The 288,358-nt window shown below is 45.7% G+C and overlaps 8 protein-coding genes across 18 annotated transcripts in view; 5 read left to right on the top strand and 3 right to left on the bottom strand.

The window, feature by feature from the left end:
- The window catches only part of LOC139059217 (venom serine carboxypeptidase-like), a 23,499-nt gene extending 3,313 nt beyond the window's left edge, over positions 1 to 20,186 (bottom strand). Inside the window, exons 1-6 of one of the 2 annotated variants that reach the window (XM_070537333.1) lie at positions 20,088 to 20,186; positions 19,118 to 19,222; positions 9,447 to 9,795; positions 7,112 to 7,191; positions 3,813 to 3,985; positions 646 to 982 (exon numbers count right to left, since the gene is read on the bottom strand). In XM_070537333.1, the coding sequence (XP_070393434.1) occupies positions 646 to 982; positions 3,813 to 3,985; positions 7,112 to 7,191; positions 9,447 to 9,520 (664 nt within the window). In that variant the 5' untranslated portion in view covers positions 9,521 to 9,795; positions 19,118 to 19,222; positions 20,088 to 20,186. Of the gene's footprint in view, positions 1 to 645; positions 983 to 3,812; positions 3,986 to 7,111; positions 7,192 to 7,491; positions 7,612 to 9,446; positions 9,796 to 19,117; positions 19,223 to 20,087 lie in introns of those variants that run through there. The other variant, XM_070537334.1, reaches the window with a different exon arrangement.
- An 8,411-nt stretch (positions 20,187 to 28,597) lies between these two features.
- Positions 28,598 to 51,330, bottom strand: LOC139059674 (venom serine carboxypeptidase-like). 3 transcript variants are annotated; one of them, XM_070538104.1, is made up of 6 exons: positions 51,184 to 51,330; positions 46,206 to 46,299; positions 39,304 to 39,359; positions 37,180 to 37,352; positions 36,124 to 36,457; positions 28,598 to 30,059 (listed from the first exon to the last, which is right to left on the bottom strand). In XM_070538104.1, the coding sequence occupies exons 2-6, from the start codon at positions 46,274 to 46,276 to the stop codon at positions 29,257 to 29,259; spliced, it is 1,437 nt and encodes a 478-aa protein (XP_070394205.1). In that variant the 5' UTR covers positions 46,277 to 46,299; positions 51,184 to 51,330; the 3' UTR covers positions 28,598 to 29,256. The 3 variants fall into 3 exon arrangements, with proteins under 3 accessions (XP_070394205.1, XP_070394206.1, XP_070394204.1); XM_070538105.1 differs by lacking the exon at positions 39,304 to 39,359 and having other exon boundaries at positions 37,180 to 37,363; XM_070538103.1 differs by lacking the exons at positions 46,206 to 46,299; positions 51,184 to 51,330 and adding an exon at positions 43,416 to 43,559.
- Positions 51,331 to 58,105: 6,775 nt separating this feature from the next.
- On the top strand, positions 58,106 to 182,181 carry LOC139059216 (uncharacterized). 2 transcript variants are annotated; one of them, XM_070537332.1, is made up of 23 exons: positions 58,106 to 58,357; positions 59,874 to 59,980; positions 63,274 to 63,332; positions 64,662 to 64,725; positions 65,468 to 65,512; positions 68,161 to 68,222; positions 69,117 to 69,266; positions 82,255 to 82,390; positions 87,532 to 88,374; positions 91,438 to 91,676; positions 104,970 to 105,245; positions 112,517 to 112,667; positions 113,819 to 113,952; positions 118,332 to 118,549; positions 123,641 to 123,847; positions 126,559 to 126,646; positions 142,838 to 143,023; positions 143,918 to 144,125; positions 150,998 to 151,074; positions 156,005 to 156,129; positions 163,364 to 163,455; positions 163,701 to 163,728; positions 170,786 to 170,915. In XM_070537332.1, the coding sequence occupies exons 1-22, from the start codon at positions 58,212 to 58,214 to the stop codon at positions 163,712 to 163,714; spliced, it is 3,627 nt and encodes a 1,208-aa protein (XP_070393433.1). In that variant the 5' UTR covers positions 58,106 to 58,211; the 3' UTR covers positions 163,715 to 163,728; positions 170,786 to 170,915. The 2 variants fall into 2 exon arrangements, with proteins under 2 accessions (XP_070393433.1, XP_070393432.1); XM_070537331.1 differs by lacking the exon at positions 163,701 to 163,728 and adding an exon at positions 179,426 to 182,181 and having other exon boundaries at positions 58,107 to 58,357; positions 170,786 to 170,930.
- Positions 182,182 to 183,620: 1,439 nt separating this feature from the next.
- On the bottom strand, positions 183,621 to 208,531 carry LOC139059215 (phospholipid-transporting ATPase ABCA3-like). Its single transcript, XM_070537330.1, has 13 exons — positions 208,401 to 208,531; positions 205,668 to 205,918; positions 203,456 to 204,443; positions 201,980 to 202,280; positions 201,075 to 201,512; positions 200,489 to 200,801; positions 198,980 to 199,645; positions 196,196 to 196,820; positions 194,634 to 194,762; positions 193,169 to 193,505; positions 190,127 to 190,309; positions 189,106 to 189,546; positions 183,621 to 185,003 (listed from the first exon to the last, which is right to left on the bottom strand). The coding sequence occupies exons 2-13, from the start codon at positions 205,908 to 205,910 to the stop codon at positions 184,406 to 184,408; spliced, it is 5,262 nt and encodes a 1,753-aa protein (XP_070393431.1). The 5' UTR covers positions 205,911 to 205,918; positions 208,401 to 208,531; the 3' UTR covers positions 183,621 to 184,405.
- Positions 208,532 to 217,253: 8,722 nt separating this feature from the next.
- On the top strand, positions 217,254 to 224,048 carry LOC139059547 (uncharacterized). Its single transcript, XM_070537973.1, has 3 exons — positions 217,254 to 217,360; positions 221,240 to 221,298; positions 222,318 to 224,048. Exons 1-3 carry the CDS (start codon positions 217,327 to 217,329, stop codon positions 224,046 to 224,048), a joined length of 1,824 nt encoding a protein of 607 aa, XP_070394074.1. The 5' UTR covers positions 217,254 to 217,326.
- Positions 224,049 to 226,549: 2,501 nt separating this feature from the next.
- On the top strand, positions 226,550 to 234,733 carry LOC139059214 (endothelin-converting enzyme 2-like). Its single transcript, XM_070537329.1, has 5 exons — positions 226,550 to 227,102; positions 228,560 to 228,756; positions 230,129 to 230,384; positions 231,099 to 231,242; positions 233,005 to 234,733. The coding sequence occupies exons 1-5, from the start codon at positions 226,716 to 226,718 to the stop codon at positions 234,298 to 234,300; spliced, it is 2,280 nt and encodes a 759-aa protein (XP_070393430.1). The 5' UTR covers positions 226,550 to 226,715; the 3' UTR covers positions 234,301 to 234,733.
- Positions 234,734 to 239,277: 4,544 nt separating this feature from the next.
- Positions 239,278 to 250,453, top strand: LOC139059213 (solute carrier family 2, facilitated glucose transporter member 8-like). Of its 4 annotated transcripts, XM_070537327.1 has the most exons (7): positions 239,278 to 239,386; positions 243,166 to 243,728; positions 244,861 to 245,084; positions 245,699 to 245,965; positions 246,875 to 246,968; positions 247,033 to 247,147; positions 249,366 to 250,453. In XM_070537327.1, the coding sequence occupies exons 1-7, from the start codon at positions 239,340 to 239,342 to the stop codon at positions 249,718 to 249,720; spliced, it is 1,665 nt and encodes a 554-aa protein (XP_070393428.1). In that variant the 5' UTR covers positions 239,278 to 239,339; the 3' UTR covers positions 249,721 to 250,453. The 4 variants fall into 4 exon arrangements, with proteins under 4 accessions (XP_070393428.1, XP_070393429.1, XP_070393427.1 ...); XM_070537328.1 differs by lacking the exon at positions 245,699 to 245,965; XM_070537326.1 differs by having other exon boundaries at positions 246,903 to 247,147.
- A 4,123-nt stretch (positions 250,454 to 254,576) lies between these two features.
- LOC139059673 (beta-mannosidase-like) lies at positions 254,577 to 287,409 on the top strand. 4 transcript variants are annotated; one of them, XM_070538102.1, is made up of 17 exons: positions 254,577 to 254,697; positions 255,405 to 255,551; positions 256,305 to 256,453; positions 257,198 to 257,403; positions 259,196 to 259,266; positions 260,357 to 260,565; positions 261,677 to 261,824; positions 262,365 to 262,507; positions 264,037 to 264,213; positions 265,394 to 265,476; positions 266,064 to 266,290; positions 271,035 to 271,100; positions 271,857 to 271,966; positions 272,877 to 273,024; positions 283,980 to 284,188; positions 286,457 to 286,648; positions 286,916 to 287,409. In XM_070538102.1, exons 1-17 carry the CDS (start codon positions 254,589 to 254,591, stop codon positions 287,201 to 287,203), a joined length of 2,682 nt encoding a protein of 893 aa, XP_070394203.1. In that variant the 5' UTR covers positions 254,577 to 254,588; the 3' UTR covers positions 287,204 to 287,409. The 4 variants fall into 4 exon arrangements, 3 of the variants coding, with proteins under 3 accessions (XP_070394203.1, XP_070394201.1, XP_070394202.1); XM_070538100.1 differs by having other exon boundaries at positions 271,035 to 271,217; XM_070538101.1 differs by having other exon boundaries at positions 254,596 to 254,701; positions 271,035 to 271,217.
- Positions 287,410 to 288,358: the final 949 nt, after the last annotated feature.

Genomic DNA, 288,358 nt, shown 5'->3' with positions numbered 1-288,358 from the left:
TAAAGATGAATTGATTTTATGGAATGCTGTAGGCTCAATGAACCAAAAACCTGTGATGGAGAGAACGAAAGAGATGAATGAAAACCTAACAGCTGTGCCATCTACTGCAACTATCGTGAAAACGCAGTGGTACTGTTATACATAATACCCATGAAGGCACCAAATTGGATACAATTGAAAAAAAAAAGAAATGAGCAATGTAGAAACATGCTCGCAACTTCCACTTGAAGGTTATCGAAGGTTCTACTCGTAGGCCTGCTCTTCAGAGACCTGGTAATAAAGAGGATGCGAGAAAAGAAGCAACGAAGGGAGAAAAGAACAGAGGATGAATCACGAAAATTGCAGCGAAAATGCGGCAAACACTAAATCTTGTAGACCAAGGCAAAAAATTTAGAAAGTTCAGTCTGTTACAATAAAGCAAATTGAAAAGCAAGGAGAGAGAGATGAAAGGAGAAATACAGGGAGGTTAACCAGAAGAGAAAATCTGGTTTGCTGCATTATGCTGGGGAGAGAGATGAGGAGGATATGCAGAGATAGGAAAATAGGGATACAGAAAGAAAGGGAGTATACGTACACAAGATCACATCGAAAATCAGTGACGCGAACAACGGAAGAGAATGTTACGCTATTAGAAACAGGGCTTACCGGCGTAGGATTCTCCCGCAATGTAGAATTCGTTTTTGGCCAGCTCGCCGAACAGCGTGAAGAACTGCTGCAAGAACTCTAACATGTCGCGGCCAACATCGGTCTGGTTACGGGCGTAGCCAGCGTCGTTCTCGGTGTAGCTGAAACCCGTTCCCACGGGTTGGTCCACGTAAAGCATCGAGTAGCGCTGCGCCCAGGTGAGCTCGCGAAACGCCGCCTCGCTGCCGTCCTCCTCCGACACGTAGTAAGGACCGTGCTCATTGAAGAAGCCCAGAAGCGAGGACGTACCGGGCCCTCCTTGCATCCACAGTATCACCGGGTCATTCTGCGGATCCCTCTGAGGACGGATATCAGAGCATATAACAACATATATAATAACATATAATAATATACAATTATATGTAATAACATATAAGAACATATATATAAGAACATGTGCTGATTACGAACGTCATTTTGACAGGGGTTGTTAAAGGGCGGAACACTTATCTCTTACGCGTCTGCTTTTCGCCTGCTCTCCATTTTCTTTCGTCGTTACGAAATTGAAGGCGAACGTATTAGGTTCGGGTCGTGCAGGGGTACTGACCAATCCGCTTTAAGTGCGGAGCACTCTAGGGACAGGTAATACGAGATATCTGGACTTCAGTTGTGGAAGAAGACGATTATTATTTTTTTTTTGCACGCAAATGTAGTCAATAGCAATACATTATTTCGCTCGTGCCATCCACGGTATAGAAGGTACGGCCTCCGAGGCGGATAATCCCCTACAAATCGAGCGCTCATATTACGACCCTGTTCTTAGTTTATCCTTCACAGTGAATTTGTGCCATTACACAAAGAACCATCATATTATATTCTATCTGCGCCTTGAAAATGACTAACAGAGGCGGAAACGCGAGCACTCTTGAACGCAGGAACTACTGACAGGATGCAGACGTACCGCAAATGCCATGCAGCGGACAACGATTTCATTGGAAAAGGAGTAAACCTTTGAGATAGTAATCCCCGACGGAGCCTCCAAAAAGACTCTCCAATGCTGTTTGGTGGTCGCAGGTCAGTGTGTGCATCACCAAAGACGCCCATAGACCACAGCACGCTATTCTAAATGCATTCGCACGTTAAGAAAACAGCCTCAACGCCGGCGATCTAAACACTGATTCAGAAGAGGGCACTCATTTACAAACATGGTGGGAGTAAACTTTGCATGTGAAGTTTATTTTGGAATACCGCGCTGCCGACACATTGGGCAAGTGGGTGTCTGTACGTTGTCCTTCTTACTAAAGACGGAATCGCAAAGCATGACTGTTTCACCGAACTTATAGCAACTTATTACACTGACCGCAGAGTTCACATCAGAATGTCGAAACACTTAGAAAGGGAAAAATAAATATGCTTTCATGACGTTGTGCGAATAATTTTTGTTGACAACTTGGACCACCATTGTGTATGAAAGTACCACAAGGCACCGACCATTTGTCATTTTATCTTCAGGGAAGAAGGATGACGCGGTTGCATTAAATTAGTTCATAGCCAAAAAAATCTCTGTAGTCTGCAGGTATATTTCTGTATACTAACAGTAGATGACATTGGTATGCTTCTTTAACACTGAGAGATCTGGGTCCTTCTGATAATTATACACACGATAAAAGAGGAAGGCTGAGTCATCGCGCATAACGTGGAGCAGGAGGAAGAGGAGTAGGGGGAATAGGAGGAGGAAAAGAAAGGAAGGAAAGGTAGGGAGGTGAACTTGGTCCGCGTCCTGCTTGCTACCCCTCAGCCGAGAAAGAATTTAAGGCATGAAAAGAAAAAAATGAGAGGGAAGGAAGAAGGTACTATCGATGTGAACATGTGCGGTTGTCTATCACTTCACGCCTACAGTCGGTCAGTGAGGCCAATCGATTTCATGAAGCGCAGCAATGCCCGTGTCACTTTGTAAGCCTGTGACGCCTGGGGCCATTGTTCAAGAATCTTTGTTTCTGAAAATAGCCTGCTGTCTAATCGGTTTAACACACTCCGATGAACGTCGCGTTCGATGTCTTAAACACAACAAAATACACAACGCGTGTAACACCTCTTCACAGTGGCACGACTCCAATGTACTAATTTCAATAAATGCGTAAGCTTTCGTAAAAGCCATCCCTAACAAGAGGCGGCACAGTAAAGTTCCATCATGGCGGGAGAAGTGCGAGAAATCTGCAGCTTCAATGCGAGATCAAGCCGGTGGACCCAACAGTTCGCGCCAGTCTCGGTGCTCCACGAAGTTTAAGCCTAGCGGGCATCCCAGTGTTCTTAGGGAGTAATGCACACTTCAGCAAAAATTAAATGCTCATTTTCTTTTTTCATTTCTTTTTTCTTTTTCTTTTTTTTCATCGCGTAGTGTACCCGCGGGGCCTCTCTCTCTCGAGTGGCGTAACTCGTTGTGAATACACTTTTGGGAAAGTATCTGCTTTGAGAGCTTTCACCAAGCTTCGTGCGGCCTCCGCTGTGCTACCATACGGTTAAGAATGTAATGCTGCTGTGTTCACTAACAACATCCTGGCATCCTAAACTCTCTCGTCATCCCCGTCTATCCCTCCTTCAAGGCCTTTTCCCCTTTCTTGAGTACAAACAGCAGATTAAATCATAAACGCTCGGGCCAATCTCCCTGCACTTATCTAAATAAATTATTCTTTTTTTCTGGCCATCTTATGTCCTGCTAGAGCTTAGTGTGAATACGAAGAAGTTTCCGAACGACACATTAAGAGGAGTATTTTTTCATCCGTGCTCACAACTAATGTACCTCGATGAATCAAGAGAGTGCTGGGCTCGGGGTGGGAATGTAATATTTGTAGAAACAGAGCAAAAGGGAAAGAACGTGGACAAAATAAAAACTAGAATACAAATGCAAGCGATGGCTTCGTCATCTCCTTCTCGTATTCTTTTTTCTTTTTCGTTTATATTTTCCGGAGGGGGGGGTGCCTTGATGGAGGGAGAGCGAATAGTGCTAAGAGCGTCTCGCGCCTCCTGCTCGAATCTCTGCATGAGAATGAATGGGCGAAAATGGCGTGACTGGTCTTCGTGTCCCGAAGGTAAATGCTCAGGTGGAGAAACTTATGGTACAAATTACTATTTTGTAGCCCCGCCTAAAAAAAAAACCTTATTGCCACAATAAATTTACTTCGACTCACCAGTGAAGGAACGAACCAGAAGAATAGATTGCTATTGTACTGTGGATTGACGGTGATGTAGCCCGCATAACTGGGCACCTCGTGATCAGCCCCGATGGGGCCGACCTTGCTTGATGACCTGGCCTGGTTCAGTTTACCAGCATCGATGAGAGGTGTCAAGTACAGGGGCTCTCCTGCAAATAAATGGACAAAGCACATTGGCCCTCCGAAAAACAGGACCACGACTTTTGTATTTCTCGTGTTTTCTTGAGTTGATAGCTCCGCTACCATACCTGTTTTTCAAGAAGTGCTCCTTCACACCATAGAGTTTTATATGCACGTCACCAAGGGAGAATCCCACGCTGCATCATTTAGCAATCATGAGTAATATGGTACATAGATTTCTGCGCAGTTTTGCGTGGTTCTGTGGAGAGAATTTTTTCCAGCTGCTCGTATTGTTCTTTGTGATGCAGTTGCATTGTGTGCTAACGTTGCAACGTTTCCTGAAAGCGCTGCAGTGTTTAACGTTTCCAGTTGTTTCATTGCGTAATTACGAGCACGTATGTACACTGCGACAGCTTCACCCTAGCGTGCCTAATTCTGGATAATGTTTAGTAAGCAATATTTATCGTGCGCGCTGATTATTCTTTTCTTATTCTGGACAAAGCCCTTGTTCGTGAAGTCCTGAAAACCATGGAAGTGTCTAAGTTAGAGGTTAAACGAGAATGTGTATAACGATACATCAACGTTTCGATTACAAATATGTTTTAGTGGTGTTAATGTGAGAATCCACAAAGTCATTTAAAAGCTGAAGGATAAAGTCTAGGCAAAATTAATGTATTTCATATCATTTCTAAGCTGACGTAACTGTTACAATGGTGGTGTATGCGGACAGTATTTAGTGTCATAATTCCCACTAGCTATGTTTGTATCGATCTTAATAACAAACAGTAACAAACTTACGTTGTACTCGGAGTCACCATGACCACAGTCACTAATAAACACCGCTGGCAATAACTTGTAAATCAAATACCTGGAAGCTATAGGACATTCACCAGCTTAAAGCCTCCACTCAGATCTTTGTTCTCTTACCTGTTTTCTAATATTTGTCCTCTAGAAGGGTCATTTACTGCGACGCGTTATCTTGTATTGTCTGAATAAGGTTCATTCTCATGCGGCTCGGCCTTCAGTGCGACCTGATATTCCACAGCAACCTGATGTCTGTGCTGCAAAATCTGACAAGGTGCGATACCTTGGTACGATACCAATGCTCCACTGGAAATCCGCGTAAGTGTAGGCTATCAATGAGCAGTAGTACCAACAAGACTTTTGTTCCGAGTCATGTGTGTCACATGACTCGGGACAGCTTACTCAGAAAGTAAACAAAATGTCATCTATCGCATTGTCTGTTTTTGTCCCACAAATACATTTGTCTAAGGAAAGCTCTTCCCTCTTCTCACCCACCCCTATATCCTTACAAAAATGCACCAAGGACAGACAAATTTGATGCATATACACATCGCACTGGCAATGATAATTACTTCTTGTCGTTTTGACATTGCGTTGAGCTTCGACAAAATTTGCTGGAGTCACTGACATTACTATTGCAAGGAGAAATGCGAACTCCTGGGTTCCAGCTTTCTTTTTTTTTTGCTTGTCGTCTTTACGCTCGATCACATTACTTCAGGTTTGTCGAAATTATAACTTTAATTAATATTGTCACAAACCAGAAGTGTTCATAGCTTGATCAAATTTAATGCTAGAAAAAGTTACATAGTACGATCAATAAACGCATAGTGTGGAAGCTTGGGCTTGTTGGTGTTTCATTGGAAAAAGGACACAGCGCAAAAAAGACGAGAACAGGAGAGAGCGACACGCACACAGCGCTGCGTGCATGTCACTCTCTCGTGTCGTTGTCTTTTTTGCGATGTGTCCTTTTTCTAATAAACGCAATAGATTGTTTTTAATGTTTGCTTCTATCGAACAGGAAACAAGGTTAGATGCTGAACGCTGCATACCGCTAGAAGCAGCATAAAACAGGTATTTAATTTCGTCGGCTTTATGCCATTTTAATGTAGCCCTCACCATCCAGTGGCTCTTGCCACATGCAAGCTTTCAAATTTTAAGGTTTAATTTTAGCGCTATAATATTTTCAGTTCCTCTACACTATGGAAATCATGTTAGTTTGCCATTGCTTTGTTCAGAGAATCTGAGTTCTTAATTGATGAAAATTCTCGCCTTAGACGATCTTGATTAAATGTAAATCGAGAGAATAAATGTAAAATTGACGTAAGTTAACCGTACATAGGCAGAAATACACAAGAAAGTGAACGGAGAACAGCCGTCACCATAGCTCAATTTGTGGAGCATCGCACACCTAATGCGGAAGGTGTGAGTCGGGTTCCGATCGGTGGCAAGTTATTTTTTTCGTTCAGTTTCACATCATTGTACTTCTACGTTTTAATAAAAAACCACAAGTTATTTACTCTATAATCGTCTGCTTTATGCGGTTGACCTGCCATGGTGTCCTGATTTGGCGTTGCGCTGCTGTGCACCAGATCAATTCCTAGTCGCGGCGGCCGCATTTCGATGGGGGCTAAATGAAAAAAAAAGGGGAAAAAAGAAAAAAAAGGAAAAGCACCCGTGTGCCGCACATTCGGTGCCCGTTAAAGAACCCCAGATGGCCCAAGTCAATCCGGAGTCTCTCACTGCGGCGTGCCTCATAATACGGTTGCGGCTCTGGCTCGTGAAAGTCCAGAATTTAATGGTTAATTTATGTTCTTACCAAAAATTTACTCCCTTGCCTCCCCTTCTGGTTCAAGGGCACTTAAGAATTTTCGATAAAGTTATCGGTGAAATGTCATATTGTGTAACAGCACATAGTTTTACATATCAACGTCAAGCAGCAACTGCTCGATTGCTTGAGTATGAGTGCACAAAGCGACGCTTTCCATCACGTAACTTCAATAAATGTCATTTCTTAAATCTGCCTTTTGACTTTATTGCTCTTTCACCTTTTCTTGTAAGCCGCGAACGTTTAGGAGCACCAGAAATAGTAGATCTGAAATATTGTGAGCCACTGCTCTTAAGACGAACTTCTCACAATGTAAAAAAAATATTGACAATCCGTTAATTCGTCTTAACGGGGTCTACCGTACGCATCAAAGTGAAGCCGTCAAATGTTTTCATAAATAAACAAAACTAGCTAAATTGCTAAACAGCGTGCTTTAATGAAAGGCGATGCAGCAGGCGTTAAATAAATGTAGCGTGTCTTTTCTGAGCAGACTTCTATTTGCAACAACCGTGACATCGGTGTCTACCAGTATTTGCTGTGCCATCCAGGTCATCATTGCTGCCACTGGCCTCATTGTCCGTCGTGACCTCCTCCACCATCTGGTCTCTGTAACATCACACACACACAAAAAAATTATTTTATCTACAAGTTCAGCGAATCTGAGCACGTCATATCATCTTCAAACATACTGCTCCCACGTGTTCATATGCACAACAGTGGCTCATCGTGTAATTTTTTTCAGTGCCATGAATGACGATGTTTGTGAGAAGAGCTTTTCTTCGCAAATAAATTTCTTAACTCTGGCGTTGGCCCTAAAAGCAAGAATAGAGTAAAGAAATAAATGAAAGGCGTAGATGCAGATAAACCGAGCCAGTTTTAATGTACGAAAAGAACACCTGCACAAACCATCAAAGATCATTTTGTATGTAAGCGACGCTTCGCTTCTCGTCTTTTTCCTAATGCAGCATCTCGTGCTGCGTTACTCTTCATGGGTCAACGGGCCATCGTTCCAACGTGTGCAGCCTTAAAGCGTTTGGGAGTCATCTTTGTCTCGTTCCTGTCGTTTACGGCAGTGCAGGACCATGCTGAAACGCGCGACCGACCATGAGTAAATGCCGTCGACCGAGTACAGGTGTCCACTATATACACAGCAGTGTGGTGGACACCTGTCTCCCCTCCACAACATCGCATCCTCAGTACCACGCCTCCTTTCCACCACTCACAGGCAAGCACAACTGCTCTCCACATTCCCCCATCTCCACATTTCTGAACTTCACAATACTTATATCCGCATTACCTTCGCTCCACATTTGCCACCTCCGCGTTCCTTCTCTCTGCATTCCCCTCTCCGAATTCCCCTCTCCGAATTCTACACGTCTGCACTTCTGTCCATATTCGCCATCTCCACATTCCCCATCTCCGCATTGCTCCTCAACACATTCCTCTTCTCCGCATTTGTCCTTTTCACATTCTACCTCTCTGCATTACTTTTTAAGCATAATCTGAGGTTAGGAAGCTCCACGTGTAGCATTTTGGCAAGGTGAAGATTGTAATAAGGGCAAACCAGAGTCTGTTCATTTTGATTTTCCCGGCATAATGTTTCACGCCTTTGACACTAGCTACAGTCGATAATAGAAATAGAAAGAAAACCTACATGACTTCATTTTGTTCGTCTCTGGCTTTCTAGTGACAAGACGACAGAGACGCTGCTTGCAACAGAGTTCCGCACGTGCGAAAATATACCGCATGTCCCAGCTAACGTTAGCGAAGCTGTTCAATGAAAGAAACGATAGAAAAACATGGTGCAATATGCAAATATAGAACTTACGGTGTCCGGTCGTCAGAACACCGCAGGCTTTAAAGTCGCATTTGGCGCCATGTTTTTTAATCGTTTTGTTATTGTTGTTGTCGTTGTCGTTGTTGTGGAACAGCTTGTCTAACGTTAGCTGGGACACCTTATACAGAGTAACATGAGTTCATAAGATGGTGCACAGGCAACAAGAAGTCATCATGGTCGCGACATTAACGAGGCGCCATGGCACAAAACCGGAAACTGCGTCCGAATAATTTAACGCGCGTTTACGACGTTGAACAGAGCTGAATAATTGCGTAATTACATAATAATTGTTTTGTAGACGAGTTTCCCGTTGGTGTAATGTAGCGAAATATTTTCGAAGCATTTAGAATGCACTTTTCTTTCTTTTTCGCTATTTGTCAAACGAGCAATTCATGCTTCTGGTAAGGTTTACATTGCCTGTGAGCTTCTCCAGCCTGTGTCTCACTTTATTAAATTATCATTTCATGGAGAAACGTGCAGTGTTGTCGTTCTGACACGCGCAACCACGGTGCAATGAAGCCGCGTCGTTAACCTATGCACTGCATATGTGGGATGCAAATAAAATGCAGTGTCGTGCTAAATCAGATCAGCCACGTGTACTTCTTTAAAATGCGTTTCTTTTTCTCGCTGTTTGCTTTGTCATGTGTTATTAAAGCAAAAGTTCCAATGACGAAAGGTTTCGAAGCAGCTTTCAGACAGATAAGGAGGAGATGGGAAAGGGAGAGAAGTTGCCCAGATAAAATTCCGGTTTTCTAAAAGGCGCGAAGGCAAGGTTTACAGAGATTGAGAGATGAATGAAAAACGAGAGATTGTGAGCATGCGCGCACGCTGGATGTAAGACTTCAAAAACCCAGCGTGTTTTTCTAATAAACGCAGTTGTAAGTTCATCGCCGTGTGTGTCCCATCCTCAATTATGATGTCTGGTGTACGTCTTTTGCGCTGTTTTGAAACATTATGGAACAACCGCTACTATTGGTACTGCATGACACTTCGAACGAACGCTCAATAAAAAAAAATTACTTACTCATCGTCGCTCCGCACTCCGACATTGAGCAGGGAACTTGAGCAAAGAAGCAGGAGCACGCTGGACAGTTGCATCTCGATGCAAACGTCAAGGCTTCCAGTCCCAATGTGTACACATGTGGGTCTGCGAGTTACTGCTTGGTACACTTGAATCCTTGATGTTTTGCGTGTGACAGCCGCAGAGGAAAACGAAAACAAAGAAGATAGGCTCAGCAGGGGTCGAAACTAATTACCTGCTGCGGCGATGCCCTGTAAAATGTAACTTAACTTTTGTCTTTTTTTATTTTTTTACTGTCGAGACGTTGACTGGCAGTACCCGTATGTGACTGCCGGTCCCTGCCGGCGTTGTCCTGCACGAGAGTGTAATGTCACCTAAGTAGAAATAAGGTTAAAATGGAGCGAGTGAGGTACGTACACATGTCCTGCTATCAGATGCTACGATAGACGGAGAAATTCACAAGCAGGAACGAGCGATCACCCCTGCACTCGCAGTTCTTTGATGGAAAGGGGCTTTATATTTGGAGAGAAGGAGGCAGAGAGAAAATAAAAATCTGGCGTGCGTTTACACTCGACTGGAAGCCTTATCATTGTACACCGGTCACTCTTCGATCAAGGCCCGATATGTTGATTGCGGTGTCAACGAGATACGGCATAATTTATGAATCTTTGTGATTCTTAGTTCAGTGTAATGATAAACTGTGGCGCAGACACAGACAGAAAAAGACTCTACCTGTAGTGTAGTGCAAGTGCGTCGTCTCTCTGTGTGTCTCACCATATTCAGCAGGTGGTTTTATATAGCCCTCCCGCACTCTAGTCAGGAGATTCCTATTGGACTTGTTTGTCATGTCCGAGTGCTCGCACTTGGTCCAAAACGTTCTGGCGCGCTCTGAGGTGCTCTGACGTATAACGTCCGACCGGTTATATTGGGAACCGTTTGGGTACAAGCTACCCAAACATGCGCCCCTGCACCGGCATGCGTGCATTTGGCAGCTATCTCGCTCCTTTCCCGAACTTTCTTCTTATACATGTGCCCCTTGTGCACAAACGTCCACACATGCCCCCAAAAATTCCCGTTTTGTGTACTCGTTTACGCTCCTCAACGTGATGTACCCCACCCTTTACCAACCTCTTTGTCATCTCTGTACAGAGCGAGCTTATACGATACCACCAGGGGCGTAGCCAGGGCGGGGGGGAGTGCTTATGGGGCTTCAGCCCTCCCCCCCCCCCCGAATTTCTTTCGTGCTGTCATGCACCGCCGACCAAAACAACCACCGGCGCCGGAAATCATTCTGGATTTTGTCTAGAATGTCCCTTTCACGCTTGGAAAGACATTTCAGCGTGAACATTGCGAACTCGGGATGGATTTCGCGGCAACGTCCATGCGCCTGGAGTCGCAAAACGCAAGGAGCCCCTTCCGAGCACAAAGTTTCAAGGCCGTTTTGATGGCGAGCGGGCTCATCGCGGCATCTCGCGGAGACCGCGGAATCTCCTGAGCGCATGATTTTAAATTCCGCAACTTTATTGGTATAAAGTTCTTATAAACTTTTGGTGCGAAAGGAGCACTGATATTACCAAGGTCGTGCTTTATATTTTCAATTTCGGAACTTTGTGGGTTTAATGTTCTTATAAACATTTGACGCCAAAGGTGCATTGCGTTTTCCGAAGTCGTACATCGCAGGACACTACGAGTCAAGCCAAATCAACACTCTATGAGACAAGTTGACAAAGCACGCAGGTAGGTCCGATGCTACGAAGTGTTTTGGTGGTTCATTTGTGCCGTCATGGCACAGAAAAGAATATCAACATTTTTGTCACCTGCGCCAAAGCATCATTGTCGACGCTAAGGCCAGCAAAGGTAACTACGTTTTTATTTATTTGAAAACGAAGCTTTCTCTGCCTCTTTCTCCGACTTTCCGCTGCTGCTGTGGTCTTGCACGCCGCTAACGCCGGCCTCATCGGGACGTGGTTGAGACGTGGCCATGTCACAAAAACATAAAAGACATGCGCTGACAGTGTTTTCTCTCATGACATTTATTGATGAGCTGTCATTCTCAAAATCCGAGGAATACCTTAATAAAGAATGTAGGTCAAGGTATATGTCACGTGGAGGGCCTGCGCGGTTGTGGTTTAGAATGATTATTCGCCAAACGACGCCCGCAGCGTAGACCCCGGATTTTCTGCGACGCGGCGCTCTTAACGCTATCGCGTTAGTACATGACAGGAGTGTGGCAAAAAGAAAACACGACCAGAGAAGCTCGTGTCAACATTTACGCCGAATCGCATGTGCACAATGCCCTCTGGTCGCTGTTACTAGGCTTGGCCCCCCACAAATGCAGTGCAGGAGCTGCCGCGCTTGTCTCCATGCTCACCCGCAACAGCAAGGACAGTAGAGAGTGGAAATAAGGAGTATGGAGATGAGGAGATGAGGAGTATGCAGGCCCAAAGAACCACTAATAACCGACTTTCCCCAGCGAAACGCAACGAACGAGCAGTAGGAGATGGTGCTGACCAGCTCGGCATTGGAGGATCAGCAAAAGCTAATCCAGTGGCAGTGGCGCCACAGCCGAAAGTGGCGCCACTGCTGCTGGCGCTCTGGACTGAAGTCAGCACCCACCACGGGGATCCAACCCTATCCGCGCGCCATCAAAATAACGTCTCTCTCTCTCTCTCTCTCGCTCGCTCGCTCGCTCGCTCTCTTTTTCGCTGCCGTAGCAATCAGCCCGCTTTTCCCGTGGGTCGGCCAGCTGCCCAGCCGACTTCTAATAAAAATTATTGTCTTCTAAGTGAATGTGCCGCCAAAAACGGTGATATCTCGCAACTCAGCTTTTCCACTTCCATCGTCAAGCACTTCTGAGACTGCGACATACTTTCGACTTGCGTGACCATCTTGCCCTCCCGTGCGTTCACTGCCGAGACCACAAAAACGCCCATCATATATATGTCTTAAGGATACATTTCACCTTCCACCTCCTCCACTCCCATATATCATCTCCTTGGGTGGCTGACTGCGGCCACCACACTCCAGGACCAAGAATATCTGCATGGTAGCGCATGTCATATCCGCCATATGCAGAAAGTGGAGTCCTGAACTGCGGCCACCAGCTCACGTTCCTCTAGACAACAATGGATGGTTATCCGTCTGCCCCGCCTCTCTAGCTCTGACTAAAGACAGCTGCAGACGTGCAGATTCCAATCAGGAGTTTGCATAACTGCAAGCAGTGTCCTTGCAAATCTTGTTTACACATTTACTCCCCCGTAGCACGATATACCTTGGGTTCGACTCCCTGCCGCGGAGACCGCATTTCTATGCGGAGGGGCGAAATAAATCAAAAAGAAAAAAAAAACCGCTCGTGCACATAAATTTAGGTGCGCGTCGAGGAAACTAAGGTACTCAAATACAATCTGGAAGCTTTCGCTACGGCGTCCCTCATACCCTTTTTGTTGTTCTGGGACGTTAAACCTCATAATTTGGCTTGACGTGATTCGATTTCACGTGTCTTTATTGGACCATATACTTATTAAGACCAAAGCCTTAAGTGGCTCGTTGCAATGGGTCAAACACGAAAAAAGCGGCGTCTGTTCCAGGGATACAAAAAAAGAAAGTACACGAGTGGTACAAAAAATATCATCATCAGCAATCGCTCCTATCTGGACAAAAATATAATCTGAAATGGCTCATACCCCCGTAAGCATGCAAAGATGCAACGGCTAAATATGAATGAAGACACTAAAGAAACAAATAAAGAAAGAACACAGAGAGAGAGAACAACGAAAGAAAGAAAAAATGAATGAATAAAAGAAAAAAGGCAGAAAGAAGGAACGAAAGATTCTTCAGATAGTGCATTAGGTGCTCACATGTGCCGTTGAGGAGATCGACATACAGCGCAATACGTTTACTTCACACTCCAGTTCGTTATGTCTTGCAAGAAATCTGACCCCTCCGATCGGATAACTTGATGCATTACCACGTGTGGAGCAGGCTTTCGCCTTCACGTGTTACAGGAATGTAACGTGCTGCCGATTTTTTGTTTCCGTTACCACTCGTGTGGTGAAATTGAGCTTCTCTCTTCATAAATCCCCAGGAATCAGCAATGCACGTTAAGTGCTGTCCACGTTTGCTTTCTTGCTTGCTCTGCTTTGCTTTGCCTTGTTTTGCCTTGCTTTGCCTTGCTTTGCCTTGCTTTGCCTTGCTTGCTTGCTTGCTTGCTTGCTTGCCTACCTGCCCATGAGTAGGCCCCACCTTTTGAGGATTCGCGACAGAGTATGGCGTGCTTAGTTCAACGACGAATGAACGCAGTAAAAGCAAGTGCACTACGTCTTTCACAACAACTTATGGTATATAGGTAAAGAAAGCAAACACGCATATCCAGATGGGAGCGTGACAATGGGGATTTAGTATCCATACACTGGCAAATAGGGTTGCAAGGCTGCCCGATAATAAAATTGAGTTCAATGATGATTACAGTCAGATTAAGATAATTAATGCAACAAAGTTTATCCTGTAGGAAGAGAGGAAACAAAAAAGGGGAGAAAGCAGGCATCTTAACCAGAAGAGGGTCTGGCTGGCTACTCTTGCTTCTGCAGGACGTTCACGTACAAACAGCTGCTACTACGTAATATTCAGCCTTTCTCGTTAATATATTTATGATGCGCCACGCAGTGATGTGCCTCGCACAGTAGAAAACATACGAGAGTAAGCTTTGAACGCTGTCGGTGTCGTGTAGTCGTGCTATCAGAGAACACTTACAGTGCGCGCAAATCTTTTGACGGTACCAAACAATTCAGTTACGATATACTCCGATTCCCAAGCAGCCATCGGCCTCATACAGAACCACACGTTACCCCATTCACTCCAACAGGAGTTCGAACGAGCGGTCTCTGCACTGCAACCTTCCACCGTTTTCCTCCGCTGGGTCCCTGAGCATTCGGGGATTGACGGCTATGAGCTGGCCCATCAACTCGCCCGTGACGCTTTTAACCGCACCCCATTGATCCCCTGGCCCAGGCCTTCGGAGGACTGTGGAAGGCTCTCCCTGCGCCGCACCATCGATGAAGCTTATCTCCAGCTCCGTCTCGACAAGCGCCTCTACCCTCCCCTTCATCCATCACTCACTGTGCCGGAAGCTCGCCTTCTGCGGCGCATTCAAATTAATGCACATATTACCCCTTTCCGCCTCTTTCTCTATCGCTATCGATCAGACCTTCCTAACGCATCCCATTGCCTCTTCTACTGTCCGGCTGCTCAGCAATCACATTTCTATCCTCCCCGTTCCCTTTTCATCCCCAACTGGCTCGACTGGCTTGTCGCTGAAGAGGAAGAAAAACAGTGTCGACTGGCAGCCCGGGTGGTCGATATGCTCGGCCTCTAATTTTGGGCTCAATAAAAGTCTTATACTACTACTACTATTACTACTCCTACTCCTACTACTACTACTACTACTACTACTACTGCTACTACTGCTACTACTGCTACTACTGCTACTACTGCTACTACTGAGGAGCCATTGGATTGGATTGGAGAAACTTTAATTATGCCTGCAGTTGGGCGCTCGCGCGCCCCGACGAGGGCCTACGTCATCCTCGAAGTTGCCGTTACTCGGCGCGGGTCTCCGCTCGCCGTTGCCGGCTCGCTGGGTCCGTGCCTTTCGAGCGCCTCGAGGACCTGCTGGACGGCCCAGAGCTGATCGTCTCGTTCGTAGCTCTTCGCGGCTGCCTCGAGCCGCGGTGGGAGTGTTCTTGATGTAGCGTCTTCTGGATATTTAATGCAGTCCCACAAGATGTGCGTGTAGTCTGCGGTCTCCCTCCGGCAGACTCTGCACATATCTGTCGGATATGTCTCGGGGTACATGCGATTCATCAGTTTCGGGCTCGGTAGCGATCCGGTCTGGAGCTGTCTCAGTACTACCGCCTCCGCTCGACTCAGTCTCGGGTGCGGGGGTGGAAGAGTCCTGCGAGCCAAGCGGTAGGCCTTCGCGATTTCATTCCACTCTGTGAAGTTGGGATGACCCAACGTATGCAAACTGCATGGTCATGAACTTCTCGATATCACACTTGGATGTGCCTGGAGATATATACGCAATGGATCTCACAATTCCGTCTTTCGTTTGCACGGCACAGACATCCCCGGAGTCGGTGGCATACATTTATACATACAGTTGTACATACATTTTGTCCTTTAAGTATACTGCAACGCCTCCTGCTCGTGAGTGCATGTGCTGCTCACAAACGATACCAATATAACCATCGACTTGAAACAATGCATCTTCATTTATTTATTTCATTTATTATTATTATTATTATCGTTATTATTGGGGGCGAAGTGCTTGGAGCCTGCTTGACCTCCTCCGCGGGTCAGCCCGGTCTTGCACTATCTCCGGAATCGGCCCACGCTCATATTATAATGTTGACGCACAAACACGAAAAATGCATGGAACCGTAGCCATATACAGCTTCGATGTCAAAAATGTGAACGTGTGAAGCGAAAGGAAGTGGTTCTACCATTGCCGACGCCCACCCCTCTTCGCCGATAATGTCTCCATTTCTGTTGAAGTTGCATATGCATATGCTCTTTTGCATATGCACTTGCTTGAGACCAAAGCGAAGTCGCCGTCGGTCTCGCTAAGCAGGGATAGGAATTCGACATCGCGCAGGCGTAACACAATAAAAGAGTAGTGGAAGGGTTAACTTGGCTTCAGGCAGGAATTGCGAGCTGCGACTGGGGAGTTTCATTTGAGAATGTTTATACTTCGCAAAAATTGTATGTGCAGCTCATTGCATGTGTCTCTTAGGGCTCACTGCGCATATGGACCTACATGCAACAGACAGCGCTTATACACGCTTGCGATAGGGGAGGTGTATGTTAATGTACGACAGCTACTGTGCCTATCGCGCAACTTCCAGTTATGTTCAAATTAGAAGAACACACGTTCTAAATGCACCGTCGTTTGAGAACGTCGGGTGATAGTCCAAATTACCGAATAATGTTTCACGCAAGGCAGAGGTGCTAATGTGGATACAGTCAAATTCCACCATACTACCGAACTCGCTATCTTGTCAGTGCTGATTGGCTCACAGGGCTGCTACGGCCTCTCTGATTGGCTCAAAACGCCGACATGGTGGCATTTAATTGTGTCCGGAATAGCACCCTGGTAGCGTGGTAAAACGGATCAGGATGTGTTTGTCTACACTTAATGCAGGCTAAACCAGTGTACAAGCGTAAAGAAGTAGTACTACTTCCTCTTTTGAAGCTTTTTATGCAACTTCAATATAAAAGAGTACAACCTACCCCAGAAAAAAGAAAAAAAAAACCTTCTCCCACCGGAAAATTGGGGTAAGCGAAGCTTGTTCTGCGTGAACCTGACCTGCGTCACAGTTAAGTAACCCACAGGTGCCGGATTGCTTCGGCTTCCCACTCCCTCAGTTCGGGATCTTCTTGTTGCTGTCGGATTGCCTGTGCTTGCGGGGCTCTAACAGCTGGATCGGCGCGCCGATAGCAAGCCCTTTCACGAGCGAATTGTCGCCGTCACCCGTCGAACGCTGCTCATTCCTCAGGGCAGCGCACAACCCGTGGCCGTCCCATCCGTTTTCCGAGACTGAACTAAACGGAGACAAAGCCGGCGCAGCGTGCGCGACACACTTTCCTGCCCTTTGCCTCCCCGGCTAAAGCGAAATGGCTCTTATTGGTTCCACGCGTTGCGTGAGCGCGCGCCTATGCAGCTTGAATCCTTGCCGATGATTCACGCTCCGGCGCCGGCGCAGCTGGCAACTGATCAAACCGCCCTTTCCCGCAGCTACTCGGCTCTGGGAGCAACTGAGTTTTTTTATGTGCTTGTGTGACCTCGACAACGCCACTTATGATCCAATGCAAGCTTCGCTTGAAAAGTAAAACCCATTCGACCGTACTGCTAATCACACTTTACATGTACAGTTTGTCACACAACAAAGGTTTACTGGGCATGGGTTCCATGACAAATTATAATTTATGCTTAGTTGAGGCATAGCGCTTCTAATATAATAGGCCACTGTGTAGGTCGCGCAAACTACTACAGATTGAGACTTAGACGTTGTGTGCCCAAGTTTTTCTGGAGTCCAGCTTTTTCACAAATCTAGTGTCCCGTAAACTATTGTGGCCGATCACACAACGTACGCACGCATTGTGAGCCACGTTTAAAGGGAACGTAGTGCAAATGCACTGTTGCGTGTAATTTGTGGCTAGATTGTGTATTATGAATAGATTATAATTGTTGTGCCTACTGCTTCAACCTTTCACTCTTTCGCACTTCGCAGAATTAACAATGAGCTTCTTGCGTTCTAGCTCCATGTTTGCGTGACGATCTAAAGTGCCGTTGTCTCTCGCTGCTTCGGGTAAATGAAACTGCAATTTTTCGTAACATCTGCGTCCCCAACTTTTGTTTTGTATGCTTGGCTGTTTTTAACCAACCTATTCTCTTTTAAACCAATAATTTCATGCATGCTCTCAAGCAATCCTGTTTCCATACACTGTAAAACAAGTATCTGGAATGAATTTGCATATCAATGGTCCTTAGAAAATATCCTTCCAGGCAAAAGTACCGGCAAGCAGCTAAAGTGACGAAATAGGCTGACTTTTTTCAGAGATGAGGAGTAAGATATACGCTTAGTTTCATTACAATATTAGAATATATCTTGCTGATGAATCAGATGTAAAGTTTGGAACCATGTGCTTCCCACCACTCTATTTGATGTCTATTCAACGCGATAGGTTAATGTCCCCGTCTCGCAGAAAGGCTGGTTTCGGTGTTGGCATCAGCACCGGTGTCGGTGGAGTTGTCCGTGAGTGAAAATTTCCGTATATATTTAGGTATATGTATATGCCACGCCTTGCTATATGGCATGTGGTATACGCGGGTTATATTTCCATACCATTCTATCACTCAAGTTGATCATATCTTGTCCTAGTTTCGTGACAAAGTTATTCCTCAGAATTTTGAAAACGGCAGCCCACAAACAAACGTCATGAAAGAAAGCGCCAACAGCGAAAGTCTTTTATGTTAAATCTTCTCATACTTAAATGCTAAAAGTGCGAAACAATAAGATAAATCTGAAAAAGATGTAATCTTTTTATTGGCGTGGCTGTGCACTACCTCCGTGATCGGCCCAGGCAAGTGGCCGCGTTTCTACCAGAAAGCTTGCCTTCGTGCACAGTGTTCGCCACCAGCATTTCCCAATTAACATTACGGTTGCATAAGCTGCAGTTGTAGGGAAGTGGAAGAAGCAGTCAGGGATCTGAATGCTATCGCGTTCCACTCTAAATGCGAAGTCTCTTTCCCTACTATGGAGAAAATTGGTGTTTTTTGCAGGTTACGCCAGATCTTTCTTTTTTTCTGAAGGAACTACTGCACTCGATATTTTATGTAGTACTTAAACAGAAGGCAGAATTAATGTATTTTCACGCATAAGATTTTTATTCACGAGATGTATGTCATAAAAAAGATATCAATTGCCAAAATTTAGATTGTGCGATAAAATTGAACAGAGCTTGTAAAGGCACGCTTGTATAGACTAAGAAAAATATGTAACAAAAATTACGAAATATACAAAATGTACTGCCGTCTAATTGGCACTATCTCCGAAAAAATCTAACTTTTTCATTTAGCAGGTATTCCACTACAAAAATTTAAGTGGAAGCATTACAGTTTGTTGTGCCAGGCTGCGACCGTCGATGTTCCGGGCTGGCTTGCGTCGCTGTGGGTCTCACAGTCGAAGTCCAACGAAAAGGTAGCATCCTCAGACTCGCTGCTGCTCGATCCATGGATACAGTAAGCCACAAACAAAGCGGAATTGCAAGATGATCTTTCGAAGCGCGCGCGCCGCTCCTGGAGGCGGCCATTTTTGCTTTCTGCTTTGACGATCGCCAAACTTCGGAGTGCGTTCAAAAATTAACGCAGGGTGGGAAAAAGGTGATCTGCTTAGAAAACAAAAATATTGTTCTCCTCCTTCACGTCAGACGGAGCAGAATGTCCGTGAACGGCGCATAAAGTCTCAAAAGTGGCGTTTCAAGTCATAGATAGCGGGCGGCCATTTTTGCTTTCTGCTTTGACAATCGTGAAAACTTCGGAGTGCGTTCAAAAATCCCCGCCTAAGGGAAGAAAGCGAACTGCTCAGGAAACAAAAGAATATCCCCCCGCCTTCAGGTCCGATAGCGCAGAGCGGCGCGGAACGTCTCTAAACCGGCGTTTCAAACCACAGTTATAACGATGCCCGATGGGCGCGGTACGGAAAGAGTTAGGCGTCCTCCAATATTTTGGTTAGGGCACTATCGGTGACAAAAACTGCTTGAAAATAAATGTGGGGAAGAAAATTGTGGAAAACTCAATGTCACGCTTGAGCGCGACGTTGAAACAAAAAAAAAAGTTCGAAAGCATGCACAATGACAGTACCTTCAGGCTAGATTTCACGAAACAAATAAATTCCGCACGGCACATCATGCTCTCGTTACAGTGTCTGAAGAGCACCATAACATGAGAATAGCCTCTAAATAAATAATGGAAACATCTCAATTCCCGTCTAACTGGCACGTCAGGTTCAGTCAGAAAGACAGATTTTCGAAAGTGCACCTAATGCACGTGAACGGTCGCGCTCAACCGAAAGTGTATCTGCTTACCTGATGGCACGAGGCTTGAGTGAACTTCAGAGGCAGCAGCTGTAGTGTGGCGGTCTCGCGTGCCACCGTTGCCTTTACACAACGAAAGTACTCCCCCCCCCCCCTTCCCCCCTCCCTGCCCTCCCTTTTATTGCACACGAATTGCTTCCACACGTGCGCGTATTTTTAGCTGGGAAGTGACTGTACAAACCGGAAATATGCGAAAACGCTGATAATTTCCGCTGGAGGCGGATAGCTCAACTCGGTTGTCTGCATTTACTGGTACTGTTAGCCCCTTATTTCATGAATTTTTGCATTTTGGTGAAAAGTTAGGCAAAGCTTTCTTTACCCGCCGTGGTTGCTCGGTGGCAATGGTATTTGGCTGCTGAGCACGAGGTCGCGGGATCGAATCCCGGGCACGGCGCCCGTATTTAGATTAGGGCGAAAGCACCCGTGCACTTAGATTTAGGTGCACGTTAAAGAACTCCAGGTGGTCGAAATTTCCATAGTCCTCCACTATGGCGCGCCTCGTAATCAGTAAGTGGTTTTGGCATGTAAAACCCCATAATTAAATTTTTAATTCTTTGTTTATGCCAGATATGCCCAAAGAACTTAAAGTTTTCTAGAGAAACTACTGGGCTGAGATACGACTGGATATTGCGACGTATCATGTATGATGCGCCATGCGCTTGGCGGGTATATCTTAAAACCATACGTAAAGCCGCTTGAATCGGCGAAAACCTGTAAGAAATATCAGTTACTAAAGAACTGGAAACTTTGGCGTAATAATTGTAGTGCATTTTTCGCTGCTCGATTTATTACAAGTTTCTTTAAGTTTAATGACTTCGTGTTTAATTGAATAAATTGCAGTTTTCATATCGTGGCCGGTTCCCTTAGTGCGCTTCTTTTTATGTGGATTTTTACTTCATGTAGGTTTTAGGAGCTTTACACAAACCGACAAAATGCCTTCTTCCTCTTCGCCTCGGAGTTGTTTGTAGCTATTCTTACCTTTAGCTTTTGTAATACGACTGGTGCCGCATTATATCTATCGTAAAAACAGCTGGAATTTTATGTTTTGACATATTTGTAATATATGTGCTAGTCAGCAGTAAAGCCCGTAAAAACGCTATATTTTCCCACTGAATCTGTTTTATCACCACAAAACAACTCGTAACTATACACACGCTGTATCATAAATCATGCAGAAATTAATTAGCGCCTCACGGAACCACCAGAACGTCTTTTTCATTCAAAACATCACGGTAGACGGAGAAAAAGCCATACAGAAAAAGAGAACATCCTGCTATTTATTCTGCGGGACTTTCAGGCGTGATATTTATTAAAATAATTTGTTAACTAACTTTTCGCACATTGTGCGATGAGCTGCCATCACCCATACATTTGTCATTAATAAACGGAAAATCAGACATCCACCCGTTCATAGCAAGTGCTACAAAGGAAACCCATGCGGGTTCCTCGAAGGAAAAGCATCACAGTTGAAGAAAAATTCGCCCGGGTCCGGGACTCGAACCCGAGACCACCGGCTTTCCGGGGCAGCCGTTCTACCATCTGAGCTAACCAGGAGGCTCCTACCTGGTTAGGAGGAGGAGGCCTAGGAGGAGGCCCCTACCCATATGATGCAAATAACCCATATTACGTCACATGGGCGAGCTATCTGATTGGCTGACCAGGGCGCATGGTCGATAATTTTTCCAACTTCATGGGGAACAAATGATGCTCGTAATATTTGGAATGTTAGTTACTTTGTTTTTGTAAAAAGAAAATAACTTAAAGAGAATACACAAGAATAGTTTTTTAGTACACTTCAGCACTTCCGGCACACAGCAAGTGTCGTCTGCTTTTGATACAACGTACTCCATTTTGACGAGAGCTCCGCGGTCAGAGTCGGTCTCAGTCTTTTCGCGAGCACTATGATTCGACTTTGTTGCCTTGTGGACTGCAAACCTAGCGACCTGCAAACCGCGAGTCCAGTATTAGGGCAAACGCAAGCGCAAGGGGACAGGGTCTGGTCGCTTGACTGTGCCGGGATGAGCCACGATATGAGCAGAAGGGCAAATGTGAACGGTCTGCACGGTGCAGCCACCTGGTGGCACAGAGCTCAACCATACACAGTAGCAGCAACGAATTGTATTCTTTGCTGCTGGTGTGTATTTTTCGCAGGAGTGTAATCATCAACACGTTGATTTATAAATGTTTAAAATGCTTTACACTTGGTTATAGCAATATTAGCGCTTTGTTTGACTGGTTAAGCGCTGCGCCAGCAAGTGTCTGGACCGTGCAGACCGATCAGGCTCCTCACGTACGTCTACGCTAAAGTTCCTTCATCAGCTTGAGTTTATGCCTCCAGTCATTTGCCGAAATGACCAGCTTGCCTGTTTTTAGCGGAGTACCGGACACGTTCGGCGCTTCGACAGAATGCTCGCAACGCACGCTGCTTCGATAGCTCTCGGTCGACGGCCAAGCGGCTAGCGGAGAGGACTCGCGCGGGAGGGGGCGTGCTCCTAAACAACCGGAAGTGAACGATCTGACGTTGCATCGTGACGCTGAACCAGTGAAGGCGGAGCTTAGCGCCGCTCGCTCGGCGAGCGAGTTGAGGAGGAAAAGCATAGCTAGGGAGGAGGGTAACTTCTAATCGCTTGCAGCTCCATTAATACGGAACGCTTCACTTAAATTGTGGTGCGAATGTTCTACTTAAGCTGTACCCTACGCGCCTACAAAATTTGTCTGAACCGTTTCAGGGGCCCTTTAAAGTGACAGCTTTCCTAAGCCCGGCCAGCCAGGCGAGGATGCGATCCACGGGCGCTCACGGTCAACAGCTGTCGGTAGGCGAGAGTCGTGTCAGAGTGGTCAGAGTCGAAAGTCAACGCTCGTTTGTATTGCCTTCTCGTCTGGCCCTTCGTGCGGTCGCGCTGCTAATTGCTCACCGTTATCCAGAACCAATTTACCCACCAGACAAGCTATAGCAAAATTGATTATCCATGCAATTTCATGCACCATCTGTAGAACTACCCTCAAATGAGCTTAAGTGAGCTGTTACGTCTTAATGGGGGTGCCCCTTCCTTTTTCTTACGATGTACAACGTCTAGTACGCTGTTGTCGCTTGTGCACACGATACTGTAGCTTAGTCCCTCGTCAGACCGAGAATGTCTTCGTATTGCTTTGATTACGTTGCCTTTCAAAAACAGGCGGGAAACGCTATACCTTTAATAATTCACTGATCACTGCGTTCGCGGCGAACCCGCCGCAGTAGCTTAGTGGCTAGGACGTTGCCATGCTGCTCCTCGAGTTCGCTGTTCCTACCCGGCCACGGTGGCCCCTCATTTCGATGGAGGAACGCTCACGCATATAGATTTAAGTGCACGTTAAATAACCACGCGTGGCCATAATTAGACAGTTTTAGTTACACGTACGTAGAGGCTTCACGTACGCAAACGTGAGAAGCCTACGTATATTACGTGCACGCCATCTGAAACACTTTTAGCTACACGTACGCGACGCACGCCAAGAGGGACCCCGTAGCTCCATCTGTCGGGAAATGTGAACACGGCGGTAGCCAATTCAATCCTGTCGCCGTGTTTCGATGCAAGCCGTCTGCGCGCGCGCGGCCCGCTATCGCTTGTTCGTGATCTCGCGGAACTCCCGCGCGAAGCTGTCTACGTGCGCAAGAAACGCACGCAAAGAATTGAATCTCACGTACGTCCGTGAGACGCGCGCGCGCCCGCTACGTTCTGCGCATGCGCACTGCTGACACGTAGAAGATCTACGTACGCAAAGCCTCTACGTACGTGTAACTAAAACTGTCTATTATTCCGCAGTCCCCCACTTCGGCGTGCCTCTTACTAAGGTAGTGGTTTTGGCACGTAAGAAGTCGAAATTTATTTAATTTTAATTTTCGCATTACCGTATGTCGATTGCTGTCTTTAAGACCTTTGCTGTTAAACAGTGTCGAAAACTGAACATGAACAGCGTGTGCGGTGCGACGCCACAGTCGCAGGCACCAAGACACGACTGTCGTTAAATCGCAAACGCTGCTGTGGTTGACGTAAACTTCAGTGCAGAAGAGTCAAACTGAGACAACCGCTAAGTACGCGCGATTCTTCAGCCAGCTCCCTCACAACAGACGTGGGAGGAGCTGCTCAGAACGCCGGATGAAAAACCACAAAAAGCCCTCATTGCCTGGGCCGAAAGGTTCGCTCCTCGTGAGGGGCCATCCTAGGACTCGGGCCTGCCAGATAACTGAGCAAAATCTCAATAAAGTTGTTACCACCACCTCAGCGTGACGTCTTGTTCTTTCTTCGCCGTTTGAGCCCAGGTCCCTTGATAAGCAATTTAGCATACTTTATTTAACCTTGGATGTGTTAACCCAAGCAGAAAGGATACAAGTCCTGTTAATGAAAGCGTCGCGGGAATCGGAGGTATGTTGCTACAGCATTGCTTACTTGATGTTCCGCGTAGACATTTTAGTGATACAATAAAGTTTTCATATCTTTATTCAGACGACCATAACATAGCTGCCTTGGGCACTTGTGTAAAGGTTCAGAAAGTCTTAATAAGCGCTCGTCCCCCACCCAACTTTCCCTGTTTTCACACAGCTCAACGATGAATGTGCATCATATAATGCTCCTACAGCAAGCATCAAAATTAATTTCATTACGCATTTTTAAAACACGCTTCTACTGGGTTTGGTGTGGAGGCGAAAAAAAAAGTATCCGAACAGAAATTGAGGAAAGTGTCAAGGAGTGCAGAGGCTATGAGAACATTTATTTCGCCTTCTATTGCAATTGTTTGTCTCAATGTGAACCCAATGTAACGGACGTGGTGGCCGATCACTCATTCATAATTGATCTTCGCTAACTGCGATAGCAAAATCCTTACACAATGTTTCAGGGGAAAAATTGCATTGAACGACATCGCTCATAACTAGTATGACTGAAGAAGCGCGATGGATAAATGCTCTAAAACGAACACGTCATTTGTGAGCTCTTTTGACCTTGCTCAACGAAAATACCCTGTTTTGGCCCGACTGTAATTCTTTGTGACATGGCAAATTGTGACTCTGTCACATCAGCGACGCCTTCGCTCTCACAAAAATTAGAAACATTGGGTCCGTCAATCGATGTGGATCTCTTCAAAAAAATAAAGAAGAAAAGATGAGAGGCACTGACATTTCGCTGCACACACAGCTGCTTACGTCCATGTGAGGTAGGCCCTCATATCTTTTCATCATTATTTTTCCATCACCATCTCCCGCGATTACGGTCAAATATAGCTTCACGATGTTTTTAAGTAGAAAAATCAAAGGTAGCAAAGCAGTTCAACAAGTTCGTCTATCCATATCGCCTGAACGCATTTTATGGCGATAAGCTCACTCTGGAAATGTGTAGTGCGATAAGTGGACTCTATTACTGCCAAATGTTCGGCTTGAGCATCTCAGTCTTTAGTCGTCTTTACGCGGGCTCACGGGTAAACCAGGCATGATAGTCAGCATAGAATACAATGTACAACTGGGTCCGCTTTCACGAAGGATCGCCTTCGTAGTCTAAAGTGATTCGTATGACAGGCGCCATTCAATCACGACAACGTTTATATCATTAACGATGGCGACCAGCCAATGACAAAATGTGTCTACGAAAGACCTTTGAAAATTTTTCCTCTAAGTCTGTCAATGCAAGGACCACAAAGAGCACAGCCTGCACTATAATGCACTATAATAGTTTGCACTATAATAGTTTATTCAGATTTCTTGATAATGCAGTCGGTAATGCTTCGTAATGACCCACGCTTTGGTAGCGTACACTCTAAAAATTTTTACACCTTTATGGGTGTATAAAGGGTGTTCGGTTGTCCCATGGCAAACACCCTCACGTTTAAGGGTTAAGATCAAATTGTTGGTGGGAACCAATGATGGTATCTTGTTTGCCGACTTTTCCTTGGAAGTAAAATGGATGACAGCTGTGACAGGCGACATAAAAGTGCATTAAACTAAGTTTCAACTATGCCGCTATCAAATTCTCCTGTCGCGTTTCTCGGTGCGCCCAAGGCTGTAAGAATGCTTACATAGTTTTCAATTGCGTCTTTTCTCGTCGCACGTCTAGCTAGAGTTTATTTGACGTCCTCTATAAATTTTAAACGCCATAGTGGTAGGGGTGTTACTCATGGGACAAGCAAACACCCTTAAGGGTGTAAAACCTTTTACTGTGTACATAGCGGTCGTTGTCAAATATCATTAGTGCTTGTAAGTAAAAAAAACTTTACTCGCCATCCCAGCCCTGCTCAAGCGGCTGTCCAGCGAAGCTGTTGCAAAAGCACCGCTGCAATTGTTGAGGGGGGTGTGCGATGCTTTATTGATGGTTCTGATGCTTGTTTTGAGCTTGTTCTTTTTTGAAGCGTATGCTGTTCTCTGTGCTGTATGAGCGATTTCAATGAATGTATGCACTGTTCGCTTCACAATGCTGATCGCATGGGGCCTCTACCTTACGACGGTATGAACCATTACATTTTTTTTACTTATTTACGGGGTATATGAGCCATTTCATTTTTGCTTGCTTACGGTGGTATGAGCCATTGTTGATGATGATAGATGCTTGTTTTGAGCTAGTTCTCTATTGAAACGTACGCTGTTCTGTACGTTGTATGCGTGATTCCAATGACTGCAGGCACTGTTCGCTTCCTTTTGCTAAGCGCTTGTAGCCTCTGCATTGCGAGGGCAATGAGCCATTGCATTTTTTGCTTGCTTGAGGTGGGGGGGGGGGCGGGAGTATTAACCATTGCTGACGATGATATCTTCTCGCGGGCAGACACGAAAATGCCGACCAGCGCGAGGATAACGGTTTTGCTGTAAAATACGCCCATTGTTCTATACTTTGTGTTACTTGGGTATGCGCTTTTTGCGCCGTACGTACTTGAGTTCCGGTGGTACACCAACTATAGCTTAGTTGCCGGCACATCTCTGCACTGCAGGCGAATGATCCATTTGCATATTATCTGCAATGACCTATGGTCATGTGGCCACTATCCGCATAATTGTAGATCAGTGCGCGGATCGTGTGGCGCACACGACCACACATACATGGCTCGCACTCATGCAAATTTCTAGTTCGATATGTAGCCTGTAGTCAGTGCTTTGCCTCTGCGATTCGTTGCCGTCAACGTGTGCTGGCTATATTTTTGATGGAACGCACCGGGTCGGACATACTGGGCAACGATGCTCAATTGCTTTCGTTGACAGGTGTGTTCCGGACGCAACCTGCGCCACAAACATACCTGAACGGACGAGACACTGATTGATCCGTTGTTCACGTAGCACAATTACCTGTCGTTTCATCTGGGAAGAGCGTCTAATTTGGCAACATCGCAATGAGTTATTTATTGTGAAATCATTTGACTCTGCCGCTAAATCGAGCTGATTTTCTGTTTTTTACAGCTTTTGATGATAAGGCCTCTCTCCCCTATCGATCTCTTACACAAAGCTTATAATCTATGCACAATCTAGGACATGGCCAGAACCCAATAATTTGCGCGCATGCTAATTATCGGGTTCAGGTTAGTATCATGTCTAGTGGAAGCTTTTTCCGAGGCTGGCATGCGTTCACATAGAGTACGTTCAACCGAACGCAAACAGCACACAATATTAAGACGTGAGAAAAGCGATACACAAGCTTGCTTCATTCAAGAGATGTGCCGGACTCACACGTGAACGCGTATACAAAAGGTGCTAGCGCATTCTGTGCCTCCTAACGTCAGATAGGCGTGTCAGTTGATTTATCTTGCGAAGATGCGCTAAATTGGCCGTTGTTCTATATGCTGTTAGACATATGCCATTGTAAATGTAAAATTCAATGTAGCGCGTTCGAGGAATATTCTCCTGTCCATCCACCTTGACAGCCGCAAGTACACATGTGGTGCATACTCCGCAGCGCAGTGCGCGTCAATCTTGAGCGGCAACTCTTCACAGCGCGAGATTAAGTTTCACAGCGGCCTCGACAACGACAGCCTGCATACAATATTGACTAGTGTTTAGAGTGGCGACTTGCAGCAGCAACAATGCACGTCATCTTGAGCAGGCGAAAACAGGTGTTGCGGGAACTTTGAAGAGGTCGTCTACTACAGAAGCCAGCGGCATACCCGCGGTAATTATAAAAGAGAAGAAAGGGGGTTCACCGAGGGGCCCGATTTTTATTAGTCATATCATAAGAAGCCAACAAACACTGACACGAAGGACAACATACGGGAAGTTACTTGTCCTTAATAAACGAAATAAAGAAACGATAAATGAATCGAAATGAAAGTGGATGAAAAAACAACTTGCCGCAGGAGGGGAACGATCTCACAACCTTCGCATTTCGCAAGCGATGCTCTACCAATTGAGCTACCGCGGTGCCGTTTCTCCATCCGCTTTCTTGGGTATTTATGTGTCCTAGCAGAACCCTGGGAGTGTTAGCCAGCGCCACCACTCACAGACCTTGCCGGCGAATGCGGAACATCCTTTCTATCGCAGGTATCACGAGAATGTGGTCTTCTTGGGTGAAGGCAATCGGTCAATAAACCCACACGTACCGTTGTTTTTTCATCCACTTTCATTTCCATTAGTTTATTGTTTCTTTATTTCATCTATTAAGCACAAGTAAGTTCCCCTATGTTGTCCTTGGTGTCAGTGTTTGTTGGCTTCTTATGATATGACTAATAAAAATTGGGCACCTCGGTTAACCTCCTTTCTTCTCGTTTATTACATGAAGAGGGTCTCGAATTCGGCAGCATTGATGCCTTCAGGTAGTATGTGTGGGTTAATTGACCCTTTGCCTTCACCCAAAAAGATCACGTTCTCGTGACGCCTGCGGCAGAAAGGATGTTCCACATCCACCACCAGGGTCTGTGAGTGGTGGCGCTGACTAACACTCCCAGGCTTCTACGAGGAAACGCAAATACCCAAGAAAGTGGATGGGGAAACGGCGCCATGGTAGCTCAATTGATAGAGCATCGCACGCGAAATGCGAAGGTTGTGGGATCGTTCCCCGCCTGCGGAAAGTTGTTTTTTTCATTCACTCTCATTTCCATCAATTTATCGTTTCTTTATTTCATTTATTAAGCCCACGTAATTTCTCCTATATTGCCCTTGGTGTCAGTGTTTGTTGGCTGCAGTAATTATGGAATTCGCGATGCATGAAGAAGCCTAGGCTGCAAAAGGACACTTGTTTTCTATAAACGCCGTTATCAGTTCGTACGAGACCCTCGGTTGGTCGAAAGGCACGAGGTGACCAGCGTTTCGCACCACCACGAAGCTGAGGTTCTCGACGGTCTTCTTGTAGCCGTACACGTGGCGGCCGTCGCCACTGCGCCACACCGTCCGGGGCTCGCGGTTCCAGCGGGCGGCGTGCGACCAGGCCACTTGAGAGAGGAAGTTCTCCGTCTGGGTGGGGGCCATGGCCATATCCAGTTGACCGTTGTACACGAGAACCTTGTAGCCGCCCTCCACAACCACGTTGAACTGCGGCCTGGCCGAACGCAGTAGGTCATCCACGAAGTTAGAAGCCACGACGTGGCGCGACGTGTGAAACGTTTGGTGTCCCACGTGTAGGGCGCGTCGGAGCTCCGGTCTCTGCACGAATTTCTTGTACACGAAGTTGTCGCTAGGTGCAGTGTCGTAGAGCAAGTTGTAATAGTAGTGCATGCCGGTGACGTTCTCGTAAAATGAGTGTTCGTGAGTCAGGCTGAAGAACAGTCTGTCCATCAGCACCACGGCGTCTCGCATGAGGCCGGCGCGGATGCAGTCGGCCGCCTGGTTGGCGACGCGCGTCATGTAGTCGGCGGAGATACGATCAATGAGTCCGAAGCCATAGAGAAGCTCACCGTAACCCAGCATGTTTATGGGGTCCGTGAAGCCGTTGCCGATGGCGATACCTCGAAAGTTTATCCTGGCCCGCATTGTGTCGGCGTTCTGGTGCAGCAGAGCGCCGATGGTCGGCACGTACTTGCCTGCACGTGACATGTAAGGCATGTAAGACGGGCTAGGCAAGATGCAATGTACTCCGCACACCACAACTTGTACAAACGCAGCCGTACCTATGGCAACCCGGGAAGTCGACATACTTAACCTACCTAAAATCAAATAGTTATGTCACCAAGAGGTCTCAGAGGCTGTAAACGTGTACTTAGCACGAACAATTACACGTTAAATCCTAAATACATTGATAGCCAACGATTATGTCCCTTCATTAGCGGGTTGCCCATGTGCTTTGTCTACAGTGCACACATTTTTTGTGTCTTGAGAGTGCACAACAAAGCAGCACGCAGCGTGCATGTGAGTAAAGGGAGGCGTTTTCGCTGCACACGAAAGCAGATGCGTAAGCAATTCACCTAGTTTTCTTCACACACACGCATACACGCACCAAAGAGAGAGAGAAGGGGAAGCAAGAGATGTGAAGGTTAAAGGTTATTCATAGGGTTGTTAACCATAAATCTTACGCTCTTATTTCCCTTGTCAGGGGGCGACAAAGGAAATAACCACGTTTTACGGCAGAGAGACGCCTCTCCCATTGCTACGGCGATAGAAGTGGAGTCGGCAGAAGGCCGACGCGGCGTGACTATATAGGCAGAAATCTGCCCGATGAAGAGAAACTGCCTTCCAAGTCATGTCGACAGCGAGAACACTGTGTTGTGCTCCTGCTCAAGTGATGGCGCCTCATATGAAGAAGGCTTCGGGAGAGTGGTACACCAAGAAGGCCAAGAGAAGAAACTTCATCGGACGGTCTTCGTCGAGTAAGTCAACTGTCAAGCCACAGCGGAGGCCATCGGCCTCTTTGTGCCTGACTGTGGACAATCTCAACCGCCTTAGTTAACAAGTTTCCATTTTTCTCGAGGTTCTTGTCCCAGCAGAGATTAAGTATGTCAGAATTAATAATCGAAAGAACATCCTGGCTATTCATGTACGCAAACGAAGCGCAATCGATGCTTTGATGGCAGTAAAGCTCCTATGGCAGCATTGTTGTCTACTACCACGTTCACTAGGACAACAAAACCACCACTGGTGTTGTTTATAATACTGACGCGTCAATTAGCGAAAGCGACCTGCAAATTGTAATCAAAACTGCAATAGATGGCGCTGCCTTACTGCAAGCTCGGCGCCTCGGCAACTAGAGCTGTGGAAGGCTCATCTTCAAAGGTGACTGTCTACCATAGCGCGTAAAGGTCGACCACTTTCTGCATGTGGTACGGCCTTTCGTACCCAAACCAGTTCAGTGCAGAAGATATAAAAGAATCGGACACGTAAGAGCTGTCTGCCTAAATTCAACGGTATGCCCACGATGTTCCAAACAACACGGCACTGACACTTCTCGTGCAACGGAGCTCAAGTGCCCAAACTGTGAATGTTCGCACACTGCATCCTCAAAATACTGTCCATGCCTAAAGAAAGAGCAGAAAATCTTGAGGAAGATGGCTAGAGACGGATCATCACGCAGAGGTGCTTCTTCTGCAATAAGGCGACATATCGTCCCCGGAAACGAAAATTTTCTGGTTCAAATGAGATGTCTCGTCAAGCAACGCCGCCTCCGCTTCTATCTATCTCTAATAAGACGACGAATGTCAGCTAAAAAAGCGGCCATGCTGTTGAGGCTTAATCAAGTGAGGTGCGGCCAGCGCTGCCGAAGGCATCAAATACACCTGATCAGCAGCACATGACTCGCCACTTAAAGTTCAACGTCGCTGCAGTTGACCACATACGAGTCTAAGATTTGCAAGTGATTGTGAAGCTAAAGTATCTCAGGAATGTCATGCGTCTACTATAAAATACATGGACACTCCCGCTGTTCGTAGCGCAATTGAAGTACTGAACATGTTGACTTCGGTGCTTGAAAGCTTCGCATGGCACCATGGCCTACTACGCGCTGCCTTTTCACAAAGTCAAGAAAGCGTCTCTATTCCAGCGGAATGCCCGGGGCCTCAAATCCATAATTTCAGCTTTTTGACACTTAGGCTTCGAAAAACGTGTAATCCTGGTAAGTTCCGCATTGCTGGCTATGAGGCATTCATGTCCTCAACTTGTGGTGATCTGAGCAAGGTTATTGCAAATATTAGATGTGAACTGACATACGTATTGCAACCAGCCCCACCTCACGACGACGACCAATACCAATATGTTTGTTTAATTGTAAGAACGAAGGAGCTTAAGTTCACCCTTGTAGCAGAATACATAGCTCCTTCAAGTCGCTTCGACTCGAAACGACTGCACGCCGTGTTATCAGCGACCATCTGGCCCTTCCATTTTTAGTGAAGATTTTAATGCTCACTTTCCTCTTTGGGGGAGTTTTAAGATGGACTCCAAAGAAAATAGACTAGCCTCCTTTGCTATTCAGCACAATCTTTATTGCCTCAACGATGGTAGTTCGATATATTCACGAGAACTTACATACAGCAGCTGTCTAGATTTTACCCTGGTCTCTCGGCGATTCGAAAGAAACGTGCAATGGTTCCCAGACATCGAATCATAGGGAAGTTACCATATTTCCACATATGTGAGGACCAAGGAAATATTTGAGTACTCCTCTACGACTCTACAACTATTTGACTGGTCGGCATTTCAGTCACAGATGGAGGAAGCATGTCAGCAAGGGAGTACCATTCTAGTCTGGAACACGAAATTCAAAAAGCCTTGCAAGGAGTTACGCGTAGTTTTAAGCCTTTTCTGAAATATTACGAATTTGAAGCTGAACTGCAGCGACTACGAGCGATTCGCCGGCGGGTTGAAAATAGAGGCCAACTTAATCCATCCACGATCTCAGAGAGGCAAGGCGTATGCAAAAGATGATTCAGCGCTGCTTTAATTCACTACAATCTCAAAGATGGAAACGATTCTGTGAGTCGTTGGATCCACGTCAGGGCTTAACTCAGATATGGAGAGTCGTGTGTGGGCTTCGCGCATCACCGCAACAGCGTGCTCCTTTCAAATATCTAGATTTGTACCAAAATCGATGAGAGCTTGAGAGTGCTGAGGAAATTTGCTCCAAGACTTGCCGGCTTGCAGCCCCAGCGCGCACTTACATGTGTCACTCCTGTGTCTCGGCACTCCCGTACGGATCTAATGTTTTCGGTGGAGGAGCTTGAAGCGGCACTGGTGACTTGCAGGCGTTCTTCGTCACATGGTCCAGGCGGCGTTACCTATGGTGCGGCGTAACCTTGAGCAGAAAGCACGACTCATGCTGCTTAACCATTACAGCAAGTTTTGGCGCAACGGTCTGGTTCCACATGAACGTAAATGCAGCCGCTTGGTTCCGCTTCTCAAACCTGGTAAATCACTGCTAAATTTGTCGTTGTACCGCCCCATCGCTCTGGCCAGTTGCGTAGAAAAAATAATGGAAAGAATGATTTTGGCGAGCCTAGAATGGTACCTGGAAGATTACAACGTGTACCCAGATGCTATGGCTGGCTTCCGGCGTGAGCATCAAGAACGTCTGAAACGACTCACTGCGGCATTATTCCTAGACATAAAAGGCGCCTATGATAATTTAGCACATTTTGCCATTATAGATGCTCTGATTGAAGCCGAAATCGTTTGGCCGCACTTTTCATGTGGCTGTGCAGTTATTTGACCGACAGGCATTTCTTCGTGATGACCGAGGATGGCGCCACGACTCAACACCAAACGTTCCGTGAAGTACCGCAAGGCGGGGTGTTGAGCACGGCACTATTCAACCTAATGCTCGTTGGCCTTGTTCGATGCTTGCCCAACGCAGTTCAAGTATCAACATATGCTGATGACATCTGTATCTGGGCGTCTGCTGTAACACAACTGCAGGTACTAGCAAGACTACGAAATTCATCTACGTTAACATCGTTGTACTTGCGAAAACAAAATTTAGAGCCGTCTTCGGAGATATGCTGCCTTGTTGCACTCACTCGGAAGGCAGTGAGGTCTTACTCTGCCAATGTCAATAGGCAAGCAATTACAAATGCACGGACGCATTGCGTTTTAGGGGTAATTAATGACCGAGACCTGTCATCGAGCCTGCACGTTTCATATCTAAAGAGGAGGTTAACAACAACACACTCCCTCAAGTTTCTCAGTGGAAAGGGGCACATTGGTGTGGTCAATGCTGCAGCTTTATAATGCCTTTTTCCTCGGTTTCGCAAGATACAGCCTCCTTGTACTAAGCAACACCTGCAAAACAAACCTGAATGTACTCCAGGGACTACAAGCTTGAGCCTTAAGGACGTGCGTCAGTCTTCCGAAGTGTGCGTCTGCAGCGGCAACGATTGTCCTAGCTCAAGATCACCCAATATCAGCGTACTTAGCCACCGACGCTCTCAGGGCGCATATTCGGCACGTTGCATATCTGTCTTCTCACCATGTTGCTTCTTTACCTGCAGAGAGGCCACACATCACTTTCAGTCGCGTAATTGCTGCCAATCGAGCGTACTTCGTTGCCATCGAACTACATCCCTGCAGCAAGACCATCCTCACCTTTATGGTGCCTGCCCAAACCAGAAATACACCTCCCCATCCCAAGAATCACGAAGAAAGCTAACATGCCTTCGTTTGCCCTGAAGTAGGCCACACTAGTACTTTTAAATGAGGTGCACAGTGGCCGCGTACATGTTTACATCAATGGCTCAGTCAGACCTACATGTTCAGCTGCCGCTGTGGTGATAACAGCAAGATTCGTCAAAATACAGCTAAAAACGTCACATGTATCATCAACTACAGCTGCTGAGCTGGTAGCCCTGCGTGCGGCTTTTCATCTCATTCAGGAGGAACCACCCATGCATGGTCAATATTCTGTGATTCCAAGGCAACTCTACAGAGTGTACTCTCAACACTGCACCATGGCTCACATGGGCAACACGTCGCAGAGATCAGAGAAGACCACCATCGCATAGGTGATGAAGGACACGATATAATATGTCAATGGTTACCTAGTCACTGTGGCGTACATGGCAGTGATCGAGCGGACGCAGCTGCCCGGTCTGCCCATGACGGAGTCAACTGCGTTGCCATGCCTCTTTCCAGAGCCGACGCAGTGAAGAAACTTTCCGCACTTGCGCGTGACCTAACATTAGCTCAATGGAATTCATCCGAATTCACAAGCACGCCTTCACACCCTAGACTCTACTTTACAGCCCCATATTCCGTCCGATCTTCCACGACGTGACTGCAGTCCGTCAATGGCTTGGAGCAGCATACTCAAATGCGTATTCCTTTCGATCTGAATGGCCAATAGCCCACTTTATGACTTTTGCGGGTGCAGCGAAATGATCGCACACCTTCTTTGGGAGTGCCCTCGTCTCAACTCGCAAAGAGTAGCCCTCTCAGCCACTCTAGACACAAACTGGACAAGCGCCGACTCACGGAAAACAACATTCTTTGAAACTAGCCTACACGAGCATCAGTACAAGCCGCTATGAAGGCATTGGTGCGCTATTTAAAAGAAATCGGACTCCGTGGCAAGTCGTGGCAAGTTTTTTTACAAGTTGTGACAAGTTCTGATTGTGCGCTGTGTGACGTAGAATGTAATAGTGGGACGTTGACACTGTGTAACACTACGTAACACCTTCGCAGACAGTGTGACCGCGCCCAAAGAAACAGTTTTGCATTGTGCGTGGTTTTTTTGTTCGTACTCTTTTTCTCTCATCTATCGCATCAATTTGTCTCTCCTACCATACAGGGTAGCCAACCGGAGATATTCCCTGGTTAACCTCCCTGTCTTTCCTTTGCCTTTCTCTCTCTATCCTTTGTCAGATGCTTTGCGAATACTACTCGGGCTTATATATCCGTTCATGCCCAATCGTGAGTGTTTTAAGTCTGTTAATCATTTTCTTCATTGTTTTACTGTTAAATTATGGAAAGACTGAGACAGTTTACAAAGACAAATATCATGTGATCAACTTGGGAGGAAATTGTAACCATTTTCCCTGTTAGTTTCCTTATCTTAATATTCATTGCTCATCTGCTCTTGCAGTATCCCATCATTATGGGATAGCAGCACATTGCACGTACAGAACTCTCAATGTCCAACATATCAAAGTCCAAGCTAGGTGCACTTGCCGGCGTATGACTCTCCGGTGATGTAGAACTCGTTCTGAGCAAGCTCTCCCAATAGCGTGAAGAACTGCTGGAGAAACTCGAGCATGTCACGGCCCACGTCGGTCATGTCGCGAGCGTAGCCGCTTTGGCAGTCGGTGAAGCTGTAACCCGTCCCGACTGGCTGGTCCACGTACAACATGGAGTAGCGACGGGCCCACGTCTGCTTGCGGAACTTGACCTCCTCGCCGTCTTTCGACAAGCGGTACGGCCCGTGCTCGACGAAGAGACCCATCATTGAAGACGATCCGGGTCCACCTTGTAGCCACAGCAGCACCGGAGCGTACTCAGGGTTAGTCTGCATAGGCGAAAGGCGTAGGCGCAAGTGCCGCAGATGCCGACATCACTTTGGTGCCACCTCTAGTTGAAAGTTTGCCAGAAATCGATCACCCAATCAGTCAAACAATTACTAAATGCCTTTACAAATGTCAGTACACCCCTGACCCCTGCGGGCCACTTTGACTAGGCTAGTTGGCGCAGAGCCGAGGCTGCACCATTGGTCGGCTCTAGTTCTCTCAGAACATTTGCCATCTGCCAGCATTGCCTTGTAACGACTAATAGCGTTGCTTTTATTTCTGACAATGTTACTATGATTCTTTAAAGCAATTCTCTTGTCAAAATACTTTGTAAATGCAGTTGTTTTTGCTCGTGTGGCGACGAGCAGGACCTTTTAAAGCAACATTTGTGCTTTGTATTACTGCGGTGCTTTTCAACATTCATAAAACATTCGTTTCAAAAAAGAAATGAGACAGAATTGACGCTGCTCCTGACGAACAGAGCTTTGAACTTCGTAAACGTGCGATATGAGGAAACTTGCGGTTGTAGTATATAAGTGGCTACTGTTTACGCATGACAAAGTGGTAGATATCTGCGATCGTATTATGTCTTGAAGCACACCTAATTAGTATGATAGTGAGTTGGAGAAAAGGTAGTGACCTAGCGTTGGTGTTCTTTAAACACGCCTTAAAACTTGTTCCAGAACCTGCACTGCGCAAGTGTGTCAGAGTACTACTTACTCACCATCGCGGGCACAAACCAGAAGAACAGGTTACTGTTGAACTGTGGATTGACAGTGATGTATCCGGCAAAGCTGGGCACTTCATGATCTGCTCCGATGCGACCAACCTTGCTAAGGAACTTGGCCTCATCCAGCCTCCCTGCCTCAATGAGCGGCGTCAGGTACAGCGTCTCACCTGCAGCAAAGCTGAGATGAAGATTCTCAAAGTGGTTGAGAAGCATTTCTGAGTTGTTTGATAAGAGCAGGGTGGCGAATTTTAGTTCTGCCGAGGAATAGGTTGGCTGAATTTTTTTTATACATGTTATTCGTGCATAAATATATTAAGCTAATAGGCATTTACATTGTGTGTCTTATATGCCCATAGACATTATTCGTAATACGACGTCATTTGCCTGGCATTAAATAAATTTTGTCTGGAAAACACATCTAAACTTGCGCCAGACAAGTACGGCGTGCAAAATATTTATCGCAAGGAACGTAAAGAAATGCGATACACTCATTCAACATTAGCTAATTGTATTTCACGCTTTTCAAGGTTGCCTCTTCAACTCAGTTTATTCATTCCTAATTTATTTAATCATCTAGCACTGATATAAAATATCCATGTCCTTGCAGAATGTCAATTCGGAGGTCCTAACGACGTTAAAAAGCAGAAACGTATGGATTATGTTTCGTAAGATCTATGCAACTGAGCTTCGTAACTTTTGGCATTTGCGTAACTTGATGCACTGTGCTGAAAACGTTATGGCTCTCCCAGCGCATGTTGCGGCATGTATGTAGTTGTGCACATAAAGTTTGCGAATTAAAATGCGCCTTATGAGTCGACCCAGGGACACCTTGGCTGTACCTGCATCGCAATTGCTGTTTATGACAACTATTAAAAAAAACGCGGCAAAAAAAATTGGGTCTCACACTGTCAATCTAGTCAAATGTGAACGACGCTAAAAAAGACAAGTAATATACAGATGTGCAATATATATTTATGGCAATGTCGACGAACATATCCAAATTTGTTCTCCAATGCGCGGTGCAGTTAATTTCATAAGGCCATTTCCATACACCTTTCTTCTTCACTTTAAAGGGCACGCTTGGCACTCGGTCGCTGAGCGTTCACAACGGTTTCGGAAACTTGATATTCAGTGCAACCATAATGCGTTTGCTGCATTTCTGTGAGCACCATACATGTGGATATCATGGTTAGGCTTTTAACGTAACAATTGACATACATAACTTGCTTAGAATACACTTCCCAGCTGTTGGTTGCAAAGATTGTTGCTGCTATCATTTAACGTACGTGTTGACGTTAGTCGCTGGGATGGTTACAAATAATATCACCCATTCTCAATATTACAAAGATGTCGTGCACCGATGACCAGTTTTCTAAATCGAGGTCGAACATTGAAAATATTCATTAAGTGTGAAACGGCTGTATGTACATTGCCTAAATCAACATGGCATGAAAGAGAGTACTGAGTAAGGGTATGAGGACTTCTAGACACCGCGTTACAGTTTATCCTGCAACGGACCTATGCATGTGGTATAGATAGCGTATTGTTAGAGACGGACTTTCTGTTGACGCAAACCCATTATAGCAGTTTAAGTTATTTGATTAACTTAAACCAGGGGAGTGTGCAAGAAAGCAAATGTTCCTTGCAGGGTTAGCCATTTTGTACAGAAATAAAAATGTGAGCGGTGAGGTTGAGTCTTCTGTGACCCCTTCTCTTCCCATGACACCGCAATGATACGACATAGCTAGGTTTGCTTAATTTCAAGTAGATGAAATAGCCTCCCGTTTCTTTCAGGAAAAGTACAACTGACAATTCTCATACCCGCGGTTAAACCAGACGAATCTCGATGTTATGCAAGTACTTATGTTCCCGCATTGCTGATGTTTGCATGTGCCTAGTTTTTTGCCATAACTCGAATGTTTTTTAGTTTGTTTTCGTGCATGACCACCGCGACCAACAACTCTACACGGGGAGCATCGTCCCGAAAACTGGCCCTTGCGACATTAACAAACACCCTTAAAAAGTGCACAGAGCAATATTTATAGCAGGCTCCAGATCGTCACTTAGAGTGACATTTGTTCATATTAGTTCCGCAGATGCTGGCTTCGCAGATCTCACCTACGCTGCAATCTTCAGCCGCAGCTAGTGTCGCAGCAACGTTTTCTTTCGGCGGCCTGCAAAGTGAACATCAAAACACTTTCTCTTGCGCGCATACGTTCTATATGCATAAATGCAAAGGTTAATGAAAACTACAGAGCTCATCCGCTACTACTCTAGCAGTACTATAAATGCGGCAGTATTGAAGGACCAGGTTGCAGGGAGAACAACTCGGCGAATCCTTGCGCCACTTGCAACGGTATACGCTCCCGTATCCTGCTCTACAGCAAGGAACCTTCACCCAATCTAGTTATGCTCGACCCTGAAAGGTTGTACGAGCTCCATATTTTCCTCAGCAGAGAAACCCGGCTCAGTTGTACTTCGAATGCGCTGACCTACGATCCCCAGCTGCATGATGGAAGGTCGCCTACGATGCCCTCAATAAAAGGCATTCCAAGGCTTAGCAGCGCAAAAAGAAAAAAAAATATATACACTTGTTTTATTGCAACATCAAGGCAAAGACAGTATTCCAAAAGCAATTATGCCAGCGTATTTCAGTCTTCAAGCCGAAATGGCAACTGTGACACGACCTTGGCATGCTACAGGAATGCCAAAAGGCGAGCTTGCGAGAAGTGCTTTCTGATTAGCGCAATTGTGTTTGCTCCCTTGCGCAGAGGCAAATGAAAGCGTAGTCTCAGAGCATTATATTATTTAACACATCGCAGTTCTTTAATCTACTGTATTTATGGTTGTTTTTTTTTCGCTTCTCAGTGCACTTAAACGAAGCTGAACAGACTTTACGAATATAGGTGAGCAAACAAAAGGGGTTACTGCTTCTTACGTGTGAAACCAAGTCATGATCGGTTATATCAGCGTTCTAACGTGCGCGCGCACTTTTAAGGTGTTAAAATTGGGTTCAATGGCCCCGGCATCGATTGAATTTATCGGTACTCTGTCTAGTTTTTGTCAGGTGTCGATGCATTTTGTCAGTTATTCTGTTTTCTTGTTGTTGTTTTTTTTTGCTTGCATTCGCAGTCTGCCATTAGTCGCCATTATGCAGTTCCTTCGGCTCTTCCGCGACAGCTGTTAAATAGAGGTGAACTGCATACTTTTTTAAGCTTCCAGACTGACTTGATTACTCTACGAACTTTATGCGTTTTTCTCTGACAATATTTTAGTTGCGCTTTCGACACTTGGTTTTTTCTCGTCCGTCCAATCGTCCTTTGCTGAAGATCCGTGTCATACCGCGACAGAGAAAGTGTTATTATACAAAACAGTTTTGATAACTGCAGCAGACACACAGAGAAAAGCAGGAGTGTGTGCAGCTTTCTGAATGAAAGGGTGTTTCAAAGTAGACAGGGGAGTGGCATTCAAAACGTCCCTTTTTCTTTAGCTAGAGCAGCTCGCCTGCACTACAGCCTTGAATATCACTTGGATTGAAAAAAAGCTTCAGTCCAGCACATGTGAATGGACAGCAAGGCTGGCAGGGTCCTTAATCACAAATGTACTTACGCTAGAACTGTACAAAATAGCAAATGCCAGCCAGTCGCAATGTTGGACATATATACGTATTATTAGCAGAGGCAGCGGGAAACCGCACTTACGAACGAAACGATTCGTGCATCTGACCCCAGATGATTTGCCTCCAGTAAACGAAGTAGAGTTCGAAAAGTCACTCAATAAGCGACGTACAATTTCCAAAATGTTCACATAACCAGCCGGAAACCTTCTTTTTAAACCGTTCGTGTCAGGTACTACGGGCATGCCTCAATATCAGATTGTGGTACTGGCTTGTAAAGCCCCAGAATTTAATTTTTAATCCGCCTAATATCAACAAGCGCTTTGAATATTTCGAAAATTTTGCGATCATTTCGTACTTCGTGACAAAGCAACGTGACTGAACAGGAAATTCTGATGGCTTAAACAGCCGGCCAGCATGTGTCCACAGTAGGTACCATGTGAACTTTTAAAAAATCGCCTGTCATAGATGCTAAATTTATAGTCATTGGGCTGGATTACTCAGGGGCGGACATCACTTGCACGCGAAATCAATATGCATATTTGAATAATCAACAAAATTAACTAAATGAATTTTTGATTACGTACTTTACGGCACATATTGCAAAATACGAATTGCAGCCAGTGAGTTCACCAGGCGTATCGGCTTGGAAATTATTTTAAAGATGACACCGATTTCGAGATATTCCTTCACAACGTGTGCGACGAAATACATAAGTGTGCCAGTTACTTTTGTATTTGGCTTTGATATGAGCAGGCTGTAATAAATGTAGCATACTAGTTGTATAAGTTATCCGCTGTCTCCGACAACGCTTCCAAGCCATCAGCTGCCACGTAATTCGAGAAAGTTCGTATCGTGTTTCTGCTCTGTTTCAGTTATTCGGTCATTATCGTATACGTCTCAAAGCGTTTATCATGTGTACTAAATATTCACACCATGACCAACTTACGCTCTAAAAACAATAACGATAGAAGTTTTTACCACAGGGATCAAACGTCAGCCCCTCGTTGACGCCCACCGTCAGCGAAGGGCCGCTGGTGATCGCGCCTAACAACCGCGAGAAAAAACGTAGAGGCCAAGGTATCTCAATGTCTATCCCTTAAGTTGTGTTTTTGACCAAACGCAAAGGGCAATTTTGTTTCCACCTATGTCGGTAACTCGCGCTCAGCTGAAGTAAAACTGCTCGCAAATGGAGGTGGACGACAAGATGAGGTTCAACTGCAGCGCATGTGTATCTCCTATAGAAGAGCGTCTTGTTGGCTAGTCAGTGTTAACGTTATGTATATGTATATTGTCGCGCGCCAATGTATATTGCCACGTGCATTCGCCGCACATTTCATTTCTTTTGTTTCAGTAGGAAGCGGTGGAGCGCCGAGCCGACGCTTGACGCTGGTGATGGTCCAGAACTAAAGTGAACTTATCACCGCAACGTCCTTGTCATGTTCTACACGAGTGGAAACAAGGGCAGCAACTATATTAGCCAAAACGCAAAGAAAATGAAAAGCAGCCAACTCACGTGTTAACTATCAGGCGTCCCAAAAAAAGAGGGCAATGTGGCTAAACAATGGGCAAGCACTTGCCCCAAGTTTACATCTCAAGTCAATTGTCTGTACCTGTGCCGCTTGAAACATGCTGGCTTCTCTCGTCTTAATGCCCACACACGGGATAGGGTACAACTAGGCATCGGGAGATATTTTTGGAAAATACTATAGGCACTGTTTTCTATAGCACACTCACCATCATTCATAGCAAGGGATGCACGATTGCAGCAGATAAGCTTAGAAAAACGAACGACCTCCTTGCTTTTTATTTATTTATTTATTTATTTAGTGAGTGAGTGAGTGAGTGAGTGAGTGAGTGAGTGAGTGAGTGAGTGAGTGAGTGAGTGAGTGAGTGAGTGAGTGAGTGAGTGAGTGAGTGAGTGAGTGAGTGAGTGAGTGAGTGAGTGAGTGAGTGAGTGAGTGAGTGAGTGAGTGAGTGAGTGAGTGAGTGAGTGAGTGAGTGAGTGAGTGAGTGAGTGAGTGAGTGAGTGAGTGAGTGAGTGAGTGAGTGAGTGAGTGAGTGAGTGAGTGAGTGAGTGAGTGAGTGAGTGAGTGAGTGAGTGAGTGAGTGAGTGAGTGAGTGAGTTCAGTTTACGATCAAAAGTTACCGGGAGTATTGAAGGATGCCGCAGTAAACTTTGACCACTTGGTGTGACCGAAACCTCCATAAAGTGGCATCCCTGAATTTCTCGCCCAGTGATGCGGGCACTGCGGCCAGGAGTCGAACGGGTGACTTCACGCTCAACAGCAGAGTGTCATGGCTGCTGAACCACCACAGGCATTACCAGTAGATTATATTTCTTTCAGTTTTAGCTTGCGTGTGACGCATCCGATGCCCACGCAAGTTTACGGGAGTTGGTTGTCCACAAATTCAAACAAATTCCACCAACGATGCACGCCTGCGAAAATTTCGGCAAACGCGTTTTGTCTCTATAGCATCCCTCGGTGCCTCTTGGTGCTCTGGTTTTTGTGCCTCCGGTACTAAATCTCAGATAACTATTATTGTCGATGAATGGCAAACGAAAATTGAGATCGACACGAGAAAAGGCATTAAGATGAAGCAATGTGCTTACCGAAAGGAGCCACGCACTTGAAGTCCGAACAAAGGGATCACGTGAACGAGAAAAAGAAGCTCCACGGCCAGCTGCATGTCGGCAGTCTTTCGGGGCACGCCGTCATGCCAAGCGTCGGTCTCGACGCATCCAGCCACGGGTGTGGTAAGAACTGTTGCGTTCAGTAAGGGTCCACCTCGTTCAAGCTTTAACGCCGACCGAGATGCAAGTTGGGTCGCAAAGGCCGGTGAAACAGCGCGGCTTAGCTCACACGCGCCGCCTTTCATTTTCTTTTCCTGGAGTCCGTGCGTTTCTGTGGATGTCGCTCACACGTCGTTGCTATAACTCTGCGCTTGTGAGTACTAGGGGACCACTGAAATAGGCCCAATTTACGAAAAAGGAATAGCGGTGTACTGCACGACAGCCCTCAACGTTAGGTGACATTCTAGCAAAAGCAGGTTAGCTGCGCGAGCAGTAATCTTCATGAAGTCGGCTTGCAGAGCACGGTGATAGACTGCGCCAGAAAAGTATCGTTGGACAAGAGCACACTCTGCCAACTACAAAGCCGGAAAAAACAGCACCTAGCGGAAGCCGTCACTGCCCATAAAGGAGTCGCCTCTCACAGGACTGTAGGCTGTTAGCATTAGGTTTCCGTCTAGTTGAGGCAAGTCGCTTTGAATGACAATCTGCAGTTCAGATACCGTTGTCGGCACGATTCTAACGCTTCCTTTTTCTTTCTGCTGCTGCTCTTGCGCGCAGTTCGGTCGGTTCTGACTTCGCCTCACTGCACTTTTGGCAGCGTACAAGGTGTTAGTCAATAACTTGTACAATTTCGAGGCCAAATTCAACCTTCCAGCACTTCGTGTTTCTTGTCGTAAGAGCAGCTTTTCCTTGCTCAAACTCGGAGATGAAAGTGTCGATCCTGTGGTATAGATTGGCACGTTGAAGATGCATTGTAGATTTTCTCGTGAACTCGCGTTACTCGAAAGGCACTTGCTTTTCGTTGTCTGTGACGACACAGCAGCAGAGATCAAATTAACATTGATGTTCAGGAAAGCCGATGGCCCGAATATGCGCAATTCTGCATATATCCGATTTTGCATCCGGGATAAATATTTTACGTAACAGCGTGAAAATTGATTTTGGAAATGGTTCAAGGAAATGTGCATAATAATGTTAAAGAAGTTGCACGGAGTCATGCTGCACCACGCTTGGGTTCAGATTTATTTCAGAAAGTGGCATGAAATATAACAACATATACTGTTCATTTATACGCTTCATTTTAGTTTCCACTGCAGAGGCTCGCAATAATGTGCGTCAACGCGACGCTTAGAGCTCTGCAGCTATAGCTGTACGACATTTTGTTCTTCCATACATGGTATTCAGTGCACAGAGTTACAGTTGTATGTAATCATCACACAGGCAAAAGGCAGCACATCACATTTCAATGGCTTTGGAATCACCGTAAAAGCGCGGAAAGCAACAAATAAAAAACAGGCTTTTTTTTCATAAAGGGAGACAACCACAACTAATCAGTAGAGGGTGCCAATTTTGTTTAAACTTTATTAGGTAATACACATTCTTTTTAAGTGAACCATCATTCCACTAAACTGTATTTCTGAGAAGAAAGAAATAAAGATATGGGCTCAGCATTGCGGTGCGATCCGCGTGTCTTCCGTGAAATTTGTAGACCAATCGGAAAAAAACATATTGAAGGGCAAGCCCTTCGTCGGGCACAATCAAATGTGAAAGAATATGTGGTTTCATGGAACGTTTCCGTGTGCGACTCCTAGAAAAAAACAGTTGCGTGCATGCGGCATCTTGCGAACCCGTTGAAATACTTCGTGGATGGGTAGACCAGAGAAAGCAGACTGGTAAAAGGGAGGTAGATAGAACATGTGTAATAAATCCCTGCACAGCCGTTTGCTCGATACCACCTAAAGATATTCAGTAGAAAAACAAACCAAAATAAAGTGCACAGTGAAACAAACTTCTTGTACAAGCCCCCACTGAGACGGACGTTCCTAAAAGCGTGATGAAACCACTAGGATGTACGGAGAATTTACTAAACTAACGGAATTTTATGAATGATCCGAATATTTGATGTGTACTGTCGCGGAGAAAGAAGGAACGACGAGCTGTCTGCAGCACAAAAATATGCAGTAAATAAAGTCAGCTGGTACGCACAGGCCTAAAAACGTTACCTAATTCCCTCATCGGTTGTAAGCTAGAGGACCACACGAAAGTAGCAAACATTCTGTCGAAATGCTGAATATAGCAATATAGTGTAAACGCTGAGTATAACATGAAGTCTTTATAGATAATGTTTATTATTATAATGATGTAGATTCTTGTTCGGCTGTGTCACATGCACACTCGGGGGATTTGTGAAGAACTTGGAAGCTCAATATGAAATAACAAATAACATATATATGAAAGAAAACGAAATTAGCATAAAGTTGAATTTTGGTGCGCGGCAAAGAACCCCAGGTAGTCAAGATTGATCGAGAATATTCCACTACGGTGTCCCTCGTAAGCCATCGTGCAGCATAGGGACGTTAATCCTCACAGTTAAATGTGAATTTAGCCTGGCCTACTGAAAGAATGTGCTCGATAATGATCGTTGTGCAAAGCGACGCTGCGACTGTCAACCGGCTGCTCTGGTTCAGCTTTTCAGCAAAGCGACCAAAGTTGCACACCGACCTTTTCTTCTCTATTGTGCCACAGAAACAAGAAGCTGCAATGTATAACACCAGAAAGGCTGCGACATCAATTATCTGAGTATGCCCTTCCTGGTTCACTATAACTTACCCGTCGTCCGCATGGATTCCAGGTACAAGCAGTAGGCCCACGCAGGAAATGAGCAAGTAAATGATCCTCATGGCCACCGCACCAAAGCGCTTGGCTGTGAGAGAAGTCGTGGAATGACGGGCTGTAAGGGTCGCATAACTAAGCCATGGGTGGGCAGTGCTAGGGGAACGGGAATGGCGACAGGTTGTTTTTGTCGGAAGGATGTCGTTGCCTGCGCACTGATAGCACCGCTAAGAGAAAGTCAACGCTGATATCTCTTCATAGTTATACACCCACGCAATCGCATTTCTGTCATATATTATACCGAAGTGTGGTCACGTCGGTAACTTTCGGACCTCTTAGCGGGCACCCTCACAGGTGACTTGAATAACACCCGTAACTGCCTGCCTCAGTGCACTGAAAATTGCGGGATCTTATACTCCTATCGAGCGCTCCCACAGAACAAGTATGCTCGCCATGAGATTGGGGAAATAGGCGTACGGGAATGTCAATGGTTTTTCGTGCAAGCCTTACGGGTATAGCGGTGACTGTACCGTGAAAGATAAGTCCGTGTAACTAGCAGTAGTTTCACTTGTCATCGCATGTGAGAAACAAACCCTCTCAAAGGCTGTCGACAAAAGTTATGAAAATAAATGCGTACGTAGCCCGTGGGTACGCCTGGAATAGGCGAAGCCCTTGGCATGGTTATAACTCTGGCACCTGAGACAAATATATATTTCAATGGTCGCAGAAGAAAGAGCGAAATGAAAGAAAGTCAGCGAGGTTAACCAAAAGAAAAGTCCGGTACTTAGAGGTGGGCGAGGGGGCCATAGAAAGACATGGGGGAAGTAGAGACAGAGAGAAACGCAGCACATGCAAACAATCACTGATTTTCAACAAAGGATAAGGGTTAACACTTGTCAGTGCTAGAGTTGCTCGTGCAGGTTCGTAAAAACTGGAACAATGCATTCGAATGGTCGCTAGAGAGGTACACATATATGCCTAACAACATTACAGCATGCAACTCCGGATTTCGCGGATGACGCGCGAAACGAAGCACGCGCGCATAGAATGTACGCTCACAACGTACAAAATCCTAAATGATTGTTAACCAAAGTGTCTAGACCATGCAGTGTAGCACGAGAAAGGCCAAAATCGTCTTCGCTGCGGGCGAAGCATGGTAAGAGCTTTTCACCAAGTTTCAACCACGGTAGTTTCATCGAGCTGCCGTAGTTCAAGTATAGGTATGTGCATTATGCCGCTAGACGGACTTGCAACTTTAGTCATTGTGGATATTTGAAATACACGAAGAAAACTGGCAGTCCCGATTTAATCTTCTTACTTTTATAGTGCAGGGTTGGGGGAGGAGGGGAGGGCGAACTCACGGGGCTTTACGTATGCAAGAGCTTTTCCCATTGGCTGGCCGCCTTTAGCTAATAGTGTGTCCAACATCACAATTGGCTTGCACTTGCTGTCATGAACAATCCTGGCGCAAGAGCTTTTCCTTTTTTTTTGCAAATACGGGCCCATATTTTCTTTTGGAAATAGCACGTGAAATATAGCGTAATTCCACCTTTTCAGGCGAGCTCAGTGGCTATGCTGGGCTGCTGAACACGAGGTCACGGGATCGAATCCCGGCCACGGCGGCCGCATTTCGATGGGGGCGAAATGCGAAAACACCCGTGTACATAGATTTAGGTGCACGTTAAAGAACCCCAGGTGATCGAAATTTTCGGAGTCCTCCACTACGGCGTGCCTCATAATCAGAAAGTGGTTTTGGCACGTAAAATCCCATAATTAAAAAAAAAACCTTTTCAGACGAATTGCTCGAAGTGGTAAGTCGGGATATGTTTAGGATCTTTTAAGTCCACATAAGCACTTAGAAATGAACGGCAGTCAATGTCATGTATCCCGTATGAATAAAAAGTAATTACTGGAGAGTTAAAACAAATATCGTAAATTCAGATTTAGGATAGTTCGCTTAGAGACACTTCATTCGCAGCACCACATAGTATTGTTGAAGTATAATTACTAAGTTTTGGTGTTAAAGAAGTAACCGGTGAGCATGTCGCTAATATATTGTCGCAGGGTATATTAAGGGTTATAAGGTAGAGATGCCGTATGTTACAGCGAACACTTTCAAATATTTTTAAAGAAATTGCCTGTGGCAGACAGCACAATTCTAGTCCGGGAGCTGGTCTACTCAAAGGGACGGCCATTACCGGCGGCAAAAAATGAAATTAATAATAGAATAATTAACAAAAATCACTAATTCTGTTTCTAACTAATTACTTTTTGGCACATATTTTAATTTACAAATTAACAGAGAAACAGAGGAATCGGTGTCGCCGTTTACTGGCGATGGCTAGCCCTCTTCGCTTGATTGATAATATAGGATAAAGAAATAAGTAAATATAAAATTATTGCATTAGGTAATGCTGCCAAAATAATAATTAAAGATAAGAGATATCTTACACACTAAGTCTGTTTCAAGAAGTTCTCATTTGCAGCGAAGTCCGTGTAAGTCCGTGTACATGTGTCTTAAATGCACGAATAATATAATTACTCACGACGCTGTACAGTCAACAATCGTCACAAATGCCGGCATGTTCAAAGACATGTTTAACTGGTTTCATAGCTTTGTGATGAATCGGATAGGAATATTCGACGTATCTGGTGTCGAATGTATCCCTGCTCAATTCTATTCGATAGTTTCGCTGTTCGAACACCCCTACATTTAATGCAGAAAATTGCGCTTTTATAAAAGTTAAAGTTATATCATGATAATGCATTTTTCAAACTCTGCGTAACCTAACGTGTTATTTTTTTCTTGCCTTTCCCGTTATTGTTGTGCTACTGTCCCTTAAATATTGTTGTGTTATAGCCAAATATGTCCCGCTCACTCTGCAATTCGATTGCTTATATTTTACTTTGTGAAAGTTCCTTGTTCACTGACATCTCGCGTTCAAAAGCATTCGGTTTGTGCATTGTACAATTTTAACACCACATTACTGTATTAGCTTAATTCTTACACTGTATTTTTGTATATGTATTCTAATTATTGTATAATTTATTCTTTGAGCGTACTCTTCCCCCCTTACACAATACCTCTAGGGGCCTGTAAGGTATCTTTAAATAAATAAATAAATAAGTAAGATGGATGTGCAATCATTAAAAGACAATGATTATAGACCTTAGTGGTCCTTAGCCCGAGAACTATGATGGATATAGTATCAAGAAACAACGTACACAGCTGCAACAATAGCAAGCACAGCGGTGAGCGCAGTGGTGAGCTGTCTCATAATAAATAGTTTTCTCTACGAGTCACAAAATGCAGAGAAGAGAAACCAAAGACATTTCCTTAAACGGATGTGGATCCTCGCTCTTCGATATGTCGCAATATCGCAAGCGAGCGGCGGACATGAAGAGGAAGCTCGATTGAGAACGTAAGAATAAACCGATCGAGTTACATTGTGCATGATAAAACTGTACTACATACATACATACATACATACATACATACATACATACATACATACATACATACATACATACATACATACATACATACATACATACATACATACATACATACATACATACATACATACATACATACATACATACATACATACATACATACATACATACATACATACATACATACATACATACATGTCAGATATAATCTGTATGATAAGTCATTGGCAATTTAGCAGTAAATGCGAGAGAAATACGTTAGCGTTACGTCACACATCTTTAATGCTCTCCGAATTGATTACTTAAGAGCAAGCTCTAGCTTGGGGCCAACTTCCACGTGGCCTATTCAAATACATGTAAAACGCAGACACCCTTTTCTGAGGTACCCCATGGACCGATTTTAATGAAATTTGTTACATTTGTAAAATTTGGTAGTTTGTAACTTACTTGCAGTTATATATATATATATATATATATATATATATATATATATATATATATATATATATATATATATATATATATATATATATATATATATATATAGCACGTGACCGGCTTCTCACACGTCATACCCTTTTTCACTTCGACATTCCTATGCTAACGCATTAAAAGGGTATAAAGTGCATCAGACATGTATGCTGACAATTCGACAAGTGGAGTTATCTTTGTCAAAGGCGACCTTATCATCATTTGCTTATTAGCTTAAACGGGTTAATAGAGGGATGTCACGTGATGTCGCTGTCGATGGCAGACAGCCACCACCAACAGCGACACCATGTGTCGTCACTTTACAAACCCGTTAAAGCTAACACGCCAAGGATGGCAAGGCCGCCTTTGACAAAGATAAATCCTCCTATCGAATCGTCGACCTACCTGTCTGATGCACTTCACTCCTATTTACATACAGCTTTTATTCCACAGTGTGTTTCCATCTGTCGGCCCCTATCTTGACTTTGGACGTACAATCACCCGCAAAAGTTTAGGAGATGCGGGATTTGCGAAAGAGCTAAATTTCCACGAAGCCTGTGCACGTAGCCTCTAATTAAAAGCTTTAATCCATAGCAGTTCTTGCGAACTACACTGTGATCCATTAAATTAGAAGCGCTACGCCTTAACGGAGCAGAAATCCACCTTTGTCGTGAAACCCATGCCCCGTAAACCTTTGCGGGTGACTGTACATACATGCGTGTGTTCACGGTTACTAGAATTCAGCGCAAACACAAGGGACAAAGAAAGAAATGCACTACGCAAGCGCTCTTTCACAAGTTGTGAGACAGAACTCGTCTAATGCGTTTCCTTGTCCCTTGCGTTTACCCTGAATTTTCGCAACCGTGAATCCAACATTCCAACTAGCCGAATTAGTAGTCTTGCTTCACCACATGTGTGCTTGTTGCCAAAAAAAAAGAAACTAAACACGCTGTGCCCGCCTATAATGAAAAGAACTTACATGGAAGAGACGATTCGTCGCGTGTTACGAGTGCATATGCTTGTGGAGCCAATGCAGGCTCGTACCTACCTTCTCAATACTGATAGGACAGGACCCCTGACATCCCATCAGGCATAGGTAACTGCATGCAGGATGATCAAGTACTTTAAATACGTTAGCATTTATCTGTGAAAATGCCTCCGCACCCTGTCACCGAACACAGCAGCGCCTCAGATGGCATTCGTTTAAAGGAGAGGTGGAAGCAACACACTCGAGCCACTGGGCTTCCAAACACCGGACTGCATGTTACCACGATGGTATAGTTGAAATGTCTTATATACGTATACTAGAGTTGACGAATGCGCTGTTAGTGGCTCGCGGTACCACTATTTCCTCCTAGGCGTAAGTCACGCGCGGAAACGGGAGCGGGCGTTTTACCCGCACCGTCATCCGTCAACCAAGCGAAGACTGATGGAACACAGCGAAATGCGTGGCGGGTTCTTTTAGCACAGGTTGGCGTGTACGTGCCCACCCTGTGTCCCGTGCTTTCGCGCCATTATATATGTTTCCAGTTAAAATAGCCAATGCGTTTGCGTGTCATACCACTTGTCAAAACGAGTAGTCGACGAAGTTCTGTTCAAAATCGAAACAGATTGCGTTGCTAGTGGACGCATCTTCGAGGCCCGGAAGAAGACTCTGGTTCGACCAATGTGATTCTCAGGACCAAGGGCCACTAATGTCGATAAACACGCCGTGTCTTGCGATGCGTGCGCCACCATCTTATCATCTTACAACCTTTATAAAAGCACATATTTTAACATTAAAATGCAACATACGTGATGCTACTTTGAGGGAGATATAGCAACAGCCCTGCTATGTGGTTCCGGCCGGTGGTTCTTTTACTTTTCTTCAGCTCTGAGCCCAGGGCCTCTATCGAAGTAAAATTTTCAGAAGCATCTCATAGGTAACAACCCAACGCTTACAGCCGCATATAAAATTGATGTCCTCTTTAGACCTTACAAAAGCATGGATAGGCGGACTTCAGTGCAGTGATTGGGGTGTGTGTGTAGGGGGGAGGAGGGCGCACCCACGCGAACTTCCCCATCTTGACTTGCCCGATGCTTCCACTTGCAGAAAAGCGGTCACTGTAATTGAGTTTAATTAAAATTAGGGAAGTGTTAAAACTACGATTTGATTACGAAGCACGCCGTACAGCGGGGCACTTCGGATTGAGTTTGACTACTCTTCTTTTTATTTTACTTACACCCAATGCGCGGTATACGAGAGTTTTTGCATTCCGCCCCCATGGGAGTGTGGCCGTTGTGGTCGGGGTCGAACCATCCACCTCGAGCTCAGAAGCAAGGCGCCATAGCCACTGAGCAGCCACTGTGGGTGACGAATTTATTAAGTTACCAGATTTGGTTTCTTGAGTCGATACTGAAATTGTTTGTCTCAAAGTAGTTTTCATGGACGGAGTGTAGGAAGCTAACCTCGACACTCGTTTTGTCGCTTCGAATTCGGTATTCCCGGACAAGGCTCCTGCGGCGCCCAATCAACTTCCGAGAAGCGAACTATGGCGCTTACCCGAGCTGTATACACAGTGCCTGGTTACGCAGTTTGCGATCATAGCTACATCGCATAAATGTTCTTACCGCATGGTGAGCTTCTCGGCTCAGCACCTTTCGCGTCAGAATAGTGTCGGCGTTCCACCGGAAGAACCAAGGCCAGGACGAGAGGCGCTCAGTCTGGGGTTGGTAATATCGATGAAGGATTAATCGATTAAACGTATCCCGCAGATCGGTTCATTGATGTCCACCTTTCATCTAATTGACTTTATTGATTAGGCATGTCGATTAATTGTTTTCTAGAGTTTCACAGGAGTCGCTCGAAAAAGTTTGAAATCGTTCTAGAATGGCGGATCACGAGCAGTGACTGGGCGCCTGTGGTATAGCGACTGCCGAATGTTTTTCCGAGTCCCGAGTCATGCTGAGCCGAGCGCTTCCCTTAATGCAGGGTCCTACAAAAGTAACTGTATTTAAAACTTTTGAAAGTGTCCGTCAAAATTTTCGATTAATCAAGTGACCGATTAAAAACTTTCCATCGAAAGCGATTAATTGATTAAAGGTTAAAATTTTGTATGATTAGTCGTTAATCGAGTGATAAACTTAATCGACCATTCTTAGCTCAATGTAATAGGCCCCTCCTCCTGCTATTAGAGGGCTGCCGGATGCCCACAGCATACACTGATGCAGTTCCACATGCTCTGAAGTTCTGCAATGTGACTCTGCCATGCAATTTGTGAAATGTATTGTACTGTGCGATATCGATTAGCGAGAATGAGTTGGTGAAGTTCAGTAAATGTCGCTTGACAAAACCTCGGAAGCCGGGCATTCTGCTGCGGTCATGAAGCGAAACCTCATCTCATTCACCTGGTAAGTAATCCAGGAATCTCCTATCTCTTTAGCACAATCGTTACGTGACGCCAATCTCTCACCAGAATGATACTCAGGTGGCTTCTCTCAACGGCTTCTCTCAATGAACGAGTGCCGTGACCTGCACTCAACTCGGGGTGTCGACGCTGATCTACAACACGTTCACAGCTGCCACAGTGGTGAGTTTTTTGGAGTGGAAAAAGTCAGATGAATGGGTTCTTCCTGCTGGCAGCAAAATTCGGATAAGAAAAGCCTAAGATCATTCCTCTGTCGACGTCCATGGCACTTATTTATCACCCGCGGTTCTTCTGTTCATCCCGTAAAGTTATTGAACGTAGTGTTGCCTTTATTAATCCGCACCAATAAGACTCGACTCTTCAAAAAGAGAAAAAAAAGGTCTAGTAGAATTCTCTAACATGGAATGTGCCTTGAGTGACCTGCGCACGAAAAACGACCGAGTACCAAGGGGTTTCTGGTATTCTGGACGCTGCATGCATGGGGATCATGGAAGCCGGTGCACAAACACTATAAGCTTGTAATTCATATTTTAACAACATATCTTAATAAAATGCGCTGCACGCCAGTAATTGAATATTCGCCAGTCTTCCTTTGGAAAATCGGCGCTGCAGCAGAGGGCACTTCGATTACTGTCAATATAAATTCTGCGCGCGTGTTTATTTGAATGATGAGAGGCGGAATTCTGCAAAACTGGTCGTAGTAACTTTTGTGAATCGGTTTTCATGAATGTGCCATGAGGAACTGTATGTTTCTCATTCCTCCTTTTAATCATAAAGCTTCCTTTTCAATCATTCATGTGATTTGGATTTGTACAGCCGAGTATCATTCGCCTGTGTTCACCTGTCCGTTGAAGTCGACAGACACTTCATATAGAAAGCCGCCAGTTTTCAAGCATTATGTCTCCACCATCTTTGATTAAATCGTCTGTTATTCCATCTTCTCCTGCCGCTTTTCCCCGTTTCATGTCTTGCAAGGCCCTTCTAACGTCATCGCTATAGTTATAGAAAACTCTGTAACCTGTTCACTGTTTCGAATGGAGGTATCGTGGCTCCTCTGGGTACTGTACAGGTCAGTATATAATTCCTCCGCTGCTTTTACTATACCTTCGAAACTGCTCATGGCAGTACCTTGACATAAAAATTGTAACAGCGAAAACACATGCAACCACAAAGTACCAAGGACGAGACACAAGCGCTGAGCACCTTATTTATCTTTATATATCTTGAATTGTCGAATGCCAAGTTTCCTTCTCACTGATTTCATGCTGCGTCCATTTTTTACGGTTTCCTCAGTCTCTTCCAGGTTATAATTTCGAATATCCCTTATTTTCTCCTAGTTGATCTCATCTCTTGAGTTGGACACTTTCATTCTTTGTCGTTTCTTTATTAGGTCCTTTATTACTTGGGAGAGCTTGCCTACTGGTTGCCTTCGGTGGGAGCACTACCTCTGGTGTTTAGGCGAAGTTAGTTGGGGCAAAGTTAATTAATATAGACTTAGTTAAGGTGCTCAAACCCACGGCCTTCGGTGAGAGTCACAGCCTCGACCTTTGGTGGGAGTCGAACCTATGACCGTTGGTGTTAATTAGAGCGAAGTTAACTCATCATCATCATCAGCCTATTTTATGTCCACTGCAGAACGAAGGCCTCTCCCTGCGATCTCCAATTAACACTGTCCTGCGTTAACCGATTCTAACTAGAGCACACGAATTCCCTAATTTCATCGCCCCACCTTGTCTTCTTCCGTCCTCGACTGCGCTTCCCTTCTCTTGGCACCCATGCTGTAACCCTAATGGTCCGCCAGTCATCTAACCTACTCATTACATGACCTGCCCAGCTCCATTTTTTTTCTCTTAATCTCAATTAGAATATCGGCTATACCTGTTTGCTCTCTGGTCCAAATCGCTCTCTTTCTGTATCTTAACGTTATGCCTAGCATTCTTCGTTCCATCGCTCTTTGTGCGGTCCTTAGCTTGTTCTCAAGCTTCTTTGTGAGTCTCCAAGTTTCTGCCCCATAAGTCAGCACCGGTAAAATGCACTGATTACACCACCCTTTTCAATGATAATAGTAAGCTTGCTGTCAGGAGCTGACCATGTTTGTCGTAGTGCGCTCCAACCCATTTTTATTTTTCTGTGAATGTCCTTCTCATGATAAGGGTTCCCTGTGAGTAATTGACCTAGGTAAACGTACCCTTTCACAGAATCTAGAGGCTGACTGGCGATCCCGAACTATTGTTCCCTTGCCCGGTTATTCGTCATTATCTTTGTCTTCTGCGTATTCATTTTCCACTCCACCCTTGCGCTCTCTTTGTTAAGGTCCTCAATCGTTTGTTGTAACTCGCCTCCAGTGTTGCTGAACAGGACAATGTCATCTGCAAACCGAACATATATTTGTTTGCAAGTTTACCTGAATTTTTACCTGCATATTTGTTTGCCTGAATTGGTCTGCTTTTATCCTTACTGCGTCTAGATTGGCCTGTTTCTTTCTGACCAATTTTACTCTTTTTCTCTTCAAATTGAGGTGAATCCGAGGCCTCACCAACCTATGATTACTGCACTTTACCTAACACTTCAACATCATTCACTATACTGGGATCAGCAGAAAGTATGAAATCTATTTCATGTCTTGTTTCACCATTAGAGCTTTTCCAGGTCCACTTTCTGTTGCTACGCTTCCTGAAGAAGGTGCTCATTATTCGCAGCTTATTCCCATCCGCGAATTGTACCAGACACAGTTAATTAAAGACGCATCAATTAAGGCACTTGAACCCATGACCTAAAACCGACTGGCAATTTTTTTTTGTTTGGGGGGGGGGGGAGGGGGGAGGGCTAAAGATAGGTAGGACATTAGGCAAAATAAGAACAGGAGCTTGGTGGCGCAACCCACCTTACCGTTTCAGAGGGGGCGCTCGTACCATTCATCCATTCTGTCGGGAGAGGAGGGCTGTTCTGGCTCCAATGCCCTAACCGCTCCACTGCAACACCTAAGCATCTCTGGCACTGAGTCGTGCTCCCTGAAGGGCTGCAGAAGATAGTGGCAACCTTTCCCTTCCTGATACAGAACCACTTCTCTGCTTGAACATCTAAACGTTCGGCGACGAATGCGCCGCGTAGATCGATCTCAATCCATGGCGGGCAGGATTTACAGCGGTGCTGCTGCTTGCCAAGCTAACGGCTCTATAGCCACTGCCGGAATAAAATCTTTCCACTAGCTGACCTCACACGTCGGTATGAGGAGGCGGATATCTACGCCAAAGCTGGCGTGATGATGTACCATGATGTAGTCCCGGTTACCAGAGTGGTAGCTGGTTCGTACTACACGAGACATTAGCTACGGTGCCTGCTCACCTCCACCCACCCGGACCCCCGAGTGGCTAGGCAAGGCCCCCAAGCCGTTTCCAGGGAACGACCTCTACAGAAGAGACCGTTCCACACTCTTGCGTTGTCGGACTGGCTGCACCTGGACTGCGACCCGGCTGTATGTGCCAAGGGCCGCGCCACGTCACCTGCCTGCAAGAGGTAAGGGACCCCGAGACTCTGGTGCATCTTCTCTGTGCCTGCCCAACCGTGGCGCAGGAACACTCCATAGTCATCACAGCTTACAGACGCCACGGCCTTGCAGCGGTCAGAGAGTGCTGTTCCCAGTGCGTCCGTGTCTCCTTGCGCTGCGAATTAAGCCTGCTGGAGTATAGATTTAACTGGAATCGTCCTCATCCTTTCTCTTTCCCTTCCCCTCCCTCTCCCCTGACAACGTGTTGCCGTGCTCCCTCGGGGGTTGCTGAATCAAGCGTCATTTCCTTGCTTTGATCATCAAATATCACCGGTTGCGCGAGCGCATGCGCCCTTTGCATTGACATCTTTGTACCGGTGGTCCACTCCGCACTGACTACCATCGTACGTACCACGGAAACGGCCAAAAGAGCCAAAGAAGGCTATTCTGCTTTAACAAAAAAAAAAAAGAAGAAGAAAAGACTGCGGCAGTAACCATTTGACTACAAATGTAACGGTCAAACGGTTGGTTTCGAACAGTGTTCCCTGCACCGTTTTGAGATCGAAGAACGTTGGTCACCTCAGCAGTCAGCTCAAGAGTCCGCACAACAGCCAAATTTCTACCCATTAGACATCCAGTGACCCAAGAATGCTGATCGCATTTAAAACTGCTAATTTGCCTGTCACATCCATCGTCTGCATTACGGCCTTGCATGACCTGCATGACCTTTGAGATAGCTTATATTAATCGCTTGCGGGTGCATTTCAGTGGTGAAGACAAAAGCAACTTGCATGGCAACTTGGAATTTCCTATCATTTTATTTTTTCTTAAACCTCGGCAATTAACAGTATCATGTGCTTCGTGAACGATCTGGGCCATAGAATAAAATATTGTTGCGTAATTTGAAGAAGGAAAGGACAGTGGTCAGCGCAACAACTGTTTCTTTTAATGCTTTTAAAAGAAAAGCGTACGTTCACAACTTACTGAACGGCATACTGAACTGTACATCACCTTTTCAACATTATTTAAACGACACAATCGCCATCGCTACTCTCTATCCAACGCGATCCAATCCCTTTCGTATCCGCTTGCTGCGAAACATGAAAGCGCGCGAGCCCATGACCCGATGACATGACCCATTCTGTGTGCGAGCTTGCAATGGCTTAGTGAACAAATGGTTTTATGAGCAGCGTCGTTCAGCCCTTACTGCGTCTGCTCAATTTTTCGCGAGTGCCGATGGATGAGTCCAATTTTCTAGACGATACAGACTTGGAATCGCTGCACACAAGTGAACCGCGAGCAACGTCAACAGTTTTACCTGATCAGCGGTAAGATCGAAACTATTTGAACTACACCTTGGTTTAAGCTGCGCTGGAAACTGCAATGTGCTTTAAAAAAGTGTCGGTGAAGAGGCTAGGGGGAGAAGACACCTTCGAAAATGTATTTGAGAGGGCGAATTGTTGTGTGGGGATCACACTTCTACAGTGTGCGTTGGAAAGCCCGCTAAAGAACGTAAATTTTTCTTAATGAATTGGATGTGACCACAGACACATCCAAGTACACATGTAGGTTTTATGAGGCCAGTCACGTAGCGTTCGACTGCTAAACGCAAATGCATGTTTGCGTATATATACTTTCGCTGGCGACGCCTCACTTGTTCACCGGGACGAGTTAAGAGGGCTCAAGTAATAGATGCGATGGCTAGGGGTAAATAAGATGGAGAAATTTTACGAATTTCACGACAGCAGGGGCAAAGTTTAGCAAATGGGCCTGTGGCTTGCTCACCACTAACTCGTTTGGTGTCAGTACCTTCCGTTTCCCTCGCGTACGTTCTAAAAATTCCTATGTTGAACTGCCGAAGAGGCGGTGCATATTTTCTTGTTTGAAAGACAGCAGGGCCAGTTTTATGGGCTACCTTCGAACATCTTGCGAGAAATAGGCCGTTAACAGTAGCGTCCCACAAATTTTATTGCAGAGGGCACAGTCCTGAGGGCCGACCCTCCTCATATATGGTAAATTAAACCTGCAGTTTAACAATAATAATAAACAAAATGTTTGCATTGGTGAAACAAGCACCGGGGGCCTGCCCTCACGCTCAAAATGCATTTCCGTAGCCTCTGCAGTTAGTTGTCTGTCAAGTTGTGTGTGTTTTCAGAAGACATGCAGAGAAATGAGAGAGAAGTTATTTATTACGCGAGGGAGGGCAGTGAAAGTAGGAAGAAAGGGGTTGAAGAGAGCACTGAAACGGTTTAACCTTATGTTTTGACGCCGTAACAGTGTTCATCAGAGAGGAAAAAGAATGGAACTAAGAAAGAAGGTGTAAGAATAGAGAAGTGTGTTTGTGTGTGTGTGTGTGTGTGTGTGTGTGTGTGTGTGTGGCTAATTGCATTTTGTTTGCATGTAATGGATTTTCGTGTTTGCAAAGCAGCCCGCATGCTATCATGACTTTTAGACAGCAACTGCGGTGGTAATCGCTGCTGCCTCAAATAGTTGCACGGTTTTGGTGAGCCTAATCCTGTAGATGTGCAGCATTGCCGATGCATTATTAGCAACACCCTAAGCGCTGCACTAAGTTTACTACACAAGCTGAAATGGAAAGTGCACACGTGCTAGTTCAACAGTTGCATCTTTTCTTTCGTGTAGGCAGTGAGTGAATCTTTGGCAGTTGCACTTGTATCATGCAATTTGTTAGCCTCCTTTTGTGGCATTCCATAGAAAGCTTCTAATGTTAGCTTGCCCTATGTGTCTTGCAAGTTGCAAGCTTGCTAACCTGCACAGATGACTTGTGCAGTTAACTTGTTTTCCGTAAGACTTCCCTCTTCTACTGTCTTTGCTGTATTGTAGGATTCGCCTGACTCGCCCAGCATGCGGCGACATTGCCACGAACCTCTTTCGTGATCCCAGTGACAGCGACTCATCTCTGGGCCTCTTAACCAGCAATGATTGCCTAGGTAAGAATTGGCATTCTGTTCTTGTGGCCTAGATTCTTCGATCTCCCTCTTCTTTTCAGATGTGCACCTTGGAATTTTTACAAGATCTCCAAGCATGCTTGGTTAATGTGCTTGCTGATGAGTACAGCAGGGTCATATCTTTGACATTATACCTATTGTTAGATTTCGTTTTAGGCAGCTGGAAAGAAATAATTTATTTATTGTGAAAAACTTATTGAAGTTGAAAAATGCTAGTAGAAACCTTGCTCATTCATTTGTACGTTCTCCAAGTTCAGTAGTGCCATTGCTGGAACAATGCAAAAAAAACTTGCGATTTAAAGTGTAGGATTATTACCTAGCCAACATTCCAGCACTTTCCCCCCCCCAAAAAAGGCTTTGGTAGTTAGGTGATACCTGGAAAAAAAGTAAGTTCAAAGGGAAAGTGTGGGGAAGACACAGAGATGAATATAAAGGGACCAGGAAATTCTGTTTGTCATGTCAGAAATTTGTCTGAACAGAAATGATCCACAGAAGAAAGATCTCACTCTGCTAAGTATAACCAAACACCAAACTCGGAAGGTATGTGTAAAAGTACATTCATTGTGCTTGCATGGCTCAAAGCATTGTTGACATCTAGCTGCGAGTGCTATTTCACTTCATTTTGTTACTTTAAAGACCCCCTTTCGAAGTATTATATAAGGAGTGGTTAACATTATACGGAAGAAAAGGCAGGTGTGACGGTGAAATACAAGTTTGAACAGTTTCTGGAAATTCTAAATTACATGTGATGGCAGCGACATTGAAGGGTAGGTTGTTACTGTCTTTGGCAGCCCGAAGAAAAAATGAAGCTTGAAAAGTGACAGTTCGTGTTCGAGGACGACAAAGTTGGAGTTGATGGCTGGTGCGCTGTGACATGCTGAAGATGATAGCGTGATGTAAAGTGGGCGGCTTAGCGAGCTGTAAAAAAATTTGATGAAGAGAGAGCATAGCGATACGACAACGTAAAGCAAGAGATGCCAAGCTAGATTCTGCCTTTAAGAGAGAAATGCTGATGTTATATGAATATGAAGAAAGAATGAATCTAGTCGCACGATTCTTAACTGATTCAAGTGCATTTATGATACATGTTTGGTGAGGGCTCCAGATGGCGGGGGCATATTCCAGTTGTGGTCTGACAAATGATTTGTATGTGAGTAGTTCAATGTGCTGTGGAGCATGGCGAAGGTGACATTTCATGAACCCAAGGGTCTTGTTCGCTGATGAAATTACGTTAGTCGCATACGCATTCCAGGAAAGGTCGTGGGTCTATGCCTAAGTACTTATAGGCTAGAACTGATTCCACTGGGACGTTTGCGATTGTGTAAGTAGAGAGATAAGGATTGCAATGGCGGGAAATTGAAATAAGTTTGCACTTGTTAGGGTTCAAGGCCATTTGCCAACGGTTGCACCAGTTTGCATGTTGTTAAGTAATTCTGGCGAGATGCTTGGTCAGAGATGTTAGTCACAGTATGATAAATCACACAGTCATCAGCAAACATGTAAATAGGACAAGGTGCATGCAGTGGAAGATCGTTAATGTATATTAGGAAAAGAAGCGGTCCCAAGACTGAGCCTTGAGAGATGCCTGAAGTGACAAGGAGGGGTTTAGAGGAGAAGTTATTGACAAGGATGAACTGGGAACGATTAGTAAGGAATTCCTTTATCCATTGTACTACGTGATGATGTAAGTTCAATTTGGATAATTTTATTAGTAAGCAGTTATGAGACACTGTGTAGAAAGCTTTAGAGTAGTCTAAAAAGATGGCATCGGTTTGAACATTGTTGTCAAGATTAACATGCAGATCATCAAGGAAGATAGCTAGTTGTGTTTCACATGAGAGCCCCTTAAGAAAACAGTGTTGGGAAGGATGAAACAAGTTTACAGAGTCTAAGAAGTTCATAATATGTGAGTGTATGACATGTTGCATGATTTCACAAGGGACCCTAGTTAATAAAATGGGGTGGTAGTTTAAGGGGGAGTCTTTGTTACCTGCTTTGAATACTGGAATGACCTTTCCCACTTTCCATTCATCTGGTAAGGCACCTGTAGATAATGATTGTGAGAACAACAGAGTCAAACGTGCCGTGGATATATGCTTGGCATTCATTAGGATCTTAGAGTTAATTTCGTCTACACCAGAAGTACATAATTTTTTTTTGTCAATGATTGACAGTATACCATCTACTGAATACACAATGGGTGGCATGTGCGATGTTATGTTAGTAGGTAGTGGAAAGTCTGGAGTTGTAGTTTCTTTTGTAAACACGGAAAAATATGCTGTATTGAAAATATCAGTGCACTCTGCGTTCGTGACGGTGTCACCTGCTGCATTCGTCATGCTGATAGTTCGTGCTTCTTGAGGATTTAAAATGCGCCAGAACTGCCGAGGATTTCGAGTAAGTAGCTGGGGTAGGTCGACGTTATAAAAATATGTTTTAGCAACGCGAACGGCACTCGGGTCGGCATTCTCTGCCATTTAGTAGTTTGAGCATGCCTCGGTGCTTCCGAGACGCGTGGCTAGTCAGAAGCAATGTTTCTTTTTGTTTTGACGCGTCTTTAGTGCTTTGGTTAACCATGGCTTATTTGGATTCGTGTGCATAAATATTCTTGGTATATGTTTGTTTACGAGTTCATTAATTTTGTTTCTTAATAGTGTCCAGTTTTCTGGACACCAAAAGCTGACATTTCACTTAACTTACTCAAAAATCTTTCAATGCCCTTTGTTTAAAAAACTATTACCAAGGTATTTGGGGCATTAACATTTATTTGGAGCATTATTTGGGGCATCTCATGTTATGACCACTGGTTCTTGTGGCTCTTTTTTTGCATTGTTTGTATGGGAAACCAACAAAGCATTTGTACATTGTTCTGCACATCCACAGGTTGTGCCAACACTTCTTGCCACTCAGCTGTTGGTCTTTGTCATATTCAATTATCTAATGTGAACAGTTCTTGAGACTGTTTTAATAGTGTCTGACTGGGCATAGGTCTAGACACATAAAAACACTGGCACTGCTACAAACATAGCGTTATGTATAAATTTTTTACATTGTGTGCAACACTAGCAGTGCTACAAACATAGCACTGTGTATAAAAGGTTTACATTGTGTGCTTCATGTGTGCTATGAGTGATTGAGTAGGGCTGCTCAATAAGACAGTGAGTTATATAATGGACCCAGAATGTCTCGGATGTTATATGCCTCAGGATGACATTGAGGCACCTTCTGATGACAAAAATGCCATTTAAATTTCTTGTGTGGTTGCGTGTTTCCAGATTTCAGCCTTCTGGATGCACCTACTGAATTGCCAGCTGCTGAGCAGGTCGTGATGGAGGTGACTTTTCCCCATTGTTAATCTTGTGAATTACAGCACGGTTTGATAAGAGGTGAAGGAGCAGATGGAGCGCATCTGTGAAATGCATCATTGCCTTGGGCATTTGAACATGCTCTTCTACAGGCAAATAGCACAGCTCTAAATTGTAGACTAATTCTGTGCTTTTTCTAGTGGAATTGTGTGTTTCATTGAGCACGACATTGTAACCTTCGTGCATGAAATTAAAGAGCATGTAGCATTGTTTGGGAAACGGCATGTGCTGGTAGTGGACAATAAGCATGCTGGTACTAGTTGATTAAACTGTTTGAACCCTCTGTCACTGCCATTAAACAGAATGAAAGAGACGGTGAGGGAAACTATTGAGTCAGGCTAGACATCTTATTGTGCTCATAAAATAGCAGACTGACACTTTCATGAAGAGTGAGGTTCTGTATGCCAAAAAACTGCAAGAAAATAAGGTGCTGGCAAAGCAACTTATTAGCTGTTTCACTCCTAGCATTTTTAAATTTCTGAATGTTAAACAGCAATCTGTGTGTCTTGTTGAAAAAGTAATTTTCTTTCCAGGTGCACACCAACTGCACTAAAGCAGTTCTTGCACTTTACGTTTTCCTTTACTTCAGTCAGGTTGAAACAAATTCAACCCTCACTTCCACAAAAGAAGTTCACTAATAATAATTATGAAGCATGCTTGAGAATTGTTAATGTCTGAATGATGGTACCTCATTCTTTTTTTATTGTTTATTTATTGGTGAGTTTGCTGTGTACTTGTATTCTTACCTTGATGTCTTTGTTTTTGAACAATTCTGTACATGGTTCACTGCGGCACATTCTAGATGGGTATCTTGAAATTTGTGGTAGTTTGGGATTCAGTCTATGTAGATGTGCCTTGAGCACTGATAGCTTCAGTTTCACAATAACAACATGTGCCCTAATGTAACAGTATTTAATTAATGAACTCTGGTTTCTTATTAAGTGATTATTGCGCAACTTCTGATGTCCAGCAGTGTGAATGATCTGCCAAAAATTTCTCTGCTGCTCTTTTTTAAAAACTTGCTTAGTCTTTGCTTAAACACCTGGTACATACCATGTGCCAAAACCTATATGCTTATTGCACTTGCTGCACAAGTACATCACGAGGCTGTAGTGTAGTTATTTTTTTTCTTCTTTGTCTCTTTTTTCTTTAATATCAATTCAGGCATTCAACATTAAAAAAGGAAGCTCATCTCCTCTGCATAGTGTTATTACCATGATTTGCAGATATGTTGATCAGACATCGTCAGCTTTGTGGCATTATTTTGCCATATTTACACCTTCATTTGCACTTTACAGGAGAAACCTTCAAGGAGCAGCTCCATTGCATACCTGAGGGAACGTTTTGATGTTTCAGAGGCTGGTGAGTGATAACACTGGAAATTTTACGTTATGGTAATTAAACAACACAACACTAATACATAAAACTTCATAGGCTATTCCTAGGAGGTCTCTTGCAGTTACAGAAGCGTTACATGCAGCCTTAATTCATTTGACATTGTTATGGAGTTGGCTTCATTTATTTCATATAAACTATGCCTTTACTAAGTACTGCCCTAGCTTTTTTGAACTTTGCACAATGACGCTTGCACGTGCATATGAGGTGGCTACCTTGTGCTGTGCCTTGAGTTGCAACATGGCTGCAAATCTCTTGACACCACCTCTTCCTACGCAATTGAGCCCGCTTATAACAAGATTGATAATTGCTTGCTGAAGACTTAAGGTGGGCTAATGGTTTATTATGATGGAATAGAGCTGTACTACAGCACTTATGTGCTGCTAAAGTGTGCTGCCATATTAATTAATTTATTTATTTATTTGCTTCGTCACAGTACGGTGTAACAGGAGGCGGAGGGAAAGGCCGTTCAAATGACCGCATGAGGTATACTGCGCCCCCTTCCTGGAAAAGCAATTGATATGTGCCAGTCATTGGTTACATGCAGGCTTATTGTGTAGCTCAAATCTGGTCCTTATAATGAATAGATTTATGGGATAGTGTGAGATCGATGTACTCATAATGGCCAGCGCAGATTTCTGCCATCTAAGGTGCTGGTAGTGTTTCTTCACCACCACTAGTGTTTTTTTCACTGGCTCTTTCATTTCAGATGCTGAGGCTCAGGCTGCACTGGGCTTTGAAGAAAGCTTCACGGGTGAGACATCCACTTATTGTGAAAATTGCAGTCTGTTTGCATAGACACATCATACAGTCTTCTTAAATATCAGAAAGCCTACCAGAGAACAGTCTTTGTAGTTTTCTATTGGTTATCTGCTCCCTGCTAGGTAGCATTTCATCGTACACACTTTATTTTCAATACCAGTAGTGCAAGCCACATATCAAGCAAACTGGACTCTGACACAGCTACAGGTTGTATGGATTGGTAATAAAGTCTATCTTGTATCTGAGCTCTTAATTCTTTCAAAGAATGACAGTTTATAAGGGGAATACCGAGGTGAAGTGTTGAAACGGTAAACACAGCAGCATGTGTGATGCCTGTGACTTTCAGTGCTCTCACAGGAATAGTAGATGTGTTTGTTTTTCGACTTCATTTTGTAGCCTGCAAAGATGTACAAGATGTATACTTTAATCTACACTTGATGTGCATTGATTAGAGGTGGGAAAATATTCATTTTTGCAAATACAAATAGAATACGAATAGTAAGTACAGTGGAACCCGACTGTATTGAACCTGTTTACATCGAATTATCCTGTATATCAAACAATTTCTGACCACAGTATATCTAGAATGAGTATTTACCTATATAGCAATAGTCATGCTTACATAGAACAAAACTAGCAGCGACTCCCAATATATCGAACGTCAAGTGGCGCGAAAGTGCCCCCAGTAGTTGGCTTTCCCTCGCAGCATTGTGGAAACCTGCCGACACATCTCAAAAGTGGTTTAGCACGGCGGCACGGCTCCATCCACCCGCTCTCCCTACCGTGAATGCGCCACGTCGGGCGAGTCGGCGACACCCGCCAACAAAAAATGGTCCTGGCTCACGTGCAGTGCTTGCTCAGACAACCGATCAGAGGCTCTTGTGCCTCGTCGTGCAAGATAGTGCAAGCATGATGCAAGGCTGAGTTGCCTCGCTGCTTATCTCGTTCGTTGTGTTTGCGCCTTGTGGGCCTTCTCCGGCAGTGTTGCCATGTGTTGCCGTGATGGCTAGCGCGAAGCGTCAAAATTTGTCTTTTGTTGTGAAGCTTGAAATCATAAATCAAGTCGAACACGGTAAGAAGTAGGATGTCGCTGCAGCGTACAAGATTCCGAGGTGCACTCTCACCACGATGTTGAAGAATAAGGGGGGCGGGGTTAGGGCTAAAGTTGGACAAACAACCTAGTGCCCGACGCGGACGCATAGCCGTGTATAAGATGTCGAGGCGGCCGTGTACAAGTGCTTCATCCAAAACTGCTTCAGATGCACCAGCTTCTGCGTGCCTAGTGATGACTTTGAAAGTTCTCATGAGTGTGATGAAGCCATTGGGGATGTCGCCGAAGTTTGAAGAGAGCTGTCAGAATTTCTGGAAGCCCTTGACAGATCAATGGTCGACGAGTTTGCGAGTGCGGATGATGGTGTTGTGACCGCGGGAGAGCCCGAAAACAAAGACTGCATTGCCTACATTGTACCAAGCACAAGTGAAAGCGGGCACAATGAGGAAAGCAGCAATGGTCTTTTGCCCATATCCTCCGAAGTGATTGGAGCACTCGCACTAGTCCAGCACTTCTGCGAGAATGTGGGAGGTTGCGGCCTCAGCAGCTCCCACTCTTTAGACAATGTGGAGAAGTGCTAGCTGTCGCAGGCAGTGAAGTTGCCGAAGTGAAAGAAGATACAGGACTATTTCATGCAAAACTAAGCTAGTTTCATATATAAAGTGCTTTTATAAATGGTATGTGCTTTTATGACATCCAATTGTTTAGTAGGCTTGTATTGAATTATGCCCTATTTCGAACTGGTAGGCGTTTTTTGAGAGTTTGATATAATAGGGTTTGACTATATTAAATATAGGCGCAGATGTTTACAGCAGAAATGTTCATTTCAGTATTAACTTATGTACCACTTTTTACTGACCGGTGCAAAAAGGAATGCTAACTATCGAGAACAAAGGATCAGTTTTAAACATTACATTATTAATTGCCATTAAAAAAATATTGCACAGATAGCCCCTGAACAACTTTAGAGCTTCGTCGTAAACAGGCTTTTCAAGAAAGCAAATGGCTGCTGTTTGACTTATCTTTCCAAATATGCTAAGTAAATGGTTGCTCAAACAAAATAAGTTGTGGGAAAAGAAAACATGCTGAAGGATGCATGTGCCATAGACACATGTAACGTGGCCTAAGGAAATCATAACAGGTTGTCACGTAAAAGATAAAACTGCTACATGACAGAACTGCCAAAACCACTTAATGACACACTACAAACAAGTTGCAGGTTGTCATGTAGGCTTCCGCCACGAAACCAAGAAAGCTTGCATTACTAATTTTGTTTCTGTATTGCTCTGAAAACCCGTGTAACTTTTGTCTTTGTTCATTCCTGATAACTTGCGATGCTTTGCTTAGCAGAGGGAAAACAGTAACCAGATGTAACAGTCGGTTGTTGCGAAATATTTTGTTAGTTTCAAGTATTCAAAAATACTCCATATAGTAATTAAATTGCAGATATGAATAAGATAGTTATTGTCTAGTATTCTATTCATTTTCATATGTTCACCCACCCCAGCATTAATGTACTCAACTTCGCTGAGATGACTCGCAACAAGCTTGTAACAGTGTAATTGTTCATCTGCAATTTGCTGTTTTAGATGATGCTGCTGAGAAAATTCAACAAGATGAACAACAGTTCAACAAAGAGCATCTATTGGATGTGAGTATTGTAATAATATGCTGAATATTCAAATGGTACCCTTGTACATGACAAAAAGAAAGCACTTGCAGTCTAGCCCACTTATAATGATCCCAGATATGATAAATTATCAGTTCTAACAACCACATTTCACTTCATTTACAAATTTCCAACATTGCCTATTGAAACTGTCCAGATACAGTGCACATTTTCAAAGGCACCATACTGTTACAAGGAACACTTCAAACCAGGCGAGAGTAAATGGGGGGCTCGTACAAAGTTTCGAAGCACAAAAGCACTATTGTACTGGGTGCACGGCAGCATGCCCCACCCCCTCACTTCAGTCCAACGGCAACAAAGATGGGACCACCGAAATGAGCGAGCACCACGCATTGATTTCAGTAACATTGATTTCAATGCCGGGAACAAAGCTGAAAATACTGAAAATCTGGTTTTCAGAACAAAGCAGTGTCGATCTGCAACTACTGACACCAGCTTTCAGTGTCATTAACTGTTGCATGTTTTGAAAGGCCAGTTCAAATATAATGAACTACTAATACAACTGCAACTTTTCGCAGAACTATCGAGTTCATTATTGTGATGTTGTGGACTTCACCGTGGAAGGAACACGAGGAGGCTGAAGTGGACTCAGATGAACAGCGAGAGCTTAATGACGTAGATGCTTTATGTACAGAGGAGCACTAGCACCATCAGTGTGTCCAATGTTGGTAGACAAAATGGCGAATAGAAAACGATACTGACTCGAAACCGAAACTGACAGCATAACAGTTGTATAAATGGGTTTGACTTTCTATCGAGTCTCTTAACAAATGCCCCCCATACGACAGTATTGTTACGGGGATGATAGGCACGTTAGCTTCTCACTGGTATCTTGACTATCTGATTGTTGTTCAGGCCTATGAAGAATCTCCATCGATGTTCTCCTGTGGAGGTTTACAGTATGCTGAAATCAGCCGCCCGTCATGGATGTCCAGCGGTGGGGACGACCGCGTAACCATCAGTGCATACCTGCGAAGTCGGTCAGCACCGATGGACCAAATGATGGTGAGTGCCATCATCATTTCTGTAGAAAAGAGAGCCAGTGCAAATGAGATGTTTTTTGGGTTACCCATTCATCTCCAAATGGGATGCGAAATAGTTTACCATACATTCAGTAACAGGTAGTGGACATCGAAAAGCCTTAATGGAGGAACAAGAAATGAAATATATTTCATACTCTGCCGATCCCAGCATAGTGCAGGATGTAGAAGGGTTGGCTAGGGTAAAGTGCAGGGACCATAGGTTAGTGACGTCTAGCATTTCTCTCAATTTGAAGACAAAGAGCAAAATTGGTCAAGAAGGAACAGGCCAGCCTATACTCTCAGTAGCTCCTTGCAGCACTGTGGAAGCTACACGAGTTCTTGACGAATAGGAAAGCCGAATGCCTCTTGAGATGTGCTAATCCGCGACACGTCTGCTCACCATCTGCTTGCCATCCTGTTGGTACGTGCTCCATAGTTGGTGGATCGAAGCAAAAAACTGTTTTGATGCCATAACCATAAGCTTCGTTTACGTGCATGTGACAGCAATGCTTCACTTCACCTGTTTGCTTTCCCTGCAGTTACCTTGCAGCCTTCTTAGCAAGTAGTAAGGGCAAACGACCTCATAAATGTTCACCTGTGGCACAGCGTCTGCTCGGTGTCTACTTGGCGTTTGCTCGCTACCATCATCACATACCTTGCTAGAGCGAGGCAGTCAATTAATGATGCGGTGAACAATTAAGCCTTTATAGCATTTTGAATCATCAACGCATCACCGATGTTACTGGTGTGGCGCCATCTGCTAATTAGAAATCAAACCACTTTTAAGGCTCTGCGCCATGTCTGTAGTCCTAGCAGTGTGAAAACAAAGCCGATCTCAAAAATTACATCAATACATACCTAATGCTTTGACCACAGCTTCAAACGAGACTCAGTGATGACGGATTTTGCCACTTGTATCTTGCTGACAGGATGGAGAGCCAGTAACAAGCGTAAATTTAGATCAAAGCGGGTGGTTGGCGCTGTGTGGGTGCTGCCGTATTGCTATACATGATCATGGTACGGGTGGCTATTACAGTTACCAACTGTAAATGCCACTGTAATTCTTGGTATACAACGTGCATGCGCAAAGGTCATAACATGTTGCGTATCGCTGTACTGTATCATATAGTGAGCAAAAATGAAACTCTTTAGTGCAGCCAATAATTAGCCATTCTTTACTGACCTGTACAGTATCCAGAGCAGCCACGCTACCTTCATTCGAAGTAGTGATGAACAGGAAGGGTACAGAGGCTCCTTCTATGACTAGAGATGAAGTTGGAAGGGCCTTACAAAGCATGAACTGGGGTAAAGCGGTAGGAGAAGACGGTATAACAGTCGACTAATCAGAGATGGAGGAGCTATCATGCGTGAAAAGCTTGGGGCTCTTTATATGAAATGTCTCACGACTTCAAGTGCACGAGAGAGCTGGAAGAATGCCAGCATTATACTAATTCACAAGAAGGGAGACATTAAAGAAGTGAAAAATATAGCCCCATTAGCTTGCTTTCAGTATTGCATAAAATATTCATCCAAGATAATTTTCAGTAGAATCAGGGCAACAGGTGATTTCAGTCAAACAAGAGAACAGGCTGGCTTCAGGAAGGGATATTCTACAATGAATCACATCCACGTCATCAACCAGGTAATTGATAAATCTGCAGAGTAATCAACCTCTCTGTGTAGGTTTCATAGATGATGGAAAGGCATTTGATTCAGTATAGATACCAGCAGTCATAGAGGCATTACGTAATCAAGTAGTACATGAGGAATACGTGAATATTTTGAAAAATATCTGTAAAGATTTCACAGCTACCTTGATTCTCCACAAGAAAAGTAAAGAACCTGTAAAGAAAGTAGTCAGGCAAGGAGACACAATCTCTCCAATGCTATTCACTGCACGCTTGGAAGAAGCATTCAAGCTATTAAACTGGGAAAGTGTAGAAGTGAGGATCAATGGAAAATATCTCGGCAACCTTCAGTCTGCAGATGGCATTGTCCTGTTCACCAACACTAGGGACAAATAGCAACAAATTGAGGCCCTTAACCGAGAAAGCATAAGAGTGTGGTTGAAAATTAACCCATTATGACCCATGATAAAACTGCCAGTGCGATTTTCATCAAGCTTTGTGAATCAAAAAAGAATAACACAAATGTCACATCTTAAAAAAAAGTATCAAAAAATATTTATTGGTTCTCAATTTATGTTGATGTGCTACATTTTGCGTGGGTGGGGCAGGACATGTAATGAGGAGGGAAGATAACCGATGGTCATTAAGGGTTATGGACTGGATTTTAAGGGAAGGGAAGCGTAGCAGGGGGCGGCAGAAAATAGGTGGGCGGATGAGATTAAGAAGTTTGCAGGGACGACATGGCCACAATTAGTACATGACCGAGGTTGTTGGAGAAGTATGGGAGAGGCCTTTGCCCTGCAGTGGGTGTAACCAGGCTGATGATGATGATGATAATGCTACATCTTGTCTAGGCACATGGGGTTGTAATGGGTAAGGCTTTTGTCATTGCACTCCTACCTCCTTGCATGAAATTTTTCGAACCACACTTTTTCGAGGCACAAAGTGTCCTTGCACTTCTCACATTTTCATGATGCTCGGGCGTGACAAAATTTAAATTGTAGCTGCTTTCCTCATTTTTGGGGGTAGTAACCGTGGCTTATGAGCAGTGGCGTAGCTAGGTCGTCTGGCACCCGGGGCCGGTAGCTCTTCTGTCACCCCCCCCCTCCCCTCCGGGTGTAGTAGAGGAAGGCGAGGATATCGACAATTTTCGGGTGTCTTCAGACGTATATGACACCCCCCCCCCCCCCCCCTACTGGCCCCGTGCACCCGGGGCCCACGGCCCCCCGGCCCCCCCTGTTGCTACGCCACTGCTTATGAGTGTCCAAACACACATACAAGCAGCCCACTTATAGCGAAATAGCAGTTATAACAAAGTGATCTTGATTTCCCTTTCTAATTTCCGCATTTTCGAAGCCTTTTTGGTCATTTTAACAAAGTACATAAACACAACTCAGTGTATATAGCGAAGCATTTTTTCTAGAAAAACAAAAGAACTTTTCATCACACATCCTTTTGAGCGTTTGCATGAATCAACAAGGCTGAAAACTGCCAGTTCTTGGCTTCTAGCAGCCTCCGCCAGCATCATTTGCCTCTTTTGCCCAGCTTGGCTATTTGCAAAAGCTTGCTTCAGTGCATCACATAGCCGGCGCTGCCTGGTCGCAGTCTAAAAACTAAGCAAGTGCTTCCTTTTCTTTTTTTTTTCAATGCCAGGTACATGAGCTGGTTTAACGCCCTCCAGAAAGGTTGCCGGTTTTGTCATCTTTCTCGTCGCACTGCGTTGTCCCCCAGTTTGTTTGACAAGAAAACTTGCTTCCAGTTGACAGCCGCCCCATGCTTTGAGCCAGCCTAGCTCTGTTCCGCTGGTGGTACCCCATCCTGCTAAAAAAGCATAGCCCGTAGGTGCACTCCTTAATTGCTTTTTCTCCTTGGTGTGGCGCCACCAGCTAAACCGAATGACCTGCCTGTCTGCGCTAACAAAGCTGAAGAGTGCCATCACTGCTCACAGGTAAAAAAACAGATCATTGTTACTACTAGTGGACTAGCGAGTTCTGGTTCTTCTCACAGCGTGCTTGGACTTTTCCACGGTAACAGCTTACCCTGGCCTGTGCTTCCTGCAACGACTGACTTTTCAACAATGTCGAGTCCCTTGAGACCAGGAAATTCCACGACAAAACGAAAGGTGCTCTCTGAAAGTGAAACACGCCATTTTGGATGAAGTTCGTTAGAAAAGCAAGAAGACCAACATTGTGCAGAAGTATGACATAGCACCGTCGACTTTGGCAACAATCATAAAAAATGCAAGCAAAATTGACGCTGTTTTGGACAATGACGTTGGTAGCGGTGAGCAGAAGCGGATCTGGGCTACCATTTACGGTGACGTAGAAGCAGCGCTCTACAAATGTTTGTAGACACTCGCGACGAAACAGCAGCAGTGGACATCGGTCCTACAGCAGTAATGAGCTTAGGGCAGCTTTGGGGGTCCACAGGAAATGCAAGCCTTGTCCCACGTGGCTTGCATTATATGGACTTTGTCCTAGCAGATGAAGACCTCGTCGTAACTGAGGAGCTGACAACTGACTAACTCGCCACAAGTGTTTCTGAAAAGGAAACACTTGTGGCGACATATTCACTGTCTGTCTGAGGCACTGTCTGATATATTCAGACAGTGCCTCATACCCTGAAGGGGATGACATTGGTGCACCTCAACCAGTAACCTCTGGAGCAACTGGCGTAGCTGTCGACCTGTTACATATGTACCCGAGTTCTGAACCAGGTGTCTGCACTCACTTGGACAGTGTTGAGGCCGCTGTTCTGAAATGCATGCTCATGAAACACATGCAGGGCACCCTCAACCACTTTTTTCAGAGGGCGTAAATAAAATTTTCTGCTTGGTCTACTTGATGCTTGCATTTTTTGTTAGTCCAGATATATAAAAAATGCGGTTATTACGAAGTAACTTCTGATTCCCACTGACTTCGCTATAACCAGGCTACAGTGTATACATAGTGACACCCAACAGGCATGGCACTGGCTATGTTAACAACGCAATGCAGCTAAGGCATCGTCAATAATGCTATTGCGATGAAGCCATTTTGGCAGAATATTGTTGCAGGCTTTGCTAACCTACACTAACCGCAGATGTTCACGGTGAAAATACCGATCGTCATCACCTTCCTCCTCATATGTCTCTTCAGCTGGTTTTGGCGGCACAATCACATCAATGTTGTCTGCTATGTTTTCTGCACCCTTAACTGCATTCAGAGAATTGCACGAGCGACAAAACAGCTTCCTTCCAAAGAAAAACTTTGTATCCATGTCAGAACACAACTGAAGAAAAAAAAAATCGCTAATTTGTAACTGCGAATGCACGTTGTACTGTATCAAGTACACCAAACTTTCAATGCATGTTCTGTTCTTTGAAATAAATCTGCATATTCGACAGTTTATTTCTAACACTCTCAGCATATGTACTAAACAACGTAAAAAGCGCAACGAAAATATATAAACAAGTGAGCAGAAATAAACGAAAAGCGAGTACTTACCCGCATTCATCGCAAGTCTGCAGTTTTACTGGAATTGGCACGAAATTTTTAGATATGGATTAAACATTGGATTCTACTCTTTGTTAGGGTGTGTGTGCATGCCACCTTGCTACAAGAAACAGAATATCCAAAAGGAAATATTCAGGTCTTCATGAGGTAGAGATGCGAAGCCGAATGTACTAGTTCTACTACATAGGGTGCTAATGGGTTAATATTAGGGGTGTGCGAAAATCAAAATTTTCGAATTTGAATCGAATATGAATACTTAGCATCGAATATCGAATTGAATGTCGAATAGTGGTATACACATGATTCTATTAATAAGTTGGTTTATTTTAACATGTTAAAACATTTCAATTATATTGCAATTGGTAAAAAAATTAAACTAGTGAGCCTTTATACTAAAAGATTTTGGTTGGCTCATGTCAGCTTTGGAGATTAATTTCTATGCCGATGACATCACCATCTGGGTTAACACAGGCTCGCTCAGACAGAAAGAAGAGAAGTTACAAGAGGCAGCCACCTGCGTAGAGGACTACGTCAGAGCAAGAGGGCTAGCCTGCTCCACTGAGAAGTCCGAGCTCCTGAGAGTTTGGAGAGGAAAGCAAAACCGCACAGTCCCCACCAGCGACGAGTTAAAGCTCAACGTCTACCTCGAGGGGAAGCCGATACCGGAAAAGGCGCTCATCAGAATCCTGGGGATGTGGATACAGTCAAACCAACGCTGCACCCACACCCTTGCCCTACTCAAGGCATCCACCCTACAAGTGGCCCGCATGATCACGCGCATCTCACTCAGACGCCATGGCATGCGAGAGGAGGACACACTCAAGCTGGTCACAAGCTTGGTCGTCAGCCGAGTGGCATACAGCCTTCCATATTACAATCCCATCAAGAGTGAGGTACAACAGGCGGACGCGATTCTACGCAAAGCCTACAAAACCGCACTCCGCCTTCCCCACAACACCTCAACCGAAAAGCTCCTAGCCTTAGGACTGCACAACACCTTCGACGAATTGAAAGAGGCGCAACTAGTCTCCCAGCAACGCAGACTACAGCAGACCCCATCTGGCAGAGAGCTGCTGAAGAAACTAGGCTGCGCCGATCAACTTCAAGAGATACAGAGGACCGAAACAATTCCGGATGAGTATCGCAACACACTAAAAGTAGCGCCCATACCCCGGAACATGGATCCCAACCTACACAAAGCACGCAGAGAAGCGAGGGCTGAATACCTACAAAAAACACTAGCACCCCAAGAAACGACGGTATACGTGGATGCAGCCACATACGCCAGAGCAGCGGGGCAGAGCAACAGCAACACGGTAGCAACGGTGATTGATTCGAACCTACGCGAGATCACCAGCGCATCACTACAAGGCTGTACGATAGTCGAGGCTGAAGAAGCGGCCGTCGCTCTAGCGGCAGCGGAGGGATATCGGTCTAAACGGTCTCTAACAATCCTTACAGACTCGCAAACAGTGTGCCGCAACTACCTACGCGGCAGAATAGGGCACAGAGCGCTCCGCATACTCCGCTCCGGAGACCACATAACACCACGACAAACAAAAGAAGAACCAATTAGGCATACGATAGTATGGACGCCGGGACACACGGGAGTGGCAGGAAACCAAGAGGCGGACAGGATAGCTCGAGGGTACACTTATTACCAAGCATTCAACGTAGGCGACCTCGAGGAGACCGAACCTGTACCCCAAGACTATTCGGCGATACTAAATTACTACAAGGGCTGCAGAAAGCGGTATCCACCACCGCACAACTCCCTTAGCAGAGAGGACTCTGTCGCATGGAGGCAGCCACAAACGGGCTCGTACCCGAACCTAAACGTACTAAGCAAAATTTATCCCACACAATACAATGACAAATGCCCCTGGTGCCACGAAACACCCACGCTGTATCACATAACGTGGGCATGCCAGAAGATAGACGTGGTACCCGTTATACCAAACCCGAGCGCAGAGCAATGGGAGGGAGTGCTCTCCAGCGATCGCCAGGTCGACCAAGAAGGTCTGATTTGGTGAGCACAACTGGCAGCAGCATCCAGCGGAGCCCTGGCCTAAGGGCAACCGACCGTTGTGTTAGAAGATGGACGATTCCATCTGAAGACCGCAGAAGACCAGCGAATCTAGAGCTGATAAAGTTTTTCACTCACACACTCTGCTAGTTGTCCGTTCTCGCCAACTTGTGTCTTATCGTACGGCATCAATTTACCGTAAACTCGGAGGCGTTTGACCCTGTATCAGTTGTCACTCATTGCATTTGCTGTCAAGCAATAAGCTCAGGATTGGGGGCGGTACCTGCAAAAGAGTGCACCCTTGCTGTTCGCAAATTCGTGCCCCCTTGCTACTGAGAGGCTGGCTTTTCTGCAAAGCTTAGGCATCCAGTGACTAACCATGTCTTTCAGGCGAAATTTCGCCAGCAGCATGAAATTATCGCAAAATTCAGTACAAACTCACTTTCTTAGATTAGATAGAAATAAATGCTAGGAACTGTGTTTGCTCCTGCACTGCCAGCAATATATTCAATTTGTTTTGAATATTCGTATCCAACCGAATATTCGAAAATTTTTGAATACCTAGTTTTCAAATCGAACAGAAATATTAAAAATATATTATTCGATAATATTTGAAATTTTCGAATATTTGCACACTCCTAGTTAATATTCAGAAGACAAATATAATATTTAACAGCCTGGCAAGAGAATGAGAATTCAGGATCGCCAGTCACCATCTAGAGTCTGTACAGGAGTATGCTTATCTAGGTCAATTACGCACAGATCATGAGAACGAAATTTACAGAAAAATAAAAGTGGGTTGGAGTGCATACGGCAGGCATTACCAAATTCTGACAGGGAGCTTACCACTGTCGTTGAAAAAGAAAGTGTACAATCATTGCATCCTGCCGGTGCTGGTATATGGGGCAGGCACTCTGAGGTTAACAAGGACGCTTGAGAACAAGTTAAGGACGGTGCAAAGAACAATGGAACGAAAGATTTTAGGCGTGACCATAAGAGACGGGAAGAGAGTAATGTGGATCAGAAAGCAAATGGGGATAGCCGATACTTTTGTTGAAATTAAGAGAAAAAAGTGGAGCTGGGCAGGCCATGTAATGCGTAGGGTAGATAACCGATGAACTATTAGAGTTACAGAATGGGTGCCAAGCAAGAGAAGTGCAGTTGAGGACGGCAGAAAACTAGGTGAAGTGATGAAATTAGAAAATTTGCAGGCACAAGCTGCAATCGGCTAGTGCAAGACGGGGGTAAATGGAGGTCACAGGGACCTTCGTCCTGAGCAGTGGACATAAAGATAGGCTGATGATGATTCCTGAGAAAAAAGTTGTATAAAAGTGACATATCCTTGCTGTATTCACCTGTGGGGGGAAAATTTGAAATCACTTCAGGAAATGTTTACATATAGATGGTCATTACAAAAGAGTGCAATGGGATGAGCTCCCACACAATTTTTACTGTTCTGCCTTGTTTGTGTCGCAACATTGTTTTTTCTCTTAAGTGAATCTGTGTCAACTTGGCCAGCTTCCTCTTTTGTTGAAGTGAAGCTTGCAGACTAATAGAGCAAGCTTGAAAAGAAACTGGGGGCAGCACAGTGAGCTCTGCTGCAGTTTACAACGTGTGCATCAATTTATGGGGAATCATTTTGTAGAAGTAAAATAGGGAATGTCTTATAAATGTTGAATAGTGTTTAATGGCAAAAATTGACATCTTAGCACCCTTAGTTACATCACATGCTAAGGCTAACTTTGCCATTTGACAAACTGGCCTGTACGTTTCATTATTTCTTTGCTGGTTGAATTGCTATGAGGAAATTTGCTTGAGCACCTCACAATGTTCAAAGCCATGTGCTCAAACACAGTAAATCAGCACCAATGTTGATCTTTTTTTTTTTAGGTACTACATATGAGTATACATATGTACTTATCAGCAATGTTTCATTAGTTCCGTATTGTGTTTAAAGTTTTTACATGCAAAAGCAGAAGCATTGTTAAAAATAATATTTAAAATGTACCGCATACATCTTATTACCACTTTTTATTGGGCCTGTGCTGCAAGTTTGAATAATATGTGTAAAGTATCTTAGTGAAACAAATTGCCAAATAGATGGCTGGATGTTTACTCACATTGTCGGTATCTTGTCATTTAGCGATTTCACTTTCATTGTTTTTCACTTTTTAAATAACTAATTTTTGCAAATGGTCGGATAAGTTCCTTCCAAGTGTGCTAGATGCGAGATAGTTTGGTGTTCTAATACCTGAGTTTCATGTATGGAGTTCTCACATGAAGTCCACATTCTGTAAACTTGATGAAGCTCACTGAAGAATAGTAAATTCTTAATCCATTCTGTAGGTGTAGGCTTTACATGATTCTGAAGATGCAATAAATGTGGTGAAACTAAATTTTCAATTGTCTGAAAAATATTATGCAGATCCCACGCACTGTTAGAATCGATCTAAGAGAAGCTTTTTATACTGTTTGCTTTGGTTGACGATAATTAGGGGTGATGTAGACGGCAAATGTTTCATTTCTTCAACGTTTAATCTAACACGAGAGTGGCGGGTTAATGTTAAACATTGCTTTGTGTGCTCCACTGCTGTTTGTTTGCATAGTACACAGAACACACAGAGGGGAGATGTTTGCTTGAGGTGTTGTTGTGCACTGTACTTCGTAACCTTAAAGAGAGTTGAGCATATTCATTTGCCTCACATGGCACATGGCATCGTGGCAGATGTATTAAAATTTACTTCAATTAGGCGGCTGTACTTGCCAAAACCACAACTGGATTTTGAGGCACACCATAGTGGCGGACTCCAGAATAATTTTGACACCGTGCTGTTCTTTAACATGTCCCTCAATATTAGTGCATGAGCGTTTTTTATTTCACCCCCGTTAGAATGCAGCTGCCATGGCTGGGATTGAGCCCGCGACCTCTAGCAATGTCATATCCCCAATTTGCGTCAGGCACACAAGTGTTGACTAGACGTTTGACTGCTTCTGTAGTGTCACCTAGACCCTACGGTGCACATTAATGCAGCTCTGCTTCTGCACACCTTGCGCAAATTGGGCACTTGACAAATTTGCATGGTGTTCATTGTTCATTTTTCAGAAATAGCAGACACATACCATACCATACCTTAAACTTAAATTTATCCCATTCGCCTGCAACCGCTGTCGTGTCTGCTATAGTAGCAGCATTTTCTTGCTTTCTCAGTTCACCTTTTCCTATCCCCCCTCCCCCCCTTCTATGGGAACTGTGAGCGAAGAGTGGCAAGGCTGTTATTGAGTGGGGAAAGGCTGTTATTCACTCATTTCACAACTGCATTGGTTCTACCTATTCTCTGCCTCCTCCTCTACCTCCTGTCTACCATTCCATCTACTTCGCTCTGGACTTGCAAGTTAGTAGAAAGGCAAGTGCTACAATTTCTGCAATGCTTCTGTAGGGGGGGGTCACAGATAATTAAAGCTGTCAGGAGGCTACTATGACTACGTACAGGGAACTCCAGAAGGCATTGTGCACATTTGACGCAGTGTAAAGGTCCAAACGAGTTTCTCGCATTGCCTTTCCTCTCTGTCGCATTCCACGCCTGTGGGTTGCTCTAAACCACCTCCAGACGTGGTGTGCCAGACGGCAGCAGCAGCAGCAGTGGGAAAGTCGAAGGAAGAGGCAAAGAAAGCTTTGCTTTCATAATTGGCTTCTGAAGGAATACACAGATGCTTGCATGCGCACGTACACACAGTCAAGTCCCATTAATTCTACCTCGGTTAATTCAACATTTCACTTCGTTCAAGTACACTGGAATGTCCCGGCAAGAAACCATGCATTGCTATGGAAGAAAAAGTCATTTAATTCGGACGTAAAAGCAGGCCGCAACTGATAATTCGACCTCCTCATACGCTGCAGCGGTTACGAAAGTGTGAACACACAAGGACTTCAGCAGACAGTGTTACTGCTTCCCTAGGCTTGAAGCTGTTTTATTTTTATATTTAAAGGTGTCCTGAAACACCTCTCTGGCTTCGTGAAAAGCGTAGTCTGCGGATAGCATACGCTGCTGTGAACATCTCAGCCAAGTTTTGCAGTCATGCACGGCATGTGAAGCTCGCAAGTGGAGCATGAAATCTCCTTTTTCTCAGATGCTCTCTTTTCAACAGAAGCCTGCTCCTCATTCTTTTCTTCAGCAGTGGGAAAGTTGAAGGAAGAGGCAAAGAAAGCTTTGCTTTCATAATTGGTTTCTGAAGGAATGCACAGATTTCCTAACATAGCAGATTCCTATCCGTGGCTGCTGTTGGCCAATAGCTGACATCAGTCAAGAAGTGTGTTTGGATCAGTGTGCTTCTTCGTACTGTTACTGTGCGTACTTATTGAGGAAATTTAGTAAACAAGCTGAAGTAAGCGAAAATATACTTTCGAACTTCGATAATAATGACATACTTCTGGAATAAGCCGACAAGTGTGTGCTCACGATCGGTAGAGGTCTCCCATGTAGGCATTAAGCTTTAGCCACCCGGCTTATGTGTAGCCGTCAAGTCTTGCTGGTTTCAACTAGTTTTGAACACTCAACTAGCCTCGAACCACACGTAACTTAAGGTCAGATCACTTGCTTGCTTACCAGCGCGTGCTCACTCCTGGCCACTCCTGGTTAGATGCCTTGGCAGACATCGCTTTGTATTGAGGTATTGATAGCACTTCATCTTGTGCTACTATCCGTCTGTCAAAGTGGTGCAGGACAAAGCCGGTCCGCACCACGTAGCACGACCAGACTGGAGCATATAAGCGTGAGCACGTACTCAAGCCCTGTCGTGCACAAAGAAAACGCTGCGCATGCACACGTAGCTACGGTCTGCTGTATATCGTAGATACAGCAGCCACCGTGGGGTGCCGCGACGAGTCTGCTGGCTGAGTGCGCAGCGGCTCGCCGAGGACAGCTGAGTTTGGCACATCATAGGCACCCAATATTGAAAGTAATGGTCTCCATGTGAACATCCAATATTAAATTTGAATGGCGCATTATGGTGACGCTAAATGCGAAAACACCCATCTACTTAGCTTTAGGCGCACATTAAAGAACCCCAGGTAGTCCTAAATTCTGGCGTGCTACAGCGTGCCTCATAATAAGATTGTGGTTTTGGCACATAAAACCCCATAATTTAATTTAACAATGACGTTCTAATTAGGCAGAGCGTTGTGTGCATGCCCTGCTCTGCTGTAGCCTTCACAGTGCAAGGCCTTGAGAAGGAGCGGAAGAACCGCGAACCGCGTTTGGTTGCCAATAACTGCTTCTTCTGAATGCATTGAAGTGCCTTTTGCAGCAATGTATTTCTTAAGTAGCCTAATTCAACTTCAAATTCATTTTTCCACTTCGATAAAAAGTGGTTCAGGGCCCCTTTAAGTGGCTGACACTCCTTCCGCCTGTGAAACCATTCATTCCAGCTTGTTTCTGTCATGTAATGCTGAGGCAGCGTTTAAACATGACGGCGCTTTTCACTTCATGCCGTGTTTCAAGTGTGAAAAGGAGACGTACAGCTTACTTGAAGCAATAAAAAAAATTTCATTCATTCATTTGTCTCCCTTTGTTAATTCAACCTTACTGGTTATTTGATCAAATCTTGCAGTCCCGTAAGGGGTTGAATAATGGAAGTGAGCTGCATATATAATATTGCACGACTGATTTTCGACCTCTAGATTACTTATTGTTGCATAGCCCTGCATTGGAGTTTAACTTGGACCATGCTGGAAATAAATAAAATGACATGAAACATTTTATGGGCAGGGGATTTTGTTGTGGGTTGGTTGTGATACCTAAGGCTTTTTCGGGTATTGTGATGTAGGGATTCTCACGAGCACCTCCTGCCTTCGAAGAGTGTGAAAGGGAGTCTGCATCAGCATCTGATCAGCTGTCCATCCAAGACCTCGTCGAGCAACAGCTTGGACTGAGGAAGTCCACCTACAGTGAACAGTACGAAGGTAAGTATCTAAAATTTTACTGTTCTCATTTTCTTAACCACTTTAGCAAGCTTTAAGTAGTTGATTTTGCCTTGCCGACTTCTGGCCTCCACATTAGCTCAGCTGGTTGAGCTCCTTGGCTTGGTTTCCTTGGCTTGATTTCCAGACTAAGGTTGTGATCATATAACAATTCTACTCCTGTTATTTTCCATTTCACACTTTGTCAGTGCTCTAAACCATAGGTCGCAAAACTTGCTCGCGAGTCTGAGTGAGTCTGGCTGAGTAAAATTATGGTGAGTGAGTCTGAGTGAGCCCCGCTGAGTAAAATTTTGGTGAGTCTGAGCCTGACTGGGCCTAGCTGAGTAGAATTTGGTAAGTCTGAGTCAGAGTGAAACCAGCTGTGTAGAACTTTGGCGAGTCCCACTCCGAGTGAGCCTTAAGGGAAAAATAATTTTTGTGAGTGAGTTCTGATTATTTTACCAACCTATGGTCGATTTCGAAAAAAGCTGTCACTGAAATTGTGGCCACCACAGCAACATTAAATGTCCATTCAAGTGGCGCACACCGATCTTCAGACAACTGTATCAAGAGAAAAAAAAGAAATACCTTGCACAGGACTGCACTGCACGGCAGCCGCATTATTGGCAGCACAATGCTCGCACGTACGCTGCACTCCCCCTCTCTCTCTCTCGCAGACGCACACTAATCTTTACGTATGTGCCTGCTGCGTCAGTCCCTGCCCAGTGCTTCTTGTTTTGCTCCTAGAATTGTTTCCGCTCTTTGCGCCTCCGCAGCACGATAGAAGGAGTTTTGAAGGAAAACGTGTGAAGCCTTGTAGGCAAGCGTGAAACATTGGGTGCTATGTAAATGTAGCTTTCGCTTTCTCCTTCAGCTTTCTGAGGAGAGTCAGGCATAACCAGACCCTACAGCGCTGGTGTTGTTGCATGAAGCGATCGACACTGTGTGCAGAGTTTGGTCGGTTCAGTTAGCGTTCATTTTCAGCGTGTGCTTGACCTCTCTAAAGTGTGCATGCTGCTTAAACTGAACATCTGCATTGCTGTCTTGTGCGCATGCGGCACTGGCATTCAGTCCAACTGAGCAAATGTGGATGTCTTCCCTCTACACTAGCCATGCTGCACGCACATCTGTGCTTGTGAGCAAATTGTATCATAATTGTGTCACTCCTGTTGCATCTGTGAAGCAACCGTAAACCTTCAAAATGTCATTGTCCAGTGCTGACTTTAAGAATGCTCAAGTCAGCTGGACTTTCAACAGTGCTCATGTATCGTAGTGAGGTTAGGAATTGTGTTGCTTCATGCTTTTTTATACTGAATTCATGGTGTGTACTATTTCTCATACGGTGCAATCCGTGCAAATATGCCTCACAGTGTTGGGATAAAAAACATCATAGCTATTATTCTAACGGTGTTGCTTTCATTACTTTTTGGATATTTTCAGTTAAATTTTACTCGTCCGCTACCTACTTTCAGCTGTGTGTTTGGTGATTGAGCATGTTCATTATATGCTGCTTTTTTGATAATTGATTTCTGGATATTGTAATGCACAGAAAATAAGGTGCTTCATTGTATGCTCAATACGACATCATTTTTCCTAAGGATTTGTCACTTGTCATCTCTGTGCATGTGCTCTCTATCAAACTGATAATGGTTCCTTTTTTTTTTTTTCAAGTGCTTGTATACATTCACAATCTTTTTTTTATGTTTTCAATGTTATGTCACTAAATTACAACATACCATTTGTGAAGAAACACTTTTATAGTTAGGTTGTGACCATCGATATCTTCCCTTTACAAATACCTAAATGAGCATGCTTATACATCAAAGAATGTTATTTTGTACAGTTTGCACATACTCAGTATGGATGATGATAAAAACAAACACTGGAAAGAGGGAGCGCAGAGATGGTGCATTCAGGTGCTGGCACCACATGCTACACACTCCCGATCTAGCGATGCTACTGCCTGCTAAGATGGCTGTCTATGTACAAGCCTGCTGCAGTTGTATTACATCAAACTTCATTGGCATTCATGTAAAAACATCTGTTGCCTTCTCCTGCATGCTAGGTTGTCTGTTTCTGGCTCTGCCCGACATAACTCGCGTGTGTGCCATGCAGACAAGTCGATAGCGCTAGTCAGCATGTCAGCATGAGGTTAGATAAAGTGTATTATGCTGAACCGGCTTGCAAACTGTTTTTGTAAGATTGGAACTGAACCAGAAAGAAAGAGTGTGTTGAACCCAAACCAAACCGGTACTTTTTTTTCTGTTTAACACCCTAGTGTGATTGTCAGTAAACTCCAATGAGTGTGAATGGCCATCATTATGAGCATGGACGAGTATCTGTGAGTGTGAACAGAAGAGTGTGCAAGTGAGTGCATGACAGTGAATGTTTGTAGATGTGTGTGTGTGTGAAAGGTAAACATTCGGCAGATATCTACCTGGTTGGGGACAACTGAATTAATGAGAATGAAAACTCAAACAAAAATTTATTTTGAGATGCAGTGTTTTGGAGTTCGACCAGCTTCTTCTTCACGAGCAAAATGGCATACAGACGCTTATCGTAGACCTTGTGGAGGGGCATGCTCTGCGTGAGGCTAGAACTTAAGGCAAGCTCCGAATCTAGCCACATACAGTCATTCCGTTGTACTCCCCAACCCGTAGTGCATATAATCGTAGCTACGTTGAGTTCAGGAGAATAAGGCAACCAGCGGTGTCAAGTCTAACAACGTTTATTGTTACAACCAACAAGTAGCACTTGCAGAGGGAAGTCTACTCTGTAATAAGTAATAAATAGGCTTGCCTCGTTGCACATGATAGTCGAGCAACAGCACTCACTCATGGGTTGCGGCAGGTAACCATATCCAGCAGGTTTGAGTTCAGTGCACCAGAGAGAAGGAGTCTCGCCCATTGATGCTGTTTTATACCTTTTTACCTTCGCGAGGGGAATGTCCTCTTTGCGCGTTGGATACCTTTCCTGCGAGTTGGGAGGGGAAGGGTGCATGTGTCACTAGGTTGAGGGAGAACCGGGAGAAGGCATAGTGCATCTCTCCCATGTCTACACTGACTTTCGATGTGTCTGCAATGGGCAAACGCAACGACCTGAGTATGCAGGAGGGAATGGATGCGTGTGCTTCTCGCAACCTTGAGAGTAAATGGCGGAAAGTGTTCCTAACGTGCGATTGATGTTACCCGGCACCTTCTGGATGTCCCGGGATTCCAAAAGGAGCCGCTGCCAGTGGTCGCTTTCTCTCCCCAAGACAACAGTGCTGTCCGGGGCTAATTTTGCGATCAAAAAGCTTGCAGTGTTGTGTCACAGCACTGCAAGCTTTTTGGTCACCAAAAATTCTGGGGACCTGTTTTGCGACTGTCCTCACTGAACATACCCAGCTGGCTTATTCACCGCAGTGGCGGCGTCGCGCTTTCCCACTAGGCTGGTACATCGCTCATGTACAGAGGGAGCATTTCAGATAGCAGATTTAATTGGAAATCAATGCCGGAAATAGGTTTCCCCGACTAGTCTTAAAAAACCTGCTGGTGCTTGCGTGCTTGCCACCTCAACATACCACAGTAGGAATATGGATGCAAAAGCCCTGAAAAGTCAAGCTCAACTGGTTTCATGGCTGAAAAGAGGAGAAAAAGACACAGTTGTATGTCACTTTTCATTACTAAAACAAAATAAATGAGTTCAGAATTCAGTATGAATGTGATTTTTATATTATTGTTAGAAGAGACACGTTGTTGAAATGTCTGTACATAGGTCTTAAAATAGGCTCAATTTACTCACTTAAAATAAAGTAATGCATTATGTTATTGCAGTTCTAGATTTACCAGTCCTGGGTGGGTATTCCATAAAGGTTTCACAAAAATCAGCAATTATTTTTTTCAGAAAGTCTTAAAATATACATTTCTTTTAAAATTTTACAACTTTGATATTTTTGGACTTTATAACTAAATAAATAATTGGTGTAGTTGTGTAATTCTTTTCTTAGTTTGCGGGAAGCCTTTTGAAGATTTGTCAGAAATATTTTTCAGCTTCATCACCTTAACTAAAATGGCCTCCAAAAAACCTTGATTTCAGGGTGTTTCAGAGGCAGTTGGTCAAAAACAAGTTTGAAAAATTTTCAATAACATACTGTGGGTGACATAAATTTAACGTCCTGTGATCCAATAGTACTAGTGGTGTGGATTTACCCTAAAAAAATTTGGCAGGGTTCTGTGCATTCATTTCAAAGTGATAGGGCTTTGAATTTGTAAAACCTGAAAATTGCTCTTTTCCACCTTTAGTGAAATAAGCATATTTTACAAGAAATCCATGCTAAGTTTTGCAAAATGAAGGTTGGTTCCTTTCTACAGTGACATTTTACCACCTCATATAAAAATTTTGCTGAAAAATAAAAATGGTCGGGACCCCCCTTAGTCTGTCCTTAACCCTACTATTGCAGATTATCAATTTGCGTGAAATTCTACCAGAATGTAGACTATTCTTTCTAAGTGACTAAAACTTCAACAGTCTCCTTCTACATAGGTGTACAATACCCTCAGGACCCCTGTGAGCATCTTGCAGAACTTCCTCAAAGTCTCTGTCACCCTCATCATACTACAGGATGGCTATAGAAGATGGCCACATATTTCCAGAACAGTGCATGAAGCAAATCTTTTTTCAGATGCAGCAAACAAATCTTTCTGTTGAGAAACTTTGACACATTTTGGGTTTTGTCTTTAACATAGCAACACAGCTTTTCATCTGTCAGCCTTTATTTATTATGTGAGAAGCATGACTTTTACCTGAGCACTTGCAAAATTTGGAGAATGAGCTAGTTCCAACTCAGCCAGGGCTAGTGCTTGCTTGTACTTGCAACAGGAAAGCTCGTCATCTAGGCAATACCTTTCGTCATGATCCTCATCAGTGGAGCATAAATTGAAAAATTAAGCCCCTAAGCTACCATGCCTCAATTAGAAACATTTCTTGCTGTTTCATGGCTGGGGAAATGCCTTGATTTTTGTTTTTGTTTTTGTAAATGAAAATAGCACGTTGGAGCCTAATACAGTATTGCAACCAAAATCTGAAAAGTCATTTTTAAAGAAATACAATGTTTCATCCCTCATCTCCCCTTAAGTGATTGTTGCTATGTCTTTGCCTTTCAGGCCAGTCACAAGACGGCAGTCTATTGTCACAGCAGTCAGTGTCAGGCATAGACCAGTCCCTGGAAGATGCATCCTCAAGCAGGTCGAAAGTGCTCGCCAACAAATGTGCTGGTGCCGCTCATCTGTACCCTGAAGCTTCCAGGCAGGACTCTCCGCTCTACAGGCAGGCTCAGGGGGACGGTTACTTCAAGCGCCCCCTAGGTGCAGCTCCTCGTGCAAGAGCATCTCGGACCTCCACAGCGTCAACCTCATCTTCTGCGTCACAGTTTCGTTCCTCTGGCCTGGTGTCCACGAGTACATTGACAGCGCCACGGACTGTTTCACGTGTTTCATCGTCTCAAAAGAAGGACAGGTCACAGCTTCCGAGCCGCTGCAAGGGGCCACCTCTTAGTGCTGGAAGTCAGAACGTTTTGCTGAAGTCCCCATCAAAGCTTCATAACAAGGTGTCTCCCATTCCCGCTAAGGTCAGTCGCGGCCCCCGCAGCACAAATGGCAGTGTCAAGCACTCTCAGCCTAACGAGGACTCACAAATTCAGTCGCGAAGTGTACCTCGCAGGCTGTCATCGCTCAGCAGTCCAGATCTGAGGACGCTTAGAAGTGGAGGCAGGGACCGACAACTCCCAGTGGCAATAAGCACATGCAAAAGTGATGAAAATTTTCCTATTCCCCAAAGAGACGAGCCCACTACGAACGACACTCAATTGCCATCCAGGGAGCAGTTTGGCCGTTCCAGAAGCACTCCCAAGAACCCGGCAAGCCAATTCTTCAGCGCAGCTGGCAGCACCCAAGCACCTTCATATAGCCCGGTGTTCTCCGACTCACAATCAGTGCCAGCACCATCAGGTATGGGAAGCCTTTGTACTTCTTCTAGCACTGCCAGAGTGGTTAGAGTTAATAATGTCTGTCTATGAGAATAACGTAACTGAAGAAATAGAATTGTGCTAGATGCCCCGGACAATTTTAAAGAATTTCGTGAACGATAACAAAAACCACCCCCTTGTATAACACCAAAAATGGAACATAGGTTTGCATTTTCTTTTTTCAAAAACCACGGCCAAAAGCTGACCCCAATACTGTAAGCCGGTCATTTTTTACCTGTTTATGCCATTTTTTTTTTCTTCTCCATTTTCTTAGAATTAATGTTTCGAGGGTTGACCTATATTCCTGTTTTTATGGTAATATGTTTTGTGGTGCTGAGGCAGGGGATGTTATGGGCATCAACAGTGGGCTGTGCTGGTGTTCACTGAAAACTAGTTCTACAACACTTCAGGAACATAATTGCTTTGTCAGTTCCCTCAAATATGGGAAAAGGTATCAAAAAATGATTACATTGTGATTAGGAATAGACAAACAGCAAATTTTACAAATACGAATATTAAGTACTGAATATAGAATAGTCAACTGCAGATTCTTATGTAGATATTTACAGCAGTAATATTTATTTCTGCAGAAATCAGTACCACACCTGTACTGACTAGGAGCAACTTACCATCAGGTCGAAATTCAGTTTTAAACACAAGATTACTAATTGCTATTAAAAACTGCACGAATAGCTGCTCAGCAACTTACAGCATGGTTGCATTGCTACTTATGGAAGGAAGCTTTACAATAAACTCCAAATAAATGGCTGGTCAAAAAAAGGTCGAAAATTGTTAAAAAAAGGTGGGGAATTATAGTAAAAAAAAAAAGTCGCAGTTTCACTCGCAAGGCAAAGCATCGATTGCGATAGCAAATTAGTAGACGCCTATATGAAGTAAGAATGTACAATTAAACCTCGATATAACGAAGTCAGCAAAAGTGGCAATTAGCTTCAGTATATAGAAATTTCATTTTATTGAAATTCTACCTTTTATCCAGATAAGTACTTCACCAATCGATTTTTTTTACAAGGAAAGAGGCCACAGACTTTCCCGAATTATCGGGCAATGGAAAAAAGCAAACTTGAATTACAAAAAAACCAACACCAACTTATCTTGATGAATTTGGGAGTCGGCGACGAATTATACGGTTTCATGCCACGTCGACGATATCTTCACATCGGCGGTACAAATTAAGCAAAGCCAGCCACGCTCTCATGTGCTCTCTGCCCCTATGGCTGATATAGCGTCACCTGCACTGGGACGACGCTGTCATGAATAGTGCCGGCAGCGGGGAGCGAATGCTTCATCTTCCTCTTGCTCCAACAGGTCACCAGAACTCAAGATTATGCAATCTCCAATACTAAATGTGCAGGAAGACAGCTTACATGATGCCACCCCGTCTCAGCACACCCACTCTTTGCATGTGCGGCAGATTACCTCTAAAGCAAGATGCACCGCTGCGTATACACTCAGCTGGCGCTCACAGACATGCGTAGCCACGGCCGAGATGCACGCCAGAAATCGAGATGTGCGCGAACTTACCCTCCAATTGCTCGCATGGGAAGGCGGCACTCGTAAGGCCACCATCTTCCCTCACCCTCGCACACTTTCACTTGCACCTAAAGCACACAGTATTATCTGTGGCATGATTGGATTTTATCGCACTTGGACTTCATATGGACCGCAATGTGGCTTCACTTAGGTGATCGTTCTTGTCGCGCGGTGCGCAATTTGAGAGCGTTTGTAAGCAGCCACTTACAATTAAACGATTTGACCATCTGCATCCGCGGAAATTTCAATGTATTGTCTTGGCATTCCTTTGTGGCGGCAGTAAAATTTCGTTATATTGAAATCGCATACAAACACACTTCATTATATTTAGGTTCTAAATACATGGTGTTCTATGGACAAGAGGTTGTGAAAACCTAAATACTTTGTTATATTAAGAATTTCATTATATTGAAGTTTGTTGTATCAAGGTTTAACTGTAGTAGTTTTATCGGCCATTTAAACTTGTAAACGTTTGCTTACTAAGTAGACTAACAAGTGGGATGTCATGTGTGCACAATCAAACATGAACGCATCTCCTCGATGACTGCGCAGACTCACTATCAAAATGCTGGAGTGAGAAAGCGCGCCAGGAGCAGCGAACAAATTGACCATTTACTGCCTCTCGCTTCAGTGCGATCTAAGCGGCAAGAACACAGCGCACACGAAGCTGTCAGCACTTTGTGCACTCTGTCCCCATCGCAAATCGGTTTCAAGATAGGGCCCGTGCATCCGCGCCTTACGCAGCAGCTGCTGAAGTAGAACCCCTTCTCCTTTCTCCCCTCCCTTGGTACCTTGCGCATGACGAAAGATGGCGAGCTTGCTCCCTGCTTTCCTCCTCTACGCGCGCTTGATTGAGCCATCATCATTGGCTCACTCTCTCATGCTTTCTCTCACACACACACAGCATACAGCGCACAGCAATTATTTTATTGCCTTTGGACTTTATACAGAACATCACAATGGTGACAACAGCAGAAATGCGCCTGGAGTATCCATATAATTGCTATCGCAATAAAAACATACTGCTGAAGTACTTGTGTGCCATAAATATGTAAAAGGGCCAGTTGCAAGAAAAACATCTCTTGTAGCGTAAATGATAAAATTTCTACATTTTTGGACTGCCAAAAACACTAAATGACAGTCTTCAAGAAAAACTAACAGGTTGTCATGTAGGCTGCCACCATGAAACTGAAAACAAAACTTGAATTATCTATTTTGTTTCTTTATTTCTTGGAAAACTTTTGTCATTGTTTCACTTCTGATAACTTCCAATAATTTGTTTAGCAGATGGAGAACAGTAACAATACTTTAACCTTTAGTTGTGAAATATTTGGTTAGTTTCAAGTATGTTAAAATACTAAATATAGTTCCTTTTGAAATATGAATACTTAGTGTCCAATACTATCTGATGCGCACTCGAAACTTTAGATATTCGCCCACCACTGATTGTAATACATTATTTTCTTTCTTTTTCTTCCTTTCATATCTGATGCAGGCCTGCTGCTTCCAGTGGACTTTGTCGAGCATTCAAGAATAGACCTTGGTACGATTTGTGCTGGAGCACCACGGGACGTTGCACTCGCGTTGGTAAATCCAACAGGAAAAAAACGGTGCTACCAAATCCAACAGCTTCGCTCAAGCATTGGTGGGCGCGAACCCAAGCACTTTGAGTCTGTCACCGCACAGTTTCCGGGCCAGCACACTGTGGCTGGTGGCTGTGTTGCTAAAATTCAGGTGAGTATTTATTGTTGGCATTGATGCAAGGTTTGAAGTGGACCTTGAAAATTGAAACGTCGTTTTAATGCCTTGAAAATCCTTAAATTAGGTGCTGAAATATCCGTGAATATTAATTTTCAACAAAGCTTAGCAGTCTTGGACGCCTTGCCACAACGTTAGCTTAATCCAAAAGTGATAATGATAGTCATAGTGATAGTCAGTGATAAGTGATAGTCAGACGGACAAATTTAGTGGCACTTTGGGTGAGTGAAGTTCGCTGTTTGTGCCATTCCCAGGCTGTCAGATGGGAAAGCTCAGTGACACTTGCTCAGGGTGTCTACCAACCAGGAGAACCGGGAATTCTCAGGGATTCTGAATAGTCTGGAAATACTCAGGAAAAACTCAGGGAATTTGTGCTTCTATCAGAGAAATTTAGCTGTAATTTTATTGAAAAGGAGCGCTAATGCTAGCTTAGTAACAGAGAGGAAATGAAATGAATCTTCTTTGATGCCGTGTCGTCGGCTGGAGGAGTTGTCAGTGTGCGATGAACGATAGACTTTCCGAATGCCTGATTTTTGGGACATGCCTGATAATTTGGACGGCTTTGCGACAACACCACGTACCCCGCAGAGTCAATGTATAGGAACGCCTGAAGTATTGGACACAATAACCCTTCGACGTCCGATTTTCCGGACTTCTTGCCGGGACCGCAGGTCCGAAACGGCGTTAATCAAAGCCACCACCGCCGCCATTTTGATTTTTCTCGAAATCTTGATTATATTTGGCTATATATATATATATCGATTATATTTGGTGCTCTCACACGCAGATCTGCTGGCAGCCGTAGCCACCATCACGGCAACGCTAGGCCTAGGTGCTTTGATGTTTGCTGTGCAGCTCCTTTCCATTGGGTGCCGTGTTTTGCATTGAAAGAATTCGCCACTGTCAGCAGCAACAGCGACTGGCAGGCCTTCAGAGCTTTTACAGACGTGCCTCTGGTGATTTGAGCCCTTAAGGGCAGTAAAAGACATGTATTCATTTTTTTAGGATGTTTCCGCTGCCCTTAGGGAGTCCGAAAAATCGGACGTTGGCTGTACAACTGCCTGAGGGTATGCTTAAAATTATCCGTGGACCAGAAAGGACCAACACATTGAGAAATTAATGGGAAAGGAAGTGTGCCACCGCTTCTTTGAAGAAGCTTGAGCTCAAAAGACAAAGTGTTGGCTGACGCCGAGATGTAGGTGTCCCTCATTCAAACCAAAATAAACTCTTTAAAGCAGTAAAACGCAACTCTGAGGCATTGTGCGTGGGCTGAGAGTATGTCAGGACATTTGAGGTTGGCTTTCCAGCTGCTGATAGAGAATCTGATTTGTGACAAAATTCGGGCCTTGTACCAATGAGCTTGCTTTCAGTTGATAGAAATAGCTCATATTCGTATGTGAAAATGTTTGACTTGATTTGCAGTGAGCTTTATCATTGTTCTTCTAAAATATTCTATTTGCTGTGCATTTTACTAACTACTCCCTTCTGTTTTCATTTTGAATAAAATAAACATTAGTCCTTACTATTCAAACTGGATTAAGTCGTTTCTTTTTTAAATTTTTTAACGTGCTTACTAGAGTGACAGCATCAGGTGACATAGGGGTCAGCCTGTCTTGCTGTGAAACAAAGTTCTGTGTAACTCACGGAATCTTGCAAAGGCACTCGGGGGAAACATGGAAAACTTGGGGAATTTGAATATGTCACCTTGGTAGACACCCTGTTCCTAGAAGCAGACTTGCCAGCAAGTTTGATGAACTTGCTTCATTATGCTGAAGTGTTTAGCCTTGATAGTGCTGCTTCAAGAATAAATAAAGGCTCACTGCAGAGTCGGCACCATTTTGCCAAGGCCAATTTTTTGTTAATTCGAATGTTTTGAGTGTGTTAATGAGATTATAATATATTTCAATTTTTTATTGTGAAGGCTCTTCTAAATACACATGTTTTTTTTTTCATAATAAAACATTAACCATTTCTAAAACTCAAAATGCTGAGAATAATGCGAATTCGTGTGGCTTCATAGATTGTCATTGTCATCAATTTTGAATGACACTTCATTTCATCGTCTTGCACCACACCGCCAAAGTGAGACTCACTGAGGCAAAGTGCTCTCGCTTGAAGTGTCACTAAATTAGCTCATCTGACTGGGGTATAAAACCAATCCAAACCTAATGCAGCAGCTTTGCGGTAGCTATTGGTGATGTGCTTGCTAAACGTTCTCCACGTAAACCTCATTTGTGTACAGTAAGAAGCTAAAACAAGTGCTTTGTTTTTAACAATGGATATTTTTGGATATTTTTTCAGAGGAACTGCTATGAGCCCTTTTGATGTCAGGCCTTGCTAATCACATGCGTATGTTGACGTATATCATAGATTGCCTAAATGTCTGCAGAGTTCATAGTGTAAAAAAACAACACACATTCGCCACCTTTCATTCGCAAATGTCTGGAAAAACTGATCAGTACTCTATTGACACCTGCCCTTGTGTACAACACGGTCACCCTTGTTTCAGCTGATGTCAGGATGAAAGTATTATCACTGCTTAAAGCAGATTTGCATTTAATGGCTGCGGTGCAGGGGGGTCATCAGAGCTAGGGCCTATGTGTGCCAGGTGTTTGGTGAATGGTCACATTATCATGTGAACAATATAAATTTCTATTGTATCAGCAGACAATGCTCAAAAGTGGCTCAAGACCACATTGATGTTTACCAATTAATCTCTTTCATGGGCTAATTTCTTGTATGTGGCCCTTGTACATTTCTTTTTTCGAAGACATGGTCGCCAAACTTCTCTGTTAATATTTCACATTTTTAAAAAGTAACTTTGCTGAAATACTGTAGCTTCCCACTGCCCATTAGCTGCACAGAAGAGAAACCTTATTTCTGTACTAATTAAAAAGAAAAGCTAAAGAACACTTGGAGTGCCTTTCTGTAATTTGGAAAGCAAGAGAAATATTCTTAACAAATAATGATTAATTTTCCGTGATATTGCCAAAAGCAGGAGCCTACACAAAAAGAAAAAATTCTGGCGGAAACCACTTCACGATAAATGTCAATGTTAATGCGCTTAGCATTGAAGCTATGTAGCGACACACCGTACTGTATTGCCAACATCAAAATGTGTATGCAGCCAGCTCTGCTGCATACGCTGCACTATCTGGCATCACCTCTGTATGGTGCAGATTTGATTCTTCTGAGCATCGGATAAATTTAAAGGATTATTGTTGTCATATTAGAGCACACATACTGTGGCACATACCTATTTACACAGGTTAACATCAAAGAGGTTAACTGAAGAGCGGCACACACCTACTGACACATATCCAGTGACCCAAGTTGGTATCCAAGAGGTTTATTGAAGAGCACCACAGACCACTCAGTGCTCTAAGTCAGCATGCAAGAGTTTCATTGAAGAATAATGCCTACCCATTTCCTCATGCCTAGTACTGCATCCCCAGTGGCCCATGTCGGCATCAAGATGGGTTCGTTGAACATTGCACGTTACACAGTTGGCACACATTACACAGTGCCATGGAGTCATGGAGGCATTGCGGAATCAGGGTGTAGACGAGCCGTATGTAAAAATACTGAAAGATATCTATAGCGGCTCCACAGCCACCGTAGTCCTCCATAAGGAAAGCAACAAAATCCCAATAAAGAAAGGCGTCAGGCAGGGAGATACGATCTCTCCAATGCTATTCACAGCCTGTTTACAGGAGGTATTCAGAGACCTGGATTGGGAAGAATTGGGGATAAAAGTTAATGGAGAATACCTTAGTAACTTGAGATTCGCTGATATTGCCTTGCTTAGTAACTCAGGGGACCAACTGCAATGCATGCTCACTGACCTGGAAAGGCAAAGCAGAAGAGTGGGTCTAAAAATTAATCTGCAGAAAACTAAAGTAATGCTTAACAGTCTCGGAAGAGAACAGCAATTTACAATAGGTAGCGAGGCACTTGAAGTCATAAGGGAATACATCTACTTAGGGCAGGTAGTGACTGCGGATCCGGATCATGAGACGGAAATAATCAGAAGAATAAGAATGGGCTGGGGTGCGTTTGGCAGGCATTCTCAGATCATGAACAGCAGGTTGCCATTATCCCTCAAGAGAAAAGTATATAATAGCTGTGTCTTACCAGTGCTCACCTACGGGGCAGAAACCTGGAGGCTTACAAAAAAGGTTCTACTGAAATTGAGGACGACGCAACGAGCTATGGAAAGAAGAATGATAGGTGTAACGTTAAGGGATAAGAAAAGAGCAGATTGGGTGAGGGAACAAACGCGAGTTAATGACATCTTAGTTGAAATCAAGAAGAAGAAATGGGCATCGGCAGGACATGTAATGAGGAGGGAAGATAACCGATGGTCATTAAGGGTTACGGACTGGATTCCAAGGGAAGGGAAGCGCAGCAGGGGGCGGCAGAGGGTTAGGTGGGCGGATGAGATTAAGAAGTTTGCAGGGACGGCGTGGCCATAATTAGTACATGACCGGGGTTGTTGGAGAAATATGGGAGAGGCCTTTGCCCTGCAGTGGGTGTAACCAGGCTGATGATGATGATGATGATGATGATGACACAGTGCCACACACCCGGTCACTCAAGTTGGCGTGGCGGTTGGTTTTGAACTCTGTTCCATCAGCACAGCAGCCCGATGTGTGCTACCCATTCGACCATGGACAACCCATTGACCCAAGTTGGAGGGAAAACAGAGACATAGATAAATAGATAGATAGACAGACTGGGAGCGCCCGGAAAGTGTATGAAGCACTCTAAGAATGCTAGCCGCATTAAAATGTGGCATAGCACAGCCCTGACATATGTACTACTTCTGTTTCTCTTCTGCCTTTGTGCTGCAGTGCCAACATATACAGCAGAACCTCATTAATACGTATTGAAAAAAAAAAGCATGAGAAAAATCACACTGCGAAAACGTATGGCCCAAAGTCACAAAAAGTCATAAAAATTTGACAGACTCAACTGTAGTTGACATCTAGTACATAACGTGAATCCAGTCAAAGCTGCAGCACATGATGCTGACGCGTGTTGAGCTGATGGGGCCCTAGTGACCCGAGTTGCCGATTGTCATTTTCCTAGTGGTAGTAAAGGGAAACCGAAATGAAATGAAGCTGGTAAGCGACGCCGGAATATGATGCCAACAATGCCACCAGAGTGAAGCATGATGATCACTTCACGCTTCCTGCAGCAGGGAAGGGTGGCACGTTTAAGTTATTGCTTATTAAAGGCATGCAGTTCGACTTCGCCCTGCCATCTGCTAGCCGCCTGGTTATAGCTTGGATGGTAGAGCGGCTGCCCCAGAAAGGCGGTGGTCCCGGATTCGAGTCCCGAGCCAGGACGAATTTTTCTTCAACTGCAAGGCTTCTCTTTCGAGGAACCCGTATGGGTTTCCTTTGTAGCACTTAGCTACGTTTGGGTGGATGTCTCATTTCCCGTTGTTATTAGCAGATTCATTATTCAAAAGTTTTGAATATACCCACACCCCTAGTTTTTAGGTCTGAGTTGTGTGAAAATTTAAATATGCCATGGCTTACTGTTTCAATTATGGAAAGGCCAACCTTACACCTGGATTTTTTTTCATCCTATTCACTTCATTATAAGGGTTTACTGTATTTGTTTGTGTGTGGCTGAAGATATCTGTTCTGGTAGCCAAATTGCCAAATTCTCGATAAAAGCAGCTATGAAGTGGCAAATTCTGGATGCACATATACTTAAGCTAGTCGCTTGGCCTGGCTGGACTGCAATAGAGAAGGCAAGAAGCCAATATCATGGAATTACACTGATTGCACAGTTGTTTATAGATGATGGTGCAAAGTTCAAGCTTGTAGTTTAGCATTGTACAATGTACATATCAATGTACCTAGCCATGTACCTATAGTCAACTTTTGTGATTCAACCAATTGCACACTCGTGTGTAAACGACTGCGAAGTCCGAGTTTTTATATCGTAATTGCTCACACGCTATCTATTGGCAGAGTGGTAGTTTGGGCGCATTGGCAGTGGCGTAGCCAGAAATTTTGTTCGGGGGGGGCTACGCCACTGGCCCCATATATATATATATATACCACCACCACGGAATTATACCACCACCACGGAATATATACCACCACCACGGTTCCGTGGTGGTATATACCACCACGGAACTTCGCAGCGGACGTCATCTACCTGCTGCCACAATGGCAAATCAACCGACACAAGCGACAACGCCTCGGCAGCCCGTGCCCACGGTCATCCTCACTCACCCACGGGACCCGGGAACATTTTGTGGCACGGACAACGTCGACGTCGAGGACTGGCTTACGATGTACGAGCGAGTGTGCGACAACAACAGGTGGGATCCTACAATGATGCTTGCAAACGTAATATTTTATCTGAAGGGAACTGCGAAGCAATGGTATGACACACATGAAGCTGACCTAACGAGCTGGGATGTTTGCAAAGACAAAATGCGAGACCTGTTCGGCAGACCTGTCGGTCGTCAGCTGGCAGCTAAAAAAGAACTTGCGTGCCGCGCTCAGACGTCCACAGAATCCTATGTCGTGTACATACAGGATGTGCTGGCCCTCTGTCGCAAGGCTGATGACAACATGACCGAGGCAGACAAGATTGGCCATATATTGAAAGGTATTGCAGACGATGCCTTCAATCTCTTGATGTGTAAGGATTGTGCCACTGTGGATGCAATTATTAAGGAGTGCCGGCGCTTCGAACAAGCGAAGGGCCGCCGCGTCACTCAAACTTTCGACCGGTTGCCCAATACCGCCGCGACATCTTCTTGCGAAGACCCGCCGCGGTTCGTTCAGCCCGCAGGACCGGAAGAAATAACGCGCATCGTTCGCCGTGAGCTTGAGGCCATGGCCCCGGCTCCCGTTCGTTCAGACTGTCGGGAAAGCGTACCCGCTATCTCCCTTATACAAGCGGTCGTTCGGGAAGAAATAGCAAGTTTGGGCATTCCATCTCTCTGCTCAGTCCGCCATACCAACACCTACCAAATTTCTCCGACCGCTCGCTCCCGGACGCAAAGCTTTCCACCACTCCGTCGCAACCCAGCTGAATGGCGCACAGCGGATGATAAACCCATCTGTTTTAATTGTTCCGGTATTGGACACATCGCCCGTCATTGCCGCAACCACTGGTCGTCGCCTCCTCGGTGGTCGTCTCCGAGTCACTACAGCCAAGTACCCGACAATCGCACTTTCTCGCCCTATACGCCGACTAGGAACATCAACGCCGACAGTGCTCCACCAAGATCCAGCCGATCCCCGTCTCCGCAAGGTCGTAGGTCCCGTTCGCCTCTCGTTCACCGCTCTTCGTCCCCTTCTGCAACCGGTCGCTTCGCTTCGGGAAACTAGGCGGTGCAGCTCCCGGAGGTGAAGGTGCAACTCCGACCCGGCCCACAAATCCTCTATTGACCCTGCCTACATGTGGAAACCTGCTGGACATTGAAGTCGATGGCGTTCCTGTTAGATCTCTCGTTGATACAGGAGCGCAGCTCTCAGTTATGAGCGCTGCTCTCCGCCGCCGGCTCAAAAAGGTTCTGACCCCCGCCGTACCGTGTACCGTGCGAGTCGCCGATGGGAGTACGTCACCTGTCCTTGGAATGTGCACAGCACGTGTGACCATTGGGGGCCATTATACCGTTGTTCTATTTATCGTCCTTGAACACTGCCCACACGACCTAATTCTCGGCCTCGACTTCCTTTCGAAACACTCTGCCCAAATTGACTGCTCCGCAGGTGTTGTACAGTTGGACCTGCCGCTTCCTGCCGACGCAACCACTTGTGCTCCACACCGCTTATGTGCTGCTGAATTTGCAAGGCTGTCTCCACAGGCTGCTACAAATGTCCTGCTGACGCCCTGTCCTCCCGTACCTGATGGCGAGTACGTCCTGTCGCCGCTTACTGACGTGGTTTTGTCGCGTAATATTGCCCTACCGTGCACCTTAATTCGGATCCACGAAAACTGCGCTCGCGTGCCCATCCTCAATTTTGGGTTCTCGTCACATGTTTTGCCACACGGTATCGCCATAGCGCATATCACTCCTTTGGAAGAATTTCAGATTTCTTTTTTGACCTCTGAATCCTTCCTCAGTACGAACGGACCTTTGTCATCCACTCCTTCGTACTCGACGCCTGCGGACGATGTTTCTAAGATGATCGCCCCCGACCTTCCTTCCGAGGAAACAGCAGCTCTTCGTCACCTCCTGTCATCTTATCGGGACATCTTTGATTTGGACGACCGTCCACTTGGCCAGACATCTGTTGTCACGCATCGCATCAACACCGGTGACGCCAGCCCCATTCATAGGCGGCCATATCGTGTCTCGGCAACAGAAAGGGCCATCATACAGAAAGAAGTAGACAGGATGATGGACAAGGACATCATTGAACCCTCCAGTAGCCCGTGGGCATCACCGGTTGTCTTAGTAAAGAAAAAAGATAACTCGTGGCGCTTCTGCGTTGACTACCGTCACCTCAACCGGATAACAAAGAAGGATGTTTATCCCTTACCCCGCACCTCCACCAAAATGTTGCGGGAAGAAAGCAGGCCCACGAGTGTAAAATAACTTATATTTACAAATGATGGATATGGCGTTCAGGCAACCGCCAGACTTCGTCTTTCTCTAGTCCAATTCAACGTCTTCCTTCACTTCACCGTAACAATATATATATATATATGGGGCCAGTGGCGTAGCCAGAAATTTTGTTCGAGGCAGCTTTAGCTTGGGTGCTCCTATTTAAATACATGTAGAAGGGGAATTCGTTTTTCCCTGCAACCACTTCACCAAATTTGAGGAGGTTTGTTGCATTTAAAAGAAAAAGTTTAATTCTAGTGACTACTGGTTTCGAATTTTTCATTTAGGTGGTCAATTGTTTATTAAAAATTGGCCAAATCGAAAATTTTCAGAAAACGAAACTATCAAGTTTAAAGCTCCGTGACTCAACAATGAAAATTGATATCACAATTCTGTGAATTGCATCTAATAGTACATCTACAGCGCACAAAATGGATATGTTACACATGAATCTCAAAAAAATTTAGTATTGTGGAAATACGGCTTGTGCAGAACCCTTGTACACAACGTAACCAATTCACGTAAGATACAAATTGACTTAGAAAACTTGTCCGCTTTGACTGTTATAATAGATGCCGTTTACAGAACCACAATGTCTGTTCTTCATGCATAGCTATAGAAATAGAAGCACGTCGTGCTTCTATTTTTTCAAACTTTCGAATTTTTCAAAATATTTTAAACATAATTCATGCCCTAAATCAAAGTTGTGTTTGCAACAGAACTAGGATTTAACATTCTCTCTCAAATGCAACGAATTTCAACAAAAGCGATTAGCAGGATCATATAAGAAATGCGTTTCTGCGTTTTACAAGTATATGAATAGGCCGCGTCGGATTGGGCCCGGGCTAAAGCTTCCTCTTAAACAATTTGTCAAGGGGTAAAATCCATGAATAATAACTGCATTGTCATTGCCAAAGTTGCTGCAAACGAATTCTTGAACGCTACGCACAGTCAAAACAATAAAATATGTATTTTTTCATAAAAGAATATACTCGTATGTGACAAAAATTTTGCCCATAATAACTGATATCAATGCTTCCATATTTTTGTCTATTTAAGTAAAGAAAATATCACACGAACTTTAGAACTATATCAGTTCGAAACCAGGAAAGCAGTGCATGCCACTGATATGAAAAATTAAAAGGCAACGAACTGAACAATTTGAGGACAAATATGTTAACGAAACTTTGTCATTTAAGAACCGTGCTTACATTCTTGTATATATGCAATGGCCAGTGAAAAATCTCAATGACGCTGTAATTTGTTTTAATGTATTACGCAGGAGAAGCTGTCACCGGTCGTGTATCGTGAGTAATTGCACCGAAATCATGGTCGCAACAGAGGGCACGTATAAAAAGCAGGAATTCTGCAAGATATACGAGGGCAAGTCAAATGAATTTGAGCCAACAACGGGGTACTTTATTTAAAAGTAGTCTTCATGAGAATTTAGACATTTGTCCCATTGAGTAACGAGTCGCGTGGTTCCCGTCTTATAAAACTCCTTGGGTTGCTGCTTCAAAAAGTCTGTATCTGGTTCCCTTGAGCTCTTTTTTCGGTTGCCCCAAAATGTAGAAGTCGCAAGGTGACAGGTCTGAGCTGTATGGCGGATGCTGCAGCGTTTCCCACTTGAACTTTGCCAGTTTCGTATTAACCACATAAGCGACGTGGGGACAGGCATTGTCGTGGAACAAGATGACCCCATTCGTCAACCAAGGTTCGTCCCCGATCACAAATGCAAAGAAGAAGTCGTCATCCTCATTGTGATACCCGATCAGATGAGTCAAGGCAGCGCGAAACTTCTCCGTCTTCTCGCGATGGATCAAAATCATGGGAATCCATTGCGCACCAAAGAGCCGATAACCGAGAAGCTCATGAATTATGGCGTGAATCGAACCGTGACTGATGTTCAGACGGTCTGCCAGTTCATCGATGCTTATTTTCCGTTTTTGTTTCAGCAGCTCATGAACCTTTGAAATTGTGTGGGGGGTGATTCCACGATGGTTTTCGCCCGGTCTTGGAATGTCTTTACAACGTCCTTTAAACCGTTTGCTCCAAGGCTTTACAGTGGTCAATGAAATGCCGTGTTCAACGTAAACGGCAGCCATACGGCGATTAATTTCTGTTTTGGAAACACCTTTAGCTGTCGAAAACTTCGCGACACCGAGCTGTTCAACTTTTGAAGTGTCCATTATGTGACGCAATCATATTCAACCCAGTGTATGAGAGCATTAAAGAACAGTTATCTTCACACCTGCGTGTCACTTTTGTAAATGAGACATGCCGTTCTCCTACGCGCATGCCTCGCAGATAACGAACCGAACCATTATTGCGCGGTTAGGGTAGGCGCACTTTCATTTGACTCGCCCTCGTACATTAGAAATGCAGATACAATGGGATATACAAATGCGAAAATACGGCTTGATAAAGGACAAAAAAGTGTCACTGGAAACAAAGTTCACTGCATGTATACACAAAACCTCGCAGAAAGATATTTAAGTATACGTATAAGTCTCCAATGAGTCTATGTATGTAAGAAAAAGTAACTATGTAATGCGTCAAACAAGGAAAATAAACATGTTGCACAATCATAGATTCACAGAATCCTAGATTCCGCCCCCATTCCATCCACTCCCCCCGATGTATTGCGCGCGACGGAAGGTGGCGCGCTTGCTCCCCGCTTTTCTCTTTGCGCACACAAGACTGAGCCACCATCGTCGGCTCACCCATTCCACCTCCCCTCCTACGCTTTCACTCGCACATACTGCATGCAGCGCGTGGTCACGATTTTATCACCCTTGGACTTTATACGAAACATGAGGGCGACGGAGACGGCAGGAATGCGCCTGGAGTCTCCATATAATTGCTTTCGCAATAATATAATAAACGTATCCGGCAACTGAAGCGTCCCGTCGCCCATTACTTTCCGCAAAAGAAGTATCAAAATCGAACTTTCACCATGCGACAATTCGCTGCGCCGCAACAATGTATTTTTTTTCTGTGGGGTGAAGGCACAGAAATTAAAAAAGGAACGCATAGGAAACCTTGTTGGCCAGAATCGAATGCCAACATCGGGCACCTAATGGGGCTACGGAATTAATACCGAAGAAAACATGAGACGATTGGCCCACTGAGAACCATACGCATACTGCTCAGTATCCTACACCGGCGAAACAAGACTTTCCGGAAAGGTTCCGCTCAAGGAACCCGGTGCAATCCTTCGAGTCCCCACAGTGATGGCGGCGAGCGACCATTGTTTTTTTTTTCTTGTCTACTAGCCAGAAAGCTTCCAAAACTCTGTCAGGTGAAAATCCACTCGGCCAGAGCAAACCGAACGCCCACCGAAGTGCACCGCGTGGTGGTCGGGGTCATACGAGAAAAACATATGCGCTCTGGCTCGCTCTGGCAGCCCGCGGGTAGGGTAGCGAGAACAAAAAAAAATTGAAGGGGCTCAATGTGTCCTCGGCGAATAAAAGTCAAAGTAGAAAAAATAAATAAGAACGTAGTTACTTTGGCTGGCTTTAGTGTTTTGACATGGATGTTCTGGCGTAGGTTAAAAAAAATGTTGATATTTTTTTATGTGACATGACGGCACAAATGAACCACCCCAACGCATCTTCTCATTGGACCTCGCTGCGTGCTTTGTCAACTCGTCTGCTATATAGTGTGTTGATTTGGCTTGTCTCGTTGTATGTTCCGATGTAAGACTTTAGAAAAGTCAATGGACCTTTGGCGTCAAATGTTTAAAACAACATTAAACCCACAAAGTTCCGCAATTGAAAATTTTAAGCACAACTTTGGAAATGTCAATACACGTTTCACATCAAGAGCTTATTAGATTTATACCCATAAAGTTTCGCAATTGATATCCATGCGCTCCATAGATTCCGTGGCCTCAGTGAGATGCCGCGGCGAGCCCGCTCACAGTTAAAGCGCCCTTGAAACTTTGTGCTCGGATGGGACTGCTTGGCGTTATGTGACTGCCGGTGTGTAGGCGTTGCCACGACATCCAGCCCGAGTTCGCAATCTTCGCGGTTAAATGTCTTTTCGAGCGTCAAAAAGACATTCTAGACAAAATCCAGAGTGATTTCCGGCGCCGGGGGTCGCTTTGGTCGGCGGTGCATGGACAGCACGAAAAAATTTCGGGGGGGGCTGAAGCCCCATAAGCCCCCCCCCTGGCTACGCCCCTGCGCATTGGTAATCCATAAGAACGTTAAAGGCACGAAGTGAACACAGACAAAAAAGGCTCGTGTTTGTGTGTGTATGTGCCTTCTTCATCTGTGTTCAGTTTGTGCTTTGCAACATTCTTATGTACTCGCATGGCAAGCCACCACTGTGCCATCAAATTGCCCGGTAACCCTTTGCTGACCTATAAGAGACATTACTGTTGTGTGATTATTTATTTATTTATTTATTTATTTATTTATTAGAGTTACCTACAGCAAAACAAGGCATTATTGCAGGCAGGTTACATTGCTATAATGTTGAGTAAAAATCTCTAAACATCATTTCTATGGTAATGTACTTACAACAAATATTGTATGCAACAGAGATATTTTTGTGTCAAATGCAGCATCTATAATGCTCATCTATAGATGCTCATCTATAATGAGATTTGATTGTATAACAGCAATTACTCCTAGTAAAAGTTAAATGAATGGTGCCTCTTGTGTCTTACTGCCCAGGGCTCTTTCCTCTCCTCAAGTCCTGGTGCTGTAGAAATCATGGTGGGCATTGTGGCCAAGGACAAGGCTGGTGGCGGTTATCAAAACCTGTACAGCATTACTCTGGTAGCTCAGGCAGAGCAACCATGCATCATCCTGGAGCCAAGCCAGACCATCAACTTCAAAGGTCTGCATTTCGACGCAGAACAAAGCAGTGCAGACAGCAGTGCTAGCCAGGAAGTGATCATCGTCAACAAGAATTCCTGCGCCGTGCCTGCCATAGTTCGGATACTCGGGGTGAGTTTTAAAGAGCACAGTGCAATGCTCATCTTGCTGGCTTTGTGCCATACCCTCATCAGTGGCCCTGTGGTCACATTCCAGTCACTGTTGCCATATTATAGTGTATATCTAGCTAGGTATAGCAGGTTTTTGGCTTGTGTAGTGGCAAACACTAAAGCATGTTGTTCATGATTCTTTCTCTTGTGCTTCATTGTTTGGGCTTTTGTACAGCATGACCCACTGTTAAAGGGAACACCTATCCAGTAATTATCCAGTATATAAGAAACATTTTTTCACCTTTATTGAAAAGAAGTGGCTGATATGATCCATCAGTTGTACAGTTATAGATGAAATTTCAAGTGAGGATCACTAAGTGCACAATTCTTGAAATCTAAAGCCACTGGAAGGGCACTAAATCTGGAGATTTGAGATAAATTACTTTTATATATGACTGACTATAACGTGCACACCATGTCCTTTTTTAACAGACACATTTACTAAGGCAGTGAGAAATTGTCACAACGCTGATGCCTTAAGATATCATTTCTAGTAACTTAATAAAACATCTGCACTTAGCATGTTTCTAGCAACGTTGATTTTGACCCTTTAAAAACCCCAATCAATATCGCCAATGACAAGTCACACTTGTTCAGCCTGATGTCATGCTGCTCCCACTGCCAAATACTAGCTGCGATCAGTAATTGGTTTTGGATTCAATTTTCAACACTGGAGGGTAGTAGAAGTCTGGAAAAAACATTTAATGAAGTAGCAAGAATCAAGTAACACATTTTCTTACCCAAAATGACATAGAAAAATTCATGGCTGTATAAACAAAAAAATTTGAGAAATTTGGTATGTTTCTTTTCAAATTATTTTGTGGGTTAAAGGTTAAAGAATGTTGTGCTTAATGCTCTTCACTTGAATGCACCGCTTATTTGCTGTCTCGTCTAACACTGCTGTAAGAAATGTCATACAGCTCACTCAGATATGCATACAAGTTAGCCTCCTCTTACCAATGGCAAGTGCCCTCTAAACAACACTGCGCCATGTCATGGCTACATTGGACAGCATAGCAAGCTTTTCCATAGAAGTTTTGTGACCAGAAAAAGTTACCAAAGTGCTCTCATGGTAGTTAGCTAAGATTGCCTGTTGACCCCACTGTCGCTACTGGTAGCCTGCAGGCTGTAGCAATTCATCTGGACACTACAAGAAGGCATTTTGCTTTTTTCTGCTGTAGCAGATGGAGTACCACCTTCCTTCACACAGATTGTTTTGCCTAGTATTTCTTTTTGTGTGTGCAGGTGTGTGTGCGTGCACACATTTGTGTGTGTGTGTACGTACGTGTGAGAGAGAGAGAGCTACCACATGTGTGTTTTAGTTTATTAGTCCTGCTTACTTGCGGAAGCAAAAGCTAAAGGCTCTACAGCCTGACCTCTGCTTCTAAAGCAGTTCGACATGCATGTCAACGAGCAGAAACATGCAATAACTGCATGGCAATCAAAATCGGCAAGTAAATACACTACCTTAAAAAAAATTACTTCACTATACAACACTACGGAAACTATATATATATATATACATACACACAAAGAAAAAGAAATGCAATATCATGTTCTGTCAAAGCAAGATTTGAAAACATCATTTGTACAACAACACTGGTATCACGGAGGTTGTTTAGGCGCCATAACATTGCAGGTATTTGATACTGTACACTCTCTTTGCTGAAGTTCTTATTTTTGCTTTTGTTTTTCTGTTTTTCTGACATGTTGAGTAATGTGTATGTTCTGGTGTTGTTTGGAGACACTTTGGCACATTTTGTCTAATCCATTGCATTAGTTTGATGTGGTTCACAGTTTTACTCAGTTCTGTTGCGAACTTCTCTGTGTGTTTATCCCACATTAAACCCTCCATGAACCACTCCCCTAAGAATTTTTGGCTCTCTGCCTGTTCCAGTTTTCTTGCCCTCAAACACAATAGTTGCAGTGAAATTGCATGGCTTATTTATAGAAGCAAAAATAATATATTTAGTTTTATTAACATTCATTTGTGACTTATACCTTAACAAATGTGACAGTTCAATTAAGTAATTACTTATGTGCTGTTAAAGATCTTGAAGATGAAAAGATGGACCACTGAAGAAAACATTAGTATTGTCGGCATACATTATCAGCTTAGGAGATGATCGAATATCACATAGGCCATTAATGTAAATTAAATATAACACTGGCCTGAGGATTGACCCCTGCAGAACACACTTCTTTATTTCAGCATGGTGGATTCGCTATACTTTATAGTAACCTATGATAGCGGCTCTTTAGATAGTCCTTGTTCATTAAGATGTCATGGCATACTGAATCAAGTGCCTTTCTAAAATCTGTGAGTAAACCCAATGTATAGAATGTATTTTCAGTGTTTCTAATTATTTCATGTTTAATATTAAGAAGTGCCATTTCAAACAAATTTTTTCGAAAGCCAAATTGCACATCATAGATTTTAACCCTTTAATTGTATTGCACTTTGAGAAGAATTGACGCAACCTGATATTTAATGTGCCCTCAAAAACTTTGGAAAGGACTGGAAGGACGGAGATTGGTGTGTAATTGGTTAGCTGTAGCTCATTACCTGTTTTAAGAACAAGGTATACTCTCACAATTTTTAGACAATCTGGAAAGATACCAGTTTCAAACACTCTGTTAATAAATACGCTAATATTGGAGCTATTATATCATCTATGTATTTTATTGGCATTTGTTTAATATTGTCAGAGTCAGCTGTTGTGTTATTCTTAATATTATTTATTATTTGTATGGTCACAAAATACTCATTCAGCATGGTTGCTGCTTTCCAACCTTTACATCACCTGCACTTGTTCCTACAGCTGTAGCTTGCTCTAGACGCATCATGAGACATTCAATACTGTCATTCATAATTGAGAGTTCTGTAAGAATTTGGTGCCTAATTAATTGCCTAAATCGGTGGTTCTCGGCGATGGAGGTGTCAGGGAACTCTTGTGTACCAGTGGAATTGATAGGGACTCCTTGCAGTAGGGGGGTGGGGTGCTTTAAATTAACAAAACGTGTGGTGTGAAGCAGGTTCCCTTTATTGCTACCTGCCTAAGAATGGTCAAACAAAAGTGCCGCATCAATTCAATCTGGACGGCTTGACAATACGTGTTGCGGTCACGCTTAAGCAGACTTGCATACCTGCAGCCACATTCAACCTGTTTCTGTATTTGCTTTTCAAGTATGCAAGCCTGGAAAAAGCACTCTCGCATGCATGTGTCGTATAAAACTGCAACAAAATCTTCACAGCCATCTCACAGAGAAAAAAAAAAACAACTTATTTCTTTTTCTTTTTTCTTCCTTTCTTTAATTGCAGGCGTAGGTTTTGTGAAAGCCCAAAGATGGCTTCACAGACCCCCATTTGAGAACCGCTTAAATAAACAGTGACGCCACCACCCCTACTCCTTGGTCGCACGATACCATAGTACAATTAGTTCTCTAACTATGGGTCATTATCGTTTGCTGTGAGCCAAGTTTTCAAGTACATTAAAACATCAAAACTAAAAAAACAGACACAAGCAAATCATTTAGCTTTTCTTCTTTATTTCTGATACTTCATGTATTCAAATGAAGGATCTCAAATTAGTTACGTGTACACTGAAATTATTCATTTAAAGATTGGACATCATGATAATTACATGTTATCCTAGTACTATCCCTATTAGAGTTCAATCAACGCAAATAAGGGGACAAAAATCAGAAAGGAACCACGTAGTGCCCTTGGTCACTCATCTTATCAATATCAGTCAAGCCGGAAATTCTGAGCATTGGCAAGTTGTGGTCCCTCCTGGTAAAAAGGTTGCCTCCTGAGGTCCACACAAATCTTCAGTGTAGTTCCTTCTTTTTATGTACTGTGGCTTAGCAGTTGCTTTCCATATCTTGTTATATCGTTGCTTACATAGACCCATGATGAAGACAAAACCCAGTGTTTTTGTCTCCATTTTCGCTTTCCTTGCCTTGCTAGTAAAGACATTCCTCTTTTTTACGTACAAGCTGAACATTTATATTGGATTCATCATACCGAGCAGTAGGCACACGGTATCAAATGTCGATATCTGCTTCATTTACTTCTTGAATGATTGCATCAATCTGTTTGGTTATGGCTTATGGTTCTTTATCAAGAGGAATGTCCTTAATCTTGACATTGTTCGCATGTTGGTATTCTTGCAATTCCTCTAACTTCTGAGTAAGCTTAACATTCAGCATACAAAGTTCTCAGTTTTCCTCCTGTTCTTCGTTCATCTGCTTTCTTAACTGTGTAATTTTATTGAATATCTTTTTCATGCCCCTCAGTTCCAACCTGAGCTCGCATTTAAAATCATCAAAGGCCTTGGATACATCACACAGATCTTAGACACAGAAACGAGGAAAAAGTCAAGAAAGTAGAACACTTGTAGCAGAGCAAGCATAAGATATGTTAAGGTGGCTCGGCAGCGGTGCAGAGGCTGCAGTAAGTAGTCCTATACCAAGGAAAGCCCACTTATCTGCAAAAGTAAGCGCAGAATGTTTAGCTGTTCCTCAGTTGTGCGCTGCCACCGAACTTTGTTTTGTCCGTCTAGTTTTGGTCCGTGATGTATTTCTTGCATAGTGGGTGTTGCTTCATTATTTCCCAGCAGAGAATACACTGCCACGTGTGATCACCAATGACATAGGAAAATTTGGCTTGCGTCACACTTCCCTAGACCACCAAGCGATGCTAGAGCGGTGCAAGGCCAGTTTCAGTCTGCAAAAATAAGTGCAGAATTTTCAGTTGTCGCTCATTTGTGCACTGCTGCTGAACTACCAGTTATCTGTATTATCTGATGTATTGTCTATATTCTTCTTTTAAGGCGACAGCCTTAAGTGGCTCATGGGTCAAAAAAATCCATTTTCTGGCGTTGTCAAAACATTGACCGTTTGGTGTTACAATGCCGAATTTCAGTGGCACCAAAATTGATGGTGCCACCCATGACCATTGGTGGGACTCGAACCCATGACCTTTGGTGGGTGTAGAGCCCACGAAGCTTGGTGTTAAGGCACTCGAACCCACGACCTGTGGTGGGACCAAAATTCAGTGGCACCAAAATTGATGGTGCTACAATTGATGGCCGAACCCACGACCTTTGGTGTTAAGGTAAAGTTAATTAAGATAGAGTTAAGGCACTTCAACCCACTACAATTGATGGCCGAACCCACTACCTTTTGTGTTAAAGTAAAGTTAATTAAGATAGTGCTAAGTAGGGCACTTGAACCCACTGCCTCCGGTGGGGGTTGAACCCACGACCCTTAGTGCTAATTAAGGCGAAGTTGATTAAAGTAAAGTTGAGGCACTCGAAACCATGACCTTTGGTGGGAGTCAAACCTTCTACCTTTGGTGGGACCGAAGTTCAGTGGCACCGAAATTGACGGTGCCACCATTGACGGTCGAACCCACAACCAGTGGTGGGAGTGAAACCCACGACCTTTGGTGTTAAGGCATTGGTAATTATGATAGAGTTAAGGCACTCGAACCCACAACCTTTGGTTGGAAAAAACACGTAATAGGAAGTAACAATGCATTTGAATGAGAATGCCAACTAATTTAATGAATGTCTCGTGAGCACAAAGACTTTCGCCTTCATCCTCTTTAGCGTAGACTAAAGTGACTGTCAGTTTTTCTGATCAGCAATTGCTCAACTTGTGTTAGACATTTACCTTTATGTAGGGGCTCCTTAGACAAAGTTTGCATGTCTTGACATGCAGGGCAGCCTAATTGATGGGTGAATGGCTACATTTTTTCGCTTTCATAAATACATATTTTCATTTTGGCTGATTATTTAAGGATCCTCATGTAGTGCCTATGCTTGGAAGAACATTTGAGCATACATGACACCTTATTTGCCTTGACACCTTAATTTTACAGTTTAAGTGCATGCATTATGTTGAAAGCTTGTATTAATACATATATAGATATCGCATCATTTGCTCAGTGGTAATAGGTTGCCTCTAACTGCATGACTGTTGCTGTGAACATTGGCAACAAAATTTTCTTTCCTGACCATTGATAGAGTAATTTGTTCGTGTTGATATCTGCAAAATTTTCGACTGCAGCTGAAGTGTGTGCCATTTCATAAACATTGAATTACGAAATATTTAGAAGCTGATAATAAGTGCACCATGCTGGTGGTAGCAGTTGAGAGGCCCTGTTTTATAGAGCAGAATTTTAGCACATGTTAAAGGGACACTAAAGGGAAACAATAAATCAGTTTAGACTAATGGAGCATTGTTTGAGAACCCTGCAGGCAGTCATTTCGAAAAAATAGTTTAATTATTAGATGAGAAAATGAAGGTCCAAGTATCAGTATTTGAATTTCGCGCCGAAATCTCAACGCCGGTACGTCAGCGTGACGTCAGGGATTCCAAAGTACGTTTTCGCATTTGGGCCGCGTTGGCTGAATAAAGGTTCCCGAAACTTGCCATGTTTAATATTTCATTCCTTTAGAACACAATGTAGTCAATCTGTACCGCTATATATAATTAGTAGGCCCTAGAAGATGCCATCAAAATCCATGACGTCACAGCCCCCAGGTGCAGGAACTCAAGTAGGCGTCGCCACCCGTATTTCGTTCTTGCGCTATTTATGGCTTACCAAACGTCTTATCGTTGTAAGAGCGGTGTTTTTGGTGTTGTAGAACGGTAATTTACTGATGCAGAAGAAATCATTTTTCACTTTAGTGTCCCTTTAAGAACTTGATGTGATAAAAAGTAGTCTCCCACCAAGGCATTCCACATCACCAAGTTTTAATGTTGGGGGCACAAAAACGTATCTGTAATGTGGTTAATTACATAGAACCTCCCAACTCACCAACAACAGAGTGTATAGTTTGCATTGTCGTTGGGCTCTACACACACTTGTGCTTAGGTTTATGTTTGCATAACCACAGAGGGGGCCAAATAATTCAGGACCCCCACTCCTACAATTTCATTCATAGCCTATTGCCTATCTGTGGAGCATATGAAACCTTATGAGTTGTTAAATTGAATTTGTGATGAACAATTACTTAATATGTTTCTTCAGTGACTGTGCTGCATTGGGACAGGTGAATTATGTAGGGATAAATCTACTTTGCTCAAGATGAATAATTTTATTTACAATGAGATATTGAACTTGTACTTTCTGCACAGTGTGGTTGAGTCCCTTATTCACAAATTCTTTTGGAGTTGTCAGTGTTTTGCTCTGGCTTTTACAATCATTTGCACTGCGTGCAGGGCAAAGGAGTGTTTTCTGTGAGGCTCAAGGAGTCTGAGGGCACGAAGAAGGACCAGGCTGCTGCTACAGCGCTGCCTGTCGTTTTTCCAAACAGAGAGGAGCAAGCTGCCACCTCCTTCATTGTGGAGTGCTCTACACATAGTGCGGATTGTGAGTGATAAATTTCTACAGAGCAGCTAACTTGTTAGTAAGAATTGAATTGAATGTTTCAATTGGCACTCTTTCACTTGCACCTAAAGCACAAAGTGAGCGGGGCGTGATAGTATTTTATTGCACTTGGACTTTATATGGAACATGATGCGGCTTCACTTCGGCGGTTGCCCTTGTGGTGCCGCGCATGATTTGAGAGGTGGGCTTGCAAGTAACCGCTTGTCATTCAATCATTTGACCATCTGCGTCTGCGGAAGTTTCCATTTTTGCCTTGGCGTTCCTTTGCTGCGGAAGCAAAATTTCATTATATTGAAATCGCATGCAAACACACTTCGGTATATTGAGGTTCTAATTACATGGTTTTCTATAGACAAGAGGTTGTGAAAAGTTAAATACTTCGTTATATCAAAAATTTCGTTATATTGAAGTTTGTTACATTGAGGTTTAACTGTATATAACTAGCAAAATTTGAAGTATAATGTATTTCTAGCACATTAAGTTTTGTACAGATATTCCACTTCTACATACCCACGTGAACATAGTTTGAGTATGTGTGCAGCAAAAAAATAGGCACATTTGAGAATAAATAAGCACCAGTGCATGCTTTACCCCCTCACAGAAATGATGGCTGGAGAGCCATCATTTCCAAATTAGTAAGGGATCATATTTAACAGCACAATATTTTTTTTCTGCCTCATCCAAGCCACCGCACCACCGCAACACTACGAGAGCACCCAAAAGCCTCCCGACACATGAAAATCCCTCGTTTGCAAGTACCATGGTGCGGAGAAACAGCTGGCTATGCCTATCATGAAACTTATGCTTTCTCTGTGCAAATAGGACAGCCGAAGCAAACCCTACCAGCAAGTGCAATTGCGGAGGCCATGATATGACTGGATAGTGAATACTATGTAGAACTTGCAGATTGATAAATCAATTTCTTGGGGCAGGTTCCACAGAATTGCTGCGCAAACAGATAGTTTTGGAGATAAGTTATGTATGGCTTTGTAATACAGTAAACTTCGACTAATTTGGCTCCAGTTAATTCAATCTTTAGTTCAGTAATGTAACGATGGGGTTCTACTGTAGTTGCCCAGTGACAGTTCATAACGCTTTTTGATTGTAAAATTGCATTCTTCCTTTCTCTGCAGGCCTCACTGTCCAAGCCAAAATGGAGGTGCAGTTGGATGGCTCTCTACTCTCTCGCAAGGTTCTGGCAGAAGTTGGCCTCTGTGCATCAGTTGAGCCACCATCATTAGCACTGGAACATGTTAGCGCTTACAAGGTATGGCTGGTTTATGTGTCTGCTTGTTTGTTTTAGGCATTTGTTTCGTTAGTCACCTAAGCTATGCTTGAAGGCCCTTCAAGTGACTGTAACCAAGAACATTTAGACCGTGTTATCGTAGGTAAGGGCCACACCCCCAACTTGGCAGCCTGAAATTTCTGGGAAAATTTTGCGTGCACATGCATCAGCGAATTTTTAAACACAGCATACTTTCGTGTGCCGCTACTAGATGGTGAGAGCTCTGCTTTTACCTCCAGCGTCCCAGGCGCCGCCAGCACCGGCTCCTCCGTGTTCCTCCGTGACAGCGCACAAGTCACTAGCATCATCTTTTCAGCTCATTGTCGCAGCCAGCTCAGCCAGCACCTTTGGTTTATCTGTGAGCTGCTGGGAGTCTGCAATAGAGAGGAAGCGTCCGGTGGTATACGTAGTATTTATGGTAAGAAAATGCTGCCAAACTGTAGCAGAGGCTGCTGTGGACGTGTGAGCCAAATATTACTGCACTGCATACACCACGGAATTTACAATCTACTGTGAAACACAGCAAAAAATCACTTGCTCTCGCTTCCACGACGTCATCATGCAGCGTTATCGAAAAGCAGCTGGTCCACAAGCACTATAGGCTGATTTCCTGATCCCAAGAGCATCTTCAATAGTACATAATCGCTAATATTGAGTTCAATAAATGAAAAATACATGCGGCTGCACTCTCAAAAACACAGGAAGTCATTCCAGCTTTGCACTGCGTGCAGCTGCGTCTGCTGCATGTGGCGCCTCCAAGATGGCGACAGCATGCTGAATAGCATAGTCTACTGTGTCTACCACGGGGTGCTGCGACAAGGTGTTTCACTGCTGTGACACTCAACTTTAAGCCGGTGCTTCGCCCTCTTGAGTTCTTCGCTGCTGTATAGCTTACACTGTGCTAGCAGAGACAAAAGGAGAGAGAAAGCCAGGCATCGGTGCGATAATTCTGTGCGGATCAGTCTGAGAAATTGAATGAGACACTGTACAGCATCCGAAATTTAAATCGCTGTTCTACATTGGTTCTGTGGAGTTGGTGGCCGTGCTGCATCTGTAACTTGCAATGGATGCAAAGATCCCAGCCCTGTGCTTCGATTCTCGGATAAGCGCGGCTGCTTTGTCTACGTGTTTAGCACATGTGCAGCCTTTGAAAAATGTTGTTTTGGTTTTAATGTCGTACCACTTCTAGTGTGGATATTCACGACTGGCAACTTATGTTGCCATAAACGTATCGTATGATACATTTCCCAGCCGCTAGATCCCATGTAAACAAGAAAATGCGCGATGGAAAACAGTATATAGCTGTCTGCTGTGGCAGCTGCACTGCAATACTTGCCTGCCCGTCTCATGTGAAAACGTTGGTGCGCAATTAGTTTCTCATTCACACTTTTCTCATTTCGGTACCCACAAATCTTCTCCGCGGCTGTGTCGCACGCGGTGTTCGCAGCTATCACTGCCAATCCTATTGCGATAAGCGTCTTCACCTATCTGTTTCACAGCGCGTGGTGCTGTTGGAAGCGCAGCGCACTCTTTTAATAGGTGATAACCGAAACGTGCCAGCATTCCCTGCTGCAGACTGAGTTCGTATACGTTTTCCAGCTGCTAGATCTCATTTGAACAAGAAAAGGTGCGAGGCGCGCACGATCAAGAACAGTACAACATAGCCACCTGTCTCAAGGGAAAACGACGGTGCGCACATTGTCTTAATCTGGTACAGTTAAACCTCGATATAATGAACGTTAGTATAATAAAATTCTTGATATAATGAAGTATTTAAGTTTTCTTCCGCCTTCTCGGGCGAGCAAAGGGAGAGAGGGGAAGGGAAGCTCACTCATGGTAACGTGATCACGCGAGGGAGGGAGGTGGTAAGTTGGCGCTTCGATTTCTGGTGCCCGTCTTGGCGGTAGCTACGTATGGCTGTAAACACAGCTGAGTGCACACGCAGCCAGGCACCCTGCTTTAGAAGTAATCTGCCGCGTGTGCATAGAGTGGGCATGCCGAGACGGTGTGGCATCATGTTAGCTGTCTTCCCGCACATTTAGTATTGGAGGTTATGTAATCTCGAGTTTCTCTGAATCGTTTAAGCTAGAGGCAGACAAAGCATTCGCTCCCCGCTGCCGGCACTTTTCATGATGGCGGCGTCCCAGTGCGGGCGACGCTGTCAGCTGTGGGGACGGAGTGCATGTAAAAGCGTGGCTGGCTTCACTTAATTTGTACCACTGATGTGAAAATATTGTTGGCGTGGCATAAAACTGTATCATTAAATCGCCGACTCCCAAATTCATCAAAATAAATTGTTTCCTCATTCAAATTAGCTTTTTTTCTTCCATTGCCTGATAATTTGGGAAGTTCTGTGGCCTCTTTTCTTATAAGAAATATATATCGGCGACTGTACTTATTTGTATAAAAGCTCAAATTTCAATACAATGACATTTCAATAAAACAAAGCAAATTGCTTATTTTACCTACTTCGTTATATCTAGGCTTAACTGTACCAGCAAATCTCTGCCTGGGTCATCGCACGCCGCATTCACAGCTATTGCCACCAAACTTATTCCAATTAATAAAGGGAAAATCAGACATCCACCCGTTCGTAGCAATTGCTACAAAGAAAACCCATACGGGTTCCTCGAAAGAAAAGCCTCGCAGTTGAAGAAAAATTTGTCCTGGCCTGGGACTTGAACCCGGGACGCCCGCCTTTCCGGGGCAGCCGCTCTACCATCTGAGCTAACCAGGCGGCTAGTAGATGGTAGGGCGAAGTCGAATTTGTCAACAGCTTGAAGTAAAGGCAAGAGTTTGACGTAATAGTTCTGCGGAAACCCGCAAGGTGGAGAGAAGTAATTAATAAAGGGCAAATCAGGCATCCACCCATTCGTAGCAATTGCTACAGAGGAAACCCATACGAGTTCCTCAAAAGAAAAGCCTTGCAGTTGAAGAAAAATTCGTCCTGGTCCGGGACTCAAACCCGGCATCTCGGAAAGGCAGTAGTGCCGGGTTCGAGTCCCGGACCAGGGCGAATTTTTCTGTGAAAAGTTTGTGTGCCGCAATTTCGCTGTCTATGGTCTGTGCACGTTTCCCCCGATTCCGAGCTTGTACAGATTTGTACACAGTATGCGGGGATTAGTCTCTGCTATATTTAAACTGGAATTACTTGTTAAGTGGGCACATATTAGTGAGATTTTACCGTACGTGCATAATGCTTTTAACAAAGAATTGCGATAAAAAGTACCGGTGATAGTGCAGCTGCCAAAAGCCGTTTTAGGTTGACTAGTCAGTGGTCACTTTATTACTGGGCAACTGTATAGTACTGACCACTGTTAATAAGCTGGGGCATTGCAGTCAGAAAGGAGTGTTCTAAGTGGCGGTCAGCCAGCCACTTCCGTGAGTAGCATGTAGCTCTCCTGCATCACCAGATCAGCCATTTTAGAATGTGAAAACACCATACTGCAAACATTCACAGTGTTTCCTTTGCAATGGCTGAATGATAGTTGGGCATTCCTTGGGCAATCCACGACTTCTTCCATTTTGTCCCTGAATCAAACATGCCATTTGAATGGGCAGCCATGGGGTAGGCATTGTGCCCTCTAACAGCGAATCGCCCAAGCTCTGCAAATCTTGCTCCACATTTTTTTATTAATGAAGGTGTCGAGAAGCATTAGTTTGGCAACATTTTTTTAGTGTAGGATGGGCCTGCACATTATAGGATCTCTATACATTGTACAAAAGAAGAGAGCTACAGCTACGATTTGACACGAAGAATAAATACTGCAACAGCAGTAGTCCAATAACTTTATTAAGAACGAATTAATTTTGGCAAGTTTCAATAAGATGGAATACTCAAAAGCATAAGAAGAGCGCTGACAATAAGGAATCATACAAAGCAGTAATCGGTTATGTATGTTCCTGTATTGATATGTGGCGGCCGAGTGCCATGTGTATTGTGGGAGCTGGCCTGGCCATGGATACAGACGTGATGTTTGATGACTGAGGAACAGTTAAGATGGTGATTGTCCAGTCAGCCGCCATGTGTCACTGCTCCAGCTTCGATAGAGAGAGGACAAATTATGCTGGTTGCACAGTAGAGAACACTTACAGCGCCTGACTTGATGGTGCCATCTTAGCTGTTCATCAGTCAATCATCACGCCTGCGTTCATTGGCCAAGTCGGCTCCCACAGTAAACATGGCAGCTCATCGACACTCAGTTGCTATAAAACTGGTGGCCCAGACATGATGACCAGCGGCTCAAGAACAGCTAAGATGGCAACTGTCCAGTCATACACCACGTGTGTTCTCTTCCTTTCATGCTTTCCTTGATTACTGGGCATGGGACATTCAAGCTCTGTTTACTCGTTTAATGCAGCCCTTGGAAGTATGCTGTGGCAGAGGACGTGCTACTAGTGTCTGGCTGCGAAATGGTGGCCCCTGTACTCTGGACTTGGAAATGTCCGCTGGACCACTCTTCCACGTGAGCCCCGAGAAGTTCAGGATTCAGGCTGCGGACCACATGGAGCTGCTTCTAAGTGCGGCAGCCTCTGCTGGAAGAATTGGGACACATGCCTCTGACACCACATGTGAAGGGTGAGTCAGAGTCAATCTAGATGACACACTTAAACTATATTCTTGTCTGGTGATGTTCAATCAGTGCACTAAAAGCAGTTCGCGACATGCCTGTGCAGCTACAGTTGCCAATCAATTTTTCAGATGCCCGATTTCTTGGACCTACTAAATTATTCTGACTTCGTCACGGCATTGCCACTTACTTAGTTGAAACGATGTACAACGGCAACCAAAATTTTGGACACCACATGGTGTGTTGCCTGATATTTTCAAACTGATTCACGTGCGCGATGTCACAAGCACAGCCATCGCGAACAATGTTGCTACTCATGCCCTCACATTTGTTGTAGAGGCAATATTTTAGGTTGTATGACTGCAGTGAAGACCGTTTCATTGACTTGGCACCAAACCACAAGTTTGGTTGCTAACTCGACGAAGGGATGTTGGTTATGCTTAGTTGACGGGCCTGATGAGAAGCAAGTTGTTGAAGTCATGGGAAGTTTGCCCTTGGTGCATTAGTACCTGTAGACATCACTGGAAGTCGGGTGCGAGATCATATGCACAGGCTGCATGCATGAAGCGACTTTGGGCCTGCAAGCACTCGGTTGGCAACTACTGTAAAAACCGGAATATGGGTCAAGCTTCTCTAAAAAATTTAGCTGAAAAATGTCCCCTCGCTTTCTGTAGTGATCTTTGGCACAATTTCAATTGTTGTCTCACCATTATGGGGCAAGAAAAAGATGGAGATAGCATCACCTTTTTTCTTGTTGCTGTTGCAAACCCTCTGCAAACACAGTTTTACTACTGCCTCAAGGTGCAAAATTAGCAGGTCTTGGCTTTAGTTTAGCGCTGCCTTTGAAAATAATGAGATAGAATATGCAGATGCAAGCAAATGGTAGCGTGGTGGCACTGCATTGTTTTAGTGTTTATGTGAACAGAAAGTGAACAGTGCAACTGTCTACTTGCACTAAGAACTTCATTCTGCAGCTGCCACTACACTGTTCTTGCTGAACTTTACACTGGATGGGATTTCTTCGCGAGCATTGTGCATAAGTTTACACAGTGGATGTTCTGTGATAAACCGACTTATCTGGTAAGTCTTCTGTTGAACCAATGCATAATGGCGACTGAAATTTCCAGCACCATTCCAAATCTTGCTTGATTGTTTGGACATTATGCACTCACAATGTCACAAAACACCAAATGTGTCAACCATAAAAAAAGTTGTCTTAATTCAGGTTGTTGCCTCGCTTACATGCAATTTTGAAGTGAAGCTTTCTTGTAATTTCTGTGGAGCTTTGTTGCTGAATTCATCGGATAGTGCGGAAAGCAGCAGTTCGGTTCGGTGAACAATCTAGCATTTAGTGTCTCACCACTCTGGGCAACAACGGAGGTTATTAAAGTGGAAAGTTGGGCTAGTTGGTGAGTGATCATCCTACCTTGCTGGTGAAGCAAGGTATGATAACGGAGGTTATGTTAACAATCCAAACACAAACAACAAATTGGGCACCGATGCAAGGCATGCATGGAATGTGGAAGTATGTTGCGTAAAGTGTGTGATACAATACGCTTATGCATGTGCCCCTAGCGCCTCTGATCAATGCCGCACTCATCAGTTTATGGCACCTAGATCTGGCGCTGCATCTCAGAGGCCATGACCAACTTAATTTGCCGCTGGCAGAGAAGACGCTGCTCTGCTTCTGTGGTCGCTCTGTTGTGCAATGCGCAGTTTGAAAGATGCATTTGCAAACAACCACACATAATGCAACTGTTTGGCTTCTGGTGCCTGCAGTATTTTCATTTATTACCTCTGTCTTCCTCGGTGACAGCAGTGAAATTTCATTATGTTGAAATCATGGATGAACATGCTTCATTAGATTGAGATTAAAAATGTGTTCTATGGACATAAAGTAATAAAAAGTTAAATGCATTGTTATGTCGAGGATTTCATTATATTGAGGTTTAACCCTTCGAGGGTCGATTTTTTTTATTGCAGATTCCAATTCTTCTTAGGGACTTACTTCGAAAAAAAAAAATGTACCACAATTTTTCTAGGGTGACCGTAAAGTGAGAAAAATATATTTTGCTCTGGTATATATGTATTCACTCTTCATTCATGAATAACAACAATAAAAAAGGAAATCAACTTATAAGAATTAAAAATTTGATGCATTTTTATACACATATTCAAGGCCTTGAAAATGCGCACACGAGAATATTTCGCAAGGCTCAAATGTTCCTGCTCTTACACTTATATGTACATCCATAGCATAATCGAACTACGTAGGTGCACACACTCAAAACAACTGTGTGGTTGTGTGCCCGTGAAAAAAGCACTATGTATGACAAACTTCCCCTAATCTTCATCTTATTGCCAACCACAAACAATTAGTTTTCGCGTGTGTCAAAAAAACAAGAAGCAACAGAAACGCATGCACGGCGGCATCCTTCCCATGTGCACCCCTGCGAGCACTAAAGGAGCGAGAAAGAGGTGGTCGCCCTTTGAGCTATTAGTAACAAGACAGCCATCAGTTTTGCAAGCGCAAGAAGCCGAAACCACCCACAGAACAAAACCCAAACAGCCACCCACCCGTGCGTGCGCCAATGCACGAGCGGTAGTATATAGACGCACAGGAGCAAACTAGTTTTAAAACAAACCACGCAACAAAAACCAAGAGAGGGAGACGCGTGAAAAAAATTCCATGTATTCCCACATAGTGGCAGCACATGACAGAAAAGAAAAAGTTAGGAAATTGGCGTGCTTTTTAATCGTACAGACTGTGCCGTAAATATACGGCATCGACCATTTTTGGACTTGTTCGCGTCGCAGTATATTTACGTCATTAACCCTCAAAGAGTTAACTGTAACAACTAGGAGGCCTGCAAGTCGCACGTAGTTGGCATAGGCTCACTTTTCTTCTTTGTTTTGATGGCCCTCAGCCTCCACTTCCTCTGGCAGTGCTACCTAACTTGATCTGTTGAATTCTTTGCCATTGGTGCAGCATTTCCTTAAAAAAAGATTATGCAGAACCCACACACTGTGGGAATTAATGCAAGTGAAGCTTTCTGTGCTAGTTGCTTTGATTTACGATAATTAGTGGTGATGTTGATGGCAAAAGCTTAATTTCTTTAACATTTAGTCTAACACGAGAGTGGGGAGTTGATGTTAAACATTACTTTGCATGCACCGCTGCTGTCTGTCTGCATAGTACACAGAATACGCAGGGAGAGGCATTTGCTTGAGGCGTTGCTGTGCGCCATATTTCATAACCTCTGAGAGGGTTGAGCATTGTCATTACCTCATATGGCACATCACATTGTGGCAGAAGTATTAAACTTGAATTGGATTATGGGGCTGTATATGCCAAAACCACAATCGGACGTGCTCCAGTGGCAGACTCTGGATTAATTTTGACACCTTGATGTTCTTTAACACGCCCCAAAGTATAAGCACACGTGCATTTTCTATTTTGTCCCCATCGAAATGTGGCTGCCGCTGTCGGGATCAAATCTGCGACCTGTAGCAATACCATAGCCACAAAGGTACTGCAGCAGGCGCAGAAGTGTTGATTTAACGATCGGCTGCTTCCGTAATGTCACCTGGACCCTGAGGTGCGCTTTAATTAATGCGGCTCTGCTTCTGCACACCCTGCGTAATGTGTCCACTTGAAATACTATTTGCATGGTGTTTATTTTTCAGAAATAGCAGTACCGTACTATACCATACGTTAAACTTAAGGTTATCCAGCCTTCCTGCAACTGCTGTCATATAGTAAGTAGGGTATCCTTGCCTTCTCACGTCACCTTACCCACCCCTCCCCCATCTCGTATGAGAACTGCCTCTTCTCCTCCCTCCTCTGTATAGTCTGGACTCGCACATTAGTAGAAAGGGAAGTGCTGTAGTTTCTGCAATGCTTTTGAGCGGGAGTCACGGATAATTACAACTGTCAAGCGGCTAATGTGGCCAGGCCTAGGGAGCTCCAGAGGACATTGTGCCCATTCAATGCGGTTGGTTCCAAACAAGTTTCTTGGGTCGCCTTTCCACTCTGACTTGCTCTTGTCACGTATACACGTGCTCTGAAACCACCCCGCAACACGGTGTGCCAGGCAGCAGCAGCAGCAGTGGGAAAGTCGAAGGAAGAGGCGAAGAAAGCTTTACTTTAAAACCATGACGTATTGTTATGAAGCGCCACTAAACTAGGTACCTTTACGTAGTGTCGAAATCAGAACTGAAACTGTAAGGTTTCCCTAGCTTCCACGTAGCCATGGCCAATCTCCGAGCAGGTGCTTAGGAGTCGGTTTAAGATGCATGCAAGCATTATAATGCATTCAATGCATTTGTGAACATGAATTAAAAAAAAAACTTCCTGTATTTGACCCTTGCCCATTTTTCTTCCTAAAAAATCGGATTCGCATTATATTTTTATTTTGTTTAGGAGCTTTCAGGTTATCTCTTTGTTAGTTTTCTACTTTGGACACATAGAAAGCATGAGTGCATTTCACTTGGGGCCTGTTAAAATCGCGCAAATACTGCTAAATGAATCAGTTCTTTTGATGTTTTTTCAGCAACTTGTTTAGTTCAAGCCACCGGATAATTTCATCATTTTCGTAGGCCCTGTCAGGGCCCTACGAGTTGACTGTATGTTAATTGATGCAGTGTTTGCCTTCTAAGTCCCTTAAACAGAACAGTATAGTGGCATTTTTCCAATTACTGTGGAATTATAACTTAAGGACACATCCAGTGGACTTCTGATAAGATAAACAGATTTTGATAGTCCCTTCATGTTTGCTTCAAATGGCATATAGCACTACGCCTTTCTGTCTGGCACCAGCATTTATTCTATTCCCAACGCCATGCAGCCATTTGTTTTAATATGTGTCTATATTCTATAATTTGCACGTTCCTGTATTCTGGAACGAGCTGACGTGAGACAGCTCATTCCAGAATACAGACACTCCCTCACAGCTGACTTCATCCTATACCTGCAATTTTTCTAATCTCATTACATTAACATCAAGCTGTACTAATGCGGATGACCTTCAGTCCTTCTGCTGTTCTACAGCATTATGTTGCCTTTCACAGTCTTAAGCCGAATCTCCCATTGCTTGCAGCATCCTGGAAGCTACTGTCATGCCGCAGGGCTTCAAAGTGGCCCTCGTCAGCTTGGTTGGCTCCTCCGAGCAGCACACTGCATCGAATGTCACAGCATTGGCTGGTGCCCCAAGGCACAGTCAGGGCAGTGACAACAAGACGTTTTTGACCTTGGAGAGCAACCGCAAAGTTCTGTTGTGGGCACAAATCCACAACTTGGCATCTGAGTAAGACGCATTGCAGTATTAAAGCATCTTTAGTTTCTTTGTTTGCATGTTTCCTTACCTGTACTAACTGCCATACTTGCATGAATGTAACTCGAGCTACTGTGTAATTTTTCTTCCTCATATTTCGTGTTTGAAAATCCAATGTGAACTCAGCCACAACACAACGAAGTTCTGCAGTAAAGCCAACATTTTGATGGCAGCAGGTGGGCTATTGCGAATAGTTTGGGTGCAACTCAAAGCACAGAAGAATATAGGCAATGGCACAATAAGTTCTAACTACTATTTTAAGAAAGCTTCTTTACTGACCTTAGATCTGATGGATTGATCCACAATATAATGGACATTTTAACATGGTTTTACTGTGATTCAGCTGCTGATGCACGCATTTGCCCCATAGGTGCAGCACATTGCACTCGTGTTGGAATTTTGAAACACAGCATGGTAAGCAGTTGTTTACCACACAGCTCACTGCTAATTGTGCTGCCACTTAATGTGTGCATGCATAGTAATCACTCATCATAATGTTTATAGTCTTGCAACGAAGCGCTGCTTAGAGGCCGGCAAAAACCAGCAGTAGGTGGCACCTCTTCAGTAGCATTCGCGTCTGTGCTATTTTACAAGTTCCCAGTTCCCTCCTGCCCTTACCCTTTCTGCTCTCTTGCTTTTTGTGTGTCTTTCCTCCGGGTTCTGCCTCCGAATCTGAAAAATATAATTGTGCAGATCCTACGTGTATGTGGGAATTGGTGTTAAAAGGAAACTTTAGTTTGGGGCCAAGTCCAATTTTTCTATTCAGATACAGTTGACTTCCGTTAATTCGACTCTGACAGTACCAACGAAATTGGTCAAATCATCCGGCGGGTTGAATTTAAAAAAAAGACAAAAAAAAGGCAAAACACACCATCAATTCACTTGGCTGTATTTGCCTCAAAGGTAAGCTTTGTCACAATACAACTGTGCTGGAAGAGGGGGTGGTGGGGGGGGGGGAGGCGTATCAAGTAGGGAAATGTGCCACTGTTATGGGACATAGCACGTGTTCCTTAATTTATATACGCACACGCACAGTCTTTAGTTGCTGTACGAGCACCGAGACACCTAGAGTAAGCATACTGGCTGGCCTTCAGAGTTTTAGATTGACCCCTGTTTTTTTGTTGGCCCTAAATGATCCCTTGACTTTCGGAGTGTTTCATCTTACTGCCTTCCTTTTCGGTAGCTTTCCCAAAACACGAATGTTCTTTCTCCGCTTCTCGATGGACGGCGCATGCGCATGTGTATAATTAAGGAATGCATACCAGACCTCCTTAACGATCTCATATACAAAACACGCATGGTGGGCGAAATGAGGGTTCAAATTGCTGCAGGAACGGCAGAAACAGCTCCGAATGGCTTCTAGTGTTGCTATTTAGCATCTAGGAGCTTGTACTGTGACTAGAGAGGGCGCTTGCATGTATAATTGAGGGACGCGTATGTCCCATGACAGTAGCCCCTTCTCATTTTTTTTTGGTTTTCACTGCATAACATGACTTTTTTGCAGCGAAGCTTGCCAGTGACATTCAAATTATTAGGCGAAGGCCAGTTTTGAGATCGCAATAACAGAAGTTTTGGCCCATAGAAATGTGTGGGCACCTGCCAGGATGTTCGGTTTAGATCAAGTTAACCGAAAAATCTAATTAACTGAAGTCTAAAATTAACGGAAGTCTAGTGTACTTGCCAATTGAAGGCATGCCTTCATGAGGCAGCAGCTGGACCGATCGTAGTGAAATTTATTGCATTTGAGAGAGGTTGAATTCTGGCACTTCTAGGAGCCAGAATTATCGTTTATGACCTAATATTTTTCTAATAAATGTTACTGGATATTGGTAAGTTTGAAAAAAACATACAAGCACAAAGTTTACAAATCCATAACTCTGCATGAAAAGCGGATATTGCAGTTCTGTAAACTGCATTTGTGCATCGTCTAAAGCAGACAAATGTGATATCAGAATTTGCAGCTTAGGCGAAGTTATTACAATGTTTACGAGGGTTTTGTAAAAGTCCTATTTGCAGATTAGTGACATAATTGAGAAATGGCATATAATATACACACATTTCTTCATTTAGGTACAGCATTCGTGTGACAGAAATGCAGAGAAAATTATTATATGGCAATGCATGTGCCTGCTGCTATTTTGCACTGCACATCAGCACCACCACTCAGAAGATGCAGGTTCTTCAGGTTACACTTCCTCAGAAAAGTCGGTGATTGTAATTGCTGACGCAAGTTCAACTGGCTACATTTCGCATGGTGCATTGGCATCGTGTCACGACTGGAGGTGATGCACTAAATGAACATGTGCGTTACATGTTCTTAAGTCTGTCCGTGTTATTGTGTTGTTTACTTGGCGCAGTGGTGACAAATGGCATGTCTGTCAAGAAATACAACAATGTAAAAAAAAAATGTCCGTGTCAATCTCTCTAGAGAACTCGTGGTCAATCACTCCACCACTTCTTAATGTGGGCTGTGATGACTGGCTAATGTGACTAATGAGGAAGCGTACACTGCAGATGTCTTTCATGAATGTTTGTAATCGCCTGTATTCTGGATTTCATATGTTGAAGTTCAATATTTTTGTGAGGTCCAGCGGCATCAAGTTGTCGTAGATATTGCAGTGCCCCTGAAGACAGGCAATTGTTGCAAGCTTAGCTGCTTTTCTGTTATCATTTCTCTCCTGCAGGACCAAGACTCTGAAGATTAGGAACCCAAATGCAGAACCTGTAAACATGGAGCTTTCAGTCTCCAAACCATACAACAAGCTATTCCAGGTGTGTTGCTTACCGAACTCTCAAGTAGTGTTTGTATTGCTTTAGTTTATGAATTGGAGCACATTCTACCATTTTGTTTGCAAAAATGTTTTCAAAGTAATGAAGGATAAGGTGGCACAAGATTGCAGAAAAGGCTTTGTCCTGCCTTCCTTCAGGTCCAGACCACATGATGACTCAGTTTAAAATTTGAACCCATTGAAACAGGTGAATTTGGCAACAGCACGTACTTATACCAGAAAAGTTGTGTTGTCAGGGCAAAATTCTTAAGAATGCATGCGATACCCCTTGCTCTCCCCCTTTCCTCATCCTCCCTCTTTCGATCACAGCATCGTTACTAATTTTATGTTTCACAGGTTGGCATGTTATACATTGACTTGCTTGCTAGATGTGCAGTGAAGTGCATCTGAAATTAATGCATAAGGTCTGGGGTTGGCTTTTTTCTTTTATATCTAAGGCATTAGGCGTTTAAGCATAGAGCTTGGAAAAAAGATCTTCCTTTACATTCATAGCCATGTTCTTAAAGGGACTGACAACTGGCCACAATGTGTTGAGATACCTTGACGGAAAGGAAAAGACAGTGATTTATAGCAATAGAATCGATCATGCTGTTCACAGTTTAAGTAGGAATCTTAATTTTAAATTAGCAAAGAAAGTAAAAACCATTAAGTGGCACAAACTGGCAGGGAAGCCTTGGTACTTCAGATGTAGTACAGTAGAACCTCGTTGATATGTTCCTGTTACATACCAGCTCCATGTGCGTCGGCGTCTCGTGCCACAACGATCCGCACGATGCTTCGCATTACGTAGATGTTAACGATGGTGTGAGGAGAATGGCATGGCAATATAACCTGCATATACTGCATGTCATATAGCAAGGTATGGCATATACATGTACCTAAACATAGACTGGAATTTTTGCTCAAGGACGTCAATGCTGGCTATGGTGCCAACACTTGATTTTCTGCGACACGGGGCCCTTAATGCTATTGTATAAAAGCGCAGCCGTGGCCACGGCAACACTCTGAACTGCACATCACGTGTAAAAGTGTCGTCTCACTTTTGAGAACTTGGCTCGACTGAAGAACACCCTTGACTTATTATTGACGAAAGTTGTTTGACAGAAAACTACAAAAGCACGTAGCTATTATTGTAGAAATCATTTAACACTTCAGAAAACATTAATTGCAAGAGCATCGGCTTGATAAACAAAATGGTATTTTCTCACAGCTACGGCCACACGTGTTGGTGCCTCCCACCAATGCTGGTATATAATAGCTATCGCGACCACTGTTTCCAGCATGCTTCCAGTGAATGACTACATCCTGACTGCAGATAGGGAAATTTTGATAAAAAATGTTCCGTGGTGTTTTTAGTGTTACAGCTGCATGATTGGACGCTCTGACCAGTAAGAATAGTCTTTACTATTCAGCTTGTATTCAATTCGAGAATTCACTATTGAAAGCTGTTAAATACAATTAAGCCTCTTTGGTATAATCCCATTATATACGATTTCCCAATGACAATGTTCACGGTCGAGAACACAAGAAACACCCGTGTACTTAGATTTAGGTGCACATTAAAGATCCCCAGGTGGTCAAAATTTCCGCAGTCCTCCACTACGGTGTGCCTCATAATCAGAAAGTGGTTTTGGCACGTAAAACGCCATAATTTAGTTTTTTTTATTTTGAGGACACAAGAAATGATCCAGTACAGTTATGCATCTTTTTCCCGGTTCACACATTTTCAGAAAACACAATCTTTCAGCACCAATGTTCAATACATCGCCAAGATGTAATCGAATGATATTAGAGGTGCGCAAATATTCGAAACTTTCAAATAATGAATCGAATAGTTGCTATTCGAAAGCCTGAATATTATTCGAGTAGTTCTCGAATGTTTCAAGTCGTCGACTGTGCATGATCAAACATCAAATTGAAGCAAAAATATGCTAACTTTCATTCCCTTCATAGTGGAGATACTGTACCAGAGCACGCCATCATTGAGGGAGCCGGGCTTTACTGGTAAAGCCACGCTGAATCAAAAATGAAATTTTGTGTAAGCATGCCATGAGGCGGTGGGTACTGCTTGGATACTATACAATTAAACCTCGATATAACGACCTTCAATATAACCAGATTTGCAATATAACAAAGTATTTAACCTTTCATAACCTCTTGTCCATAGAACTGTAATTAAACCATGTAATTAAACCTCAATATAATGAAGTGTGCTTGTACGCGATTTCAATACAGTCTCCAACCAATAAATAGGACACCATTAATTTGGACAGCTTCGCGGCACCGCCAATGGCCCCATAGACTTAATGTGTAAAGACGATTTCGAACAGCCATTAGCTCTACATTCGATTATCCGGACTCCGTCCGCGGCTGTAGTGGCGGCCAACTCTGCCGCCATTATCTCTTCTGGCAAGCTCTACAAGACAATAAGTAGGTACGGCCTCAGAGATTACATGCTAGACTGTAATTTCTGAGGCCTTGCCTTGATTGCTGCTCTACGCCTCTGAGATTTAACTGCAACTGCCGATCTTGGAGGCTTTACCTGAATATTGAGGTCGCATCAACATTGCGGTCATCATATCCTTTTCTGGCACCCCTGCGCATGGCCTGCTATCGCCTTTCTGTTTTTCTGAGTTTGCCTTGTGCATAGTGTTCTGCGATGCTGTCCTTGTTTGTTTAGTTTGCATTCCAGATAGTGCTCCGCTGGCTCCACCAAGCCTTTCTCGTGAAGTTATAGATAGGCCGCATCAAATGGCACCAATGTTGCCCTCGCAGTCCGACTCCGAATGAGTCTCGAGTTGCAGTCCAAATGAGCCTGACCCCGCAACTGAAGAGGCTGAACTACTGCCTAACACAATGAACTCAAATGCGGACATAATTGATGACTCAGATGCGTGTGCCGATTTCTGCCACTGTTAGATTTGAAGACTTTGCTGACGTCGAAACTCAAAACTGGCAGAAATACAGGCGGACTTGCGTTGCTGCACACACTTCCACTTACGTGCAACCATCGACCAGTTGTTCCATGCACAGGGGTCTTAAAACGTAAATAAAGTTATCTTTTTGGATACATTCGTTTTTTCAGACAATCGATAGTTTGGGCTTATTTACCAGGGTGTCTACCAACCTGGAAAACCGAGAATTCTCAAACAATTTGAATGGTCTGGAAATACTCAAGGAAAACTCAGAGAATTTGTGCTTCTATCACGGAACATTAGCCGTAACTTTATTGAAAGGGAACGAAAGTCGTGTTAGTGCTCACTTCAGTAACAAAGGAATCGCAACGAATCATCATTGACGCCATATCATCGGCACGAGGTATTGCCAGAGTAGTTAACGACCGATTTTCCAGACGCCTGATTTTTTTAACATGCCCGATAATTCGCACGGCTTTGCGGCACCACCATGTACTCCATATAGTCAATGTATATTGCCCTGACTGCAGGTCTGAAATGGCAATAATCAAAGCCATCACCGTCGCCATTTTGATTATCTCGCCGCCTCGAACCGGCACTCTCGCACGCAGATCCGCTGACAGCCGTAGCCTCCACCGCGGCAACGTTAGGCCTAGCTGCTTCTACCTTCGTTATTAAGCTTCTTGCCGTGTGGTGCTATGTTTTTCATTGAAAGAATTCGCCGCTGTCAGCAATCACATCGACTCCGCCTTTGTAATCCTCGCGATTGGCTTCGAAGCTCGCAGAGCACAACGCGCTGTGTAATGCCAGTTTCCGAAAGTTAGCTTCGCCTCGGTACAGCAGTGTTACGCGATGAAGCATAATAAGTGTGGGAAGGGGTAATTGTCACGGGACACAGTATGTATTCCTTAATTATACACATGTGCACCCCCGTCTCCTGTCACAGTATGAGCACCGATATGCCTAAGTGTACTGGCAGGCCTTCAGAGTTTTTTCGGACGTGCCTGTGGCAATTTTAGCCCTTAAGGGCAGTTAAAGACATGCATTCATTTTTTCCATGTTTCTGCGGCCCCTAGGGAGTCCGAAAAATCGGACGTTGACTGTACAACTGACCAAGAGGATGCTTCAAATGATCCATGGGGTGAACGCGTGGCAGAAGGAGGATGAGAACAAAAAGGACCGACGCACTGAGGAATAAACAGGAAAGGAAGCGTGCCACCGCCTCTTTGAAGGAGTTTGAGCTCAAAAAACAAAGTGTTGGCTGACGCCGAGATGCAGGTGTCCTTCATCCAAACCAAAATAAACCCTTTAAAGCAGTGAAACCCAACACTGAGATGTTGTGTACGGGCTGAGAGTATGTCAGGACAGTTGAGGTTGACTTCCTAGCTGTTGAGAGAGAATCTTATACCCCTGTCACACGGGCACCCGCGAACTCCGTTGAGCATGAAACTCCCTAATGGAGATTGATGGCAATGGAGTTGCGGCCGTGCTACACGGCACAGTGCGAGCTTTCGACGGGTGCCGAAGGGGTAGAAACGGCGCTGCTGCGCTTACTTCCACGTGCAACTGTTCACGTATACGGTCGTCGTTAAAGTAAGCTATGTGTATTTTTTTTTAACGCAGTACGTAATAACATAAAATCCAGCGAGAAACTTTGCGGCACGTTACCGCAAGACTTTTGTTTTCCAAGCATAGCGAAGTTGCAAGCGATGCTGGCCACACTGCGCGTTTGCTTTGGTGCGGGGGCAGTGCGGGTCACGTTGTTTGGCCGGTGGGCTTCCAGTTGTGATGCCGCTGTGTTATCGTGCGTGTCTGTGTGTTCGCGACGATAATGCGCCGGGATCGCTCATGATGCGTGTCACCCGGAGAATTTACCCGTGCGGCTTGAACGACACCACGTGCGGCTCGCGTGGCGGAACGTTTCCCGATGCGGCGTGGCGAAGTATTGGTGTAGAGGGTACAGTCACTGATGCGCTTAAAAACAAATTAAACTTCCATTATGTGGCATATATCTCAAGGCAAAAAAAATAATAGTGCTAAAACTTTTAAATTAACCAGTTACGACGATTTTACTAGCGTGGTTTCTCTGCGGCACTGTAGCTACCTGGGAACGAGAGTACTCCATCCAACCGTGATGGTCATTGCCGAACTCCCTTCGCCCAAAATCTCCATTTAACTTCCTTGGCGCAAGGGAGACCGTGTGACAGGGAGCGCAACTCCATTGGCTTAAAGACGAAGGAGTTCAATGGAGTTCGCGGGTGCCCGTGTGACAGGTAGTCGTGACAAAGTTCAGGCCTCATACCGATGAGCTTGCTATCAGTTGATAGAAATAGGTCATATTCAAAAATATTCACTTACCTATGTATGCATCTCCTTTTCACTCGTATTTGAAAATGTTAGACTCAATTTAGGATAGGTTTTACCATTTTTCTTGCTGTGCATTTTACTAACACCTTCTTTCCGTTTTCTTTTTGAATAAAATAGGTATTACATCTTACTAATTCAAACTGGATTAAGTCATTTTTCAAACTGGATTAAGTCATTTTTCAAACTGGATGAGTCATTTTTCAAACTGGATGAGTCATTAAGAAGATCTTAGCCTGTTTCGTAGACGCGGCACAATACCCGACCAGGAAGGCTTTCGTTGCCACCACGATCAATACGCAAGGTCAAGTCACAAACGCTCTCACAGTCAAGACCCACAAGTCCGAGATAGCAGAACAGGTCGCTATCGCACTCGCTCTCACAGACCCGACCACCACCCACGTGTACAGCGATTCACGCTCGGCTGTCAAAGCCTTTCAGAAAGGAGCAATTGCAAGCCAAGCTCTACAAATAATCAACAGATCCGCACTGCTGCAGCATCACACCATCTGCTGGTTCCCGGCACACCTCGGAGATATCGAGGACGCCCCTCGCAATCTCAATGAGATGGCTCACAGGAGCGCGCGAGACCTAACCCTCCGCGACGCCACCTATTCTGGTCGTGACCATCCCAGCGAGAATCGGGACCCTCCCTCCACATATAACGAGATAACAAAGCACTTTTATCTAGACCACAGAATATACAGCACACCTCACAATAAGCTCACCAGGCCTGAAGCCCTCACGTTCAGAATGCTTCAAACAAACACGTACCCCACGCAGAACAGACTACATCACTACATGACTGCCCTATACAAAACATCATATTGCGAAAATTGCCATAGCACACTAGACGTACATCACTTGCTCTGGCCGTGTGGTCGGACCCACGCAAACAAGGATCAAGACTCCGCCAGGCTACAAGAAGCATTACGCAGCACGGACCTGGCGGAGCAGCTATGGGCCGTCCAGCGAGCCCACGATGCGGCCAGGGAGTTACAACTCCCGGTCCCAACGTGGGAGTAGCCCGCTCTATGGGACCTTGCGTCCCGTAGCTCGCAGGACCTCTCATTAAAGTTATTCAATCAATCAATCAATCAATCAAAGTCATTTTTTTTGTTTCAACATGCCTACTTGAGAGTGACAGCATTGGGCAACATCGTGTCAGCCTTTCTTGACATGAAGCAAAGTTCTTGCTCATTCAGCGAATTTTACAAGGGTGTTCAGGGAAAACCTGGAAAACTCAGGGAATTTAGAAATGTAAACTTGGTAAACATCCTGTTTACGTTCCTTGGGGAGTCCGAATTATCGGTCATCAACTGTATAATGAAATTTCGCTTCTGCAGCAAAGGAATGTCAAAACAATAAATGGAAACTTCCATGGACGCAGATGGTCAAATAGTTGAATTACAAGCGGCTGCTTGCAAACGCACCTCTAAAATCATGCACCACTTGACACGAGCGACCAGCGAAGTGGAGCCACATCATGTTCCATATAAAGTCCAAGTGCAATAAGGTCTTATCGCACCCCACGCACTTTGTGCTTTAGGTGCAAGCGGAAGTGTGTGAAGGTGAGAAAAAAAGATGGTGGCTTCAGGCACTAGTGCAGTCTCCCCACATGAGCAAGAGGAAAGAGGGGGAGGGGAGCGAGTTCGCGGTAACTTGATCAAGCGTGTGCGAGGGGTAGGGTGGGGAGGAGGAGGGCAAGTTGGCACGTGTCTCGGCCGTGGCTGCAAATGGCTGTAAGCACAGCTGAGCGCATACGCACCTGCGCATCCTGCTTTAGAGGTAATCTGTCATGCTTATCCAAAAAGCGGGACAGCATGGCATCACTTAGGCTGTCTTCCCACATGTTTAGCATTGAGGGTTGCGTAATCTCGAGTTTTGATGACCCGTTAGAGCAAGAGGCAGACGAAGCATTTTCTCCCCGCTGCCTTCACTTAATTCCTACCGCCCATGTGAAGATATTGACGACGTGGCATGAAACCGTATCAATTGTCGCAGGCTCCCAAATTCATTAAAATGAATTGTTCTCTCATTCAAGTTAGCTTTTTTTGATTGCCTGATAATTTGGGAAATTCTGCAGCCCCTTTCCATGTAAGCAAAATCAATCGGTGACTGTACTTATTTGCATAAAAGGTTGTATTTCAATACGAAATTTTGATATAACGAAGCAAATTGCCAATTTTACCTACTTCGTTATATCAAGGTTTAGCAGCATATAGGTGCAGCACATGTGTCCTCCTTTGTATATAATTATGAAGGCGTTTTATTGCAACATATTTGATGCAATAGTGGCACACCATCTGTCGAGACCATTTGAAAGAGTGAAAAGGGGCCTTCTTTTTTTCTTGCTCGCTCTGCCATCGCCACAGTTGATTCGTATTTCTGGTATGCTCAGAAGAGCACCATGCTTGCAAATAAACTTTTTAGTTATCCATAAGGCCTCCTTTGGGCTATTAAAATGGATCACGCCTTTTTAAGTGCAATGTAATGGCAGAAACTTTCTAGTGTCGTCAAAACCGATATGTGAAAATTGTTTGTTTGGTGAGGAGGCTGTCTATTGTTTGCAAACTACTGTATTAAAAAAATATCCAATATTCGATTCACTTCTGGTAATGTTTGATTTGTATTCAATTTGATCTCAAAAACTGCTATTCACACATCCCTATATGATATGTTTTCTGGCTGCTAGATCCCATGCAAACAAGGTGCAAGGCACACAATCGAGAACAGTAGCCACCCACTGCAGCAGATTCGCCACAATACTTGCCTGCCTGTCTCACAGGAAAGCCCTGGCACATACTCGGTTTCCTATTCTGGTACCAGCAAATCTCCTTCCGGGTTGTTGCACCCCTCATTCACAGCAGCTATTGCTGCCAACCCTATTGCGATCTTCACCTAAGCATCTTCACCTGTCTGTTTCTCAGCACATGGGGCATAGTGCTGTTAGAAGCATATCGCACGCTTTTAATAGGTGATAACCCAAACGTGCTGCCATTCCCTGCTGCAGGCGACATAATCCGAATGTCATGTTTAAGTCTGGCAGCATTGTATTCTGGCGTCGCCCACCAGTTCAATTTCATTTCAGTCTCGACCAGCAAATCTCGCGGGTCATCATTTCGCGCATAACACGATTTTGTGCACTGTGAAGATCATCTGACTAGCGCTACACGTGAGTACCACACGATGCCTAAGGCAAACGTAAACAGATCAAAGACCATGATCACATGCTGGAACCTTGTAGCAAATGGCAGATAGTTTTGTTTTTTGCGTGTGCGACTGCACGACAGGGGACAAACAGATGAAACAGAAGCACATCCTCTTGCTACAGCATGGACTAAAACGACGACTCATAGACATTCAGTTTGTGAGTTTTACTATTTCTCTCAACTTTGAATTGCCTAGTGAAGGACTAGATCTGACAAATAAGTACTGTAGCGTTAAATAATTCTCAAAGTCACATGTCGTGGGAAGTGACGTTTCATTAGGCTTATTACGTAGGCGCACTGTGGGTCTGACCTCTACTTTCTGGCTGGGAGTATGGCTCCTTTAAGAAAAAGGAGGCGCGACATTTGGTTTGAAATTTCGGCTGTAATCGCATGTGCAGCATTGTAATTTGGTTTGAAATTTCGGCTGTAATCGCATGTGCAGCATTGTAATACTTTGCAGGTGCTATTGTCAGTTATGCATTGTATCCACTGCACTTGTCTGATTAAATTGGCCAAACCTGGTGAGGACCCTTTTAAGGTAGCACCTAGTAAGTAAGAAAGCCAGTTTGTAAAATGAAACATTTCTAAAGCTAACTTACATACATGATAAGGATGCATTAGGCTGACATCTACATACTAAATAATAGTCTGCGTGCCTTCATGTTAAAAATTCCCCTCTAATTGCTAGCCATATACTAAATGGTATCCCTCTGAAGGGGCCCTAAAACACTTATCATCGACGTTAGAAAATGTACTTGACATCAAAATAGGTCATTTCAGAAATACATTGCACTGAAAAGTTCTGTAATACCTTCAGCAAATGAATTATTGGTAGAGGTGTGCGAATATTTGAAAATGTTTAATATTATCGAATGCAGCAGAACCTGGTTCGTATGTTTTAGAAAAAAACTGCGAGGAAAATGTACGATCCGAACAAAAAAATTTGACAGACTCAGCTATTGTTCACATCTACGTAATGCGAAGCGACACGCGGTTATTTGCGGCACGAGACGCCAACGTGCGTCGAGCTGGTGGTGCTCCTCTGGCCCGAGATGCATATTGTTGTTTTCCTATTGCGTGGTGGTGTTTAGGAGGGCTATGGGAAACCGAAACAAAATCGAGCTGGTGGGTGACGCTGATTCCACATTGTGCTGCCTGCAGCAGAGAACGGCAGCGAATTCTCTGGGTGGATGTCTGATTTTCCCTATGTTGATTAGTTCTCACCACCTTGCGAGTTTCCGCAGAACTATTACGTCAAACTCTTGCCTTTGCTTTGAGTTCTTGACAAATTCGACTTCTCCCTGCCACCTGCTAGCCACCTGGTTAGCTCAGATGGTAGAGCAGCTGCCCCGGAAAGGCGGTGATGCCAGGTTCAAGTCCCGGACCAGGAGGACAAATTTTTCTTCGACTGCGAGGCTTTTCTTTCAAGAACTCATATGGTTTTTCCATTGTAGCAATTGCTATGATTGGGTGGATGTCTGATTTTTCCCTTTATGAACTGTGCTACAGTATACTAGGTAACTACGCGCGGCAGGGTTTTCTTGCACCGAGTGGCATGAGTAGCACATTTTCTTTCTCACTTATATCTACTGCAAACACATAATTTACGAGAGTCAAACAAAGCGTCGTCTTTATGTTAGCTCGTGCAAGTATGTTGGCAGCACCTGCATCGGGCAAGTGGTAGATGCCATACAGCAGACTTGCGTTGGAAAGATTCTTACCGTAGCGAGCTTCAACCATGATGACGACACACTGCAAACGTGTGCAACTCAAAAAGCAAACAACCTTTTTCCGATGAATGTTGCCGCTCGGGCTGGTTTCCCACACACCGGGAGCCACGTCACCCACAGAGACGACTCAGAGCACACGGCTGTACTCGGCAAGCTACAGGGAGCTTAGCGAGTGGGCTCATCGCAGAATTGTGGGACAGCCATGCTATCTACTCTACGTAGCAGATGCAGCTACATGCAACTGTGTGCAATGTTTGCTGTGTGTACGACAGGACTGGAGTGCACACTCGCGCTCACATTCTCCAGTCTGGCCACGCTACATGGTGTGGGTGAGCTTTGTCCTGCATCAACATGACCAACGGATAGTAGTCACATCCGCTTCACGCATTTTGAAGCGTTGGCAATAGCTCAATATAAAGCGACGTCTGCCAAGGCGTATGGCCAGGAGCGGACAGGAGTGAATGAGCGCTGGCAAGCGTATGTGTCGTCTGACTTTAAGTTTTGCGTGGTTCGAGGCTAGATGTGTGTTCAAAAATAATTGAAATTACCGAGACACAACAGCTACGGCACCAATAAGCAGTATGGCCAATGTTTAATTCCTGCATGGGTGGTCATGGTTGACCGTGAGCAGAAGACAGTCGGCTTCTTTTAGAAATACCTAGTTCTTATCAAAAATTCGAAATGCAGATTTTCGCTTACTTCAGCCTGTTTATTAAACTGCATCATTAAATGTACACAGTAGCAGTCGGATGAAGTGCAATGATCCAAACGCCCTTCTCGATTGATGTCAGCTACCAACTAATATTGTCTGTTACTGTTAATAGGCGCGACATATTCAAGCCACCAACAGCTTCGAAACAGGTGAGGAGAAGGCCTCATTTGCGCAGATTGTACTTGACGACCTGACGATAACCCACAGAAATCACCTGCCATAAAGATGGAAAGGCCATTTTGTTTTCTGGATGAAAACTTGAAAGCAGAACTTTCTAAGCAATAGGAGATTGTTGTGGCCATTGGGTGTACGTTAAATGGACACTAAAGGCAAATACTAAGTGGACGTGGGTTGTTTAAGTATCATTCCAGAAACCTCGCAATGCTTGTTTCGTGCCAAGAAAAGACTTAGTTTACGAGAAAATTGCGTCTCAAGGGTCCGGATACCTTTTTCAATATTCAAACCTCCCGCCACTCAACTGGTAGAGTGGTGATGTTGCATACGCCATCACCACTTTTGCTGCCATCGGTGACTAAAATGACGCCCTACAGACGGCGGTACCGAACCAAGACAGAGCGGTGGATTCGCCGCTGCAGCTGCCATAGACCGTTCGGGCATTCCGCGACATCACGTAGACGTTGAACTCTCTGCAACTGCTTGCAGTTTGTGCGAGTTTCACGAGCCAGGAAAACCAGCACCTGCACTATGCGATAAAGAAACTACTGAAGCATGAAAGTGTGGACGGCGCGGAGTCGAGCAAAAACGAAACCTTTCGACTGCCCACATCATTGTCAAGGAAAATTTCAATTAGTTCTTTTTTTCTAGAAATGAAATAGACATAGAAATAGACAAGTAGCTTTTTTTTCCTCCTATAATACAATACAAGGATGTTTTTTTCAACAAATTGTTGAGTACCAGGGACAGAATTTAACTGACGAGTGCTTTCGTCATTGGGCAAGTACTTAGATGCCCCGGGGGAGCCTCTAATCATGTTTTGCATTTACCTGAATTTCTCGATTATTGAGCCTCTGTTTGCGATAATATTGACGCCTTAGAGATTCTTGAGCAGTAATTTATCGCTCTAGTTTCACATAATGTCTGCCTTTAGTGTCTCTTTAAAGAACCCCAGAAGGCCAGAATTAATCTGGAGCGCCCACTGTGGTGTGCTTAATTATTATATTGTGGTTTTGGCATACAAAGCCCACGAATTTCATTAAAGTTACAGTATGGCACTATTAAACAGAAAACCTCATTGGTATTCAAGACAACATAACTTCACCATTTCTTCAGCTTCAAAGGAAAAAAAATTACCGACGATTACGTTACTTCCTAATGCGAAATTTGAGCGCAGCAAATAAGCTGTTTCACCTTTTCGATAGATTGAGGCAAAGAAATCGAGCAACACATGTATGCGCTATCACAGAATTTTTTTTTTTATTTTTCACGCGTATTCCTTTAACAAAGACTCCACTAACAGTTCTTGACAGTCATGAAGGAAGCTTTGTGGTCGGAGAAATAGACTGATATATGTTCGACTTGGTACACCAATGCTTGATTCTCAAAGACGAGATCTATACAAGTGCCTCGCGAGGTTGTCACAGCCGTGGGACGCGTTACGAGCGAGAGGAACGGGATGTTCTCCCGCATAAGTGTTAGGAAATTGCTGTTTGTCTTTATGTCAACATTAAAGTCCCCCACTACTAACATCGGTGTGGATCGATGGACGGTTAATGCGAGTTGCAGGAAGTGCACGACGTCTTTCGTGAGTGCGGTAGGGGCGAAGTAGGCAGCTACTACCAGCAAGCCGTTGGGCAACTTTGCGGCGCACAGTTCACCAACTTCAAAGTTCGAGCCGGCGCTTTGACAACCGGAGACTCGCAGGAAGGGGTGGGAGGGGGGCGGCGTGTACACCCAGCGGCAAACGATGGGGGCAGAAGCGCGTGCAGCAAGCGGACAACACGATAAAGGGAGGAGGGAAGAGATAGCAGCGACTGACTGATGCCGCTGACGCCGATAGTGAGTCAACCCCAGCTGCGGAGTTGGTTTCAGGGACAACGCCGCCGATGCCGACACAAACAATATGATACCCTCGCTCCCGCAGCGCTAAGAACCAGGGGGGGGGGGACCCTTTCCTCCTCTTCCTGCATGGCGGCGACGGTGTTCTATGCAGTCACGTTATCTTGACTCTCTAGCGGCGTCAGCGGCATCCAGCGGTATCAGTCGGTCGCTGCTAGCGCTGGGGGGATGAAAGGGGGGCGGAGCTGGTTACGAGGCCGACGACAACGCCGACGCGAAACCCAGGAACGGACGCCAAAGAGCTGCGCTCTAAAAAAAGCACTTCATTCTATTGAACAGACATTATGTCAGTAAAAAATATTTTTCAAGTCTTCATATACAAACTGAATTATCAGTGCTGATATGCTTATCTGGTGTTCCCTTTAATAACAGTAGATGTTACTGATAGCTAGCATCATTCTTACACAATGTGCAGCATGGTGACCCTTTTTGCACAATATGTGTAAGCATAAAACTTAGTCTTTCAGTTTCTGATACAGTTAAATCTCAATATGACAAAGTAGGTAAAATCACCAATTTGCTACATTATATCGAAATTTTGTTGTATTGAAATTTGACCGTTTATGCAAGGAAGTACAGTTGCCAATAGATTTTTCTTACACAGAAAGGGGCTGCAGAATTTTCCAAATGATTGGGCAATTGAAAAAAGCAAATTTCATTGAGAAAACAATTCATGTTGATGAATTTGGGAGTCAGCGACGAATGATACGGCTTCATGCCACATCGACAATATCTTCACATCGATGGGATGAATTAAACGAAGCCAGCCACGTTCTCGCGACCACTCCGCCTTCGCGGCTGATACTGTCCCCTACACTGAGACGATGGCATGATGAAAAGCGCCGGCAGTGGGGAGCGAATACTTTTTCTGCTTCTCGCTCCAACGAGTCACCGAAATTTGAGATTACGCAGCCTTCAATACTAGACGCGTGATAGATAGCTTACATGATGCCACACTGTCTCAGCACACCCGCTCTTTGCATACTTGACAGATTACCTCTAAAGTAGGGTGTGCTGATGCGTAAGCGCTCAGCCGCACTTACAGCCACGCGCAGCCACGGCTGAGGTACGTGCCAGAAATCGTGACACGTGCCAACTTGCCCCAACCCCTGCCCCTTGCGCGTACTTGATCACGTTACTGTGAGCTCGCTTCCCTCCCCCTCTTTCCCTTTGCTCGTGCGGGAAAGCAGCACTCAAGAAGCCGCATGTTTCTTTTCTGACCCTCACACACTTTTACTCACACCTGAAGTACAAAGTGCATGGGGCATGATAGGACCTTATCGCACTTGGAATTTATACATAACATGATGTGGCTCCACTTCAGCGGTCGTTTTTGTCGCCCCACACGCAATTTGAAAGCTGTGTTTGCAAGCAGCTGCTTGTAATTCAACCATTTGACTATCTACGTCTATGGAAGTTTCCGTTTGTCTCTGCATTCCTTTATGGCAGAAGCGAAATTTCGTTATACTGAAATCGCATACAAACACACTTCGTTAAATTGAGGTTCTGAATGCTTAGTGCTCTGTGGGCAAGATGTTATGAAAAGTTAAATACTTCATTATATTGAGAATTTTGTTATATTGAAGTTCGTTATATTGAGGTTTACTGTATTTACTGGAATCTAACATGCACTTTCTTCCTGATAAAACGGGTCCAAAAATTGCAAGCGCATTAGAATCGAGTACGACGCTAAATCTGTATTACCATATCGCCATCGGCATGTCAAAATGGCCGCCTCTTATCCGCTTCGAGCCTAGCTGTCATAGCTCTCTCCATGTGCTGTAGTACATGTACTTATGCAATGCTTCCTTTTAGCCTAGGTTAGCACACTGTCTGTCTTCCCGTTTTCTGCGTTTGTCCTGTTGCTCTTCCTTTCCTCTTTCCTTTTTCCTCCCCTCCTTCCTATCTTCCATTTCTGTGTTGCTGTCACCTCCCTTCAGAAGAGTAGGCAGGCATTGTACCCCTTCCAGTGGCAGTTGCCAGCCTGCTCCTCGCTTTCCTTTTCCTGGTAACTGTGTATATGTGTATATGTGTTCAAAACATTGCTCTGTGAGTTTGGAAGTGCCGACTGCAAAGACATGCCGAGTTCATCACGATGTTGCAATTAAAAGGAAAGCGACCATGTGTGCAGAGATGGACAGAAATTGGGCTGCATCACGGGTGTTCGTAGTTCCAGACACTTATGCGAGGGACTGGCACAAACAGGAGAGGCGTTCTACACCAGCGGCTGTTACGTACGGCATGGCCGCGCGGCCCCTATCTTGAAAGCAATCTGCGACTAAGACAAGAGTGTATGCATCTCGGTGCACGATGCTGTGTTCTTGTCACTTAATTAGCATCGAAGCAAGAGGCTGCACAAAGGTCGATTCCCTCGCTCCTGCTACCACACTTTCTCACTCCAGCGTTTAAAGAGTTTTCGCTATCATTCAGTAAGACGTGTTCATGTTTGCTTGTGTGCGCGTGACACCATGCTTGGTAATTTAGCTAGTAAGCGAATGTTTAAAAGTTTATACGGCCTATAAAACTACTTTTCCTTACTTTTCGTATAGCTGTCTACTAATTTGCTATCATAATCGATGCTTCGCTTTTTGGGTGAAACTGCAACTTTTGTTATTTATCGGAACTTTAGTGCATTGGGAGTAAATCTATTGTTTTTTCCAAATGAGAGAAATTTGTATTTCTGTATGAAAGAATGAGGTGCACAGTACTGTGACGGACTTTTTTCTTCTTTAGGTGACGGGAAACGGGTGCGCATTACTATTGAGTGTGGTTTTTTTTCCTTTCTTTTTTTGGTCACGGAAAACAGGTGCGCATTACAATCGAGGGTGCATTAGAATCAAGTAAATACGATAACTGTATTTGATATGAAATCTACTATTTACATGTACATTACATGTACATGTACTACACACGCTCCTAATGAATAGTCTTATTTTGTCCTGCAACCAGTGTTTCTCAGATTGTCTCTTTGAGCGTTAGTTCGCTACGGATTTTTCCGGTATGTATCCATTGCACCACTTTGTGTAAGTGTTGCTTTCCCTCTTTCGGACATCAAAAGCAGGTTGGGTTTTGGAATATTGGACAGCTGTTCTAAAACTGTCCATCACACCCCTATGCATAGATTATTCCAACGTTGCCCTTGTGTTTGATCATTGGTCTTTCCAGGTGAAAGTAGCAGAAGCTGGAGATGCGACATCTGTGTCATCCCATGTGCGCTTGGAAGGAGGTGCAAGCGTTGACATTGACGTCACCCGCACCAACTGCAGCGGCGTTGTAGCGACAGGAGCAAGCTTCATTGAGTCAAGGCTCGTCATCAAAAGCCACAGTGGTAGTTATATGGACAATAAAAATGTGAGTTGAACTAGTATGTGGCAAGAGTGCATTTGGCCAACATTATCTGTAGCTGGTGAAGGCCTCTGTGCAGTCTGCGCACATTCATCTTCATGGCTGTTACTTCAACACAATTAAATAAGATGAGGGTAAGGGACCTTTGGTGTCAACTAATACGCAACTTCTTGAACACAGATGCCTATAGATTAGCGCACCATGGTGGTTCAATGGTAATGGAATTTTGTTGCCTAGGACAAAGTTGCAGGTACAATTCGCAGCTTGTGTTGGAATATGGAAGAAAAGCTTGTGCTGGATTTACACCCACATAAGAAATCCAAGATGATCAAAATTAATTCAGATCTCGTCACTGTGGTGTCCCACATAGCCAAGTGTGCATCTATGGGACATTACATTTCATCATTCAGTGCCTTAACTCCATAAGGTGCAGTAGTTATGCTGTCAGTACATGTAACACAAAGTGAGCACAGAGATGTGTGCAAATATGTTGTGCACATTAGGATTGAGTACAACACCAAAAATGCAATAAGTGGTGTCCTCACTGCAATGAGAAACGGCTGTGCTTTTTCTACTACTGTAGCTGAAACCTCCAATCCAGACATTACTGCAGCAGTAGGAGCTCTCTCCTACCATGAAAACATGGTGAAATAACAGTCCAGAGTACTGCATTTTGTGTTTTTTGCAGTGTGAAAATCAAGGTGCACGTTGCAATTGAGGGCGCATGAAAATAAGCAAACACAATAAATGAAAACCCTGGCATGTCTATGTAGCCTGTGCAAGTGATGACTCTCTCAGCATTGCTTGGTGGACATACATAGTACGCAACTTCCTGTAGCAATTCTTTGCTGTTGTTTTGAGCTTTTGCATCCTGCTTTTTTTTTTTCTTTCTTCGGCCAGGTGGCATTGTATGCACTTGGCGGCGAGCTGAAGGTGGAATTTCATGGCACACACTGCCTTGGGCCATTTCGCCACCTGATGGACCTCAAAGCGCCTTTAGCAGCAGGCGCTGTGTCAACGCATGGTTTCACTCTTGTAAACAGCGGCGATTGGGATGCATTTGTCTACCTTGCAACTCCAGGCAGCCCACTCCTAGACGCTCCAAAAGGTAGGGCTATAGTAATCCAGGTAGTTATAAATGTATGTTCAGCAATTAAGGTAGGTCTCATGCGAACACTCTAAATGTAAGATATATTGTACTTGAATTCTACCTTGCATATACAATCAAACCCACATATAATAATCCCAGTTTTAACAATATACAGTAAAAGCTCGTTAATACAAATTCCGTGGGGATGCTACGAAAATTCGAATTATACAGAATTCGAAGTAATGAAAGTCGGAGAAAAAATGCTCGGCTAAGGTGGATATATAGTCCAACGTAGCATGAGTGCACGCGTGCACATGCTACGTCACGTTGGTGAGAACTTCTATAGTTCAAAGCACTGGCACAGCCACCGTAACCAGATGCGGCCAACGGAGCCGGCATGCCCAAAGTCAAGATGGTTCTTGCTCCATCTCCACATTCGTTGCGCCGACTGCGCCAACCCACAATGCATGGCGTGGAAAAGGTGCCCACGCCTCTTCGCCTTGGTCGCAGGCAGCCTGCATGCTGCTGAGTTCCACTATGCGCATAAGTGGTACTCAAACGCCTATTCCAGCGATGCTTTCCTTTGAGTAATAACCACAAGTCTTAAAGGCTATGCATTTTAGTACTGCGAGCGCCAATAAATGTCGTGGCCGCTGTGTTATAGACAATAACTGGTGGCACTTCTCAGCAGGACACCTAGTAGATAAAGAGCATAGCCTCCAAGATGTAACATGAAAAAAAAAAAAAACATTTTCACCTGAAAGGCGAAGCATCAACTGCGATAGCAAATTAGCAGACAGCCGTATGAAGTAAGGATATTACTTTTATCGGCTGTATCAGCTTATAAACATTCACTTGCTAACTAACATACTATGTGTCAGCGTGCACAGCAAACATTAAAACATCACACCCGATGACTCACTCACTGTCAAAACACTGGCGTGAAGAAACGTGGCAACAGCAGTGAGCGAAGTTACATTCGTGCTGTCTATCGCTTCAGCGTAAAGTGACTGCCGAGAACACACAGCTACGTTCCGCTGACACAACGGACTCTGCCCTTAACGCAGATCGCTCTCAAGATATGGCCATGCGACTGTGCACAGCCGCCACGTGCACAGTTGCAGCTGCAAAGAATGCCCCCTCCCCTCTCTTCCCCCACCTGACGCCTCACAATGCTGGGTGCCTCGCACGTGAAAGAAGACGGCGCACTTCCTCTTCGCATTCATCCCTTTCACACGGGCGAGATTTAGCTGCGATCGACGGCTCCCCTCGCAAGCTGTCGCTCGCTCATACAGCGTAGGCCGCACAGTGTCCACAGTGTCGGAATTATCCCCCTTGGGCTTTATACGGAACCTCGCGGTGACGCCGACACCGACGGCAGAAATGCTCTTGGAGTGTCCATATTATTGCTATTGCAATAAATAAATTAATAAAAAGCACGCAGTGCCACATCCGCGTTTTTATCTTGTAGGTCTTGAGAGAGGGAGAGAACCGACCTGCAACAGACGGCCCCAGATGGAAAGAGCAAAGCTGTGCGGTGACGATCGTCGCCAACTTGCTCCTGTGGGCTAGCACTCGCCCCATCCCTGATGGTGCGGAGTTCGAATTGTTGGTGACGGTGCGGATTGCAGTGTGAACTAGTGGGGTGCATTAGATATTGCTTTCAATACATTGTTGGACGGATCGCAGCGGCTACTTCGAATTATCTGAAATTTGAAATTAACGAGCTTTTACTGTATTGTACGTAGCATTGAACAGCTGTGGGTGAACCTTTGTGTGTGTTTTATGGTAAAATAATACCTGTGTCACACAGGCACCCAGAAACTCCTTTATGATAAGGGAGCGTGAAACTTCCTAAAGGAGATGTGGTCGTGTCAAACTGCCAAAAAGTTTTAAAAGTAGCCACCAGAGGCATATTCAGCTGTGTTTGGTCTTTGTGCAAGTACAAAAATGTAACTTCTAATTATGCTCGTAGCTATTATAATTAACACTCCTTCCATAAAAATATTATTCAATATATTTGATGCGAAAGAGATACACCTCATTAAAAATCTGAGTACGCTTGCTAAGCATAGCAGTGCTGAAGTACTAACAGCAATGCTAGCCACCCTGTTCTTATTTGCGTTTTCCTTTGTGGCCTGGCTAGCCACCATAGCATAGTGAGTAGGCTCTGCATTCTGTTACCCAAACTGCTGCAAACTATACTAAAATGCAACATTTCGTGCACGGTGACCTCATAAGAGCGAGAGAGTTAACTTTTATTATTGCCAGCAATCACGAGGGCAAGTGAAGCAAACGGCCGAGATCCCCTGGGTCTCGGCTACTGCTTCGGCTAGCTGGACGGCTCAGACCTGGTCTCGCTGATCTGAGCTGTTCAGCAGGGTCTCCCATTGCTGCCGGTTTTGAATATTGCGGCCCTCGAAAGGAGCCGCCTTTGAGCATGCCCATAGAATATGTGGCATACATAATTACATAATTTACATTAAAATCATTATATTGCCCTGGATGGAATCTGCTGCAGGCCACTGGGTTGGAGGCATGTTTGTTTGTAGGAGGTGCCTGTGATGTTATTTGGTGCAGGATCACTCCAAAAAGAGGCAGAAACAGCACACAGAAGCACAAACATGCATCAGACTTGTATTGATGCACATAACACATAGAAAACGGCACACACACATGACAGTTCCCCAAAATACCTCATAGACGACATGCAGCTATATATATGCATCAGTCAATTATAAATGGCCTACTGTTCAGGCAGAAGTGAGTGTCGCCTTGTCGGAGACCTCGTGGAACCGATGTCGGCCAGTGGGGTCAGACAACAATGTCGGCCAGTAGGGTCGGACAGCCGTGTCGGCCGGCTGGGTCGGACAGCAGGGTCGAACCGCCTTGCGGGGCTCAGGTGGCCTTGCACAACAGTCGATATACTGGAGCCTCGGCATGCCCGGTTTCCCTCCGGCGGAGTTTGTGCTTGGGAGCCCACGGCCACAGTCACCGGGTCACGTTCACAGCTGGTGGGGTAGCCCTGTGGCCACCCACCCAAACGCTCGATCACCCCAGTTTAGGACCGCCAGCCCTCCTGGACCAGTTGCCCAGTGGAAGAGCGGGGCAGGGTAACCTCTCAGCGGACAGCGTTGACTCGGGTGTGGCATAGTGGCGCGGGCGGCGATAGCTCCTATGGGCCAGACGCCCAGCAAGGAAGCTCTTTTCTGTTGAACGCCGAACCTCGCGCACTGCTCACACCACAGGGCCACGGGCCATACTCTCTCGCGCCGCGCTTTTTGAGGTGCCACTGTCGACGCTCTCAAATCGGTGTCGATGAAGATGATGGCTCTCTCGCGGGTATTTTCAAAGAGTTGGTGTCCTCTTCGCCACAGCACGGCGCACTGTCTTCATATGTTTATGCTTCCCACTCCCGCGTACCATATATTATCACAGTGCCAGGCTATCGCTTGTTTCTTGATTAGCTCTGGATGAGCTGGTGGGTACTGGACCCTTCCCAGCCAAAAGTAATCAGTGATTTCTTTGTGGCTGACCATGCGGTCTGCTCTCGTTCCCAGCTAGGCTGGCTCACTTGCTCGGTGAGTAAGTTCTCGAGCTACATTATGAGCCGCTCATTGCCCCGGCAGCGTGACCTCATGACTTTACCTTTTAGTTTGTCTACTGTGCCGGTGTCAGTCATGAATGACCGCACCGACCACTGCACAAATAGCACAACAAAGGCTACATTTACATGAACCCGACGTGAGCGGGTCTAGTCAGGAATCGGGCTGATCGAGCCCGAAGTAACCGCATTTACGTGAACTTGCTTTCGAGTCCGGACAACGACAGCACTCAGTGTCGAGTCAAGACACCAACGCGTTCAAACTGGGCTTGCGGTTCCCACTGCCATCTGCAACAGCTTTAATTTATCGGTCCTATTGCTACGATGAGGTTGCACTGCATAGTGTCTTGTCTTGGTCTTGTTCAGATACTATTTGCGCTGCTGGTGCATAACTCACAATGTCCCAGTATTCCCACACAAATCTCGACGCTCGCGGGCCGGACCCATCTGCATTTATGTTCACGCTGCAAATGGGTTGGGCTAGTTCAACCTACCCAATGCAGTCAGGCTGACTCAGCTTGACTCGACACTTGTTCAGTCAGACCAGCTAGCGTTTACATGAACTCGACAAGCATATTCCAGCCCGACAAACCAACTGAACCTGATTCTGCTGGGTTCATGTAAATGCCCTGAAAGACGAGAAAAACATGGCACCAAGTGGCCTAGGTCAAGAGTATTGTACAGCAGCAAGCATAACTGTTGCTGAATTGTGCTTGCACTTTTATTAAATTCAACAGCAACTTTTTAAACACACGCAACATTAATTTTAATGCAAACAATAATTATCACTTTTGCAACAGTAGGTATGGACACGAGTGTACTTACTCCCTTATGCTGCCGGGGGCTATTGCCAATCTCCCTTGACCAAAAGCTCCATTAAACTCCCTTAGTGGAAGGTCGACAGTGTGACATCAGGTGCATCTCCCTCGACATAAAGACGATGGAGTTGGAAGGAGTTTGTGGGTGCCCATGTTACAGGGGTATAAAATTCTTCCTACTATGCCACATCATCAGTTATAGCTAAATCGGGCTTGGCTGTGTGCACTGAAAAGAATGCAAAAGTCTTGAAAAAAATGACCAACCCTTCCCCTACCAGAAAATTGGGATAAGCAAAGCTTGTCCTGCGTGCACCTGACCTTTGTCACGGTTAAGTCACGCACAGGTAACGGTGCCGGATTGCTTCGGCCTCCAACTCCCTCAGCTCAGGATCTTCTTGTTGCTTTCGGATTGCCTGGGCTCAGGCGGCTTTAATGGGTAGATCAACGCACCACACCGATAGTGAGCCCTTTCACAAGCGAGTTCTCACCGCCGCTCGTCGAATGCTGCCCATTCCTCCAGGAAACGCACAAGTGGCCGTCCCATCCATTTTCTGAGACTGAATTGAATGGAAACGAAGCCACCACTGCGTGCGTGATACCCTTTGTTGCCCTTTCCCTCCCTGGCTAAAGTGAAACAGCTCTGATTGGTAGTACGCGTGGCGTGAACGCACACCCATGGAGGTGGAATCCTTGCTGATGATTCACACTCCAGTGCCAGTGCAGCTGTCAACTCGTCAAACTGCCCTTCCCCACAGCTGCTCTGCTCTGGGAGCAACTGAGATTTCGTGTGACCATATCGCCACCGAAACTTGTAAGCCAATACAAGTTTCGCTTGAAAAGAAAGAAAAAAAATAAATGCAATCTGCCGCGGAAGCATCCTGCTGTGTGCACACAACTTTTGTTATATCGATCCTAAATTTGGCCTTCACCAGATCATTCGTACTTGACCAGTCGGCATGCACACACCTGACCCCTATGGTGACCCCAATAGCGATCCCTTTACTAGCAGAGCGTCTTGGTGGAGCTTAGGAGACAGTAAATATGTCGAACATGTCATTTCTCATCGAAAACGCCTATTTTTGGCCAGCCCTAGGAAGATTTTCAAAAAATAACGGTAGCTCACAGTGTCTGATTACGGTATTTACCCAATTGCAATGACTACATCCACCCCCAACCCCCGGAAATATAGACCAAATGCTGTGCAGCTCTTGCGCCGTTCTTCAGCTTTGCCACATAACGGGATTTCATTGCGGTGAAGCTGATTTTAGAAACTGGTCACCACTGTGCAACACATTGGATTATCTTAAGCAAACGCAAAGAGCGGCTCGGCGGGGATGACAGTACAGACTAATCTCATAATCTTGCAATTTCTGATCATTTGTTATTTTTAAGTATTTCATATTTATTGATGTCATGATCTATCAAATTGTACAAGTGCGCTTGCACTAGCTGGTTAACTGTCTCCTACATGCATGTTTGATGCTCGTGAAAAAAGTTATTGTTGGAAGCGATCACTTCGTTTACGCCTATCTTTTCTGTCCCTGTGTTATTTGTGCGCAAAAGGCCAGAAAAAAAAAAGCACACTTGGCAGCGTTTGTGACTGCTTGAACACTAGGAAACCTCCTGAGCCTAGATGAATGCACTCAGGTAAGCTGAGACAATGATTCATTTAGTCACGAGAGACAGAAAAACAATGGAGCTGATTGTGACGGCCAGCAACCGCAAGGTTTTCGTCATATTGTTCACACTGCTGTTTTACTAATGTGCGCTTCAATGCTGAAACCGAGAGGAAGCCTTGCAAATTGTATGTTGTTCTTTTGTATATTAAGTCTTCCTGCAGGACACTTTCAGCACTGCAATTTTTGAAGTTAGCTAGCAATTTTTGCAATTACTTATGTGACTAGCATGCATCTCTGTTTACCATTCCTATTTATGCACGTTGAGGTGAAAAAGTGGGCACAGTTGTGAGAGCTTTGCTGTTTTTAATGCTTTTGGAACCCATAAGGGCTACCAGCTGAACCCCCTTGGCTCTCGGAATTTGTTTTGGAAACACTGATCATGAACACCAATCATGTTTGTCTTCCTGTTTTATTCAGTAGCATTGTTATTAAATTCTTTGGCTTTATGTGCCAAAACCACTATCTGATTATGAGGCATGCTGTGGTGGGGACTCCGGATTAATTTTGACCACGTGGGGTTCCTTAAAGTGCCCCCAAAGCACAGAACACAGGTGCTCTTGCATTTCGCCCCTATTGAAATGCAGCCGCCACAGCCAGGATTTGATCCCGTGATCCCATGCTTAGCAGCAGAACACCGTAGTCGCCAAGCCACTACGGCATGCAGTAGTATTGTTCTCCTTGTAGAGCATCATTGCCTTATTACTGGTACTATTAGGTTATTGTTGCTTATTAGCTGTCTTGTTGCTCCTAGTTTTCTTAACTTGTTGTTGGCATCTGCATCTGTTACAGAAGCTTCAGAAAATGGTGGCCGAGGCACAATTTCAGTGACTCCATCTTGTTTTGTGCTACGCCGCAAGAAGTCCAAGGTTTGGCACTTTCTCTGCTTATACAGTTCTATGAGTATAGGTACTTAGCACAAAAGCTTGCTAAAATAAGCAACATTTCAACATTACACAATGAAAAATCAACAGAGTGCATCTTGGGTCGTCCATGCCCCACCAATTCCATGCACATGTCGGCGTCTTGGGCCGCAGCGATGATTCACGTGAAGTGGGAACATCAAAACTTCCCACCAAAATGTCCCAGCCGAAGGAGCTGCTGACACAGGCTAAATTCAAGCAGCGCAAGCATAAGCAGCAAAATCGACAAGGTGTCTTGGGCTGCTCAGGCCCCCTCCATGTTGGTGCACGTCAACATCTCGTGCTGCAGTGATTCACACAATGCTTCGCATTACATAGATGTCAGCTGCAGTGGAGTTGGTTGAAGTTTTAGTGACTTCAAATCATACGTTTTCCCCATTAGTGCTTTCTTTTTGTGTTTTCTTCCAAAACAAATGAATGAAGTTCTATTGTAATACTTCAGCAGAATTAGTCCTTGCATATATAAACAAAGTGTGAACTGTGTATGTGATTAGCAGAACAAGCTTAAATGCTTATGGGAGAAATAAGAGTGCATTTTTGCATGCAACTGTCTTCGTCTTTTTTTAAGAAATCTACATATAGGTTATAACATAAAAAGGTACTTTTTATTGCTCTGGACATAATTCTAATGCAGCTATGTATTTCCATTTGCTCTGGATAGGGTGTCCTTGCATAGCGCAATGGGTGTTGGTCCTTTATTGAGAGACTACCTACACATGCGTTCATGAAAGTACAGGGGAACATTATAGTAATGTATCACCCATCAAGCTGAGCTGAAATGTTCTTTTTCAACAAAAATGCTCCAAATGCACCTGATGTGCTGTGTCAGAAGGCCAGATGCAAAAGTGCTAGAACGGCTACATGTTCCGACTGGTCAATGCACTACCATGGTGCATGTTCATGTAGCCTACCAAAGTCCTGAGTGATGCTTATACTACTATAGTTAGACCATCTTGTGCCATTGCCAGTATTCCCATTATCTGTGCTGAGTTGCACTTTCGCTATTCACAGTCCTGCACGTTCTGCCTTCGAGACGTTAGCTTTCTCAGAAAGCTTAACTGCCTCCTGGCTAAACTTGGCACATGTTGAGCCGGAAAATTTTGAAAAAATATTTATATCCGAAAATTTGTTTTATTAGAGCATTCGTCCATATATGCAGCATTTCTTCTGAGATTGGTGATCTTAAAGGAGAAAAAAATAAACTAGGCTTATATTAGTGCAAATGCAGTACAGTACAGTTAAACCTAGCAATAATGAAGTTGCATCCAACATGAAAATAACTTTGTTATATGTATTTGTTATGGGCGCATATTTTTTATGCTGTGACATTGGAGAAATGCATATTAAATTTGCTTCGTTAAACACAATAATTTGTCAGTTGTCGGTGGATATTTCGGACTTCACAAACGCACCATCAGGGTTCCCACAGAGCTAATGCATTTTCGCGCCATACTTTTCGGACGAATTTACATAATGAAATCAGTCTGTCTTTGGGGATACAGGTTGCTGTCACTGCATTGCATCCGAGCTTGAGTCTGCCTGGCAAGTACAATGTATTGTATAACTCTGTTCACATTTTCCTTATGTGCATTGCTTACCCATGCACATTTTCTCACATGCATTTCTGGTCATACAGTCTACTGAGTGCTGAGCACATTTGCGAAAGGAAGGCAGCAGGCATCTTGAGCAAGACACACATTTTTTCGCATGCATTCTTGGGCGTATGGTTGTATTCTGAAGAGCACATTCGCTAGAAAAAGTGAGCAGGCATCCTGAGCAAGACATGCACATTTTTCTCGCATGCATTCCTGGGTATACAATTGTGTTCTGGGTTTTGAGCATATTCGCTAAAGGAAGGCAGCAGGCATCTTGAGCAGGACATGCGCATTTTTCTCGCGTGCATTCTTGGGCGTATGGTTGTATTCTGAATGTTGAGCACGTTCGCTAGAAAAAGTGAGCAGGCATACTGAGCAAGACATGCTCATTTTTCTCGCGTGCATTCCTGGGCATACGGTTGTATTCTGAGTTTTGAGCATATTCGCTAAAGGAAGGCAGCAGGCATCTTGAGCAGGACATGCGCATTTTTCTCGCATGCATTCTTGGGCGTATGGTTGTATTCTGAATGTTCAGAACATTTGCTAAAGGAAGTCAGCAGGCATCTTGAGCAGGACATGCGCATTTTTCTCGCATGCGTTCTTGGGCATATGATTGTATTCTGAATGTTCAGAACATTTGCTAGAAAAAGTGAGCAGGCATACTGAGCAAGACATGCTCATTTTTCTCGCGTGCATTCCTGGGCATACGGTTGTATTCTGAGTTTTGAGCATATTCGCTAAAGGAAGGCAGCAGGCATCTTGAGCAGGACATGCGCATTTTTCTTGCCTGCATTCTTGGGCGTATGGTTGTATTCTGAATGTTCAGAACATTTGCTAAAGGAAGTCAGCAGGCTTCTGAGCAAGACATGCACATTCTTCTCGCCTGCATTCCTGGGCATGCTGGTGTATTCTGAGTGTTGAGCACATCCGCTAAAGGAATGCTGCAGGCACTTTGAGCAAGACATGCACATTTTTCTTCCGTGCATTTCTGGGCATGCGGGTGTATTCTGAGCGTTGAGCATATTTGCTAGGTAGTGACTACAGTGACGAGGCCCAGTACTTTAACATCAGTACTACAGTGACGGGGCCCGTCACTTCAACAACGCTGTAGCGACGAGCTGTCACTATAACGATGTCGATATTGGGGCGAGCATAGAGTTTCATACGACTATGGGGTTGAGGACTTTCGTTGTCGCCATCTGTTGGAAACGCCTCACTTGTGTAGTCTGAGGGATAATGCGGCGTGCTCCGCACAGGTTTGGCTATTGGCGCTAAATAAAGATACTACGCGGGAGCCCTCCTGGATATTTTTGTAAGTACTCTCGAAATGACAAGTATTTTACCTTTAAAGTAATAATCTTGGACAAACAGAAAGCATAGAATGGCTTACAGATGCTATCTCTTTACCTACTACGTGCAGTAAGCTGGGACACTGCGCACGGTCACCGCAATCAATTTTCCCAAGCCGGTTTCTTGCGTGAAAGATGGGCAATCGCTGAGAGAAAACTATGTGAAATATGTTCCTATAGTGAGCTGTCTGTGTAACCAAATGGAGCAAAGCAGAATGAAGCTTCAATGCAGCGATCGCACGGGTTCTCGGTGACCGACTGCACGTCTGCATACATGTCCGCGCGTAATGTTTCAATTTCGCTACGAGCGCGTTTTCGCACCATGTCGTGAGCTTTATGCCACAGTATGTGAGCATATGACAGTACACAAGCAACCATTGTTGTTAAAAATAATTTCGTTATAGCTAGGCTTCGACGCCTACGGCGACTTGTGATGTGCCATCGCAACGATTTAGTCTTTTCTTTTTTCTTTTCTTCTAAAGTCTTGCAAGCTTCAATATAATTGCTTTTCAAGTTGCATCGCACTGTATGTTTATCGGTCTTCTAAGCGAGCAATTACTGGCTGCTTCTTTTTCTTAATCCAGTACGATACTCATTGTCTGGTGTTACACAAGCATGAACATGTGCCATGCCTTTTTTTTTTAAATTGCTTTTGCCATTCTCTTTCCATTCTAGTGAACTTTCTTTCTCTCTTTCTTTATTATTATCAACATAGGGTGTTACAGTGCATATGCAAAAGCCTCTTGGACCCAATAGCCGCAGGCTAGGGGATGGTCTGGATATGGGAAATATAACAGACATTTGGTACAAGCACAGGGGATGAATGCAACACATTAGCACATTAAAAACAAAAAATATATTTTTACGGCATGCATAAAAATTATCACTAGTTACATAAATTATCAAACTGCAAACAACAGAATGCCAAGCAAGAATGCAGCCACAACATCAGTGGTTTATAGCGAATAGGTAGTGCTCAGCCGAAATTTTGTGTTTCTTATTCTGGAGGGTATGTTGTTCCATGTCTTGAATAAAACAAGTTCAAGTAGTCTTTTGCCATGTACATTATGTACAGGAGGCAGATTGAAATTTCCAGCGGCAGACTTCTGGTAGCATGTAATGGTAAAAAAGATATGGACACAGAAAAAGATGATTACGTTTCACAACACTGTTTACATAGCTAGCCGTTTTATACTCACGCATAAGATTGAATGGCAATATGTTTAGTTGATTGAACAGTGGCCTGCTGAGTGTATCGATTCTCGATTGCGTCATGATTCTTAATGCCCGCTTTTGTATAACCAAATGGAGCATAACAGAATCAAGCTTCAATGCAGCTGGGCCCCGTCACTGCAGTGTAGATGTTTGACAATTTTGACGATTTTCTACAAATGTACTGAGTCGTTAAGAGTAGGTCTTTCTGATCAATAATTGACACATCTAAGTGCTCCGCGTAAAGCATGTAATTTATTATAAGGTTTTAAAAAATGCACATCGCTGCCGATTGCAGCACACTGCTCGGCAGAATTTTAAGCCGCCCCTACCCATATGACAGAAATCACCCATATGACGTCAGTGGGGTGAGCTATCCGATTGTCTGACCAGGGCGCGTGATCAATAATTTACCAACTTTATGATGTTGATGTTCGTAAACATGAAATGATGAAATGATGTTCGTAATAGTTGGAATGTTCGTTAATTTGTTTTTATAAAAAGAAAGTAACATAAAGAGAATGCACAATTGTATGCACGGTTGTATCCTGAGTGTTGAGCACATTCGCTAAAGGAAGGCAGCAGGCATCTTGAGCAAGACATGCACATTTTTCTCCCATGCATTCCTGGGCATACGGTTGTATTCTGAATGTTGAGCACATTTGCTAAAGAAAGGCAGCCGGCGTTTTGAGCAAAACATGATATGTACGCATTGTGCAGACGGTGTCCCTGACCTACAAATTTGGAGCCATTGACATGCAGCTGTGTGCCGGGGGGCAGATTGGTACCCTGGCAGTCGTTCGAGTGCTCTTTGGCTTCGAAGCACTTCGGCAGGCAGCGAAAAGGCAAGTCCCGCTCACAGTTCTGGCTTTGTTTTATTTATTTTTTTCTTTATAAACCCTTGCCCATTATGTCACATGTAGTGGTGCATGTCTACGTGTGAAATCTAGTCTGTTCACTGTACCTGTCATGTTGCTATAGTTATCCTACTTGCCATAGTGTCTCATTGGCTGTGGCATTCTGCTGATAAGTACAAGGTCGCGGGTTTGATTCTTGCTGCTGTGGCACGCATTCAGATGGAGGCAGATTACAAAAACAGTTGTATACTCAGCATTGCGTGCATGTTGAAGACCCTCAGAAGGTCAAAGTTAATCTGAAGCCCCCTGATAAAGCATGTCTCATAATCAGATTTTGATTTTGGCACGTAATACCCCAGAATTCTTTTTCAAAATTTTATAGTTTTATAACATTATAGCCCACAATCTAATTTAATCTCGGTTTATCCTTTTGCAGCATGTGCCTACAGCTGTTCCTGCAGAGTTAACACTTCAAATTTGGAGACAGTAATGAAATCGGTAATAGTTAAAACGCATTGCCTGCATCTAAAGACACTTCTGATTAGCTTGCAGGTTAAATTTGGTTGATACAGTTGAACCCACTTATAACGATACTGGTTTTAACAATATATCAGTTATAACAATGAGAAGCTGCTGCACTGTTAAATTTTGTATGTTTTCCATGGTGAAATAACCCACTTACTGCAATGCCCCGATGCCACAGTATTGTTTATAACGATGAAGTTTGGCTGTTGGGTGTCCGAGCTGAATAGTAGTGAAATGCAAAATCCTTGAAAAGAAAAAAGAACGAGAAATTCGATCCGCTGCACAATAGGCCGCTGCTCTAATAGCCACCGCACGCTCACTTTCTAGCCATCTCCGCACGCCTCTCTCCCGTCACCCCCCCCCCCCCTCCATACACGAATGGACCGCGCCAATGTTGCTCGCTGGCTCCTCATTCAGCGCAGTTCTGCAAACAGCTTAATCGCTCGCATTGGTCTTCGTTGTTTTCATCGAAATCGTTCCTGGCCACGCGGCTTCTCGCCGCTGAAACGGAAGATGGCTGATTCGCCCGCTGATCATCAGCAATGCACAACATTGCCGGTGTAAAGAAAGCGCATGGCTGTGGATTTGGAAACGAAGTGCTTCTAACTGATGAGGGGACCGTCACAATCGTGCTTGCATCAGATAGCGATGGCAACGATTGCGCAGTAGGGCAGGCTGCCTAATGAGGCAATCATCATGACCGTGCTTGCATCAGATAGCAACGGCAGTGATTACGCCGTAGGGCAAGCTGCCTTGACCTTGTCCTCACAGGAGGCCCGGCAAATGATTCAGGCGCTCTGGGGCTTTGTTTTCACAAGGACCCTTCCGCTGCCCTACGTGGAGCATCTGGATACTTTGGAAAAGAATGTCGGCAAGCTTTGCATAAAGCATGCAAGAGTGAGGGACGTAGGGTTTTCTCGTGCAAGCCAGTGAGAAGTACATGTCGAGATGCTTGTGGCGATCCCACCTCAGCATTTCTTCTGGACTTCTCAAGCTGACAGGCTGCCGTGGCAGCGTTCTTGCAATATTTAAATGGCCCCATTGGGGGCCACCAACGCAATGCCTTGGCGGTACTTGCATATTGCTTGTCACCCATGACACCTCTTTGCAGTTGTTATAGCAGTGTCATTCTTTAACGTTGACAGCCGCAGCATGTTACACACGATCGGAGCACCCAGGAAGCAGTTAAACGAATGAACACAATCAGCAGCCAGATGGAGAAAGGTGGTGGGGAGGGGCACTGGCCTCCCCGCCATTATAGTTTTCTCACAACAGCTCTACCATTCCCCTATTTTGATTTTTCATGCAACCAGGTTATAACAATTATCGGTTATTACAATGGAATTTTCATGGCACCTGAATATTGTTATAAGTGGGTTCGACTGTATACGCACAAATCATGCCAAAACAACACACTGATTGATAGATGTCTGGGTGGTTGGTAGTTACATTATGCAACCGTATACTAGGAGGTTATCCTCATTTCTTGTATTTCCAACAATAAGCATTTGTTTTGAAACGGCTCAATAATTTGGTAATGCAGTTCAACCTCGATATAAGAAGTAGTTAAAATCATCAGTTTGCTTTTTTATATCGAGATTTCGTTGTATTGAAATTCGACCTTTAATGCAAAGAAGTACAGTTGCTGATCGACCTTTTTTACACGGAAAGGTGTCGCAGGATTTTTCGAATTATCGGGGAATTTTAAAAAATCAAATTTGAATGAGAAAACAATTTATTTTAATGAATTTGGGATCGGCGACGAATGATACGGTTTTATGCCACACAATGATAGCTTTTTTCTCACACTTTCACCATGCCCTCTTCCTCCGCTTTCCTCCTCGTGTCTTTCATCCTCCGCATTCGCCATTTCATCCTTTAATCGCTCGCTCGGTTACCCCGATGCTCGCCGCAGGGATGGGCACCTAAGAGCTGCGCTCTAAAAAAAATAACTGTGATCCAAGTTGCACTGTGAGGGGCGTTCTTGAACAAAATGGTGTCATCTTGTTCACACAATTGTACAGATAAACCTCAATATAGCAAACTTCAATATAACAAATTCCCGATATAACGAAGTATTTAACTTTTCATGACCCCTTGTCCCTAGAACACTATGTATTTAGAACCTCAATATAGCGAATTGTGTTTGTATGCGATTTCAATATAACGAAATTTCACTGCTGCCGCAAAGGATTACCGAGACAATACGCAGATGGTTAAATGATAGAATTACAAGCGGCTGCTTGCAAATGCACCTCTCAAATCGTGTGCCGCGCGACAACAGCGACTGCCGAAGTGGAGTGGCATCATGTTCCTTATAAAGTCCAATTGCGATAAGATCCTATCGTGCCCCGCGCACTGTGTGCTTTAGCTACGAGGGAAAGTGTGCGAGGGTGAGACAAGAAAGATAATGACTTCACGAGTGCCACCTCTCCGCACAAGCAAAGGAAAAGAGGGGGAGAGGAGCGAGCTCGCGGTAACGTGATCAAGCGTGCATGGGGGGGGGCTGTTGGAGTGGGGGGGTAAGCTGTCGTGCCTTGGCCGTGGCTGCAAATAGCTGTAAGCGCGGCTGAGTGCATACGCAGTCGCGGATCCTGCTTTAGAGGTAATCTGCCGCGTGCGTGCAGAGTAGGCATGCCGAGACGCCGTGGCTCCACGTAAGCTGTCTTACCACGTGTTTAGTATTGGAGGTTGCTTAAACTCAAACTTCGGTTACCCATTGGAGTGATGGGTAGCCGAAGCATTTGCTTCCCTCTGCCGGCGCTTTTCCTGATAACATCGTACCAATGCTGGCGACGCTATCAGCTGCAGGGGTGGAGTACACGCGAAAGCATGACTGGCTTCGCTTAATTCGTACAGCCAAGAAGATATTGTCGATGTATGTGGCATGAAACCGTGTCATTCGTCACCGACTCCCAAATTAAGCAAAATGAATTGTTCTCTCATTCAAAGTTGCTTTTTTCGATTGTCCAATAATTTGGAAAATTCTGCGGCCCCTTTCCGTGCAGAAAAAAACGTTCAGCAACTGTACTTATTTCCATAAAAGGTAGAATTTCAATAGAACGAAATTTTTATATAACGAAGCAAGTCGCTGATTCTACCAACTTTGTTATACAGTGGAATCTCGATGATACGAATCTCACCGGGTCACGAAAAATATTCGTATTAGCCGAAATTCGTATCATCGAAACAGTTAAAACTAGCTAAATTAAAAGAGTCAGAGGTGAACTCACTCAGGCACACGTACATAAAAAGCATTTATTTCTTGAAGAAAAAGTCTCTAATTAGCAGACTTTGTTCCAATCCATAAAAACGCATGCACGTGTCGATTTCGTCCGCGGCCATAGCACGCCTCAGAACTTCGAGTGCATGCAGCGTTCAGCCGCCGGTGGTGGTCCTTCGCCGTCGCCCATGTTTAACACAAAGAACGTGGCCTGGAGCACAGCAGCCACTCCTTCCGATGGCAAGCGGAAAAGGAGGAAAAGCACAAAAACAACAAAAGTGTCACCGCTTCAAACTCTTTGAGCCCAGTCGCGGCCTCCACGCTGTCCGGCGCCGCTTCCGCGCCTCCGCACCAAAAGAGAAAAGGAGAAATGGCGTGACTGCGCGCTGTTCGCTTTCACTGCTGTCGGTGGGGCTCATGCTCGTGGTCGCGTCCATCCGTGAGCTGGAATCGTGCCAACTGTGGCCTCTCCTCCGTGCAGCGGCCCAACGTCCTCCCCTCCTTAGCAACCGGCGCGCCGGTGGGGGCGCAGCTGCGTATAGCAACAGTGACGTCACACAGTATTGGTAGAACGAGCACACGCATGCGTTGGCGGTGGCAGCTGCACCGGCGCTCCTTCATCAGACGTCTTGTTGCATTCGAGCAAGTGAAATGCATAGCTTTGAAGCGGCCCAGTGATTGCGCGCCAAGCGGTTCGGGGAAGCGGCTGCGGACGCCGGATTCCGCCAACACCAAACGGCAGAAGAACAAGGAGCGCATGCGCATGCGACGACTGAACATGTCACCAGATGCGAAAGCAAGGGAGGCAGAACAGAAACGCCAACAGCGACTGATTAGATCGCCGGGTACCAAAGGCAGGGAAGTAGAACGAAAGCGGCAGCAGTGACAGGCGATATAGCCGAACACCAAAATGAATGAATTGGAGCGCAGACGGCAGCAGCGTCTTTCGCCAAGCACACTTTAGAATTTCCAAAGTGTCTTCGGTAATTTTCGTATCAACCAACGCGGGTCGAATATTGAATCGTAACAACCGTTCTCTAGCACGTTGCAAAGTAATGGGCTCGGCCGAGACCACAGAAAAATTCTTATCATCCAGAAATTCGTATTAGCCGTGATCGTATCATCGAGATTCCACTATATCAAGGTTTAACTGTATTTACCAGTGCGCTTACTCCTTTCATTTTTTACTGCTGTAAGTGACTACTACAGTCAACGACCGATTTTTCGAATCCTCTAGGGAACATAAAAACTTCTGAAAATTCAGGCAGTCAGAAAAAAAAATGCATGCAAAAAACGCACTTTTTTTTCTTTCTTTCTTGGATCTAGAGGTAAAGGGCAAAGTAACAAGTTTCCGCAACCCTGCCAAAGCATCAGTGAAGTGGCTATAAAAAAACGCATTCAAAAACTCTGTATGCAGCCGACTGCCGGTTTATTATGTTCATGTGCATCGTCGGGCAGCCGGTTTTATAGCTGCAGTGGCTTGAAGAACTTGTTGATTGTTGTTTGGACGGCGTTCCGGTTGCATGAAATCATATTCACCTCGATCTGAGCAAGGGTCATGTCAGCACTGTACACCGATGAAAGAGTCAACAATGCTCGTGTCAACTCGGCGCTTGTAGGCTGCGCAGGCATTGGCTCCTCATTTTCAACATCGGAGTCTTCTGAATCTCCCACAGCCCGACTCCTTGCTCCATGCCGAACTCCTTGCTCACGTCAGCCTGCGATGGGCCGCTCACGACTTGCTTAATAATGGCGGCTTTCTTCTCCATCGTTAACCGACAGTACTGCTTTCCGCGCTTCGATGCCATCGGCGAGGTCGGCGAAGACGAAGTGGGGGCCATCGAAGGCAAGCGAAATCCTCAAGTTGCGAACAGTAGAGTTCGCAGACGAGCGTTGAAGCACCTAGGCCTAGCGTCGCAGAGCACACTTGACACAACAGCACAACCACACACCTCGCTAGCCAAACGTGGCCTACGCAAACAAATGAAATGGCACCGCTCCGGAAACTCCGCCGGAGGCGGAAGCAAAAGTGCAGCAATGAACAGAGCCAGCGTGGCCAGACCAAATCGGTGTGTGACGGCTAGATTTGGCTAGTTGTGGTTCAAAGCGGTGATATGCTTCGGCTGCAGGTCGATTTCCTGCGCAAGGGCGCTGCGCGAGGAGCCAAAGGACTTCCGTCGCGTCAAAAAGTCTGGAAAATTGGGCGGCGGGGTGTCCGAGCGTCCGAAACTTCAGATGTCCTTATACATTGATTCTATGGGGCTCATGGCGGTGCCGCGAAGATGTCCGAAATATCGGGCATGTCCGAAAATTTGGGCGTCCGAAAATTTAGTCGACTGTATCAGCCCAGGTATAATGAATAAGAGAACCTCATTCATACGTTTTTGAGAAAAAAATGCGAAACGAAACATACTAGCCAGGAAAACGTACGATCCAAAGTCATTGAAAACTTTGGAAGACTCAACTGTAATTTATATATACAAATGCACAGCATTGCATGAATCTTTGCAGCATGAGACGCTGATGGGCATTCAGCTGGCTTGGACCAAGTGACCCAAGGCGCGGGTTGTCATTTTCCTATCTATTGCGGAATGTTTTAAGAAGGTGACAGGGAACTGAAACGAAATTGAGCTGATGGGCGACACCAGAATGCAATGCTGCCATCACGACACTCAAATCGCGCCACCTGCAGCAGGGAATGGCAGCACATTTGGGTTATCGCCTTTTAAATGCATGCACTACATGCTTCCAACAGCACTATGCGACATGTGCACACTGTGAAACAGATAGGTGAAGATGCTTATTGCAATAGAGCTAGTGGTGACAGCTGTGAATGGTGACATATGAAAACCCGTAAAATTTGCTGGTACTAGAAGAGGAGTACATGCCAGCATTTTCAGGTGACACAGGCAGGCAAGTAGTGCGAGGAAGCTGCCATGGCAGGCGTCTACTGCTTTCGATCACGTGTGCCTCATGCCTTTTCTTCTTTATGTATAATTTAGTGGCCGAATAACATATACGATCGCAATTTGGCGGTGTACTGTGAACGTTCGTGACGAAAGATCGTGTTTTCCGGGAACGTACCAACCGGTAAAGAAGAAGCGTAACTGTTTATACTAGGAGAATGCCAGCAAACTTGAGAAGAGAAAAAATCGAGAGGCAGACATAGACAAAGAGACAGGAAGGTGGCCAGCCACCTTCCTGTCTTTTTGCCTATGTTTGCCTCTCGATTTTTTCTACTCTCAAGTTTGCTAGCATTCTCCTAGTAGAACCATGTACCAACTAGCCCAACAAGCCACTCTCATGAAGCGTAACTGCATTGGGTCATTTTTTGTTTTCTCGATCATGAACGTTAGTGCCAGGAAATTGTACGGAACAGGATCATATCAACGAGGCTCTACTATACTAAACACTTTGTGATGGTCAAGTCCATTTTAAATTGACTGAAGTGTAGTTATGAACCTGGTATTGCAGAGCATTTTCCAAGTCCTCAGGATCCAAGCGCCAACCATCTGAAGTAATGTTGCCCTTCCTTGGATCTTTTGAGAATGAGGGCAAAATAGATGGTAAGTTCTTTGCCGAATTGGCAGTTCATTGTTGAGGAATTCCCTTTTTTCTCGCGAAATAGTTTCTGTAAAGCTGTTTGTCTTTGTACAGCGTGCTATATAAATTTATGGAACACATATAGCTTTTTCCCTGTTAAATGAAACATTAATACAATTTGTTGCTGTTTATTGCTGAAAAGCAGGCCAGCCTTGTAATTTTTCTTTCTGCCTTTATATTAATTTTAATTATGGCTATCTCCGACCAGGTCTTGCTCGATAGGAATGAAAATCTGGGTGAGTTTGTGCATCTGCAAGCAGCTGCAGTTTTTCTTAATACCAGCAAACCTGATTATAATAGTGTCGCATTTGGCACAAGAATACCTTCATTATATCCTATATGTATATAAATATACAGTCCATTATCAGCTAACAAATGTTTACTATTCAGTCTAAGCAAAAGTAATGCGAGCACAATGCCACCTGACAAGTCAGCAAAGAATTTCTTGTCGATTTTGATGGCCCATTGGGGGCTTGCTGTGCTGATACTTACCCTAGCACATGAAAAATGCCAAGTTACAAACATGCTCTTTGTGCTATTGTTAATATTGTTACGGAGCAGTGGGGCATGGTGTGACTATGATCAAAGATGATGATTTGACAAGCGCGTGCAGCTGGTTTGGGCAGCTATCTTGTGTATGCAACGTTGCTGCAGTTTGTAAATACCCTGTAAATACACTTACACTTCATTAATTCTGCCCTGTGGCAATATGCAGTGGTGCGATCAGTGTAATCACGTGAGATCTGTACATTGACCTACTGGTGTCAGGTCAGCGAAGCCAAGCCATTGGCCATTTTAAAATGCACATGCGTGGCCAGTTGCTTTTGCTGCGTACGTGGCATTTTTGTTGCCAGAATGCATGCAGTAAGCCCTTGTTATAACGAAATCGCTTTACTCAATATATTGCTTTATTTGAAATTTCTTCCAGTCCCGACTAGACGCATGCATTTTAAGCTGCATCACTCTAAGCATACGAAGAGCTTGACCCGCTTAGAGCGAAGTGGCTAGCGGAGGCATCTTTTGTGCATGCAGGCCCCGTTTGTGCATGCAGTGTGAAATTAATACCGCCGACGAGTTAGTCTCATGCATGTGCTGAACAGGCCACAAAAGTACCAAACCCATGATCGATGACTGCCTAGTAACGCGTACCAAGTGAGTGCCGAATGCTCCCAGCGGTTTACTGCAGAGTGAATGGAAGCTGTCAAATTTCGTATTGCAGTGCACCCGAACCATTAATCTCGGTCGCAGTCACATCACTGGTGTCCCCCCATGATAGTATTCACACGAAAATAAAGTTGTCCTGGTGCTTTGCGATGCCAGAAAACCGTGGTTTCTTGGATGCCGAAAAGTGGCCGAAAGACGGCGGGCAGACTTGCGCCATAGCATTCCATGGGGTGCACTCGATGAGCAAAGTTTTACCGCTCTAAAGAGCACTTCTGCCACTGAAACGTGCCGAAAAGCACGGAAGTGCCCCTCAGATTATAAATGCCATGTCCAACGCGAGAAGCTACGTTAAAGAGCCCCTCACCAGGTCTGGCCGTTTCGAGCTGACAAGTGCAGAGCACAAATTGTGCGCTAAAGATCGTGTTTGCAAAGTATTACATCACTACGCGCAGCGGAAAGGTCTGAAATTTAAATCCACAGACCCCTTTCCCTTTCTCTTGTGGCAACCGCACTCCAAGCCGGATGGTGCTGTACTCGTGTCCCTGCGCCTACATACTCGTGTCCGCAGTGCGACGTCAATCATCGAGACACGCGACTTCGAGAATTATTCAAGGCAACATGTGTTATTTGTGTGATCTGTTGTTTGAATTGACGAATTGAAGTTTACAGAACAAATAAAACACACAAATGGAATGTCTGCATGTTTTTTGTTTTACTTTGCACCGAAGCAACAGAAATGTACTTCTGCTTCGTCTACTTGTTCCCACAGTCATGCAGTCACATGCACAGGTACCAAAACTGTGCCATTTTTTACCATGTTCCAGTGCATGATCACGCTCTGCGATCTGCTTGTTCTGCCTCAGTATTCATGTAGCCCTGAATTATACCGCTAGTCATGTTTCCTTGTGCACAGCGTGCAAAATTGTGCGCTGCGTGAACGAGACAACAGCTCGTGCGCGATGCCGTCAGCGGAAATGCTTAGCGCTGGGGGGAAAAAAGCGGGGAGAAAAACAATGAAGGCGGGGCCTGTGCCATTTGCGTTGCGCGATGCTTGAAGTTTGGTATGGGAGAATGCAGGGAAGGAATTTCGCTTGCGGTGGCTAGAAGGGGCAAGTGGAGGGAGTGTTTCGCTTTACACTGGAGCTCGCCTTCTGAAATCATGGGTTTGCAGCACTGAAATTTTTTTATCTCGGCTATTAATGAGCTGATGCAAAAAAAAAAATTTGTAACAGAACACTCCCTAGAGGACATGTAACAACTTCCAACGTATAACCAAAATTTGCTGTGGGGCCTGGTGAGGAACCCTTCAACAAATCGGGCAGATGACTTTGAGGAAGCCAGTCTATAAGTTCGCTCGCCGCTCGCCATAATCTGCCTGCATCAGAATAAAAAGCTGCCCCTAGCTTTGTTGCACTTTTGATAGTGCAAATTGACCGATAACTTGCTGAAAACACAAAAAATCCAAGCATCACCAGCGACGAGTCAGGCAGTCAGCATGGGGGTCAACGCAAGGTGGTGTTTCCCCAATGATTTTCTTGAGCCGGTCATGCTCGATTCGCGCCATCTGATTTTAGACAAATGGTCTAAATGCTTGGTGTGGTCACTGAATTGTGTTCGTAGACATTATTCAATGGCGCAGACGCAACGGTGCACAAACACCAACACTCGAACTTTAGAATTAGCACAGTGTCGTCAATAACGGTGCTCTCAAAAACTCTCGTTTTGCAAACTCCACGGCTGCACACCTCGGGAAAAAAATTGCCCCCAGTGATCATGCAAAGCCCCTACTGCAAAACTGTTCAATTTTCATGATCGCGTACCCACTATGAGCGGCTAATCATTTTTTGAGCACAGCAAACACAACCACAGACTCAAGCCGCGGCATATGCAACGCTTTCTAGTGCTATACTCTCGTAGTGTTCCGTGACGTCTGCACCCCCCTATACAACCAACCACTGCCTTCTCCTCCTTATTCGCTCTCCAATCTGCAAGCCGTTTGGACGCCAGTCACTCCTCTCACTCACCTTCATGTCAGCTCCTCGCCTCCTTGCTCCCAGTTTCGACGTTGGTGCTCCTCGAAAACTGCCCTCTTTAGGCCTGCCCTACCGAGCACAATCTTCTACCAATTGGTGCCCTTCTGCATTTCCTGCTTCTTGGTCTCAACAACTCCGATCGCCTTTCTTCCCCTACACGTGAAGCCGATGCCAAGCCCGCCATTGCAACCATTACCAGCACGCACTGACAAGGAAAGTGAGATGCCCTGACGACATTTTGAAGCATCTGGCATCTGGATCACCCACTGCATTCAGTCACTTTGGCGCCGACGGTGCCTTCATTTGGATCCGTGCTGCAGGCCATGTAATTGTGTGTTATTCAGAGTGCTTCGTTAGGTGTGCCTCGCATGTGCTTTTGTAGTCTACTGTGATAAATGGCTCTGTCAGTCTCCAAGCAAAGGTGTCTGACTTTGGAGCAGAAAGTTCTGCTGATAAAAGAAGTGGAAAAGCGTGGCTAGCAGAAAACTGACATCGTGAAGGAATTCGGTATACTGTCGTCTACTTTATCAACTGTATTGAAAAACAAGGAAGCTGTGCTGGGTGGCTTTTAAAAGAGCTTGGTGAAGAGAAAGAGGAATCGCAATTCCAAATACCCCGGAGTGGAGGTGCTCTTCTGCAGTGGCTGAAGAATGCCAGGAGTGCAAATCTCCCTGTGCATGGACCTACACTTACTGCAAAAGCCGAAGCTCTCGCCCTCCAAATGGGCCATAAAGATTTCAAGTGCAGCAATGGCTGGCTTGAGCGGTTCAAGAAATGACACGGCGTGACCTCGAAGTCAATCATTTGCGAAAGCTCAGCCATGAACCGTGACGCTGTAGAAGTATGGGGCCAACATCGACTCCAAGCTCTACTTGAAAAGTATGAAAACAAAGACATCTACAACCTAGATGAGGCTGCATTTTTCTACAAGATGCTACCAAATTGCATGTTCACTACCACTGGCGGATCCTCATCCACAGGAAAACAGAGCAAGGAGCGTGTCATGGGGCTGTTTGGTGCCAATGCAACAGGTGAGGACAAGCTTCCCTAGTAGATACTGGGGAAGGTGGAGAAGCCGCGGTGCTTCCAAAATCCACCTATTGAGCACGAGGTCGCGGGATCGAACCCCGGTCGCGGCGGCCACATTTCAATGGGGGCGAAATGCGAAAACACCCGTGTACTTAGATTTAGGTGCACGTTAAAGAACCCCAGGTGGTCGATATTTCCGGAGTCCTCCACTACGGCGTGCCTCATAATCAGAAAGTGGTTTTGGCACGTTAACCCCCATAATTTAATTTTTTTAATCCAACTATTCTCAAGCAATGCATCTACAGAAGTAAAAAGTGAGTATGGATGAGTGCTGATTTTTTGAAGACTATGTGCGCCTTCTGGATAGACAGTTCGACACAAAGAATTGGCAAGTGCTTTTCATAATTGACAATCGCCCGAGCCACGGGAATATCGACAACTTTGAGACTATCGCTGTAGAATTTTTGCCTTCAAACAACCGCGGCACTGCAACCGATAGATCAGGACATCATTGAGACCACCCGGAAACTGTACCACAAGGCTCTTTTGCGGCGCATGCTCACAGCAGATCACACCAGCAAGAGGTACAATATTGATTTGCAACTTTTTATGGAAAGAATCTCACCTTCAAAGGTCACCAACTGCTTTGCGCACACCGGCTCTTCCCGCGTCATCGTGATTGACCCTGATGATGACCAGCCTGATGATGACCAGACTTGCTGCGATCTGTACAAGGCTGTTCATAAAATTGCTGGCCAAGAGGTAGAAGGCAACTTCAGGACATTTGCGTTGGCTGACGCTGCTGCTCCCATGGTCGTCCCAGCGACGTATGCAGAGATACTAATTGACACTGGTGGTGGCCCTGACAAAGATGAAGAACTGGCAGACGAAGAGCTACGCGAACTGCCAACTATCGTGCAGACGCGGGAGTACATGAGCCTGCTGCAATATAAGGTAGCATTCACGGACGGTGACCACAGCCTTGTGCAATGCTTGGCCAAATTAAAGCAGGGGTTGCTTGCATCCGTTAAGAACTTGAAATAGCCGAAGCTCACTGCCTTTTTTGCACCCGAATAAAGTTTTGCTTCACTGAATACATTGTATTTTGACTTCCTCGCAGTTGTGGCACAATTAAAGCTCGACTGCTTTAGCTTTTCTCAGGTGGTCGTTTAAATCGAATTACTGCTTATAACAAATTTTTTCACCCTCCCACTGACTTCATTATAAAGAGGGATTACTGTACTTTAATCTGGGAGCAAACAACCTTCTCTTTGCTGTACCTGATATTGCCACCTGGTGTTTCGAGCCAGCAAACGGTCAGCATTCGAGTTAATCGCAACTGTGTCAGGTAGCTCTGTTGTTATAAGCTCTAAGCTGGCTTGGTTCATAGTTGCCCCCTTTTGCAGATAATTACCTGCATGTGCTGTTCCCGTTTCATTAATCTCTTGCTAGTTCTCATATGTTGTCACTCCATGCCATGACTGTAATGTCATTTGTGTCAGCTTAGCAAGTCTGTCCTTGCAAAACATTTGGGGTCTTTTTATACAATGCTGTGTACAATAAAACCTTGTTCATACATTTTGGAAAAATCCGTGTGAAAAAACAATCTGAAGTAGCTTAAAAGATTTGACAGACTCAGCTGTTGTTAACATCTGCGTAATGCGAAGTGTCATGACATGAGATGCTAACACGCGTCAAGCTGGTGGTGCTCCAGCGGCCCAAAATGCGTTATGTTGTTTTCCTAGAAGGCGACAGGAAACCAAAGCAAAATCGAGTTTGTGGGCGATACCGGATGCCGCTGAAGCGAAACGTGATGCTCACCGCGCAGCCTGCAGTAGGGAACAGTGGTGCGTTTGGATTATCGCCTACTAAAATGTGCCAGTACCAGTGGCATTATACAACACATGCTGTAAAATTTGGAGGACGCTTAAGCTTCGCTTTTAAGAGTCTAATGCGATAGCATTCAAAGATCCCTGACTGCTTCTCACGCTTCCCGGCAACTGCAGCATATGTAACCATAATGTTTACCGGGAAACGCTGGCAGCGAACACTATGCACGAAGGCAGGCTTTCTGGTAGAAATGCGGCCTCTTCGTGGCCCGCGATGCGGCGGAGACAAGCGCCATCTGGAGGTGCTGCAAGGAACCGGGCGCGCCGCTCCGTAGCCTCCAAGATGTTCGCGCGATGACGCACACAAATGGCGGGCACCGTGGCCTGTCTATGAATGGTAAAAATGCTAAAGAAGGGGTTTGTTTGAGTTCTTGCATAACAGAATTATGTTTTCTCATATATTCAAATTACAGTCTGCCACTATCATGTCTGTAGATCACGTGTAAGTCGTACTTTACAATTTTTCTACGTATTTTAGCTCGAGAAATTCAGTAAAGTAACTTCATTGCGCCACATGGAGGGTCTGGGTATGCATGGTTTGAAATTCTTCTTGCCGAAACAACGTCAGATGCTTGATGTGGGACACTGACACCCAATTTTCTGCGACACGGGGCCCTTAACGTTACTGTATTAAAACACATAGGTGAAGATGCTTATCGCAATAGGTTTGGTGGCAATAGCTGTGAATGCGGCAAATGGCATGCTACCCGGGCTGAGATTTTCTAGTACCGGAATAAGAAACTGTGCATGTCATCGTTTTCACGTCAGACACGCGGGCAAGTACTGTGGATAAGCTGCCACCATGGGCAGCTATTTACTGTTCTCGATCACGCGCGCCTCGCGCATTCTCTTGTTTACATGGGATCTAGTGGCTGGAAAACGTATCATATGATTGCAGCTTGATGACGTACTCAACGTTTGTGCCAAAAAAAATCTTGTTTTCCGGGTACATATGAAACGGTAAAAAATTAGCATAACTCTATTGGGTCATTTTTTGTTTTCTCGATTGCGAACAGTGGCGCCGGGAAAACGTACGTAAAGGGAACATCTCAACGGGGTTCGACTGTAATATGTTTTTGAATATGCCTGACAGTGTTGACTGACCAAGCACAATGTGCACGCCTCTCTTTTTATGAGCTCACCTTCATTTTGCACTTTATCTTTTCTTTCGACACCAGAGGTCAGAGTGTCTGCAAGCCTGGTGGAGCAGGTGTTCACAAGGACCGTCTCTCAGGCAGTTGTTGCAGTTATAGCCAGCGGTGGTGCAACAGCAGCACTTATCCAGTCGTCCACGGCGGCCTCTTTTGCACCCCTGGAAGACCTGTAAGCTGTTCTGCTCTGTCCAGCCAAGCTGTAGTGAAGCCACGCTTTTTAGCAGGAATTCTAGGACTGGCGCCAATTTGTAGACATCCGTCCTCAATATTGTTACGTAGGAAGACACCGACGAAAAGCTATTTACAAGTATATTTACAAGGCTATACGCCGCAGTTGACCAAGAGGCAACAGCCCGCGCTAGCTTCCAATCGTCGTCTTCTTCGTCTTCCTGCTCGGCTCTTGGTCATTGGGAATACTACCCCGTAGCACTACCCCCGGCGGCAAAAGCGCCGTCCCGGAGCGACTAAAGGCTGGACTCTGAAGCAGTGTAGTAGCTCTTGAGCCTACTGACGTGCACGACATCACTAGACGCCATAGTAGATGACGAGGTTGAGCTCACAGGAGCAATTTCATAAGTCACAGGCGTCACCTGGCGCAGCACGCGGTAGGGCCCTGTGTATCGCGAAAGGAGCTTTTCGGAAAGTCCAACGTGACGACAGGGCGACCACAGGAGCACGAGTGTACCAGGCGAAAACTGTACGTCACGGTGGCGGGCGTTGTACTGACGCTGCTGCGTGGTTTGCGAGTCCGTCAGTCGAGCACGGGCAAGCTGGCGTGCATGATCGGCGAGGGCGATGGCGTCGCGCGCATACTCGGTTGTTGAGGTCGCAGCAGGAGGAAGTACCGTGTCAAGGGGCAAGGTCGGTTCGCGACCGTAGAGTAGATAAAATGGAGAAAATCCGGCGGTGTCGTGCCGGGAAGAATTGTAAGCAAAGGTGACGTAAGGAAGGGCAACGTCCCAGTCGTGGTGGTCCTTCGAAACGTACTTGGACAGCATGTCGGTAAGAGTACGGTTTAAGCGCTCTGTCAGACCATTGGTTTGAGGATGTTATGAGGTAGTCAGCTTGTGTTGAATAGAGCAGGAACGCACAATGTCGGCGATAACTTTCGAAAGGAAGTTACGACCACGGTCAGTAAGCAGCTGTCGCGGGGCGCCATGCACTAATATAATGTCACGCAAGAGAAAGTCCGCGACGTCAGTGGCGCAACTGGTAGGAAGAGCCCGCGTGATAGCGTATCGGGTGGCGTAATCAGTTGCGACGGCTACCCATTTGTTCTCAGAGGATGACGTGGGAAAGGGACCGAGGAGGTCTAATCCAACACGAAAAAACGGTTCCACAGGGATGGGGATCGGCTGGAGATGACCGGAAGGTAGCACCTGAGGCGTTTTCCGACGCTGGCAGGGATCACAGGCAGCAACATAGCGTCGGACGGAGCGAGCAAGACCAGGCCAATAGAAGCGGAGGCGGACGCGGTCGTACGTGCGGGTTACGCCAAGATGTCCTGCAGTGGGTGCGTCATGCATCTGAAAGAGCACAGTCTGTCGTAGATGTTTTGGCACGACAAGAAGAAGATCAGGGCCATCAGGGAGGAAGCTCCTTCGGTACAGAGTGCCACCCTGGAGGACATATCGGCGAACGGATGCGTCGGTAGGTGTAGAGCGCAGACGCTCGATGAGTACTCGCAGCGATGGGTCTCGGTACTGCTCATCGGCGATGTTAGCGAAGGCAGACACAGAGAAAATGCCGTCGGCGGTACTACTGTCGGCATCGTCAGGCTCGTCTACCGGGTAGCGAGACAGGCAGTCAGCGTCCTTGTGTAGTCGGCCAGATTTGTAGGTGACAGAGAACGAATATTCTTGGAGGCGTAAGGCCCAGCGACCAAGTCTTCCTGAAGGGTCTTTCAATGAGCATAACCAACAAAGCGCGTGATGGTCTGTGATGACGGAAAAGGGTCGGCCATATAAGTATGGGCGGAACTTCGCAACCGCCCAAACTAGGGCCAGACACTCACGCTCAGTGATGGAATAGTTGCGCTCCGCGGGTGAGAGGAGCCTGCTGGCGTAAGCGATAACACGGTCGTGGCCACGCTGGCGTTGTGCCAGTACTGCGCCAATACCATGACCGCTGGCATCAGTACGGACTTCGGTAGGCGCAGAAGGATCGAAATGGGCCAGAACGGGAGGCGTTGTGAGAAGATCGATGAGAAGCGAGAATGCAGAGGCCTCGTTATCGCCCCACTGGAAAGGGGCGTCTTTTTTCAAAAGCTCGGTTAGTGGTCGTGCTATGGCCGCGAAATTTTTGACGAAACGGCGGAAGTACGAGCAAAGGCCGATGAAGCTGCGCACATCCTTGACACACTTCGGAACAGGGAAGTGCGTAACAGCATGGATCTTGCCTGGGTCCGGTTGCACTCCGTTCGCGTCAACGAGATGTCCAAGGACAGTAATCTGGCGACGGCCGAATTGGCACTTCGATGCGTTGAGTTGCAGACCGGCTCGCCGAAAAACGTCCAGGACTGCTGAGAGGCGCTCGAGGTGCGTAGCGAATGTTGGGGAGAATACTATAACGTCGTCCAAGTAGCACAGGCATGTGGACCATTTGAAACCGTGAAGAAGGGAGTCCATCATGCGTTCAAAAGTGGCAGGAGCATTACATAGGCCGAACGGCATCACCTTGAATTGATAAAGACCGTCGGGTGTCACAAAGGCAGTCTTCTCGCGGTCGAGATCGTCCACGGCAATCTGCCAATAGCCGGAGCGAAGGTCAATAGAGGAGAAATAGCGAGCACCGTGGAGGCAGTCAAGGGTGTCATCAATCCGTGGTAGGGGATACACGTCCTTTTTGGTAACCCTGTTAAGGTGCCGATAATCCACGCAAAAGCGCCGTGAGCCATCCTTCTTTTTTACCAGCACAACCGGTGACGCCCATGGACTACATGACGGTTCAATAATGTTCTTGGCAAGCATTTTTCGAACTTCGGTGTGAATCACTTGACGCTCAGCCGGTGATACTCGATACGGGCGGCGATGAATAGGAGGGGCATCTCCGGCATTAATGCGATGTTTAACAGCTGTTGTTTGGGCCAAAGGACGATCGTTAAAGTCAAAAATATCTTGGTAGGACATCAGAACGCGGTAGAGCGCACAAGCATGCTCGGACGGCATGTCGGGTGCAATCATTTTCTGTAAGTTGGCGATGGTACAAGTTGCCGACTGCGATGGTAGAGGAGGATCAGTTGAATTGTCGTCTACTGAAATCGATGCTACAGAGTGATCCTCGAATGAGCAAAGTTGGGCCAGAGACATCCCGCGTGGCAGCACTTGTGTCGTCAAGGCAAAATTGACCACTGGCAGGCAGACGCAATTCGCCGTAATAGATAAAATAGTATGAGGTAGTGTGATCCCGTGTGTAAGGAGGACGTCTTGCATAGGAGCCGCGATGTAGTGACCGTCGGGCACTGGTGGGGATGACACGAAGTCAACGTAAGTCAGTGCCGAAGGTGGCAAACGAACGAAGTCGACGGAACTGAGGCGAGGAAGGTGTTGTTCAGCGGGATCCAGAACAGGCAGGTCGAGGCGGAGAGTACTGGCGGAGCAATCGATGAGAGCAGAATGTGCGGAGAGGAAGTCGAGGCCGAGGATGATGTCGTGGGGACAGTGAGCGATGACTGTGAATAGCACGGTAGTGGAGCGATCGGCGAAGGAGACGCGGGCGGCACACATACCAATGACGGGGGCTGTTCCCCCATCGGCGACACGGACAACAGGCGTCGTGGCGGGCGTGATTATTTTCCTCAGCCGGGTACGAAGATCCGCGCTCATTACCGACAAATGCGCCCCAGTGTCTATGAGAGCTGATACAGGAACACCGTCGACTTGCACGTAAAGAAGGTTCAGATGAGTGGGCAACGTCAGGAGAGGATTTGGCGGCGTAGGGAGCAATGCAGCGTCACCTCGAGGCGCTGCATCGTCTAGTTTTCCGGCTGGGAGCGGCGTCCGAAGGGAGTCGGCGAATAGGAATGACGGGGCTGGGGAGAGCGAGATTGTCGTCGTTGGGGCGAAGGTGAACGAGAATAGGGGCGGTTCGGCGCAGGAGAATCGGTGGCGGCATTATCTGAGCGGGCAGCATAGCGACGAGAAAGGCCATCTGGGGGGCGAGAGTAGGCAGTAGATGTAGACTGGTTCAGGGAACTCCAGCGACTGCGGCAGTGCCGAGAAATGTGCCCAATTCGATGGCAGTGAAAACAAATTGGCTTGTCGTCTGCAGTGCGCCATTCAGAGGGGTTGCGGAAACGTGGTGGGTAAGAAGGTGCGGGACGGGGTGGAATCGAAGATGCCGGGTGGGGATCAGGGCGATGGGCCGAGCAGATGGTGTGAATACCCATGTTGGCGAACTCCTGGCGGACAACTGCCTGGATCAGGGAAACAGTGACTGCAGGTGCATTGGAGGGGCCGGAGTCGAACGCAGCCGGATAGGCGGCCTCGAGCTCACGCCGGACAATCCTGGTAACATCGCCAGTGTTGTTGGGACGAGGAGCGTCGGCACAGGAAGATGTCGCTGGGGTGTTGGGCAGACGGGCAAACTGTTGGTCGATACGTCAGCTTTTAGCAAATTCCAGGCGGCGGCACTCTTTGATAACTGCATCCACCGTCGCGACGTTGTTAAATACGAGCAAGTTGAAGGCGTCATCGGCAATGCCTTTGAGGATGTGGGAGACCTTGTCGGACTCAGTCATGTGTGCGTCAACTTTGCGGCATAGAGCCAAGACGTCCTGAATGTACGTGACGTAGGGCTCCGTTGACGTCTGCACACGACCGGAAAGCGCCTTCTGCGCGGCAAGTTGGTGACCGTAGGGGTTGCCGAACAAGTCTCGAAGCTTTTGCTTAAGCGAATCCCAACTGGTCAGCTCATCTTCGTGCGTCCGATACCAAACTCGAGGTGTGCCACCGAGGTAAAAGACGACGTTGGCGAGCATGATAGTTGGGTCCCACCGGTTATTGCGGCTGACGTGTTCGTAAAGGCTGATCCAGTCCTCGACGTCTTCCCCATCTTTTGCCGAGAATACGCCAGGATCACGGGGAGCGGAGAGGGTGATGTATGTCGTCGAAGTAACAGCAGGTGTCGGAGCCGGTGGTGTCGGGTTGGCGTCGCCGGGAGCCATGAAGGTAGGCTCGACGTACCGTCCACTGCGAAGCTCCGTGACGAGGTACAGGGAACGTCCACCTCCACCAAATATGTTACGTAGGAAGACACCGACGAAAAGCTATTTACAAGTATATTTACAAGGCTATACGCCGCAGTTGACCAAGAGGCAACAGCCCGCGCTAGCTTCCAATCGTCGTCTTCTTCGTCTTCCTGCTCGGCTCTTGGTCATTGGGAATACTACCCCGTAGCACCCACCGGGTGCCGCCGGGGGTAGTGCTACGGGGTAGTATTCCCAATGACCAAGAGCCGAGCAGGAAGACGAAGAAGACGACGATTGGAAGCTAGCGCGGGCTGTTGCCTCTTGGTGATTGGGAATACTACCCCGTAGCACTATCTACACCAGAATAAATGCATTGGCATTGCATTTAAGATTATTGAAAACTGCTTGACACAATATTTTTGGGGAACCGTTATCTGAAACATCAAAGTATTTCGTAACACACTTTATTTCGAAAGTTGTGCTATATTTACAATTTTTGCTAAGGAAACATAACTTCACTACTGCTTGGCTTCAATTTCGCATTTGCAACAGGTGCCTTATAGTGAAAACTTAAGAAATTATACCCCACAACGCCAGAGCACAATTCCACATCAAGGAAAATGAAAACAACTTGTTCACATTTATTTCTGGCCATGGAGAGTATATTGGCACGAAGAAAACAATGAAATGATAATTGCATAAAAATTAGTGCAGTAATTACTAAATCAGCAATTGATTAGCTGAACTATCCACAACTGAAAACTGACCCTCCCAATTTCAGAATATTTGAAAGGTGGCAAATCACGCCGAGCTTGACAGCCGAGGGGGGGGAGTGAGAGACAGGTTGATGTACGTCTTTTTTTTTCAAACAAAATTTTGATATAGCGAAGCGAATTGTCGATTTTACCAAATTTGTTATATTTGGGTTTAACTGTATCACTCAGTCGAATCAAATAGTGAATGTTCGAATAATTTGATTCGTGAATTGGATATATATTATTCAATATATTCAGTGTCGAGCCTCGTGCAGTGCCACAGGTTGCGCGCACCGCGGTACCCCTCATGCTAAGTCCCATCCAAGCGAGAGTGGCACTTTGCACAAAAGGAGCGCCGAGTGCACCACAGGCGGGTTGCCCCAGCTGTCATGTTAATGTACTTTGTCACTGTGAGCGCTCCCCGATGTTCGCCTGATGCAGGGAATGGCAACGAAAGCAGCATGTATTTCGTAGAAGTCAGAAGCATGTATGAACATTGTGTCGATTAGCTGGCGATAGGCACGCAGATAGTGTTCCATACATGGCAACAAACTTCATGCTGCTTCAACTAGTATAAGCTACCCGTTGTGGCTTCATAGTGGCTGTGGGGTTCTCCTGTTGAGCACATGGTCGTGGGTTGGACTCCCAGCCGTGGCAGCTGCATTTTCGTAGAAGTGAAAAGCAAAAATGTTTGCATACTTAGATTTAGGTGCGCCTTGAAAATCTCTACTCTACTGAGACATTCCTCAGGCCCAGTATTACTTTTGATACGTTAGACTCTGTGAATCAGCCAATTATACAACATAATCTGCACGTAATGTGCACAGTACAGTGTGTTCTGTCAGCTGTTAGGCAGGGTGTCTACCAACCGGGAAAACCAGAAAATATCAGGGAACTTGAATAGTCTGGAAATACTCAGGGAAAACTCGGAATTTTTTCTGTTATCAGGGAAAATTATCCGTAACTTTATTGAAAGGGAACGAAAGTCGTGGTAATGCTGGCTCCAGTGACAGAGTAATCGCAACGAATCGTCATTGACGGCGTGTCATCAGCACGATGTATTGCCAGAGTAGTTAACGACCGATTTTTGAGACGCCTGATTTTTGGGACATGCTCGATAATTTGCACGGCTTTGAGGCACCACCACGTGCTCCATACAGTCAATGTATATTGCCCTGACTGCAAGTCTGAAATGGCATTAATCAAAGCCACCACCGCCGCCATTTTGATTATCTCGCCGCCTCGAACCGGCACTCTCGCATGCAGATCCGCTGGCAGCCGTAGCCACCACCGCGGCAACGTTTGGCCTAGCTGCTTCTACGTTCGCTATTAAGCCTATTGCCGTGCGGTGCCCTGTTTTTCATTGACAGAATTCGCCGCTGTCAGCAATGGCATCGACTCCGCCTTTGTAATCCTCGCGATTGGCTTCGAAGCTCGCAGAGCACAACGTGTTGCGTAATGCTAGTCTCCGAACGTTAGCTTCGCCTCAGTACAGCATTGTTAGGCGGTGAAGCATGACAAGCGTGGGAAGGGGCAATTGTCATGGGACACAGTATGTATTCCTTAATTATACACGCTTGCACCCCTGTCTCCTGTCACGGTACAAGCACCGATATACCTGATAAGTGTACTGGCAGGCCTCAAGAGCTTTTTCGGACTGCCCGATTTTTCGGATGTTTTTGCGGCCCCTAGGAGTCCGAAGAATTGGACGTTGACTGTATAACTGACCAAGAGGATGCTTCAAATGATCCATGGGGTGAAAGCATGGCAGAAGGAGGATAAGAACAGCAAGGACCGACGCACTGAGGAATTAACGGGGAATGAAGCGGGCTGCCGCCTCATTAAAGGAGCTTGAGCTGAAAAAACGAAGTGTTAGCTGACACCGAGATGCAGGTGTCCCTCACCCAAACAAAAATAAATTCTTTAAAGCAGTGAAACCCAGCACTGAAACCCAGCACAGAGATGTTGTGTACGGGCTGAGAGTATGTCAGGACAGTTAAGGGTGACTTCCCAGCTGCTGAGAGAGAATCTTAGTTGTGACAAAGTTCAGGCCTCATACCGATGAGTTTGCTATCAGTTGATAGAAATAGCTCATATTCGAAAATATTTATGTATGCATCTGCTTTTCATTTGTGTTTAAAAATGTTTGACTCAATTTGGAATGGGTTTTATCATTTTTTTGCTGTGCATTTGACTAATACTTTCTCTCTGTTTTCTTTTTAAATAATATAGATATTACTCCTTACTATTAAAACTAGATTAAGTCATTTTTTTGTTTCAGCATGCTTACTAGAGAGTGACAGCATCGGGAAACATGGTGTCAGCCTGTCTGGACCTAAAACAAAGTTCTGGCTCATTCAGGAAATTTTGCAAAGGTGCTCAGGGAAAACCTGGAAAACTCGGAAAGTTTGGAAATGTCAACTTGGTAGACACCCTGGTTAGGTGAAAGCTGCATGGAAAAGCTGTACTTCCACCCACTTTTTAAGCAGTTTGTAAAAGAGCTGAGCATTTTGTTGGTCAGCTGTACCAGCAGACTATGCGAATGCCAGATGTGCGCTTAGAATTCTGAAAAAGATCAGCCTTTTCAGTGGTCCAGTGAGTGAAACTACTGTGAAACTACTGTGAAACTACTGTGAGTGAATAGAATACATTAGTATATACATAGTGTATTGCAGTTGGAATTGGAGGTTTCAGCATATGCTGATTCATTGTTCTTTGCAGAACCTTTCTGAGCAGACTCAGCCTCTCCGAGCTTCCTGAGTGAGACATTTCACTGGAGCCCTCTGTGTGCCTGTGCCCTTCGACCTGAAACAGGCTTGCCAACGTGTTAATGCATTTGCATAAATTAAGAAAACAAGAGTTGATTGAACCAAAACTAGTGTTCTTCCTTTTTGAAACACCTTGGTTGTTGTGAAGTTGTCATGTAAAGTTGGCACTTTTATATCTTCTCAACATAACTTGGCAAATAACATTGAGTGGATGGGTTATAAAGCTAAGAAACCAATCAGTAACAGTGCACCGTAACATTACACCTAGGGTTTAATGCACAGACATAAAAACTAAATTTTATCTGGGGTAGGATTATATATCAAGTAGCAATAAGAATACTGCTCGATTTTGCAGAAATGTAGTGCGAATACTGAGCACCATTCCTGTCTCTTGCTCGCATGCAAACTGAATAGGGAACGCATAGATTTGAAGATGTTGTATAGCTACCATGCATTTTTTTCATGAAACCCTAGGTAGTTTTGAGATTTTAGGCTAGTACACTTCTAAAGAAAAGTTTAACAATTTTTATGATTATCATCATAATCAGTTTGGAATATGTCGAACATCTTGAAGGGGTAGTGCAAGATAACTAAGACAAAAAGCAAGAAAAACAAAGGACAGCACTGTGTCTTTCCTGCTTTTTGTCTTACTGTATTTATTCAAATACATGTCAACAATACAAGTCATGAACAAAGCTAACAAAAGTACTGTGCTAACAGATTTCCTCTGTCACGCCCTCTGTAGAGTCTGTCTGGAGATTATCCAGGCTGGCTTTAAGAAGTGCTTCATACCCGATGCACTTGACAGCACCCGATGGCGGTGTCGTTTGGGGTGTCGAGATTGTGAATTTCCGACGAGGATGCAGCTTGCAGCATCGACTAGCAAGATTTAGTAGCTGAGCTTACGCTAAATAAAGGTGTCAGGCTCAAAATAGTTCGTTTTATTTTTAAGAAGATATATGGGTCAACCCATTATTGAATTATATGTTTCTTTTATTTCTTGGCAAGCTCATTGTATAGGGTCGACTTATATTTGTGATCAACTTATTTTCGAGTAAATACGGTAGTCGTCTGGTGCTGCCCCTTTAAGATGTTGAACTATGGTCATTCCACGCCAAATCAACCAGTGTTTTTTAGACTATCACAGATATAGCTGAAAAAATTTCCACATGTTTGCTGAAGTCCAAAAGTGGTTCTCCCCATTTGTTTTTTCATCCCAAGAATTTTCTAGCATTTTGGCAAAAATTTATTGTTCTTGCCCAGCTGAACCAGAAGGCATCAAAAACTTTTTTTTTTTCAAAGGCACATTGTATGATCCAGTCGTTCAGATGGTGTGTATGGAAAAAAACCATACTGGCATGTATGGAATGAAGTGGTGTGACTGCCAAAATAACCAATATTTCAATTATTTGAATACTTGGGTGGTTTTGGCACTGGCAAAGGCCGGTAAAATTGTGAAGCTTGCATTTTTTTCTTGGAATGCGGGAAAATTCAGAAGCCACAAAGGAAATGTAGAATGATCACCCAGTTGACATAGTATAGTAAAAAAATATTTGATGCTTTGAAGGTTCATACAATTGCCTGAAAAATAACTGTAAAGTTATAATTTTTGCAAAAAGATATGTGCTCAAAGTAAAAAAAGTAGCTTTGGTGGGTGGCTTAAAAATATATGTGACATACCATTAGATTCCTGTATGTGTCCGCTATTCACGCCTGTGTCCCGTGCATTGGGGGCACGTTAGAGAGCCCCAGGTGGTCTAAACTTCCGGAGTGCTCCACTGCAATGTGCCTCATAATCAGATCGTGGCTTTGGCACATAAAACCCCATAACCTAATTAACAGACAAAAAACTACTGATAGTGTCAGGAAGACAAAACAAGGCCCGAAGTCACCATACTTTCAATTAGCAGAAAGTACCATCTATATGTCGCTGTCATCATGGCAGTTATAATTATAGTGCCTGTCACTATACGAGTGCAAGGCACCCGAGCACTGACAATAAGGAAGTACTGTTAAAAGAAATATTGTGAATGTGAGCTGTGATTCTTTTTTCATGTTCAGTATTCTTATAACTGTAGTATAACATTTTTTGCAGTGGCATCCTTGACTAGAAAGATGCAACAATTCTATTACAATTATTTTCCTTCTTTCACTTCAGTGGTGGTCGGAGCAGGACTAGTGAATATGTTATCCCCAGGATTGGCCAGTAATGTGAGGTGGCTGGCAAGAATGCAAAACAATCGAGTGAAAGAGTTCTTTACATTATGCAAATCACCACTGTATTTTTAAGGCATTATCCATTGTTTCTTTGTGTTTCTTTCCAATATGGTTGCTTTCGCATGACATTTATATAAACTTATCCTGACACTTGTGCCTTGAGCACACTATGTGCCTGTTTTTTTCCATTCCATATTGTAGTGCAAATGTATGTACTTATGTCGGATGCACGGCTGATGCTGATTTGTTTCTCTTCCAGCTTGCATTTTCAGTCTACATATATGTATGTGTCATATTGTAAATAGTTTTGGTGCTGGTTGTACAAGTCTTGATATGTGTATTTATGAAACCTTCCTGAAGGTCCACCAATGCTGCTAAGGCCACAGTAATGTGCATCTACATCGGTATTTTTAAGCGAGTTGAAAGTGTGTTGTCTTCAAAGTACGTATAGTTCTTATAAATGAGAAGTTTCTGAAATAAAATTTCATATGACTCCTTGTGTGTTGCTTTGAACTTCATGGACGAAATGGGTGAAATTGAAATGCTGTTGTTTACAGAATCATGCCATTTCTGTGGCCACCAATGAACATCCAGACACTATAACCTGTGAGGCATGGTAGTTGCACAGATTTTGGAGAAATATTGTGCACATTTTATTACGAAGTCCAGCTTTTGCCACTTTAGCACACGTCTTTACTAACCCACACACTTATCTGTACTGCCCCACTAACATAGAGATCAGTGAACCTACATACAAGTGTATTGATTGTGCCACTTAGCTGTTTCTCGTTCGCATTCGCCCAGTATGCGATGACACAGACTTTTTGCAATGTTGTTTTGAGCTTGTACAGCAGATATCTGAAGAGATCAAAACAAAAAATAGCGCGAAACTATGAAATGAAGTGGAGAGTGGATATATTTTTATTTGTGCTGTTTATGTACTTAGTTTACATAATCTTATCTACTGCTTGTGTTGTGTAATTGTCAAGGCCCCTTTTAACAAATTGGAGCTGCTGATGCAAAAAAAAATTTTCATTACAACAAATGTTATCACCAACCCCGTCGCGTCTCTAAAGCTAACATTTGACGACAAGCTTATTGATATCAAAATTTTGAAGAGTGGCCTTTAACCCATTCAGGCTGCCAAAAAAATTTTACCTGTTTTGCACAGATCTTCAAGAAGGCCTCAAGCAATTTCTTTGTTCTAACAGGGCAGTCCATAGTGGTCAACAACAATGGGCAACATTTATTAACTATCAAAATGAAATTTCAAGCTCCTAAATTGCGGGATAAAATTACTGCGGCAAAGCAATGTCAAGTGATCCAACTTTCTATGCAAGATCGATTGTAGCACTGGCGCTTCCAGTGGTGGCCTTTGCACCCAAGCAAAACGCACGGATCCAATGCAGAATGTTAGCATGTGAATGGCACAGAGCTTTCAGGTAGCTGCAGCAGCGAATGGCTTGAGCCAATGCCTCGTAGATGGCAGGCCTGTGCACTCTGCTTTTGACATCGGGCTACTTGGACTGAAATTCCCATTGCCAAGCCTGGCGTGACAAAAGCAGCAGCGTCAAAATTGCCGCGACTTACTCGGGATCATCCCCATTAGATTCTGTGGCAGTAGGGCAAGTTAGCATGACGTGAATCAAAGTACACCAGCCTTGTGCTATCTAAGAGGTGTTGCAAGAGCACCTATATGCTTCTCGAGTGAAGAATGTTAAAGATGTGCATTCAGCAGAGAAATACAACTGAATGTTGCCTACAGGCAACACACCCAAAAATTTTTTTTCCTTGCCAAGTTTCGCTGTTGAGCACGAAGTTTCTGGCTACATGTCTCCAGCCAACACTGAATGACGGGCAGCAAACATCATCTGTTGGTTTAGAGCAGGAACACAGTACGAGGTAGAAGTTCAGCATGTGACTCACTTTCTTTTGAAAGTACAGTGAGAGCTAGGAGACACACCGATGCAATATCTATGGCTGCAGTAGGGTCACATATGCGATGCAAAGCAAATGAAATGTGCAGCTATATGGTTCACATATTACGAGAGCTGTCTGTACAAATTTCAAAATGAAGCCATAGGTGTCTAGGGATGAAGCCCATTTCCAGTTTTCTTCATTTTCCCCTTTATCGCTGAAGAAGTTCCTGCAAAATATTTTTCTTTTTGTTGATCATTCCTATTCTCAATGCGTTTCACACATTGATACAGAATTTTTTTTTAAATCTGGTATTGATATGTGCCGTTGTTAAACGGTTCAATACATTTAAGGCTTCTAACCCTTTCTGTCGCACTGCTACGTGCACATTTTGCAGCATCAGCAGTGGATGTGCACTAGTGGCTTAACCAGTGGCTTCATTTGCCTATTCAGGCACGTACCTAGTGACCCAATTTGTCTACTCGGAAAAACAGCCAGCCAGTAGAAACTTGGTCACAGTACCCAGTGGCTGAAGTCCCTACTTAGTTGTAAATTCGCGGCCATGTTGTCTATGTACTTGGCAAGGCATGAAGAGCCAGTACAAAGAAAACGGAAGAAAGAGGCTAACAAAGCTTGACTTCAAAATCCTGCGATAAAGTGCCAGTCGTACGTGCAAAAACATGGCAGTGTGAGAGCGCATCTTCCTTTCAAACAGTATAATAAAGTTTTATTCCGCTTGGGTGCGCTCCTTGTGCAGCAATCGTGAGATATGCCGCAATATAATCTACACGGCACGTCTTTAGACGACAACGTCTTCGGCCGGCGTGGAAGCCCGCTTGGGCTTTTGGTACTTGACCACCTTGAGCAGCCCGAGCTCAAGCGTCACGTCCGTGAGGATGACGTCGGTGACGTTATTGACCATCTGCGAGTGCAGATCGCGAACCCTCAGCACCAGTTGACTCCAGGGCGCCGAGAGAGTTACCGCGTACTCCAGCGAGCGGCCAAGCCAGCCGTTGTACTTGGCGTCAGGGAACGCCTTGAGCACGAGCATGTGCACCAGCTTAAGCACCTCCGCGTCGCCGCCGCTGTCCAGTGCAAGCCTGACGAGCAGCACGGTGCCGGCCGAGAGGCGCTCGCGCAGTTCGTTCACGTCGCCGAGGCACTGGAAGCGGCCTTCCCGCATGACGGCCATGCGGTCGGACATGACGACGCAGTCGCTCACGCTGTGCGTCACAATGAGAATGGCCGACTTGACCAGACGGCGCAGCAGGGAGACTGTGCGGTAGATCTTGCGCTTGGACATCAGGTCCAGCCCGGTGGCTGGGTCGTCCATCAGCACTACGGAGGGCAGCCCGATGATGGCAATGGCCACGGCCAACTTGCGGCGCGTCACGGCGCTGCGCACGTGAATAATGCCGCAAGCGCTTTACGGCGCGTATAGCACATAACTACGCTCTCGGTTGATATGAAGAGCAGAAGGCTTCAGACCCCCGACATAGCCTCTTTTGCTCAATGTTAATCATCCTGACTATTTACAGTTAAGAGCGCTGGGTCCACAATAATTATATTTTTTCAAGTTTAAGGCACTTTTCACCGGCTAGTTCGCTCAATTTTAACAGACGGCGCTTGCTATACCGCATCTCTCTGGCATTGAGACAGCCTCGCCATTTGTTGCCTGAAGACCTGCCGCGTCACCTCCGTGGCGGCTCGATTCGCCGGCGCGGCGGGCGCGGCACGATCGAGGTAGAATGCAGTGCTCCTGTGCTTAGGTTTTGGTGCAACTTAACGTACCAGATGGTCGAAGTAAATCTGATGTTCTGCGGTGCTAATGCATCTGTCATAAATCACTATGCGGTTTGACGAAGCTAAACCTTTTTTTAGTCTGCTAAATATGCTGTACGCGTACATACTTAAGATCTGCTTCCTATATTTAGTTAATTGACAACTACGGCCTCCTCACATGCATCTTTGTGCTAAAAGCTGATAAGCTCGCAGTGTATTGTGTTAAAAATGAAGCATCAAAAGAAGACGTACAATACTCGTTAGTGACGTTCTGCTAACCACTCAATTTACTGTAGCTACTGTGATCCGTAGGATTTCGTCATCAATGTTTCATCGCGCCATAACCCCGGAATATAACCTCGAACTGCCGTCTAACTCGAACCGAGGCTTTTCTGTAGTGAACAATTCTACAACCATTTTTGAACAAAGGCAATGTCAGCTAACCTCGCAAATTTAGTACACGCTCTCTCGTGCTTGTAAAAATATTTATGGTCTTCATTAACGCCCAGCACCATTCGCAGAAACTTACTGAGACACAGTCATGTTTTAGATAAGGGTGCACTCATTAGCGAGTATGCCGATCAGTGAGTGCATATCATATTGACCGCAAACAAAGACGGGGAGAGCGGAAGAGAACACAAAACACGGGCGGTAACTTTCAACTGGTTTATTGGCAGTCCGTGGGCAAGGAAGGCCAAGACTGTTTGTGACACTTCCATTAGGTTATTGTTTCAATCGGAAATATATATATTCTTTTATAATTGGTTGCCCCGCTAGGCTGATGAGTGTTCTTGTTTGCTGCATTCTGTGCATGTTCTTTGCCTGTATACGCCCACAGGCTACCGTGAATAAACCAGTTGAAAATAAGTTACCGCCAGTGTTGTTTTTGTGTTCTCTTCCGCTGTACCCGTCTTTATTTGCGGTCAATATGATATGCAGTAAACACCAATTAAGCCAAACTGAAGTTCTGGATCAGTGAGTGGTTTAAACATATGTTACTTTGAAAAAAATTCGAAGTTGAACGATTCGTCGCGAGCCACATCGTACGTAATACGAGCGACGAACCATATTACGTCTTTTCTCTAAGCTACTACAAAACTTCAAAACGGATATTTTAAGCTCGAAACACGGCATAAACAAATGTAGCGCAATTGGCACATTCACGAGGCAGGGTGTTTACGAACCCGGAAAACCGGGAATTCTCAGGGAAATTATTAATCTGAAAATACTCAGGGAATTCGTGCTTATATCAGTGAAAATTAGCTGTCGTTTTATTGAAAGGAGACGAAAGTTGTCCTAATGCTGGCTCGAGTAAAAGAGGAATCGCAATGAGTTGTCTTGACCAATTTTCCGGACACCCCATTTTTGGGGCATGCCCGATAATGCGGACGGCTTCGCTGCACCGCCACGTACCCCATAGAGTAAATATATAAGAGCGCCTGGAATTTCGGATGCAAGAACCCTTCGCCGTCCGATTGTCCGGACTTATTGCCGTGTCCGCAGGTCCGAAACGGCATTAAAAGCCAACACCGCCGTTATGATTATCTCGCCGCCTTGAACCGGCGCTCTCGCACGCAGATCCGCTGGCAGCCGTAGCCACCACCGCGGCAACGCGAGGCCTACCTTCGATGTTCGCTATTAAGGTTTTTGCCGTTCGGTGCCATGTTCTTCATTGAAAGAATTCGCCGCTGTCAGCAATGGCACCGACTGCGCCTCTGTAATCCTCGCGATTGGCTTCGAAGCTTACGGCGCGTTGCATAACGCGGGTTCCCGAAAGGCAGCTTCGCCTCAACACAGCAATGTTACGCGCTGAAGCAAACGTGAAGTATTGCGGTGAAGCTTAACAAGCGAAGGAAGGGGCAATTGTCACGGGGCATAGTACGTATTCCTCAATTATACACGCTTGCACCCGCCTGTCTCCGGCGACATTACGAGTACCGATATGCCTAATAAGTGTACTGCCAGGCTTTCAGAGCTATTTCGGACGTATCTGTGGCGATTTGAGCTCTTAAAGGCAGTAAAAGACGAATTCATTTTTTCGGACTGCCTGATTTTTCGTAAGATTTAGCGGCCCCTAGGGGATCCGAAAAATCGTACGTTGACGTACAAGTGATCAAGAAGGTACTTCAAAAGATTCATGGGGTGAACGTGCGACAGAAAGATGACGAGAACAGAAAGGACCGTCGTATTGGGGAATGAACCGTGCCGCCTCTTCTTTGAAGGAGCTTGAACTTAAAAAGAAAAGTGTTGGCTGATGCCGAGGTGCAGGTGACCCTCATCTAAACCAAAATAAACGCTTTAAAGCCGTGAAACTCAACACTGAGTCATTGTACGCGGGCTGAGAGTATATCAGGACAGTTGTGGTTGAATTCCCAGCTGCTGAGAGAATCTCGCTTGTGACAAAGTTCGGGCCTAATACCAATGAGCTTGCTATCACTTGATAGAAATAGCTCATTTTGTAAAATATTTGCTTCTATAAGCATCTCTTTTTATTCGTATTTGAATATGCTCAACTCGATTTGCAATGGGCATTGCCTCTTTTTTTTCGAATATATTTATTTCGCTGTGCATTTTACTACCCCTTCCTTCAGTTTTCTATTTTGAATAAAATAAACATTACTCCTTACTATTCAAACTGAATTAAGCCGTTTTTTTTATTTTTTAACATGCTTACTTAGAGTGACGTCATCAGGCGACATGGTGTCAATTCGTCTTCATATAAAATAAAGTTCTGTGTCACTCATGGAATTTTGCAAAGGCACTCAGGGAAAGCCTGGGAAACTCGGGAAATTTGAAGTTGGCAACTTGGTAGACACCCTTTGAGGGATTGCGTAGAAAATTAGTATATGCAATGGCATCGCACATAAAAAAGTTTAACTTAACGAAGGGCATGACAACTTGTGGCTTACTATAGCCATTACATATAAATGAAAGAACTAGTTAATTGCAGTATAGTCCTGTTTTAATCAAAGTGAAGAAAGAGCGCTTTGGAACGGGATCGATAGCTGGTGAGACTGTAGGCATACGTGGCTTTGTGTGGCGTCGCTCTCTCTCTGCATCGTTCAAAAGCGATGTTTCTTTGCCTAAGGATGTACTGACCGGCCCAATTTAGCCCCTAATTTAATACAGCGGCGAAAAATATGTGCCGTACTGCCTTGGAAGAAGCGTATTGGACAGCAGAGCGCGAAATCGTCTTACAAGGCTGAAAGTACGTGCCATATCACTGTCTCAACCGCCCACCCTTTACAGCAGCACTCGTAGGATGGATGTGCGATGTTTACATGTGTTCTGAAGCTTTGGTCAAAGTTTCGTGCCGTTCACGCAGTCATTGTCGGCGACAGACGCCGAAACGACGGCCTAAATTTTACGTAGTATGCACCGGCCTCGTGCGCTGTCATTTTAAGCTAGTCAGTGGAGGCTGCTTGAGGCAAACAATGGAAACGTTCCCACGTGATCAAACATGGCGGCGCCGACGGGAACGCGGTGATAAAGACCTACATTCTCCTAGTCATGGTTTCATGTTATGTGTGGAAATGGTCGGGCCTGTGACTACGAAGCCGTTGTTCAATGAACAGGGCTGATGAGTTCCAATAATCATCATTGAGTTGCTTCTTAGACATGCGGCTAATCCCGTCCCATTTGCGAATGTTGACGGTGGCAGCTAGCTTTTATTGATGGCTTGGACTGCACTCGGCATCAAGCATTGAAAAACCTCACCCGCAAGACTCGGTCGTCTCGTCGACGGATTGTGTGAGGTTCAGCAGTAGGACAAGGTGTTCCAGGAGGCGGTCAATGTCTTGCGGCCGAATGCCCCTGATGTTCGCATATAACTGCAGCGTCTGGCGCACCGTGAGGCGGCCCAGCACGCTGTCGTGCGAGGGACAGACACCGATGCGCTGCTCCCACTCGGCCCGGTTCTGCAATGGCACGTCCCCAATTAGGGCCGTGCCAGAGGTGGGTTGCATGCTGCCCGAGAGCACGTCGAGCAACGTGGACTTTCCGCAGCCGCGCAGGCCTACCACCGCCAAAGCCTCGCCGGGCTCCACGCTGAAGGTGAGGCCGCGTAGCACGGAAATCGACTGCAGCTGCTTGTTCAGGTCAAGCACCAGCAGTGCCGGCTTGTGCAGGTCATGCGCCGCGATGGCCTTGTGCACACGCCTGCGCCAAGTATTCGTGAAAATTACGGGAGGTTGTTGAACCTTTGGGCCTATATAAATTCGTGTTTCACTGTCGAGGCGCCGCAGGGCGCTCGACTGGCTGCGATGTGTTTAGATTTCTCACGCTAGTAATGTCCGCTTCGAATAATTTAGCTCAAGGACAAGATTTATGCTATCTGCCACAGGCGATTTAAAAGAATTCCGGGAAACTTAAAAAAGGCCACGTCACCCGTACATAGTAAACATGCCCCTTTGTGTATGTGTGTTCCTTCTTTCTAAACTGCAGGCACACCAGACCTGCAGAACATATTCTGCTAGAATTTAAACACACACACACACGCACACATACACGCACGCACACACACACACAGACAGACACATCCTCGCTTCTAATTTCTTCATTGTCTCACTTCCAATGTCTTACAAAACGCAACAGCGTGCAACAATCAAAGCCGACATAACGGCTGTTGCTCTATCAGCAGCTGCGGAACAGCACTTTTGCAAGAATGGAAAGTGTGCGAGGTCTGCGCTGCGTAGGGACATATGTCGCGCATATTCGTCACTGTAGTGCACCGGTATACCTGGCTTCGCTGGCCACGTCTGCAGGCACGTCCTTGGCGGAGATCGGGCTGGAAGCTGCCACGGCCTCTTCTACGCGGCCGGGGTCCCAGGAGCGGAAGAAGTCTTTCTCGTACAGCGCCAAGAGCAGGAGCAGAACGCATCCTTCGGCCAGCATCACCAGCAGTTCAGTCAAGATGCCATCTCTGAGAGGGCCACACAAGGGGAGTGCCGGCCGGTAGCGAGGTTTGCAAAGCCGCAAATAAACTTGTTGCGCATTTTCTCGTTTGATAATGCATTGTGTGTTTATTTCATTTTTATGTCGTTTACCCTATTTTTATGGTACCCTATTATACTTCGGCAGTTCGGGAGTAATAACTGCAAGGGCAGCTTGGTCTTGTTGATATAACATAACCATTTCGCTTACTTAGCTTATTAACGATTTGGCGACGATGCTTTATACTTGGCTTGGCTCTTGAAGCTCCGGTTGGTCACTCAAGGGGTTCGACTACTACGCTTTCAATGTGAAAACGTAATTTATGCGCAGAAAATTGTACAGCCAGGCCAAGAGCATTACATAGTAGAACGAGTAATGGCTGCTACTGTCCTCATGCAGGCGCACTCGATAAGGTACACTTTTGTAGCTTTAAGTCTATGGTCATTTTCCTAATTTGGTTGTGTGGGAAAAATAAAGGCAATCTTCATTTATTAAAAAGAGCACGCCTTGAACGTCAGTCGCCGTCTACCACCGACGGAAAATGTTCAGTTGTATACTGGAAACGAGAGCGGTGATTCTTATTTAAAATGCATTTTTATTTTTCAGTTTTTTCTGGATTTATAAGGACGACACAGTTTTATACACGTTAAGTACATTACGGGGTCTTACATGCCAAAACCACGATCTAATTACGAGGAACGCCGTAGTGGGGGGCTCCTGATAAATTTTCACCACCTGGGGTTCTCTAACCTCTAATGGTGCACGAGCACTTGTACGAGCACCCCACCGCAATTTAACTGCTGCGGCCGGCATCGAACCCCGCGACCTCAAGTTCAGCAACGCAATGCCATACCATAGCCACGGGGCCTTCATATAAACCAGTTGTTCTTTTTTTTGAGACCATATGAAATTTTTAAATGTCGCCTCTGGGAGATAGCAAATATAATTCTAGTCATTTGTTTGGATTACCCTAAAAGGTGGACATTGCACCAGATATCGAAATGCATAATCAAAATTTATCTAATTAACATTTAAATGAATTACATTATGCTACATATCAGAATTTACGAATTGTAGCCGGTGAGTTCTCAAGGGATATCCACTTAGAAGCAATTTTCAGGGTGACACCAGGGGCCGTATAACGTAAAACTATTCCAATATGTATTTATTCCAGTCTCCTGACGTAAAATTTGCCTAACCGCCGACGCAAGCATCGGGGGGTCGCCCGCAGGGTTGTCTGAACAAACCAATCAAATGCTTCCCTCGTTCATAGGAGGTCACTTTTGTTTGCTTGAAAAACGAATAACATTGCCTGCACTGAGCGGCTTGTCTTTTCTAATTGGCTCACAAGAGGAGAAGGATTTGATGGGGCCGAGCCGCTGCACTGAATATCAATGACCGGATGAAGAGGGTGGTGCCGCCGTCTGCGATTGGTCCGCTTTCTCTTACTTAGCTTGCGGTGGCTCGTCGACAATCGCGGCGGCATGCAACGAAAGAAGAGTTGGCAGAACGAGGTCGTAAACGTGCCGAAAGTTCTCGAAAACGCTACACGGCCAAGCAAAAACTTTTATTACACGCAAATAAACCCATGCTCTCCGGCAGGGGCGAGTAGCGAGTGTCGGAGCGATCGGCGGCACCCATCTTTTATTCCTTTCGGAACGGGGCAGCCTGCTGCTATTCAGAAGAAAATTCAGTTTTGTTCAGCATATTAATGCATCTTTAACGCGCACACGTCACTTTGACGCGGTGAGTTTTTGTGTTTTTGTGACGTCGCGTGACAGGCAGGTCAAGTGGGTGCAGCCCGAAAACTTTTGACCAATAGTCGTGGGGCTAATGGCAAAAGGCGTCGAATCAGAAATAACTATTTTTGTTTTGTTCGGTCAAATCATGCATAATCAGTGTGTACACGTCATATCAGATGGGGAGCTATGGCGGTTTTCGTGACGTTGCGTAACAGACAGGTGAAGTGGGGTTGTCCAAAAAAGTTTTTGACCAATCGCGGTGGGCGGAGTGCAGAATTGGAATAGAAAATTTTGGAATAGTTTTACGTTATAGCGCCCCAGTTTCGATATGTTCATACCCAACGTGTGCAACAAAATACATAAGCGCAGTGGCGTCACTACAGGGAAGAGGAAGAGGCCCGGGTGCAGCATTCCAGGGTGCAGCTGGGCAGTGAAATGGGAGAGGGGTGGGTGACATGGCAAAGAATTATTCATCAAAGACGCTAAAAAGCGCCGGGAGCCTTTCACTTACTAGTTGTGCCTTACTCCTTACTAGTTGTGCCTTGCAAACTCCCCGGCTACAATTTGTAAATTGCAATATGTACTGTAAATTAATGAATTAAATAGTTATAGTGATGAATTTTCATTAATTAGTTCATTATGTATTTCTCTTCTTCGGGCGAGTAATGTCCCCCACTTCGAGTAATCTAGCTCAGGGACTACAGTTACGCTATCTGGCATTGGCGATCTTTTAAAATTCTGAATGAAAAAAAAAAAAAAAAACAGGCGATCGCCTTTCGATCGACTTTCGACAGGCGATCGCCCCCCACAGGTGATACTCTTGAGCACTCTTCGCGGACCTTAAATTTTGTTGCGCTGCAAGGAATTACGTAAAGACAATACCACTAATACTTTGTTACTGGGTTATTCACATTGTTATGGCCGAAGTGCTCGCAATGGAATATATATAATCTCCAACTAGCCCGCATCCAGCTATTGCCTCTGAATGCGCTCGAAGACGCGGATTACATGTGAGAACCAGAGTACATCAGTGTCGGGAAGTACGCTGGTTTTCACGAACCTTCGAACCTTGGTAGAGCGACGCAACATAAGGAGCCCTCAAATACCTGTGAAAAGAGAAGGACGGCAGCAAGCGGACGCTGGTCATGTTGGAGGCGTAGAAGTTGGCGCAGCAGTAGCGCAGGTTCGGAAGCAGCACGGCGCCTTCGTCCAGGCTGTTGTGCACGTAAGCGCACACGTCGCGCACGTCGATCTTGTCGCCGATGCAGTAGGGCTCCTCGGACAGCTTCTCCATGGTCTTGATGAGCGCCCAGGTGTATGAGAAAGGCGGCAGCAGGTACAGCAGCCAGAGGAGCAGGTCCCGCGGAGGGTCCAACATTAGCAGCTCGGAGCCCTTCTCATTCCCGATCAGAGACAGCTGGTAGGTCAGGCCGGCCACCGTGCCTGCAACGTGTGCGCCAGCCTTACGACATTGGTTATGTCTTGGACGTCAAAACGTCGGATCCACGCTGTGGATGCCATAGCTAGTGCACGCCTTTGATGATGGCAAGAGGTGAAACAATAGAGGGCCGGAAATCATTAAACGCGGTAGATACCTTAATCGGCCGAATGTGGTATAAGTGTGGTGAACTTATCGACTACCCTGACTGTAACTTGCTTTTTGTTCTACAGCGAAACTGTTTAGGAGAGTTCCGCAACGGTTTTTCATGCGGCGAGGTAGCCGGGATCAAATGTCATTCAAGCAACAGCAAGCATCGCAGCTTACGTCAGAACCCCGTAGCGGCCGTATCACCAGGGCGTTGGCGAGAACATGCAGTCGGACGCCGGCATCAGTAGAGCCGGCGAAATATGAAAGAACGTGCATATCTTATAATATCGAGATAGAAAAGCATTTGGAAAGGCTCAGGAAAAATAGCACCATGTATAACGAAGCGCGTCCAAGAGCATCATGCCTTCATGAAAGTGAATACATTACTAAAAACGCTCGTCTATTTGCTTACACTAACAATCATCATGGATGGTTATTGCGCATTTCTGATGCGAAAGCATCAAATGACCCATTGAGCGAAAAAGCAGGCGTCTGTAGATGCGAAAGAGCACCTAAATTCCCATTGGCTGCGACGCCGCGTCACCAGCGTGCCTTGACGGAGCAGACACGGCGACACGACGCCGCGTGGCGAGATGGGTTGTCGTCGGCGAGGCTGTCGAGTGACGCGCACGATCCGGTGCCGTGGTCTCGCTCTCCCCGTATCTCTCTCTTTCTCTCTCACCCCCATGGGCTTAGCTGCTGCGCGCGCCTGCCGGCTTTGGTGGCCGCTGCTGTTCCCTCGGTCTCCCGTCGCGCAAGACGTCGGTGGCATGCGGCGATGGCACCGCAGGCAGCTGCTGGTGCTTGCTGGCTCGGGCAGCATGTACCGCTATGGTACATGCAACGCAAAACTCGAAGGACCGCTCGGCGGCATTCAATTGGACATTAATGCTTTCGCATTCACAACTCGTAAGAAGTGCTTAGGTGTCCTCGGATTTTTTTTTTTACCACCAGGCTTAACTCTGCATTGAAAGTTCACATACCGGTGAGAGACGTGATGATGTTGACGAGGATGAAGCCAGCCAACGTGGAGTTCATGAAGAAGGAGAACCAGTAGACGAACGCTAAGACGCTGTGCACGTAGGCCATGAAGATGCTTATCACGGCTGGCGCTGCGTCACAACAGAGACAGGTGCTCAACCTTGTGGGGCACGAAGCGAGTAAGCCCTTGTTAAAGGTGCGCAAGATGCAGCGCTAGGCTGAGTTTACTCTCTCGAGGTCGCTCGAAGAAGCGCTCAAGAAACGCTTAAAAGAAATACGTCTGTGTCGATGTTGTTTTTTTTTTCTTTCGTAGTTTTCTCTTTCTAAGCTATATATCGCTCCAAACATTCATTTTACCTCCGGCCTCCATTACAGTTTTCAGCAAAGGTGCATTTCAGGATGTATAAACGTTCTTCGCATGCTCTTAGATACTTTTATTTATTTATTTTTATATATAGAAAACGAAGCGATTGCCCATGAATTAAGACGCGTTCCGTATGTAATACCGTTTACCAAAACTGCACCCACACGGCTTTATTTTGCTTGCCGCCCGTGAAGTCCTCAGAGCAGAACGCAATCGTCCAGAAGTTACTACAAATACGCAGAAGAAACACATACATGAATTGGTAAATCCGTGTCATAGCTGTGATTTAAACCTGTTACGATGTCAAAAATAAAACTTAAGCTTTTTTTGTAGTCTTTTTTTGTTAATTGACGAGGGTACTCACCCTGCTGCAGTGTTAGCTTTAAGTATGCTTTTCCGGATATAGACATTTCCCTCTTTTTTGCAATTTTGGATGCTTTGTGCAGATTGCCGGGATCTTTTCGCTCATCTTATTATTTTATGATATGTATAATTTTTCATGACTATTCTTTATTGAAGTTTCTTCTTCTTGTTGTTGTGCTTACGCTTTTTGCCCATTTTATGTCAACTATCAAGTGCAGGATACGCCATGCGCTCTATGCCAAAAATGTGAAATGTAAGCCCGCATTCGTAAAGCAGCGTGCACGCAGAGAGGTTCGTACAATATTAAATGGCGGTAGAGTGGTAGTGTACTAGAATACACTGTAGACCCCGGCCATATTGTATCTATGAAGTTAGTGGTCTGCTAAAGACAAGTAGGTACAGCTATTACAGCAGGCAAGGTGTGAACTGTTTAGACTTTTATCGGGGCTTCTTATTGCGATGGCAATTATACGGACACTCCATGCGAATGTTTGCCGTCGACGTCGCCATGATGTTCCGTATATATTCGTCTTTAATGCACGCTACATATTTATTTATGTAGCATACGCGACGCATATGCTATGCGATATATATTTAACTGCCAAGGTGAATCACGCCAGGATTGGGCTCTGAATTATTCTACCCTCACCAATTTCGAGAATTTCAGAGCGTAATCAAAATGCCATGAAACGTTTCATGCCTTTTGTATTAATGCTCGAAGACTACGTGAAAAACAATGCTAGCGTTCCCAACCTGAAAGTGATGCAATTTCACTGGGGCTTTGTGTCGTCATCATAACCAGTCAGCAGTTCGCGAAGTGCATCGTGGTCGACGTACCTACGCTGATGAATTGCGGGAAGCACAGCATGATCGGGAAGAACATGCAGACGAGCGAGATGAGGGACATGAGCATGTCCCAGACGTAGTTGCCCATCCAGTACACCAGAGGGGGCACGCCCGACAGGAGCTGCATCTCCTTGGACCTGCTCACGCGGTCCTCGATAGCGAACAGCACGAAGCTGGCCGCCGTCACCGACATGGCGGCCGGCAGCAACACGAACCGCATCATGCGTTGGGACAGCACCATGTGAAGCTCCTCAGCCACGTCGTAGCGGCGCAGCGTTCGCGAGTAGATGCTGTAGTTGTGACGCCGCATCGGCAGCAGCATGGACAGCATCGAGGCCGTACGGTCGTTGGACGCCCAGCGCAGCAGCGCCGTGCCGACGAGGTTTGCCGACGCCGACTGCGTGTGATAGGCGTCGCCGTGGTACCAGACGACCGCCCGCCCGCCGGCAGCATTGGCGGCGTATCCGTCTTCGGCCACGAACTGCGCTCCCGCGAGTGCGCGCATGGGGGCCGACCTGTCCCGCTTGAGCTTCGCCATGTACTCGTCCATGCTGGCCACGGCGCGCACAGTGAGTGACTTGGAGTGGGCGTAGGGCCGGTAGAAAGAGTCGGCCAGCTGCGGAGGGCGCACATCGGGCAATTCATGGTCGGACGGCGCGGACTGACGCAAAGCGAGAATCATGATCACGAAATCTAACCGCCCCACCTATCCGTATCGCGCAGCATGGTAATTCAAGGAACAGGGAATTTGCCTTATCTCTAGTACAGATAGAGGTTTGCAACGGAAACCAGGCACGTGCCCAGGGAGGCGGGGCGCCCCCCCCCCCCCCCCCTTCGAAACTAAGCGGCCTACCCCCACACCCACGCCACCACTCCTCACACACATTGCTAAAGCGCCGCCAAATCAATCTTGAGACTTGACAGCTATTGGGCGGTCAACATTTTGCTGCCGTTTTCACTCCTTTTGGATGGCGATAGTTATCGGCATATTTTGGAGTGTGGAGGCCAGTTTTCACATCGATTTGGATCCCGCGCGATTAACTCGAGATGCGTTCAGTTGTCACCATCTTCCAACGGTCACGCGCATCGCCGATGCTTCGTTAGTTCAACCTCTGTTTAGACTCCCCCTCCCCCATTGGCAAAGAAAAGTTAACTTGGGTTGCCCCCCCCCCCCCCGGGAAAAAAAATCCTGGGTAGGTCCCTGACGGAAACCCATATGTAAGTTAAAAATGGTCCCTTGGCAAAGTCAGTGTGGAGAACAGCTGTGTGTCAAACACTTGCTTGTGTCCTTGCTTTCTGGCAGTTTTCCATCGTCATTTAGTCACGGTTTTCTCGGAACGAAAGTTTTCGCAATAATGACAATTCACCGGGGACGGAGGGGGGCAATCAAGGACCGTTTAGGGTTGAGGAAAATCCAGCTCAATTATCCAAAATTTTCTGACTCGCCGAATTGCACGCACTAGTGTAGGGAAAGCTCGAGTTAAGAAGTCGATGAGATCCTTCGAGTCGTTAAAGGAACACTAAAGAAAAATAAAATCAATTTGATGTGTATTAATAAATTCTCCTTCTACAGCACCACAAAATCCATTCCTAACTGAAAGAAGATGCTTGGTGAGTCAGGAAAGGACGCAAAAAACAAGAGAGGTGGTGACGCCACCTTGAATTTCCCGCACCAACTATCCGTGAAGTCATGAATTTTGAATTTTGACGGGTGTCTACCCGGGCCTTAAGTTTTGTCAATAAAGATGGACTGCCTTTTATTGTAAAAGAGACAGATTAAGCTTAGCAAACTTGGATAACCTTTACTGCCGCCACAACGGCCGAAATACAAGAAAATACTTTGACATCCGTGATGTCACTCTGACAAACCAACGCCTGTGTTTCGGCGCGAAATTAAAACAAAAAACTGCCATCTTCATTTTATATTCTAATACAATCTGCGCTCGTTGCAGCTGATCATGATAATGCAGCGAAAAAGGTTCGTTATATCCGAAGCCCGTTCTATCCAAAATTAGGCTCACGGTATGTTGTGAAATTGCGAAACTACGCATGCGTATACCGCTGTCTAACCCGTCTACAATCGATAAAAACGTAAAAATTAAAATAAGTATGCATAGATAAGCGGGGAAATGCAAGAACGCTCGTGTGCTTAGATTTGTGTGCACGTTAAAGAATCCCACAGTCAAAATTAATCCGGAGTCCTTTACTACGGCGTGCCTCACACTGTTTTTGGCACGTAAAACCCGGAATTGAACTGAATAGAGTAAATCGAGAACACTAAAGACACTCATACTCATAATATTATTCAAGAGTGACAAAGCAGCAGCCGTGGATCGATCTCATTGATCATACAAAAAAACGGGCTCGTTGAGCGCGTCTTTCGATTAGCCGACGATAAGCTTTCAATGCTAACAGTGTGCAGTGGCCAGCTGCGCAGGAAAACAGCCCGCATGCATCAAACCGGCATGGCAATGCATTTGCTGTAGCAATGCGTCAATGCCATTTCGAGGCATTTTTAACACGTTTTCAGTGCATGGCCTGCTTTTTTTACCCACATTCCCCTTCAAACATCGTTAAATCGTGTGCAACGTTGAGGTCACCTAGTTGCTTCTGCAGGTTTTTCAACTCGCAAGGCTCTATGAATATGCGTCGGGGAATCGAAAGCGCTTCTTTAGGTGGAAAATTTTCACTAAATCGGGTTTCGTTAAGTGGATCGTCCGACTGTATATATACGTAATCAAGAGAGGCGCGCTTGCTGGACGCTTTGTTGCATACCTCGGAGGACGCGCTGTCGCGTTCCAGCAAGACGTTCGTGTTCGGCTGCAGTCTTCCGAGGTCGTACACGAGCCGGTCGGGCCCGAAGCGCAACGCCAGTTTTTCCTGGCCACCGGCCTCGTAGCGGCACACGAGGAACATGAGGAGCGACGGCAGCAGCCAGCAGGCCAGCGGCGTCGACAGCGTCTGGCGCATGTACTGGCGCCGCTTGAACAGCATGGCGAGGAAGATCTGGCCGGTGCGGGGCTCGCCCGCCGCCAGGTCGTTCAGCGCGTGAAAGTGCTGCGCGATCTCCACCGACGACTCGTACCCGTCCAGCTCCTCGTGCGTGACGCCCCCGACGTTCGCGGTGGGTATCGCCATGTTTCCCTCGGTGTGCTCGACCATTTGCGTGCCCATGGAGCCGGTCGAGCTCATGCCCGTCCGCTGCGTGCCACTGCTCTGGCGGCTCCTGTGGAGCGCGGCGACGCGCCGCTTGCTCTCCAGGCTGCCGGCGTCCATCTCCATGACGACGCGCAGGAAGACGTCCGCCATGGTGGTGACGCACACCCGGTACGACTGGATGGCGAACTCGGCCTGCCTGTACTCGACGATCAGCAGCGCGTCCGACACGGGGCCGTAGTCTCGCTGCTCGCCCAGGCTCAGGATCGCGAAGCGCTTGTGGTCCTGCGGGAGGGTTTCTGCTGCTCATTCCCGCTGCAATAGCTTGTCTCGCGGGGCGCGCGAAACTTCGGTACTGAAAGGGAGTCTGCATAACTATGCCCGCCCTGACAGTGCCGTTGTTTTTGCGCATCTCGAACCTTGCGAATTTCTAACGTCGTCGCCTCAAGTCTCCTGCACACATTGTGGACATTCGATCATCCTTTTTAGAATGGACTCAATGCTTTGAACTGCGGCGCGTATATATATATATATATATATATATATATATATATATATATATATATATATATATATATATATATATATATATATATATATAGTTCAGACTGCATCCATTGGCTCTGGATTTACCACCACGACTACTGGCTCCTGTAATAGGGGAAATTGCAACTGTAATTTTGGTTAAACATGCTATCTGAAATGCATTGTCTTGACACGAAAATGCTTTCAGCAGTGACGACAATGTATTAGGATTGCACCCTAGAAGCGCACCTAGAACAAGTTTTACAAGGTCGACGCACAATGAGCACGCGCTATAACGTATAGTACAGGAAATTGAGCAGGACTCATGCAACAAAGACATAATTATCCAAGCAAGACAGACGTTCACAGGAAAGTGGAGCTAGGCTCGAAGTGATCAACAGCTGTGGTTTAACAAGTAATGTCACTATAGGCAACGTTTTGTCAAGAGTTGTCGTCTTCGCCCTGACGAGTCTCTTTGTCGAAAAGTTGGCTGTTGCGAGATCTCTTGTTCAATGAAATATATATTATAGACATTCTATGAAGAGCACAGACCGAAACACAGCTGTACCCAGCCGACTTAGCACACGTCGAATGCATCCTTGCCTGTAGCAGGCGCGCATCTCTGGAGGCCTCCCTGAGCGCGAGGACGAGACGCTTGGTCCGGAAGTTGGGCGCCTTCGTGACATGCAAATTGTAGCCGCATCCGTAACGCCAGCGCAGGAAAGCGGGCGTGCCGAAGCACTTCAGACCTCCATGACCCAGGATGGCGACTCGGTCGCCCAGCGCGCCTACGTCGTCGATGTCCGACGTCGTCATCACGACGCACGTCTTCTGCTTGACGTTGTTCAACACTTCCCATACTTTGCAGCGGGACTCGATGTCCATGCCGTACACGGGCTCGTCAAGTATGAGCACCCTGCCGACGAAAAGAAAGTAACAAGATAATAAAAGTGTGTGATGACGACACGTATATATAATCTCGTAAACGTCAGTAATTCCCTTGTTCCTTGTGCTCAAACCTAAGTGAACGCAATCAAGTCTGACTGCCGCCTGACTATCCAGCTGCATGCTGTAAACCACAACGCCGCTCCGCAAACGCATCCAAAATGCGTTCTGTGTGCTTACTGCTTTACACTATGCAAATTTCTAAGCATTTGAAAGCTCACCGAATGACAGCACTAAAGCGTACCTGGGGTTCAAGAGGATGGAAATAGCCAGATCTAGTCGCCTCTTGGCCGATGTGGTCATGTTGGATGCGAGCGTAGGGGCGAGCTCGGTCAGTAACAACATATCTGTCACTGCTACGGCACGGTGCAGCAGCGCCTCATCGACCAGGCCTCCAAGACTTCCGAAAAAGAGCAGGTGCTCGTAGGCCGTCAGGTCGCCGAATAGCACTGGTCTCTGCAGCACGACGCCCATGCTGGCGCGGGCGCTTGCGGTCTGGCTGGTCACGTCGAAGCCCTCGACGATGACCTGACCGCCGCTGGGCTTCTGCATGCCGGTAACGATCCTCACCAGTGACGACTTGCCCGACCCGCTTGGACCGATCACCGCCAGTAGCTCGTTGGGATACGCCTTGAAGTTGGTGTCGCGAAGGACGTGCGTGTGCTCTTTCTCGTACTCCAGTCTGTTTGGAAGGAATGCGCCATTCTCAGCCCATTGATGACTCAGATTTTTTTACGCCCCAAGTCTACAGGGCATATACATAGACTAATGAGAGAATAAATGAGTCAGGCATCGAATTAATCGAGGCTTTTTGACCGCGTACTTACATCGAGCTGTGCGTGCGTGTGTGTGTGTGTGCGTGCGTGTGCGTGTATATATATATATATATATATATATATATATATATATATATATATATATATATATATATATATATATATATATATATATATATATAATCAAGGCGTATTCCCCGATTCGAACACAAATATTTGACATTAACGAGATTTGAAATGCCTCCAGCCGCCCAGCCCTTCGTTTCAGAAGAGGCGTCAGTATTTTTTTTTCTTTCTAATGTAGGCAGCGACGACATTCTATTTCCACTGTACACAGTGTCCGCATTATGTATACGCGATCTTGAGCTGTCACCTGTTTACGAAGACGGCCTCCTCCTTGTCGGGCGGGTACTGCTCGAAGTGGACGCCGTCCTGTGCTACCGGAGGCAGTTTCTCGAATGCACCCTGGCGGCTGGGAAGCCAGTACGACGGGGAGACCGGGAACCAGGGAGCCAGCGGCACCCCGCGGGCCCACGAAAGCACGTTGCCCAGGTACCAGATGGCGACGCACATGAGCGCGCTGTACGCAACCATCACAGTCCAGATCTCCAGCATGGTCACGTTGTCCAGCTCGAGCACGTACTTAGACACGGACGACAGGCTGTACTGTTCATCTGCCCAGCAGTAGAATCATGCACGTGATTCATACGTACACGTGTCCTATATAGACTATTTTACAGACGCGTTTGAGTGCCGCCATCAGGGGCTTTTTAGGCTGCGGTTTTCTGTTGGTGGCAACCCAAACTCCCAGTACTACACTGTGGATTCATATGCGATGAAATGGTTGTGCGGTTGCAGTCGCTGTTTACGATCATCCTATTTTGACGTTCCATCGCATAACACACACACACACACGCGTGTCATGCTCGCAATGCACGCAATGCATTGCATTGCACGCAATGCTCGTGTAAATGCCAAAGATGGCGGCGTCCCTGAATCGGAAATGAAATCGTCTATACGCGGGTATGGAAAAAGTTGAGAAGACATTGTTGGGGCACTTAAGACAAAAATAAGCTTAGCTGTGCTAGAAACTTACCATTTTACAGTGCCAAAAAAGTGACTCAATGTGAGATGAGTCTATAGTAAGCCGCAAAAGATGCAAACACGAAATACAATCGGTTGGCGACGCCGCCTTTTAAGGTTGCCTCTCTGTGCTCGCTGTGGCTCCATGGATTAATCCATTGCCTGGCGCCTTTTCGGACCCATCGTTACTTATTTTGAACAAACGAGATAGACTGCATTATATTATAAGAGAGCCGAAAAATGAACCTAAGTTTCGAAAATTTCTACTGTACCACATTTGCCCAAGAACGAGAATATACTTTGAAATTCGTTAAACCACAGTTCGGGCACTGGGATACTGGCGCGCAATTCGGGGAAATAAATGCTTAGCCTTCATTGCGTCTTCCGGTAATCAACGTTCGACCTAGAACTCAATGAAGACAGCGTTTGGAAAGAATACTTGGCCAGATTGAGACGATTTAGTATTTCTCTTTGCGTCCCATTGAAAACGAGTTTAAGGCTACCCATTTCAGTAAAGCGACAAAGTGGCACGAAACGTTGTTGCGGTGCATATAATTTAGCCGATGATTTCACACCTATAAATACGCAAATATGACATGTGGTCAGTCATTAGCTATATAGATAAGATATATGCACTAAATTGTGCACATGCAACTAGTTAGGCGCATATCAGACTTTTAGTGGATTCTGACGAAAAAAAAAAAAAGACATTTAGCGGGCACTTATGAATACGCAGTATCAGCAATTCGGTTTTTCGGCGCCTTACCGACCACGTTGGCGCACCCAATGATGCGGTAGCACCAGTGCAGTGCCATGCACGGCAGCAGCGAAGTCATGAGTTTGGTCGAGCGAGTGAGCATGATGTAGTGCGCCGACAGGCCGTCGAAATCTTCCAGCGCCAGCCAGGGCGCGGCGTACGCCGTTATCCAGTAGCACATGCCGAACAGGATGGCCACCGTGTTGTTGGCGAAGAACAGCGACAGCACCATGGCCGTGGTGACGTACTGGAAGCTGAACAGCACCAGGGACACGAGCACCACGATCTTGTTGGTGCCCTCGAGGAAGGTGGTGGTCCGGCCGTTCTCCTCCCTCTCTACCATCGTCATGTAGCCCATGATGCAGGCGATGCTGACGAGACCCTTGAACATGGCGGCCATGAAGTGTCCCAGCCAGTATATGACGTCGTGCAGACCGGCCAGTCGCAGCTTCTCGCGCATTCCGGTCTGCGATTCCTCGGCGAGCCGCCCGACGAGCGTGCAGAAGGTGACCAGGTAGCCGACGCCGATGCGCACTGCCATGATCCAGAGCTCGGACAGGGCGTCTTCGGGTAGCGGGCCCTCGCTGAACCGGCGCGTCGTCATGCGGTACGCGCGCCCAGCGGCGCCGGCCTGACGCATCAGCTCGGTCTTGGCGCGCACGAGCGCGATCTGGCAGTAGGCGACGCTCTCGCGCTGCGTCACCGGGTTGGGCAGCGTGCTGAAGAGCGCGGACACCTTGTTCCGCCGCGTGATGTAGTGGGCGTCGTCGAAGAAGCGAACGGTGAACTCGAGGTCGTTCTTCCCCTTGCCGCGGGTATCGCCGAAGACGAGTGCGACGACGCGCTGCTCGGGCCCGCGCTTGGGCCTCGGGCTGAAGTGGTAGAAGGCGCGCAGCAGGTCCTCCTCGGTGTTGTAGCCCAGAGCTCTCACGCGGCCGCCTGCGGGAAACGCGGTCTTGACGAGCTTCTCGTTGTGTTCTCGCGGCGCGTAGAGGATCTGCGAAAATAAGAAAGTGGTGCTATATGTTCTATTTGTTGCCGTGAATGAGGAGGACATCGCGTTAATGGAAATGTGACGATACTGCGACTTTTGACAAGTCATCGACAAGTGCTAGAGTGAGAGAACACGCAACGTATACCGCACACACACCACATGCAGTGCCGCAACCTAAGTCTTGCGAATACCGCATTTGCTGCTGCGAACGCTTGTTCACTGTTTACAAAATTCTCTGCTGCTCGGTGGAGGCGTTTCACATCTACGTCCTGGTCATTTGATCATTCCACCTTTTATGTATCTATTCGCTTCTTTCGACATTCTTGCCGGTGTAATTAAGCGCTTGTACAGAGGTTATGGGAGCAACTACGGAAATTGCTAAGGACGTAAGCATCCGCTGCATGGGTATAACGCCTGCAAGAAAAAGCGAAGTCGCTGCCCCGTAAGGTCTGCATATTTAAAACGTCCCCAGACTACAGTGTTGAGGGCCACCCTGGGTAGAAAGCTCTAAGAATGCACAGCTGAACAAGGTCAGGGTGCCACACCAGAGTTATATATAGTATAGGTACTCTGTGTGGTGCTGTGCTCTGCGCTTCGACGTGCGTTGTTATCACAGCTAAGTATTACGAAGACTGACTGACTTGCGAATACCCACTGATGAAGCGTATGAAAACCGTGTTCGAGTTGTCGTTCTGGCGACGAAGGAAATTTGCGGGTGCAGCCCACAACACAATGCTCAATTAAGCCGGCACTATAAGGGGAACAACGACATACTATAGATGCTCGACAGTGTTCGAGTATCTACGTATGCTGCAGCGAAGACGTCATAAAAAAGTCTGACGCGAAAAAAAAAAACATTTCAGTCTTTCTGAGTTAAGTTTCATAGTAATTGAGTACCACATTCAATTTTTGGTGCCCATGGTAACGGCTCGTATGGGTGCTCAAAGAGACCTGCCTCTCCGCTAGCTGGTTTACCGATGGCTGAGCCAACATTTATGACGACGTGGAGGCCGCAAAGTGGAAAGTCAGGCTGCGTAGGTTTGGCAGGTGACATGGGGACAATGCGCATTAGTTGTCTTTGTAAGCTCTTTCGTGCTCTGTATATGTAGCACTCATATCAGTGTGGCATGCAGTTACTTTTGCATTGCGAGTATAAAGTCCTGGAGACAGCTGTTTAGACAGACAAAGGTAAAGAAGAGCCTGCTGGATGCATGAAAGGTTGCTTGCCAGCTGGGGTGCCCTGAAATCGCTTTCGTTGCGTTCGGGGTAGTCGCGGGGCGCGCTGAGCCGGAGGCAGGGTGGCTTGGTGCATGTGGTTAGTGGCGCCACATGTGGACGGTCGCGCTCCACGCCCAGGAACGCGAGGAAGATCATGGCCACCTCGAATGTGGTGACGAGGTAGTGCCGTTTGATCGCCTGCACGTACACGTCTTTCCATACGATGGCGTACACCTGTGAGAAGATGCCCATGGCGCCGCCTGCGGCATCGCATCAGGAGCAGGGTGTCACATGGTTGAAAGCGACATGTGCTGAAAAGAGCTGGTTGGCACTCCGTTTTTTTTTTACTCATTAACAAATAATTCACAGGGCACGATGCTTGTGACCATGATGTAAGAACAGGTGCTCCGACAGAAGAATGCGGCGCCTGTCACTAATGTTGGGCCGCCACTCATTCATCATCATCATCATCTGTAGAGTTATTGTACATCGCTGACAAAGGGTTGGTAGCATATATATACAGTAAATCTAGATGGCAGGGGTGCCGGGGGTCTGACATTCCCTGGATATCGTGCTGGGAGCGTGCTTTGCTGCCTGCGTTTATTTTAGAGCGCCTGCGACTGCTTTTAACGACAGAACAAACTTAATGTTATGCTACAAAATCTTAAAATCATAAGCATCCAACAAACCCTAACACCAAGGACAACATAGGGGAATTTACTTGCGCTTAATAAATGAAATGAAGAAACGGTAAATTCATGGAAATGAAAGTGGATGAAAAAACAACTTGTCGCAGGTGGGGAACGATCCCGCAACATTCACATTTCCCGTGCGATGCTCTACCAATTGAGCTACCGCGGCACCGTTTCCACATCCACTTTCATTGGGTATTTATGTTTCCTAGTAGAACCCTGGGAGTGTTAGCCAGCGCCACCACTCGCAGACCTTGGCGGCGGATGTGGAACATCCTTTCTGCCACACGGGGAAACGGCACCACGGTAGCTCAATTGGTTGAGCATCGCACGCGAAATGCGAAGGTTGTGGGATCGCTCACCACCTGCGGGAAGTTCTTTTTTCACCCACTTTCATTTCCATTAATTTATCGTTTCTTTATTTCATTTATTAGGGGCAGGTAATTTACCCTATGTTGCCCTTGGTGTCAGTGTTTGTTGGCTTCTTATGACATGACTAATAAAAAATGGGGCCCCTTGGTTAACCCCCTTTCTTGTTTAAAATCTTAAAATGTGATTTATAATTGCTGCGGCGCTTCGCAGCATTTTCTAAAAAAAAAGCGCGTATAGTATTTCTTTCAGTGCGGTGCTCACAGTTATCGGTCTTTTGCTGAAGTCGCTAATATAATTGAATTTACTTTTGCTACTTCTGTTTGAACAAATGGTCACTACCAGTTTCTCACAGTACGCAGAGTTCCCGCGTTCATTTAATACGAAGCAGGGTTCTGGGGAGTCCTGCACGTGCTACATACGACTTGTTCCTGAAAAAATACAAGTGCCTTCACTTAATGAAGGCGCTTTCACCTAGCAGTCTTGGAGGCCATGATTAGGAGACGCACTTCTCCCCAGCGCTTCTCCCCAGTCGTCGGAGCACTTGTTCCTACACTGTGCTCGTGGCTATGCGCGTGTCCTCACGTGCCCTCTATAGTATAGTGCTTATACAGTTTCAGGGGAGCGGACGTTCGCTACGAAAATTGTCTCGCTCAAGGTGGGTCCCCGAGCTAATTCGTCGAAGAAAAGAAATCATAAGCATTAGCCCAAATGATTGGATTTCTCTCCAAAATACTCGCAATTAATTAGTGCTGCGTATTTCAATTAGTCTGACAAGAATAGAAGTACACAGCATGACATATATAGCCGACGGTATGTATACTGTGCTGCACAGTAACCTGCAATGGAATGGAATCGCGGAGAGGAACAGGCGCTATATTCTGGAGCTCTTTAGGGAACACGGCTCCGCGCCTCTGCACAAAAGGACGAGTGCGTTGGAGTAATCACAACTGAACGTATACATACCGCGACGTGAAATGTACATTTTACAGAAAGCATACTTGTAGCTCAGGCACATGAGAAAAGGAAAAACAAAAGTTGACGAAATAAAGTGCATTAATTTATGTCGCCTATTTTGGCTGTATACGGCGTTCTGCTGTTGAGTATGAGGTCCCCCGGGCTCGATTTCTGGCCACAGAGACCACATTTCGATGAGGGTGAAACGCAGGAACACTGTTGCACTTATTTTATGCTCACATTAAGGAACTCCAGGGGGTCAAAATTAATCCGGAACCTTCCGCTACAGCGTCCTTCGCAGCCCGGGAGGTTGGCTTTGGGACGTTATAAACTCCGTGATTTGATTTCACTTTTTCATCCTCTATTCTTTCCGACTTTTCCCATGTACGTGCGCTAAAGCTATCCAGTTTGAAATGACCTACCGATAGGCACAAGTTCTCACGACCGTCACAAAGACGCGGTGACGTTAGGCCGAAAACATCTCGAGTACACTGCGTCGTCGAGCGTGCGTCGTCGAGTACGCATGCAGCGTGCTCAGCGTGCTCGGCACCGGGCCTGTATATACGAAAGATGTCGTAGGATCTGACGCTACGGTTTCTTCAAACCATGGCAGGCAGACCCTATACATTTGCCATCCGTGCGCAATCCGATGGCAGCAGGCGCAGATCTGAGGGTACCGGGCATGCGAATCCCCCTAGCTTGGATGTGTCACTGCGTCACTTGCCTGGAACTAGTATGGCTTGCGGCTGAAACCGTGAGTCCGGCGAAACCGTGAGAACACGGCCGAGAACGATCCTTTGTTTCACTCGCGGTCGGTCTTCTTTTGAGCTCGCGCAGGTAGCGCGGGCTGGCACGCGCGGGAGGTGACGGTAATGTCGATGGGTTCTGGCCCTCCGCTTGTTTCTGACGGAATCGAAGAAGTGAAAAAATCGCAATCTTGGCCTTTATTTTTCTGCACCGTGTTGTGCTCTCTATGTACTTGCCTCGCGTTTCATGGTTGCTGCAGTGTCGTAAGGTTTCAGTTCTACCATGCATTCTGGGAAGAATTGAATAAAGCGCAGAAGAGGCAGTTCTTCCATAGACAACCCGCCGTGGTTGCTCAGTGGCCAAGGTGTTGGGCTGCTGAACACGAGGTCGCGGGATCGAATCCCGGCCACGGCGGCCGCATTTCGATGGGGGCGAAATGCGAGAACACCCGTGTACTTAGATTTAGGTGCACGTTAAAGAACCCCAGGTGGTCGAAATTTCCGGAGTCCTCCACTACGGCGTGCCTCATAATCAGAAAGTGGATTTGGCACGTAAAACACCATAATTTAATTTTTTTCATAGACGCTGTATTTCTTCGTCACCTGGCCGCTCGTTTCGCACCTGCGATACCTTGTAGCAGTGACCATGTGGTGACTTGAAATGTTAGAAATTGCATAATGTATTTCCATTAGTGACGTGTCCTCTTCATTTGCGCATGTGTATTTTTTTGTTGTCGGCACTTTCATTGACTCTTGTCGGCAGTCTTCAGTCTTTTATGCGAAGCATATACTTACGTCTCAAGTTTCTGTTCCACCTCCTTAACGGAGTCTACAAATTAAACAGTGGTGCATATGTATCTTTCACTGAACAGCGAAACACTAGAACTAAACATCATAAACATTTAATTGAATACAGGTTCCACACAGACACATTCAGGTATTCTTTCTTTCCCCAGACAATCAGAGACTGGAATTCATTGCCTAGTGATATCATAATTTGCTCACCTGACGATTTCCTTCCTATGCTGGAAAAATATGTCTATGAATGCGCATCTTGATTTACCAGTATCGCCTGCAGACCCCGCATTTTTTGTTTTGATGTACTTTTTTGTTGTTTATCTTATGCTTCTGTATTTCTGTTCATTAACCTTTAAGGCCTGACTCAGGAAGGTCACACCCTTTGTTGTATTACTCAACTACGTCTACTTGTAAACTACAATACTAACAAGTGTATAAGTTTGTCATTCTTATTTTGATGCATTGTATTTTCCCATGTCCTGCAACAGCCTCAAAATGGAGGCTAGCAGTATGTATGAAATAAATAAATAAATATTAACGTAGGTTTTGGGCCTTCGCGCGACGCCCGGCGGTGGCCACCATTGACCCTGAAGTGGGGTCACGTGACATGACGTCACGTGATGACGTCACACAGGCTGCAGATGGGGCCTCATATCGCGCCGTCGGTCGCCTCCCGGCGGTGGCCACCATTGACCTTCAAGTGACCTTCAAGTAGGTCACGTGACATGACGTCACACCGGCTGCAGATGGGGCCTCATATCGCGCCGTCGGTCGCCTGCCGGCGGTGGCCACCATTGACCCTGAAGTGAGATCACATGATGTGACGTCACGTGATGACGTCACACCGGCTGCAGATGGGGCCTCATATCGCGCCGTCGAACTTCGCCCGGCGGAGGCCTCCACGCTTCGGTTCGCGCCGTCGCGCGCGACGCGGCGGCGGCGCCACCATCGCTGCATCACGTGATATGTGACGTCACGCCAGGGATGAAGCGGCGCGCGCCCGCCGTCGCGTCAGTCTCTGTGCCCGCAACCGCGCCAGCGTCTTTGCGCCGGGCGTGTATGCGGTCAAGATGCCTCCAAACGCTAAGGATACGCTAAGGTTAAGCCCAGTGGCTGCTTCGCATCCACTGGGCTTAACCTTGATAAGCCTCCAATTTTTGTAAGGCATTTACATAAGCGGTTTCCTGAAGTCTACATACTGAGTACGACAGAATAGTGTAGTTTGTTTTTTCGCGACCTTGTAACATGTGCTATATGACCCTGGAGAAACAGCGACCCTGCTCTTCCAGCGCGAAATAATTGGTGCAAAATTATTTCCTCCACTGATGCTGTTCAACGGCACACTTGACAAATTTTTACAGTGAAAACTGTATATGGCTGGCCTTCCTTTGTTTTTTCGGCTTCCGTCAACAGAAATAAATCATCATGTGGGCTGATCCTCGTGAAAGTGCAGGAAGGGTCCAAGCTCAATGGCACATACCTCTGTGGGCTCGGGGACCTGTAACGCGCCCTTGAACGACCCTTGTCACACGTGGGACCCAAAGAGGTCCCAGACATAAGGTTTGCTTTTTTTTTGGCGTTTGGCAACAGTAAGGTACTTAGCGATTTCTAACGAACTCATATGGGTGCAGTGCGGTGGCGCAGATGTCAAAATCCGCAACAGATTAGAACACTCGCCGTGAACAATAGCGTGACGTCATGGTTACCGCAGTATTTAAGCAGGAGAGGTATCGGCGCTAAACACAGCTGCGTTATCGATGGGGCGAACACGTATAGTTCGTACGCCCGAAGAACAACATGCGTAGGAGGAGCGCCGGAGTACCTATAGGTGTCCATATAACCAACAACTCATCTTGTGATAAACACACTGAACACGTCAAATCTAAAACCGACCACATTCTACATTAGCTCCCTAGAAACTTTTTTGCGCTACCATATTCCGCTAAACTAATTTTATACACTACATACGTTCGGCCACAGCTTGAATATGCGTCAGCGCTGTAGGACCCCCACCATGTTACATTAACCCAAAACATCGAGGCAATACCAAACTGGGCCGGTCGTTTTATCTAATTACCACAGAACATCCAGCGTAACCTCCACGCAAGCATCATTGCAACTTCCTTTGCTTGCTGCTCCCAGGAAATATTCTCGCCTATGCCTTTTTCATAAGATTTCCTATCATAACCCATACCTGTTTTCATTGTTGATACGTGCCGCACCTTTCATATCAGCGCGCCTCGACCACCGTTAGACAGTTCACGTTCCCAAAAGTAACACAGTTACTTATCCATTGTCCTTTTTGGCTAAGACTGCAAGAGATTGGAACCAGCTTCCTGGGCCTATAACGGGCATCCGCGATGCTATACGCTTTGAAAACGCATTGACAGCTGATTAGCTGGTCTTTAACCATTGTGTAACTCCATTCTCTTTGTTGTATTTCTGCGTGTTGTCTTATATATTTATTGTATATATTATTGTAATTCTGTGCTTATTTGTTTATGTATTGCTGCTATATTGTTTAACGCATGGTATTTTCTCAATTATACCTTGCCTATTATCAGAGGCGCCGTGTGTTCGATTATTCATGTACGATTGCCCCTCCTCTCTGAAACGTACGGTGTACCCTGAGGGTAAAATAAATGAATAAATAACACGGAAGGTGGTCACGGGGTAGCATGACATGTAGCAGTGTAACAGACCACCGTGCGAGCCAGAGCGAGTGCCAGTACGTCGCGATGTCCTTTTATCACGTGACCACCTTCAGTGTGTCACGACGTCATAACACACGGCGCCTCCTGGCAAACGAAACCAAAACTCGTTTTCGAAAAAAAGTTGTTATCGTAAATTATTCAGTGCGCTTTGAGTCCTGCCTGTATTTTTTCTAGGACTCCGAGGCCGAGGACCTTCACTTAAAGAAAAGAAGAATGCTAAGTCATATAGCTTGCTCCTTTCAGGCTTCCCTGAAGCCAGCAACTGCAGAGTGTGTCGGATCGTCCTAACAGGTCTTCACTGACCACCCCTCGTAAAGGGGGGCCCTCCTGACCCGCTCCCGCTTTTTCCTTCTCACTGGCTTTTTTTGGGTGTTGGTCTAGCCCCGCCGCTCACCGAGCAAATCCTTCAGTGGTTCATCTTGTGTGGAAGCGCGAAGAGTTTAACAGCGAGACAGGAACACACGAGGGCGAGCGCTATTGTCCCGCGCTTTACGTTGTTTAGCACCTGCCCGTGGCTGCTACTTGTGCTCTCGAGTCGTGGCGGCGTTCAAAGCATGGTTCAAAGTGACTAAGTAGGCGCCGCTCGGTGGACCGCGCGCCCAGAACAACACAGGCACGTCGCCGGTAATCCTCCGGCTCAATTCTTTGAACACCGCCACAAGCACGGTTTTTCGAGCGCCGCCCCACTAGCAGTCGTCTTCCAAAGCCTGCGACGCTCCTACATACGTCGAAGTGTCGGCGCTATTCGTAAACGCTGCTCGAATGATACATGGGTGAACGGACTAGATCGGTGAGTGCACAGCGACATTTTTATTGCTGTTTTGTTATCACCTGTTTGCGTTTCTTTTGTCGTCAAATAATACTAGCGCATATAAATGTGTTTCGATGTTAGGAGTACTTGGCACGACTTTCTGAAAGTTTAGTTGCACTAGCAGTTGAAAATTTCGTCTTTCATCGAGCTAAAAGAGCCTTGCGCACAAGGCAAATACAAGAGTCTTTCTTCCTCTCGAGCTTTTTTTTCTCTTTTGCATGTATTTAGCGCTTGTCGCAAACACTGGCCGCATATTGCCTCTCAGGTAATATGCCAACAACTTGTTGCACTGTACTGCAGCACTGTTCGTTTGTCCTCATCTTTTCAGCGCTTTACTTCCCATTAACACAGATCAACCAGCTCTAACTGCTACCTTGATCACTTATAGCAGGTCACGATCATGTTAGTAGAGGTCTTATGCCATGGATAGATGTGTACGTTTTGTTGTAAGTTATGCATGTTGCAAGTGATGCTACATTTCTCTAGTTAACAGCTTAGACGCAGATATAAAACAGTTTTGATAATGTCGTGATTAGTTCGAAGGAAAATTTGTGAAATTGGCCCGTAGGGCACGCCAATTCTGGCGAGATTGATGTCACTTATTCATCAAGTGTTGCAGATTTGTAAACATTCTGATAGCGAAGAGGTGTTTCACTATACCCGGCATGAAATATGATGTTGAGATTGGGTCCGCTCAGCTGATAGCAGCGTTCGTGATGAATAGAAAGACAGAGAGAAAGAACAACTCACCCGAAATATTTCTTTGCAAACTTCCGGCGAAGTTGCTTGTACAATTCTTGTATCAACTGTGATAATTATATTATTTATTATATTTACTCACTACGTGAGACCTGAACACATGCCTATTCACAAGCATCTCTAAAGTAAACCGATCTGCTATTGCAATGGTGAATTATATTTAACGGATCGATTGTTCGGTTTATGTTACTTTTGATTTAGCCATTCGGTATGTGCTACTGGGGGTGTGCCTGTTATTGGCCAATTCTCCGGAATAGGTATGCTTAACTGCGATACAAGAGGTGCAGGACCCCTAAATGTTGCCCCATACGTGTCGTAATCCTCTGTGCATAGACCGGTCAGCCCCATACTTCCATCAACAGGCACAGCGCGTCGCCTTCGTTCTTGCGGCATCGCTGCTTATACACCTCACGCTGTGCATCCGCCTAAATCGGAGTTTGCGCTTCCTCGTAGCTTGTGAGCGATGCTGTGCGTAAACATAAAAATTGCATGACAATAAAGTTCTGACACTTTGTTGTGGATAAACAACATTCCACGAGAGGACAGAGGAGAGGACCAAAGTAAATAAGCTTGTGCGCATTTAGTTGTTGGTGGTAGAACATTTAATTAACCGCTTTACTAAAGCTTCACTTCACGTAGATTCCAACATGTGCGTTGTATCTGCCTTGTTTTCTTGAATCGTATATTCTCCTAGTTCTAAGCGGCAGACTTTAAGCAGCAGAGTTTTCCTTTCTTTCACATTTGTTCAGCGCACGTGTGCTCTCACTTCATATGTTTTCCACAAGCGCAGCCTCCTTTAACCCGCCCCGTTTGCTCTGCGGCACGAAACAACTGTCTTTGGAAGGTGTGTAGTCTTTTCCCAGTTAGATAGCGATGGGTGTTTCTCCATGTGTGTCCCTGTTGTGGCTTCCATCGGCTGCATGTGACGATGGAAGCCACAGCACCTGTATGTTCACAACGAAAAAGGGGACGTTGCGGCCACTCCTGTACAGACAATAGACAGTTTTAGTTTAACGTTAGCGTAATAGCGGGGTTAAGGGAAAATGCGTTACCGTTCCGCAAATTAACTTTGCAGAAAGCGAGTTTTAGTATAGCGTAGTTTACGTGTGGGACGCTGTTCCTTTACGCTTGGAATTTCGCATGCGTAGTGCACTCATAAGTGAGTCTATCGTTGAGTGCATCCGTAAAGCGCGAGAGGCAGCGCAATAGTGGTTGCGGGAAAACTGAAGGCACGGTGCGCTATGTTTTTGCTATTTCTAAAACATAAACACCATGCAAATATGACAAGCGGACAACTTACGCAGGGCATGCAGGCGCAAAGCCGCGTTAGACCACCGTAGGGTCTATGCAAGTCTGCGTAAGTGGTCGCACGTAAAATCAACACTTCTGTGCCCACCACGGTAGCTTTGTGGCTACGGCATCGCCCGAGGTCGCGGGTTCAATCCCGACCGCGGAAGCCGCATTTAAACGGGAGCGAATTACAAAAACGCTATTCTACTTACATTTAGGTGCAAGTTAAAGAACACCAGAATGTCAAAATTAAACCGGAGTCCGTCATTACAGCGTGCTTAATAATCCGATTGTGGTTACGACACGTACAGCCCCATAATGTAATGCCGCCGGGCCTTGAGAGTATAAAATAAATAAATAAATAAATAAATAAATAAATAAATAAATAAATTCAATTACTGTTTAATACTTTTGCCCCGATGCGATGTGTCGTGTGAGGTAATGATAATTCCTGAACCCCTCAGAGATTGTGAACAATGGCAAAGAACAACACCTAAAGCAAACACGTCTACCTATGTGTTGTGTGTACTACGCAGGCAAACATCAGTGGTTTACGCAAGGTAACATTTAACATCAACTTACCAGTCTCGCATTGGGCTAGACGCTGAAGGGATTAAACATTCGCTGTCAACATCACCGCTAATTATTGTCATTCAAAGCAAACAGCACAGAAAGCTTCGCTTACATCCATTCCCAGAGTGCGTGCGATTCGCATTAATTTTTTTCTTAATTGTACATTTCAACAAGAAGAAGAAAAAAAGAAGTTGACACCGTTGAATATTTTACGGTTTTCCTTGGCTTCATTGTTAGTTGGCTCCTGTACGTGCGTGGCTTTTTCCATAAAACAATTAACTGACGATTACGATGCTCCCTCACGCGAAATTTGAGCGCAGCTCTATACGTGCTTTCATTTCGCGATATATTGGCTGGCGCGGACAATCTGTCGTGTGCGGCACATTACAAACGGAGCGAAGTGTGGCGCGAGGGCCTCGCTAATCGAGAGGTCGCGAAAGGCAGCGCGCAGGGGACGCGTGGGCGCGATTCACAGCAACTACCGGAGACAGACCTCCACTCATGCAGCGCTTTGTTTCCATCTATTATATAGGTGAACGCGCTCGCCGCATGCCGTCGCAGAACAGACGACGGTGCGCTATTCTGGCGCCATCTCTTAGCGGTCATCGCCGTAGAGCCCGTCTGGCGCGGCATTACGCTTTTCTTCTCACGCTTCTGCTGTACCCTCCACCTCCGCTTTCCGCCTAGCTGCACCCTAATCCTCCACTTTCCTCCTCGCCTTCTCTTCGCTATCGCCGTCTTTCATCCCCCACCATGCTGCGCTTTCGCTCTTTCATTCTTCGCTGTGCTCGTTTACTCGGTGACGCCGAGGGACGCCGACGCTAGACTTAGGAACGGGCACCTTGCGCTCTAAAATTGAACCTCTAAGTTCTTCTCAGTCTTCTCTTTCCATATCTTGAGAGCGTTATATAGCCCTCAACTTAGGAACAGTGTGTGCATTATTGACGGCATGCATTAGTAAATTCATTTCGCAAATCCGCACGATGGCCGTTTCAGGATACGGCACACCTGAACGGAGAACCCCAGCAAAGTACGCACACGCGGAACTCGCTAAAGCTGAGTGGGCGTGGTCGTACGCTATTATTATTTGCATTTGCTTGTTTGAATATGCTTGTGTGACAATATGAGTTTCTTGTTCTAATTTTGTTTTTTGTTTTTACATAAACCGAAAAGGAGTACTGCGTATAGAAAGCATTATCGAGTACTGTGTATGTCGAGAACGTGCATTTCTAAACTGTTATGTGCCTTCGCTACATGTGACGTTTCGTCAACCGCAGGTTCAGCGAACAATCGTTTTGTGCTTAGACTTGCCATAAAATTAAAGTGCATGTATTATGAAGATAACGAGAAAATGGATTGAAAATCGAAATTTTATGATAAAGGAATAAAAATGTGTTTTCCCCACCACGAAGGCGTCGCGGCGGAGTGCGCACGCAGCCTCAGTTACTGTTGATCAATTTGTTAGTAACTACTTCAACCAGTTGCTCAGCTCCGGGCCCCGCCAGCGTTCGACTGAGCAATGCCGAACGTGCCTGTCTGGCCGATTCAGCCGAGAGAGATTCGGGGAACTTTCGCAAACGGTGCTCCGTGGCAAATTACAAGTAAACGTTGCTGATGCATTGTATATTGTTTGGAAACCATGTCTGTTCATTGCAACCTTTCTTTTTTGTCTTTTTTTTATTCTCCGCATCGAAGCAGCGGTGACCCCTCACAATAGCCACAAGCTCCATCCTGATCGCCCTCAGTGCCCGCCTAAATGAATCATTGGTAGCAAGTCGGGGGGAATGCGGCTTAACGTAAACATTGACGCGCCAGATTGGATGTGGCTGACGCCGCCCAGTATATTCACCCTTCCTCGCGCGGTAAATGACAAGCGTTGCGCTAGCGATACATGCTCGTCAGCCAGGGCCAAACACGCTCCGCATCGTTTTACTTGCTTTTCAGGCCGTTCATGGAAGGATGCACATCCGTTGGCTCATCATTGCGGTCTTCGGTGAGTTGCTGTATATATGGTTATAATCAGGGGCGCTATAACGTAAAGCTATTCCAAACTTTTCTATTCCGATTCTGCAATCAGCTCACCACGATTGGTGAAAAACCTTTCGGACCACCCCCACTTCACCTGTCTGTCATGCAACGTCACGAAAACCGCGATAGCTCCCTATCTGATATGACGTGCACACACTGATTATGCATAATTTCACCGAACAAAACAAAAATAGTTATGTTTGATTCGACGCCTTTTTGCCATTAGCCCTCGGCTATTGGTGAAAAGTTTTCGGGCTGCGCCCACTTCATTGCCTCTCACGCGACGTCACAAAACCGCAAAATCTCGCCGCGTCAAAGTGACATGTACGCGTTAAAGATGCATTAATATGCCGAACAAAACTGCATTTTCTTCTGAATAGCCGCAGGTTGCCCCGTTTCGAAAGGAATAAAACATGGCTGCCGCCAATCGCTCCGGCACTGGCTGCTCGCCCCTGCCGGAGAGGATGGGTTTATTTGCGTGTAATAAAGCTTTCTTGCGTGGCCGTGTAAAGTTTTCGAGAACTTTCGGCACGTTTACGACCTCGTTTTGCCAACTCTTCTTTGCTGATGATCCGTTTTAGCGTCATTCTTAAGCTTCCGTTGCATGCCGCCGCGATTTTCGACCAGCCACCTTAAGCTAAGTAAGGGAAAGCGGACCAGTCGCAGACGCCGGCACCACCCTCTTCATTCGGTTATCGATATTCAGTGCAGTGGCTCGGCCCCATCGAATCCCTCTCCACTTGAGCATGCTCCTCGCCTCTTGTGAGCCAATTAGATAAGACAAGCCGCTCAGTGCAGGCAGTGCTATTGGTTTTTCAAGCAAACAAAAGTGACCTCCTATGACCGAGGGGATCGTTTGATTGGTTTGTTCAGACAACCCTGCGGGTGACCGCCCGATGCTTGCATCGGCGGTTACGCAAATTTCACGTCAGGAGATCGGAATAAAAACATATTGGAATAGTTTTACGTTATACGGCCCCAGCATAAGTTGAACCGCAAGCCGCAAACAGAAAACTAGTACACATCTGGCCCTAAACTAAATGCGTCAATGCGGTGCCAGGTAGCTGGGTGTGTATTCACAAAAAAAAGTCCTTACGAAAATATTGTTCTTGAGAGAAACTGCCAGCAAATCGAAATGTCGAAGATAATACTACCTAAAGAAGTCGATATATGGAAAATTCTACTTACGGACACAAAACTGCGTGAATCCGCCCCTTGAATATTTGGTGGCTAACCGCTCCTTCGCGCCAAAACTGAGTGTCAGAGAACAAAATATGCTACTTGAAAATGCAGGAGCCAATGCAGACGGAAATTTAAGTTGTGGTCTGTCGCGCGTCGTTCTTGTTTTAAAGGGACAGTAAAGTCAAATATTAAGTCCAGCTAAAGTTATAGATTAATGCTCGGTAATCTCTAAGGCGTCAATATTATCGCGAACAGAGCCTTAGTAATCGAGAAATAGAGGTAAATGCAGTGCACGATTAGGGACTCCCCCGGGGCATTCAAGTACTTGCCCGATGACGAAGGCACTCCTCATTTAAATTCTGTCTCTATAGTCGTCAACCACGTACTTGTCACAAAAACATTAATTATTGTATTGCATTATAAGACGAAGGAAAATTCTACTTATCCAGTTCTATTTCATTTTTTAGAAAAAAAAAAGAACTCATCGACATTACACTTGAGAACGATGCGGGTGGTCGAAAAGTTTCGTTTTCGTTCAATTCTGTGCCGCCCGCGCTTTCGCGTTTCAGTAGTTTCGCTATCGCGTAATGCTGCGCTGAATTTGTTGGCTTGCGAAACTCACACAAACTGCAAGTAGCAGAAAATTCCACTTCCATGTGATGTCGTGGGATGCCCGAACGGTCCAGGTCACTTGACTAAAAGCAGCTGCAGCAGCGAATCCGCCGCTCTGTCTTGGCTCGGTTTCTCCATGGCCGTGCGTTTGCGTTTTGTGCAAGAAAGCGTACCGCCGTTTGTCGGGCGCCGTTTTACTCGCCGAGGGCAGCAAAAGGCGATGACGTCGTATGCAACGTCGCCACTTTCCGGTTGGATCGCGGGAGTTTTGACTAGCGGTAAAAGTGCTCGGACCCTTCAGATGCAATTTTTTCATAAACTCTTTTCTTGGCACGAAACAAGCGTTGTGAGTTTCCTGGAATGGTATTTGAACAGTCTACGTCGACTGAGAGTTTGCCTTTAGTGTCCCTTTAAATTAAACTGGTAAAGTATGTACAAAATGTTACCAGTCTTGCATTCTCAAGCTTGCTTGCTTGAGATTCACTATTTTTCGACTCCTTCGGTAACCAGAGGCACGTTGCTTTATCGCAGATTTACGGAAAATATTGCTTTATCGCGAAATCACGAAAAAATTTCTCGATTGCTTACTTGATCTTCCATACCTTATTTGTCTAATTATTTAGAGTATGCTCGTACCTTGCTATCTCGATCAGAGTATTTTTTGTTATTGATAGCTATAACAGCATTATAAAGGCACACCCAATGAACTTGTTAAAAAGAAAGTGTGTCAAGTCTGCCGAGTCGCAAAAGAAATATGGTCATAAAAACAGTTCATGCTTAAAGCGAAAACACACATGCACACACGCGCGCCCACACACGCACATACACGCACACACAATGCACACATATACATGCACATGCGCGCACGCACACACAGGAAAGCCTGGTTTTTACATCCTTGCTCACTTACAGACACCGTTACCAAGCATGGGGAAAATCATATTGTTTGAAATGTCGTGGGAAGGCTCTTGTGAAGGCATAGCCTGCAGCTTTCGCTAATGATATGTCCGGCATCATGATTCGCTGACATATTCTCTTACGAATAGGTCAAGCGTAAGAACCTTTTGCAAATACGGGCATAGTTAATTATAATTTTTTTCAGTCCCCCGAAGTGTCCGTCTGTTCTGCACGTCATTTTGCATACGCTAACCACGTTTCTCTAATCGCGCGTATGGCTAACCACCATTGTGTATATGTCACGTTTGTGTAATTTTTTTAAACAGCAGTTTTCGCAGACTGCTTTAAAGTACGTGCGAATAGATTTCAATATAATAAAAGGAAAATGAGACATCCACCCAGTCGTAGCTAAGGGCTACAAAGGAAACGCATACGGGTTCCTTGAAAAAAAAAAAGCTTTGCAGATGAGAAAAATTCGTCCTGGTCGGGAATTTTTCCTCTACTGCGAAGCTTTTCTTTCGAGAAACCCATGTGGGTTTTCTTTGTAGCACTTAGCTACGTCTGGGTGGGTGTCTCATTTTCCCTTTATTAATTACTCCTCTCCACCTAGCGAGTTTCCGCAGAACTGTTGCGTCAGATTTCAATATAGTTAATGAAGTACTTGCGTTACTGCAAGTCTCCAAAGAAGTACGCTTGCGCTTTGATATAACTCGGGGCACATTTTTTTTTTCAGAAGAGGTCCAAGATTTGAGCAGCTGTATATTTCATAGATGTTTGGCAAAAACTGTAGATATCACTGAGGACAAGCTGGCCTGAAGCTGCGAAGTGGCACTTTTGATTATGTCTCAGTAAACCGTCAACAGTTATGAAATATGTGAGGATATCCGATCGTTATGACCGCACATCGATATGTCTGGGCCCTTTCTTTGCGCTTCTTATGTACGACTTAGCACAATACGGATGGTTCTGTAACCAATGCTTTACATGGTAGCGCTGTAAGTGGGCTGCACTTACTGTTAAAAATTTGCAGCGGGTTGGGCTAAGCATGGAAGTAAATGATGGATAGCCGTGTAAGGATGTTTATGTTGAGCACTTTATTTGTTGTTCAATGTGAAATGTATAACTTACGATAACATTGCAGTTTTTGTCGAAGTGTCTTACAGTGGTGTGTGCCATGGAACTTCAAACCACCTGCGTGAGGTACACCGACGGGTGAGCAATGCATGCTTAAGTTACGCTTAATGAAGAAACTAGCAATGCAAAGCTAAAGACGGAGTACTATAACTAAGGCTTATTAAGAGAAACGTGACATTTAAATACATGCACATGATCAGCACCGGGCATCACCCAATGCTGCTTATGTACTTGCATTTAAACCTGACGTTTACTTAATAAACCCTATAGTTAGAAATCAGCGCCTGGCCTGTGTTCTCGTCTTGTTCTCGTTCTTTCGCTTTAGTGTTTATTTCTCTTTAGTATGAAAACATTACTTTCATAACAGAAAGTATTACTTTCCTACCAAATATGAAAGTATATGAAAATACGAGTAATTCTTCCAAGTATTAATTTCATACGAAATCAAGACGAAAAAGACGTGCGATCGACTGTTTAGTACGTACGCTTGAAAGTAACTCACTTTGCAGCTTGAATGGTCACGAGAACCAAAATCATCAGCTTTGCGCTGACTGATGCTGCCTACCGCATGTTTGTCCGAAATAACACACTACATAAAAAGCACAAGCTTCTCCAGTCCTGTATTATTTAGGGCGTAATAATGTGTGGCCGTGCACTCAGTGTCGTATTTGTTGGCATATAAAATAAAGTGAGCACACCCGACTTATCCGCTAGCGCGTTTGATTTTGTACTCATTTATCGTTTCAAACGTACCCGTTTATCGTTCTAGCCCATTTTCTGTATTAATACTTGCGCTGAAAATGGAATGTTTCGAGAGGTTTGATGATATACAATTGCCTATGCCGAGTGTAGGTTGCCTTTATTGCAGGTGGGGTAGATTTCTTATGTAAATTAAATTTGTTCAACATGCTCTTAGTTGTCCTTTGTTGCTGTGAGCACAATCTTTGTTATCCAGTGGATCACGCCGGTCTTAACAAAACTTGGCCATCAACTACTGTTATCAGTGACGAAGCGCTTCTTTAAGAAAATACCTAAGTAACAATTAAACCAGCTGTGGACTCACCGGGAATGCTTTCCTTTGTTTTTTGTTTTTTCAGGACGTAAACCAGATGCAAGATGATGCAGAATTCCAACATTTCAGCTGCGAACGATCTGGCGGCGGCTACCACAGCGACGTCGGGTCCGGTTGTCAGCGCTATCACTACTGCGAAAAAATGGAAAACGGCAACTGGCGCCAACGCCATTTTGACTGCCCTTCTGGAACGACTTTCGATGAAAGAAGTGGTGAATGCGGCTCGAAAAATGTGTCCTGCATTCAAGCGGACAACACCGTAATGGAACCGGAAGCGTCGGAAGAGGTCACTGTTGCCACGAGCGTCCCGACTCCATCACCACTCGACGTCGAACAGAGCGTCACTCGTGTTCCGGAATTAGTCGTAGAAAGAAGGAACACTTCCGCAGACAGCAAGAATGGAACCGCCAGTCACGCCATGTGCCCGGCAAACTTTGGATACTTCCCCCACATTGAGTCCGAATGCAGGAAGTACTACGCCTGCGTCAGGCTTGGCCAGGGTACGGTTGTCAAGCACGTCTTCAACTGCCCCCGAACTAAACGCTTCGACTCGGCCACAATGCTCTGCGTGGAAGCCAGCAAGGCATCGAAGTGTCAATTCGCAGCCGCAGCCGAGTACAAAGACATCGCGTATGATGAACAGGAATTGCTGAACATGACTTCGTTGCCCGCCAGAAATGACTACGGCTTAGTCGGACTGCTGCCCATGAACCTCACGGTGGAGGCTCTAGATCGCATGATGGCACGAATGATCATGTCGTTCGTGCAGTCCGGAAAAAACATCACCGAAGGAGAACTCACAGCGGTTAAGAAGCTACTGTCGGAGACTGAGCCCGTGCCCCTCACCGTGCTCGCGACTGTCAAGTTGGTCAGCACAACCCTCCAGAGGCTGCCGAACGCGTCGGAAGTCATGGACATGCTTTCCATAATGTATGACGAACACAAAAAATTCTTGGGTCCCGGTTTCCTGGAGCGCGGCAGGTTGGTCGTGCGGAACCTGACATCTCTGGTGGAACGATACGGGGCCATACGAGCACTGAGCGTTGCCACTTCGTATAAGAGGCTCCGGAATGCCTACGAGACGGTTCGAAGCAACTGGTTCGTCCTGAGAAACCGCACTGCGCCTCTATTTTACGAAAATGAGGACAGCGCTGCAAATGCCGAGCCTGACTATTCCATCACTACCACGCCTGCTCCGGCGGAGGATTATCACGGACAACCTCCGTCCCACCAGGACTTCGTCGATCACAAGCAAAGTGCCGACCTGAGTCATCAATCAACGGTCACGCACACCGGCGTAAGTACTGGCACTTCCGCGACTGCTATGGGGTCGTCAGAAGGTACAAAAAACACTACTGTGGTAATCTTGCGTGGACCTTCGGCGGACTCAAGTTCCCAACAGTCAAAGAAAAATGGTGGGCCGACCTCAACTGGTGATCGGATCGAGCACTTCGAATCAGAAGGAATGCCGCAAGAACACGGGGAGCAATTGCTGTCGCCTGAAAACTCGAGCGGAAGGGCACGAGAAACTGTGAAGCAGGCGGTTAATGCGAACACGGACGACGAATACTACGACGGGTTGGGGGCTAATCACCCAGAGGGCTCGAGCCAAAACGAAGATCCAGATTGGTTCGTTGATAACTACGATTACTACGACGCTTTTCGCGGCCCAGGGGAGGGCTACCATGAGCCACATATGGGCGGTCAACTTGATGATCAGGGTGTGGTAGTGCACGCAGAAGAAGATTACCAGTGATTCCTTAAAAAAAAATAAAGTGTATGCAATGTCTTAGTGTTCTATTTTGCTGACAATATTCACAACTGATATGATTCACATGCGGTTCCTCTATGCCACGAGAGAGAGAGAATAAGAGTGCCTGTAGTACGGTGCTAAAGGATAAGCTAAAGAAGTAATTTTTCCGTTAGTATTGGCTCATTGGCATTACAATTGTATTGTCTGGAACAGTAACCTTTAGAACAATTTCAATGAAAAGCCGGCAGCGAGTGGAACTCTTCAGTGTTAGCATGGCGTTTAATAGACCGAATGGCTGAAGGTAGGGATGTAAACGTTCTGGAAATTTTGAAGCGGCTAAAAAGGAAAGGACATGAAAACCTTCTTTTCTCTCCGGAAATTTTGGCAACACTAAAAAAATTAACCTAACATTCCTTAGTATGCGCAAGTAAAATTAACAGCTAATGAGGATACTTGCAAAGACTTGTTTAGAAAAGTTTTGGCACGATATGGACAGTCTACGACAAACAGCCCACTTTTTTATTCACTCGGATATTCTTGGTAGCTTTCTGAATTCTCGTCTAGCGACCATGAAAACCGCCTACTTTCGCGCCCTGTCGGAACACTTCCGGAACTTCAGTTTTTCAGATTGCAAATGAAGTGGGCTCGCACGAGGTAAATTACATAACCACCGATGGTAAAAACTACGTCAAACATGTGGGTCTCTTTAGACGTATGGAATCGGGACAAAAGAGCAGTCATAAGTGCACGGATTCTCTTCTGAGACCTGCTTTAAGCCAGCTAACGGTAATATTCTTTCGAAATTCTTCGTATTTATTTAGTGAAAAAAATCTTTTGCGAATATTTGAAAAAATTGAGACCAATCTTCTTGTTTTTTAATTTTCTTGTTGGAAGTCACGTAAGGGTGACGTCATGAATTACTTTTTTTTTAGCTTACGTTGGGGCCTTTGGTGCCAGATATGTTCTCATAAGTGTCAAGGTTGATTCTTTGGTTAATTAAGAAGAATGTGTTAGTCATTTAATGAAAAACAGTTAAATGCAGGTCAACGGCAATGCTGTCGAAATCCATGACGTCTTGACAAACAGTGCGGCACTTCATGACTTCGCGGCAGCTTTGCCCCTCGGATTTCATTTTGGCTCGTTTTCTGTTTTACCAAGGTTCCGCCTCACGGTAAGGTATTCTTTTTTGTATAGCGTGCTATACTAATGCGGCTTAATTTAACGGTTTCCTTTAATGTACCTTTCAAAGTGAACATTGCCCACCTGACGTCAAATCTAGTAAATGATATTATTTGTTCCAAACAGAACCTTCGAAATATTGCACTTCGAGTGCCTCAGTTCAATATGTGTATCGAGACAGCCCGCCTTAGAAGAATGCAGCATAAAGGCTTGCGCAGTAAAGGACGAACGGAAAATTTCTATGGAGGCTGTCCTTGTTAGAGCGAAGCAAAGCCAAACCAAGCTTTTCCTTGTCAGAGAGTAGCTAGTGGCGAAATAATGTCGTAAAGTACAACGAAGCAGAAGGGAAACGGGGGAAGGGGTTTTTGGCGATTCTATGGTGAAAACTGAGACGTAACTACTACAGCATGGTGCTGTTGCTTTAGCGTCAAGAAACGCAAGCTCAAAAATATTACACAATACTGTCAACCTCTCGACTCACGTGTTGAAGTATTGACAAAACATATTTATGTCCCAATTTCAAAAAAAAAAAATTGAGATAATCGTCGTGCCCATAATTATTGTACGAAGTTTCAGTTAGTTGAAAGGGCCACAAATAATTATTTCCGGCACCTTTTATGCGACAACTTCAAAGCGCACGCCAAGTGCAACGCGGAGACTATTGTACCGAAAGTGAAGGTGGTGGTCACGTGTCATCACAAACAAATAAATGGCGTGACATTCAGCCCGGTGCGATGATTGAAAACCATACTATGACCACCGTCGCCGAAAGCTGCCATATTTCCCATTTTAAGCATGCGCTTTCCTCGTAAACGCAGGGCAACCTGCTTTCCTCTCTTGTACTGTGGAGCGCTGGTGAACTCGGCTTTAGGCACCACGGTAATAGTGGATGGGCACGCGCCAGTGGGGTCTGGTACCGTGAGACCGCTACATCTGGGGAGGTATTCTGTAAGAGTCCGCCTATAGTGGGCCTGTTCATTTCGTCTGCTGCTGAACTGCTGATTGGCTGTGGCACCTCACTGCTGCAGAAGCGCAGACCAGCCCAACCAATCAAAACTTCAACAGCAGCCGAAATGTACATGTCCACTAGGTGGACTCTTACAGAATACCTCCCCAGGTTGCGGTGATGCGAAAAGTCTGCTTTTTCACGTTCGGAGCCACGCCACACTTGACGCGCGTTTTGAACTGGTCGCATTAAAACGTAGCGTATACGTATTTGCCGTGTTAAAGAATACCCGCAATAAGGAAATACTTTATTGCGCGTGTACGAGATACGTATCAATTAAGAGAATATGAAGGAGAATGAGAAGGAAGAAGAAAAACGGGCGCGAGGCGGTTGTCATCCATCCTCGCGGGCACGTGTCGCAGGGGCTGAGGAAAGCAGCGAAACGGATCCTCGTTCCACAGTTCGGCACGCAGAAGCGACTGCGAGTTAGAGAAAGGCACGACGCGGTATACGGTACAGGACACGTAACGCTCGACATCCACGCCATGACCTCTTCCGTGGCCCAGCTACGAGTGAGCGTTCCCTGCCAAGTTCCCTCTAGCGAGGAACTCGGCAAGGCGGCGTCTCGCCGGAGCGACCTAAGCACTACGGGCTCGCTCGCCAGCACATCGTCGGCCGACAGAAGGGCTGCGTGGTACCGGTACGGCATCTTCGTGTCCTCGCTGACGCTGGTGACGCTGGCGCTGGGGTTCGGACTGTCGCACCTGCTGCGGCGACAGCTCTTCGGCTGCATGGACCCCGGCTGCTTCGAGGTGGCCACCACGCTGGGCAACTCGCTTCAGGACGCGCGCGGTGACCCCTGCGAGGACTTCTACGGCTTCGTGTGCGGTGGCTGGCAGCGCTCCAATCCAGCGGCCGCCAACCACTTCCAGGTGAGGCCGGCGCGCTGAGCGCCAGTATGGACGATCTTCGACGCGCGCCCCCGGGCATCCTCGAATATAGCGTTAGCGATTAGACAAGGGATGTCCCACGGAGCCAGTGTGTCGACATGGGGAAAGGCCTTCGCCCTAACGAGAAGAAGTCACTTTGTCGAAACATGGGCTGCATGGGACATTCGTCCCTTCCTCAGAAAGTCCTCAGATAGGTCCCTATTACCATTGCTTAAGGAATCATCAAAAAGCGCGAAATTTTTCTCCTTGGCATTTTTTCTTATACTTGGATACAAATAAAAAAAAAATCAGAAGTTGGCAACCGAGGCGCAGCGCTGTGTTACTCCGCTAGCCAATCACAGAAGCAAACAATGTCATCACCACGCAACATTTTCAAAATGGCGTCGTACTTGATACCTCCTGAGCGTCCGCTGTTCTTGAAGAGGCTTTTCATCGGCGGAAGCGATGAGGTGTGCAACAGACATGGACAAAGTGTATGGAGTTTGAGCATTTCACTCTTCAAAAGTCCGCTGTACAATTCACTTCACTGCTGAGACCGTTTGTCATGAAACTTTAATGCCAAATAATGTGAAACTTAACAGTAAATAGTTGTAGCGAAGCAAGCATTTCATTTCAGTTGAATAAAGAATTAGACTTTCACTATTTCGCTACACTAGACGAGTGAAAACGTGTAAAATTACGTGCTTATAATTTTTTTTTTGCGGTTACCGCCTTATTTGGGTAACAGGGCAAGTTTGAAGTACGAACTATTTGAAGCCTCGCGGACGTACAGTGGCTGGTGGTTATGAGGGCGTGGCGGGTCTTCACTGCAGACTTGAGTTGTATCCGACTATAGTACGACAAACGTTCTTTGTAGTCACAGGGTGTTAGAATGTCTATTTCATGAACTGTTTAAAATAGGTATGTCTAAAAGTTTTAACCTCTTAAAGTTTAAACATTTTAAAGTTTAGTGGTTTCGGCTAGCAGAGAATCAGAGAGCAGGCGCCTGTCCTTTGCGTTGTAAATCTGTGGTTTCGCGTCTGGTATTCATTACGCATTGCGAAAGGCCTAGGTTGCATGCTCTGCTAGCGAGAGATATATGTCATAAACTCGTAGTGTGCGCATTTCAGTTTGTGCGCCATTTCAATTTTGTGCGCCTCGCAAGATGGTGCAAAGATTGTGGGGCTTCCACACTTAAATTCTGAAGTTGTAATGCGGCGATATGCACTAAAACTGAAACTCTACCGTAAAGAGTTAGCTTAGCTCGACGTGGCGATCTATTGCGAGTAGTTGTTAACTAGGTGTTGCAAAGAAATGCAGCTAATTAGCTGATTAAAAATGAATGTCTTACTTGCACGATCTTGGGTTTTTCAGCGGTCTTTTCGAATAAACGCAAAACTCGCTGAAACGGCGTCGCTTCAACCGCATCACCTGTGCTGGTTACCTGCCGTACGCTGCAGGCCCTTCAGCAGCGCGTAGCCCTGGCGGCCATCGTCAGCCTGATGCTGGAAGACGCTGAAGGGCCCAAGCTGACGGATCGGGTGGCACGCCTCTTCCAGCGGTGCGCACAGCTGGCGTTCAACGAGCAGCACCGGCTGGGCGAGCTGCGAGAATTTCTGGCGCGCTTTAATCTCAGCTGGCCCAAGTCCCAACCCAGGTTCGACTGCGGAGGATTTCTTTTCTTTTTTTCTTGCGTCGGATCGCTACAAGAGAAAAATACGTTGGACGAGTTTCGTATTGCGTGTTATTTACCGTCACTATGCCGTTCTCACTCAACATTTTTTACCCTATAGTCGTGAGACCTCGTATGTTTAGAGGTTGAAACTTGTGGACTGTAAATGATATGTATGTTTTCAGGATCCTTGTTACCAATAACATTGTTCATGCGAGTGTGCTTACTAAATGATTATGGTGCGCCAGCTTTGCCGCCTCATATGCATCCACATATATAGCACTGTTAATTATGAGTTGTGGGGAAAAGAAAGAAGAGACTTAAAAAACTTCCTTCCGTAAAAAACTTCCTGTTATTGTGACTATGTATTTTTATTCTTGCCACCCCTTATGTAACGCTCCATTTATTGGAGCCTTTAAGGTAATAAAATGAAATGAAAAAGGCTACCTAAAGTTAGCATGTCCTGACCACATACAAGATGCTTACTGTGTGGACTTGAAAATTACTGTAGCTTCCTGAACTGCCTCGAAAGCCGCAATATCTATGGCGCAGTTGTAGCGTATCAAGGTCTACCTAGTCGTGTTACATGCAAAGTGCATTAAACTATGTTACCATCTCCTGCTTAATTCTAACTTTGGAGAGGTTGTCCGCGGGGATGGTTATGCCAGAATGTTACTTCAGTGGACCCATCGCTGTGGTTCCTTGGCTATTACGTTCTGGTGCTTAGCGCGATGTCACAAGTTCGAAAATAACCGCGGAGGCCGCATTTCAGTGGCGCAGAATGCATGGACGCTCGTGTACAGAACTTTAACGGCACAGTAAAGATCTCTAGGTAGTCTAAGTGAATGCGAATTTCTGCAAAACGGCGTCAGTTAGAGATGTCAAAAATCAATCAGTCCGTCTGTAAATCGATCAATGAATAGAATGTTAGCGTATCCCAAGCTCTCCGCCCGACTCCTGTCGCGTATCTCCTGGGTACTCTTGGATCAATAAGTCAATTAATCGATTGATCGATCAATTAGGAAATATATTTTAGCATAGCGTTATCCTTGTGCCATCACTGATATCGCCTATAGCCTATAGCCTGCGCACGCACGAGGCTCGTACCACGCGTGAGCAGCTGGGTGGCAATCGATAGCGTTAACGGTAAGGGCAGAGCATGACGTTTCGCTAAATTTCGCTAAACACACACAACGCTAACTAGCGCTGTGTGTCTTCTTTTCTCCTGTCTTTTAAACGCGCTACCGTACACCTATTCAAGATGCGTTAACAACAAGCCCACATTGTAACCCTCGTGAACTTTGTTTCGCCAAAGCTCTCTGATGTTCAAGTGATGCACCCGACCGTAACGCTGCAGGTCCAAGTTGGATATCTTGGACACACTGGTGGCCCTCTCCCTGGACTGGGGCGTGCCCGTGTTCTTCCACCTGAGCGTGGACGCGTACTTCAAGCGCCGGGGCTTCCGCATCCTGCACTTCGGCAGCAACCCGTACCTGCTCGAGTGGTTTGTGGCGCGCAATGCTCTTCAGGAGAAGGGCACGCTGCTCAAATACTTCAACAGGGCCTCGATCATACTCAACGGCTCGGTCGCATGCCCGGAAACCGTCGAGAAGGCAAGTGGGAACAATGAATTTCCATTACTGGAGAATTTCGCCTCAAAACGGTGTAAGATGGAGGGCCTTGCGCTTTGAGTTAGTTGGGTCGTGTTTTCTCACCAGCTTTCACCCTATGGCATGTTGTCGGAGCATTAATTAAATTAGTTCCACGGAGATTTCCAAGGCCGAGGGAGATTCATATGCGCTATAGAGAGGCTATGTCGACCTGAACGTGATGAATCTTAGGACCCCGCATGGTCTTTTCTTGCAGTTTAGCGCTGCTTTCATGTTGACGCAACTTAGTATTTTATGAATGACAATAATTTTGCTGTATACTGACTATTCGCTCACAAGACATCACAACAGTGTATACACATTGCGCGTTGTTCCAGCATGTGGTTAACACTTGTTGCCTGTCTTCCTTATCGTTCGAGCGTTGTTTGGTCTGCATGCATACTGTGGGCTTCAATGCAAAATGCTGAATTAGCTGTTGATTTCAGGCGCAAAGGCAAAAAGAAGTAACTACACCATTTGAGGTTTTTCCTTCACTAGCATCGTGACCATCGCTTTCAGCACACATGGAACGATATGCAACTTAACATAATTTTTGCGGGTAACTTCACGACCAATTCAAATAACACAGAAGCTTGTGGAGCCAGTGCCGTCATGTTTCAATAAACTGCCTTGCTAAAGCTACTGGGAACAGTGTAGCTAACCTCGATCCAAACGCAGGTGCTTCTGCTGGACAATCGAGTGTTACCCGCAGTGGTGCCGTCGCTGATGGATCCACGACCTGACTTTGATATGGAGTACGTTGTATTCCGTCAGCTGGACTTCATCACCGGCCCTTACCTGTCCGCGGCAGAATGGTTGCAAGTACGTGACAAGAAACTTGTGCTTCGAAGTGAAAAAAAAATCGTTATAAAATTTTAACTCTTTCAGGCGCTTTTTGTGCACAATTGTGCATAGCAAGATTTTGCATCAGAAGCAAATACAATGTTGAAAGCATTATTTAAGACGTGTCTCATACCGTTTGAAACCGTTCATATTTTGCTGTAGACGAAGGTCCTAAACCTCTGTATTATAGAAAAAATACTGGCAAGCTTCTAAGCGCCCTGGATAATTTAATAGAGTAGCCTTCTGCAGCCAGCTTACGTTTTGTTTGCCAAGAGTTTACTGCGTCGTCACGTTATGACGCAGGAAGGAGTCACATACGTGGGAGTGTAGGTCAGTGTGACGTTCTGCCACTCGCTGCTGCTCGCTTGGTCGCCTCCCATGTTTCTATTCGTTATTATGCCATGGCAGCATAGCTGTGCCGAAACGAGTGTCAAAAGGTCTCAGTGGTCTGTTTCCGCATGACTACTTTATGCGGCATGTCACGGCACATTGTGAAATCAAGAGAAATGAAACCGAAGCTGGCTGTAGAAAATCTACTATATTAACTTATTTAAGGTCCTCTGAGGCTTCGATATATTTTATTTATTTATTTGAAAATACTGCCAGCTGCTTTTTAGCAGCCAAAGCAGGAGTGGTACATAGAAAATACAAAGGGATACTGTACAAGCAATATGATATATACTGTACAAGCAATATGAAGCAGTATATATATATATATATATTTGAGGTTCCGATGTCGCAGACCTTCATTTGTCGCGAAAAATGAAGAATTGATAATATTATGTCAGTATTCCTTTAAGTCTTAGTCTGCATGATCGACGTCGAAGTTTCAACTGTTATCTGCTGCCAGGGGTAGAGAAGGCAGTCGCTATTATGCCAACCAATGATTAGCTAACCCCGGTATTGCAATCGTTTTGTGGGCGTGGCATTTTCTCTACTTACATTTGGCCCAGGCAACAGTGTGTGCTAATAAATACCACTGTGAAGGTTATAGCTTTGGTAGAAAAACTGATATTGTAGAAGTGATCACTGAATACTAATTGACAATCTAGAAATACATGCTTTTGTGGCCACGCTATACAGCTTAAACACAAAAAACACTTATTTAACGAACATTGTCTATTAATAGGGAGAAGCCTGTACCATATAACAAACGGGCTCAGTCTGATGTTCTGTAATATTGTTGCGCTTGTTGGGCGAGGGTTTGGAACTATGTAGTTACTATTCCGTTAGTTTTGCAATTTCATGAGTATGACTCGTCGCCCACTGTTGCTGGAGGCTTCATATTCAAGCCAGCAGTCATACAGGTCAATAGAATATAGCATACCTCATGCTGACTTATTACCTTAGTTCTCGTGGTGACATTTCACGAATGCGCATTTAACCTAGAATAATGTGTAAAAATGCTATCGTCCACAGTACACATCTTCGCGGAAAGCGGGCAAAATTATCTCTGAACGCCTTACTGCTGCGAAAAACTCAACACCAACAGATAATCCGAATATCGCATTAAAAATTCTGCTGCCTGCTTCTGTTCAGCCCAGATACACGACGTTGCTTTAGGTGTGCTGCAGCTGTCAGCTGCCACTCAGCAAGACGATATGCTGATGGTGGTCTGTTATTGTCGAGCTAAACCTCCTTGTTGTAATACGAGTTCCACCTCCCAATTCACACTTTCCTCAGCGTAACACTTTTCGTGCGCGACACACTTAAAACACGCCTTCATTTTCTTTCCCCACAGATCGTAAACCAGCATCTTCCTATCAACCTGGGCCTGGACGACGAGATGTTCGTCATGAATCGTCGGTTGCTCCAGCTTCTCGCGTGGCTCGTCGCAGGCTTCGATGACCCCACTGCGTTGCTCTCGTACGTCACGTGGCATGTAGCGCGGCATCTGGCGCCCATGACGTCGTACCCGCTGTCGCATGCCCAGTTCGCCGACACTCCCAGCGAGTCGGGCTCTCGGAGCGCCTACACCGCTACGCTGGGCTACATGCTCGGCCGCTGTTACGTGGACGCCGACTCCACGATGCCATTCGCCTTCGCGCGTGTCTTCACGCGGCGCTGGCTGCCCCCGCAGACGGTTCAGAACGTGAGTGCCATGCTGTCTCGCATCCGGGCAATGGCGAACGTCACAATGGCCACCGTGTCCTGGATGGACGAGGACACCAAGCGAGCTGCGTTCGAGAAACTGGCCACGTTGCGCTACATCGTCGGCAGTCCCGAGGGCATGTCCTCGGACAGTGCCCTCCGGTCGCTGTACCCGTACGTGCCCGACTTGAGCGGCTCGTACCTGGAGATGGTTCTAGCGCTGCACGTCGCGGAGCTGCGCTACGCCAAGAGCTTCCTGCGCTCCGCCAACGGCTCGGAAGCGTCGTCCGGCGAACGGGTTAACGTGCCGCTGACTCTGGTCAACGCCTTCTACCTTCCCGTGTACCACGTGGTGGTCATACCGGCGGCAATCCTGTACCCGCCCTTCTACATCACTTCGCACCCGGCATCGTACAACTACGGCAGCCTCGGTCACGTGTTGGGCCACGAGCTGACGCACGCGTTCGACCCGGACATGGGCCTATACGGCCGCGACGGGCTGCGCCACGACTGGTGGACTCCGGCGTCGCGCAGTATGTTCGAAGCAAAGCTGGCCTGCCTGCGCAGGCTGTACAACGAGATCCCCTGGTCCGGCGGCGTCAACTTCGGCGACCACGCGCTGTCCGAAAACTTCGCCGACAGCGGCGGCGTGCTCAAGGCATACCGGGCTTTCAAGGCTGCGCCCAAGGTGGTCGTGGGGAACCAGCAAGGCGAAGGCGAGGCGGCTGCGTCGCGGGCGCTGTCCCGGTTCAGCGCCGAGCAGCTGTTCTTTGTCAGCAGCTGCTTCAAGTGGTGCTCCCGGGACGAGAAGCAGAGCCCCGGCTGGTACTCGCCTCCGCGCATGCGCTGCAACGTCCCGCTGCTCAACATGCCCGAGTTCGCCGAGGCGTTTGAGTGCGGTGCGGGAAAAGCGATGAACCCGGCGACTCGTTGCGACTTCATGTGACACGTCGCGCTTTACGAAGCCATCGCTTTCGCTGCGCATATCTCTTGTGCGCCTTTTTATATTTAACAACGGACAGAGCCTTGATGTGTACTTTTTTCTTGACCCTAATCGCGCAAAATTGGAAAAGAAATAGAATTCGATCCTCCGTTAAACACCTCACAACGACCTTTCTATGCGCTGTCCTGGTGTTCGCGGAATTCTGTATTAGAATGTGTGTCTCCTGTAATATGCAGTTGGCGGAACCACTATGCCCAAGAAGGTGAGACTTCTTTATGAGCGAATAACGCCATCAGTATTATAAGGTGTAACTGTACTCGTTCGTGGAACGCGAGTGAAATTTCCTCCGACACCTCTAGGTCTTAATTTTCTCTAAGTGGTGCGCAATCGGCCTCTATAAACCCATGCACGAGTAAAATTTCATGAATTTTTCTCACATGGTGAGCGTACTTATTTGTTTTATAGCACCTGGTCTCATACGGCTTTGAGTGACAACAGGTATTCACAATTCGCCGGCGCTAAGCATGTAATTCTTACGGAAACCAATAGGTTTCCCGATATCTGTCGAGACGTGCATTGTGCGCTGCGAAGAGACAAGCTGCTAATAAGAAATCGCTGTGAATGCTGTCTTCATATAAAATGGCAACTTCATTTGAGGTATGCAGAGATTAATTGGCGTTTTCAGTCTACATATAGAGAACTGGAAACGGGCTTTCGAGGCGTACCCTGGTAGATTCCTTCTCGTAGGTTAGAGCCATTTCAGTCGGACGACTATTGCATCAAACATGTTATTCCAAAAAAACTCGGAATTCGGCTTGGCTCGCCCGATTTCAGTATTGCTTCGTGCATATTTGGCGACGCTACTCGGTATGCCATGGGCAAAGCGCTGGGTAGATTTGAGTGAATAAGTGTAGCGAAGATACAATTGTGAATGCAGTGTTACATTTTGGTTCAACTGGCTCCAAATGACAGGCAGACGCACAGCGGGCTGCATGTGATGGCTTCGTTGTGCAGAACAGAACAACTTTATTGAATAAAACGCTCAATGGGTGGAACCCCTAGACAAGGGCCCCACTGGCTTCCGCACGCCGTCTTGCTTGTCGGATGATGGCCCTTTGGACGTCTTCCTGTGAGCTGGACAGTGCCGCCTCCCATTGTGTATGATCCGTAATTTCTGTGCTTGTCTCTTGTGTATAATATGCCATGCATACCCATGAGATGTGGTCTAAGGTTGGCGTGGCTCCCCACCATGGGCATGTGTCCGCATATCTTTCGGGATGAATTTCATGGAGAATGTGCAGGTTGTTATATGTATACGTTTGCAGCTTTCTCCATATAACCTGTTCTTCCTTATTGAGGTTCTAATCTGGGGGTGGTAGTTTCATTTTATTTCCACTCTGATAGTTTAAATTGCAGAGTAGTTCTGGTCAATCGGGATCAGGTCTTCAGAGGCGTCTTGTGAGCACTCGTGGTGTGTAGCATGCGCACGAGGTACTCTGTCAGCCTCTTCCTTTCCCCTGATTCCCTCATGACAGGGCACCCATAAAAGGTGAAATCAGGCTCGGGGTTTTATATCTCGCATAATCCTATACGCTGCGGTGCATACTCGTCCCCTGAGGTAGCTTCTGCATGCCGCTTGAGAGTCTGATAGGATGGTTATTTGTTGTTGGTTTGGTTCCGTCGCTTTGATAGCAAGGGCTATTGCGATTTCTTCTGCTTCCACGATAGTGGTGTAGTGAGTGGAGGCGCTAACGATTTCTCTGCCCAAGTAGTCAGTGACAGCAGCTACCGTTCTTTTCTGCCTGCCTGGGTATCTTGCCGCGTCCACGAAGCGGGAGTTTGGTTTGTCGCCGTGCGTTTTCTCAATGCAAACAGCTCTGGCTTCTCTTCTGCCTGCATGTAGAGTTGGGTCCTTGTTTCTGGGTATTGGCGCCACTTTGATGCTGTTTCTGATTATTGTGGGGATCGGTTTAGCTTGGTTGTGTTTTTCTAGGAGCTCGTGATACCCAAGTCTGCCAAGCAGTTTCCTACCCGTGGTCGTTTGTGCGAGTCTGTTTCTCTGAGTTATCAGTTGATCTTCTGCCAGAACGTTCCTCAAATGTATTATGAATCCCGAGAGACATGAATTTTTAGGTTGAGGCGCATTGCGGAATTTGTAGGGTGATCTTGTATGCTTTCCTTAAGCAGGAATTGATCGCATCCGTCTCTGTTTTCGTTAGCTCATAATACGGCAAGCTGTAAATGAAGCGGCTAACCACAACACGTCTGATTAGGTGAAGGGTGTCTGATTCCTTCATCCCCGCGCTTTTCGCGGCTACCCGCTTTATCATTATTTCGACTTGTGTTGCCGTCTTGATGAGGTTAAGCCCGTGTTGGCAGTGTTGATTTGATTGTAGCCACATGCCTAGTACTCGGATTGTGGTCTTCTCGGGTATTACATCATTGCCAAGTCTGATTTTCAGTTTAAGGGCAGGGTCCGTCGGGACGTTACGATTGCCTTTCCCTTTCCAGACTCGTATAATCTCAGATTTCTCTGGCGCGCATTGCAGCCCTCTGGCTCGCAAGTATGTCTCGATTTCACAGGCAGCTGCTTGTAATCGTTCTTCTTTTACGTAGCAACCCGGTGACACACCAGACTGTCATGTCATCCGCCTATAGGGCGTGCTGGATACCCGGGATGGCTTGTAGTTTCCTTGCAAGGCCTATCATCGCCACGTTAAATAGCATTGGCGAGATCACTGCGCCCTGGGTAGTGCCCTTGTTGGGTGCCTTGAAGGTCTTGATTTCTACTGCGCCAAATTTATTCTCAGCGGTCCGTTGGTTTAAAAAGCTGCGAACATAGTTGTACATCCGCTCTCCGCAGTTTCTTTCAGCCCGGCCATCGAGTATTCCTTGGTGGCTTACGTTGTCAAAAGCGCCCTTTATGTCGATAGCCATGACAACGTGTTCGCTTGATCTTCGTATATTTGTCAGGACTTTTTCCTTCAACTGTAGGAGAATGTCTTGAGTTGAGAGCTTGGGTATGAATCCAAACATAGTGTCTGGAATGATTTCATTGTCCTCTAAGTAGTTTTGTAATCTAGAGTTCACTATTCTTTCAAATAGTTTCCCCAGACAGGAAGTTAGGGAGATTGGTCTAAGTTTACTAATTGCTAATTTCTTGCCAGACTTGGGAATTAAAACTATTTGAGCGTGCTTCCACTGCCCTGGAATAGTACCCTGTTGCCAATGTTCATTTATAAATATAGTGTATGCCTCTAAAGCCTCACCGCTTAGGTTGCTCGTGATGCCATAGGCAAAGCGCTGGGTAGATTTGAGTGAATAAGTGTAGCGAAGATACATTTGTGAATACAGTGTTACAATTTGGAACCGTTCAATTGGCTCCACGTGACAGGCAGACGCACAGCGGGCTGCATGTGATGGCTTCGTTGTGCAACTTCAAAACTTCTCGCTACGTTATCACCCGTTTCTGACTAGATAGATTTCAGGCCATACAAAGCTCGTCGTTCATAACTTAGGACTGCCTTCAGTGCTGCCCTACTATTTTTACATGGCCGTACTGTGATGCAACCGACGCGTCCATGACGTCATCGAGGCTTGATGGCCCAACGAAGGAGTGCGCCCAGGGGGTGACGCGGCAGCATGGAGACCCAGAAGAGGAGCGGGAGAAAAACCTTTATTCAGAAAAGGTGGCCGAGTCCCGTAGTCTCGTATGGAGACAGTAAAGTTCGAACATGTATACCTTCACGCTCAATGTGAGCTGCAACAAACGAGCCTTGGCCGCAGCTACGCTCTTGAGCAAAAAGTAGAGAGGGCTACGCCATTCCAGAAATGCGCATGCGTACCCGCGTGCTTTACGTTGTCTACTTCCTTCGCGGAGCGATATTGCAGTGGCCCGCAGAGCAGCCCTTAAGTCCTTAGCCCTAAGCTCAGCGTGCTTTGTCATGGCGCACGCTGCCCTAGCTTCGCAACAATTTTTTTTTTAATTGCATGATGGAGCGATAGCTGGTCGGTGGGCTAGTGTATTATCGCTCGGCGAATAAATAACATGACGGAAAGCAGGGGGCATGCGCATTGTTCAAATAACGTCACTCTCCCCACTATTTTCTTGAGAGCCTAGCTGAAGCCACGGCTCGCACGTTGCAGATCATGTTGAGTGCGATAGTACTATTGTAGATACTGTTGCCATAGCTGCTGAAAAATGAAGTTGAGATCGATCTAAAAGTAGGCGCACGTGATAATAAGAGCGGGGCTACGCAGGCTACGTAACACCGGACAACGAACGAAGAAGGCTTAGAACAGTTCCGCTGTTAAAGACATGAAAAACGCTGCCAATGATGCCATCCTTTCCTATAGAGGTCTCGTTTCCACCATCTTTCATCATCAGCCTGTCTACGCCCACTGCAGGGCAAAGGCCTCTCCCATAATTCTCCAACAACCCTGGTAATGTACTAATTGTGGCCATGTCGTCCCTGCAAACTTCTTAATCTCATCCGCCCACCTAACTTGGACCATCTTTACCATCTTTATGCTTTTCCTAATGTTATCGTTTTATAATGTGCGCGCTTAATGCCTATTTTCAAAATGCTGGTATTTTGTTCGGTTTCATTTTTTTTAATGGAATCTGTCCAGTGAAACAATCGACCAATATTTGCGAGCCATGCTCAGACATAGCTAAATTAGAACACATGCTCTGGCGGTGCCCAGCGTCACGCGATGACGATGGCATCACGCCGTCCAAATGGGAGGCTGCCCTAAGCAGCCCCGCTCTTGATGCACAGCTGTGGGCTGTCCATCGGGCCCCTGACGCAGCAGAGAGGCTCGGCCTTTCTGTACTGACGTGCGAGCGGCCCGCTACGTGCTAACGCGTGTTCCGAAGGAGGACCAGAATAAAGTTTTGCCACACCATACCATACAACGACAAAAGAAAAAGACGAAGATGAGCATCGTGGCAGCTCACGTGGAAACTGACAGCTTACTCCCGGAGAAGGATAAGAAGAAGAAGAAGTAGAAGAAGATTTCCTATTCGGTACGGACTGACCATGCCAGGAAAACGCGTCAAGGCGTCATCGAAGACGAAATCCGATGCGTACGCAAGTAGCCTCCTTATTTACCTCTTGACAGCACCAATTTACCAAGATATTCGCTAATGTATTTTTCGTATTGCTCGAGCAAGCCCCGTTACAGTCGAGACGGACCGTTCATCACACCTCCACCTAAGCATGCGTAGTCATTAACGTTCCTTTCGCGACAAACTAGCGTTCTGTAGAGAGAGAGAGAGAGAGAGAGAGAGAGAGAGAGAGAAGAAAAGTAGCTGTGTCGCAGGCCAACTTTAGTCACCTGTGCTCTGAGCTTACGGTCCAAGGGGTATTCACCTGCCGCTGTAGATTATTGGCTACGACATTACGCCGTTGAGCTCGAGGTTGTTTACTCGATCCTGGCCGTGGTGGCCGCATTTCAATGGGGGTGAAATGCGAAAACGCGTGTGCGCTCTGATTTAGGCACACGTTACAGAACCCCCACATGTTCTATATCAATGCGGAGCGGAGTGCCCCATTACAGCGTGCCTTATTATCATATCGGGGCGTTGGCACGTGATACAACAAAATTTAATTAAATTTAGAAGGCACCGTGTTCGAGCTGTGCGACGTTTCCTAATTTGTACGTCGCCAATTGTTCTTTTTTCTCGAGGCAGAATTCACGCACAACGGCTTCACGCCATTCTGCGCAATAGCCGAATAAACAGTGCTGGTCTCGCGTACGAGGTGCCAGGCTCTTTGAGCACGATTACAGCACTGGCAACGAAGTGGCGCGAACAGCTTCATGGCTGTATATTACGCTACGTGCCAAGCCTGGAAGGAAAAAGACCAACTTTGTTATTCAGCTTCTTGAAGGAGAACTGTTCAAGCATGTAAAAAGTAGTAACTTCCGACAGCTGACCTGTCTTCGGAAGTGCAAAGCGCAGCGCAGATACAGTGTACTGGAATATCTTACAGTGGCTTGAGCGGAGGCGCGTCCTATTGGGCGTCGCGTACCTGCTTTGGAAGAAAGTAGCGGTGGCGATGTCGTCCTTCGCACTTGAAGCGAGTGTGCGCCGCTTCTGCTTCTGCACGTGGTTTGTCGTTGTTGTCGTCACGGAGTGTTGCTTCTTTCGTGCGTTTTCCAGCGTCAGTATTTACGATGCCGCCCAAGCGGCAGTTAAACCACTGTTACGCGCCAGTCTGCGCAACTGGCTATATATATCACTGACTGCAGAAGAAGCTGCAGTCAGTGATACGACTGAACAAGGACATGGCTGTAATCTCCAAAGAAGTGACTCGAGACAGGCATATTATGCGGCTGGTTACGTGGCAAGGAAGTGTGTTTTAAAGTCTAAGTACCTTGTCTGCACAAATGAGCTATTACTCCCTGCCTCGGAAGGGAAGATGTTGAATGCAGTGATGTTTACAAGAGCCTGTGACTTCGGTGGCTTGCGCTATCCCTCGGTGACACTGTTCGAGTTCATTAGTAGCCTCGAGGGCATATATTTACAGGCTGTTTCAGCTCCAAGAAGCTGCACCAAAATGGCATCATGGATTTGCTGGCTGCCATACATAGCAAAGAAATCGCAGCTATTGGATGTAAGGAACACAGAAAAAACTCTGATAGCTAACATGATCAGATTTTTATACAGCAACCAGGATGCACTTTTATATTAAAGGGTTAAACAAGTCTCGTGATGCAGCGCGCAGAAAGTCGCACTAACACTTGAAGCTTAGTCGCATGTGAGGGTAATGATACCAAGCCGGTGATCATATTGTGTAAATAAATGTGCACTGGTGTGCTACACGACAACTTGGCTGTTTATTCTTCGTAACTATGCCAGTCATCTGTGCATAAAAAAGATAGCAGTAGTAAATTCATTGCAAAATTCCTTGGGATGCAAGAAATCTAAAGAACGAAGGTATTGAATGGTAATAAAAAATAATGAAATGTCATTAAGAAACCTAGAACATCCATCCAATACAACGCACCATATTCCAGGGCGCTACGTTCCAAATCCGGCGCAAAAAAGAAAAAAAAATGAGAACATTGGCATCACTCAGCGTAAATGCCGCAGCGATTTCTAATGTTTGATACAGAGACAGGATCTAATATGAGTCGTCAAGAACAAGCTTCTAATGTCGCGACAAAACATGTTAAGAAAACAATTAATGTTAATTGTCATTGCATTTTATCTGTGGCAAACTTCCTTCTGTATGCGTTCCTATCTCGGGGTAGGCAATTTCATGTTGAGCGTAGACAGAAAATAATTTTTATGTTGTCATTAAAGGATCTTGAAAGCGACGAGACAAGCTTAATTAAGGCACGTAATTTGTGGGAAATGCACCGTCAGTGGGAAGAGATGTATCATACGAAGTGTATATATTGCAGCCTGCTATCCAGCTCAGCCACTCCCGAAAATCACGGTAAGCGTTTGAAAATACTCCTTTACGTTTTGCACGTTCAAGAAAAAAAAACAGTGCAATAGTAAGCTATGGCAAACTGCAACGAATACCATCACGAGATGTGAAGTGTTTCGGCTCTGTCTCCGGCCAGACGATTCCACAACTACAACGCGCGCAAGCGGCACTATTTGAATCTTTCCACATTCATAACAAAGCTGCAAAGAACGGAAACCGGAAGCGAAATATTTTGTCCCATGCTAGCCTCGCATTACTTCGTGGTGACAAACTTAAGCCGCCCAAAGTGATGGACGAAGCGGTTGTCCTAGCAGCGCGACGGCCAGCCGACAGCCCGAAAGCTGACGCACTTTCAAGTGCGGTCGACTACAGCGCCGCCGCATCTTTCTTCCGCTTCAGGCCCTCTCCAGGGGAGGCGGTCGGGCCACTAGAAAGTGTTCTAGTTCACTGTAGCGCAGATAAGAGGAACAGAGCTTCATTTCGCTGCTCCATACTATACCAAAAAGTGAAGTCTTTCGATAAAATGGTGACATGTGACGACATTTGCGGCACTTCAGCCATTCTTCAAGGGAGGTTGGAAAGGGTGGCTCAAGGGAGGCTACACACTGCAATCTCTCTTGTAATGCCTGGCTAGAATGCAGTTCATATATTGCGGTTTTTGTAGAAAGCACATCGCTTGCAGCTGACAGAAAAACTGGGCATTGCTGACAACGTTTTCGCACCATGACGAAAAACTTTGACAAACTACATCAGGGAAAAATGCCGGTCATTGCACTTGCGGACGTAGTTTTGGTCTGAGAAAGTCGTGACACGAAGCCTCTGTTCGTCCGCCCGTAACTGTGCCCATAGCAACAAAATAGGAATGAATTTGGAGACTAATACAAATGAATGGAAGGAATAACAGAAGAGGCTCCAATGAAAATAGTTATTCCATACTACCTCAGAATAAATGGAGCCAGAAGATAGGAAATATAATGATTGAGGCACGGGACCAAGCTGTGGCCGAATGACGACAAATATAAATAGGGCAAGACAACTTATTCGACAGACAGTAACGAAGACGAAAAAAAGATAGATACATGGCGGCTACGCAGCCCGAATAAGGTGTCGGAGGCGCATTGCTTTGTCAAGGTTGCACATTATTAACGTTTGTGCATTGATTCTAAACTTTCCTTTACATTTTCTATGTATCTTAAACATGGCACAAGCTTTATTCTATGACAGGAAAATCATCTGGTGGATGCCGATATGTTACAAGTTCCACATGGTGCTTCAGATGTGTTCGGTTGTTGGATGTGAACCAAGCGTCGCCTTCATGGTTTGAAAATTTGTTCCTGTTTTCTACGCCAACTCTTCCTACCCATGAATCTATATCAACTCACTTGGCCTTTTGTTGTTCCGTCATCGCCGGTCACTTTGGTCACAGGTCCGGGAAAGCTGCGCAAGCCACATCTACGGCAGCCACGTCGGTCGTGGAGAACACGGCTATGTCCACCACGGGGGACACGGCGGGTTCAAAGGCGACCTCGGTGGCGACGTCAAACATAACGTCGAAGGCACCCTCGACAGCATCGTCGAGCGTTACGTCAAAGGTACCCTCAAAGGGCCCATCCAAGCAGTCTTCACGGGTGTCGCCCTCGACGGTTGCGCCCAAGGCGTCTTCTGCTTCAGAGGAACCACCTGCGGAACCGGAAGCAGTGCCAGCCAGCAACGCGGCCATGGAGGCATTGCGCAACCTGAAGGCGTTGGTGAAAGGCGGCACCCCGGCCTCCAACGTGGACACCGTCGGCGCTCGAGGCCACTACGTCAGAGCCATGGTGGCCGCCTGCCTCTGCTCGGGCGCTGCCGGCACCGCGCTGGGCTTCGCCTCGGCGGCCATGCCTTCCATCGAACACGAGCCCTGGTACCACTTAGAGAAGGTGCCGCCCCAGAACAGATGGGTCGTCGACATTCTCTCGATCGGTGCCGCCATCGGGGCCATGCTGTCGGGTATTTATTTATTTATTTATTTATTTATTTATTTATTTATTTATTTATTTATTGTGTCCTCAAGGCGGTGCAGCATTGTTGATCGGAGAAGCCATAGAAAGAACACCTACAAAGTTTATGAAGAGCACTTTACACAAAACATGATATCACAGAAAGCAACAGCAAAAATTGCACTCCAAAAGCGCCGAAGACTGAAGTTAGCTCGGCGGCACGTTAAATATCCCCTCCCCTGGTGGTCAAAATTTATATTGAGTCTCCCACTACAGCATGCCTTATAATTAGGTCGTGGTTTTGGCACGTAAAAGCCCAGAATGCAGTTCGACTGAAGTTAACAGGCTTGGATAACATTTACTTCGCCACAATGCCTCCCCCTCTACCACCTCCGCCCCCATACGAGAAGATACTTTGAAACTCATCACGTCTCACTGACGAAACGACGCTGGAGTTTTGTCGTTAATTTTTCCTCCATGTAATTAACATTTTACAGCGAAATGTATGCGGGTTGCCTGCCGCTTTTCAGGAGTCTTAACGAGGTACTGAAGACCCACTTTAATAAAAGTTTGGACTGATAATGTGTTCTTTCTAAACCATATTTTTGTTAATTTCGGTGTAAGACAGTGATTACTTGAAGAGAAAACGTACGCCGAACTGCTATTTCTTCTTACTTCGGGCCGGAACTCCAGCGTTGTTTGGTCAATGAAGCGTGATGGGTTTTAAAGCATTTCTTTTTGTATTTCGGGCGGGGCTGGGAGGGGTGGGCGAGGGCATTGTGGCGTAGTAAATGTTATCGAAACTTCCTGAGTTCAGTCTTTGGCGCTTGTAGGAAACACTGTTGCTCATTTTTTTACCGATGAAAGATAATTAGGCCCCAGAAGACACCTTGAAAATTCAGGACGACACGGCGGCCTGGTGCGGAAACTCGAAATCAGTGTCGCCACCCATCCTGTTTCCTTTCTTATTGTTGACAAAATCACGCTGCTTACTCGACTACACACTCACGACTTAATTCGTCATTCATTGTCACTTTAATGGCTCTGATTACGTTTGTTTCACGCTCTAAAACAATAACGCACCTCGTTGCTGGCAACTTCTGAACGATTCACTTTGAGTAACCGGTCTTGCTGGCGCGCAGGGTTGCCGTTGTGGGTGCTGGGAAGCCGGAGGACGCTTCTCCTGTGCGTCCTGGTAGCGGCTGTCTCGTGGGTCGTGCTTGCCGCGTCTTCCGATACCGTCACGCTCCTGGCAGCCAGGGCTGCGTGTGGCCTATGGTTGGGCGTCACCAACATCGGCGTCAGCCTGTACGTGGCCGAGGTGGCACCAACAGAAAAGAGGTCCTTCTACGTGGGTCTCGCCGAGGTAGGCATCGGTTAACGCCCAAGGTTAAAATTACAACTCGCTTGACTAACCAGACTCACCACATAGAGGCCGAGAGATCAAAGCACAACGCTGAATAAAAAATAAGTATATACCAGGGTGAAATGCCTGCAAAACTGTTAAAGCAAATATTCTAATTTAACGTCTTCGATGTTCTGGCACGTGAAGGACTTGTTCAGCACTGCAAGAGAGAGAGAGAGACAACTTCATGTAGTCGCCTGCAGAACGACACCATGACTAAATGGCGCCGTGACGCGGGCCCTGACGTCTTCTCAGCGGGTGGTCTCTACTCAACTCCAGCGCGTGTGCTGCGTTCAGCACTGCAAGAAGAATAACTGATCATTAAACATATTTGTGACCAGCCTATTTGCCGTCACCTTATCAATTCACTCAGCGCAAAACTTTGGCTGTAGCTTCGTGCTCGTACCCGTGAGTTCCTGTTCGTGCGTGTGGGGGGGGGGGGGGGGCGAGGAGTGGGAAGGGGGGGGGGGGGCTGGCTCTTTGGGACCGTTGTGTGGTTGGAGTGTGGATGGAGTGTGCTCCCCTCGTCCTTGTGTTTACCCAAGTTGCCTTGTGCACACTCGTCACGATGCCAGGTCGCTACGAGCATTGGTATTATGGCGAGCTACACCCTGAGCGGTCTCTCGTGGCGGCTGCAAGCGACCTTCTGGACCCTGGTGCAATTGCCACCACTTCTGGGCTCGCGGCGGTACCTGGTCGAGAGTCCACGCTGGCTCCTGCTCTGGGGACGTTCGGACGAGGCAGGCGTGGCCGCAGGCCGGCTATACGGGTTGTACATACCTCCAGAGCTGAGGCCGGGACGCCTTCAAGATCCCGACGCCAAACCGTCGAGTTCATGCAGAGTGCATATCAGGCTGGTTTCAGTGGGCGCCATTGCGTATTCGTGCCATGAATACTGACACGTCTTTGTGGGCCGTGATATAGTCAGCTATTGCATCAGGCTGCAAGCAGTTTGTTCAAATTTGTTTTAAAATTTCGCAACAACAGTCACGAATTAGGCATTGGTGTCGGCGTGAAGACCGTGATGGCAGGTTACCCGAAACATTCTGTCACAGATGACAGCAGCAGAAGGGCCGCCGACTTTGACCTAATCGCTGATTGGTATACAACAAATGCCTGAGAGCACACATTAATAGACAGCGAACATTATGCCTTACTTCAAGTCTCCATTACAAAAGAAAGAAAAGATCACGATTACTTGTTCCTTTTTTTAACCAGTATGGTCCTGCGGCATAATCTTTGTGCGGATTACTCAAGATGCCTCAATACACAGATTTAGACAAAATGCCCTCAAGAAGGGTATGTCGATTGGCGTAGCATTTTCAAGGATAAGATAGCGCCAACAGACAACAACAACAACAACAACAACAACAACAACAACAACAACAACAACAACAACAACAACAACAACAACAACAACAACAACAACAACAACAACAACAACGACGACGACGACGACGACGACGACGACGACGACGACGACGACGGCAAAAAGAGAGAGACGTACACGAAGCAATTTGAGCGACAACTTGGAACTAAAAGTAGCCGGTAGCTTTAGCTGCTTGCAAGGTATATAGCAATCACGTTCTTTCGAGCAGTTATTTGTCGTCTGTGTCGGTGCTGTCTTATTCTTGACAATGACGCCCCGATTTCTAAAAACTATCATCGTTCTTTGGCGTTCCTTGTCCCTTGTTCGTCTAATTGACAGATACCACCGCGTCCTGCTTTCAAGAGTCGATTCCTGCGCGCAGGCATCTGTCCGCGTGCCTGCTTCTCCAGCTGTTGCAGGGCGCCACGTGCGCACAGCTCTTCTTCTTGCGAGGCATCCAGGCCATGGAAGGCCAGGTGAAAGACGTGCGAGCAGCGCTCGCCGCTGTCATCATGGCGGCCATGCACGTGTCCTTCACAGTGCTGTTCACCTCGGTGACGCGGCCGACGGGTCGGCGTCAGCTGCTGTGCGTATCGGCTCTGCTCGAGGTCTTTTGCTTCGCCGCCTTTCCGCCTTTCGAACATCTCGCCTTCGGGTACGTGGCGTATCGGGAGAAAAAGAAATCGTAATTGGTTAAAGGATGACGAGAACACCCTCGATACTACATCAGTAAACATCAATGAATAGAAATGTTTTAAGACTGTAACCGGCCACAATGGACAGCCTCGAAGGCATCCGCTGTGAATGTAGCCTAGATTATTGTGGCCCTAAGTGTAGTGTTCTTTAAAACTTATGGTAGCGCTAAAAAGGACGAACAGACGGTGAAAAGACGACACGACGACGAGGAAACGATACTGACAACTGGTTTATTTTTGAAAAGGGTTCAAATTTAAGACAAGCACAACACATGCGCACAACCGAACTGCACTGGCCTCCTTTTACAAATAATGATAACGCAATAGAGCAAGCAGTCACCAGGATCTTTGCTTCTTTAATCCGTGGCACACACTCGCAAACCGTCACATGCGAAACTAAATTCGCAAGCTTGCCTTGGTTTGTTACATTTTCACTTCCAGTGACTCCTTGCGATATTGCGATATCATTATTTGTAAAAGAAGGCTAGCGCAGTTCGGTTGTACGCATGTGTTGTGCTTGTCTTAAATTTGAGCCCTTCCCAAAAATAAACCAGTTGTCAGTAGCGTTCCCTCGTGATCGGGTCGTCTTTTCACCGTGTGTTCGTACCTTTTAGCGCTACCATCAGTTTTAAAGAATGTATCACCAACTAGCCCAGCACCTAGTTTTATTGAAATTAATTGTAGTGGTTGTCTTAAATACGTGTGATGTTTGGAGTCTGTTTGTGATGAGCCACAATGCCTAAACACCATGCAGTGAAAACCCACCATAGGACAAGGACTCAATAAAGAAGGTACGGGGATCGTTCACGTTAATCTGATTCTCTTTCCTCCTGGGTATCGTTGCCACCTTGTTGTACACCCGTGGGCAAAAGTAAACGGACCACAGGGTCTCGAAAAAGTCTAAATTTTTTTGTAATTAACATGCATAAACTGAAATTGACGAGTACACTGGAAGGTTCGCAATGACAAGTTTCGACTACAGTCCTCAATTTCAAGTTGCATACACAGGCAGAGGAAAAAATAATCTTTATCGCGTGATCCCTGGTCCGTATACTTTTGCTCACGGGTGTATATTTTTAGTGCGGAACCTAAAAGCATGCAACAAAAAAGAAGGGAGGGAAGAAATCGTCGGAACGTTACTATGCTATACAGCTGCGGCCATGATTTCGGAACCTTTTACTCTTGAACTTGCTATAGGATTTCAAGAAGCAGTCGTGTTCTTAAAGTGAAATATACTTAATTTTCTTTAAATACCTACTTATTTTTGACGGGAATGACAGCAATGTAGGCTCCAGAAAAGCGTCGTGCACAGAGAAGCGTGCCTAGTGGAAGCGCTGAAAGCGCTGTTAGAAAAATACAGTTGACCGATATTGAGTGGTCAGCGCTGTCACTCGGTGCTATGGCTGAGATATCGTGGCACTACCGCGCCTGCGAATCTCAAAAGAACCGGCAGAATGATTTGCCTTAATGTAAAATATTACAGGGCCGATATTTCAGCGGGCTCACCACGGCCCGGACGCAGTACTCGCGATTCTTTCCCATTGCCTTGGAGACATTAGGGAAAGGCTGCGCCAGTTAATATTTAGCGAAGTATACTTCATTTTCTTTAAATACCGACTTATTTTTGACGGGAACAACAGCAATGTAGGCTCCAGAAAAGCGTCGTGCACAGAGAAGGCACAGGATGGTGATGGCAGTGGTGGTGGCACCACCACTGCCATCACCATCCTGTGCCTTCTGCCGATTGTTTACCGATTGCATTACTGTCTTTGTGCTATTAATTAGCATTCGGCTTTAGCGAACGATACAATACACGGTAGATATTTTCTTAGCGGAACTTGTTCTTGGGCTAGTGGTTCATACCTAAAGTAATGACCGCATCGTTAAAAATACAGGCAAAAGAAGAAAAAAAAAACGCAGTGATTGCTTTAGACGGTCCGTTATTAATAGAAAGGGGCAATACGCGCGTTGTATTTTACATGTTGCGTGAGTAATGACCATCTGCAAAATGTGGGCGGACCAGACCAGGCAAGGAGTTCACTTGTCTTCTTTCATTTGACCTCGCGTGCAAGTATTTATCGCTCGAACCAAAGAAAAAAAGAGAGATTTGAAACGATCCGCTTCTTTTGAGAGGAAAAGCGATTGATATTCTCGCTGCTCTTGGCGCCGTGGTCGCAGTCAGTGGTCGACGGCGGGGCCTCCGAGTGAGACCAGCTGGAGCTCCGTGTACTCGGTCAACCTTCTCGTGCTGAGCTATTCGGTGGGCCTCTGCCACCTGCCGCCGCTGCTAACGGCCGAACTCTGTTCGGGGCCTTCCTGGCTGCGATACCTGGGCGCGTCATCAGTCTGGGCCACTCGGTGGCTTCTCGCCTTCCTCCTGGTTCATTTCAACGACCAGTTCCAGACGCTGATGCGCCTGCGGAACGCGCACATCTATGCCGCCCTGGTGTTGGCCTTGCTGGCCCTTGCATTGCTATTCCTTCTGCCCGAGACTGAGGGTCGGACGCTGGCGGTCATCGATCGGGAAGAATGAGCCACGCGAGCAGGGTTTTGTTTGGTGTTGTGAGGTCGCCATCATCGCCGAAGACAGCTTCGCACATTAGTATCGATCAACAATTCTCGTAGAATCAACTTGTGACTGTTACTGTTTATTTTTTGGACTTTTACGTATACAATCTATGCAAGTGCATGCGAAAGTGTGCATTCTTGAAGTCAGTACCCGATGTACTTTTTTTCCACGTGACCTACGTAAAAGGCCTTCCTGCGGGATTTATGAAACATTTCGAAGAGAACCAGGTAGACTACGCCTGTCAGGTGGCTAACACAGGTCTCGAAGCAATATGTATACCTCGCGTGATGGACTGTGACAAATTATTACGCAGTGAGTCGTCTCGAAACTTAACAGACGCGAGGCACCGTGACGTGGAATTGATAGGACGCTGTACAGTGTAATCACCACCATATGCGACATCATGGAAATGCTAGTGTTTGAAAATTTTATGACAGTTTTGTTAATCAGTTGCCGAGTAACTACGCCATCAAAACAACCCTGTCGTCTATGTTGTGCATCTGTTTGCGCATTGCGGGCACGGTGTGAACTCTGCTGAACAAGCTGTCAGTAGGACTCTATTGTAGAAGCAAATAAGGCGAATTTTTGTTGAGAGCCATCGCCCTCACAACTAAAAAAAAATATCCCATATTCGCGCTCTATTGGAAGGAGCAGAGTATCGCTAACGATTTTCAACCATACTGCCGGCGAGGCCCTGCCAAGCACGTGTTTCTTTCTTTTTTTTGGGGGGGGGGGGGGTTAAGTGAAGTCCTCAGCTAAATAAACATTGCGTTGTCAGTCATTAAAAGAGGTTGTTGGACAAGTTAAAATACCAATGTCGCACACAAGCCGCTCACGCACACAGGTCATTCGGGCGTGTACAAGAGGCACACCGTGCTATGTGCTGTGCGGTTGTATGAGCTGAATCCAAAAGGTCGAGAAACTGTGAACGGACGCATAGATAGCGTCAGGAAAGTTCATCCCGCCTAAGCCCCAGCTGCTAACTGCGCTCCGATTACTGTGCTGCTTATAAATTTTGTACGCTAGGAGGAAGCGGTGCAACAGGATTTCGATATCTGCCAATCTCGGCTACATCGCGAACCTTAAGTTATTCAATGTTTCTTTGCCAGTGACAGCTGCTGTGGACTGGTTTTGTCTGGTTTTCAATCTGGTTTGCAATTTTCGTAGTAGTCGCGGACGATGCCTGCAGTAAAACTTTGAACAAAATTTACTCAAAACGGATCACTTCCGCAGAGGCACTGGATAAAAACCTACTGGAGGACCACAGCTGTTTGAGAAGCATCGTTATTATTAAGCAGAGTACGCATTCGTCTCACTTGTCTCTCTGAACTGTTGCGAGGAGTGGATCTGGCCGACTGGGTCCGCCGAGGATAAGAAGCCCACATTGTGTGCGCTGTCAGCATTTGCGGTCGAGTCCGGCATACACTGCCGGATCCGAGAGCCTGTTTGGCATAGGAGCTACTCTAATATGGATCGCGCCACTAAGCAAACTTATCATTTCCTCCACACATCTGACTTCCACATCAGGCTATAGCTCCAATCTTTTCAGAATAAACGCTCTGCTCCTCCTCTTCATTCACGGGCATTCTAATGTTCTTTGGTTGTGGGTATGCTTGAAGGTTGTATGCTGCCCGTGACCTTGCCGCAACGTATACGTGATTGACTGCACGCTTGCAGAGTCATTGCTAGATGTCCCTAAACGCAAAAGGTCAGTCCACGTGAACTATCGCTCCGAGTCGCAAAACGTGTTTGCCAAGCGATTTCTCGGTGGAGAATGCCTCTTGCGCACAACGCTTGCAGCGCATGTTAACAACGTCAGTGCCAGCATTCGACATTGCATAAAGCTCTATCTACCTCGATCGCCGTCCGTTTAAATGTAAAGCGTTTCTTTGTCTAGCCGGAGCAAAGGTCAGAGCAAGGTCACGCGCAAGGACACTCCGATTTCGTCTCCGCAAAATGTGGGCTCATCCCGTGGAGATAGTGCAGCTCGAAAAGCCACCGCGCATGTTACATACGCAGGATGTAGCGCAAATTAAGGCGATGGTATCATCATGATGGCTTTGACTACGACTCATCATGTAGTCGTCGCCGCGCTGTAGTCGTCACCGTTGTCAAGCCATAGTCGTTATACCATCGTCGCCACTCTTTGCACACGTTTGCGTCGTCTGTAAATTTCAGAAACGCTTCATGTGACATAGATAATCATTAGGGATGGCTTCCGCCTTAATTGTTTTTGACGTTTTATTATGGCTGCTTTGTAAGCGGAGTCATACTGACATCTGACCAGCTCTGCTAACAATCAATTTTAGTGCCGAGTGACAAACGAATTACTCAAAAGAAATGATAACTAGTAATGTTTCTTTTATTACGTTAAGGTACATAAGGAGGCTTTGTATTTGTATAAAGCAAGTGCATGCGAAAGAAAAGCAGGGACACTCTACTGACGATGTGTGAAATGTACGTTCTGCCCAAACTATAGAGTTCGGCCGCGTATTATATTCTGGTGGCCCCTATCTATAAATTTAAACACCTTGTACTTTTATAATGAGAAGATCTGCGCTTATGCCTTGAGCAAGTAAAATTTGCTGCCACCACAATTTTGCACCACTAAGCTCGTATACCCTCCCAAGCCTGTAGATTTCGCATTACTATGGTTCCTAAATTTTTAAACATGATTTTTTGGAAAACATTTGCTATAAGTATCTATATATGACTGGCAAGTCTGAGTTTTTATGACATATCGTAGTCGCGGTTACACAGCCCTCCGGTAATATTTGTGCAAGCACAATTAAAACTCTTTAGTGTGCGTGTGCATCATGTTCACCTTTCGTATGGCGTCTTACGAAGCTTAAAAATTTGGTTCCGAATACATCTGTCCAAATCACGCTAAACTATTGTCCACCAGACATATACTGATACCTTACAAGACTACTTAAGGGAAATCGTTTCTGGCAACGTAATAACTATATACTGACGCCCCTCTATGCATTGAGAAGGAAGGCAGGAGTCGAGATGTTCTCTGCATCTCTTCAATGGTCTTTCTCCTTTCACTTTCCTGATTTCACGCACACATTTCTGGCAGAAATACTTACGATTGTGTTAGTGTTACGAAAACTTTACCAAAATGCTTCATTAGCTGTTATTGTGACCGACTCGCTTTCTGTGTGCGCATCACCTACTGCATACACCCCCAAATTTCACAAGTGGTTCCTACGCATCTTGCGGCAACTTCGCTTGCCCTGGGAACCAGATCGCTGTCGATTGTGCTTGAATGAAGTGACAGGTTCACTCGCATGGGTACTCCTCGATGGGCATGTTATCTCTGTTCGGCTGACTACCGTTTATCTAACCGTGACTAGGGTACATAATTTCTTCACATTTAAAAATTCCTTAAAACCTACCCTGACATAGTCTGATGGCTTTAATCATCTGTGTTTACCCTGGAATAATAATTAGCGTTCCCCAAGGAAACTTGAAGTTTGCAAGACTGCGCTGCCGTATTCCGCCGCTAACATCTTTTTTACACATGTGTGGCCTGGCTTTACCATCTCTGTGTTACTGTTCGTCAGTACCTCCTCAAGCAGCACCCATATCGGCATTTTGCAAAAGGCTCGTTTCGTCTCCCAGTTCCTGGTCGAGACTTATCACGTCGTGCCAGAGTTAAGGGTTGGCTGTCTCTGATGTCCGATGGAGTATACCGAAGAACGTGTGTACAGCCCGTCGTGTGCGTACTCTAGCCCCTGCAAGGCAGGTGAGCACCCTAAATTAGAGTGTCCTGCTTTCCTTACGCAGCACATCGCTATTAAGCGACTATGTTCTGCTGGGCCTGGAGTGTACGATCCTCGATGACTGCCTGTATTATTTAAATGCGAGGGTTAATGCCTCAGGAATACAGGGATTGCCTGTATCCGAGTGGTGGTGCTTCTCGACGCGACCAGGCTCATCGTGCTCTGACTACATTACTACAAGAAACCGAATTTATTTCTCTGTTGTACAAAATATCGTTTCTTTGCGAGAGACGGAATTTTCTTGATCTTGCTGGTTCATTCTTGCTTTCTTTACATTAGTTCAGTTAATGCGAACTGCGCGCTTTTTCTTATTTTTGTTTGTGTGTTCCTGCGTGTCTGCTCTTTCCGGTGCACTTTATTCTTTGGCGTTTCTTTACTTTATTTCTTACTTTAGTCTTTGTGGACTTTCATTGTGCTTTTCGTTAATTCTTTATTTCCTTCTCCCTATTTTCAACTTCTTTTTCTAATCCCTCCTTCCTAACTATAGGCATGCCTTGTGCCTCTCTTGGTGGCAGTTGCCAGCCTGTTCTTTCACCATTTCCATATCTGTCCATGGTATATGTGTGTTTTCATTTCAAATAATAATAATAATAATAATAATAATAATAATAATAATAATAATAATAATAATAATAATAATAATAATAATAATAATAATAGTAGTTATAGCACCCTTGAAATATACCCGAGTCTATAGAGAATTTTTTTCCTATCTTGCTGACGATTTTCATGGTAAAGAAATCATTTAGAAGTTACATCAATCTCAACTGGGATTCAGTCATAGCTACGCTTTTCTTGCAATTTAGAACTTTATTAGAGGAACGAAACGATACTCTTAATAAACTTTTAATATTATCTGTTGAATCTTTATTTTATTTCTTTATTTAAAATATTTTATCTCAAGCTCTATTATAACTCTCAATATTGCAATATTGTCAGTTTTATCTAGGTTATAAGCTTCTTAAAAACACTTGTGAAACCACCCGGTTTCTGGCGAATTACCCCGTGCTGGGAATGAGCCATTGAAGGGGAACAAGAACAAAGATGGTGTGGAATGTGAATCTGGCAAGCCTTCTCATTTTTACGAGCGACGTAGTGGGATTCGAACGACTTTCACTGAATGGGCGGTGGACAGTCAACAACAGCAATGGCTGTAAGTGAGTAGTATTTTGCATGCGTTCGAATGTATGTACGCATTCATGTAAATTTCACAGACCCATTCCCTACCACTACTTTCGTTTGTTGAACACTAACTGCGCATGATAAGACGACAGAGTTGACGTTCTTTGTTGTTTGAAGAGTAGTTGCATGTCTAAGCGATCCCTGGGAATAATTACAGACAGCTGTACTGTTGGAGTTAAATATGTAGTTCTGTAGTAGCGTTGGGAGTCGGTTTATATTACTGTAAGCAAGTTACTTTTTAAGCCACACGTCAACAAAAATATTTATAACAGCTGCAAGAAGGTTTGGGTGGAGTGATTTAAAAGTGATGTTGATTTAAACTACTCTAGAATAGGTCGTTTCTTGCAGTAAGTAATAAAATACTCGCATCTTAGTTGTTCGCTGCATGGTCAAAGAAACGAGCCAGAGTGTCTAAGAACACCGCAGTACCAAGACAAATGTATGTGTGCACGTATGTGAAGATAAACTGGCTGCTAATAACTGTGGTATAGCCTATACAAGAAGAAAAAAAAAACAGATACATCACCTGGTTCTTCACCAGGGTGTCACGCTAAATGCGTTCACAGGTTACAGACTATGGGCAGCTCTGTAAAAACAGCAACTGTCAAGGGACATATGGCTGCTGTCACGTGTCACGCATCATGCGAAGCCGCCTCACTATTCTTCTCTAATATGCAGCCATCAGCGTACCCAGCAATGTGCCTGGCGGGATATATACAGATCTCAAGATGGCTGGTGTAATAGATGAACCGTATTATGGCGAAAATGATTTGCACTACGAATGGGTTGCTCTGGAAAACTGGACATTCTACAGAAGCTTTACACGTAAGCTACTCTAAGCCTTCCTCAGAGTTCCCTGCGTTTCAACAAGCACTCGCAAGACACTGCGAGGAACTTATTCGCCTACAAATAACTGCTCAAAAATGAATTGTTAACCTCTCGTGTTGGTATGGCTTACTTTTAAAGCTGATCGCTTAATGCTGATACAGGACACTGAAGAAGACGGGCCTTACGAGTAAATTATGTTCCTGCTTTCGTGAAGCACATACTGCTACTTTTGCATGAAGAGAGGCCTGGTAAACCAGATCAGACTTAAAAAAAAAAAAAAACAAGGGCCTCATCGCTTTGAGTTAATGCACAAGCTCGGCATAACGTCACAAAATTTGATAGCGTGAGATCGGTTCAGTTAACTGTTCATAAGTAGTGAAGTTCACTCCATTCACACACACACACGCACAAAAGTAGAAAAAAATATTTGAGAAACTTGTCAGAGGTTCGAGAATAATTCGTTTGTTTAAAATAGCCCAGAGCCTTAGCTGATATGCTTTGGTTATTTAAGAAACAAGAATGGCATAACAAGCTCTCTAATGATAAGGGCCCAAAGGATAAATTCCTACGTTAAATCATTGATATCATTGATATAAGTCGAACAAGAGATAGACAAGGTTTGGTAGAGTGAGAAAGCAAAATTGAAGAACTAAAAATAAAATAAAAATGAATTTTCAGTGTCATGTCCTTGCTAAGCCCTGTGCCAGATGCCCCATGCTCAAAATTTTGTTGTCGCTGCCATGCTCGCAGTTCCCACGTACATTTTCGGTTACCGGTCTATAAGGCTCGTGGCTCATGGTATTGACACGGTCTGCACGGTGACTTTGAACGGCGTCAACGTATTGAAGACGGAAAACATGTTCATTCGCTACGAAGTCGGCGTGAGATTGGTTCTCAGGGTGAGCTCTAAGCCTATGCCACCTTCAGCGCAAAAATGATGCTTGGCTTGCTAATGACCGACAAAATGCTCTACACCCCTTTACACTAAGCAAAACGTGAAGTTCACCGGAAGATGGAGATTTGACGTGATCATTAAGGGTTGGAACTGACATTCCGACAAGGGGCCAAGCAGTTGTTGCCCTGACCAAGACAAGACCTCTTGTATAGAAGCGTCGATTCCAGCCCTAGACGTTACTTGATCGATCAGTGTTTGCTATTGCACAAAGTTTCGCTGAACCTATTACCAATGGATGTTCCTGTATAGGGACGTACCGCTGACTTGTTTCATGCGCAAAGAAACATTATGCACTTGAAGTATAGGACCGTTTGCGGGGTATTTAACGTTTCCGTTTATTAACGGCTTATAGCTGAAGATTCACAGCTCGTGTTAACCAATTTAGGGAGACCTGGTGGGTGTGATGGTTTTTTTTCTCCTTCTGTTATATCGAAGCTTCTTGAGTGTCAGATTGAGAAACGGGATGGCAATGTCGGAATGAATGAAGACCAGCGATGTTCATTGGTTAACGTACCAAAGTTATAACTCTCTAGCGATATCTTACTGAAAACAGAAGCGGCTGTTTTCGCCTATCATTCAGGCTCCACCACCCGTTACTCACTTTACGACTGAAGACGGTGCACAACAAGCCAGCCCAAAATCGTTCATGCAATCAACGCATCGTGCTTTTTTCGACCCGCAAACGCAGAGGAACAACAGCATCGTGGTGAGCTGCCAGTCACCGGTGTTGTACGCCCTTCGTAAGCACGAGGAACGAACCAGAGTGTCAAGCCCCGTCTTGCCACTGTGTCCTCCACCTATTCAGAGGGGACATTGCCACGTGAACTTGATCCGCAAGATGCCCTGCTCGTTCAGCTGGGACTGGGGGCCGTCGTTCCCGTCAACAGGAATTTGGTTAGTGCACATCGCACAGTATACGCTAAGTAAAATCTTAGACGGTTGCGCCCTTTCAGATTTCTCACGCGACGTGCACAATACCTGGCTGTAACGAAGTCACAGAATGCATTGAAGCCCGAAACAAGGTTAAATGAGTAGGGGAGGGACGTTTCTATGACTCGGTTTTTACTTTTTTCGAGGCGGGCTTTGCCAGGGGCGTCGAAATTGCACCGAAAAAGACGAGGGCGAGGTCGCTTGCTCGCAGCGGAGCTGGTTGATTGTCTCCCGCGGCGCATGCGTCTCTATTCTGCTACTTTATTGCTATGCTCCGTACAGTACTTCGCGCCACCACTGTTGCTTTCACGCACTGCAGAAGCAGTGAAGGCTTTTTTTTTTCTTGACTGGATGCACCGTCACCGCAGAGCTGCGGTACTTCATTGTACCAAGAGAACGAGACTAAATTTGCCAAGGACGACCAAGCCGGCTCGCAGCTTAAAAGCTTAGTCATTGTACGTTGTTTATTCTATTTTTTTAGAAATAAGCAAGATATGTCACGCGTCACTCTTTTCTAGGAATGTATAGCATACCATGTGCGTGTATGATTATTCTAACCCTCTGTTGAAATATCGATGAGCACTTGGGAAAAAGTTAGCAACAAACAAATGACCATGGTGACCATGACCACGTACTTGTGACTATATTCCGTTCCATACGCAGCAATCATAGCTGTGGGGGCTAGAGAGACTTCTTGCAGCGGTTTCGCTTGCACTTGGATATAGTTCGGTGTTTTGTGACCACACTTGTGCGCAACTGTTGTTTATATAGGCTCAATATTGAATGAATCAAGTTTTAATACTTGGAAATAAACACACTGTATTATACGGCCGCTAATGTCTTGTTTTAGGTCATTTTTATTTTTATTGCTCTCTTCGGGTTATTTTATTTGCAACCCGTCGCGAGGAGCCTCCCGTGCGAGCGAACGCTGTTGGCGTGCAGCGAAGCATAGGCAGAAAGCGCGGAGTGTTAATTTTTCTCGACCGACCTTCTTGCGTAGCTTCCACAGCATTGACTACTATGTATGGAACGGAGTATATGAGAAAACGAAAAAAATTGAAGCATCTCTACCGAAAGCAAACATGAAGCAAGAAAGGTCTCTAGCAGAAGTCAAATTTGACGCCCTTCTAATATGATTGAATCAGTGAGTACACCGGAAGCACCATTAAAAATTAATTCTGGGGTTTTACGTGCCTAAATAACAATCTGATTATAAGCTGGTGATTATAAGTGGGGGACCGCGGGTTTTAATTTTGACCACCTACATTTCTTTAACGTGTACCTATATAACTGCACGAGAGTTTTCGCAATTCGGTTCTGCCGTATCGAGCCAACTGCAGAGCCGTGCATACGCGCATCGGCACGGCACATGCATCCACGAGATGAAGAATACGACGACCAGATGTCTCTGGAATAAACCCTGTTTCCACTTGTAGTCCCGGCATGAGTCGGGGTCTGTACGACACTTCAGGCTCCATCGAAATACGGCCGCCAAGGCAGGGACCAAACAGGTGACCTCGTGCTCAGAAGCAAAACGCCCTAGTCGTTGGGCTACCGCGACTGGCTGTAAGCACCATTGTGACATCATCTACTCAAGTGTCTCCTTTAATAAATTCCATCGTGATTTCTAGGAGTGCGTTAGAGGTTTTGTTGATCCTTGTTTGGGGGATACGCTAAACACTTTAAATAGGCAATAATATGTCGTAGTCTGGTGATCGAATGGCTGACCCTTAAATTTTATCTGTTTCTTCGGCAGGAAAACGATTGAATTAGAGGCCTACGACAGAGCTGTTATTCGAGACGTAACTGTGTCGACGACACCACAACGTGAGTTTACTGCGTGACCCACGGCAGAAGCGCAATAACGCACTTCCCCTGAAAACTACCGTTAGCAGCAACAAGAGAGCGAGACAGAGAGTAATGCTATTTACAGGAAATTCACAGAACTCGACCTAAGCTTATGCGCTCTAGTCTGCTACTACTCTGCACTGGAGCTGAGAAGAATGGGTGTGAAAGTATAGGGATGAATGATAATAAGAATTTAATAAACAATATTCCTTAAACTCTGATATCGGCATGCTGACACGCGCTTCAAAGGTAAGGCGCAGATAAAGGAACATATACGAAAAGAATATCCGTATATACGCCTTGTAATAAGCTGCGGCTGAGCGCTAATCCTTCGCAAGAGCTTCGCTTGAAAGATAGTAGTCTATAGATGATACATGTTAACAATATCGCGTACGAACCGACAAGGCGGTAAGTGTTCACATGTTTATATTAAAGAAAAAAGAATACTAGTATATACTAGTATTCCTTTTTCTTTCTCATTCGTATTCGTATTCGTATTTTCGTACGCGATATTGTTAAAATCCATTATAGATTAATCTCGTAATGTCTAACCAGGCAAATTTGTACAACCTCATTAAGATTACGCGTCGAGTTTGTCGCTCCCAGCATCGAAGTACGCGCTAATTAGTTGTTTATTATTTAAATTAGTTTCTGTACTTGATTTGCGCCTACGTGGGAAAAGCTTGTGTTAGGTAATATCTTATATATGTTTTTGGAACATACCCATTTCTTGTTTACTTATTTTTTGTTTGACATTGATTGTGCGTACTTAAGCACTTCCTGTGTGCCACATCTGCAAACTCTCCGTAGCTGTATATGCGTCTGTGTACTCGTACCTACTTTTAGACTGTACGTGTAAAGAGCATACCGTACCTTATCACTAATTACTCCGTATTAGCCTAAAGTTGTAATGCGATTACTGCCGAGCGCGCAGTGCATAATTCCCGTCAGACCACGTTTTGGCTTTTTCGATAGTGGCACACAGCATCAGATGTCGTGTCTAAATATGCATAATGTCGATTACGAGGATGATGATGATAATTTACCTCTGCTTGCTTGTTCACTACAGGCACGGCATACGGAGGGCTCGGATGGGTCATCAACGTCGGCGTGTTCTTCAAGCTAGCTCCACGTGCACCAAAACACGGGACCATCTTTATCAGCCTGGGCGACATTCTTTTGGGCAGTAAAACAGTTATCCTCAAGAAGCTGAAAACTCGCACGCAATCATTTCAAGAGCTTAGTGGGGAGGTGAAAATTTCCGTGGTCGTTCCACAGGCGAGTTCTTTTCAGGCTTTGTTCTCACCGTTCTTTTATCCTGCTGAAATTGGGTGCGTTGGCGTGAAGTTGCTCTGTTTTTGCGGCGGAATGCGTAATACCATTTTGCTGCAGCTACTTTTTCCCATAGTTCATAATTACCTAGAAAAACTTTTTGAGAAGTTATCTTTGCACTGAGTAGTTTGCTTGCATGGTCGCGATAACAGCTGCCATGGATGTAGAGTGGTGGCTTTGCGAGGTAGCGCAAATCTTCCTATTTTATTTTGTTGTGTTTGCGGCCATGTTCACAGACATACCAGGGGCAGCCCAAATATCAGCTTGCGGTAGGCGCCCGAGTACGACTGCACGAAGAAATTGCTGTTGTGCTAATAATACGGTAACATAGGAGTGTCGCCGCCATGGGTGTTCGTTAGGGATAAGGGGACCAATCGAGAGCACTAGGGTTGTTTCGCATTGCGTGGAAGTGGTTGTAGAAATGCATTCGGTGTCTTGAAGTCAACTTGATGTAACTGCGCGCAAAATCGAGAGAACCTATATCAAGCCGACATCAAACCATTGTCTGAGTGTGATAAAATTCGCTATAAGCTTTTTTTTATCGGTGAGACGGCGGAGCAAGAAACGTAAACGAAGTACTTGTAATCTACTGAAAGTGGACCGATATTGTGGAAATGACGCGCAAAGTGTTGCTGTGTCATCTGTTACGCGGTGGAAATCATATTGGGCGCGGCGCCAAAACAGTCAAAAGCAACGAGGGGGTCCACGCGTACATTTATTGAAACGGTAAGCAATGTACATAAAACGGTTTCATTGGGTGACCAAAATGATTCACTTCTTCTTTTCAATCGAAATATCGTAATGAGTAATGCTTTGAATTATTTACGCGTATGCTACATGCGGACATCTACGGCATTTTCTGTGGTTGGAATGGAGGAACATCTCTTCTGCCGTCAAAACGCCGAGCATTGCGCGCTGAATCAGAACCGCCATTACCGGTTTAAAATGCATGGATTAATGCTGCTAATGAAACCATCTTTATATGAACACAGTGGTTATGATTCATGATAGCGTTCTTGATACTGAGCAGCTAAATTGTGATCTCCTGCTTCTCTAGGCTATAGAAATAGATCGTTGGTGGCCGACCGGCTACGGAAGTCAGAAGCTGTACCAGCTCAACGTGACTATGTCTATCGACGACGAGCTGTGCGACAAGATGATCAAATTTGGGTTTAGAACCGTTGAACTCCAGGAAGATGCTATAGGTAAAGGACCTCCAAGATATATAAATCATCGTCTGCTGAAAGAACACTACTTTATTGTTTCGTAGTTTGTGCCATCCACCGCCTACAGCTGTTTTCTTTAGCGTTCGCTTTGTGCCAATACTATAGTGCTCATTATTTTTGCATGGCTTTCTCGTGTTGGGAATTGTAGGAAGCGATCAAGAAAGCTTGTTCTTGGGCAAGACACATATCAGGAACATTGAAGTCAGCTTTATTTAATATTTCTGCGTTCGCGTGACAATATTCACACTGCTTCACATTATAAAATTAATCGTGAATTAACAACTGTGCAACGTGCCGGATAGTGCTCTAATATTTTTGCTTTATGAAAAGAAACATTTGAGCCCATTTGTTGAATGCATCAATAAAGATAAGTGGCTACGACAAAGAAGGTCCTATAAGGCTAACATGTGCCCTCTTCAACCCCTCCCCCCCAACCATTTCGTCTGTTTATATATATATTTATGTAGAATGATTCAAAGGATTTCACACTCTTTCTTTCTTTCAATGCTTGCGTCCTAGACGGAGTCGATGAAGGCGCTAAATTCTACTTTCGTATCAACGGTGTGCCAATATTCGCCAAAGGTAGCAACTGGGTCCCAGCGGACATCTTTCCGGAAAGGGTTACGGAAGAGTACGTCCGAGAGCTGCTGCAGTCCGCCAAGGTGCGTTCATCCCGCTTCTGGTCACCGTCTCGCGGTGCTGCACCGGGTGTCACCTTGACCACCGCGAGGGTCAGAGGGTCCGAGCCCCTCAGTGGGACGATCAGCTCAGCCGCGTGTGTTGGGTGTGCGCGAGGCGGACGATCGCTCGGTCTCCACTGAGAGCGAGACAGCTACGCAAGGAGGAGAAGGCCCAGGGTACAAGGAACGCGTGTATTGGACGATCACCTTGGCGTTGACTAACTGTTACACCCTATATGCGCTGTGCACGTGAGCCGGAGCACTCTCGCAAATTAAGGGTGACACGTGAGTATCAGAGAACGCCGTAACACGCCGCAATACGGGAGGATGGTGCCCCACGACCGTGCTACCAGGGCGAGGTTTCTTCAGCTCGATGTAGACTCCGAGGGCGACCCGGCGCATTACGACCGCGCACGTGAAGTGATATTTGGCGTTGCCTCCAGAACAGGAGCAGTGAATAGCTGTGCACCTGCCTCGAGTCGAGGACCCTCGGTGCGGGTAGACCAATCAGAGGGCTGACTCGGGTGTTCTGAATCAGAATTCAGTACGCACCGTTTCGCTGTCCGTCCGAGAGCTTCACGCCGCGTGACCCCTTTCCCCGGTCGGCTCGAGCCACAGAGAGAGAGAGGGCACGCGAGTTGCCACCCAAGCAGACCAACTGGATGAACTCCGGGTCCGTAAGGGGGGGGGGGCAGCAGCAAGTGCTTTACGGTTGCTCTGCTGACGGCACCCTCGGAGGAAAGAGAGAGAAGGAAAGCGGTGGCCCGCGCGCGCGAAGTTCGAAAGCGACTTCGTCGCGATGCGGCACCTATGCCGAAAACGCGCTGCGTTATGGCGCCGCAACCAAACGGACAAACGCAACCTCCACAATTTTGAATTAAAAAGAAAGTTGCCTTCATTTGAAACAGCAGTCTAGTGAAAAAAAATACTGTTTTTTGTTTGCAGGTTGTCTGTGGTATATAACTTTAAAAGGAGCGCTTGAAAATGCGAAAGTAACTTGAAAGATAGACTTCTGCGTTACATTTACTTATTCACGATAGGGAAGAAGATGTATGGGCAACTGGATACTGGTATGTTCGTTTAAATAATGCAGATGCACGGTATACAACTTATAGCTAAACTGAATGCTGCTATCGGTGGGTGAAGTTACTCGAGAGGCTTCTTCTTTTCGCTAAAATTAGCTGTCAGAGATTGGGAAGAACATATAGCGCTTATGTCCAATCTAACGTAGTGCGTGTTTCTTTTTATATAGGCATTTGAACAATAAGCATTGCCAGCTCAGCCCCTGACCAACTGTTCGTGCCGCAGTGCAGTTGAAGTTTGCTTTTTTCACTTAAGATATTAGCCCTGTAGTCTTCTAGATCAAAACATTTACTGCGACTAATACAATGACAGGATTCCTGCCACATCTATTACGCAGATTTGTTATGATAGTGAGATTTTTGTGGTATTCATAGGTGTTCGGAGCTGCACAAAAATGGTGCAGTGAAAAAAAATATATATATATGCAGGATGCCAATATGAATATGATTCGTGTATGGGGCGGTGGTATCTACGAGTCAGATTACTTCTACGACCTCGCCGACGAACTTGGAATTATGATCTGGCAGGACCTGATGTTCTGTGTCAGCCGCTATCCCGCAGACGAAGCCTTTCTTCGCAGTGTTGCCGTTGAAGTGCACCAACAGGTAGGTGCGCCGTCAGGGTGGCTTTGCAGGGCTTTCTGCTCCATAGGCAGTAACGCATGTTGTGCATTTTGGAAGTTCGTGAGTGCCAAATCGCAAACCATATGCCCAAGTTTTGCAATTGCAAGTTCAGTGGACGCAATTTGGTCAAGGGCAGCCTTATTCTTGAAAAACGGGGAACGATGACAGCTTAGCACTTTAGAGTGATTCCTCACAGTGATTGTATGTTAAAGAATTGAAGCTTGAATGGTCACTTAGAAAAACGAACCAAAGGCTACTGCAGACAAGGCCAAGGGGATTTCATTTCACGGTTATGAACCCGCACAGCAGGCTGCACTGAGGCAAGTGGAGTCACCATAACCTTAATATTAAGCCTTAGTTTGCTCGATCTAATATGTATAAATACAGCTTTTTCCCACGTACTATTGAATTCTGGAACTTATTTCCCGGACCAAATAGGTCACTGCCATTAAACGATTTACTGTTAAAAGTAAAACCACACCTGATTTTATGTATTTTCTTGTTGTTACAGTGTATTTACTCATTCTCGTTTTTGTACTGACTCTCAGTGTTGCTGTTATTTTGAGTTTCATTTGTGTCATCTGCCTTATTTCTTGTGAATTTTAATATGTTATTGTTTACTTGTTTTTTTGTATGACTTTTTTTTTGTCTAACCCACTCCTGCAATAGCCCCATATAGGGGCTGCAGTATGTACAAATAAATAAAATAAAATAAAAGTGTAGGCAAGTGAGGCAACATGTGATAGCGCAGAAAGCGGGCTTCGGCATTCCAAAGGCCGCGTTACGAGGACGAACTTTTCAGTAGTTCTTCCATCGTATACAGGGGACCTGTGCTACCTGCAAAAAGGGGCTCCTTTATTAAAATTAAGGCTTGTAACTTGACAGCTGCGACGTTCTCGGACACGAAAAATGTTGTTCAATGCCGCCGTGCCTTTTGTGGTTCGCGCCTACCACCTGGCACCGACGAAAAAAAAAACTGAGCGATTGCGAGAGTAATAAAAAGAAAGAAAATAAAAACGTGGGTAATAAAGGTCAAGGTGCTTCTCGTGGTAATGAAAAAACATGCTACTAATATTCCCCGGCTTTATGTTTCTACGTAGCGTTCATTTCGGATATGACGGGAGGTATAAACAGTGATAAACAAATTCGAACTTCTGCACAGGTTCGTCGTCTTCAACGCCATCCCTCCCTGATTGTATGGGTTGGCAACAACGAGAATGAAAATGGTATCTACGATGACCAGTGGTAAGTAATAGCTATTGGACTCAGTCAGGTCTCGTCTGACCTTCTTCTCAACATGCAATGGAATTTATGAAAGGCTTTGGGCGACATCGTGGCTTAAATCATCGCGATATTCACCTGGGGCACAGAGTAGCACACGTGATCGAAGCATCTCATGTATTTTCGCTGATGGCTTTATGAGAGTGATTTATTAACGCTTGAAATATAAAAAAGCGATACCTTGACAGCAGTGACGCTCACTGCTGTTGAAATGGCTCTAAAGGCGTTTCAATGCTGTATAATTGAAATGAAGTATGTGAACGTTTAGCGCACCAAAAGTGCTGACGCTCCAGGAGCAGCCAAGAAGATTGCTCCTGCATTAGAAACTGGTGGAACTTAAAGAAAAAAATTATGGGGTTTTACGGGCCAAAACCATGATCTGATTTTGAGGCACGCCGTAATGGAACTTTAACACGCAATAACTCTAAGCTCCGGCGACCTCATGCTTAGTAGCCCAACACCATAGCCACTAAGCAACCACGGTGGGTGGATGATCTTTAAGAGGCAATATTTTGTTTTAGTTTTTGCTTCTTTTCTTGTACATTTAACAGGGGATACCTGTCCAGCGTTTTGGACGACTATCGAAAGCTGTACGTGTACACCATAAAGAGAGTCATCGACAGAGAGGAGTCGTCGCGCCCGTTCCTCTCTTCGTCTCCCAGCAACGGCAGGGCCGGGAACCCTGCGTTTCTCAACACTTCAATTCCTAAAAACTTGACCTTGAGTGAAGAAGACATCTGGCCGCGAGGTCCGCCAAACAGTGCAAACTATGGTGACAGTAAGTGCAATAGTTTGTTGCTTTCTGTCTTCCCTGTTCTCGGGACTTTGCGGCTCCGCGTTACGGGTATACGTGCAGCACTCGCCGCGTGAAAACGCCGGGCGCATGGTCCGGTACGTGCGTGTGTGTTTGTCCGCATGTGAGTGTGGGTTCTGTGTTTTTTGCGCCCTTATCTGATTACCGAGTTTGCAGTGCGTCGGTGCCCCGCAACACGCACGGTCGATAGTTTTGGTTGTGCATTGCAAGTTGTAATCAGGAGGTGGATTTATATTGACATATGCCTTTAGAAAGAGAATGGTTACAAACAGTCACCTGAGCCTGCTTGAGCTAAACAGTATTATATACATGCTAAAGCAATCCAGCCGCTTGATACCACTCCTGAAGCCTGGGAATTCGCTTTGGCCTAGCATTTTACCGACCGATTGCGCTGTCCAGCTGCGTTGGGAAGGTCTTGGAGGAGGAGGAGCTTTATTATTGTAGAAACCGTTACACGGTTTATTCCTGGGTGGTTCCCTCTGACAGGGATCCACTGGCGAGAATCGCTCTTACGCGCCTCGAGTGGTATCTTGAGTGCCACAACATATACCCTGAGGTCATGGATGGGTTTATAAGATTCCGCTCCTCTGTGGACAACGTAATCGACCTACTGACGTCTGTGCAACGAGAAAAACACTTCAAACATATATCGGTTGCACTTGATATGAAAGACGCCTATGATAACGTGGCGCATGAAGCCATCGTTGGTGCGCTAGAAAATAATGGAATTGGTCCGCGAATGTTTCGGTGGATTTGGAGCTATTCAAAATATCCTTCTTTGTGCAAAGTTCAGATGGCCGTGGCGTACCACAGGGCGTGGTTTTCAGCCCCACTTTGTTCAACCTTGCAATCATTGGACTTTCCGAGGTTCTACAACATGCAGTCAACCTTTCCATATATGCTTACGACACATGCATATGGGTATCGGCATTTACACGTCCCCAGGTGCGTGCACGGCTCCAAAAAGCCATGACCCTGACATCGTCGTACCTGTGTGCTCAACACCCCAGCATTTTGACCGAGAAGTGCGCCTTGGTCGCTTTTACCCACAAGCGCATGACCTGGTACCCCCTTTTTATTGACCACCAAACAATTTCATACACAAAATCTCACCGATTCCTAAGAGTTACTATCGACAGAGACCTTTGATGGAGCCCCCACATCTCATACTTTTAGAAGCTAACCTCTATCGCCAATATACTAAGGTTTCTTGCCGGTAAAACGGGGGCACATCCATACCATCTATGCTTCAACTATACAGGACGCTCTTCCTAGGATACTTGCGACATAGCACACAAGTGCTGTCCAATACTAACAAAACTAACAACCGTGTTCTACAAAGCATTCAAGGACAAGCCCTTCGAACATGTCTGGGGATACCTTGATGTGCTTCAGCTGTAGCAACTCTTGATAACGACTTACATATCGGTCGACGAACTCCGGGTGCATGTTCGCCATATATTCAGAAGTCCTGACCAGTATCTCGCTTGCTTGCCTGAGAAAAGAACCAAGCAGCGTTTTTCAGATCAGTTGCGGCTAACCATGCAGCACTCTTGGTCATTGAGACACTCGCCCGCAACAAGAACGCCATCCAGTCTGTGGTGCTTGAAAAGCCTCCTGTGTACCTTGCCGTTCCAGGAATTGCGAAGAAGGCTAGCTTGACCGCAGCTGTTCTTGAGCAGACCATATTTTAGCTTTTGCATTGTTCGTACGCTAACCAAATCTATGTTTACACGGATGGTTTGGTCTCGGAAAGTTCAACGGGTTCATTTGCTATACCATCTCAATCGGTTGTCATCAAATTTGACTTCACACGTCATGACATCTAGACGTTTCGAACTGGCCACTCTTCGCGCTGCTGTGGAACACATTGAAAAAGAACCGCCTAGCAAATGGGTAATACGTTGTGATTCGAAAGATTTCTGCGTTTACTACGTGGTAATTACGACCAGCTGGCGCCCCAAATAAACGAAATTTACCAGTGCGCTTCTGAACGAGAATATGATATAATCTTTCAGCGGCTGCCGGGACATTGTGGCATTGTTGGTAATCACCTCGCCGATGACGCTGCCGACATGCCCAGGTTAGAGCACCGACACTCCGTATACCTTCATCGATTGTAAATGCTGCAAGAGAGCTTCGCAATTTCGTGCGTGCCATCACGTTGAGATGCTGGGGTACGCTGCAGAACTCTAAACGTCGATTATGCAGCCTCGCCCATCACTGAAACAGAAATTAGCAGCAAACGTTTCACAACGTCACGCAACACTGCTGTGTCGGCTGTGGGTAGGAATAACATTCACTAACTCCTACAACTATCGTATTGGAATGGCGGACTCACTGATGTGCGCTAAGTGCAAGTGTGAAGAAACCATCAATCATATTCTGGGTTACTGTTCTCGCTCTGATAATCAACGTCAGATTCTCCAGTCTGCTTTGAATCGACTGGGTGATAGGACATTTTCAGTGGAAAAGGTCTTGGGATTGGCCTCACAGTTCAGCCCAGAAAGCCATTCGAGTGCTTCTTCAGTACCTGAAGGCAACCGACTTGAGTTCCCGACTGTAGACTTGCTGCACCTAGCTTACTGCATGCGAAAGTGCGATATAGACTTATATTCTCTCTGTCCCTTTCACTCCTCCTTCCCACGTGTAGGGCAGCAAACTGGACTAAGTCTCGTTAACCTCACTGCTTTTCCTTCCTCCCTTCTCTCGCTTTCAAGGCTTAGGGAAGAGTGAGAGCGTTCTCATTGACCGCTGATGGCCACTGCGACAAGCAAACAAAACATGAGTGACAGTTTATGTTATTTACGCTCGATTCAATAATCAGCGTTACGCGCAAATTAGTTCCTGTAACTTTATCTTTTCAAGACCTTGATCTCGCCTCGAACAGTTAGCTAGTGCACGGCCCTTTAAATACCTCGAAACATTTGTTTTTTTCATTTAATTCTTTGCTGAACCACTTTGCACGTGCTGTTCTATCCTTGAAGCGCCGGAATGATGAATGAAGATGTGCAATGCCGGGCCGACCCGCGGCGGAGGTGAACCAGGCGTTAAGCACTCCCCATACGTGGGCCGATCCCGAAGATGTGCAATGCCGGGCCGACCCGCGGCGGACGCGAAGCAGGCGTTAAGCACTCCCCATACGTGGGCCGATCCCGAAGATGTGCAATGCCGGGCCGACCCGCGGCGGACGCGAAGCAGGCGTTAAGCACTCCCCATACGTGGGCCGATCCCGAAGATGTGCAATGCCGGGCCGACCCGCGGCGGAGGTGAACCAGGCGTTAAGCACTCCCCATACGTGGGCCGATCCCGAAGATGTGCAATGCCGGGCCGACCCGCGGCGGACGCGAAGCAGGCGTTAAGCACTCCCCATATGTGGGCCGATACAAAAGATGTGCAATGCCGGGCCGACCCGCGGCGGAGATGAAGCAGGTGTTTAGCACTCCCACACGTGGGCCAATCCCGAAGATGTGCAATGCCGGCTCGACCCGCGGCGGACGCAAGCAGGCGTTAAGTACTCCCCACACGTGGGCCGATGCCGAAGATAGTGCAATACCGGGCCCTCCCACAATGGAGGTGCAGTTGGCCATTAAGGGACCCACATACACAGCTTCGCTGGTCATCCCTCTTCACAGAGCGGAAAGGCACTGAGTTTTTCTAATGTCAATTCGGAAACAACTGCATGCACGAAATACATATATTGAATAAAAAGTGAGATGACTGAGGAAGTGTATGTAGTTAGGGGTTTAGTGATATTCTTGCGACCAGCTTTCGAGAATATTGACACTAATATAACATAGGCCGTTGTGTCATCACGGAACACGAAAATCAGCCCTGAAATGTGCTTCGAGTACCGCGAGATGACATGAGAATCCATATGCAACGCGGACATGGCAACTCGCCACATAATGTTGCATCTTCATCTCCCTTTTTATGCAAAACAGTTTTACCATGCCAAACGTGGAGATATTCACGTTGTTCCGGTACGCGGAGGTCCTGTTTCTGGCACCTAACAGGGTTATTAAAAATTACTTAAATTATGGGGTTTAACGTGCAAAAACCACGATCTGATTGTGAGCCACGCCGTAGTGGGGGACTCTGTAAATTTAGATTACCTGCGGTTCTTTAACGTGCCGCTAAATATATGTACACGGGTTTTTTGCAGTTCGCCTCCGTCAAAATAGGGCTGCCATGGCCGGGGTTCGATCCCGCGACCTCGTGCTTAGCAGCCCAACACCATAGCCACTAAGCAACTACAGTGGGTAAACAGGGTTATCTAAACCAAAGATTAGTATTTCACGTTCGCAACATGACAGTAAGTAATAAGAACCGTCTTTCAAAGCGTTAAGGCCCTTCGGGTTTCGGGTGGATCAAATACACGTTAAATAACTCCATGAGATCTAACTTAATCCGGAACCCTGGCATATCATAACCAACCGTGCAGTTTCAGGCCGTCAAACAGCATACGTTAACTTTAATTGTTTTATTGATTGTTTGGCTGACCAGAGCAAAAGACAAAGCAGGAGCAATGGTATAGTACGATGTCATTCCAATTCTCTCGCGTATTCAGTCACTTCTTTAAGGCATTTCGAACGCTGATTTTGTGACCGTATATGCTTTGGAGCATTGAGCATATAGCGAAGAGTTCTGTCTCATGTGGCCTAGCTGTCTCTTACTAGTATTGTTTCTGTCTCTCTTTTCGGTAAAGTGCATTTCTACAGATACGATAATGACATCTGGGACCCGACGACATACCCGATTCCCCGATTCATGAGTGAGTTCGGCATCCAGTCCTACCCGTCTGCTGAAACCATGCGAAAAGTAGCGCCAGAATCGGCCCTCGTGTACCCCTTCTCACCATTCCTCCAATACAGACAGCGTCACATCGGAGGTACTGGCAAATTCGTTTGTGCTGCTTTAAGAGCGCTTGGTGCTGTGGTCTACGAAATGTAACAATGAAATTAATCGATGCAATAGGTGGGATCACTGACAGATGCCTATGCCTATTCTTAACGCAGACTGAGACAACGGGGCACCACTGTCACGTGCCAAAAGTACGAGCGAATTGCAATCCCTAAGCTGGAAGTACTTTATTTCAACAAGACGTTGGGATCGACATGAGAACAGCAGTAAACAAAGGAAGCCCAAACGGGTATTCGAAGAAGGAAAGCCTCGCAAGTAAAAAATTTAACCCGCTACCAGGATAGGATCCTGGACCGTCCCCTTAGCTGATAGTCATTTCAACTGAGACTCAATAAGGTGGCTGTCAGCTGGCACCATGACGTGCTGGGTAATCGACATGTATTTGCTCACCGAGGTGACAACTCACAGCAAAACAAAATGTTTCGCACGTCTTCGCTAGTAGATGCAGAATGTGTACACTGAAGCTAAAAAAGCTGACGCGTCTGAGTGATTCTCACTTGAGCAAAGGCTGAACAGGTTCAGAACCAGCAGGTATTGCTCCTGCGAAAGACAGACAAAAAGGACTAGACCATTTACCAAATCCTGTTGCGATCATCCTCCCCTACAGGTAATAAAGAATTAGTACGGTCTCTGAAGCACCACTTCACCATACCGACAGACGAGTGGAACGTCAACGGAACAGAAAACGGATACAGCATGATCTCATACTTGAGCCAAGTAAGTGTCTTTAGAACGTGCTGCTTCCGTGCATAGCTAGCATCACTAAAAGCTCCATAGAAAGTTTACTGCATCTAGATTGCTATTTAACAACAAGCAACAATAAGCAAAAAAAATAATATTTAATTGGCATACTTTGCTATTGCTATTGCTAATCTCAAGACAAAAACAGTGACTGGGTATTTTCCGACACTGTGTGTAGTCGTTTTACTTCCCAATTTTTTTCTGTTATTGCTCAAATAAAAGAAAAATAAATAGCCGAGAGATTGAAGATTATTTTCGAGGGTGCCTAGATGCTTACTCGACAGATATCCCTGTGCAACTGAAGCATCCGGACATCGCATTGAATGCTTTTTTTTATGCCGCCAGCAGTGTAATGGAAACCAGATGCAAGCTGTCGCTTCAGAAGTTCACGAATAATTTTTGTCTGAGATCACGCAAATCACATGCAGTCACATGAAGCTGTCTATCAGTGTTAGGATAAATTGTTTCCTAGAGGTGCATTGACGAATAGCCGCATAGAGCATGCGGTAATCTACTGAGAGGCTTTTGGAACTGAAGTATAGCAGTTTCCTGCCTAAATATTTTCTATGTGCTCAGTAATAAACTGGACAGGGTTGTTTTGAGTATGTTGTGCATCCATGTAATACTTCAGCGCACACAAATGCGATCAGACACATGTAACATAATCGGAACTGCGACGATACTCCGTCACTTTTTTCTCAGACTTGTTCTATGATCACCATTAGTGCTGAAAGTTATATATAGCCTTTCTAAAGATGCTTTCCTCTAGTCTTCCTATGAACGTTGAAATCCTTAAAAAAACATGATGCAGTTGCCTTTGTTGCTCACTGAGTGCCATCCTCCCGGCATTTTTCCCTATCTCGTTTCAAAAACAAAACGAGCACAGGTGGCGCAAGCCGAAGGTGTTCGCGCCGGTTGCGAGTCGTTCCGACGTTGGCGCAGCTATCTTGGTCCTGTCGGCCGCGGTAACACCATGGGCGTTCTTTTCTGGCAGCTCAACGAAATCTGGCAGGCCCCGTCGTGGTCTTCCATTGGTCAGTAAGGTCACCTACCAAGCGTTTAGCCGCTTTTCCACGATATACGAGAATGGTTTATGCTAAGGCCTGATATGTCGTACAGAAACGCACAGAATTGTAAAGAAAACAAATAAACAGAAGGCTAGAACTCCGAGCTTCCAACCCCATAAGTAGGCAGCAATAAGGTATATCGCAGTTCTGTAAAGTGCCTGTAATACACAATTAATTGCCGATGAGATGAACGTGTAACACGTGAATTCGTCACTCTGATTTAGTCAGTTCTGCAAACATGCAGTATAAATAAAATACGCAGTTTAGTTTCTAATTTCCTAGACAAAGGCAGTCCACTTTAAGGACGCTATCATATCCAGTTTGCAGAATTACAGCATATTGTTGAGCAGTTTCCTAGTTACAATCTTGACGCCGCCATTGTCTTTTCACGGTTCGTTTTTTTAATTACACCCATTACGTAAAGTTTTGAAGCTTATATGAGAATTTCGGTCCCTCATCACATTTTAGTGTTGACCTTTGCATATAAGTGCAAAAAAGCTTCTTTCAGAGCGCTTGAGTGGTTACCCGAGGAGGGAACATTTGCGTTTCAGGTGGTATTAAAAAAAACGCGGTAATCGGCTGGCTTTACGTAATCTTTACGGGTCCACTGCGGTACACGCTGATTTCAAGTGACAAACGTCCTAAAAATTGTTTCAGGCTTGCAAATACTGGTGCAGAATAAACCGTAGTTGAATATTGGAAGAACTTTAACCTTGTATCCATGAGTCGAATACTTAGATACACAATGAAGCTTTCCTTCGGTACAAAATTTTGAATATTGGCACGGGTGTAGCTTTGAACCAGAAATTTGGGCGAAGTTTGATGGTGAAAAAAGAAAGGGTGTGAGAGGGCGTCGACAAAAGGATGTGTAAGCATCGCGCGACATTTCCAGTTCTTGCTGAACTTATGACTGCAAAATCCGTGCATATTTACATCACTGTTTGATCTGTAGAATAGCCAAATGAGTTCTTCCACGTTAAAAAATTGTTGCCGGACTGACTTGACCATATTATTTATCTACACTGTTATTGTGCACAGCTCAACATAAATGTTCCTTTCTAAGTGTGACCTTGTGAAACAGCGAAGATAATGTAATGTTCAAGTGAATGAACAGAAACATAGAAAAGGTGAACCTTTTGGAAAAGACAAGCCTTTTTTCTTCCACGTCGTCTGAAACAACGTCCTCTGATGCTACGGACAAAGTTTCGTCTCGTGCACTCTGTCACGGTCTACAATATACGCTGAAACAGTGGTTTGCTGAGACAGACCGAGACGTCATGCACATCTATTGAAAACATGAACTCAGCTGAGGCAAGTAATGCACCTGTCACCACGTGATAAAACATGACGGCGCCCACGGAATCGCTGTGAAAAAGGTCTATTCTCAAACGACCCTCAACTCGGCGGTCTCCTTTCACTCTATGGATGTATGGTTGGATTATGGTTGGATGTATGCTATGAGCATGCGGTGGGTTTCGCCACCAAGCTCTTGTTCTTATTTGGCCTAATGTCCTACCTGTCTTTTTTTTTTAACACACAAGGGATTCCCAGCATCAATCTTCTGAACCACTATTGAGAACTTTGTTTTTTTACGCGTCAGTTGTTTATGGTCTCCCTACTTTTGTGCCACCAAACGTTCAAACGCCCTGTACTAATCTTTACTGCAGACATGTTTACTTTCCCCCTGCTATCCCTGAACCTAAGGGCCTCAAGGAAGCCAGCCGAACCTAAACCGACAGATCGGTTTGCAGCTGAGTCTTCACATTCTAATAAAACATGTTCCATCTTTTCCCGATATTTATCGCAGCAACCCCAAGCTTCGTCTTCCGTGGTGTACCTCGCTTTATAATTGAGCGTTCTAGGGCATCCTTATCTCGCTTCGAAAAGTACAGAACTTCTCTTTGAGTTATCATAAATTGTTTCTTTCCTAATGCGAGGAAGGGTATTCTTTAAGTGTCCACCGAGTGGACATTTCCATTTTATCTGCTGCTGAAGTTTTGATTGGCCGGGCTGGGGTACACGTCAGAAGGAGACAGGCGCTCCCAACCAATCAGTGCTTAAGCAGCAGACGAAATGGACATGTCCACAAGGTGGACACTTACAGAATACTTCCCAGATTTCGCTCTTACCTCTACGGTAAAAGCGAAATCTGGGAAGCATTGTGTAAACTTTTATTGCGGTAGCAACTGTATGGACGCTCCATGCGTATTTCTACTGTCGGCGTCGACGTGATGTTCTGTATAAAGTCCAAGGGCGATAAAATAGTCGCCGCGTGCCGTATTCAGTATGTGCCAGTGAAAGCGTGCGAGGGTGAGCCTGCGATCGTGGTTCAATCTCACGCACGCAACGGCGGAAAGCGGGGAAGAAGCGCGCCGCCTTCCGTCGCACGCAAGGCTCCGGGGGGAGGATAGGGAGGGAGGGGGTGGGGAGGATGGGGGGGGGGCGGGGGGGGGGGCGTTCTACTCCGGGCGGTCCGGGCGGCCGCGCGCGCCTGGCCAGGTCGCTGTATCTGAAAGCCATTTGAGGCGAGTATATACATAGTCCGCGCTGTTCTGTCTTTTCGCAGCGTAGTTCGAGCTGATGCGGGCGGCTGCACGAAGGGCAATTCCCTCGCTGCTGCTGCCACGTTTCCTCACTGTTGAGTTTGGCAGCGAGTTTCCGTGGTAATCGAGTGAGATGTGTTCATGTTTGCTTGTGCGTGCGTGACCTCATGCTTGTTAATTCAGTTACTATGCCTATGTTTGCAAGTTTATACGACCGATAAAACTACCCTCCTTACTTCATATAGATGTCTACTAATTTGCTATCGTAATCGATGCTTCGCCTTTCGGGCGCAACTGCTACTTTTTTTCTCACGTATTTCTGACAACCAACGTTCGCTTTCACCTTTAGTCTTTGGTTGGACCAGTATTTAAACTATGCTTTTGTTCTCCCGGTATATTTCCCATTTTCTATCAATTTCATCCTGCGGCAACTGTGCATTTTTTGCCTGCCTATGCCCTCGTGGTGCTTTCTGTAGTTGTCGATCGCTTCCCGCATCTCCCTGTTCCACTAGCCTTTCGTTTTCCTTTTTCCTTTCAAACAAGCACGTTGCTTCTTTTTCCTAATTTTTCTTGTCATTACACTTAGAAGCTCACTATATTCGCACTTCTTGCTTAGCCATTTGCTAAGTCCCTTCTTGACTCTTTCAGCTGCTTTTTATTTGTTCGGTGTTCAAACTTCGACTGACCATTCTTCGTTCTTTGCTATCTTTGCCAACTACATATAACATTTTCAATATGATGCGTTTAGTGTCACTCCCTATGTTGATATCCCTTCCTTGTCAATGACCATTTCTCTCAGCGTATATATTCCTTGTGTCATCAGACAGTAATCGATGATCAATTGTCTGTTTCCGCCATTCCATGTGATCTGCCCATCACATTTAGGCAACGTATTCACCATAATGAGATTACATTGCCCACAGAGATCTAGCATTAACTTTCCGTTGTTGCCGGTATAATCGTCTAGATCCTTAAGTGGGCATTCATGTCACCTAACAGGATAATTTCGGCATTATTCCTGCAATTCTTATTGTCAGCACTTCGGCATTCCATTAACTCTTGAGTCGTATCTCTGCAATTTTCTCCCGTCCACAAATACATTACGGCCAGCCAAGTTTTCTTTCCACTCGCTGTCCCTGATAACTAAAGATGCTTTCGACAATTAGAATTTGTCTTCCGCGGTGGCTTAGCGGCTATGGTGTTACACTGATAAGCACGAGATCACGCGATCAAATCCTGGCCGCTGCGGCCGCATTTCGATGCTGCGAAATGCAAGAACGCCCGTGCCCCGTGCATTGGGGTCATGTTAAGGATGCCCTGAAGGCCAAAATTAATATGGACTCCCCCACTACGGCGTGCCTCATAATCAAATCGTGGTTTTGGCACGTAATACTCCAGAATTCAATTCATTCAATTTGAAATTATCCTTCCTCATTTGGCTCCCTCAGCTATGAGCATTCCAACTCCCCATGCTTTTCTTTCCTATTTATTTCTGTTGCACCCTTCCCAAACATCATTCTGCATCACTGGTGGCTTGTCTAAGTCCTTGAGGTGTGTTCCTGTAAACGCATGCGGATTCTGTCTATTTGTTCTCTTTTTAACTGCTCTTCAATCTCTAGTCACGTTGGTTTTTTCCTTGCTGGCCTGCATGTTTCTGTAGCCTACTGCACGGCGAGCTGTCGTCTTTTTTCGTTTCGTCCTTTTTTCCGTTATCGACGATTATGCTAGTCTGACTAGTCTGAGGTTCTTCTAGGGGACCTTATTCATTACTACCTACCCTGGATGCCTGAGCGCCCGTGGGCCCACCAAAAGAGTAATTACTCGAACAGCCAACCGGCAGCCCACTTCTTGTCCAAGGCTGTGATTCAAGTGGATGCCATCTCGTTGAAAACCCCCGTGCCTTCTCACTTTCCTCTTTACTTCCACAATTTCGAACCCTTTCTCTCGTCTGATTCTCCATATAGCCTGTTAGAATCCCACCGATGGCACCGGCTGTTAGAACCTCAGCGCTGCCACCAGCTGTTGGAACCTCAGTGCTGACACCCGTTGTTGCAATCGGACCGTTGGCGCCCGTTGTTGCAAATGGGTCGCAAGCCCCAAGGGTAGCGTTGGCCTGGCGGCCTGGGGCACACTGGAAGCATCCGAAGGTCCCAGCAAAGCATGAGTCGACTGCTAACAGAACAACTTGTTTATTCTAGCATCGCAAAGAGCGGGCGGTCAGGTCGACCGAAGTAGAGAGACGGGAGAGCACGTTACCTAACAGAAGAAATCGGAGCCTCTCTCTTGGCGTCCGGGGGCAGCTGCTTTTATACTCTTGGCGTCGCGGGCAAGAAGGAAGGTCACGGGATGACACCACGTGACAGCGAGGCACGGACGGACTGAGAGACATGTAGAGACGAGTGTAGTGACGCATCAGCCGGGCCGGCGTCGGTCACACCTCCTCGCTTCACACTTGGGGAGCTCCTCTCCCCGGCTGCCGCGCTTTGACAAGCGTGGGCACACACATACACACGCACACACAAAGACACGTGGCACTGAACATGCCGGGACGCGCTCGGCGGGGATGCGTCGCGGCCGCTCCGAACGGGCCAAAATGTCCGCCGCTTTGAACGAAGCCCCGACGTCCGTTGCATCCGCGCCGGCCATATCGCGCGTCGTAGGCGAAACGTAACAGACCGCCCCGCCGGGGGAAGGAGATCCCGATGGTCAGGGGACTGCATCCGCTGTCCGGAGGGATGTCGCTCGATGATGCTCATAAGCGAAGTCGGTCGTCCCTCGGCGTTTCTTGAGCGCAGCGCACCGAGAAGGCCTCGTTCTCACGTTCAGGTTCACACAGGACACTGCAAAGTGACTTCGGGAGAGTTGTCATTTTTTTCTCGTTCCCAGCAAGCGTTAGAACTGCGCCGAAACTCAGCCGCTCAGTCAGCAAGCACGGCACAACCCTCACTAAGCCATGCCAGGCTCTTTCCCCTTTTATACTACTGCCTAGTTCCTTACAGTAGTCTAGCAGCACTCAGAACGCGTCCACAAATTGGAAAATTGCACTATAAAGCACATCATCACTTTGAAACACTACACAAAAGCAATACGTTAAAAATCCTGCCTCATGAAGAAAAACATCAATAACAAACAATATTGAGGCTGATTCCCACGTTAGGGGCTTCGACTTAAGCCATCGGCGTTACCGTTGAGACTCCCCTTTTTGTAACGCACCTCAAAGGAATGTTGTTGCAAAGCGAGGCTCCAGCGCAGGAGGCGACCATTTGTGAAAGAGATGGTCTGCAGCCATTGGAGAGGCCAGTGATCCGTTTCGAAGCATGCGAAGCGGAGATCGCAGCGAGCGACCGTACATTAGCTCAGCTGGCGAAAACCCCGTAGCCGCATGCGGCGCGGTCCTCAATGCAACCATCACCCCAGGCAGAAACAGCTCCCAGTCAGTTTGTTGTTCAAACCACAATGCTCTCAACACGCGCTTCATGACGGAGTGGAACTTCTCAACGGAATTCGACTGTGGGTGGTACACTGAGCTGTGTAACAGCTTTACCCCACACCTTTCGAGAAAGGCTGTCGTCAAAGCGCTAGTAAACACTGTGCCCTGATCTGATTGGATTTCCGCAGGAAAACCAACTCGCGCAAATATGGACAGTAGTGCATTGACTATCTCAACTGAGCTGAGTTCTTTAAGCGGCACTGCTTCAGGGAACTTTGTCGCTGGGCAGATCACAGTCAAAATGTGTCTGTACCCCGTGGCTGTTACCGGCAGAGGCCCCACTGTATCAATAACGAGCCGTCTAAAAGGCTCCGTAATGATAGGTACCAATTTCAACGGCGCCCTCGATTTGTCCCCTGGTTTGCCCACCCGCTGACAGGTGTCGCATGTCTTCACAAAGTGGTGTGCGTCCCGAAAACACCCTGGCCAATAGTACTCTTGCAAGAAACGGTCCTTAGTTTTCTTAACTCCTAGGTGTCCGGACCACGAACCCCCATGCGACAAGCGCAACAGATCCTGACTATAGCATTGAGGCACGATCAGCTGATCGAACTCCACTCCCCTGCGGTCTAGATACTTCCGGTACAGGACCCCACCTCTTTCCACAAAGCGAGCATTTTTCTTGGCGATACCTGCCTTGACAATGCAGCGTATGTTTTCTAGGCTGCCATCCTTCTTTTGCTCGGCTATCAAAGCCGACCGGCTGACTTTTAGCAACCTATTAAGTCCGTCTGACGTAGGCGCGATGAGCAAATCTGCAGATAGCTCTTCTAACTTTCCCGCATCGGGAATTTCTTCTCCAGTATCTGGTGCCTTTAACGCTACAGGCTCAATTTTATTCAGTTCGGGCATGCTCTGAATATCAGCTTGCTGCGCCTCTGACCCTTTCTCATCGTTCGACAACGTCGGCCCCGCAACTACCGCCTTTGCAGCGAGCTCCCGAACCTTCGATCTGGTTAAGGCCTGAACGCTAGCCTCACCAAACAAAAGCCCCTTCTCGCGCAGGAGGTGATCGGACCTGTTCGAAAATAGGTACGGGTACTGGGGGGGCAGCATAGATGACACTGCCGCCTCTGTCTCAAGTGCTCCGAAAGGTCCTTCAGTAAGCACTTTTGCTACGGGCAGACACACGCTATGAGCTTCCACGGCTTGCTTGATCCATGCGCACTCGCCCGTGAACATATCGGGTTCTACGTAAGAGGGGTGAACTACATCCATTGTAGCTGCGGAATCGCGAAGCACTCGGCACTCTTTCCCGTTCACGAGGAGGTCTCGCATGTAAGGCTCGAGAAGCTTCATGTTCTCGTCAGTGCTGCATAATGACAAAAACGCTACTTCTGTTTTTGTTTCCGGACACTGCGCCGAAAAGTGACCCAGATTCTGGCACGTATAACACACGCGCGCTTGCCTCGCCTCGAACCGCTTTCTGCGTTCGGCTTCGGCTGCCGCCGTCTCCTTACGTTCGGTCGGACTGCTTTCACTCGCATCCGCACTACGTGTATCCCCCTTTGCTCTCATGGGCGTGAACTTCGGCCTCTCAAACTTGGAGCCAAATTCACCCTTTTGACCGTCCTTAGCTCCGCGAGCCCGACGCGTCACAAACTCCTCGGCTAGATCAGCGGCTCTAGCCACCGTACTAACGTCTGGCCTATCCAAGACCCAGTACCGCACGTTCTCAGGTAACCGACTATAAAACTGTTCTAGCCCGAAACACTGCAGAACTTTCTCGTGGTCACCAAACGCTTTCTCTTCTTTGAGCCACTCCTGCATGTTTGACATAAGCCTGTAGGCAAACTCTGTATACGACTCACTTTTGCCTTTCTCATTTTCCCGAAACTTCCGACGGAACGCCTCCGCTGACAGCCTGTACTTTTTTAGCAGACTCGATTTCGCTTTGTCGAAATCCTCTGCCTCCTCTCTCTCCAAGCGAGCGACTACGTCGGCCGCCTCGCCGGGTAACAAAGTGCGCAAGCGCTGTGGCCACGTTTCCCGAGAGATATAGCTCGGGAAACGTGGCCACAGTTTCCCACAAACGTGGGAAACTGTATAGCTTATATTTGTTCCTTGCATGTAGCTGTGTGTTCTTTTTCTACAAATGTTCTATGTATTACAAATGTTCTACTACAAATGATCTTCAATATTTGTTCTATGTATTACTGACCCTCCCTGTAACGACCCTCAAGTGAGGGTTAACAGTATGACTAAATAAATAAATAAATAGAACCCCTGCTTCTCGCACGTTCGCTCAAAGTTAACCAGGAACAAACCAATGTCCTCTCCAAGCTTAAACGGCCGCATTAGGTCAGTCATTTTGAACAATACTCGTTCTCCTGCACTGTGTGCCTGACTTCCATTACGAGCGCGTTCCATCTCTACCTCGAGACGCTTCATTTCCAAAGCGTGGTCGCGCTCTCTTTCTTTCTCTTGTTGCTCTTGTTCTATCTGTTCTTTACGTTCACGCTCATCTTTCTCTTGTTGCTCTCGTTCTATTTGTTGTTTACGTTCACGCTCATCTTTTTGCTCTTTAGCAGTTCTGGTTTTCTGAGTTTGTCTGAGACATCCAGACCCAACTCTCTTGCAAGCTCCAACAATTTCGGTTTGCGCAACGACTTCAAATCCATGGCTGCTCTGAATGCTGCTTTCTCTACTGCCTACTATTGTCTTGCCGCAAACTAACCCGGCAGCAACGACAACCACAATTACCAGCTCTGTTTCTGACACTAACAAAAGCCTGGCAAAACTCAGAAGAGGGAAGTCCCGCACTCACCAAACATCGCAGCCAAGAATTCAGCGCAGTCGTTCCGCTGCAGGCAACCAGTCATCACACAGGGCTCGTTGCACTGCTCCCGGATGGTCGTTGTGCTGCTCAGCATACAGTCAACCGCATATCTTCGCTGCTGGCCTCCGTTGTCGCGATCTCACCGCTGGCAACCAGCTGTTGGTATCCCACCGATGACACCGGCTGTTAGAACCTCAGCGCTGCCACCGGCTGTTGGAACCTCAGTGCTGACACCCGTTGTTGCAATCGGACCGTTGGCGCCCGTTGTTGCAAATGGGTCGCAAGCCCCAAGGGTAGCGTTGGCCTGGTGGCCTGGGGCACACTGGAAGCATCCGAAGGTCCCAGCAAAGCATGAGTCGACTGCTAAAAGAACAACTTGTTTATTCTAGCATCGCAAAGAGCGGGCGGTCAGGTCGACCGAAGTAGGGAGACGGGAGAGCACGTTACTCAACAGAAGAAATCGGAGCCTCTCTCTTGGCGTCCGGGGGCAGCTGCTTTTATACTCTTGGCGTCGCGGGCAAGAAGGAAGGTCACGGGATGACACCACGTGACAGCGAGGCACGGACGGACTGAGAGACATGTAGAGACGAGTGTAGTGACGCATCAGCCGGGCCGGCGCCGGTCACACCTCCTCGCTTCACACTTGGGGAGCTCCTCTCTCCGGCTGCCGCGCCTTGACAAGCGTGGGCACACACACACACACGCACACACAAAGACACGTGGCACTGAACATGCCGGGACGCGCTCGGCGGGGATGCGTCGCGGCCGCTCCGAACGGGCCAAAATGTCCGCCGCTTTGAACGAAGCCCCGACGTCCGTTGCATCCGCGCCGGCCATATCGCGCGTCGTAGGCGAAACGTAACAAGCCTCATCTGCTGCCCCAATCGCTCTTTGCACTTTAGTGCCACGTAAAGGTAATACCTCGGGTACCGTGCACACCGCAATCTGCACGAAGCATCTTGCGATGTTCAGCTCAGCACCGCCCCTCGGCTGAAGTCGATGCTATGCTCCTCAATAATTGCCGTGGGGTGTCACTGAAGCGCAGTGACCAATTTGTTCCACGGGCAGTGCTGCCATTGCCATGTATTTTCTCGAGTCGAGGTGGTGTGTTGAGTGGAGGAACGTTCTAGAACGCAGCGGTTAGAATCGCAACGACTGATGAAGGCCAACCAACCAATGGCTAGTGCAACGAATACTAGCTTTTTGTGACCTGGAGTTTTTTAATTGAGCTGTCAAATACGTATTTTTAGTATGTATGTATGTATGTATGTATGTATGTATGTATGTATGTATGTATGTATGTATGTATGTATGTATGTATGTATGTATGTATGTATGTATGTATGTATGTATGTATGTATGTATGTATGTATGTATGTATGTATGTATGTATGTATGTATGTATGTATGTATGTATGTATGTATGTATGTATGTATGTATGTATGTATGTATGTATGTATGTATGTATGTATGTATGTATGTATGTATGTATGTATGTATGTATGTATGTATGTATGTATGTATGTATGTATGTATGTATGTATGTATGTATGTATGTATGTATGTATGTATGTATGTATGTATGTATGTATGTATGTATGTATGTATGTATGTATGTATGTATGTATGTATGATTGCATGTATGTATGTATGTATGTATGATTGCATGTATGTATGTATGTATGTATGTATGTATGTATGTATGTATGTATGTATGTATGTATGTATGTATGTATGTATGTATGCATGCATGTATGCATGTATGCATGTATGCATGTATGTATGTATGCATGTATGTATGTATGTATGTATGTATGTATGTATGTATGTATGTATGTATGTATGTATGTATGTATGTATGTATGTATGTATGTATGTATGTATGTATGTATGTATGTATGTATGTATGTTTTATATCAAAAACTTTATGTCACCTTATATAAAAGATTTCGCTGGTTTAGTTCGTGAAACTTCGACACACCCAAATTAGGCACGGATACAATGTTAGGACATTAGGCGCATGTGCACACATATTTGGACGCATGTACGAGAGTCCATTGTCGTCTTGCTTTGTGACCTAACCACATCGTTTATTACGCTCATTTTCAGAGTACGGTGGTCGTTGGAAAATGCTGCACTACTTCGCCAAGAAATTCTTCAGTCCCGTGCTCGTGTCACCGTTTATATATGGACCGGATCTCTGCGTCTTTGTTGTCAACGACAAACTTTTGCCGTTGCATGATGTCTTGCTCAGGATTCTCGTGTACCATTGGGCATCGTTCATTCCTCTGCGCTCGGTGACAGTTAATCTGACAGTGGTAAGTCAGACTCGCAATGCACGGCGTGCAATAAATAAATAAATAAACGAGAAGAAAGAAAGAAAGAAAGAAAGAAAGAAAGAAAGAAAGAAAGAAAGAAAGAAAGAAAGAAAGAAAGAAAGAAAGAAAGAAAGAAAGAAAGAAAGAAAGAAAGAAAGAAGCACTGCGTTATGTAAAGTCGATTTCGTGTTAAAGAGAGTGCTTAGGTGCGCCTCGTACTTTTGAAAAACGCTTCAGCTGCGGACGTAATTGGTAGCAGTGTCCCTAGGGGCAAACCATTTAAACGGGTTAGTGGTGGGCGCAGAATTGTATTTCTATTGCACCTTGTATTCTGACATTTCTGTAAACGTAGGCTAGGGTAATTACATCGGTAATGTTCCCTTCATTGTGCTTTCTGTTGTACCTTCACTCCATGAACCAACCGTTAGATTGAGGGGTTTAGCATTGCAAAGGAGCATTTGAATCGTATTATGGAGGAATTATTTCCCACTGATTGCATTCTTTTTTATCACAAATCGTAACCAGTCGCAGTTACAGGCGATAATATGTTGCCCTGTCCGGCAATGATAAAAAGCAAGAACAATGGAAAATATAACGCGTCGTTACGTGATACGGTCCCCTGTTGGTAAGGTAAGCACCGCTATAAAGAGCTTCGATATAACTTGGAACAAATTGCACAGTTTAACGTCGAGCTAAGTGAAAGTTTATATCAGAAAGTGGCCGCCGCAGGCAAAAATCGATCCCGACAAAATGTAGGTAAACTATTGTTTCAGAATAGGAAGCGTGCGGGTAGCAAACCTAACAAAGCTATGTTCAACCAGCTCAGTTTGCGCCGACATGGTGCCATGAAATAAAGAAGCGCCAAAGACAACGTTGGCGCTCTGGCAGTGGACAGGGTGATTTTTTCTTGCTGATTTTTGCGGATGAGATGATCGCGGTACCTTCTAAAGAACGGCTTCCTTGTGATGAGTGTGCTCGACTTCGTCAAACTTCCACGTTTCACGCGCATTGAATTTGAATCAATCGCAGCAAACACCAGATAATTTTGTACTGACCCGCCGAGATGGATTTGGGGCTGTGGCGCTGCACCGGTGAGTACGAGGTTGCGGGTTCGGTTCCCGGCCTCGGTGGCCGCAATACGATGGTATGCTACAACGCATTATGCCGAATGTCAAAACTCTATATTGCACCATGCTTTGGATGCCTGTTAAAGAATCGCAGGTGGCCAGAATTGATGCTGAACCCTTCACCACGGCGTCCCCTATAATAATTGGTGCAGTTTCGGGCCGTTAAATCAGAGCATTTAATTTTGAAGCTGAAACTGATCGCCGTAGTAATGTTGCAGAGCAAGGGGCGCACTTTCTCACCCAATGGTTTTCTTACTCCCGTATTCCCACTAGAAGCTTTTCCTCCTCTCTGTTTACGCCACCCGACTGAAGGCACTGCGCTGCTCAGTAATTGTTGTGAAGTGTGCGTGCAGTGTAATGACCGCTTTTGTCGAAGGGTGGAAGCTGCCATTCACTTTCCTGGGTCTAGGTGGAGTGGTGAGTGGACGAACGTTCTAGAATACAGGAGGCCAACATCCTCTTTCGGATGGGCTGACATTTTAACGACTGTGCTCTATGAATTATATATATATAAGTAGCAGTTACCCACCACGCGATGATGTCATGTCGTGTGTTCGCGATGTAGGCATTGTTGTCTTCATTTGAAAACGTCTTTTTTTCTTTGCTGGCTCTTCCGCAGAAGAGGGCTTCAGCGAATCGTCGGCCTTGTCAACCTATGTCAGCCGTTTACGAATGGGCCGCTTAACCGAAGTAAAGCAGGATTCCGATGGGATGTCTAGTTGCCAAATGAAACCTTCTCAAGGTTCGCTTACCTATCCCCTCGGAGATAACGGCATGCACATGAATTCTCCAACGAGACTGAACATTTAAGGAAGCTCGCGATGCAACGTCCACTTGCCATCTCTGCAATGTCAACTATTTTGCAGGCTACCCTAAGAAATGAAGCTGTTCGTCTTTGAATTCACGCTACGTACAGCATGAAAATATAAAGGCCTTTTTTCGCATTTACCAATTGTTACATAATTTTTTAAGTGCAATGAATTCACTCTGCGAGTGCATAATGTGAAAGCACTTCCAGATGTCTTCTTATCTCAGGTACGAATATATTTAGGTGCAGTCGTAATCTTGTTTTCTTTTCTTCTTCGGGCAACAAAGAAAATCAGAACAATAAGCTCATCGATGTCACTGCCCATGTTTGCAGCCTGCTGCCAGCTCTTATGATGCAGCCAAGATAGAATTGGGCCGCCTGTGGAAATCCAGCTCGTGCTCGCGCGAGCGTTGCTTCTTGTGGTTTACGCTCGAAGACAATTCGACGGGGTCTCTGCTTGCACCAGATGCTTACGTGCTGCCCGCGAAGCCTAACCGGGCACTCCTGAGGCCGGCAACAATAAAGGTAATGTTCTTAACAGGCTTTTACCGGTATTTCACTAAGAACAAGTGCAAATAGGATTTGCCCAGTGATCAGGTATTATGAGTGTTTATGGATGTATTGGGTGTTCGTTAATGATCCCATGTGGTCAAAATTTATCCGTAGTCCCTCACTATGGCATGCCTCATTATCAGATCGTGGTTCTGGCACCTAAAAACCCAGAATCAAAAGTATTTTCGTGATTACTTTTGCGTAAGTTCGTCCTACCTGACCTTTCATTTCTTTATTCAGGTGTGGTCCGTAGCGGGACCGACTTCTTCCGACTTGGAGCCAGATGCGTACAAGTATGACGTGGAGCTTCGCACGGACAACGTGGCACTTTTCGTGTGGCTCGACTCACGTGCTGTGAGAGGTCGCTTCTCGGACAACGGCTTTCTCCTGAAAGATCCCGTCAAGATGGTCCAGTTTCGCACCTCCGAGGGCGTGACGTCCGAGCAGCTTCACGAGGCCATAACCATTTATACGATGTCAGGGGCAAACGGTAACGACCTAAAACGAGATTCGCTCGTTTCCCAGTGATAAACTGAATCGTGGAAGTATTATTAAGTGAATGTGTACAAAACATTTTCGCGAAGAAAAACTGCGTATATGCTTTCATGATGCAGGACATTTAAGTATGCTCCTTTTGAGGGGCTTGTGCGATTTTTATGAATTCAGTCGTCATAGTTCTGCGTTACGTAGGCCGAGAAAAACAAAAACAAAAAACAATTGCACGAACTTTAGCATCTCCTTCGTTTGTACTGCTTGCTTATAGGTGTGTGCTTACCGACGTTTCTCTCCAATTTCCTAAAGAAACTAATCGCCACAATAGATCGAACTTAATATACTGGTTTCTTTTAGCTAATTCCTGCGAAGTGAGCGGTTCTAGAAGCACCATGTAGGGCTTGCCAAGACGTGAATTTGTAATAGTTTTAAGCACCACAGAAAACGACTGAAAAGCAATGTGTCCGTCATACTTCGTATTTGAAACAAATACTGTAAACGAGCTGTGTTTGTCCCTTCGATGACGTCTGCGCAGGGGATGTTGTAGATTTTGCCCGTTTTGCTTGTTAAATGAATTTCTCGTGATTTTGCCAAATTTCATCTTTTTCTGACCGTTTCGCAACTCTTCACCATTTGACATGAATCGCTGGCTATTCCACTTCGTCGCGGATATAGCCAGCTTTCCACAAAGCAAACCAATATGGCTATACTATACCGACATAATCAGGTGTACTCTCTCCGAAGGAACCACAACGACATCAGTTCAAGAAAGTCTACGTGTACAGAATTGTAAGAGACGCACAACGTATAACGTATAGAATTAGCTGAAGGTTGTTGCTAGAAAGTTCTGATATATTTGTCTAAAGCCGCTAAAAATTACGCACTGCAAACGTACAGTTACAAAAACATATTTTTTTCTTGGCCTAGTACTTGTTCGTATATACAATGCTGGCAGAGTTGGTATGTTGGTTGAGAATATGTTGTCAATATAACCAGATGATTTGAAGATTGCCAGCATGTGCTGAACAGCGTTCTTTTTTTTTTTGTGGCCGAAGCGCTTTACCTCCGCGTTACTCTTTAAGAAGCAGGTGCGAGTACTTGTGATGCGCGACATCTAAGAGCACGGTGTTGTCAAGTGCTGTGGTAAACAGAGAGAGAGCAGGGAACAACTGACAATGTGCCATCTTGCAT

Source organism: Dermacentor albipictus, chromosome 4 (genome assembly GCF_038994185.2).
Source record: "Dermacentor albipictus isolate Rhodes 1998 colony chromosome 4, USDA_Dalb.pri_finalv2, whole genome shotgun sequence".
NCBI classification, from domain to species: domain Eukaryota; kingdom Metazoa; phylum Arthropoda; class Arachnida; order Ixodida; family Ixodidae; genus Dermacentor; species Dermacentor albipictus.
This window is presented reverse-complemented; position numbering and strand designations above follow the sequence as displayed.

Bases quoted from the DNA above. Each gene is read 5' to 3' on its own strand.
- LOC139059215 (XM_070537330.1), bottom strand. From the start codon at position 205,910: ATGGGCATCTTCTCACAGGTGTACGCCATCGTATGGAAAGACGTGTAC. The intron at 200,802-201,074 runs GTACGCTTTAGT...TTTCGTCGGCAG, and splicing joins TCCATCCTCTTGAACCCCAG to GGTGCTCATACTTGACGAGC. The intron at 190,310-193,168 runs GTATTTGAGGGC...TGGCCCTCTCAG, and splicing joins CCGTCCTTCTCTTTTCACAG to AGATGGCATCTTGACTGAAC.
- LOC139059547 (XM_070537973.1), top strand. From the start codon at position 217,327: ATGCACATCCGTTGGCTCATCATTGCGGTCTTCG. The intron at 217,361-221,239 runs GTGAGTTGCTGT...TTTTTGTCGAAG, and splicing joins GCTCATCATTGCGGTCTTCG to TGTCTTACAGTGGTGTGTGC. The intron at 221,299-222,317 runs GTGAGCAATGCA...TTGTTTTTTCAG, and splicing joins TGCGTGAGGTACACCGACGG to GACGTAAACCAGATGCAAGA.
- LOC139059214 (XM_070537329.1), top strand. From the start codon at position 226,716: ATGACCTCTTCCGTGGCCCAGCTACGAGTGAGCGTTCCCTGCCAAGTT. The intron at 227,103-228,559 runs GTGAGGCCGGCG...CGTACGCTGCAG, and splicing joins CGGCCGCCAACCACTTCCAG to GCCCTTCAGCAGCGCGTAGC. The intron at 230,385-231,098 runs GCAAGTGGGAAC...ATCCAAACGCAG, and splicing joins GCCCGGAAACCGTCGAGAAG to GTGCTTCTGCTGGACAATCG.
- LOC139059216 (XM_070537331.1), top strand. From the start codon at position 58,212: ATGAGCAGCGTCGTTCAGCCCTTACTGCGTCTGCTCAATTTTTCGCGA. The intron at 82,391-87,531 runs GTAAGTATCTAA...TTTGCCTTTCAG, and splicing joins CTACAGTGAACAGTACGAAG to GCCAGTCACAAGACGGCAGT. The intron at 144,126-150,997 runs GTAGGGCTATAG...CATCTGTTACAG, and splicing joins ACTCCTAGACGCTCCAAAAG to AAGCTTCAGAAAATGGTGGC.
- LOC139059673 (XM_070538100.1), top strand. From the start codon at position 254,589: ATGGTGTGGAATGTGAATCTGGCAAGCCTTCTCATTTTTACGAGCGAC. The intron at 256,454-257,197 runs GTGAGCTCTAAG...CCGCAAACGCAG, and splicing joins GCGTGAGATTGGTTCTCAGG to AGGAACAACAGCATCGTGGT. The intron at 271,218-271,856 runs GTACTGGCAAAT...CCTCCCCTACAG, and splicing joins CAGACAGCGTCACATCGGAG to GTAATAAAGAATTAGTACGG.
- LOC139059674 (XM_070538103.1), bottom strand. From the start codon at position 43,492: ATGCAGCTGGCCGTGGAGCTTCTTTTTCTCGTTCACGTGATCCCTTTG. The intron at 37,353-39,303 runs GTGAGATCTGCG...GCTTTGCTGCAG, and splicing joins GGCTGAAGATTGCAGCGTAG to GTGAGACGCTGTACCTGACG. The intron at 30,060-36,123 runs GCAAGTGCACCT...TGTCACGTGCAG, and splicing joins CACCGGAGAGTCATACGCCG to GCAAGTACGTGCCGACCATC.
- LOC139059213 (XM_070537325.1), top strand. From the start codon at position 239,340: ATGCCAGGAAAACGCGTCAAGGCGTCATCGAAGACGAAATCCGATGC. The intron at 239,387-243,165 runs GTACGCAAGTAG...CTTTGGTCACAG, and splicing joins TCGAAGACGAAATCCGATGC to GTCCGGGAAAGCTGCGCAAG. The intron at 243,729-244,860 runs GTATTTATTTAT...GCTGGCGCGCAG, and splicing joins CATCGGGGCCATGCTGTCGG to GGTTGCCGTTGTGGGTGCTG.